General features: G+C 41.9%; 7 protein-coding genes across 20 annotated transcripts; 4 read left to right on the top strand and 3 right to left on the bottom strand.

The window, feature by feature from the left end:
• Positions 1-2,336: 2,336 nt before the first annotated feature.
• Positions 2,337-28,638, top strand: zer1 (zyg-11 related, cell cycle regulator). The gene is made up of 16 exons (XM_078550174.1): positions 2,337-2,477; positions 7,209-7,447; positions 10,173-10,332; positions 12,464-12,906; positions 15,610-15,786; positions 16,769-16,883; positions 17,208-17,354; positions 18,794-18,967; positions 19,548-19,763; positions 21,618-21,659; positions 22,985-23,104; positions 23,494-23,609; positions 24,957-25,145; positions 25,323-25,420; positions 26,999-27,101; positions 28,013-28,638. The coding sequence occupies exons 2-16, from the start codon at positions 7,290-7,292 to the stop codon at positions 28,068-28,070; spliced, it is 2,316 nt and encodes a 771-aa protein (XP_078406300.1). The 5' UTR covers positions 2,337-2,477; positions 7,209-7,289; the 3' UTR covers positions 28,071-28,638.
• Positions 28,639-31,217: 2,579 nt separating this feature from the next.
• Positions 31,218-46,116, top strand: LOC144685547 (uncharacterized). The gene is made up of 5 exons (XM_078550171.1): positions 31,218-31,309; positions 40,631-40,734; positions 42,117-42,268; positions 42,685-42,834; positions 43,325-46,116. The coding sequence occupies exons 3-5, from the start codon at positions 42,152-42,154 to the stop codon at positions 43,487-43,489; spliced, it is 432 nt and encodes a 143-aa protein (XP_078406297.1). The 5' UTR covers positions 31,218-31,309; positions 40,631-40,734; positions 42,117-42,151; the 3' UTR covers positions 43,490-46,116.
• Positions 46,117-46,535: 419 nt separating this feature from the next.
• LOC144685546 (palmitoyltransferase ZDHHC12-B-like) lies at positions 46,536-63,554 on the top strand. Of its 2 annotated transcripts, XM_078550169.1 has the most exons (6): positions 46,539-46,799; positions 53,427-53,563; positions 53,996-54,103; positions 57,114-57,280; positions 58,829-61,517; positions 61,548-63,554. In XM_078550169.1, the coding sequence occupies exons 1-5, from the start codon at positions 46,703-46,705 to the stop codon at positions 59,142-59,144; spliced, it is 825 nt and encodes a 274-aa protein (XP_078406295.1). In that variant the 5' UTR covers positions 46,539-46,702; the 3' UTR covers positions 59,145-61,517; positions 61,548-63,554. The 2 variants fall into 2 exon arrangements, with proteins under 2 accessions (XP_078406296.1, XP_078406295.1); XM_078550170.1 differs by lacking the exon at positions 53,996-54,103 and having other exon boundaries at positions 46,536-46,799.
• Positions 63,555-64,649: 1,095 nt separating this feature from the next.
• On the bottom strand, positions 64,650-104,056 carry LOC144685544 (serine/threonine-protein kinase N2-like). Of its 2 annotated transcripts, none has more exons than XM_078550165.1 (22): positions 103,905-104,056; positions 102,339-102,639; positions 98,243-98,397; positions 96,975-97,128; positions 95,861-96,000; positions 93,885-94,092; positions 89,345-89,527; positions 88,937-89,046; positions 86,294-86,437; positions 84,876-84,951; positions 84,409-84,595; positions 82,431-82,542; positions 81,741-81,826; positions 80,403-80,469; positions 77,794-77,885; positions 73,085-73,261; positions 71,345-71,407; positions 69,897-69,973; positions 68,207-68,349; positions 67,074-67,181; positions 66,878-66,958; positions 64,650-66,744 (listed from the first exon to the last, which is right to left on the bottom strand). In XM_078550165.1, the coding sequence occupies exons 1-22, from the start codon at positions 103,926-103,928 to the stop codon at positions 66,544-66,546; spliced, it is 2,889 nt and encodes a 962-aa protein (XP_078406291.1). In that variant the 5' UTR covers positions 103,929-104,056; the 3' UTR covers positions 64,650-66,543. The 2 variants fall into 2 exon arrangements, with proteins under 2 accessions (XP_078406291.1, XP_078406292.1); XM_078550166.1 differs by having other exon boundaries at positions 96,975-97,104.
• A 12,541-nt stretch (positions 104,057-116,597) lies between these two features.
• LOC144685543 (protein SET-like) lies at positions 116,598-128,140 on the bottom strand. The gene is made up of 8 exons (XM_078550163.1): positions 127,819-128,140; positions 126,046-126,103; positions 124,560-124,702; positions 122,307-122,410; positions 120,271-120,384; positions 118,771-118,941; positions 118,001-118,156; positions 116,598-117,410 (listed from the first exon to the last, which is right to left on the bottom strand). Exons 1-8 carry the CDS (start codon positions 127,889-127,891, stop codon positions 117,387-117,389), a joined length of 843 nt encoding a protein of 280 aa, XP_078406289.1. The 5' UTR covers positions 127,892-128,140; the 3' UTR covers positions 116,598-117,386.
• Positions 128,141-128,356: 216 nt separating this feature from the next.
• On the top strand, positions 128,357-167,838 carry dync2i2 (dynein 2 intermediate chain 2). The gene is made up of 8 exons (XM_078550162.1): positions 128,357-128,824; positions 139,035-139,144; positions 147,841-147,998; positions 154,868-154,977; positions 159,122-159,289; positions 164,785-165,011; positions 165,846-166,003; positions 166,786-167,838. Exons 1-8 carry the CDS (start codon positions 128,489-128,491, stop codon positions 167,022-167,024), a joined length of 1,506 nt encoding a protein of 501 aa, XP_078406288.1. The 5' UTR covers positions 128,357-128,488; the 3' UTR covers positions 167,025-167,838.
• A 166-nt stretch (positions 167,839-168,004) lies between these two features.
• On the bottom strand, positions 168,005-282,601 carry sptan1 (spectrin alpha, non-erythrocytic 1). Of its 12 annotated transcripts, none has more exons than XM_078550152.1 (57): positions 282,516-282,601; positions 265,869-265,945; positions 265,330-265,492; positions 264,456-264,581; positions 261,992-262,132; positions 259,972-260,118; positions 257,476-257,609; positions 256,722-256,866; positions 256,032-256,186; positions 252,656-252,791; positions 252,097-252,198; positions 246,237-246,374; positions 245,267-245,377; positions 245,098-245,175; positions 244,450-244,605; positions 243,814-244,018; positions 243,130-243,311; positions 240,169-240,412; positions 239,304-239,426; positions 237,947-238,164; positions 236,666-236,758; positions 236,272-236,406; positions 235,431-235,579; positions 227,519-227,717; positions 225,147-225,245; positions 224,396-224,434; positions 223,793-223,828; positions 221,531-221,578; positions 220,120-220,211; positions 219,742-219,886; positions 217,879-218,060; positions 216,207-216,306; positions 215,235-215,432; positions 209,739-209,885; positions 207,314-207,417; positions 204,130-204,307; positions 202,731-202,862; positions 201,977-202,114; positions 199,909-200,013; positions 196,548-196,756; positions 196,214-196,334; positions 195,163-195,284; positions 193,840-193,972; positions 192,290-192,388; positions 189,978-190,137; positions 187,032-187,108; positions 184,281-184,490; positions 183,436-183,732; positions 182,329-182,441; positions 180,960-180,977; positions 179,610-179,672; positions 176,138-176,192; positions 175,073-175,269; positions 169,775-169,828; positions 169,538-169,684; positions 168,850-168,997; positions 168,005-168,556 (listed from the first exon to the last, which is right to left on the bottom strand). In XM_078550152.1, exons 2-57 carry the CDS (start codon positions 265,940-265,942, stop codon positions 168,431-168,433), a joined length of 7,446 nt encoding a protein of 2,481 aa, XP_078406278.1. In that variant the 5' UTR covers positions 265,943-265,945; positions 282,516-282,601; the 3' UTR covers positions 168,005-168,430. The 12 variants fall into 12 exon arrangements, with proteins under 12 accessions (XP_078406278.1, XP_078406279.1, XP_078406276.1 ...); XM_078550153.1 differs by lacking the exon at positions 282,516-282,601 and adding an exon at positions 282,349-282,481; XM_078550150.1 differs by lacking the exon at positions 282,516-282,601 and adding an exon at positions 203,625-203,639 and having other exon boundaries at positions 204,145-204,307.
• Positions 282,602-282,977: the final 376 nt, after the last annotated feature.

The following is a 282,977-nucleotide window of genomic DNA, read 5'->3' as shown; positions in this document are numbered from 1 at the left end:
CCCACACCCCTACCCCCCGCTCCTCCCACACCCCTACCCCCTCTCCTCTCACCCCCCTACCCCCCATCCCCCTCTCCTCCCACCACCCTACCCCCCATCCCCCTCTCCTCCCACACCCCTCTCCTCCCATCCCCCTCTCCTCCCACCCCCCTACCCCCCATCCCCCTCTCCTCCCACCCCCCTACCCCCCATCCCCCTCTCCTCCCACCCCCCTACCCCCCATCCCCCTCTCCTCCCACCCCCCTACCCCCCCATCCCCCTCTCCTCCCACCCCCCGCTCCTCCCACACCCCTACCCCCCGCTCCTCCCACACCCCTACCCCCCGCTCCTCCCACACCCCTACCCCCCGCTCCCCCTACCCCCCACTCCTCCCCATCCCCCTACCCCCTCTCCTCCCCATCCCCCTACCCCCTCTCCTCCCCATTCCCCTACCCCCTCTCCTCCCCATCCCCCTACCCCCTCTCCATCCCCCTACCCCCTCTCCATCCCCCTCTCCATCCCCATCCCCCTACCCCCTCTCCATCCCCATCCCCCTACCCATTCCCCTACCCCCTCTCCATCCCCATCCCCCTACCCCCTCTCCATCCCCATCCCCCTACCCCCTCTCCATCCCCATCCCCCTACCCCCTCTCCATCCCCCTCTCCATCCCCATCCCCCTACCCCCTCTCCATCCCCATCCCCCTACCCCCTCTCCATCCCCATCCCCCTACCCCCTCTCCATCCCCATCCCCCTACCCCCTCTCCATCCCCCTCTCCATCCCCATCCCCCTACCCCCTCTCCATCCCCATCCCCCTACCCCCTCTCCATCCCCATCCCCCTACCCCCTCTCCATCCCCATCCCCCTACCCCCTCTCCATCCCCATCCCCCTACCCCCTCTCCATCCCCATCCCCACCCCCTACCCCCTCTCCATCCCCATCCCCCTACCCCCTCTCCATCCCCATCCCCCTACCCCCTCTCCATCCCCCTACCCCCTCTCCATCCCCCTCTCCATCCCCATCCCCCTACCCCCTCTCCATCCCCCTACCCCCTCTCCATCCCCCTACCCCCTCTCCATCCCCCTACCCCCTCTCCATCCCCCTACCCCCTCTCCATCCCCATCCCCCAACCCCATCCCCCCCACCCCCTCTCCATCCCCATCCCCCAACCCCATCCCCCCACCCCATCCCCCCCATCCCCCTACCCCCTCTCCATCTCCATCCCCCTACCCCCTCTCCATCCCCATCCCCCTCTCCCCTACCCCCCACCCCCCTCTCCCCCCCCACCCCCCTCTCCCCCCCCATCCCCCTCTCCCCCCCCATCCCCCTCTCCCCCCCATCCCCCTCTCCCCCCCATCCCCCTCTCTCCCCCCATCCTCCCCTACCCCCCATCCCCCTCTCCCCCCCCATCCTCCCCTACCCCCCATCCCCCTCTCCCCCCCATCCCCCTCTCTCCCCCCTCTCCCCTACCCCCCATCCCCCTCTCCCCCCCATCCCCCTCTCCCCTACCCCCCATCCCCCTCTCCCCTACCCCCCCATCCCCCTCTCCCCTACCCCCCCATCCCCCTCTCCCCTACCCCCCCATCCCCCTCTCCCCTACCCCCCCATCCCCCTCTCCCCTACCCCCCCATCCCCCTCTCCCCTACCCCCCCATCCCCCTCTCCCCTACCCCCCATCCCCCTCTCCTCACCCCCGTCTTCTCACTCCACACCCCCCATCTCCCTCTCCTCACTCCACACACCCCCTCTCCTCACCCCCCCCACTCACTTCCCCTACCCTGGATATATCTCCATATTCAGTCCAGCCAATAAGAGCTCTCTAGGGAAAGAAAGGGAAATCTCCCGGCGCTGCCTCCCTCGCAGGCGGCCTGTTATTGACGGGGAAACCCCACTGGCGGCCACAGACACCACCTCCGGATTTCTTCCTCCTCACCTGTTCTTGTACAGAGTCGACATGTTGACTTCCTATTTCCCGGCGGGCAGAGCTACCGGAAATCGGTACCGCAGGAAATAGCTCCGACCAGAAACACAGGATCAAATTATTGTGCATTCACAGTGAACTTCACTATGTAAAGAAATTACCTTTTAAAAATTCTAGGTACTTACTTGTGTATTTAACCTTCAATATGGTTCATGTTGAGCAAGTAATCCGACTAAATTAAAGCGATTTTTGTAAATTTAAATTTTGGTTCCCCGTGGAAATAGCAATCTCTAATAATGACTTAATTACTGGGTGAATAAAGCACAATGTTTAATCATTACAGATATAAATTATTAATTAAAATGATGTGGCTATTAATTTATGTTTTCTATCTTTATTTGTTTCTAGCGGATATTTTATTGGATGGACCTGTTCACCCCGGAAGTGGTTAGTGATTGACAGGCCGGTTCCGGTGACCCGGAAGTGGAGCCGGGGTTTGTTGACAGCCGCGGAGCGAATTCGATTTAGGGAAAAAGATTTAAAAAGAATCGGAGCGTCGGCGGGAGCCGGAGGAGCAGGTGGGCAGCCGGCTTGTCCCAGCCCCGGGGAGGGGGGGTTAAGCACAGGCTGCCCGGTAACCGAGATCGGAGAGGCCGGGGGCCCAGAGGGGGTGAAGGACCAGGACCGGGACCGGGGTGGGGGTGACTGTGACCCGGGATTTGGGGAGGATGAGGGAGATGGAGATGGTCCAAGGGCCGGGGCTTGTGTTGAGGGAAATACAGTGAGTGTCAGTGGGCCATTCGACTGCAGGGGCCATCGCCTGATGTGATGTCCGATCCCAGCCACCGAGCAACCCCCCTCCCCCCCATCCTTCTCTCCCCCTCCTCCATCTTTCTCTCCCCCCCATCCTTCTCTCCCCCTCCCCCATCCTTCTCTCCCCTCCTCCATCCTTCTCTTTCCCCCCATCCTTCTCTCTCCCTTCACCCTCACCCTTCCCCCTCACCCTTCCCCCCCATCCTTTCCCCCCCATCCTTTCCCCCCATCCTTTCCCCCCGATCCTTTCCCCCCCCTCATCCTTTCCCCCCCTCATCCTTTCCCCCCCTCATCCTTTCCCCCCCTCATCCTTTCCCCCCCTTCATCCTTTCCTCCACTCCTCATCCTTTCCCCCCTCATCCTTCCCCCCTCATCCTTCCCCCCCCATCCTTCCCCCCCCATCCTTCCCCCCTCATCCTTTCCCCCCCTCATCCTTTCCCCCCATCCTTTCCCCCCCATCCCTCTCCCAGCCCCATCTTTCCCACATCTTCCCCGCATCTTCTTCCTTGCCCTCATCTGCCTCCATCTTCCCCATCTCCTCCATTACCCTCATGTCTGCCCATCTATCCCCATCTCCTCCCTTCACACCATCTTCCAAACCTACCACCATCTTCTCAACCTCATATCCCCCTTTCAGAGAAGGTTTACCAGACTAATACCTGGAATGGGTGGGTTGTCTTATGAGGAAAGGTTGGACAAACTAGGCTTGTATCCGCTGGAGTTTAGAAGAGCAAGAGGCAGCTTGATTGAAACATATTGAAACCTGAAGGTTCTTGACAGAGTGGATGTGGAGAGAATGTTTTCTCTTGTGGGAGAATCTAGAACTAGGAGTCACTGTTTAAAAATAAGGGGTTGCCCATTTAAGACAGATGAGGTGAAATTTTTTCACTCAGAGGGCCATGAGTCTTTGGAACTCTCTTCCTGAAAAAGTGGTGAAGCAGAGTCTTTGAATATTTTTAAGGCAGAGGCGGATAGATTCTTGGTAAGCAAGGGGAAGAAAGGTTATTGTGGGTAGGAGGTGGGATGCAGATTTGAGGTTACAGTCAGATAAGCCATGATCTTATTAAATGGCGGAGCAGGCTCAAGGGGCTGAATGGCCTACTCCTCCTTATTTATATGTTCGTATCTCACCCTTCTCAATCCTTCCATCTCTTCCCATGTACTGCCATCTCCCCCCCTCACCTCATTGCTTCCCATCTCCCTCCTCACCCCTCCACCACCTCCTAGAGACTTAACTAATCCCACTTTTCAGACAGCAGGGAAGTCCCTCAAGGTGTTCTGACCAATGTTTATCCTTCAACTAAAACAACAGCTAATCAGGCCATTTACTTCATCACTGTTCATGAAATTGTGTGCAAATTGTGTTTTGTTTATTCTTTCATGGGGTGTGAGCCAGGGCCAATATTTGTTGTCCATCCCTAATTCCCCTGAACTTAGTAGTTTGTTAGGCCATTTCAGAGGGCAGTTAAGAGTCAACCACATTGTCATGGGTCTGGAGTCACATGTAGGCCAGACTAGGTAAGGGCGACAGGTTTCCTCCCCTAAAGGATATTAGTGAACCAGATGGGTCTTTGACAACAATCGATGATAATTTCATGGTCACCTTTACTGAGCCTAGCTTTCAGTTCCAGATTTGTTACTTCAAATTAAAATTAAAATTTAAATTGAACCCGTGTCCCCAGAGCATTAGCCGGAGGGCGGGTGCCTGGCTTATTAGCCAAGTGACATTTACCACTACGCCACCGTCTCCCCAGGTTGCCTACATTACGACTTGAGAAACCTCGGTGAGAGGATAGGACATGATTTAGGAGCCAGGTTGAAGTAAAGCAGGCTTGCTTTGTAGAATTGTTGAAGTTTGTTGGAAGAAGGGAAGGCTGATGTATATGAGATTCCATAGCTGTGTCTGTCTCCATGTCTCTCAGTGCTGGGCCCATTCCTATTGCTAGAATAGTTTGTGGTTACTAACACTGGCTGGAGCATTTAAACAGAAGTAAGATAAGACTGACCTTAATGCTTGGTTCAACATAGAATCATACAGCCATTCAGCCCATCATACCTGTGCTGGTTCTTTGAAAGAACTATCCAATTAGTCCTACTCCACCTGTAAATCTTTCCTTTTCGATTATATCTACAGTTTCCTTTTGAAAGTTACTATTGAATCTGCTTCCACAGCCCTTTCAGGTAGCACATTCCAGATCACAACAAGTCACAGAAAATACAGCACTGAAACATACCATTCGGCCCAACTCAGCTCTTCATGCACCTCACTAGGCTCCTCCCCTCTACACCTCATCACCTTATCACCATAACCCTCATGTATTGATCTAACTTTTACCTAAATGCAACTCACTGTTTAGAAAAAAAATTCCTCAGTCTTCCCCTCTGGTTCTTTTGTTAATTATTTTAAATCTGTGTCCTCTAGCTATTGACTACCCCACACCCACCAGTGGAAAGTTTCTCCTCAGTTGAACAAGCATCATTTTAAACCTCTATTAAATCACCCCTTAACCTTCTGTAAATTAAGTTAATAATCCCAGCATGTTTGGCAGTATTTATCAGAATATGATTCCAGTTGTAACATGTGTTGTTGAATGTTGCTCAGTATTGTACTGTGTAGTACAGTATGTCCAGGAACCTGAAGTTTCTACTTGTTTACTTTGTCCATTACAGCTCGGTGAGCAGTTTGAAGTTATTCTAATTGTAAATAATAAAAGCCATTTAGACTCAGCCCAACTAAATGAATGCCTGGAAAATGAACACCCAAATTAAACAAATAAAATGTTGCAAGACATTTCACTCAGCACTTTCCAAATGAGTTGAATTGGCTATACAGGGAGTTCAGAGCTCAGGCTAGGAGGGTCAGAGAGCAACAACAATTCAAGAGAGCTGAGGTGCAGGAGTGGGCCTCGGGGCAGTGATTGGTCAGGATTTTCAGGGGGCAATGGTGGTTTAAGGGGAAATGATTGGTTTGGAGAGTTGGGAGGCAATGATTGGTTGGGAGAATCACAGTTGGGGGGAGCAGTGATTGGCCATAAGAGTCAAAAGGCAGTGAAACCAGGAATCAGGAGGCAGTGTTGGTTGGGCGGGCCAGGAGACAGTGTTTGGTCGATGACCTTTCTTTCAAAAGGTTTCACCTTTTGTGAACCAAAAGGTTCTGATGTAAGGTCACCGACCTGAAACATTAACTTGGTTTCTCTCTCCACAGATGTTGCCTGGCCTGCAGAGTATTTCCAGCATTTTCTTTTTTTTGTTTCAGATTTCCAACATCCGCAGTAATTTGCTTTTGGATTAGTTGGGAGAGTCATGTTGGTAGTGGTTGGTTGGGAAAGTCTTACAGGCAGTGATCAGTTGGGAGGAGGCAGTGATTGGTTGGGAGAGTGAGTCTGGAGAGAAATTGGTGACACTACCATCGTACCCAGGTCCCATTCGGAGAATTCAATTCCATTGATTGAGCCAAAGGGCAGGGAGGAAGGATGAGTTTCAATGGGCTGAATGGTGTTGTCTCTTCTCCAACCGTGTTCTGAAGTCCTGGACTTTTGCTAGTGTTGGTCCCATGGGCAGCAGCCACTCACTGAGGTCCCTCACCCCAACAGCCAAGATTTGTGCAGAGATTTGACAGCAGGTCATTGGACTGTAGAGAGTATCAGGGTATTCCTTACCCAATGGGCAGAAACAGTTCCCAAAAGCAGGTGCCATTGGATAGTGTTCAGTGCAAGAACCCTGGCTGATTCCACACACACACACACACACACACACACACACACCCCCCCCCCCCCACCCCCCAGACCCGAGATCAAGTATAATGAAGCATAATGGCCCTTCCATGCTGCCCAGTGAACCCGACACAGACTGGGAATCAAACCTGAGATTTTCTCACAGGCTCAGAACTGCACTGGGCTTATTAAGCCATACAATATAAACTAGATGGTACCATTATAAAGAGGGTGGAAGCAGAAGGGATCCTTGACTTTATAAATGGAGACGCAGAGTACAAAAGCAAGAAAGTAATGCTAAACCATTACAAATCACTGGTCGGAGTTCAGATGGAGTATTGTGTCCATGTTTGGGCACTGCACTTTGTCAAGACCTTAGAGAGGGTGCAGGGGAGGTTTACTGGAATGGTGCCAGGAATAAGGGACTTCAGTTAATGTGGAGAGATGGGAGAAGCTGGGATTGTCCTCCTTTGAGCAGAGAAAGTTAGTGGGAGGTTTGATTGGGTATTCAAGGTTTTGATGGGTTTTGATAGAGCAAATGAGGAGAATCTGTTTCCCGTGGCAGGGGAACCAGTTACCAGAGGACCCAGAATTGAGATAATTGTCAAAAGAACCGGGCGGGGAGAGATGAGGAGAAATATTTTACACAACGAGTTGTTGTGATCTGGATTGCATTGTCTGAAAGGGCGGTGGAAGCAAATTGAATTATAACATTCATCTGATTTAAAATTGGTAATCATCAATACTTTCTGGTAATTGCCTGGTTTCCCCTCATTTCCCCAGCTCTCTCCCGATGTCCATGTAGCTCCAGGCAGCATCTCACCGCTCAGCCAGCTGTGAAGGAGGCAAAGGGGGCTCCCAAACATGGCGTTGTACAGCCCCGAATCACTGATGACTCTATGCACCAAGTACTGCCTGCATAACCTGGAGGGAACCTTGTGCTATATGCAAGACAATGAAACGCTGAGACTGCACCCTGACGTCTTCCTTCCCAGTGAGATCTGTGACCGTCTCGTCAACATGTGAGTCCCAAGCACAATATGGAGGTGGGGGGAGAGAGGGAGACAGAGTGATGAAAAGGCCATTCAGGGGGTGATGTCAGAAAGTACTTCTTCATGCGAAGGATAGTGGAAATCTGGAACTCTGTTGCTGTTTGTGGGTGTAAATTGGCTGCCATTCCTGTATTGTAACAGTGACGGCACTTTAAAACTATTTCATTGGATGTAAGGTGCCAATAGGATTGAGGGACTGAATGGCCTCCTGCTGTGAATATGGAATTGGAAATGGTTCAACAGTGCAAGTGGCTGAGGATTCACAAGATAATTATAGACGGGGAGGCTGTAACTTGGTTTGTATTCCATTGAGTTTGGAAGATTGAAGGGCGATCTGATCAAGGTATTTAATATGATAAAAGACTTTGCTAGGTTAGATACAAAGGCGGAATCGTCCCAGATTTGCTCTAAGTGTTGTATTACCCACTGGCTGTGATGGCGGGTTTTCACGCCGGATCGTCCCAAACCTGCCGCAATACTTTTGTATTCCTGTGACACCCGCCGTTTCCATGGTGGGCAAGTCCTCATTCGCCCCCCCATGCCATCACCTGGCCGCTTCATCATGCCAGGCACCACATCTAAATTCCAGCCGCGCTCACTGCTTCCAGCCCAGGACTGCAGCAAAGAAGACTGCAGCCCTCGAGCACTTTTGGACACTGTGGAGGCCCGCTGTGATGTCCTCTACCCTCTCTCTGGCCGCAGGAGGGGCAGCTACATTACCACTCTGGTTTGGTAGGTGATGGCAGTGGTGATCAGTGCCAATGTTGCACAGAAGAAGTTGGCCATCCAATGCAAGTAGAGGAAGAATGATCTCATCACTCTAAACTCTCACGCTCAAGCCCATCACACAGTCACTGGCATCTCACTCACTGATATCTCAAGGGACATCACCACCCATTCTCACACACATAGCCTCACATGTCTATCTGGCCTCATCTCCACTGGAGACTGCCTCCTCAGCCCTCACCATCTTGAGGCCACTTGCAGAGATCAACTTGTGTTCCCACACACACTCTGAGAAACTCTCTTTCCCCAATACAGCTACATCCTGCAACCTCTTCCCTTGCCGGAGGCCACTTCTACCCCTTCCCTAAGCAAGCCCTAGCCCTGCAGCCGTTGAAAAGCCACCCACATATGGCTAATCTGGTAGGTAGAGACCTACCCGTGAGCCCCTCCAAAAGTGAAGTGGTGCTGTTTGTGAAGTCTGGCACTGATGACTGTGAGTGCTAACCAAAGCAAGGTAGGCAAACAAAACTTGAAGTACTGAACAAAGTCAGCCTGCCAGATGCACATCACTCATGCGCATCGGTGTGTTTTCGCACCGACATGGAACGGCAATCCGGGGGGGGAGGGGATGTGGATGAGCCTGGCGGGCTGGCCTTACAATGACAAGCTGATGTATTACAATGAGGCTCGCAACATCGGATGGCAGAGAACATGGCCCGTCATTGGTGGGCAGAGTGGACATCGCAAACTGGTTTCACGACGTTGTGAAACCGATTTTTGGCCTTCTCGCCATATTGTCCGCTTACGCCACCGAACACGCCCGCGCCAGCAAGCACGGAAAATCCCGTCCAAAGAAACTATTTCCTCTGGTAGAGGGAGTCCGGAAAATTAGAGCTTGATCATTCAGGAAGGGTATGGTGTACAGTTTTGGTCTTCTTATTTGAAAAAGGATATAATTGCATTAGAAGCTGTTCAGAGAATATTCTTTTTTTTATTCTTTCATGGGACATGGGCGTCTCTGGTAAGTTCAGCATTTATTGCCATCCCTAATTGCCCTTGAACTGAACGTTTCAGGGGTTAGTTAAGAATCAACCATGTTGATGTGGGCTTGGAGTCGTTTGTAGGCCAGACTAGGGTGGAAGATTTCCGAGAGGACCAGTAAACCAGATGGGTTTTTAACGACAATCAATGATAGTTGTCATGGTCACCATTACTGAGATTAGTTTTCAATTCCAGATTTATTAATTGAATATAAATTCCACCAGCTGCTGTGGTGGGATTTGAACCCATATCCCCAGAGCCTGGACCTCTGGATTATTAGTCCAGTAACATTACCACTGCACCATCATCTCTCACTTTCACTTGGCTCATTCCTGGAACAAGGGGCTTATCTTATGAAGAAAGGTTGAATAGGTTCGGCCTATACCTATTTGGAGTTTAGAAGAATGAGAGGTGATCTGATTGAAACATACAAGATCCTGAGGGATCCCAGGAGGACGTTTCCTCTTATTGGAGAGAATAGAACTAGGGGGCACAATATAAGAATAAAAAGTTTCCCTTTTAAAATGGAGATGAGGAGAAATCTTTTCTCTCAGAGGGTCGTTAGTCTGTGGAATTCTCTTCCCCGGAGAACAGTGGAGGCTGGGTCATTGAATTTATTCAAGGCGGAGATAGACAGATTTTGGATAGATAGAGAAGTCAAGGGTTATGGGGACAGACAGGAAGATGAAGTTAAGACCACAATCAGATCAACCATATCAAATGGCAGAGCAGGCTCGAAGAACCAAATGGCCTACTCCTGCTCCTAAGTCTTATAAACAAGAAACACTTACTCACACAAAGGGTAGTGGAAATCTGGAATACTTTGTTTTCTTGCTCTTTTGTCACCCCATTCCCCTTGCGATTCATTCTTTCCACTCTCTCAATCTGTGTAAGTTTAAGACTCATCCCTCGTGTGTGCATGTTCTAGGTACATGGACCTGGTGAACACAGACAACAGCTTCCAGCCACATGAGAGCTTCTTCAGCTTGTTCTCAGACCATCGGAGCACCCGGCTGACTCACATACACCTGAGGGGGATTCAGGAAGATATTGTGCAGGATCAGGACTTGGTGGCCTTTTCTAAGCAGGTACGGGTGCCATTACATTTTTTAACACACTACCATTATTTCTATTTGTCACCCTCACTCCCCAGACTTTCACCTCCTAGTACAAGTTAGTTTGTCCAGTTGAAGCCTGTCACTTGAACGATCCTGTCCTCTGTCAGAATAACTGTGAGCTGAGAGACCGTTAGTTGGAATTGTTCTTAGCTTCGGAACGGAATAGGCTGGGCATGTTTTGTTTCACCAGTCATATGTCTTCCCATCGTGAAGTTGCTGATCTCTCTTTGAGGATACCATTTGACAGGACCCCAGTCATCCTGCTGACTGAACTCTTATGACGGCTGGTCAGTGAGTGTCGACGAGCTGTTCAGCAATGGAAGAGGGAACCCACAACTGAACCAAATCCAGTTCACGTACTCAAGTTTTCCTATATCAGTCAGGACTGCACCCAATTCTCCCCTCCCTAATCTGGAGTCACTGAGACCAACTGATTTTCCCAATGCCTCCTTGGTTGAGATCAGCACTGGCCAGGGATCGAACCTGAGACCTTCCTGTTTTGTACGGCTCTGCATCAAACAGGAAAGGCTGTGCTATTGTAAGGAATCCTGAATAGGAAGATGAGCATAGGCTAGGATCTGGGCTCGAACAGTAATGTAGTGGCTACAGTACTGAACTAGTAACCCACTCTATCTTCTGTTCTATTCCTTAATCCCTCATGTCTGCAACAAGCCTCAAATGCATCAATACTGTCTGCTTCAATCACACCATGTGGCAACAAGGTCCACATTCTTACCACTCATAGAATAATAGAATGGCTACAGCACAGGAGGCCAATTTGGCCTGTCATGTTCCTGCTGGCTGTTTGCAAGAGTTAATCAGCTAGTCCCATTCCCCTGCCTTTTTCCCGTAGCCCGGTAATTTTATTTCTTCAGATAAATATCCTCATTTAAAAGCCACAATTCACCACACTCTTGGGCAGTGCATTCCAGGTCCTAACTGCTTGTTGCGATCCCTCCCTCCTCTCACCTCAACCCACTCCCACCCTCTCTCTCACCCCCTCCTTCTCCCTAATTCCTCCTAAATTCTTTATTTGACCTGTTAGTAAACAGTTTGCCGTTCAGTATATCTTATGTTAACACACCCTTGTTCTGGACTTCCCCACAAGTGGAAACAGGTTCTCCAGTCGAACCCCTTCAGAATTTTAAAGAGCTCACTCAGATTCTCCTCTTAGTCTTTTTCAGGGAAATGAGCCCCAGCCTGCTTAATTTTTGCTGATATATAATTTTAATTATGGTTATATTCTTGCCAATCTCTCTGAATTTTCTCCAGTACTGAGAACAAATATTTTTTAAAAAAAGAATGGAGAGGAACTTCAGAAAAACTTCAGCGTACACCACTTTTGTTGTAGGTATAATCACAAGGAAAGCATAAAATATTCTGACAACATTGAATACGAGACAACTCTATAAATCGAGGCTTTAATCGAGTTTTGTGACCAGCTCATGGATGTTTTTAAGTTATATTCAGGACATGGGCATTGCTGGCCATCTCTAGTCATGGGCATCGCTGGCCATCCCTAGTCAACTGAGTGGTTCATGAGGCCATTTCTGAGGGCAGTTAAAAGTCAGCCACGTTGGTGTGGGACTGAAGTCACATATAGGCCCAGACCGGGTAAGGATAGCAAGCAAGTTCCCCTTCCTAAAGGACGTTAGTGACCAGTTGAGTTTTTACCACAATCCAACAGCTTCATGGTCACTTTTACTGATCCCAGCTTTTTATTCCAAGATTTCCTTTTGAACTGAATTCAGATTCTCAGACTACCTCCAGATTTGAATTTGTGTTCTCTAGGTACTAATCCAGGCATAGGAACATAGAAGCAGGAGTAGGCCATTCAGCCATCGAGCCTGCTCCGCCATTCAATACGATCATGGCTGATCATCCACTTCAATGCTTTTTTCCCACACTATCCCATACCCCTTTATGTCATTGGTATTTAGAATTACTCTGGATTACTAGTCCAGTAACATAGCCACTACACCAGGGTACTTTGGTGTTTATAAGTTGTAAGGTCAGAGATCACAATTTGTTGTTGCTTAGTAACCCAATGCCTGTTGACTCTGTTTCCATGGTGACTACCAATTCTGCTTGTGTTCTCCAGGATCTGGTTGAGCTCCGACTGGTTAACTGCGAGAAGCTCTCAGCCAAGAGCCTGCAGACTCTAAATAACTTCCGCAGCACGTTGGTTTCCCTCAGCCTGTTTGGCTGCAAGAACATTTTTTATGAGGAAGAAAACCCTGGTGGCTGCGAGGGGGACAATGAAAGCCTGGTGAACCCCACACGGCAGGTCCTGGTCAGAGACTTCACCTTCACCGGCTTCCACCGGCTCTGCTTCCTCAACCTGGGTCACCTGACTGATGGAGTGAATGTGGACCGACTCCTGCGGCCGCTTACTTCCCTCACCTCGCTTGACCTCTCTGGAATCCAGATCAACGACATCCAGTTCCTGCTGCAGTGGCAGAAGCGGCTTGGGTCACTGGTGCTGTACAACATGGACCTCTCTGAGGAGCACATCTGGGTCCTCCTGCAGCTCACTAACCTCAGGTGGGGGTAATGTGCTTCTAGGTCAGGGTCATATGGCAGCTTAATGTTCAGAATCTTAATTCCTCCTTCCCCACACTCGTTCCCTCCCACACCACCGCGTCTCAGTAGCAACAACTTGTGCCTTTAAAATAGTAAAATGTCCCAAGGTGCCTCACAGGAGCAATATCTGACCAATTTTGCCACCGGGCCATAAATGGAGATACTAGGACAGGTGATCAAATGATTAGTCAAAAGGGTAGGTTTTATGGAGCATCTTAAAGGAAGAACGACAGGCGGAGATGTTTAGGGAGGGAATTCCAGAGCTTAGGGCCCAGGCAGCTGGAAGCACGGCTGCTAATGGTGGAGTGACTAAAATCTGGGATATGCAAGAGGCCAGAATTAGAGTAATGCATGTTTCTCAAAAGATCTTAGAGCTGGAAGAGGTTGCAAAAGTAAGGAAGGGCGAGGCCGTGGAGGAATTTGAAAACAAGGATAAGAATTTTAAAATCGAGGCATTGCCAGGCTGAGAGCTAATGTTGGTCAGTGGCCACAGGGGTGATGGGTGGATGGAACTCAGTGCAAGTTTTCCCCTGTTGACAATGTCACAGTAATTCCACAGGGTTTCTGCTGATCTCCTGCTATAAGCCCTTAGGAAAATGACTGAGACTCAGTTTCGCTGTACTCCTAAACAAAAACAGAATTACCTGGAAAAACTCAGCAGGTCTGGCAGCATCGGTGGAGAAGAAAAGAGTTGACGTTTCGAGTCCAACATGACCCTTCAACAGAACTGAAGTGTAGTTAGGCGAGGGGTGAAATATAAGCTGGTTTAAGGTGGGGGGCGGGGGGAGAGAAGTTGAGGGTGGGGTGGTTGTGGGGACAAGCAAGCAGTGATAGGAGCAGATAATCAAAAGATGTCACAGACAAAAGGATCAAAGAGGTGTTGAAGGTGGTGATATTATCTAAGAAAAGTGCTAATTAAGAATGGATGGCAGGATACTCAAGGTACAGCTCTAGTGGGGGTGGGGTGGAAAGACTGACAAGGTATTAGTTGTAGATTTAAAAATAATGGAAATGGGTGGGAAAAGAAGAATCTATATAAATTATTGAAAAAAAAACAAAAGGGAGGGGGAAGAAACGGGGTGGGGATGGGGGGAGGGGGAGTTTAAGATCTAAAGTTGTTGAATTCAATATTCAGCCCGGAAGGGTGTAAAGTGCCTAGTCGGAAGATGAGGTGCTGTTCCTCCAGTTTGCGTTGGGCTTCACTGGAACAATGCAGCAAGCCAAGGACAGACGTGGGCAAGAGAACAGGGTGGAGTGTTAAAATGGCAAGCGACAGGGAGGTTTGGGTCTTTCTTGCGGACAGACCGCAGGTGTTCTGCAAAGCGGTCGTCCAGTTTGCGTTTGGTCTCTCCAATGTAGAGGAGACCGCATTGGGAGCAACGAATGCAGTAGACTAAGTTAGGGGAAATGCAAGTGAAATGCTGCTTCACTTGAAAGGAGTGTTTGGGCCCTTGGACGGTGAGGAGAGAGGAAGTGAAGGGGCAGGTGTTGCATCTTCTGCGTGGGCATGGGGAGGTGCCATAGGTGGGGGTTGAGGAGTAGGGGGTGATGGAGGAGTGGACCAGGGTGTCCCGGAGGGAACGATCCCTATGGAATGCCGCCTGGGGGGTGAAGGGAAGATGTGTTTGGTGGTGGCATCATGCTGGAGTTGTCGGAAATGGCGGAGGATGATCCTTTGAATGCGGAGGCTGGTGGGGTGATAAGTGAGGACAAGGGGGACCCTATCATGTTTCTGGGAGGGAGGAGAAGGCTGTTTTTGTTTTGGATTTCCAGCATCCGCAGTGGTTTTTTGTTTTTTTCGCTGTACTCCTGCCTTTCTTGGGTGTTCTGGATGGGTATAATTTATTCCTCAGCATAAAAGGATTTACAACATAGATGTCAGATGTTCACAGATTTATTAAGCATACATTTTTGAAAGAAATAAAGAATTGCACTTCTATCATGCCTTTCATGACCTCATTACTTCCTAAATTTGTTAAATTACAACAGTGACGATAGATACTTAGTAACATAGAGAAACGCGGCAGCCAATTTGCGTACTGCAAGCTCCCACAACAGTATTGTGATAATGACTAGTTTTCTTTGGTGTTGATGGTTGCAGGATAAATATTAGTCAGGGAACTTGGGAGAACTCTGGGAGGTGGACCAAACCTTGGCTCAGAACGGGTAGGGGTGAATGAGTCAAATCTCTACAAGAACACAAAAAATAGGAGCAATAGATCATGTGGCCCATCGTGCCTGCTCCACCATTCAATATGATCATGGCTGATCTTGGGCTTCAACTCCCATTTTCCCATCCACTGCCCACATCCTATAATTCTCTGCGAGACCAAAAATCTGTCTATCCCAGCCTTAAATGTATTCAACAATGGAGCATTCACAAACCTCTGGGGTAGAGAATTCCAAAGATTCACAACCTTTTGACTGAAGTAATTTCTCCTCATCTCAGTCCTAAATGATCAGCCCCTTATCCTGAAACTGTGCCCCCATGTTTTAGATTCCCCGACCAGCAAAAACAATCTCTTGGTCTCTACCCTGTCAAGCCCCTTCAGAATTTTGTAGGCTTCAATGAGATGATCTACTGTCATTTTGTTGTAACCTGAATACATCAAGCTTAAAATCTTGCTGCACTGTTGCGCTCTATATATTGTTTATCTTCTGCAGACATTTGGACATTTCCCGTGACAGAACTTCTAGTTTTTACAAATTCAAGCTGACCCGGAAAGTCCTCACTGCCTTTGCGCAGAACCTCAAGAACCTCGTCTCATTGGACATCTCAGGGCACCTGATGCTGGATAACTCTGCAATCTCAAGCCATGATGAAGCCCTGGGCCCTGCAAGGTAAGGCCTGAGGCCTAGCCAAATATCTAAAATAGAAATCTAAATAGAAATCTAAAATAGAAAAGTACTTTCATATTTTCCAGGGCCACTTTTGAATCTTTGACAAAAACATGTTGCTTTCATTCTTTTTGCATCTTATCAAGCTTTCAAAATGTTCCACGGCTGGTGAATCGTTTTGAAGTGCAGTCACTGTGGTAATGTAGTCAAGCCCAGTGGCTAATTTATGCACAACCAGGTCCCACAAACAGCAATGAGATGAATGACCAGCTGATTGGCTTTGGGTGGTGTCTGTTTAGGGAGGAATTAGGCCCTGGCCAAACTACCTGCCCCTCTTTGAATAACTATACAGAGACTCCCACCTCTGAATCAGAAGTCGTGGGTTCAAGGTCACTCCAGGACTTGAGTGCATAATCTCGGCTGACACCCTAGTGTGGTACTGATGCATTGTTGTATTGACGGAGGTGCTGTCCTTTGGATACAAGGTTAAAATGAAGCCCAAGTAGCCTACCATAGTGGTTCAGGTAGATGTTGAAGATCCCCTGGTACTCTTGGAAGAATTTGCAGGGGAATTCTCCCAGTTTCCCAGCTAACATTAATCTTTTAATCAATAAATCCATTTAATCAGTCCATCCCTCTGTGGGAATTTAGGACAATAATTTGCATTTATGTCTCAAGGTAGCTCACAGGAGTGTAATCAGACAAAAATTGACACCAAGCCAAAGAAGGAGATATTAGGACAGGTGACCAAATCCTTGGTCAAAGAGCTAGGTTTCAAGGAGCATCTTAAAGGAGGAGAGAGAGGTAAAGAGGCAGACAGTTTTATGGAAGGAATTCCAGAATTTAAGGTCTAGTGGCTGAAGGCACAGCTATGTATGATGGGGGACAAAGTATATCATTGTGTGGGAAGTGCCTGGAGATGTTTCTGAGAGATGTGATGGGACTCCATTACTGCACTAATTTGCCTCATGCTTTTTGTATTCAGTACTGAGCCACAGAAGAGCAGCATTGAGCCATTCCGTCTGCTGAATAGATCCTTTCAATTCCTGGGACTGTTTGACACCACACTGTGTAATCTAACTCATATTCCTGCCTACAAGGTAAGCGAGGCTGGCCATTGCTCACAGTTAGCCTTTATAAGATCATTTAGGATGCACATGTGTGTCTGTGCATGCATGTCCATCTGTGCATGTGTTTCCAAGTCTGTGTGCATGTGTGTGAGCACATCTGTCCATTCATGTGTGTATCTGTGTGCATGTGTGTTCTCATCGTTCCCATGACATATGTGTGTGTGTTTGTGATCTGCTATAATTGCTTGAGGCTAGAAGAGAACCACTGTAAGAACTTTAGAGCCTTTGTGCAGGGTTTGTGTTTTTATTTGGCTGATCTGCAAACTCAGCTACAGATTGTGCTTCTGTTGCTAGATAACTGGTGAAGCAAATGAGGATCAAATCCTGAACGCCATAGAAGCTTACACTGAATATCGACCAGAGATTGCGTCACGCGCAATAAACCACCTCTTCGATATCGCACGGATCGAACAGTGTGACCAACCATTGCGTGCTCTACAGGTAAGGTTCAAAGGTTAAGTTCAGTTGACTGGTGCAGGACAGTTTTAGAATGCTACTGAAGCCTGCTTTAATAGTGTCAATGTAAAGAGATCACTGCTTCCTCCAGGCGAGGTATTAAACTTTGTTACTGGATCCACTTTGTGACATTTCCCTTTTTAGCATCAAGGTCACTGTTGTCACGCAGTGCATTCAGAGTAGAATGACATTGCCCTATCCATGTTGTGTCTCCATGGAATTCCAGCTGTTTGTGCAAATAGCAAGAACTTTGTCTTCTAAAGATGATAATTTTATCATTTCTTTGTTAGTTACTACCTTAAATGAGCCAATGTTCCTTTTACAGAGTTTACAATAAAAACACAAGCTTGATGCAAGGAGAAAGTTGGTCAGATGACGTAATTTAAAAAACTAAAGAGCTTAAAACTTTCCCCTCCACCTCCAAAAAAAAAACCTTACAAGATAAAGATAAAGTTAGGAAACAGCCTGATGTTCTAAAGGGAAGAAGGTGTAATTAATGTTCTGGGAGGACATGGTCAAATCCTTCGCCCAAACTAAGCTTTGGATCTCCTGGAAAAAATTATTTTTTTTATTATTGAGAAACTCCGGTTTGTGACGGAATCAAATTTGAAAAGAAGAGAAAGCATGGTGATTGGGGAAAGAGTGATCAGGTGACAGCCCACAAAGCTTTTAACATCTTGTAATTTGATTCAAATGGAGAAGTGGTTTCCAGATGCAGGCGATTGTTGGCCTCAAGATATATAGGTTCATCTCAGAAAGAATGAAGCAAATAAAAAAAAATTACATTTAAATCAAATTAAAGCGTGTTCTGGAATTCCCTCCCCTGTCCTTGAAGATGCTCCTGAAAATCAAGCTTTTGGTCATCTGTCTAATATGTGTCCAATTTTGTTTGACAACGCTCCTGTGAAGCACCGTGGGATGTTTTACTATGTTAAAGATGCTATAGAAATGCAAGAGCTTGTTGGTGGATACAGGAGGGAGGGAGGAAGGTAACTTGTTCCAGGGTTTTGAAATCCAAAGAAAGAATGAGTTAGGTTTGGAGATACAAACATGAGAAAAAGATGAGTTAAACTGTCAATCTATCCTGTACCAGCATGATGAAACTCCAACATCCCTAACCTCCACCTTGGAGAAACACAGGATCAGAGAAACTACCTTGGGCCAATTTAGGAAAAAACTTTTGGAAGTTCCTTTGCTTAGACTGTGGGAGATCATAGTCATAATGTGTTGCAACTGGATCTCAGTATACACATGGCACAGAGGGGAATATAATGTTAAGAGAGAATGAGGATGGTGTAGGGAGGTGAGGGGAAGGCTGTTTGCAGAGAGAAGCATTTTAAGATTTGCTGTTCACATTGATAGTGCTGAAATAGAGAGAAGAAGACAGTGTTTGTTTAAAAATCTTTCTTATTTCTTTGTTGCAGCTGGTGATCTCCGCGCTGAAGTATCACAAATTTGATAAAAGTGTTCAGGTGACAGGCAGTGCGGCTCTCTTCTACCTGACTGGCTCAGATTACCGGCATGAACAGAGTATCAAACTCCGCCGGCAGGTTATTCAGGTGGTGCTGAATGGTATGGAGTCCTACCAAGAGGTGACGGTACGAATATACCCATTCAACTCATAAATGCTTACCTTTAAACTGTGGTCTGCTTCAATGGTTTGTATTTTAAAGTTCTTATATCACTGCTCTGTTCACAATAAACACATGTACATGTTTCGTTTATCAGTCACTGAAGATTTGTGCAAGATACAGATTGGTGGTTGCTGCAACACACTCCTAGTGACGCTCCTGTCTCAACCCCTTTCACTGCTCCCCCTACCCCCACCATCCCACCAGCTTCTGCTGATTCAAGTTGCACTCAGTATCCTCACTCACATCCCACCTTCGTGTCCTTGACATCATAACACAATACCATTGTTTCAAAATCACCACCCTTGTTTTGGATTCCCTGAAACCCCTGGCTATCTAACTGAGTGATCTCCTGCTTCACAGTTATCACCGCCCCTGGCGCTTTCTCTTTCCCCCCCCCCTCCCCGGCGCTCTCTCCTCTCACTCACTCCCCTCACTCCCACTCTTCTTCTAACACTGGCCACCCCCTCACCATTTGATTTTTACTGTGTACTCAGTAATACTTTTTCTGCTGAGTCTCACTCTCGATTCCTTCCTGGCAATACAGGTACAACGGAACTGCTGCTTGACGCTCTGTAACTTCAGTATTCCAGAGGAGCTGGAGTTCCAGTACCGACGGGTCAATGAGCTGCTTCTCAGTATCCTCAACCAGACCCGGCAGGACGAGTCCATCCAGCGCATAGCAGTGCATCTTTGCAATGCACTGGTCTGCCAAGTTGACAATGATCACAAGGAAGCAGTGGGGAAAATGGGATTTGTCACAGTAAGTATGGTGATGCTTAGGACTGGGCAGAACATCGTGCTATTGCATCATTGTTGTTGCAACATGCTCCAAACACCTCTTATGAAGTTAGTATGGAAAAATCACAGAATCACAGAATTATTATGGTGTAGAAGGAGGCCATTCGGCCCATCGTGTTTGCACTGACTCTCCGACATTTAAACTTAGTGCCAATCTCCTGTCTTTTCCCTGTAACCCTGCACATTGTTTCTATTTAAATAACCATCCAATGGCCTCTTGAATGCCTCAATTGAACCTGTCTCCACAACACTTCCAGGCAGTGCATTCCAAACCCTAACTACGCGCTGTGTGAAAAAGCTTTTTCTCACCTCGCATTTGCTTCTTTTGCAAAACACTTTAAAACTGGGCCCTCTGATTCTCGATGTGTTTACGAGCGGGAACATTTTCTCCCTATCTGCTCTGCCCACATATGGATCCATGTAGCACATTCCAAAGTGGCCTCTGCATTTATTCACCCTTCATAAACCCAAAGTAAACACATGTTCCCACAAACAGCAATGTGATAATGTCTAGATAATCCATTTTAAGCATATTGGATGATAGTTACATTTTGTCCAGTATACCAAGGATAACTCCCCTGTTCTTCTTCCAATCTTTTATGTCCACCAGAGAGGGCAGACGGAGCCTCGGTTTAATGTTTCATCTGAAAGATGCTACCTCTGATAGCGCATAGCCCTCTCGGTAACTACACTGGGAATATCAGCCTGGATTTTGTGCTCAAGACCCTGCAGTGAGATGAAGCTCACAGCCTTGACCTGGAAAAGAAAGTTAATTTGGCAAATCCTAGCTCATTCATCCTGAAAGACTACATGTCATCCAACTGTTTCTTAAATGAGTTCAAGACTTTTCTGCTCACTGCCCTACCAAGAGTCTGTTCTGCATGTTGGTCACACTTCATCTGACAAACTTCTTGACATCAGTCCTACAATTGTCTTTTACAACCTTGAATCTCTATTCCCTTATTCTTTAGTAACAGTTTAGTTGAAGTAGTGTGTTGGATCTACTTTCTCCACGTGCTTTACTACCTTACATACTTCTACCAGGTTACCTCTCACTTGCCTCTCTTCGAGGCTTACTTAATACTGCTAACAGTTGGTGCTTGAGGTCACAAGGCCTAATAGAGAGAACAAGTGTGGATTGCCTTGCTGGTCTTTTCTCACCTCTCTTATTGTATGTTTGTTTGGTGAAATAGCCAAAAGCTTCTAAAGTCATTCCTCATAACTCATTCACTAGAGGTCAACTCCTTTGAAACAGCTTTTCATCATTTTCTGCAGCCTGTCCTTCAGCAACAAACTGTTTGAGCAGTAATTGTATTAGATGCTCCCAGTGGTCAGATTTGTTAAACAGTTGGGACTAGGGGTTTGCAGGGTAGGTTTGATTGTCGAACATCTGCAATAATATCTGTTTCTTAGTTGAATAAGATACATATGGGAGGATCTAGTATTTTGGCCCACTGTTTAAAAATAAGGGGTCACCCATCATTGACAGAGATGAAGAGAATTTTTTTCTCTGAGGGTTGTGAGTTTTTGGAACTTTATTCCTCAAAAGGCGGTGGAACTAGTCCATGAATATTTTTAAGGCAGAAGTAGATAGATTCTTGATAAGCAAGGGGGTGAAAGGTTATCAGGGGTAGGAGGGAATGTGGAGTTGAGGTTACAATTAGATCAGCCATGATTTTATTGAATGGCAGAGTAGGCTTGAAGGGCCAAGTGGCCTACTCCTGCTCCTAATTCATATGTTTGTATGTGTGCATTTATGCTTTACAGAGACCTCCTGGACTATGCTGCTGACCTGTTTTAATGTGTTTTCTTCCAGACAATGTTGAAGTTGATTCAGAAGAAATTGACTGACAAAGTGGTAAGTTTAAAGAAAAGAAACTGCTTTTATATAGTGCCTTTCACCACTTCACAAATAATGAAGGACTTAATGAAACATAACCATTGTTGTAACTTAGAAAACACAGACATCAATGTGTGCACGGCAAGATCCCACAAACATATTATTACCAGGTAATGTGTTTTAGTGATGTCAGTTGAGGGGTCAGTATTGTCCAGGACACCAAAGAGAACTCTTCTGCTCTTCTTCACAAAAATGGTCTTGGAAATTTTTTAAGTCTATCTCAGTTTAAAGTCTCACCCAAAATAGCTGTACCTCCAATAACACAGCGCTCCCTCAGAACCACACTGAAAAGTCAGCCTCAGTTTTGTGCTTTTGTCTCTGGAGTGGCTTGAACCCACAACCATCTGATTTGCAGGCGAGCGAGTGTGCTATCCACTGAGCCACAGCTGAAAGTTATGTTCCTTTTCCCTGCCATTCTCTCCGGAAGGTGCTAGCAATTAACCTGGAATTCTGTGGGCAGTGCCAGTCCTCCAGTATCTCACCACTGCCCCCCCCATCCCCCCCAAGTAGCTTTTCTTCACCTGTGAGCTCAGAAAGTATGTGGGGTGGGTTACCCAGTGCTGACTGTGTGGGGACATGCACCATGAAGCTCACTTGTAAGCCAGGCAGACCAGCAGGTCACAAATTCATTCCTCAGGTTGCATGGTGCTAGCTGACCTGAGCCAGGACCAGTAGTTCAAATAGCACAATTGACTTCCTAAAGCTGGTGAGAGCCAGGTGGAAAATTGTCCAATGTCCCTGTTCCTGATTCCCACTCTGAAGTGCACATTTGTAGGCGAAAAATTGGATGAAGACAGGACGGGGTTCAGCTGCTCCCCAGAATTGTCACTTATTGTCCAGGATCATATATCAGTCACAAATTTGGAAGACATCTGGGGGCAAAACGATTGTTTTCAGTAAATTTTTCTGTGAATTTATTTTGCTTTCACCTCCCAAGTCCAGTATTCAAATTGTAAGTAATCTGTTTGTTTCTGTCCTAAAAGCAGAAAATGCTGCAAATGTTCAGCAGGTCTGTTAGCACCTGTAAAGAGAGAAACATGTGGTTTCATCAGTGGTTCTGATGAAAGGTCATCGACCTGAAATGTTAACTTTATTTCTCTCTCCTCACCTGCGAACTGTTTCCAGCGTTCTCTGTTTTTATTGAAGATTCCAGTATCCGCAGTATTTTGCTTTCGTTTCTGTCCTTTTTTGGTCCATCAAACACATTGATCAGGACACTTGTGAGCTTGAATGAGAAACATTTCTACCATATCCCTTGTCCCCTTCTTTTTTTCTCTGGACAGTGTGACCAAGTTATGGAGTTTTCATGGAGTGCACTATGGAACATTACAGATGAGACTCCCGATAACTGTGAGATGTTCCTAAACTGCAATGGAATGAAGTTGTTCCTCGAATGTTTGAATGTAAGTTTCTCCTTGGAGCATGTGACCTTACTTTTACATGAACAATATGCAGTTAAAAATTATTTAATTGTCTCTGTTTTGTCTTGGCTGATACTGCAGTTTGTTGGATAGTCAGAGGTGGTTTCTTCTACAGTTCTCATTTACCTGCAGGCTGTAAGAGCCTAGCTATGAGTGGTGGAGGTTATGGAAGCCCAACTGTGACTGGCTGTGGGGACCCAGCTTTTGATTAGCTGTGGGGCCCCTAGCTGTGATTGGCCATGGGGCTTCCAACTGTGATTGGTGCAGGATGTGGGAGCAGGTTAGAGTTCGCTGAACACTCTGATTATCCGTTCTCTGCATCCTGTTTTTCTTTTCGCTCCCATTATTTCTTTATCCTCCGTTAAACCTAGGAATTCCAAGGAAAGCAAGAATTACACAGGAACATGTTGGGACTGCTGGGAAATGTCGCTGAGGTCAAACATTTACGGCCACATCTGATGACCACCCAGTTCATTAGTGTCTTCAGGTTGGTGTTTTTAAAAATCTCTGGGGACAAGTCACCTATGCATGATATAAAAAGTTATTTTAATGATTTGCCCTTCCACCCCACACAGCCCCTCACTCAGCCCCAATCACTGTTTATGCTGTAGTCAAATTATCACCAAACTATTTTTTTATCTTATTATATTTCACCCAATTATGTTACATATTTTCTTTTTCCCCCTCCTCTAATATTCCCCTCTGCACATTCCACACATCATTCCCCAGCTGAGGAGGCACTCAGCTAACCTGCTCCTAGTTAGTCATAGAATCTTAAAGCACAACGGGAGGCCATTCAGCCCATCGTGCTTGCACTGTCTTTTTCCTCAGAACCCTGCAAGTTTTTCCTTTTCAAGTATTTATCTGATTCCCTTTTTGAAGTTATCATTGAATCTGCTTCCACCGCCCTTTCAGGCAGCGCCCTCCAGATCATAACAGCTCTCTGCGTAAACAAATTCTCGTCTCCCCTTTTACCTTCTTTGCCTCGCCAACTCTCCCACCATTGCAAACAGTTTCTTCTTATTTACTCTATCAAAACCCTTCATTATTTTGAACACCTCTAGTAAATCTCCTCTTATCCTTCTCTGCTCTAAGGTGAATAATTCCAGCTTCTCCAATTGCTCCACACGACTGGTCTATATTCAAATTCATCTTTGTGCAGGAGCAGTGTTGGGATTGACAGTTTCCACATCCAGTGCAGCATTCCTGTGTCTGTTATTGTGAACATGTTGTTTTAGGATTAGTTAGAAGATGGACCTTGCCCTACCCAATCACTAGTGCAGTGTGTTAGGATGTAGGCTATTCTGACCGTCTGCCCTGTCTTTTCTTTTCATCTTATAAGATAAGTAGGGAAAGTGATTCTCGCCATGACATCATCTTTCAGACTCTTGTGGGTAGCCGAGGGAGGAAATCAGCCTCCTGTTTTATACTCTACCCCATTTGACTTTCCTTTGCCAATCCAATCCCATCAATTACCTGCCATGAGTCACCTGCCAGATGGGTTAGGTGTCTGACAATGTCTTGTAAGAACATAAGAAATAGGAACAGGAATAGACTATTTGGCCCCTTGAGCCTGCTCCGCCATTCAATAAGATCATGGCTGATCTTCTCGTGTTTCGATTTCCTCATCCCCATCTAACCCTGATACCCTTTGATTCCCTTGTTCTGCATCATTTTACTCCGTTATAAAAAGCATTGAAAATGCTGTCTTGTCCATGGATCTACAGAGTCTGACACCTTGTGACCGTATTTACAGTAATGTGTCCGCATTTATAATGAAAAGTCACCAACCCCGCTCTAACCCCCATCATTTTATTGCATGCTTCCCTTACAGCCGTCTCTTAGAAAGTAACGCAGATGGGATTGAGGTGTCATACAATGCCTGTGGAGTTCTGTCGCACATCATATTTGATGGGGATGAAGCCTGGGCTATCGCAGAACCACGGCGCGTGGAAGTGATGGATCGAATGTGGCGAGCTATCTCCAGCTGGGATGAAAATTCAAGAAGAAACATTAATTACAGGTGAGAAGTGGAATCAATCATAATGGCAGTGGTCTGGGCCGTGGCAGGCGTGTTTTGAGCTTTGAATTGTTTTGGCTAATTGCAGCATATCTTGGTCAGTGGCAATGTGTCTTGGCCAGGGACAGAGTATTCTGAACACTAAGACAGTTTGAGCTGAGGATTCCTTCATCTTTGCAGGTCTTTTGAGCCAATTCTGCGCCTCCTCCCTCAGCGAGTAGCTCCAGTCAGCCAACATTGGGCAACATGGGCACTGTTCAACCTCACATCTGTCTATCGTAAGTACCGGATAGTGATGCACCTCTTAATCTGTAACATAGAGTGCGTGTCTTGACAAACAGAGGACCGGTTGAGCAAGGAATATACAGGCCTGTCTCAAGCCTGTTTCTGTCTGTGTGTGCCTGTGATTGACGGGACAGCACATCATTCTGTTAATCCTGTTCGATAATAACTGGCCTTTAGCCAAATCATTGCCTCCAATGTTTTGTCATTTCAATTTCTCTTAGTCCCTCCCTTGTACAGACTCTTGCTCATTTACCCTCTGTGCCGCTTTATGAATGTCTGACTAACTCTTTCTCTGGGGCTCATTGTGTGGTACTGAGTCCTATGGCTGAGGAAGATACCAGATTCACTGCTCCTGTCTGGACTGAGTTGACTATCTTTAGGCCTGATCGTGATAAGGACTCTATAATTGGCTTCAGCACCTTAGGGTTGGTAAGAGTGGAAAATAATCAGCTACGATTCCTGCTCCTGGTGAAACAACTTTTCATGGTCATTTTTACTGATCACAGCTCTTTTATTTCCAGATATTTCTCATGGAATTCAGATTCTCAAACTCTCTCGTGGTGGGATTTAAACTTGTGTTTTCTACATTGTTGTTCCAGGCCTATAGATCGCTATTGCAGGAACATAACTTCAAGGAGCATTAATTCTCATCCTTGTTTTTGAACCTCCTGTGGCCTTCTCACCTCCTTAACTTTCTCCAGCTCTACAACCATCCAAGATCTCTGCAATCTTCCAATTCTTGCACATCCCCGATTTTCATCGCTCCGCCATTCATGGCCGTGCCTTCAGCAGCCTTAGCCCTAAGCTCTGGAATTCCCTCCCTAACTATGCCTCTCCATCTCTTTCTCCTCATTTAATGTGCTCCTTAAAACTTAACTCTTTGACCAAGCTTTTGGTCAGCTGTCCTAATATCTCCTTACCAGGCAAGGTGTGAAATTTTGTCTGATTTATGCTCCTATGAAGCAACTTGGGATGTCTTACTATGTTAGAAGCATTAGATAAATGCAATTTGTTGTTTAAGAGTTAACCACGTAGTCTGGACAGGAGTCACATAAGCCAGATCAGGTTGGGGTGTTAGAGGCCATAACCTGAAAGGCATTTATAGAATGATACAGCACAGAAGGAGGACATTCAGCCCATTGTGCCTATGCTGGGATTAATGAACTTGTGTTTTCATGGCAATTTCACAACTTGCTATGGCAGGATTTGAACTCGCAACCTCTGGATCTCCCAATCAGTACTATAACCACCAACACTAGAATATCCTATGCTGGGAAAATTCAGTCTATGATATGGCCAATTCTAACACAGACACAATGGTCCAAGTGGCCTCCTTCTGTGCTGTAAATTTTCAGTATTTCTGTGATATGTCCTTGTGAGGAAGAGGGCAAAAGATTTTACTGTACAGCCTTCTGAACCCCAAATGTTGAATTTCAAACACCAGGTTTGCAGAAACTATTGAATTGCGGTTGGAGGTAAAATGTTGCGTTGTAAAGTTCAGCACTGTTTCAAGTGTTGCATCTGAGCTGAAGCTCTTTGTGAACCTGCCGTTTAATGGTTTAAATCCTTAGCTGAGAAATACTGCCCATTGCTGATAAAAGAGAATGGAATTGAACTGCTGAAGGGAGTGATCGAGAGCGATGCGGCTAGACCGGAGACCAAAGCGATGGCAAGGTACATGAAGCACTCAAACTCACGATTGTGTGTACGTGTCCCATTCAGGATGTGTTAAGCCAAAAGTCATAGGGCAGGCATGGTTCAATCCAATCCTTTAACCACTGATTTCTAGGTTTCAACCCAACCCAGATTCACGGAACAAATCTCTCCCTAAGATCCAAACTCAAATGAGTTTTTAGTCACAATCAAACTCATTGTGAGGTGAAGCTCCTAAAATTGCCCCCAAATTGACAGTTTCATTTACACTAGAGTTTAGTTGAATCTGCATCCAAAGGGCTAGAGCAGTCTCTCAGTCCCTAGAAATCCATCCTTGAAACCCAGGCAACCTGTTTGTGTTGAACATTTCTTGCTCACAGACTTGTCCCATTGAATTTCCTGAGCATGAGGGTTTGGGAAAGGGCTGTTCCTATTACTGTTTTCCCATTAGCAGATGAGTCCTAAATCAGAACACCGAGATCTGTGAGTATCATTAGCTCGAAATATCTGCAGATTAATAGGGACAAGGGTTTTAAACTTAAAGCGTACCATTCCCCCAACCAAAAGCTCCATCATATGTACCTATTCAGCCCTAATAATAAAAGATAGGATACCCCTGGATTAGATAACTGATGAGAGAAATGGAAATGTTGCCCATCCATCAGGGGGAGCATTTCTGAGGTTGAATCGGCATGAACACGAACATGAGTATCCCTTCTGTGTTGTGCTGACCTGGGACTTGCAGACTCTGCTTACAATAAGTAGAGGGCAATAAAATTCCTGCTGATGAGCAGCAACATTCAAATGCACTTGCTGAATATAATTCAGACTATTATAGAACTAGAGAACAAAAAAAATGTTAATGCACAATTGAGGCTGTTCACTAAACCATTTGAAACCACAATTTATTCTTCTGTTTCTCCATTCAACAGCCAGGTCATCAGTTTCTGCGAGAACTTTAGAGAGGAGCGGATGGACACATCCAGATAAAGGCTGAGGATGAGCTATCACCTACTCTCACTACTTCCTGTCATGCGTGGCATCTGTGTAAATAATGAGGAACCTTCTGTCCTGCTACACAACAATGCATCAGATGCATCGTATGGCGGAGCCTCTGTGCGTGACACACTGTTTCACGATGACACGCAGGGGAAACATTTGGTGTTGCACAAGAAAATGTTAATTCACATCATTTTTATTGAATGAGGCATTAGCGTTTTCTCTCTCTTGCTCTTTTCTCTCCTCTGTCCCTCTTCACTTTCTTTATTCTGTCATACTTTCCTTATCTCCATGCTTTCTCAATCTCTTTCTTTTTCTCTCACTTTCCCTCCCTTGTATTTCATCGCTATCTGTGGCATTCTCGCCACCTCTGTCTTTCTCTTTCCATTCTGTCTCCCTCTCCCTCTTTCCCCCATTCCTTCCTTACTATCTCTCTGTAAATTGTGCTTCCATGGTTTGTCTTGAATCTTTTTGATTGTGCCAGTTACTCAAATGTCAACGGTTATAAACTTTTAGGAGAAAGACAAACAGAATAATTAATAAATGATTTGTTGTTGAGGCACCTGGTACTGTATACATGCTAGGGACAGGGGGGTTGGTTATTTAGTTCCTGCTGGTGATGTGATAACAAGCCCAGCAATTGCAGAGTTGCTGAATATACAGTATGTGTCCAATTCCTTGGATATGGTTTGTTACACTCAGCGTTAATTACAGACCGATATCTTGCTGAAAGCACTCCAGCTATAAATCAATCTGCAAAAATTAATTCAATATATTTGATTACAGAAGTAATACATTGGCATGGCCTCAAAAGCGCTGAGTAATTTCACAGAGAAACTGAAGTGCCACCCAGGCAGAGTGTCAGACTGACTGCAATGGGTGCGCAGTCAGTGTGCTGGTTGTTGCAGTGGTGTGTAAGTAACTGTCAATGACTTGGGTTAGACTAGCTTTACTCAGGACTGCTACATTCTGCCAATACTTAGCTAATTGATCTGTTGTTAGGAAATGTTTGTTTTTGCCTCTTTATGCTTTTTATCTGTCCCTGACCATCTGCCCTCCCTTTTACCCCCCCTCCCCACCCCATAATTTCTCTAACCCCTGCTTCCCCCCCCCCCCCCCCCCCCCCCGCCACAAGTCTTTTCACTATCTCCTTGATTTTATTTGATCAGTCAGTGAGGTCCGTCTCAGTACCATTTGTGTTTCCCTCACTGCTGATGCTGGTCCCACGGGCATGCCTCTGTTGCTTCCCAATTCACCCCATGGAACTTCTGCAATGGCACTTTACACATTCTGTGGAGCTAGAGCTTCTGGGTTTTACTCATTTCCCATGAAGCAGAGGTGCAGAGCCAGTGCTCCTCCTGTTAGTCCATGGCCATATCAGGTAGATACCAGCCTTAATGCAAGTTCACTAGTACCACTCATTCAGCGTCTAGTCACTGGACCAACTATCTTTGCCTAACTGAGTGACCTGGTAGTTTCTTACAAAGGCCTACTGTGTTTTTGTGCAGCCAAGGTTACCTGCTCTAAACACACTGAGAAGGCTATTGTCAACATGGAACTGCTGCAGTCTGAGGATACTTGTGTAACTAGGTAGGAAACTACTGGCTTACGGCCTTCAGAATAAGGGGGAAACAGTGTCCCAGTGCTGGAGGCTGCTGTAGGTCAGAATCCATCAGTCACGTCCCACTATGGGGGTTTTGGTAACATTACACCTCACACTTATGGAGGGTCCCCAGACACCCCTTCTATAACTGGAGTCTCACTGGTCAAGGTGGAGGTGGGGAAAGTCCTTTTTAACTTCCGTTTGCCAACATAACTAATCCAATTGATCATTTCCAGACCAGATAGGAGACATCCTGATAATATGGTCCTGCCTCTCAGTCAGATTGGAGATATGGAGGGGTGCACAGGGGATCTGACCAGTGCAAACCCCTGTTTACACTCGAAAAGTTGCCTACCCTTGTGGGACTACCCAGGGTGGGGAGGGATAGTTTTAGGGGGCGGGGAAAGGGCTAATTTTGTTCCCAGAAAATAAGATTGTCTACTTCATTGGCTGTGAAGTGCTTTGGGACACCCCGAGGTTGTGAAGGGTGCTATAGAAATACGAATTCTTCCTTTCTTCACAGACGAGGAATGATGAGTATAAGATGGGTCAGAATGCCTCGATATTGCAGTCAATGAGTTAAGTGCTGTAGAGCAGGCAGCATGTGGAGAACAGCTAATGAGCAGTGGAAGCACAAGATGGAGGGGTCAGATGCCGCAGTGCAGAGGTGCTGCATCTCCTCTCTCCTATTCTGGAGATCTGACTCTTGCTGGACAGACCTATGGAGATCTCAGGCCCACGGTACCCCAACCGACCCAGTGGCTGATTGAAGATCTTCAACCTAGGCACCTGGTATCTGCAGGATATTTAGAGCCCCTCTGCTCAACTGACCCCACCCAGTCCACATGCTGCAGCTTTCTCATTTGTGTGCAGAGACCACGGCTCAATCCCCACTTTGCTCCCTCTGCTCCTCTTTGCCTTTCCTCCCCTCTCCACTCCTCTCCCTGCTCAGACGCAGGGAATCATTCGAGGACCCCAGCTGAGACCATCGAAACTCTGCACAAGCCAGGTATTGGCCTGTGAACCCCTAGGTTGATGTAGCTGAACATGTCACCGGGCAATGCCCTAATCCACAGGGCCATCTCACAGGTGTAGGACGTGCTCAGATCGAGATATTACTGAGCTGCTAAAGGAGATTATTCCAGAAGAATAGGTTTCATTCTAAGAGAGCAAGTATTTTAACATTTTATGTAATGTTTTTATGCGTCTAGACTATAGAGGAAAGGATGTGAGGACAACGGGTCGTGCAAGGATCCCGATCTTGTGTCTTTATATGTATTAAATGGAGATAGAAACGGAAGGACAGTGTTCATATGTTTGATCTGTGGAGTAAATACAAACTCTTTTGCGTTTCTTTGTCCTGAAGGACGTGTGACATGCAGCTCTGAATCGCGGGGTTTGACAAAAGATACTTTCGAGCCCCCGGACCCGCAGGCTCTGCTCTCCCTCAAATACAAACAGGAGCTGCAAGGAAATCCTACAGCCCATGTGTTACCCTCTGCTCCGTGCAGTCTGTACAGCATTGGGCCTCTTCCCAAGCTCACTGCAGAAAACCACAAAGACAGGACCATTCTTCAACATTAATCAGGCTTAAACAAAAAAAAAACTTAGAGCCTTAAGGTCGAAAGTAAGTTAATTGTATTTTTTTTCAAAAGAGGACATTTAACGAGGACTTCTGGAAGGACAAAACTGGGGCGGGGGGGGGGGAGAGTCGCTGCGGCGGATCTCAGCATCAGAGGTTGTCAGGAAACAACCCCCCCCCCGCCCTCAATCAGCTAAACTAATACAGAATTGAGGGGGTGGGGGGCACATTCCAGTCTGTACCCGGCACTTCACTCCTTTGTGTAGGTTTCTCAGAACGCGGGCAACAGGATGTACTGGAGCTCTTTTGAGTTTAAATGGGAGGTGGGAATTAAAGCTGTTCCACTTCCTCCACATCGTGGGGAGGAGAGGTGGGGGTACAGCCTCTAGGGATCACCGACAAGCTATTGTGTGGATTTCAGCAGATGATAAACCCACAGGAAGTCCTTGTTGATTATGTTGCTTGCAACCCTGTTCCTACGACGCACGGAATCGATTCAGCAAATAAAAACAGAAAATGCTGGAAATACTCAGCAAGTCCAGCATTTTCTGTTTTCATTTCAGATTTCCAACATGCGCTGTATTTTGCTTTTGCTTTGGAATCGATTCAGAATTTAACTTAAACTTTAACTTAATTTATTTTCTAACCCGTTGTAACTGAACGGTTACTCTCTGACCCACCCTGTCATCTGTATCCACTCCATCCCACCCCACCTCACCCAACCTCTCATTTTGAAACAGTCTTGACATTCACCTCTGCTCTTCCAGCCTCACCTGATGCTGATGCCCTCGACTGGGAAGTATCTTGTTTGATTGTTTCTTCACCCACACAGACCACACTGCAAGTAAAGCTTGCTGCAGAAATTTAGCGGCCGCCAAGAAAAACAGTGACTATTAGTCTTAGTCTTGCAGTTCAGTCTGTGCCTCGACCTGTCTGTCCCCTGGACTCGAGTGCCCTGATGATAGAATGACATGTTATCGCACATCACAATATGCAGAGACTTGCAAGTTGGCCCAGGCTAGGACAGCAAGACTGCGTTTGGTCTTTCAAAGTACAAAACCTCTGGCTTGGGGGGTGCAGTGGGAGACTTGGGATGGTTACCAAAAATAATAACTGCGAATGCTGGACATTCTGAATGAAACCACAAAAGCCTGCGAATCCTGACAGAGAGGAGGCAGGTTTTAAAGAACTCTGGTACAGGAGTCAACAGCCCAGAACCATTAAGTCCCTCTTTACCCTTCAGATACTGGTTGTGTGTTCCCAGTTTCAGGAGAGGGGATCCCCAGCTTGAGTGTACACCCGTCCACTGTGCATGTGCTGTTGGTGGAATGAGTCCATAGATGTTTGTTGGTGCATTCTACAGCATCAATTCCCTTTGCAATGTATCTGTGGGCTGCCCCTACCCAGCCTTTGTATCTTACCTCATCTTCTTGATTTTACTTTTTTTTGTCTGAGTTGATTGTATTTAATCCTTGTCTTTTTGGAAAGTGCATTTGAAACTTGAATGAAGAGTCAGGGTGGTGCTTTTTACTGTACATAACATTGAGCTCAATTAAATCTGAGTTCAAATAGCCCCTCCTCTCACCCCATGTAAAAGTACCTTGTCACACATGTACCTGTACAAATGCACGTATATGGCACACAATTTTTTTTTTTTAAAAAAACACAAGAGAAAGCAGAATTAGACTTGTTATTTTGAAAGCCATTGAGTGAACTTTTACTTGTTGGTATTTGTTGTATGAACGGAAAAGAAAATCTTTGTAGTTTTACAGTGTTAAAGAGATGTTGAAACTTAACCCTGTGTCAGTGTTGACTTTCCTCTGGGTCATGTGTTTGACAGAGTAGGGGCATTGAATTGGGGCTCAGTGGGTAGCAGTCTCACCTCCTGGGTCAGAAGGTCATGGGCGCAAGCCCCCACTCCAGAGGTTTGAGCAATAATCCAGGCCAACACTCCCATTGTATTACTGAGTGTGTGCTGCACTGCCAGAGGTGCATCTTTCAGATGAGACATTAAACTGAGGCCCCGTCTGCCCCCTCAGATGGACATAAAAATTCCCCATGGCACTATTTCAAAGAAGAGTCCTGGCCAGTATATATCCCTCATCCAACACCAGCAAAAGCAGCTCAACTGGTGACTCATTCATTTGCTCTTTGTGGGAGCTTGCTATGCACAGGTTGGCTGCTGGGTTCCCAGCATTGCAACAATGACTACACTTCTAAAGAACTTGGCTGCAAAATACTTTCCTTGAAGTAGTGAAAGTCTTTTATTGGTGTAGGCCAAGAACCTGCCCATCACCTCCTAAGTCCTCAACCTGAGCTTGGTTGTTTAAGCTGCTAAGACCATTTTATTGGTGCAGTAATGAGGGAGTGCTGCACTTTTGCAGGTGCTGCCTTTTGGATGAAACGTTCAACTGAGACCCCATCTCCCCTTTCAGTTGGTTGTAAAAGATCCCAAAGAATGGAGTGTACTCCCCGGTGTTCTGGTCAATATTTGTCTCAACTAACATCCCAACAACAGATGATTTGGTCATTATCACATTGCTGCTTGTGAGACATTGCTGCCCACAAATTGGTTGTTGTGTTTCTTACATTATAACAGTGACTACACTTCAAAAGTACTTATTTGGCTGTTAAGTGCCTCGGGATGTTCTGAAATTTAAAAGGTGCTGTGTAAATACAAGTGTATTTATTCTTTCTTTTATCACTGCCAAATATATTATTGTGCTGTTGGGTTGGAATAGTTTCAATTACTCCCGAAAATGCTGGCTGCAAACACTCTACAACTTTATTGTAACATATTTACAGTTATGAGAACACTCCCTTGCACTAGTTTCTTTCCATGCTGCTTTCTCCTAGACTCTCACATCACATGGGTATGTCATTTCCTCCTGTGACATCACAGACTATTACAGTTAACCCTTTATGCAACTTAGTCTAACATATTCCATTATACTACATCTCTCTCAAGTTTGTTCAGACTTCAACATTCTCTGAAGTTCCTGGAAACCCAATGCTTCAGTCTCCTAGACATTCTGAACATTTCAGATGATGTCCCGTTGCCTCTTTTTGCTCCCCTAGGTAAATGTCATTTTACTTTCTATCTCCAAGTTCTCTTGTTCTCTTCTCTCTCCCCTTCCCCCAGTGTTGAGATTCTCACCTTCTCTTACACCGACAAGCAATGAGGTGTCTTCACTAATCTACTATTATGACCGATGCAGTTGGTAAAGCTGAGTTATTTAAAAATTCCAGAGGGAAACTTTAAACAACTGTCATAACCTAGAATTTTAAGTGTTATGTTTGAGATGTGACTCTAAATTCAGGAATCAGACCACCAGTTCTTGAGGTTTAACATTAAACTAAATGAAATATTTTATTAATTTACACAGGTTAAAATATATATACACATGGCTACAAATTACTACTACCACAACTTTTGACAAATTCCCAAACTAATCTCCATTAAGACAACAGCAACCCATAGACTTAACCGGACACCAGACAAAGCATTTTCACCGTACAAATTCAAAATGAGGTTCTTTTCAGGTTGGTTCCTGTGGAGACAGTTAGAAGCTTGCAGCTGCTTTGATCTTTCATTGCCTCTGCTCTGCACACCCAAAAACTGCTGAAGTTATATCTACCACCGACCACTGAATGTAAATTCTCATTGTATCACCAGCCTCTGCTAACAATAAAACCCTTTTCATAGTACCAATTTTATTAGTAATATAAACATATTGCTTGGTATCTGCTAGATAGGTGTCAGTTTTCACCCCACTTCTTGAATGATCTATTCAAAAAATGCAAAACATGCCATCTCTCTTACATATCAAAACTAGTACACATCAAAGCACCCAGACTAGCTGGCTTTAATCCAATTAAGACACACCCACAGACTAAACTTCTATTTTAAAAGAAAAATATTTTCCAATAATATATACATTAATAGCTTCATGACATCTACCATACCTTGTTCTCTTTGCATTTCTAGGGAATAAGGTCTTCTCATTCTGCTGTTGGTCTTCTGAATGCTGTTGAACAGAATTCAAACTAGTAGATGGTTCGGGATCACCTACTTCAGTGCCTTCATTCATTTCTGATGTTTGCGACCTCTCTGGTCTCTGATTTTTCACTCTGTTGATCAATTGCAATTAAAGCTCTCCTGTTTCTTCTTACTGTGCCCTGTTCTGTCTGGACAATGTAAGATCTCGGCTGTGGTGATTTCTCCACTATTTTTCCAAATCTGGATTGATCTCTGATCCAAACCTGTTCTCCCCGTTGAATATCTGATAATGTTCTTGCCCTGTGATGACCATCATAGTGTTTCATCTGTTGACCTCAGTAAGATTTATCTCTTTCTCGTACTTTCTCTAAGTCTGTATCTTTGACCTGTGGCATCAATGTATGTGGAAGGGTAGGAATCTGTGTCCGCAACCTTCTTGCCATGAGTTCTGTAATTCCTTGATGTTCCTTGGAGTTGGAAGTTCTTTTATGGCTCTGGTCTTCAGTGGATCAACCTTTATTACTGTTGCACTCACTATGTAACCAAGGAACCTGATTGTTGGCTGTGAAAACTTGCACTCACTGTTAAGTGTCAGCCCTGCCTTTTGTAGTCTTCTCAGCGCTGTCATGCTCAGCTTGAGTGGACCCATGTATCAACATGTCATCCATGTGGCAAACAACTCTGTGTAAGCTCTCTAAAAGATTTGACATTGTTGTTTGAAAGTTCTCAGGTGCTGATGTTATTCCAAAGGGTAACCTGTTAAAACAGAATCTTCCAAATGGCGTTATGAAAATTCTGAGAAGCTTGGCCCCCTCTTCTGGTGGTATTTGCCAAAATCTGCTGTTGGTGTTTAATTTAGAGAATATTGAGCTCTTCCCTAATTTTGCTAAACTCTCATCTACTGATACTGTTGAATGGACTTCTTTTTTCACAGATTTATTGAGTTGTATGAGATAAACACATATTCTTATAGAACCGTTTGGCTTTGGAACCGGTACCATCCCTGAGCACCAACTCATTGGCTCTTTTACAGGTGAATTGATTCCTTGTCTTACCACTGAGTCGATCTCTTTCTTCACCTTTGGAAGTAAAGAGTGTGGAACCTTTCTGGGTGTATGTAAGCATTTTGGTTTTGCTTCTGTTTTTAGCTTTCCCAATCCTGTAAATAATTTCAGAAATTCTGCTCTGAAATCTCCTGATTGACCTTCACCATTCTTTATTTCTTCTATTCTGTGGATTAGATTCAATTCCTTTCTGCTTAAAAGTGAACAACTTGTACAGTACTTCAGTAATTACTTTCTCCCTGCGCTTTAAAGTAGCTATTAATTCTCCCAGAACCTTCAGCTCTGTTCCTCCTGGTCTGTGTAGCTTTTTGTAGGATGATTGAAGAATTCTGTTGTTTATTCATGGTTCAGTATCTGAAATAACTGAAACAGCTGCTCCAGTAGCTAATTTAAAGTGTGTCCCCTGACCTTCCACGAGGATCTCCACACCAATAGTTTGCGCTTACTTCTTTAATTTCTCCTAAGTGTGTCTCAATGTCTTGTGAATCTTCTACTTCATGGACCCTGCTTCCTTTTAAAACTTTTTCTTTTGCATGTTCTGCCTGTTTTATCTACTGTGACATGCTGCCTGAAAATGCCCCATCCTTTTGCACCAACGGTATTGCGCATCTTTGGCGGGACAATTCCCGTGCCTGTGCCTCTCTCTTCCACATCAGCAACTGGTCTGGGCTGCCATATTAATTGCCTTTCATGCCACACATGTCTCCTTCTCTCTATTTTCCCTTTTTTATGTCTGACGAATTGAACTGTATCTGTGACTTTGGGATTTGGACCGTCCCGCTCTCTCTCCTCTGACTACCAATTGGTTCTGCCCCCTGATCTCAGCTCACCTACTTCATAGAATTGCCTTTGCCAATATCAAGTCTTCTTGGGACTGCAAATTAGCTGATAATGAATCATCCATTACTCCAACAACTATACTGTCCAAATTAGCTCCTTTTTAAGATTACCGTACTCACAATCTTCTGCTGATTGGTACAAATCATTAATAAATGCATCAATACTTTCCTCGTGTCTCTGGGTGCATTTATTAAACTTTGCGTGTTCCGTGATGGTGTTCTTGTGGCAATTTAAACATGTCTCCAAAGCATCAATGACTTCGACATATGTGGCTTTACCTTCATCGATCCTCAGGGTAACTAAATGTCGTCTGCAGAGTTGCCCATTGTGTACAAAAGTGTACTGACCTGCTCACAGTCTGGCTTCACTGCGAGATCCAATGTGGTGCGAAATTGAGCGAATCTCTTGTGCCACTTTGGCCACACATCAGCCTGATTAAAGGTTGCAACTTTCTCAAAGCTCTCTATTAGAGGTAGAGATTTTTCTATCACTATCTTTTTACCACTTGCCACTATACATTATTGTGTTGTTGGTTTGGAGTAGTTTCAATAACTCCCAGCTGCAAACATTTCCATGCTACTTTCTCCTGGACTCTCAGGTCACATGAGTATATGTCACTTATGATATCACTGACTATTATAGTTAACCCTTTATGGGATTTAGTCTAACATACTCCATTATATGACACCAAACAGATAGTTATAAAGTTTGCATCTTATTTCACAGATTTAAGGATTATTAGCAACTAATGTCATCTCAACAGTAAATTCTAATAATCTGTTTCACAATCAAAGAAAAGTGATATGTTATCTCTGCTGCACTTTAAAAAAATATATATATTTTATTCCTCCTCCATCCACAAGGCCTCTGTCTACAAATTTAAAAGCCTCTTTGGAGAATATTTTGACTTTGGGTCATAATGTAAAACAGAACTCACTGAAAATGGAAATCGGGAGAGATGTATAACAAGAAACCGATACGATATTGCCTGTTTTACAATCTCACACAAAGTCAAAATTGATCCTCATTCTCTCCAGTCGCCTCCAACAGAACCAGCTCTCAACCCTCTACCAATATAATTCTGTAAATGACCAATAGAAGGCATGAGATTTGCTCCCATCAGTCCTCACTGATCTGATGCCATGTGATCGAGTATCACATGATCAAATCTCCAGGAATATATCAAATCAGAGTTGGCATCCCGGCTGCTCATGAAGATGCTTAAAGCTATTATAACCTGCTGGTCCAATGAGAAGCAGAGAATGCCCTGGTCTTAAAACTTGTGCAAAGGTTATACCGTGTGCAGTGAGGAGTTGGTGCAACCAAGTTTCAGTTATCAGCTGGAATAGTTTCCAATAGCTTCATTCCCCTCTGCTCCTTGCTCCGTGCTATAATCTTCCATCCAGTCTAACCCCACTTTCCAGCTTGCTACACACACATTGCAATATCCCACTCAGTCTAATGCCACTCTCCCACTCACTTCCCATACCCTTCAATATCCCACCCAGTCTAATCCCACTCTCCCACTCACTTCCCATACCCTTCAATATCCCACCCAGTCTAATCGCACTCTCCCACTCACTTCCCATACCCTTCAATATCCCACCCAGTCTAATCCCACTCTCCCACTCACTTCCCATTCCCTTCAATATCCCACCCAGTCTAATCCCACTCTCCCACTCACTTCCCATACCCTTTAATATCCCAAAAAGTCTAATCCCACTCACTCACTTCCCATACCCTTCAATATCCCACCCAGTCTAATCCCAGTCACCCACTCACTTCCCATACCCTTCAATATCCCAACAAGTCTAATCCTACTCTCTCACTCACTTCCCATACCCTTTAATATCCCAACAAATCTAATCCCACTCTCACTCACTTCCCATACCCTTCAATATCCCAACCAGTCTATTCCCACCATCCCATTTGCTGTCCATATCCTTTAATATCCCACCCAGTCTAATCCCACTTTCCTGTTGCTCTCCATATAGATGAGTAAGTAGTGCATTTTTGTACAACAAAGGTCATCACACCTTGGAAAATAAGAGTCTTAAATGGGGACGAGGGCAAGGGGTACAGATTCACAAATCATTATAATTAGCAACACAAGTTAACAAAGCCAAAAAAAAAAACTGCAGACAGATCACCATTTCTGGAGGGATAGAATTGAAAAGCAGAAAAGTTATGTTAAACATGTATAGGTTCCATAGTTAGACTACTCTTGAAATACTGTGCACAGTTCCAATGTTCAAATTACAAAAAGGATATAGAAGCAGCAGAGAAAATGCAAAAAAGATTTACAAGAATGATACCAGAAGTGAGAGGTTATAACTATCAGGGAAGTTTGAAAACTTTGGGGCTCTGTCCTCTGGCAGAGAGAAGACCGATGGGTGACTTGGTAGAAGTCTTTAAGATAGAGAGCTTTGATAGGGTAGACACAAAGATGATATTTCCACTTGTGGGAACAGGTCCAAAACTCGGGGTCATAAATGTAAGATAATCTAAAAAATCCAATGAGGATTTCAGGAGAAACTTTTTTACTGGAAGAGTGGTGAGAATATGGAACTCACCCCCATAGGAAGTAGTTGAGGTGAACAACATAAATGCATTTAAAGGGAAGCTTAAGTAAGTACCTGAGAGAGAGAAAGGAATATAAGAATATGCTGATAGGGTGAGATGGGTAGGAGGAGGCTCATGTAGATCATAAATACTGACATGGATTATTTGGGTCAAGTGGCCTGTTTTTGTGTTGTGAACTCTATAAGGGAATTAAGGGATATGGGACAAAGGGATGTAGATGGAGTTAAGGTACAGATCAGCCATAATCTAATAGGATAGTGAAACAGGCTGGAGGGGCTGAATGGCCTCTTCCGTTTCCTATGATATCCTCAATAACCTGCTCAATATTTAGATTTGCAAATAGAAGCAGGAAAACATGAAAAAAGGAGAAAAAAAAAGAATGTGATGCTGGACCCTCCTTGAGGAGATGTAATTGATAAACTACTCTTGCACATTACATAGAATTTACAGCATAGAAACAGGCCATTCAGCCCAATTGATCCTTGCTGGTGTTTATGCTCCACATGATCTTCCTCCCACACTACTTCATCTGACCCCATCAGCATAATTTTCTAATCCTTTCTCCCTCATGAATTTATCTAGTTTCTCTTAGATGTATCTATCCTATCCACCTCAATCACTCTGTGGTAAATGAAGTCATCTACACCCATCCTACTTACTGTCCCAATCTATGAATCTGTGTTTTTCCCCTTAGCACAGTCCCTTGACAGAATGTCTATTACCAGCAAAGAATCCATTTTTTTTTTTGCATGGATTCTGAATAAAGTTTTCATTATCAATCCAAACTGCAGCCGAAACAGTTCAATCCCGGTTCAGTTTAATACAGTCCTGCTTTTCTCTTTAACACCAAATTGAGGATGAATTCTTCACATTCCCCAGAAGACTCAACTTGTAAAGATTGAAGAACAACTAGAGTGAAACAAAAGGACATCTGAGCCCATCAGCAGGACCCCTCTCCATCAGAGCAAATAAACCACCACCAGGTGAGTCTGGTCAGGTTAGCTGGTTACCTGCTGCTGTTAAAGTCTTCTGTATAAGAAACAACTGGGAGAAAATTGGCTCAAATTTTGTTGTGAAGTGACTGAACTTTTTTTTGCTTGAATGCCTGAGACTCAAATCTCCAAAAAGTCGACTCCAGCTTCACCATCGAGCCCAGGACCTGGTAAATTCCAGCCCACCCACCCCAATCAGGACCCAATGAATTCACGCCCCCCCCTCCCCCAACAACCAGGACCCAGTGAAATAACCCCCCCCCAACACAACCAGGACCCAGTGAAATCCACCCCCCCAACCCCAACCAGGACCCAGTGAAATCCCCCACATCCAACCCTTAACAAACAGGACCCAGTGAAATACCCCTCCCCAACAAGGACCCAGTGAAATCACCCCCCCCCCACCCCAACCAGGACCCAGTGAAATTCCACCCCCCCCAACCAGGACCCAGTGAAATCCCACCCCCCCAACCCCAACCAGGACCCAGTGAAATCCCCCCCTCCACCCCAACCAGGACCCAGTGAAATCCCCCACACCCAACCCCCAACAAACGGGACCCAGTGAAATACACTCCCCCAACCAGGACCCAGTGAAATCCCCCCCACGAACCACAGCCCAGTGAAATGCCCCCCCTCCACCACCCCCACCACCACCCCCACCCCCAACCCCAACCCCAACCCCCAGCCCCCAACTGGGACCCAGTGATATCCAAACCACCCCAACAGCCAGGACCCAGTGAAATCTGCACCCCCTCTCCATGACCCAGTGCAATCCCCCACCAACCCCTCCCCCACCAGAAGCCAGTGAAATCCGTGCCCCCACCCCAATCAGGAGCCAGTGAAATCCGTGCCCCCACCCCAACCAGGAGCCAGTGAAATCCGTGTCCCCACCCCAGTCAAGAGCCAGTGATACCCGTGCCCCCACCCCAGTCAGGAGCCAGTGATATCCGTGCCCCCACCCCAGTCAGGAGCCAGTGATATCCGTCCTTTATGAATCCTCCGCCCACCCCAAAAACTATTGCTGGAGGACTGTGAAAATCTCATAGCCATTTATCTGATTATTGCTCAGAATATATGAAATGCATGCTTGAAACAGATTCAGTAGTAACTTTCAAAAGGGAATTGGATAAATACTTGAAAAGGAAAAATTTACAAGGCAGTGGGGAAAAACATGGGTAGTGGGTCTAATTGGAAAGATATTTCAAAGAGCCAGCACAGGCACAATGGGCTGAATGGCCTATGTTGCATTATTCTAAGATTGTAAGTCCTGGAGAGGATCCACATTCTGATGACATAACTGTAGCTAAACCAAGACCTATCAATTGACAGCACCTGAAGCATGTTGAGTAAAATTCAGTTTCACTTTATCCCAGCTGAATCCCTGTTGTGAGTCTTGTGGGTTGTTGCAATGTCACTGAGAGAAAGCCTGAAGACCGATGAAACTTTGGCTCTGATGAAAGATCTGGAGGATCGCCTGAGGGCTCAAATCGACAAGTTGGAGCACTTGAGACTTTCCATCGCTGAGGTAACATGCATTTTATTTTTCATGTCAACCATTTGACCTGCTGTTGCTACAATCCTATGTTTAGGGATGTATTTCTGTGGAAGATGCCCCAGATATGTTGGAAGAGGGTGTTAATTTAACTCAGATAAATGTTTTGTCAGTCTGATTCTCCTAGATTTGTAGAAGGATGACTGTACCTTGGTCACAATTTAGTGTCAGCCATGGCTGAGATGCTGGCATCTTGTCTCTGAACCAGGAGATTGTGGCTCAAGTCCCACCATCAAGACTTGAGCACATGCACCCACCCCCCACCCACACACACAGTGTAGTATTGAGGGAGTGCTGCACTATCAAGAGGTGGATGGACCAGCTGGCCTATACTTGCCCATTATTTTGGTATGTTTGAAAGCGCTGTGCTGTGTGTCCCTGCGATCCAGGCCCTGTCACCCAGCAGCGAGATTGGATTTGATTTTATCCAGGACGCCAACGATGACCTGAAGCTGGCGATTATGGATCATGGAGACTGGCTGATGAGAATGAATGAGCGAATGGAGACGCTTCAGATGAACACGGCTGTATTCGTGCAGGTGAGCGAAAGTTACAATCATTTGTAGTAGCCGTACAAATTAAAAAATAGGTTTCTCCCATCGCCCCCACCACCATTCTAAATTGGCTGCTGCATTTCTTACAATAGTGACTACACTTCAAATGTACTTCATTTGCTGTAAAGTGCTTTGAGATGTCCATTGTTTGTGAAAGGTGATATATAAATGGAAGTAACTTTATGCCTTCAGCACTTCATAAGCTCCACCAATCAGAATATCCAGCTGTTGCATTTTAGATGGTAAGGTGTATGTATAATGCGGATGTGTATCATGTATGTGGGGTGTATATTTAATATATATGTATAATGTACATACCTGTTAATGTATGTGCATTATAAGCAGTACGTTTAATGCATGAGTAGTGTACATATGATGTATGAATATCTTTTGTAGGCTGCAGAGACTTCTGCTTTCAAAAGTGTCGTAAGAACTGTGTGTCTGGTGTTTTTTGATATAAACTCTTGTATTTCAGATGAACACAAAGCCCCGGATTTGGAATAACAAACAATCCAGCAAGCGCTACAGCCGCTGGCCAAAGTCCATGTACACAGATGACACGCGGTCAGAGGTGGGATGGTCCCCAGTGAGAACCCGCCGAAACAGCGATGCTGCATCTGAGATGTCGTGTGCCTGGTAACAAGTGACCTGAAAGCCTTGAGCATGGGATCTGGATATCTTCCTTGTGCATCCCAACATTCAACATTCCTAGTTTCCCAGATTCGAAACACAATTCACAATTGTCTCCAATTTCACCAGGCTCCGTGGTTCCAACATCCATTCCCATTCTGTGTGCAATATGTGCTGACAAGAAGGACTGTTCCATCTCATTACAGCTGTCACCCATAGTCATTTATTGATGATGTTGGCTGATGAAGGTATCAGTCATGATTCTTGCCCGAGTTAGGTGGTAGATTCAAATCCCACTCCCAAGACTTGAGCACGTAATTCAGGCTGACACTCCCAGTGCCCAATGCCTTAGAAGCAGGCTGCAACAGAAAGACTCTCTTTCCCTCTCTCTGCTCCACCTTTGTATTAAACCTTCCTCAGAAACATCTCATCAGGATAACTCGTCTGTTTCATTTTTGAAAGTCTGTAAAGTTGTGATAAATAGGAGTCATCAAAGACAGTTTAACCAAAAAATCCGTCTGAAGGAATTTCCAGACCTATTGTGACCAGAATTCTGTTAAATCAACAACGTCGAGATCTCTTCCAATTTATCCTTTTAGAAGAAACTTTCCCATATTCCAGCCTCTGGAGGGGACTGTATGTTTTGTTCTGTTTTGTGTTTGTGTGTATGTATGGGGGTTCAAATATCCTTTTTGAAAAAGGGGAAAATAGTTACACTTCTAAACTACAACTTTTATGTTAACCAGTTTAGTAACTTGTTTTTAAAAAGCAGTTTGTTTTATAATAAATCAGGGTTTTTTTTGTGTTTACTGACCTGGTTAGAGACATTTTATGCTGGGAATAATAGTATCAAAGGTAAACAATTGGCCAGTTTTGTAGGTGAATTAAACACTTAAATTATTGTGACCTGTGGAGAAGTGGGGCTAGAATTAACTGTACACTCCTCCTATCTTGGTCCATAACAATATTAACATTTTCCACTTGCTGAGTTTTTGCCACAATCACCACGGGTTTTACCAAGTTAACATCTTTTGAATGGGTGGAAGAAATGCTGTTTGATTTGCCATGCATTTTGCTGTTTTGTAAATTAATTAATGGGATGTAGGCATCGATAGCTAGGCCGGCATTTATTGGTCATCCCTAATTGCCCTTGAAAAGGTGGTGGTGAGTTGCCTTCATGATTGCTGCAGTCCATGTTTAATAGCAATATGCATCTTCCAAGAAGAAAAAGGCATTTTGACCAAAAACAATACTGTGACCAAATATTTAAATGCTGTGTTAGTTTTAATATGTAATCCTCTGTGCCTTGAATATGCTTACAACATGGTAAAGGCACAATGCATGTAAATTGCTTTCAATTAAAGAAATGATATGGATGATGGGCTAATATTTACAATTGTTAAAATAAAAAGTTTAAACCACGTCATTGTTGTTGATCTTTAAAAAATGCAACTAATATATTCATGCATATATCACTCTGACATTCCATACAGGTTCCATCGAACTTCTATCCTAGCTCCCTGACGATTTTGATAGAATCCCACCAGAGTTACAGCAGGAATCTGAAGAGGTGGAGAAAAAGCCATGCTCCAGTGGAAGTTTTTATTCATGGACTGAATACAGGTGTCAGAAGCTGAGCTGAGAGTCAAATAGGGCACCTGGGTTGTGAACCATCTGGTTCGGACGGTGGCACGGGGTTTATAAACATTCCTCATTGTGAGCAATTAACCTCTAAATTGACCTGTGAATATTACTACTGACACCAGTTATACATTGAGATGTTAAAGGGAGATGGCCACATTAACATAGTTGTTCCTGAACAGCAGAATAATACATTTCAGAGTAATGATCAATTTTGGTTAGGGGCAGAAAACTGGATGCAGTGAATTAGTTATATACTCTGCCTGACATTCTTTTCCAAACATTTTAATGGGCCCATCAATGGTTGATTGATAAGAGTCCAGAGAGTAAAGGTACAGGGATTATCAGTGACAGATTATTACTAGCAGACTGAGAGGATACTACCATTGGGGTCTCAAATGGGTCTGTATTGGGATCTCTTTACTTTGGTATTACATATTTCTTTCAGAAAATATTTTGCAATACAGTTTGAGTAATTTGAAACACGATGTGTGATGATTATAGTGTGGCTTGGGGAGGATCAAGTGTCTTTGGATCTATCGTTCCCAAAGTTCTCTCCCACTGGGCAGTTTCCCTCAATATATGTCTGGGACAGTTGTAGACTCACTGGTAGACATTGATCACTGCAATTAGTCAACATCATGCTGCCTGACCTGCTGAGTAGTTTCAGTATTTTCTGTTTTTATTTTTAAAAATGCTGAGCAGATTCCTTGGAGCTCAGCTACCTGTATATTTATCTCCAGGCTTTAATCATGGGCTCATTCTATTTTAACTAGACATGCATTCAAATGAGAATTTTTTTTTGTATTTTTATACCCAATAAAGCTGCTTTTATTATCATAAGGAATAGGAGAGTAGTAGGCAATTCAGCCCCTCAAGGTAAGATCGTGGCTGATCTGATTTATGGTCTTAATTCCACTTTCCTGCCTGCCCCCCATAACCCTCAACTCCTTTGTCAATCAAAAATCTACCTAACTCAGCCTTGAATATATTCAATGACCCAATCTCCATTGCTTGCTGGGGAAGAGAATTCCAAAGAATAACAACCCTCAGAGAAGAAATTCCTCCTCAGCTCCATCTTAAATGGAAAACCCCTTATTTTTAAATTGTGACCCAAAGTTCTAGATTTCTCCCCCATCCTCTCAGCATCTGCCCTGTCAAGACTCCCCAGAATCAATAAGATGATGCCACACCTATTGCAATAAGTTTTTTAAACCCCTAATAATATTTAATTTCTTCCTAAGTGATATAGCACTTGATTTGGTTGGATAGAAAATTAATTGATCCACTTATACAACCGTCCAAATTATTTTTCAAGCTCCAGATCTCAAGAGCAGCTGGAATCTAGTCCTGGCTTTACTGCCAACCAGCTCCGAGCTCCTGACCAATCAGGAGACAGTTTACTGTCTCCCCAGAGACGAGTGGGTGCTCGGTCCAGGCCGCGGCGGTGCCGCCGCTCCCAGGTTTTAGTCTAATTTTTCCTCCCGCTCTGTCCTCTCCGCCGATGCGGGGAGTGAAGGCGGCGGGCGATGTGGTAGCGGAGACCGAAGCTTGGCGTTAGCGGCTCGGCTTCAGCTCTGGAATGTTCCGGAACCTTCTCTCCGCTGGTTTCCTGGTCCGGGTCTTTCACGCGGCGTTGACGTGGGCGGTGACGTTGGTTTTCTTCCTCTTTGAAACGGGTGAGGTCATATTTGGACTGAACAACTTTCCTCTGGGGAGGAGAGGCAGCACAGAAACACACAGTGATGTTCAGTATAGGATTATCAGAGATGCTGACCATTATGAATGCAACTAGATCATTTATGCCATTATTAACGTAAGAATTACTTCAGTTAGTATTTCTGGGGTTAATTCTGATTTTTAAGACTAATATTCTTCCCTTTAACAAAGTGGTAGAATCTGTGACGTACAACAACAACTTGTAATAGTGAAACATTTTCAACGAAATAAAACACAATGAAATGTAATAAATGCCCCAACAACAACTTGGACTTATTCAAAAAGCAAAGCACTACAGAAATCTGAAAGTACTGACAGGGTGAGATGATGTAGGATGGGAGGAGGTTCTTCTGGAGCCTGAACACTAGCATTGACCAGAGGGGTCGAATGGTCTGTTTCTGTGCTGTGGACTCCATGTAATTCTATGTACTATGTTCAAGATACTGTTAGGGTTGCCAACTGTGATTAAATGTATACCTGGAGATTTCATCACATGACTCCCCCTTCCCCCCCCCCACCCCACTGTTCTCCAGCCATTAGTTGGCCAACACATCCATCCTTGTGACATACTGCCTTCCTACACCAATTGGAAAGCAGTTGAATGATGCCTGACTGTCAGTTCAGCCTTTTCTTCCCCCCCATTTTCAATATTTTTATATCTGGTAAAAGAAGTGTTCAAAGAAAATGACGAAGAGAAACAATCTTTTTTAATGACCCTATGATTTTTCTCCAGGGTTTTGCTTGCCGCAGCATCCTGGAGATTGATCTTCAATTCCTGGTCCGCCCTGGAGGGTTGGTTGGAAATCCTAGATGATATATAAAGGTCATGGACCAGAACCATTAATTTTGTTTCTCTTTCCACAGATGTTGTGTGACCTAAGTATTTCCAGCATTTTCTGTTTTTATAACAACTTTATACAACAACCATTGACATAGCATATTTAACATTGTACATAGAATTATATTGAGTCTACATCAAAGAAAGGGGCCATTTGGCTCAACTGGTCCATGCTCGTGTTTATGCTCCACACGAGCCTCCTCCCATTTTACAGTCCCACTTCATCTCACTATCAGCTGAAGTATTTATATCTTTCCCCTCATGTGCTTATCCAGCTTCCCTTAAATGTAACTGTGCTATTCATTTCAACCATTCCACATGGTAGCAAGTTTCACGTCCTAACTATGGTTGAGAGAGGGGCAGGATTGGCAGCTCAATATTCCAGGATACAGGGTCTTCTGGCGAGACAGGGAAGGAGGTAAAAGAGGAGGGGGTATCGCAATATTGATCAAGGAATCAATTACAGCAGTAAGGAGGGATGACATCTTAGAAGGCTCTTCAAATTAATCCAAATGGGTGTAACTTAAAAACAAAAAAGGAGCAATCATATTGCTGGGAGTGTACTGTAGGTCCCCAAACAGTCAGAGAGAAGTAGAAGAGCAGATATGTAGGCAAATTTCAGGGAAGTGTAAAAATAATAGGGTACTAAGATTGGGGGATTTCAAATTCCCCAACATTAACTGGGTTAGTCATAGTGTGATAGGTTTGGAGGGAGCGGAATTCTTAAAATGCATCCAGGAGAGCTTTTTAAGCCAGTACGTAGAAGGTCCTGCAAGAGAGAAGGCAATCCTGGACTTAATTCTAGGGAATGAAGCCGGGCAAGTGGTAGAGGTATCAGTGGGGGAGCATTTTGCAGATAGTGATCATAGCTCCGTTAGATTCAAGGTTGTTATGGAAAAGGACAAGGATGGGCCAGAAATCAGAGTTCTAAATTGGGGGGAAGGCCGATTTTAATAAGATCAGATATGATTTGGCCAGAATGGACTGGGAGCATAAAAACAAAAAACTGCGGATGCTGGAAATCCAAAACAAAAACAGAAATACCTGGAAAAACTCAGAAGGTCTGGCAGCATCGGCGGAGAAGAGCAAAGTTGACGTTTCGAGTCCTCATGACCCTTCAACAGAACTAAGTAGAAATAGGAAAGGGGTGAAATATAAGCTGGTTTAAGGGTGGGGGGGGTTGTTGGGACAAGCAAGCAGTGATAGGAGGAGATAACCAAAAGATGTCACAGACAAAAGAACAAAGAGGTGTTGAAGGTGGTGATATTATCTAAAAGAATGTGCTAATTAAGAGTGGAGAGCAGGACAAGCAAGGTAGCTCTAGTGGGGGTGGGGTGAAATAAGCGATGGTGGAATACATTTAAAAATAATGGAAATAGGTGGGAAAAGAAAAATCTATATAAATTATTGGAAAAAACAAAAGGGAGGGGGAAGAAACGGAAAGGGGGTGGGGATGGAGGAGGGAGTTCAAGATCTAAAGTTATTGAACTCAATATTCAGTCCGGAAGGCTGTAAAGTGCCTAGTTGGAAGATGAGGTGCTGTTCCTCCAGTTTGCGTTGAGCTTCACTGGAACAATGCAGCAAGCCAAGGATAGACATGTGGGCAAGAGGGCAGGGTTGGGTGTTAAAATGGCAAGCGACAGGGAGGTCTGGGTAATGCTTGCGGACAGACCGACGGTGTTATGCAAAGCGGTCACCCAGTCTGCGTTTGGTCTCTCCAATGTAGAGGAAACCGCATTGGGAGCAATGAATGCAGTAGACTAAGTTGGGGGAAATGCAAGTGAAATGCTGCTTCACTTGAAAGGAGTGTTTGGGCCCTTGGACGGTGAGGAGAGAGGAAGTGAAGGGGCAGGTGTTGCATATTTTGCGTTTGCGTGGGGAGGTGCCGTAGGTGGGGGTTGAGGAGTAGGGGGTGATGGAGGAGTGGACCAGGGTGTCACGGAGGGATCGATCCCTACGGAATGCTGCCGGGGGGGTGGTGAAGGGAAAATGTGTTTGGTGGTGGCATCATGCTGGAGTTGTCGGAAATGGCGGAGGATGATCCTTTGAATGCGGAGGCTCGTGGGGTGATAAGTGAGGACAAGGGGGACCCTATCATGTTTCTGGGAGGGAGAGGAAGGTGTGAGGGCGGATGTGCGGGAGATGGGCCGGACATTGTTGAGGGCCCTGTCAAATACCGTGGGTGGAAAACCTCGGTTAAGGAAGAAGGAGGACATGGCAGAGGAACTGTTTTTGAAGGTAGCATCATCAGAACAGATGCGACGGAGGCGAAGGAACTGAGAGAATGGGATGGAGTCCTTACAGGAAGCGGGGTGTGAGGAACTGTAGTCGAGGTAGCTGTGGGAGTCGGTAGGCTTGTAATGGATATTGGTGGACAGTCTATCATCAGAAATTGAGACAGAGAGGTCAAAGAAGGGAAGGGAAGTGTCAGAGATGGACCATGTGAAAATGACGCTCTCGTCGGGACCTGGAAAAATTTATTAATTTTGCTTCCAATCTCCATCCCTCCATCATTTTCACATGGTCCATCTCTGACACTTCCCTTCCCTTCCTTGACTTGCTGCATTGTTCCAGTGAAGCTCAACGCAAACTGGAGGAACAGCACCTCATCTTCCGACTAGGCACTTTACAGCCTTCCGGACTGAATATTGAGTTCAACAACTTTAGATCTTGAACTCCATCCCCACCCCCTTTCCGTTTCTTCCCCCTCCCTTTTGTTTTTTCCAATAATTTATATAGATTTTTCTTTTCCCACCTATTTCCATTATTTTTTAATGTATTCCACCCATCGCTTATTTCACCCCACCCCCACTAGAGCTACCTTGCTTGTCCTGCTCTCCACTCTTAATTAGCACATTCTTTTAGATAATATCACCACCTTCAACACCTCTTTGTTCTTTTGTCTGTGACAGCTTTTGGTTATCTCCTCCTATCACTGCTTGCTTGTCCCAACAACCCCCACAACCCCCCCCCCACCCTTAAACCAGCTTATATTTCACCCCTTTCCTATTTCTACTTAGTTCTGTTGAAGGGTCATGAGGACTCGAAACGTCAACTTTGCTCTTCTCCGCCGATGCTGCCAGACCTGCTGAGTTTTTCCAGGTATTTCTGTTTTTGTTTTGGACTGGGAGCAGCTACTTTTAGGTAAATCTGTGTCAGAGCAGTGGGACTCATTCAAGAAGGAAATAGGGAGAGTACAGGGCCAACATATTCCAGTAAAGATAAAGGATGGGACCAGCAAATCCAGGGAACCCTGGATGTCGAGGGATATACAGGATTGGATAAAGAGAAAAAAGGAGGCTTATGGCAGATACCGAGGGATCAAAACAGCGGAAGCCCAAGAGGAGTATAGAATGTGTACGGGGGGGACTTAAAAAGGAAATTAGGAGAGCAAAAAGGGGCATGAAAAACATTAGCAGGTAAAATAAAGGAAAATCCAAAGTTATTTTACAAGTACATTAAGAGTAAGAGGATAACTAGGGAAAGAGGTGGGCCCATTAAGGACCATAGTGGTAATTTGTGCATGTAGACGTAGGTAGGGTTCTAAGTGAATACTTTGTGTCAATGTTCACAAGTGAGAGGGTCGATGTGGGTATGGAAATCAGGCAGAAAGATTAATTAAAGAAATTAGCATAGAAATGGAGGAGGTTCTAAGTGGTCTGACAAGCTTAAAAGTAGATAAATCTCCAGGCCCGGATGAAATGTATTCCAGACTGTTGAGTGAGGCAAAGGAGGAGATAGCAGGGGCACTGGCAATAATTTTCAACACCTCTCTGGCCACAGGAGAGGTGCCAGAGGACTGGAGGACAGCCAATTATTCAAGAAGGGAGGAAGGGATAAACCAGGGAACTACAGGCCAGTCAGTCTAACTTCAGTGGTGGGGAAACTATTGGAAGCAATTCTGAGGGACAGAATTAATCTACACTTGGAGAGGCAGGGATTAATCAAGGACAGTCAGCATGGTTTTGTTAAGGGGAGGTCATATCTGAACAATTTGATTGAAGTTTTCGAAGAGGTGACCAGGTGTGTAGATGAGGGCAATGCATTTGATGTAGTCTACTTGGACTTCAGCAAGGCTTTTGTTAAGGTCCCACATGGGTGACTGATAATGAAGGTAAAAGCCCATGGGATCCAAGGCAATTTGGCAAATTGGATCCAGAATTGGCTGAGTGGCAGGAAGCAGAGGGTGATGGTCAAGGGGTGTTTTTGTGACTGGATGGCTGTGTGCAGTGGGGTTCCACAGGGACCGATGTTGGGTCCCTTGCTGTTTGTGGTATATATAAACAATTTAGACACGGGTGACACGAAAATTGGTGGGGTGGTAAATAGTGAGGAGGTAGCCTTAGATTACAGGAGGATATAGACGGGCAGGTCAGATGGGCTGATCAGTGGCAAATGGAATTTAATCCGGATAAGTGTGAGGTGGTGCACTTGGGCAGGACAAACAAGGCACGGGAATATACGATGAATGGTAAGACCCTGGGAAGTACCGAGGATCAGAGGGACCTTGGTGTGCATGTCCACCGGTCCCTTAAGGTAGCAGGACAGGTAGATAAGTTGGTTAAGAAGGCATATGGGATACTTGCCTTTATTAGCCGAGGCATAGAATATAAGAGCAGGGAGGTTATGGTGGAACTGTATAAAACGCTGGTTAGGCCACAGCTAGAGTATTGCGTGCAGTTCTGGAATCCGCATTATAGGAAAGATGTGATTGCACTGGAGAGAGTGCAGAGGAGATTTACCAGGGTGTTGCCTGGGCTGAAGAGTTTTAGTTATGAGGAGAGATTGGGTAGACTGGGGTTATTTTCCCTGGAGCAGAGGAGATTGAGGGGGGACATGATTGAGGTGTATAAAATTATGAGGGGCATAGATAGGGTGGAGGGATCAATAGCCAGGGGTCATAGAGCTAAGGTAAGGGCAGGAGGTTTAGAGTGTGTGTGAGGAAGAATTTTTCACCCAGAGGGTGGTGGGAATCTGGAACTCACTTCCTGAAAGGGTGGTAGAGGCAGAAACCCTCATAACATTTAAGAAGTATTTGGATGTGCACTTGCGATGCCATGGCATACAAGGCTATGGGCCTAGTGCTGGAAAATGGGATTAGAATAGTTAGGTACTTGTTTGGCGCAGACTCGATGGGTCAAAGGGCCTTTTTCTGTGCTGTAGATCTCTATGACTCTATAACCATTCTCTTGGTTAAAGAAGTTTCTCCTGAATTCCTTTTTGGATTTAAAAGTTGCTATCTTATATTCATGGCCCCTAGAATTAGTTTTCCTCGCAAGTGGAAACATTTCCTCTAAGCCGAAAATATTTTTCTTCATTTACCTCACTTCACAAAGAAGAAAAGGATACCGAATAGTTGCAGCAGTAAAATTCTAGAGTTTTTAAAAAGCTCATGATTTAAAGCACCATGGTACATTTTACTAACAAAAAAAAAATTGCATTTATCCAGTGTCTTATAATCTCACATGGATGTAAAAGTTCCCATGGCAAAATTTTAAAAAATAGCAAAGAAGTTCTCCCTGATGTTCTGGATAATATTTATCCCTCAACCAACGTCACAAAAACAGATGAACTGATCATTATCGCATTGCTGTTTGTGGCAGTTTGCCGTGCTCAAATTGGCTGCTGTGTTCCCTACATTACAACAGTGACTACTTTAAAAGTACTTCAGTGGTCATAAAACACTTTATCTTCTGGGATATTTTCAAGCTGCAGTATAAGTGCACATCTTTCTTATTGATGATTACAGATCTGAGGAGGAGTGTGGAGCATGGTGAATTCCTCCAACCAGTCACCTTTGTGCTGCTGGTTTTCTGTTCGATGTTACTGTACTTCATCACCTCCCTCATGGACCCAGGATACGTCACATTTGACGATGAACTAAAGGTAAATCAATCTCCATCCAACATCAACTGCGAGGGGTTGAGGCTACATTATTCCTCAGGGCAGCCAAAGAAAGTTGTTTGCTCCAGAAAAAACTGTTACGCCTATTGTAGAATTTACAGCACAGAAATAGGCCATTTAGCCCAATTGGTCAGCCCAACTGGTCAGCCCAACTCTTCCACACATGCCTTCTTCTCCTATCTCGTCCTATCAGCATATCCCTCTGTTCTTTTCTTCCTTGTGTACTTAACAAGCTTCCCTTTAAATGCAAACATGCCATTTGCCTCAATCACTCCCTGTGGTAGAGTTCAATAATGTTCACTTGCTTGTTTGAGGTGAAAACTGTTTTTTAAAAAAAGGAAGTAAAGTGCTCTGAATGTTATTTTGAAGATTTTGACTTTTCCATTTTCTGATGTTTTTACTCGTTACTCCCAGGACCGGGATGCCCGACCAAATCGGTGTGTCGGGGATGAGAAAGAACAGATGCTCCCTGTGGTGCAGAAAGCACACAGACTGAGGCGCTGTGGATACTGCATGGTCCAGGTGGGATTCCTTTCCTTAGGAGCACTTTTTTTTTTTAAATGGAAAGACATTCATTTCTATAGCACCTTTCACAACTGAAGGACATCCCAAAATGCTAGGCAGCCAATGAAGTACTTTTGAAGTCGAGTCACTGTGATAATATAGGAAATGTGGCAACCAATCTGCGCACAGCAAGCTCCCACAACAGCAATGTGATAATCACCAGATAATCTGATTTAGTGATATTGGTTGAGGGATAAATGTTGGGCCCAGGACACCAGAGAGAACGTCACTGTTCTTCTTTGAAATAGTGCTATGGAATCTTTACGTTCACCCGAGGGGGCAAACTGGGCTTCAGTTTAATATCTTACCCCCAAAGGCTGCCTAGGTAACACACAGCACCAAATTGTATAGTAAGGATCAATTTGATTATTCATTATTGTTACTAGTGGCTCTGTTCGTGTTGAAGTGCAATGCTCTGTTTTTCTTCAATTCAGCTATCAGAAATTGTACTGTGTTTCATATAGGTACAGGTATAATGTGGTTCTAATTTAACACTGAAGAATCATTCATTTGTATTTTCCTACCAGACACTGATTAACCTGCTGAGAATCTCCAGTCAATCCTGTTTTTATTTCAAATTTACAGTATTCCCTGATCTGTTGAAAATTTGATTATTTTTTAGTTACCAAAGTGAGATTTGATCTTACGACCTCGGGTTTACCAGAATCAGGCAGAAAAGTTTGAATAATTGAAACACTACATTAAGGACTGATTTCTGCACAGCAGTCGATTGGAACAACAACAATTTGCATTTATATAGCACCTTTAATGTAGTGAAATATCTCAAGGTGCTTCACAGGATCTTAAAGCTATTTAAAAAAAAAGAGTTAACAAAGTGGGCGTTGATCCTATAGAAAGTGAGCTTGGGGAATTGATAATGGAAAATAAGGAGATGGCAGATGAATTGAACAGGTATTTTGCATCAGTCTTTGCTATAGAGGATACAAGTAACATCCCAGAAATAGCTGTAAATCAGGAAATGGAAGGGAGGGAGGGACTCAAGACAATTATAGTTGCCGGAAAAGTGGTACTGAGTAAATGGTTGGAGCTGTGGGCTGACAAGTCCCCGAGTCCGGATGGACTTCATCCTAGGGTCTTAAAAGAAGTGGCAAGTGAGATTGTTGATGCATTGGTTTTAATTTCCCAAAATTCCCTAGATTTGGTAACGGTTCCATTAGATTGGAAAATAGCAAATGTAACTCCTTTATTCAAAAAGGGAGGGAGACAGATAGGAAACTACTGGCCAGTTAGCTTAACATCTGTCATAGGGAAAATGTTAGAAACTATTATTAAAGACATTATAGCAGGGCACTTAGAAAAATTCAAGGTAATCAGGCAGAGTCAACATGGTTTTGAGAAAGGGAAATCATGCTTAACCAATTTATAGGAGTTCTTTGAAGAAGTAACGTGCTGTGGATAAAAGGGAACTGGTGGATGTGCTATACTTAGATTTCTAGAAGGCATTTGATAAGGTGCCACATCAAAGGTCATTGCAAAAAATAAAAACTCATGGTGTAGGAGGTAACATATTGGCATGGATAAAAGATTGGCTAGCTAACAGGAAACAGAGAGTAGACATAAATAGGTCACTTTCTGGTTGGTGGGATGTGACGAGTGGTGTGCCATAGGGATCAGTGCAGGGGCCTCAATCTTTTACAATTTATATAAATGACTTGGATGAAAGGACCAAAGTATGGTTGCTAAATTTACTGATGACACAAAGATAGGTAGGAAAGTAAGTTATGAAGAGGATATTAGAGAGGTTAAGTGAGCGGGCAAGGATCTGGCAAATGGAGTATAATGCGGGAAAATGTGAAATTGTCCATTTTGGCAGGAAGAATAAAAAAGAAGCATATCATCTAAATAGTGAGATATTGCAGAGCTCTGAGGTGCAGAGGGAACTGGATGTCCTAGTCTGTGAATCGCTGAAGGTTAGTATGCAGGTACAGCAAGTAATTAGGAAAGTTAATAGAATATTATCTTTTATTGTGAGGGGAATTGAATACAAAAGTAGGTAGATTATGCTTCAGTTGTACAGGGCATTGGTGAGACCACATCTGAAGTACTGTGAACTGTGTTGGCCTCCTTATTTGAGGAAGGATGTAAATGCATTGGAAGCAGTTAGAGGTTTACTAGACTAATATCTGGAATGGGCAGGTTGTCTTATGAGGAAAGATTGGATGGGCTAGGCTTGTATCCGCTAGAGTTTAGAAGAGTGACTTGATTGAAACATACAAGATTCTGAGGGGTGTTGACAGGGTGGATGTGGAAAGGATGTTTCCTCTTGTGGGAGAATCTAGAACTAGGGGTCACTGTTTTAAAAATAAGCGGTCGCCCATTTAGGACAGAGATGAGGAGAAATTTTTTCTCTGAGGGTTGTGAGTGTTTGGAACTCTCTTCCTCAAAAGCCAGCAGAAGCAGAGTCTTTGACTAATTTTAAGGCAAAGATAGATAGATTTTTGATAAACAAGTGGGTGAAAGGTTTTCGGGGGTAGGCGGGAATGTGGAATTGAGGTTACAATCAGATCAGCCATGATCTCAATGAATGGCGGAGCAGGCTTGAGGGGCCAAGTGGCCGACTCCTGCTCCTAATCCATAGGTTCATAAATCAGACAAAATTTGACACCAAGTCACATAAGGAGATATTAAGTAAGGGAGGGATAGATTTTAATGTGGGTTTTAAAGTAAAAGAAAGAGGTAGAGTGCCAGAGAGGTTTAGGGAGGGAATCCAGAGTTTACGCCCTCGGCAGCTGAAGGCGTGGTTGCCAGTGGTGGAATTACTATCTGTAATTGCGGAATGCTGACTTGGAGGGGCGCAGTGATTTCAGATGGTTGTAGAGGTGAAGAAGGTTAGAGAGATAGGGAGGAGGTGATGGGGGAGGGGCCATGGAGGGATTTGCAAACAAAAATGAGAATTATAAAATTGAGGTGTAAAAAAACATTTAACCAGTTTCCTTTGTTCCAGCAGCAGCCCATGCGTTCCAAGCACTGCCAGTCCTGTCAGCACTGTGTGCGTCGATATGACCACCATTGTCCTTGGATTGAGAACTGCGTTGGGGAGAGAAACCATCGCTTCTTTGTGCTCTACCTGACAATGCAACTTGCTGTCCTGCTGTGGGCCTTCCACATTGCATGGTAAGAGTCTTTATGAGCTTGTACCACGCGGGCTAGGTAAAGTGGGTGGGTTTTAGTGCACGAGAGAGAAAGACAGAGAGCCTGAGATATTCACCTCAATTCTGCCCTTTCAATAAAACCTCGCTGGTTGAGATTTTTCTGTTGGACAAATGAACATAGTTACATATAAACAGGAGGAAGCTATTCAGTTCATCAAGCCTCTTCCATTGCCATTCAGTTAAATCATGACTGATTTGTACCTAAACTCCATCTATCCCCTTCCCCTGCTTGGTTATGTTATCCTTAATACTTTTACCCAAGAAAAATCTTATCAATTTCAGTTTTGAAAATTTTAATTGACCCCACCCTAACAGCTTTTCAGGGGTGGAAGTTACAGATTTTCATTTCCCTGTGGACTGCAGATGGAGAAGGACTCAATGGGCCAAATGGCTTCCTTCTGTGCGATAATGACTCAAGACTATAATATCATAGTCTATACAATGTTAATCCCACCATCCCTCCCTACAAGCCACCTTAGTCTAACCCCACTCAGCTGTTCACTCCCTGTCACATCCCTTTTTTCACATAACTAGTTCCTCATGAAAATAAATTATGGATTCTGCATCAATAACAGTTTGCTCCAGAAAATTCCAGAAACATTCTGCCATGTCATGGAAAGATGTTTTGAAAACCTTCCTTTTAATTTGTTTTAAATTCAAATTTGTGCTCTTTAATCTTAAATTTGTGCCGTCTGCTTATAGTCCCACCAACCAATGGAAACACAACCAACACTATTTACTTAAACATAGCCCAGCCTAACCTTGAAGATCTTGCCTTGTGAAGCATCATAACCTTCTCAGCCAAAGTGGGAGGGAAAATATCCCTAACTTATCAAATTTCTGTTCATAACCCCTCAACCCTAATACCATCCTAATGGATCTACACTGCAACTTTCCTGTAACAGGAAAACTATATACAATTGCCCAAGCAGTGGCCTGACTCAAAGTCTTGCACGGTTCAATACTACTCTCATATAAGATAAAAGCAAAATACTGTGGATGCTCTGAAGAGTAATTCGGAGTCGAAACGTTAACTCTGTTTCTTTCCACAGATGTTGCCAGACCTGCTGAGTTTTTAAAGCACTTTGTTTTTATTTCAATATTACTCTCCTCGCTTTGTGTTCCATATTTGTAGATACTGTTTGTCTTTGTTTTTAGTCTTATTAGTTCACTAATAGGTTAGATCTTCTCGGTTCACTAATGTCCCTTAGGGAAGGAAATCTGCCATTCTTATCTGGTCTGGCCTACATGTGACTCAAGACCTACAGCAATGTGATTGGCTCTTAACTGCCCTCTGAAATGGCCTGGCAAGCCACTCAGTTCAAGGGCAATTAGGGATGGGCAACAAATGCTGGCCTTGTCAGCGATGCACACATTCCATGAAAGAATAAAAAATATTGGGATGTGTAAAAAGGCAGCATTCTCAGTCACAATTGTACCTTTGCTCCAAGAGTCACAACCATTGAGCCATATCTGTACTATTTTTCAATGTTATTGTTGTTACTCTCAGGTCGGGGTTCCGTACTGAGGCTGCATGGAAAGACTGGCTCCGTGTTAACACATTCCTACTGTTGGCGTTTATGATCGTTATCATTTGCACCGTGGTGGTGATGCTGCTGCTTGTGTCACACTTATACCTGGTGTCCAACAACACCACAACATGGGAGTTCATGTCTCGCCATCGCATCTCTTACCTGAAACACTGCGGCTCAGAGGAGAATCCGTTTGATCAGGGCATCCTTGGGAATCTGTGGACATTTTTCTGCATATGCAAGACAGTTGTGTGGGAAAGGATTTACTTTCAAGACGAGGATGAGCTGGTTTAGTGAGTGGCACATTTTTAACACGGACTCTACTTTTCAATTCTTAGCTTGTTTTTCTGCCTCACCAGGACTATATTATGTATCATGTGTAATATCATAAGGTCCATATTTTCTCCAAAATGCCAGGCTCAGATGCAGTGGGAAATCGTTCCTTTATCAAGGGCTGAGGGGTGGATGATTGGACATTCTCCACAGAAACATAAAAGCAGTAAAATGTCCAACAGAGGGAGGGGGATACAGATAGACCCCTCTCTGCTTTGCCCCTCTATTTTGAATCCCTGAGCTCCGTGAGACCAATTTATTTCCCGCGGCAGGGGAGAGGCATGTAAAAATTTTTAAAAATACAAAGTTGTTACCCAGGATCACTGCCACTGACTTCCAAATTGAGTAAATGCAAAGTAGAAGGAAGGAGTGAGGAAAAACATGGAAAGAGGAAAAGTGATCTCAAGGAATTCTGACCCTGGTTTCTGGAGGAAGTATTGTTGTTATGAATCATCCTTTATTAGTGCTATCAGACTCTTCTAAAATTAAATATGCACTGATTGCTCATTTATCTAACAAAATGCACTTTTAAGGCAGTAGTTTTTTGATACTTCAATAATAATGAGTAGCTCTGAGTTTCTTTTAGATGTTCTGAAACATAGCTCATCTAATGAACTATTTTGCTATCCACTTGTGTTGAAATTTTGATGATGCTGCATTGAATCATGTTATCACTTTACAGGAACAGCTTTGTTGATAGCTTAACATGCTTAAAAAATGATGAACGACATCAATCACCAAACTTTTTATAAATTATTTCAATGAAGCCTACTGCCTACGTCTTAAAAAGTTTATATTTTTTCCAAAATTCATTTATATTTTTACCTAAATGTACCAAAATCTATTGTACCACTTCATTCATGTGAATCTATATGCTGTGTTAATTTGCAATATTTAGAAATTGTGATGTTTGAACTGGTACAGCAGTCAGAAATTGGGACTTATGTCAGCTATGATTCTGAGGGGAGTACTCGCTCCTCTGAGTCAGAAGGTTGAGTTTAAGAACCACTCCAGAGACTAGAACACTAAATCTAGGCTGACACTCCAGCACAGTATTGAGGAACGATTTACTATCAATAGTACCATCTTTCAGATGAACTGTTAAACTGAGACCCTGCCTGCCCTCTCAGGTGGGTGTAAAAGATCTCATGGCATTATTTCAGAGTAGAGGAGTTCTCCATGACATCCTGGGCCAATATTTACCCCTTAATCAACATCCTCAATACCAGATAATCTGTTTATCACGTTGTTGTTTGTGGGAGTTTGCTGTACACAAGTTGTTGCCTTATTTCCTACATTACAACAGTGACTACAATTCAAAAGTAATTTGAATGTAAAACACTTTGGAACATCCTGAAGTTGTGAAAGGTGCTATGTAGATGCAAGTTCTTTTTAAAATCCCACCATTGCCAATTGGGAAAGAGGCAGAGGGATTACTGATGAAAACTGCTGTACATTAGGTACCCAACATTGGGTGTAATACGATTTCCCATTATAACTGCTGACCAGGCAGGAGACTCTGCAAGTGCAATAAGTACATTTTGTAGTTCCTGATGTATCTTCAGTATAATAATGTACTAAACATGAACAGGGCTGAATGAACCTCCTGGTATTAGCACCAGTTATATCTGCAGATTTTAATATTTACTAGTTTTAATTTTAAGGGCCATTTTCCCTCCCAAAGAATCGTAGACTCATATGGCATAGAAGGATGCTATTCAACCCATCATTCCTCTACTCGCTCTTTCATAAAATGGTCATCTAATTAGTGTCACTCCCCTTGGCCCTACAAATTCTTCCTTTAAGTATATATCCAAATCCCTTTTGAAAGTTCTTACTGAATCTGCTTGCACCACCCTTTCAGGCAGTGCACTTCAGATCATCATAACACACTGCTTTAAAAAAATCATCTTCCCTCTTTGTTTGCCAATGATCTTAAATTGGTGTCCTGGGTTACTGACCTCTTGCCACTGGGAACAGATTCTCCACATCTATAATTTCTCAAAATCCCCCAAATGTTTTCACATTTTTTTCAAATCTAAAACTTATAATCAATTTTTCTGCCACACTTATAGGTACAGGAATCTCCTCTGTCATTTTGTTGGCTGTGCCAGTCTGTATCTTTTAATTTTGTTTTCCCAAAAATCCTGTCTCCCTTCTCAGCATGCAAAGTTACTTTACATCTGCAAACTTTTGTGGCAGATGTAATGATGCACTCCTTTGAACAGGAGAAGGCCATTTAGCCGCTCTAGCCTGTTCCATCATTCAATGAGTTTGTGGCTGATCTGCAACCTAATTCCATATATCTGCCTTTGCCTGTGTATGTGCGCACGTGTGCACCTGAGTGTGTGTGTGCGCGCACAGTTATCCATTTGGTATTTTCTTTAAAATGGTCTTAACTCAAATTCAAAAATTATATCCCCTTGTGTTTCTTAAGCATTTACCACTACTGCTCAGGAACTACTCCAAGAGGACCATCATCTTCAGCCTGCTGTGGCTTTTTCACCACATCAAAATCCAGCACCAAGTCCTGGTCACCCATCATACCCTTAACTTATATTGGCTTCTGGACTGGCAAGGAAAATTCTTAATTGTTTTCAAATCCCAACATGCCCTCACCTCTCCTTACCGCTATAATCTCCTCCAACCCTGCAAATCTTAAATCTCTGCATTCATACAGTTCTGGCCTCTTGTGCATCCCCAGTTTCCATCACTGCACTATTGGCAGCTGTACCTTCAACTGTCAGACCCTAAACTTTGGAATTCCCTGAATCTCTGTCTCTCTCTCTTTTTCTTTAAGATGCTCCTTAAAAATCTAACTCTTTGACCAAACCTGTGCTAACATCTCCTTGTGGCTCAGTGTCAAATTTTGTCTTATTACATTCCTGTCAAGGCCCTTGCAAGGTTTTACTATATTTAAGGTACTGTATAAATGCAAATTGTTGTTGTATCATGTAGAATACCACAGGTCCTTTTGTGATGTACTAACTTTGCCTTTCAGAACTTGATTTGTTCCTGTTACTCATCCATTCTTTTCTGCAAACTTATTAATTTTAAGAAGCATTGCACACTTCCCTCAATCTTCTACGCAAGTAAATGGGTTCACATAGTTGAGAAAGTCTGCATTGAAATCTAGAGTAGCTCACTGTTGTCAAGTAGAGAGGATACGTTTTTTTTCTCCCCAGTCCAGAGTCATAAGATCAGAGAAAATCGGTCAGTGATTTTTGCCCAGTAATGAGAAATTGGCATGGCACCTGCAAATGTTTCTTTACCTCAGTTTCAATCCCATTGATTAGTAAGTAGCTTTTGGCTGGATGTAATTCAAGCCTGAACATGCCCAGTAAGAAATTGGTGAAGCATGATTATGTGCTTACACATCTGAACCTCAAAATAACAGTGATGAGAATCTACTATATGCATGGTAAAAAGTCAGGGACCAAATTGTTCAGATTTATTATGATTTCAAACACTGGGGCAAATGTCACTGCTTTTCCACACAAACAACAGGGTTTAGACATTATTTTAGTCTTATATTTAAAATGGCACAATGTGATTCACATTAAACTAGCAGATCTCCTTAGCTATTACACACAAGATAGTCTGGGGTACAGTTCAATGAGGCTGATATTTGACTGGGGAAAGTTTTATTGTATTAGTACCTGACACCACTAGGCAGCAGCATCACCCAGCTCATTGCCTCCATGGGCAGAAACAGCATGGTGCAATAACAGAGGTGAATAAACTTGAGATTACAGGCAATGAGTTGAAATATGCAAGTGTTTGACTCCAGACTGAACTGTACAACCCCGGATGTGTAATCCCTTAATGCAAATTAGACCTACTGTATCAAAATCCCTAGCTACTGCCCTATTGATGCCCCTCACCTCTAATCACAGGATTGTTATGGTGCAGAATAACCTCTTCCAAAAGCTAGGAAAGCAGACTAATTAAAAATCACACACACCGTAATTTAGATAATTAACAATATGATTCAGCCAATGAAAGAGACATATGTGGTTAGAAAATAGAGCAATCATTCTTCCCATTAACAGATGGGATAATCTGAGAAAACCTGGAATTTAGATAGGCTTATTGAATTTAAAAGATAGAATGGGAAAGAGGTGGGGGGGGGAGTGTATAGGGAATGTGAATGAAATCATTGCTTATAATGCAGCAGTACAGAGGCTTTTTTCATGACTGATATTTTAAGACTATTATTAAAGGAATAATTAAAAATCTTCCTGAATAGGTCGATTGTAGTCTTATTCAAATATTGGACTTTTATTTTTGAACTGGAAGCTTTACTGTAGCTTTGAGGTGTCCTAAATTTTTATGTTCTGGGAAAATATTGATTAAAAAAATTCAAATCTTTGTGGTTTGTTTTAAAGTCATTTGCTTTTTGTTTTATTCACAAATACAGCTTTGTGGTCAGTAACTAGTAGAGCTCACACTGATATTAACAAGTAAGTTTGAGGAAATGCATTTTGAGCCAATCTATGTAGGAACAGAGCCTAGATAACATCTGCAGGGGATAGCATAGACAGGAGAGGGAGCAGCTAAGGATGGACCATTGGGATGCACTGAAAAAGTACATGCAAAAAGAGAAGCTGTTGGCAGCACTCTAGCACTTGCAGTGATTCAGGCAAGAGTGGAACCAGGGGTGTGCAATGCTTGAGAGACTGCTGTGGAGACATTCACAAGAAGGTAGAGAGGTCAGTGGTGTCAAAGGTGACATGTCAAGGAGGATGATAACTGGGAGCCCACAGTGCAAATATCATGCTTCACATCACCATCCTGATATGGAACTATATCGCCATTCCTTCACTGTCACTAGGTCAAGATCCTGGAACTCCCTCTCTAACAACACTGTGGGTGTACCCACAACACAGGGACTGCAGTGGTTCAAGGCGGCAGCTCGCCACCACGTTCTCAAGGGCAACTAGGGATGGGCAATAAATACTGGCCCAGCCAGCGAAGCCCACATCCTGAGAATGAATTATAAATAAATCTTGATTATCTCTTCTGCTGCTGGCAGTTGATAGTAGCTATAGGTAAAAATAAAATAAAGAGCTGGATGGCATGCCTATTGAGATTATTTCAGTTTAACAGAACGGGGAAGATGTAGAGACAGAAGTTTAAACTGTATAGAGTATGAATAAACAAGATGTTGGGTGGTTCTTTTCCCAGTAAGTTGTGAGCCTCAAACATGTTCCTGGCTAATGTGGTGGGTGTTAACTATCTGCCTTCAAGGGGAGCTGGACTGATGATTGAAGGGTGTTGAGATCGCATCATATAAAACTGTCTTTATGGAAAGCACCTGGCCTGGTTTCAATTACTTGAGGGGTCAAAAAGAAATTTTTCGGAGTATTTTTTCCTCATTTGCCCTTGGTTTTTCTGTTAAGAACCAATGTAGCTGCAGGTAATTGCTCTTTGCAAGCTAATGGATTTAATAGTAACTCAGGAATGCATGGTTAATTCTCTTTAATTTACTGGAGTGAATTTATCATAAAATACAAGCCATAAATTACAATATGAACAATGTTGTTTTTAACATGAACCAAGTTCCTGTCAATCTCCATAGTGTTTTTCATATAAAATTAATCTTAAATATATATTCATATAAAGCATATTGTTTAAGTAAATAGCTAGATATTTTTCCTTCATAATAAAGCAAGTACTTCTGGTTTTCAGAATGACGTGTTTTTAATTCTTATGAGGAATCAAATAGTTCCACTTACCCCATCCTTTGGACTGCATGTCACCTATGGCTAGAAGATGGGAGCAACGGCCTGCTCCCAAGTCTTTGCCAGTGGGAATATTTAACAGCAACCCATAGTGAATCTGATCCAGTTTTTTGCTTCCCTGGAAAGTACCGAGCCTTCCACTCACAAGTGATCAAGATCAGAAAACACGAATACAGGGGAGGCTCGAGATCCTATCCTTCATTACTGTCACATATTCATCTCTGGTCATCTAATATCAGTGCTTCTACCTGCCTCTTATATCAATTTTTGATGAGTTATTTAAACATGTTTATGAACTAAATAAAAGCAAGATACAAACGAGGATATTTGAGTAGACATTTAACGTTAAGTGCAATAAGTTTAAAAAGGACTTGTATCCCCCACAAATCTAACAGGCTCAGCAGGAATTAGAAGGCATATAAAGGTAGCAAATTAATGTTTGAATGATGATCAGATGCAATTCCTGGAATCAACAATGTTGCTGTGGAGATGGGCTAGGCATATTCCCCACAGGTGGAGCAGAAAAGGAAAAAGTCAGAGTGAACCACATGCACACACTGAACTGTCCTTACAGCATCCAAAGAACTCTGGGTGCAGCTCTCCAACCTGTTTTCTTGTTTTGTGCAAGGAAAATAAACAAAACAAAATTACCATCACAAAGCAAGTTAAAAGACTACTTGAATATATTCAGAGTGAAACAAATAGAATAAAAGAAAAGGTAGAAAAATATACTTCCCAGTTTGCAAGCAGGGGATGGAAGAAGTGAACAAATCCCTTATTTAATCTCCACCTTAACAAAACAGTAAATTTTAGAATTGAGCATATGAAATTTTACTGTGGTTGCAAGGTTAAAAAAAGATTAAATTTTCCCAGTTCACATCCAAATTTTCCTGCAATCATTGGTAATTTAGTCCCCACTGCATAGCACTGTACATGGAGACAGGAGAAAATTGATGGGGCCAGTCTTGCTCCACATCCCTAATTACAGAAGTGATCGATAATGGCAGCTTTAGGAAATGAATGGTTGAATGAGGCGGTGGTGTTGGAGGCAGGGGGGAAGGTGTTCTATACAATTTATTACCACAACCATTTCCCAAACCAAGATCAAAACTGTAGAAAAATGCTTGAAGCAGGAACTTCCCACTCACAATGGGAATTCCTTCAGAGCAGGAGGCCAGTGATGGACTTGCTTATTCAGACACTAACAGTGGACATCTGAATAAAAATCTCTGACCTAACAACCCCTGGTCTTGGAATTTAACATTATGATTTAGTTCATTCATCTCAATACATGTGCACCTGTGGCCATGGGACCACATCTTCCTAATGCTATGGTGTATAGTTCATTACCAAACTGATGAATAATTGCACCAATTCCTTGTAATGATTATGGTTCACATTGATTCTAGAAAAGGAAATAAAATGCATTCACAGAATGAAACTCTGAGGTCCAGTGTTCTGGTCACCTTGGAAATTAAATATCAACATTCAAGTTACCATGGGAGTGAGCAGCAAACGTTTCAAACATTGTGGCTACAAGAGCTTCAATTTGCGCTACAGCAAGCATTCAGCGTTCTCAAGTTGTGACATTTGAGCCCTACATGTCAGCCACCTTGTTAAAGATCAGCCACATAGTCAAACCCTTCAAACATTGCTTGTTCCTGTGCAGTTAGTGGCTGGAAGTCACAAAATGGTGAAAGGATTGGTCTCTGGGATGTGAACTCTTCATCAAAGTTCTGGACATCAGACGGGCTGCTTATTTTTGGGACAAATGGTGGCTTTGCTCTTCGAGCTAACAGGGCTTCCCAGTCCACTTCCTGTGAAACAAAGTTACAGATGAGAATGTCTAGGCGTTAGGAGGAAAATTTTAAATAAAAAATGAAAACTACACAAATAAAGGCATCAAATCACACTCAATATACATCAATGGTACATGTATTTCTTACTCACTTGGAAAAACATCTCCTTTTTCACCTCTTCTGCATCCTGATCACCAGCTCCCAGCCGACATTCTGGATTCTTTCTCAGAAGCTGAACAATAAGGGGGATAAATATGTGACATGAAACTCCTTGTTTACTTATGTTTCTGTTAACCAACTCCTCTTCTGATAGGCTGTACACAGAGTTGTAATCGTGGCAGACTTACCTTTCTTATGGCTGAAATAGCCTCCATTGAAAGGAATCGTGGGTAGCGCACTTCATCGTTGACAATACTATCAAATATTTCGTCATCATCATCTCCCGGAAAAGGGCACTGCAAGTAACCAAACACACACAATTACTTTCCATATTATATTGAAATAAAGTGGATGGACAAGGCTCAATGGTGTAAACTAATTAACGCAACTGAAATATAAACTTTTTAATTCTTCCATTTCCGTTACTGTATGTTTAATTGCTGATGAGTTTCATTCATAAATGTGCCAAAGGGAATCAAAATAATTCATTTTAAAATTGAGAGCAAGTCAACTTTATTGTAGGTGGCTCAAGAATCGCAATAGAGAGCTGGAGTAGATCATTGACCTTCTCAATGTTAATGTTTTTATGAAGCAATTTTTAAAAATATTCATGGGATGTGGGCATCACTGGCGAGGTCAGTGTTTACTGTACATCCCCAATTGCCCTTGCAAAGAGGATGGCAAGCCATCTTCTTGAACCATTGCAGTCTATCAGAGCTGTTCTTCATAGAAATGAATAGTTTGCTAGGCTATTTCAGAGGGCAGTCTGGAGTCAACTGCAGTGCTGTAGGTCTGGAGTTACTTATCAGCTGGATCATGCAAGGGCAGCAGGTTTTCTTCCCTAATGGATATTAGTGAAGCAGATGGGTTTTTACAACAATCCAGTAGAGTAGTTTCATTTACGACCACTTCTGATACAAACTTTTAAATTTCAAATTTATTTAATTTCACTAAATTTAAATTCCCCAGCTGCTGTGGTGGAATTTGAACTTTTGTTTCTGCATTATTAGTTCAGGTCTCTGGATTACTAGTCCAGTAACAATCATTATGCTACCACATCTAACATTATATTGACTGGAATTAATTTATATTCCCAGGGAAACACAGGAAATTTTCTCCCATCCCTCCATTTTGCAAACAACCTGTAGGTGTGCGAGAAAGGCACTAGATTAACACTCTCGACTTCACTGCCACCTTCCCTACAGTGTCAATGCTTTACTCAGCACTACCCATTGTTGAAATCAAAAACCTGCCATAGGAAAAGAGGTCATCATAGGCATTAACCTGCACAGCACACTGCTCTAAGAAGCAAAGATCTCACCTCTCCCACCAGCATTTCAAAAATAAGGACACCTAGACCCCACCAGTCAACCGCTCGTGTGTATGAGGTCTCAATCAGCACCTCCGGAGCCAAGAACTCAGGGGTTCCACAAAACGTGTTTGTGTGATCACCAAAACCCATTCCTGCAAACACACACATTTCAATTAAATGTATTAAAGGAAACTTGTAACTCACATGTATACAAGACAACAGCTCAGTATATATATATTTTGGGCTGCAACACATCATTAACTTGACTGGCAAAAGAGCCAGAGGTAGCATGTGGAAAAACTATGCAATGTAGTAGTCAGGATTTGGAATGCAGGGATCTCCCAGGAAAAGCAAAACTAAACTTCCAAGTAAGGAAAAACAAATTCTGAAATTCTGACCCTTAAAGACAAACCAAGCAAGCTTCAAGAGACCCTAATGACTAGGTGACCCCGCTCTCACCAGTCACCAAAAGAAAAGTATACAGCAGGCAGTGTTGAGCTGCCGCAATGAAGTATTATTAAAAGGACAGCAGTTTTTGCTGGAGCCACTCTTTGGTTTGGTCTTGCCGTTTAGTGAACAATACAACATGAACCACAGTTGCTACCTGCTGAGCATCTGGCACAGGCCATACTTTCAGCTCCAGAGAACCCTCCTCTGGTAAAGAGCTCCACTTGAGGTTTAACTAAGAACAGGGAAAAGCCATTCAAAGTCAGCCTTTGGTCAGAGTCCAAATCAACTTCATCTTTTTCTATCCTTATAAGTTTGACTTTCTTGATCCCTCCTGTAACTATTACATCTTCTTAACCAAGTACATTCTTTCTAAGATTAGCCGATACTTGTTACCTTTAGTAGTTTGGTAGCACAGAACTTGAGTATTGCTGAAAAATGACATTTTGTCGAAGCTTTTCGTCTTGCAGTCAACAGGATAAATCGCAAGGATACCAGTGTCAGGAAAAGCAACAACTTTATACTATATGAAAGGAGTGCTGATTGGTAGTGGTGTTGCCAACCAATCAGCAATGTCTTCTCATATAGGTTAAAGTTGTTGTTTCCCGTGGCATTGGTATTCTTGCAATTGTCCTGATGAGCGCAAGTCAAAAGCTTCCACAATGTCAGTTTTCAGGAATACTCGTTATCTTCCTCAAAATATCTTCAAATTTCTTTCTTTCTCAAAATATTCTGACTCTGGCTGGGGGTATGATCCTGCAACCCTTTGGTACCTCACTCTCACACACTCGTTCCTCATTTTAGAGCCTGGACAGCTGAGTGGTGCCTGACTATTCAACAAAGCGGACATCTCAGTTAAGCCCAATTCTCTTATCCAACATTGACACACAGATACCAACCCACCAGGAGTCACCAGACAGAAATAGGACCATTGACTGATTTCACTACCCCAGCTTTCAGATGCTGGTGTATTTATACCCCACTGCCAGCTTGGTAGCAATCAACTGAGAATTGAACTGGGAACATTCCCAGTTAGTGTAGTTTAGTACTACACTGGGTAGTTCCTCTACCCACTAGGCAATCAGAGGAGAAACAGAAAATGCTGGAAATCTACAACAGGTCATTATCTGTAATGAGAAAATAATGTTTCAGGTATGCATGTTTCAGGTATGCATCTTTCGTTAGAACTCTAAATCAAACAACCCATGATATAACATTGTTTGCTTACTTCAAGGGAAACATGGAAGTTTACCTTCTTTGCAGAGCCCAAAGTCACCAATTTTAATATAACCCTCAGCATCCATCAACAAGTTGTCTAATTTCAGATCCCTGCGAGAGATGGAGGCAAAAATCAGTTACAGATCTACAGTCATATTTACTGTAGGTAGAATTGAAAGAAATCAGTTACATAAATCACATACATTCTTGACAAGTCTTTTAATCCCTTCCTCAGAAAATGTTTCCAGCTGTGTGGTGTTGTGCAATCATTGAAAATGGCAACATAAGTGATTTCCTTTGTAATAAACACTGATTATACTTAATATAGGCACACTACAATGGGCAGTAAAAGTAGGATGCAGATTCAAATCTGCAATTCCTCAAAATTTCTCTTTTCAACAGCGGTTTCCCTCAATCTCACTCAACTTCAGCCAGAAGAATAAAATGAGTTGGTTGATAGGACTTCCCACATCCAAGATCAATAAATCTCTGTGAAACTGACTCATGAAACTGATTGATTGTCTCTTCCCTCCTTTTCTTATTCAAGACACAGTTCCAGCCCAGCAAAGAAATCTCCATCTAGTGACTGGGATGAGAATTGCCAAGAATCACTCAATGATTGTAAGTAAGCTTCCAAAGCAGCCAAGGCAAGGATGTGAACTTCCATAGAACCATAGAAAAGTTACAGCACAGAAAAAGAGGCCATTCAGCCCATCATGTCTGTGCCAGATGAAAAGCAAAAGCCCATTCTAATCCCACCTTCCAGCAACCAGTCTGTAGCCTTGCAGGTTACAGCACTTTAGGTGCAGATCCAGGTACCTTTTAAATTAATTGAGGGTTTCTTCCTCCGCCACCAAACCAGGCAGCGAATTCCAAACAGTCTCTGCCCTCTGGGTAAAGAAATCTTTCCTCATGTCCCCTCTAATCCCTCTACTAATCACCTTAAATCTGTGCACCCTGGTAATTGACCTCTCAGCTAGGGGAAACAGAGCATCCCTGTCTACCCTATCTAGGCCACTCAATCTTATACACCTCAGTCAGGTCAACCCACAACCTCCTCAGCTTCAAGGAAAACAGTCTATACAATCTTTCCTCATAGCTGCAATTTTCAAGCTCTGGCAACATTTTTGTAAATCTCCTCTGTACTCTCCAGAGCAATTCTGTCCTTCCTGTAATGTGATGACCAGAACTGTACACAAAATTCCAGCTGTGGCCTAACCAGCATTTTATACAGTTCCATTATGACATCCCTGTTTTTATATTTGATACCTCATCCAATAGAGGAAAGCATTCCATATGCTTTCTTTACCACCTTATCTACCTGTCCTGCCACCTTCAGGGACCTGCGGCTATGTAATCCTATAGGATAAGAGTCTAATATTCTAATGAAGCAGTAAAAGATAACCCTTATGTACAGCCTTTTTAAAAATAATTGAGCTAGTGAAGAGTTAACAAGACCAATGTATTTAAGCCATCGGTTACCTGTAAACTATATTTTTCTCATGCAGAAATTGCAATCCAAGAATAACACAGGCTGCATAAAACCTGGAGGGATACAACAAAATATCATTCACTAACTTGAAGACAATTTGATTACAATAATAAATACACAGATTCTTACCAAACTCATTACCCTACTCACAATTAAGACAATGACTTTTCTGTGAATAACCTGAGTAAAGTCAATCTATAAATTCCTTTTTGCCACTTTGAGAGTTTAATTCCAGTTCCCCACCCTATTTCCATAACCCTGAATATTCCTTACTTCCAAGTGATTATCTATATCCTTCTTAAACATTTTAATTTATTCTACATCCAATACCTTGAGAGATGTATTTCCAAATTTTCAGAAGCTTTATCTGAACACTTTAGTTTGAATTTAACGCTCCCTTGTTCTGAGTTCTCCCACTAGAGCAATCATCATTCACTAACTTGTAATTTACCTTCATTAATTCAAATACAAATCCACTGAATGTGTTTTTTAAATTCATTCTTGGGATGTGAGCATCACTAGCAAGGCCAGCATTTATTGTCCATCCCCAGTTGCCCTCAAGAAAGGTGGTGGTGAGCCGCCACCTTGAACCACTACAGTTCATATAATGTTTTTTACAACAAACAGTGCTTAGGGAGGGAATGTAACACATTAGTGTGTGAGGCATAACCCAATTGTACGTGGTCTCTCAGTAGCTCAATCATTTCAACCCATTGTTTGCACTAAGTTTATTCTCTTCACTCTGTAGGGCAACAATATTTTTGCTATCTCTGGCTACCACTGACAAACTTATCACCTGATTACTAACCATTAGGTCAGAGAGGTTTTTAAAATTATTGGATATAGTAGATTTAGATAAAATAAATCAAGATGGCCATTAGAGAACTGGAAGACATGCTTAAAAGCAAGAGTTAGATACCAGAAAATAGCTCTCCCATCAGAAAACTGTCATTCTTTAGAACTACTGGCAGCTATAACAAGTATGATTGTGCAACAGTCCATTAAAAAGTGCCTCGGCACATTCTTGACAGAAGCAGATATTGCTGTGTATCAAGGTGTGCATTAGATAAGGCGTCACAGCTAACTTCTGTAGCTTGCCAATCTTGCTCAACATTATTCTCTAGAGTTAGAATTACCAGTGATTGGGAAGGGAGGTGCACAAGATTACACTATTAAAACATTAGTGGATGAGCCTCATTGCTTTTTCTCATCTTTCCTTGTGTACCTGCGTTAATGTCACTTGTTTTATTCTCCCTTGGAGCTGACATTTTTTAAAATTACTATTCACCCAAGATATGATGTGGTTTATATTTGTTGTCCACCCTCATTGTTCTGAGTATTTTGGGAGGCCACTTCGGCAGGCAGTTAATAATCAATGCCATTGGAGTAGGACTAAAGTTATATAGGTCAGATCAGGTAAAGAAGGCTGTTTCCTTCCCTGAAAGGGGCATTAGTGAACCAGTTGAGTCTTGACAACAATATGACAGCTTCATGATCACTTCTATTGATCAGCTTTTAAGATTTTAAAAATAAAACTGAATTCAAATTCAAACCGCCCATTTGAACTACTGTTCTCTGGATTATTTGCCCAAGCCTCTGGTTTACAAGTCCAGTAACATAACCACTGCTCTACAGTACCCCTTTTCCATCCTCGAATGAATGGCTTGCCTCGTAATATCCATCACAAAGCAATACATAGGAGCAGGTCCAAATTCTCATGGACCACTTACCGAGTTTGGGGTTCAGAGAAGACATTGGAACGAATGTGCATCATTAGGTCTCCTCCAGGTGCATACTCCATCACAAAGCAAACATGATTTGTGGTTTGAAAGCATGCAAAGAGATTCACAAGGAAAGGATGCTGTGCAGAGCTTGCTGTCTCAAAGATTCGCTTCTCACACATTAAGCTAAAAATAGAAGACAGTGACAAACTTAAAATACAGTAGGGTTGAGTTGTGTCCAGTGATCTTCATTTATGTAGGTTCACATTTCAGCAAAGCAAATAGCAGTTTAATGTAACAATTAATCTAATCAAGAAATAATAAACTGTTATCATGAAGGGGTCACTTTATGAACTTCCAGAGGATATTTGTTTACATAATATACTATAAATTTCCACCTTTAAGGTTAAAGCACTTATCACCCCTTTCCACATAGTTTGCAACTTGTGTTTTCTTCACATGATTCTTATTCACCCCCTTTGTAGCTGTGCCAGTACTGCTACAACACCTGCATCTACCAACAATGTGGAAAATTGCCCAGATATGTCCTGTCCACAAAAAGCAGGACAAATGCAATTGAGCCAATTACTGCCACAGTCTACTCTCAGTCCAAAAAGTGATGGAAGATGTCACTGACAGTGCTGTAGAGCGACATTTACTCAGCAAAAACCTGCTCACTGATGCTCAGTTTGGATTATGCCAGGCCACTCAGTTCCAGACCTCAAAGTCTTGGTTGAAATAGAGACAAAAGTCCATACCAGATGTGAGGTGAGACTGTCTTCATGCCAAGGCAGCACTTGTCCGAGAGTGGCATCAAGGAGTGCTAGCAAAATTGAAGTCAATGGAAACAGGAAAACTCTCCACTTGTTGGAGTCAAACATGTCACAAAGGAAAATGATTGTAGTTGTTTGAGGCCAATCATCTCGACCCCAGGACACTGCTGCAGGAGTTCCTCAGAGTAGCGTCACAGGCCTAACTATCCTCAGCTGCTTCAATGATCTTCCCTCAAACATAAGGTCGAAAGTAGGGATGATTGCAGTGTTCAGTATCATTCACAGTTCCTCAGATATTGAAGCAGTCCCTGTCCATATGCAGCAAGACCTGGACAACATTCAGGCTTGGACTGATAAGTTACAAGCAATATTCACACCATCACACAAGTGTCAGGCAATGGCCATGTCCAACGAGAGAGAATCGAACCATTTCCCCTTGATGTTCAACAGCATTACCATTGATGAATCCACCATCAACATCCTGGGAGGTCATCGTTGAACAGAAACTTAACTGGACCAGCCATATCAATATTGAGGTGACAAGTCCAGGCCAGAGGCTGGGAATTCTGCAGCAAGTAATTCATCTCCTCACTCTTCACAGCTTGTGCACATTCTGAAAGGCACAAGTCAGGGGTATGATGGAATACTCATTTGCCTGAGTGCAGCTCCAACAACACTCAGGAAGCTCCACACCATGCAGCACAAAGCAGTCCATTTGATCAGCACCCCATCCACCACCTCTACCACGGGTCATAGTGGCAGCAGTGTACACCATCTACAAGATGCACTGCAACAATATAGGGTCTTAAAATAAGTGGCTGCTGAGATAGTAAATGCATTGGTTTTAATTTTCCATAATTCCCTAGATTCTGGAAAGGTCCCATCAGGTTGGAAAATAGTGAATGGAACTCCTCTATTCAAGAAAGGAGCAAGGCAGAAAACTACAGGCCAGTTAGCTTAACATCTGTCATAGAGAAAGTGCTGGAATCTATTATTAAGGAAGTTATAGCTGGGCACTTCGAATATCTCAATGCAATCAGGCAGAATCAATATGGTTTTGTGAAAGGGAATTTGTGTTTGACTAATTTATTAGCGTTCTTGAAGAAGTAACTAGCAAGGTGGATAAAGGGAAACCTATGAACGGGGTGTACTTAGATTTCCAGAAGGCATTTGACAAGGTGCCACAAAGATTACTACTTCAAATAAGAACTTATGGTGCAGGGGTAACATATTAACATGGATAGAGGATTGGCTACCTAACAGAAAACAAGAGAGTAGGCATAAATGGGTCATTTTCAGGTTGGCAAGATGAAGCTAGTGGAGTGCCACAAGGCTGAGTGCTGGAGCCTCAACTATTTACAATCTACATTAATAATTTGGATGAAGAGTCCGAATGTATAGTTGCTAAATTTTTCAAGATAGGTAGGAAAGCAAGTTGTAAAGAGGACATATGAGGTCTGCAAAGAGATATAGATAGGTTAGGTGAGTGGGTAAAAAGGTGGCAGGTGAAATATAATGTGGGAAAATGTGAGGTTATGCACTTTGGCAGGAAGAATAAAGAACCTGAATATTATTTAAATGGAGAAAGGCTGCAGCAGAGGGATTTGGGAGTCTTGTGCATGAATCCTAAAAAGCTAACAAGTTCAACAGCTAATAGGGAAGGCAAATGGAATGTTGGCCTTTATTTCAAAGAGAATGGAGTATAAAAATAGAAAAGTCTTGCTAAAGCTATACAAAGCATTAGTTAGACCACACCTAGAATACTGTGAAGAGTTTTGGTCTCCTTATCTAAGGAAAGATATACTGCCATTGGAGGCAGTCCAGTGTAGGTTCACTAGGTTAATTCAGGGTATGAAGGGGTTTTCTTATTAGGAGAGGTTGAGTAGGTTGGGTCTGTACTCATTGGAGTTTAGAAGAATGAGAGGCGACCTTATTGAAACATAAAAGATTCTTAGGGGGCTTGACAGGGTAGATGCTGAGGGGCTGTTTCCCCTTGTGGGAGAGTCTAGGACCAGAGAGCATAATCTCAGAGTAAGGGGTTGCCCATTTAAAACAGAAATGAGGAGGAATTTCTTCTCTGAGGGTAGTGAATCTGTGGAATTCTTTACTGCAGAGGGCTGTAGAAGCTAGGTCGTTAAGTATATTCAAGGCGGAGATAGACAGATTTTTAATCAGTAAGGGAATCAAGGGTTATGGGAAAAAGGCAGGAAAGTGGAGTTGAGGATTATCAAATCAGCCATGATCTCATTGATTGATGGAGCAGACCCAATTGGGCCAAATGGCCTACTTCTGCTTCTACGTCTGATGGTCTGTGGGAAAATGTGAACTCCATTTCCATTTTGGCAGAAAGAATAGAAAAGCAGCATATTATCTAAATGGAGATATACTGTAGAACTTTTGATATACAGAGGGATCTGATGTCCTGGTACATGAATCACAAAATGTTACTCTGCACGTACAGCAAGTGATTAGGAAGGCAAATGGAATGTTGTCATTTATTGCAAGGGGAATGGATTATAAAAGTAGGGATGTTTTGCTACAGTTGTACAGGGCATTGGCGACTACTGTGTGCAGTTTTGGTGGTCTTATTTAGGAAAGGACATAATTGCATTCGGAGCAGCCGTGGTTCAAACATGGGCAAAGGAGCTGAACTCCAGAGGTGAGCTGAGAGTGACTGCCCCTGACATCAAGGCAGCATTTGACCGAGTGTGGCATCAAGGAGCCCTAGAAAAACTGGAGTCAATGTGAATCAGGGGGAAAACTCTCCATTGGTTGGAGTCATAGCTAGCACAAAGGAAGATGGTTGTGGTTGTTGGAGGTCAGTCATCTCACTTCCAGGACATCACTGCAGGAGTTCCACAGGGTAGTGTCTGAGGCCCAACCATCACCAGCTGCTTCATCAATGACCTTCCTTCCTCAAGGTCAGAAGTGCAAATGTTCACTGATGATTGCACAATGTTCAACACCATTCGCTACTCCTCAAGATACTGAAGCAGTCCACGTCCAAATGCAGCAAGACCTGGACAACATTCAGGCTTGAGCTGACAAGGGCAAGTAACATTCACGTCACACAAGTGCCTGGCAATGACCATCTCCATCAAGACAGAATCTAACCATCGGCCTGGACATTCAATTGAGTTACCATTGCTGAATTCCCCACTATCAACATCCTGGGGGTTACCATTGACGAGAAACTGAACTAAAATAGCCATATAAATACTATGGCTATAAAAGCAGGTTAGAGGCTAGGAATCCTGCAGCGAGTAACTCACTCCCCAAAGCCTATCCACCATCTATAAGGCACAAGTCAGGAGTGTGATGGAATACACTCTATTTGCCTGGATGAGCGCAGCTCCACCAACACAAGAAGCTTGACACCATCCAGGACAAAGCATCATGTTTGATTGGTACCCCATCCACAAACATTCACTCCCTCCACCACTGACGCACAGTGGCATCAGTATGTACCATCTACGAGATACACTGCAGAAACTCACCAAGGCTCCTTAGGTGGCACCTTCCAAACCCACAACTGCTACCATCTAGAAGGACAAGGGCAACAAATACATGGGAATACCACCACCTGGAAAGTTCCCCTCCAAGTGATTCACCATCCTGACTTGGAAATATATCACTGTTCCTTCACTGTCGCTGGGTCAAAATCCTGGAATTCCTTCCCGAACAGCACTGTGGATGTACCTACACCACATGGACTGCAGTACTTCAAGACGACAGCTCACCACCACCTTCTCAAGGGCAATTAGGGATGGGCAATAAATGCTGGCCTAGCCAGTGAGGCCCATATTCTGTAAATGAATAAAAAAGCCTAATGCTTATGGCACCATACCCCAAGGAGAAAGTTTTTTTTTGGTCAATACCCTCGATATAGATGGTAAAAATGAATAAAAACAAACTGTCCCTGGTACAGAGGTAGCAAACACCCACCTGTCTACTTCACCTCGAGAAACTACACTTCCTTTCTTCAAGGCTTTAATAGCAAACATTTTCTTAGTCAATTTATGTTCTGCTAGCAGCACCTAGGATAGAGCAAGTTAGTTAGAACAGAAGTACAGCAACCCACGCTTCTGAAAATGAAGCCCCAGTATCCAACCCCCCACCCACCCAGAGGTGTACTAGAGGATTCCGGGATGCCAAAGATCACATTTCAGCCCCTACCATGGTTTTACATACACATATGCACTCTCAATTTAGTAGGGGGTATAGGAACCATGAATAACTTTCCCCTTCTAAATCTATGGACATGAGGCCAGCTGTAGTTCTTCTAAATGACCACACTCCCTCCCAGTGAATGGAAATCAGCTAACACAACACAAACTAGGCAATGAAAATGGGACCTCCTCGTTCAGAAGCTCATTAGGTAAACTTGAGTCTTGTATAACGAACTTTATCCAGGGCTGAACCAGAGAGGTTCAGAGACTTGATGTTACTTTAGTGCATATTAATTTTACACTTTTTTCTTTATTCTTTCATTGGATGTGGGTGCGCTGGCAAGGCCAGCATTTGTTGCCCATCCCTAATTGCCCTTGAGCTGAGTGACTTACTAGGCCATTTCAGAGGGCAGTTAAGAGTCATCCACATTGCTGAGAGTCTGGAGTCACACGTAGGCCAGACCAGGTAAGAATGACAGATTTCCTTCCCTAAAGGACATTAGCGAACCAGATGGGTATTTATGACAAATCGATGACAGTTTTAGTTGAATTTAATATTAATTGAATCTAAATTCCACTAGCTACCATGGTGGGACTTTAAGCCATGTTCCCACAGCATTAGCCTGGGTTTCTGGATTACTAGTCCAGTGACATTACCACTATGTCACCATCTCTCCTGCCAGATTGCTCTGCTTTAGAATGGGTTTTCACACCAGATATTTTACTTGGATTCAGCGTCACAAGACCATGCCTAATGTAGCAACTCCAGGGGCTAAACAGAGAATCCTGATCACTGTTTTGGCTCATTGGATTTATGCCAAATACCAACAAGCGGTTTAGCTTCAACAGTGGAAGAATAACGACTTCTAGAATGTACTTCAGGCAACAAACTACTACTCAGGTAAAGAGCAACTACTGTCAACAAAGGCACTTCTCCTGCACCAATACTCAGCATAAAACTCAGCCTTGAAAGTGTCCTTTATAGGGATATGGTTGTTTCCAGTCATATTTTTTTTAAATTTGTTTGACCATTTTTTGCAAAGGAACGACTTTAGGGGAAATAAAAAAAGGTTACTTTTAATGTTTTTATTTTTGTTTGGAAAAATCAATGTGTAATCTTATGGGTTTGGAAAAAAGGAGGCACACAGGCAAAAGGGAAGGTGGTTAATGTGCCAAATGGAAGTTGTTTCACCTAGAGTCTTAACAACAAGCTTGCCTAGCTTTTAGAAAGACATTCTCACCATAGTACTGAAAAACCCTTTTACATTGGTTTGTAAGGCAGAGGATGGATTAGGGACATGCTTTTTGATAGAGGAGGGCTTTTAAAACTGAACACAAAGCAAACGGTCAAGAAATGCGACAAGATGGTTAAAATACAGGAGATTGTGGGGGTGAAAAAGAAAAAGGTTCTTCTGGGTTATAGGACAAGAGTTTAGAGGAGTTTGTCTATATCAAACAAGGCAACCCTCTCATGAGGGAAATCACATAGCATGTCCAATGTTATCTGAGAGATAAGTTGTACATTTTCTAGTAAGTGACTCATTGTAACCATTAATAATGTGTGTTTAATGTACTGAGGGATAAAACTATTTAATTCAAAACCAAGCCTCATCACATTTAGTTTTAAATTGATCTACATTTGAAGGGAATTAAGGGCAAATGATACAAAAGATGCTCCCCATGTCATATGGGTTTCCAGTGCTGCAACCATGGGCTTGTTATGATACAAGTAGATACAGGGCATTCTGAGCCAGCTCCCATAAAAGTAAGATGCTCAGTCCACTATGGGAGGGACTGATATCCTTGAATTCAAGGAGGTATCTTTACCAGAAACAAACCTACAACAGCCAACATGGAATTTCTAGTTAGTGCTATTGCTGTCTACCTCCAAAATAAAGCCAGAGTTAAAGCTCTTACTACGTTCCAGAGCAAAACGAAAATCAGTATGTTATTTGCCCAACTCGGGGTTGCCAATCAGATATTTTAAATACAATTACAATGTCAAATAATAAAGATATTTGCTGGTGAGGGAAAATCCATTAAATCTCAAAGCCTGTAAACTTAACCAGGCAATTATAAAAAGATATGCTATTGACATAACAGGGCGAAGGACTCTGCAATTAATAGGTATCAGCAAATTAAAACACTTTGGCTGTTCCATGAAAGAAAACTATAGATGCCAAGAACATAACATGAGCAAGTAAATCCTATTCACATATCAGGCCTTTGAAAAGTTATTTTGCATCCCAGAAGGTGCCGTGTACTATCTGCCACTTACAGAAACAAAGCAGCGTTTAAAGGGATGCCAAGTAGCAAGACACTGAAAAAAATGTAGACTGAGAAAGGTGACCGAAACTCCCAATTTATCAGAAATCTCCCTCATACCTTTCCAAAGTGACCTCGTCCCAGAAAGGCAACACAATCGAAATCTTCAATATGCAAGGTCTGCTTTCTGCAAAGATATATTAGAATATTAATTTTATGCACTGCAACAATAGCTACTAACTAGTTTTGACAGAAACTGCTAGATATGCACAAAAAGTCAGTTAACATTTGAAAAGGAGGGAGGTTAATACTGCAGTAGTTTTGATGAAGAATCTCACTCAGAACTTGTTTCTCTCTCCAGCAAAGTGAAACAACTTGAGTACTAATAGTGCTAATAATAATCTTCCAAAATTCCATAGAATCTGGTAGGGTCCCAGTGGATTGGAAAATAACAAATGTAACACTTCTTCTCCCCAAGAAAGCAGGGAGACAAAAAACAGGAAACCAAAAGCCAGTAAGTCTAACACTTGTCGTAGTAATGGATTCTAGCAATTTCCCCAAGAATGCTATAGCAGCATACATAGAAAATCATAATTGGATCAGACGGAGTCAACATGGTTTTATGAAAGGGAAATTGTGTTTAACTAATTTATTATTAGAGTTCTTTGAGGAAGTAACAAGCGAGGTGGATATAGGGGAACCTGTAGACATGGTGTACTTAGATTTCCAAAAGGCATTCATTAAGGTGCCATATCGCAAAATAATATATACGTAAAACAAAATAGCACGAAATAAGAGTTCACGGTGAAGGGATTTTTAACAGGGATAAAGGATTGGTTAGTTAACAGAAAACAGAGAGTAGGGATTAATGAATCATTTCCTGGTTGGCAAGCTGTAAATAGTGGAGTGCCACAGGGATTAGTGCTATGACCTCAACTATTTACAATCTATATCAATGTCTTGGATGAAGAGGCTAAATGTATGGTAGCTAAATTTGTTGATATCATGATAGGTAGGAAAGTAAGTTGTCAAGAGGAGGTAGAGAATCTGTAAAGGGATACAGGCAGGTTAAATGAATTGGTAAAACTTTGGCAGGTGGAGTATAATGTGGGAAAATGTGGAGTTGGCAGGAAGAATAGAAAAGCAGAATACTATTTAAATTGAGAGAGACTGCAGAACTCAAGTGAAACAGAGGGATCTGGGTGTCTGGTATATGAATCACAAAAAGTTAGTATGCAGGTACCAAAGGTAATAAATTATAGAGCAGCAATTCTGTATCTGCCCAAGAAAATGTACCATTTAAAATTGACCAAATTAAGGTTAGGAAGAAATAAGATCAAGATCCAAGTTAATGAAATCCCACTTACAGTGCTGAAATGGAGTTCAGCTTCTTGTAACTTGACCTACTTAAGCTGCTTGCTTGTTCAGATATACAAAACATTGATAGTCAGTCCTTACCTGAGTGTAACCCAGGCTTGATTTTGTATCTCTGATGCTTGTTTAGTCTGTTGAGTTTTCACCTCTGTACCACTTCCAATTGCACTCTAAAAAAAAAACAGAGAATAACTAATCTGAAGAACAAGCAAAAATTGCAGTTGGGAGGTAAATAAACAAAACATGGTCTTACACAAGATTATGGATTTTGCATTCTGCCATCATACAGTACTGCACATTGTAGTTAAACAACTTTATTTCTTTAGAAGTGGTTACTTAATATTTAAAGCATTGGTAGTTAGTCGGCATCTTATCTACCAGCAACATCCCAAAGTACTTACAAATAATTAAGTACTTTAAAGTGGAGTCACCTATGTAGGCCAGTTCACACCCAGCAATGAAATGAAGTGATTGTTCAGTGTATTTTTAAGTGGTGTCAGTTGATTGAGAAATATTGAGCAGGAAGTTCTGATGTCCTGGCCAATGTCCAACTGGATTCTCCCAAGTTAATGTGCAGCTGCAATCAAAATCTTCCACTCAAATCCCCAGGTTGATCTCAAAATACGCACGTCACACAAGTTCCCAACATTTTAATAGACATTTCTTTCCTTCTAAGAAAATTTAAGCCATTTTCTTATTTTGCAAACCAATAACACCACCATTATTACTCTGCTCCTCCACTGTGCCCCTTCTCCAATAAGTAGCATTTTTTACCTGGCCGTCAGCAAGCGAAAGTATCCTTTCCTCTGAGGCACAATTTATAAAAAGCCGAGGTGGCTTGGGAGGAGGCTCTGGGCTGAAGTTTAGGTTGATAGGTGTAAAGTTCCTATACATACAAACACACAATTAAAAGAATGAAAACAAAAGACGAAGACAAACAAGATCTCACATGGAAGAACGTGTCTTTATGATTGCTTAGAAGATTTGAGTCTAGGGTGCATATTTCAGAAACTGCAAATGTAATTTATAACTTCCGGTTAATCTTTTCAGCAGATTCACATCCTAACTACAGTTATAGTTCCTTGTAACTACATCTTATTTGAATGGCAATAAATACTGATATCTCCTCTTTCCTGCAATAATCTGGATAATTACCATAGACTTTTTATTAATTCATTCATAGGATACGGGTGTCATTGGCAAAGCCAGCATTTATTGTCCATCTCTAATTGCCCTCGAGAATGTGGTGATGAGCTGCCTTTTTGAATACAACTGATTGGCTTGTCAGGCCATTTCAGAGAGCAGTGAAGAGTCAGCCACATTGCTTTGGGTTTGGAGTCATAGATCAAACAAGGCAAGGATGGCAATTTGCTTCCTAAAGAACACTTGTGGACCAGCTGGGTTTTTAAGCGATAATCTGGTAGTTTCTTGTTTACCTTTATTGATACTATCTTTTTATTTCAGATTTATTTAATTAATTGAATTTAAATTCTCCAACTCCTGTGGTAGGATTTAAACTCATGTCTCCAGATCATTGGACAGGCCTCCAGGTTACTAGTTCAGTAGCAAAGCCACTATGCAACTGTATCCCAGTCAGGTATTAGTCATGTGTGATCTGTCCTTACGATATTTTCACATGAATTTTTCACCAGGGGGTTACTGGATACCATTAGGAGTGTGTACATGGCTAATTTGTTTCCTTTTTGGCCCTTTCTGGTGAGCTTTACTTCTGGGTTTGGAAGGTGTTGTCTAGGGAGCCTTGGTGAGGTCCTGGTTGATATTGTTCAGTTCTGCAATGGGCAGAAAATTTCTCAGTTTGGAGATGCACCCTTCTTAAAAAAAAGGCTATACCTCTAGCTTTTAAATTTGTTCAAAATATTTTGCAGCTTTGATATTTCATGAGTTAGAACACAAAGACCCAAACTGAGTTTTGCTAGCTCATTTATTTTGCTTTGCAGTACATTAGGAGTTGTGTGCATAAGGGCCGAGCATGCCACGAGCTCAAGTACAAAGGCAGCAAGCCACTTGCACATTCTTGCTTCTGTTGAGAAGAGTTTTGTCAGCTCACAATCACTCTACTAAAGACTGGCATGGAACTATTGCACTGCATCTCAGAAGTAACCAAAAACATATTTCCTATCCTTACCTGCCTGGAACCTGCCTCCTGGCCAATAATCACAGGGCTAAGAACAATTAGGCTGAATTCAGTAGCGCAGACTATCCTGGTTATTAAAAATTGGAAAGCACTATTTGGTGACAACCAGCAGGAACAAAACTTCTTACCTCCCTCAGTATTCCTTTCCTGCTACCCAAGTTTGGAGTCACTTAACCATTACTTTATTGATCCCACTTTCTTTTCTCCCTTCAGCTGTGGCAGTGTCCTTGCAGTTTGAGTCTCATCACTTCACCCAAGTTTCTCAAATTTACAAAAGCATGGAGAGTTTCCGATATGTTGCTTTTCTTTCTTTCCCCAGTCCTGCCAGATCAGATTATAAATTAGATTTGGATGGTGGCCCTTCAGACAATTTAATATAATCCTTTCAGTTTAGTAATCCTGAAGCCTTCCCACACTCTACAGTAGCCCAAAAGCGCTCAGACTTAAAGTCAAAACAAGCGGGCTGACAGACCTATGCATCAAACATTATTAGTTTCTTGTCGGGAATCCAAGTGACTCATTTGAACTAATGAGCCACAAGAAGTTTTCCATTTGTAAATACAAAAGAACAGGAAAGCTTTAGATCACACAACTTGCCTTGGTTCTGGTGACAAAGTGCTGAAAGTGCATGGTGCTCCGGATGGTGATGTGAAATTGGAATCAGATGGAGGCAATGGTGGACTCATTGTTGTCATGCTGCTACAAGGAGGCAGCATACTCATCATTAGACGCCCCCAGGTGGCAATATTAATATTCATCTGTGATGCTCTCAAAAAGTTTTTCCCTATGAAAAGATAAGGTGCTTCAATTAGAAAGTTCAGTGACCATCCCTCATGCTTAAGCATAGGTGGAGCACTTAAAAGGTACAGTAAAAATAAAACACAGCCACGTGCGGACACATACACAGGCTCAAATCACAAAAATAAAAATCCAAAGAGAAAAAGATTTTGCACTATTATTTAACAAAAAAAAATGGTTACAGTTATGCATGTATCAGAGCAAATCTCTGCTCACTGAAAGTTCTAATATTTTGCCATCAAGTGGGTAAGCTTGATAGAACCCACCTCTCTCTTTCGGAAAAATTCGATTCTGTCGTCGTAGCTTTGGGTATCGGTCAATGGCAGGATTACAGAAGATTACCTGGAATGATTCACACAATTGTTGAGTCTTAAACTCTTCATTTACATGGAATATATTCAGAATAAGAATGAAACAACATCACCAAACATGCCGAAGCTTTTCGTCTTGCACTCACCAGGGCAGACGGGAGAATGCCAAATTTCAAAGGGAACAATTTATTATGCATGAGAAGAGGATGCCGATTGCATGCTAATTGACTCTGGTCATTGCGTTGCCATGGAGAATGCACCAGGGAACTATTGTCGTCATGCTTTTGTTTAATTCAAAAAAAAGGCACAATGGCTGGACACGTTCCTCTTGCCTGCTACTTTTGCCTACAGAGGACAGATCCCTGCATATGAATACATGTAGCTCCTAGCAAGCATAAGAGAGCCATGTTGCAAGCCCGACTGATAATCTTAAATAGATTGTTAGTGTAATTCTTAGCACATACTCAGGATTGTTCAGCAAGGGCTGACCAATTGGACCAATCCAGCAACTGGTGGATTGTATCATGCAGCTCATCCCTTCAGCTGTTTGCAATAGGTAGAGTACTGGCCATAGTCAACCAGCCCATGCTTCCAACAGATCAGAAATCAGAACATGATGTGTAACATTAGATGCGATTCTATGATTGGACAAAACTTATTGAACAACCCCGAGTGCTGAGAATTATACCAAGAGCCAATTTAAGATTATCTGGCTTGCATTGTGGCTCACTTATGCCTGCTAGAAGCTACATACATTCATATGCAGGGACTTGTCCACTGCAGGTAAAAGGAACATGTTCAAGCACTGCTTTTTTTTTAATTAAATAAGCCTGGGGGACAATAGTTCCCTGGTGCACTCTCCATGACAATGCCTTAACCACAATTAGCTTGCCAACCAATTAGCTTATTTTTTTCATGCAGTACAAGTTGTTACTCCCTTTGAAATTTGGAATTATTGCATCTGTCCTGATGAGTGCAAGACGAAAAGCCTCAAAAGCATGTCTCTCTTTTTTAAGGTCTCTACTACCAAGCGACATCCCCAACACTTTCATGAATAGATGGAGTATGCATGTGAAAAGTTGTATTTTTTTTAATAAAAAAGCTCCTGCATTGGCAGAGCAATTTCAGTTTCAAGCACAGCACTCTACAGAATGCTGGGATTGTAGTTGAAATCTATAATTCCTAAACTCAGCCATGCCATTTTGGACTTGAGGAAATTCATTGGTGTCCCAACCTGCTCTCAGAAACATCTGAGGAAAGCTATGCAGCAGCATATGAATTGCTTCAAGAGTGGATTAGCTGCCTTCCCCAGAGGTCAGGGTTGATCACATGATGTGCAATACAAGCACAAAGAGGAGGAATAACAGTCTCACCTCTGCAGAAAGCACCCCCTGTGGCTCCAAACACAGAGTCATCACATGGCACTGGTTGTCCAGGAATTCCTCAAGTCGCAGGAACTTTACTGCACACAGCTCTCGCCAGTCCCGCCAGTAAACAGCAATTTCCAACTCACGAGACTACATAAGAGGAAAACCAAAACCTGCAAAATAAGTCTGAATGCTACACTAATGTAAACTATGACTAATAATTAGTATGGACACACATTGCTAATCAGGCAAACTGAATAAAATCATACAATCACCCAATAAGACCATGGTTCATCTTTGACATCAACTTCACTTTCCTGTGATTCCCTTAATGCCCAAAAATCTTTAATGTATTCAGCGACTGAATGTCCATAGCCCTTTAGAGTTGAGAATTTCAGAGCTTCACAACCCTTTAAATGAAGAAAATTCTCATCTCACTCCTAAATGGCAGACCCTTTATGCAGAGACGATGGCTGCAAGTTCCAGAATCTACAGCCAGGAGAAACATCCTCCCACCATCTACCCTGTCAAGCCCTTAAGAATTTTGAATATTTCAGTGAGATCACCTTTCATTCTTACACCAACCTTTTGAGCTGCAGGTCTAATTAACAGTTGGTAAGTAGGTTAGGTTTTTTTAGTTGCAGCACCCAAAGTAAGTGATCGTTATGCATTGCCAGTTTCCCACAGTGTACTTGTCCAAAGTGTACAAGTGTACCAAAGCCAAGTGCAGACAAAACCATTCATTGTGAAGTGTTTGTACTGAGGTGAACACTACCTGTGGATTTTTGTGATGGTATATGCAAATCAAACTCAAAAACATGTTGATAAGGTTCACTGGTTCTATAACGGTATTTAAATTGATACAGGTGGAAAAGACAGAGACTACAGTAAATATCAGTTTTGTGGTCTAACAACAGAAGGAATCTAAGATTTTACTGAGGTGACCCAGTGGATAGAGGCCCAAACAATCTCAGGCCCAATAGCTCTTTCAAAAATAGTAATGGCAGGAGGGTCAGAAAATTGTACGCAGATCCCAAGAATACTGCTGCATGCCCCAAGTTCACTTTTACTGGAAATCGATATCTTCTCACTAAACAGAGTTATTCTTTATTATGTGCATGGATTAATTGTATGTTTACATTGCACATTCATTTTCAGGCCAAAACATTATCACTCAAGTGTTGCAGACAATCTGGACCTAGTAGCCACCTGTGAATTATTTTTAAATGCACAACGTAGTAAAACAACCGCTATGATTATCACTCAAGCAAGACCATGGCAGATGGTGGTGCGGCTGCACTATTATTCAAAGCATGGGTTGGTGACTTTAAATTGAGTACTGTTGAACTACAAGGAGAGAAGATGCTTTCTAGCAAGAGTGTTTATTATTTACCAACCAAGTGTCAAAATGGCTGAGTTAGGAGCACTCTTTCTTTCAAGTCAGATGTTGTTGATTCAAGCTCCACTTCAGAACTTAAGCACATAATTTAGGTTGACACTGCAGTGCACGACTGTACAAATGAATGCTAAAGATCCTGTGGCTCTATTCAAAGCAGAGCATGGAGTTTGCCAAGTGTCCTGGTTCACATTCTTCCCTCAACCAACAAGACCATTCATCTCTGTCATTGGTGGGACCTTGCTGCAAACAAAATGGCTGCTACATTCACCTATACCACAGCAGGCACACTAATTCAGGCTATGTGAAGCACTTTGGGATGTTTGAGAGACATGACAAGATGCTGTATGCATGCAAGTTATCTAACAATGATTTCACAATTTAGTGTACAGCATTCAGTCCTGTATCATTCAATATGTTAGTGTCTAGGTTAGTTATGTCATGGTGCTGCCTCATTATGATGCTCTTCAGTGGCATAATTTCAAATGAAAGGACTGGTAATATTTCAGTGTCAATAGCAAGCTCTGGTGTACCAGTTAGATTTGCTGATGGAAAAAGTAATTAATTCAAATTTGCACAAGTATATTTCACCATGCTTCTTTTGGTTATTTTTGATAATTATAAATTTTGGAACTGTTTGGATTATCGTGTCATTGCTGGTTCTCTGAAATGGCTATTCATTTAGTCCCACTCCCCTGCATTTTCTTTAAATATTTATCCATTTCTTTTTTTTAAAAAAAAGTTATGCTGGTTCCGTTTCCACCACTCCTAGTAGGAGCACACCACATCCAACAATCCTCTATATAAAAAAAATTGAACCCTCCCTTCGTCCTTTTAGTGATGATATTAAGTTTATGCACTCTAGTGTTGACCAGCAGAAATGGTTCATCCCCATTTACCTCAAGATCCTCCCTCTGAACACCTCCCATCCTGCCCCACCCCAATCAATTCTCCTCTTGAATTTCTCTGTTTTAGTCAAATAAGCACCAGTTCCTTTAATTTGGCCGCATAACTAAAGGTTCTCACTGTTGGTGAATCTTTTCTGTACCCTCACTCTGATCTTGAGATCCTTCCGAAAATAAGTGTCCAAAATGCCTACAATATTCTAATTGCAGTCTAACCAAATGGCTTGTATGGTTTTACCGTTACACCTGCTTTTGGGCTCTATTCATTTATAAAATTGAGAATCCCAAATTCAGAATTTAAGCCATGCTGACCAACAAGACCAATTACAGTTTGCATCGTTAATATACCCTGTCGAGTTCAATGCTGAAGGTCTGATCCCATGTTTGATTCTTCACTGAACGCCAGTGTGTTTGTCCCACGATTCGATTGTCCAGTTTCAGAACAGCACTCGCTTCGGCTGAAAAATAGAATCGGACAATTAACAAGCTCCAGATAACTTTCACTATCTTCACATCATGCCCCCTCCTATTGTATATATCTGAAGAAAAAAAAATGTGGAAAGTAATGGCCTGCTTTGACAGTGCTGAGCACCTCGCATCAGTCAGGCAAAGGAAGGACTGGCAAGTGTGTGGGAGCAGGTTATCAATCTGCACTTGAGACACATGTGCAGACCCAAAATAAGATAGAAATATAAATTTCATGCCAATCGAGAAATGGCTTTGTATACAAATGTACATTGATAATTAAATACTCACTACTTAGCTCCTCTGATTTTAAGTATCGGCGTGCTGTATTTCGCCTGTGAATATTCATCCCTGTCCATGTCTTAACAGATGATAGAGGGGTTCCTGGACCGGGTGATGCATTTGCCATCCAGGAGCGACCTGGGACATTTTCAAGAAGGTGCTGGCATCCTATTAACTTTACTTCCAGTGTACCTGGAGAATTAAGAAATTAGGGAATATTTGTACCATATTTTGAGGCACAGGCATTATACATGTTAGGCTGGGATACCATTGTCTTTGTCTATTCGGGACAAAATGTCAAGAAAATCCTTCAAAACAATATGCTTCCAGCCTTCAGGGAGAAATTGGACAGAACCAAAGACATTGCTGAAGTAATTCAGTTAATGGATGAAATCCAATTCAACTTTAAGATTTAAAAAAAAAAATGACAGATAGGTTCGGTGAGCCTGTCCCTTATTGATTCCTGCCCTAGTCTTCAATTCCTCACCACTCCAAATAAAACTCTTTTTTTTAAGCAAACTGCAGAGCAAGTGTCAATAGAAGGTCAGTTATCTGAGCAAGCCAGAGCAGATAAGCAACTCACTTGAGACTTTTTGGATCGAGACAAATGCTTAACCATTTTTATTACCAGATTGGGAAACTATTCTAGTTTCCTCCCTTGCAATACCTGATACCATCCTTCTCCTGACAGGGCAAATAACTGAGTCACAAACATCAGCAAGCCAAATTGGCAAAAAAAATGTAAGCTTCTTGGCAATAGTTCAACATTTGGGTTCTGCTTTCTGGACTACAAATTAATTCCTTTAGCAATAACAAAACCAAAGCAAGCCACAGACCATTTGAAAGATCATTTAGGTCGCAAAATACGTTTTCATGTGACTAACAAGCCAAATTTTATTAATATGTTGCATTGGCAACAGACAATATTGATGACAAAAATTTTTTCATGCTCGCAGTCTGCCCCACACATTGCAGTGCCAATCACAGCAATGCTAAGCAAAGATCAGATACTTTCCCACCAAGGGCTGGTATATTTACAATATATACATTGTCTCCACCTTCAGCTGCTTCATCAATGACCTTCCCTCCACCATAAGGTCAGAAGTGGGGATGTTCACTGACGATTGCAGAGAGTGTTCAGTAAGTACCATTTGTAGCACATCAGATAATGAAGCAGTTTGTGTCTGCATGCAGCAAGATGTAGACAACATTAGGCTGCTAAGTGCCAAGCAATAACCATCTCCACCAAGAGAGAATCTAACTATCTCCCCTTGATGTTCAATGGTATCACAATTGCTAAATTCCCCCACCATTCTGGGGGTGACCATTGACCAGAGGCTGACTGGACCAGCCATATAAATACTGTGGCTACAAGAAGCAGAGGCTGGGAATTCTGCAGTGAGTAACTCACCTGACTCTCCAAAGCTTGTCCAACAACCACAAGGCACAAGTCAGGAGCATGATGGAATACTTTCCACAACTTTTTTTTTAAATTACACATTCATGGGATGTGGGAGTTGCTGGCTAGGCCAGCATTTACTGCTCATCCCCAATTGCCCTTGAGGAGGTGGTGGTGAGCTGCCTTCTTGAACCACTGCAGTCCACATAGAGTGTAGGTACACCCACAGTGCTGTTAGGGAGGGAATTCCAGAATTTTGACCCAGCGACAGTGAAGGAACTGCGATATATTTCCAAGTTAGGATGGCAAGTGGCTTGGAGGAGTACTTCCAGATGGTGTTCCCATGCATCTGCTGCCCTTGTCCTTGATGGTAGTGGTTATGAGTTTGTAAGGTGCTATCTAAGGAGGCTTAGTGAGTTCCTGCAGTGCATCTTGTAGATGGTACACACTGCTGCTACTGTGTCTCAGTGCTGGACGGAGTGAATGTTTGTGGATGGGATGCCAATCAAGCGGGCTGTTTTGTTCTGGATGGTGTCAAGCTTCTGGAGTGTTGTGGGAGCTGCACTCATCCAGGCAAGTGGAGACTATTCCATCACACTCCTGACTTGTGCCTTGTAGATGGTGGACAGGCTTTGGGGAGTTATTCACCACAGGATTCCTAGCCTTTGACCTGCTCTTTTAGCCACAGTATTTATATGACTAATTCAGTTCAGTTTCTGGTCAAGGGTAACCCCAGGATGTTGATAATGGGGGATTCAGCGATGATAATGCCATTGAATGTCAAGGGACGAGGGTTAGATTCTTCTCTTGTTGGAGATGGCATTGCCTGACACTTGTGTGGTACGAATGTTACTTGCCACTTGCCAGCTCAAGCCTGGATATTGTCTAGGTCTTGCTGCATTTGGACATAGACTGCTTCAGCATCTGAGTCATCGTGAATGGTGCTGAACATTGTGCAATCATCAGCGAACAGCCCCATTTCTGACCTTATGATGGAAGGAAGGTCATTGATGAAGCAGCTGAAGATGGCACAGCCCAGGACACTATCCTGAGGAACTCCTGCAGTGATGTCCTGGAATTGAGATGATGGACCACCAATAACCACAACCATCTTCCTTTGTGCTAGGTTTTACTCCAACCAGTGGAGAGTTTCCCCCCTGGTTCCCATTGATTCCAGTTTTGCTAGGGCTCCTTGATGCCATAATCGGTCAAATGCTGCCTTGATGACGAGGGCAGGCACCTCACCTCTGGAGTTTCACTCTTTTGTCCATGTTTGAACCAAGGCTGTAATGAGATCAGGAGCTGAGTGGCCCTGGCTGAACCCAAAGTGAACATCAGTGAGCAGGTTATAGCTAAGCAAGTGCCACTTGATAGCACTGTTGACAACCCCTTCCATCACCTTACTGATGGACAGTAGACTAATGGGGTGGTAATTGGCCAGATTGGATTTGTCCTGCTTTGTGTATATGACATTCCTGGGCAACGTTCCGCATTGCCAGGTAGATGCCAGTGTTGTAGCTGTACTGGAACAGCTTGGCTAGGGGCGCAGCAAGTTCTGGAACACAAGTCTTCAGTACTATTGCCAGAATATTGTCTGGGCTCATAGCCTTTGCAGTATCAAGTTCCTTCAGCCATTTCTTGACGTCACATGGAGTGAACCAAATTAGCTGAAGACTGGCATCTGGAGTATTGTGTGCAGTTCTGGTCACCACATTACATGAAGGACATAATAGCTCTGAAGAGAGTGCAGAGAAGCTTTACAAGAATGTTGCCAGGGTTAGAAAAGTGTAGCTATGAGGAGAGATTGGCTAGATTGGGGTTATTTTCCTTAGAACAAAGGCGGCTGAAAGGTGACTTGATTGAGGTGTACAAAATTATGAGGGGAATAGATAGAGTGGACAGGATAAAATTGTTTCCCTTGATGGAGAATTCTAGAGCCAGGGGACACAGATTCAAGATAAGTGGCAGAAGGTGTAGGGGGGACATGAGGAAGAACTTTTTTTACATAGAGGGTAGTGGGTGTCTGGAATTCGCTGCCCAAGTTGGTGGTAGAGGCAGAAACTTTAAACTCTTTTAAAAAGTACCTGAATCTGCACCTAAAGTGCTATAAGCTTCAGGGCTATGGGCCGGGTGCAGGAAGGTGGGATTAGAAAGGGCACCTGGGTGTCCTCGGGCTGGCATGGACAAGATGGGCCGAATGGCCTCCTTCTGTGCTGTAACTTTTCTATGGTTCTATGCTGGGGACTTCCAAAGGAGGCCGAGACGGATCATTCACTCAGTACTTCTGATAGAGGATGAGTGCAGCAGCAATATTGCTCAAGGAGCTCAACACCATCCAGGATAAAGCAGCCCACTTGATCACGATCCCATCCACCATTTAAAGATTAACTCTCTCTACTACTGGTGTATAGTGGCAGCTGTGTACACCATTTACAAGATGCAATGCAGCTACTCCTCAAGGCTACTCTGACAGCACCTTCCAAGCTCACAACCTCTACGACTTAGAACAATAAGGCCAGCATGTCTTAATGTTGCAAATACTGTGACAATTGAGTGCATGTTCCAGCTGTGATGAAGTGCAGATGATACTAATTGGGGAAAGGTTAGAACACAAATTAAAACCAGTTTCCTTCTCAGGGTGGGGTTGGGAAGTAGTCTGCACTTTGTTATACTGGATTTTGTGAATAAACCTATGTTGAAGACAGACTGACTCCAGCTTCTTCCTTTAGCAGATGCCTGCTCAGCAGAATAACAGCAGCTGCATGGGAATATCACCACCTGCAACACCACCACCCTAGCATGGAACTCTAATCGCCATTTCTTTACCGTATCTGGGTCAAAAACCAAAAACCTAGAACACGCTTCCTAACAACACCTTGGCTGTACCTACACCACATGGACTAGAGTAGTTCAAACAGTGGCTCACAGCCATCTCCTCAAGCAATTATGGTAGCCTCGCCAGCAAATCTCTCATCCCATTAATAAATTTTTTTTAAAAAGCTTGGTTTCTTATGTCACCCAGCAGTTGGTCAACAAGCTGCACTAACACGGGTTTATAATGTTGCTGTATTAACTTACCAGCTTGCACATTGTGATTTTTGGTTGTTAGGAAAAGATTAAATGGCAAAAAGAAACAGGAGCTTTTTCTACCTGTTAGTGCCGCTGATTTGATAAAGGCCACAGAGAGGTACGATGCGCCGACGCGGGTTAGTGCCAATGAGGGCGAATTCACCATTTTCAGTTCTTCTTTGATAACTTCATGCTTGGGGTGGCCACTAGGGAGCTCACTTAGGCGGCATTCTAGTGAGATGCGAAGCAGATCCATTTTCTGGGCTGACTCTTGCAATCGTGACTGTGCCTGATGTTAAATGCAAACCAATTTTTTTCTTAAATAAGATCTTGCTGCACAAAATTTCAAAAGTAACAATTTTTACAGTCTTATGAGGTTTGTGAACAGGCTTTTCCCCCACAATTTTTCCTTCTTCATTTCCTAAAGACACAGATTCATGCCAAGGTACAATTCCATTAGCAGAATAGTTCATTATTATTCTACTCATTTAAGCATGGATAGCAAGTGTCAATAAGGTTTGCCACAAGTGCAGATGACATCCTAAGGCATATCATGGGGGAGAAATAGAGGGAAACAAAAGCATGGTCCACAAGATATGTTTTGAGGAGGCTTTTAAAGGCTATAAGTGACAAGAGGTTGAAGGGAATTCCTTACAATGTGTGCTAGACAGCTGAAAGCTTGCCACTAGTTGTGAAGTGGCAGGGCAAAGGGGTGGAACAACAGGCCAGAGCTGGAGGATCAAAGTGTTCATGGCTGGAGAAGGCAAGGTGGAGCAAGACTAAAGAGGGATTTATAAATGAAGGCAAGGATTTTGAAATTGATGCATTGGGAAGCTGAGAGTTTATACAGTCAAGGGTTGGAATGTAGAACATGATGTAGGACAGGCTGCTACTGGGCACATATTTGAACAAGTTGGAGTTTGTGGGCTTAAGAGGAAGAGACTAAAGGCAACAAAAGGGATGAGGATTTTAGCAGCACAGAGTTGTCTTTCCTTTAATATTAAACTGATGGCCCATCTACCCATGCAGGCAGGCATTAAAGATCCCTTGGCATAACTCAAATGATCAGGAAAGTTCTCCCAGTGTTCCTCAATCAGTGTAAAATGAAACAAAATTAGTTATCTGATTGCTGCTTACCAGAGTTTGCTGTGCAAAAATTGGCTGCTGCATTTGCCTATGTAGTAACTCTACTGCAAAAGTAATTAATGGTTTTTAGATGTCCTGGGAAATAAACTGTATAAATGCAAATTCTTCATTTCCATATGGCATTTATCAAAGGTTTGCATAACATTCCCTATACAAATACTCATGATCTAGATCAATAGAACAATACAGATGTTAAGTTTTAACCCAATTATGAAATTGACCACTTTATATAGAAAATGATAAAAACGTATCAAGCATACAAATTTTCAAAATTCAAATTGTAAATCAGTCCAAACAGAAATTTCTCTCAAATGGAAATAAAAAAATATTTGCACACTTATTAGTTTTTGCATGTTAATGAGACCAGATTTTCTTCCCCGAATACAAAAATGTATAATGAAAGCAACTGTTCCTTCTGTTCCACTTCCTATGTCAACCTCCCATGCAAGCACAGGAGATGAGACACCTGCAGTTTCACCTCCTCTCTTCCCACCATCCAGGATCCCAAACATTCCTTCTAGATTAAATGGTGATTTATTTGTACTTTTCCCAATAAACTGTATCCATTACTCACAATGAAGTCTCTATACTGGGGAGACGAAATGCAGATTGGATGATTACTCATTCCTGCCTTCTATCCCATCACAGATCTTCCCTTTTGTTCTTTCTTGCCCCACCACTCTTTTTCTCAGAGTCTACATTTGCTTAAAAACTTTAATTTCTTCCAGTTCTGCCTGATCTGCTGAGTATTTCAGAATTTCCAGCATCTGCAGTATTTTATTTCTTACCAAATGCATTCTAAGTAAATCAGTTTTTCCATAACTTGAGTTAGAAGTAACTTTTTGTAGATTTCTTCAGTCTCACCCATTTAGCACAAATCATGCAATTGTCCTAGAACAGCTTCATCATACCTCAGCCAGAACCTTCTTGTCCTGGACCTTCCTTCCTTCCAGCAACTTCACTGCATTGTTTGCACCTTCTGCTATTGCAGACTCAACCCAGAGATGATGCCTCAGTTCTTCAATTCGCAGCTCCAGAGGGCTGATGGTTCCTTTGTTGCAACCCACAACAGCAAGAAAGTAAGATCAGTCTCAGTGATGATATGGTTTCTTGAGGTGACTAAAGCTTTTTTTTCAAATCTAATTATCAAAACATATTTGCTCAGGATGGTAGCTCACAGCCAAACTGCATAGCTAGTACAATATAATGGCCACATTTCTTTTTAAACTTAAATGATCTAAAATGACTTTTGATGAGTCTCATTCTTATGCAATTTTATGAGAAATTTGGAATTTTGGTATACTTTCAAATTAATACACTCTAATGCAGCAAGAAAGACTAAGACTACAGAAGACATGGTAGCGCACTGTTGTGCCAAAGCACATGTCATGACTTGCTCTTGGAATTACCCACACCGTTAAGTCCACAACTCTGCCATGCCACTGAAGAAAGGTGCTCAATGGGGGTGTGGGGTCAGGCACTTCCCCACAAGAGTACAAGAAAAGCTGGATGGAAAAATACTAAAGGCCACTCATCAACAGTCTCAGCGATGGTTAGACCCTGAGAGAAAGTCACTTTTCCATTCTCACTGTTGGGTAATGATGCTAGAATACCCTCCCAAAAAAGGAGAAGATACAAAATAAAACAAAGTGACATTTGAGCTTAGGTACATGCTCCAGCATTGGTGCAGTGCAGTTACAGTCCCTGCAGCAGTGACAGAGCAGTTTTATCACTTGTGCCACAGAGTTGACAGGCTCCTTATGTCGTGAGGAGATATTAATTAATTGGTCACATCCTCACAGAATAAGGTTCTGGGCTACTGCTGCATGCTTCCTAGCTACTGCTTCAGAGCAGTATGAGCAAAGATCTCTGAGCAAGGGGCCCATCCACTAACGTGGTTTTAACAGCCAAGAGGAACAAGAACAAAATAGACCCCACCCTTACAAACATTTGCAAATAAGGATCAAAGAAAATCTGTGTGAAATAAGTACATTTTCTGGCACATTTCTAGTTCCTGGCACCAACCTATAGTTTCATTGCTGTCCTCAGCTGCTCCAATGGTGTGAGTTACTTTAAGGATCTGCATTCGGATTATATCAATCTTTATTTTACTGTCTTGTAACATCTGTTGTGCTGCCGCTAACATTTTACGATCCTGGAAACAGATTTTTTTTAGCACCTTATACAGAGAAGAGGAAGTAAGTTCTATTAACATTAAAAACTGCTCCAATCAGGCAAAAAAAAATAAAAAATTCTTGGAGTCTCATTTTTATAGCAAAAGCAGAAAAGAATGTTTCTTTAAGGTTTCAGTGAAGTTGGATACAAATAGAAAGATGAAAATCCTTTGCTCAGTCCCCTAAACCATTAAGTTCCTGACCGCTGCTGTGCAAAAGATAGCAGACACTTCTTCCACCATACAGGAAGTATTACAAGAGTAATCCCAGGGCCATCTAAGAAAAACATAGGTAGTAGGGTAGGTAAACCACCATTTCTCTGTCACTAGATCTGCTCATCTTAGCATGACCAAGGGAAAAGAGGAGAAACAAAATATATTCACAACAGAATGTTTCAGCAATGATATCTTGTGGCATGGAACTGAGATTTTTTCCCATACTGCTGAATCACTGTGGAATATGCAGAACAAAGGCTAGATGATTCCTCACAGTAGAAGAAAACATTAACAGTGGGCCAATCTAACAGCATTTATGAACCACCACCAAGGACCACTAACCTTTAAACACACTACTTACCCTGTCTATTCTGTCTAATATTACTATATTATATATTGTTTTGCAGCTGTGCATCCTTAAAATTATTTGAAGTTAATAACCTTTCAAAAAGTTCATAAAATATGGAATATGTTAGCTTCAAAACCAACCTTATTTCTTTCCCTTATTCCAAGCAAAGAAAATCAAATTAGATGGCCATCATTCACCTTGAAGCTCACATCATAAACTTTGTCCTTTATTTTCTCAGTAATTGTCTTCCTCCTAAGCTCAAAATAAATGATCTTACATATTAGCCTCCTTCCAGATTCCCACTGTTTTAAAATCAGCATTTTTCAGTCTTTTATTCTAATTCACTGACTAACTCCACCTCCCTACAGGAGTCTCAAGCCTTGCTCTATCAAGTTTCAATCAAATCTCAACATCTAGAGCTACCAAAGAGAGATCAAAACTAAGCAAGAACCTAAGTGATCATATCTGCAAGAACAAGTTGATGTTATTTATAATGTACCATCACACAGTAAGAATTATGTAATGCCTGCTGAGGTTGGAACACAGAGGTCTTACCTTTGATGGCCCATTTGAGTACATCTGGATCATGTTTTCAGCTCCCTGTTTCACCTTCATTTCAATATTTAGCTGTTTCTTCAGAGCTGTGATTCGACTGCTGAGAGGAGTTAGACATGGCTCCCAGCAACAGAGGTCTGGAGACAGTCCATCATCTGAAGAAATTTAATAATAGAAGCTCTGGGTGCTTTTTGTTTATTTACAATAAAGACAGGCCTTCATCAGGACTCAGAATTAAAGGAAGCCAAAGAACTCATTTGTCCTCTACTGAACTGATGATCTTGTTTGATGCTCATTGCCACTGCATCTAACTTTTAAAGCTTTTGTTTCTTTAAAATTACAACTTTTTTGGAGTTTTGTACTGTTAAATGGATGGGAGCCCATGCCAGATTTTAAACAGCAAGGAATTCTGGAGGCCTGACTAATGTCATCCCTTCAGCCTATATCAAAAACAGATAGACTGGTCATTCTTTTCATTGCTGTTTGTTCCACTTCATTGTATTTCAGAGTAACCAATTGTATGGGAAATGTTTTGACATGTTTCTGATGTAATGCAAATTCTTTCTTTCTGATTAAAAAAAAACATACATTTTCAGTTTGAGTGTAGGTAAAAACCTCTCCTTATGACTGTTCACCAAAATCATGCCCCAGGCTATCATAGTCATCCTTACATTACTGTGTTCCTTCCTTTCTTCATTGGTGGTAACCCAGAATCATAGAATTGTTACAGTGTAGAAGGAGGCCATTCAGCCCATCATGTCTGCACCAGCTCTCTGAGCATTTTAACTTAATGCCAATCTCCTACCTTTTCCCCGTAACCCTGCACATTATCTAAATAGAAACAATCATCCAATGCCCTCTTGAATGCCTCAATTGAAGCTGCTTCCACCACACTTCCAGGCAGTGCATTCCAAACCCTAACTACTCACTGTGTGAAAAAGCTTTTTCTCACTTCACATTTGCTTCTTTTGCAAAACACTTTAAAACTGTGCCCTCTGGTTTTCTATCTCTTTGCGAGTGGAAACAGTTTATCCCTACCAACTCTGTTCAGGCCCCTCATTATTTTGAAAACTTCTATCAAGTCTCTTCTCCAAGGAAAACAGTCCCAACTTCTCTAATATTTCCTCATAAGGATTGTCTCATCCCTGGAACCATTCTTGTAAACCTCTTCTGCACTCTCTCCAATGCATTCACATTCTTCCATAGTGTGGTGCCCAGAACTGTATACAATACACCAGCTGACGTCTAACCAATGTCTTATATAAGTTAATCATAACCTCCCTGCTCTTGTATTCTATGCCCCTATTAATGAAGCCTAGAATACTGTGTGCTTTAGAAACAGCACACTCTACCTGTCCTGCCACCTTCAATGACCTATGTACATATACACCCAGGTCTCTCCACTCCTGCACACCCTTTAGAATATCCTTCATTTTATACTGTCTCTCCATATTCTTTGTACCAAAGTGTATTACCTCACATTCTCCGCATTGAACTTCATCTGCCACCTGAACTTTATCTGCCACCTATCTGCCCACTCCACCGATCTGTCAATGTCCTTTTGAAGTTCTACAAAGTCCTCCTCACAGTTTACAATTCTCCCAAGTTTTGTGTCATCCACAAACTTTGAAATTGTCTCCTGCACACCAAGATCTAGTTCATTTATATATATCAGGAAGAGCAAGGGCCCCAGTACCGACCCCTGGGGAACTAGCGGGGTACAGCAGGGATCGGTGCTGGGACCCCAGCTATTCACAATATATATTAATGATTTAGATGAGGGGACTAAATGTAATATCTCCAAATTTGCAGATGACACAAAGCTGGATGGGAGGGTGAGCCGTGAGGAGGATGCAGAGATGCTTCTGTGTGATTTGGACAAGCTGAGTGAGTGGGCAAATGCATGACAGATGCAGTATAATGTGGATAAATGTGAGGTTAACCACTTTGGTAGCAAAAACAGGAAGGCAGATTATCTGAATGGCTATAAATTGAGGGGGGGGGAATGTGCAATGAGACCTGGATGTCCTTGTACACCAGCCGCTGAAGGTAAGCATGCAGGTACAGCAGGCGGTAAAGAAGGCAAATGGTATGTTGGCCTTCATAGCGAGAGGATTCGAGTACAGGAGCAGGGATGTATTGCTGGAATTATACAGGGCTTTGGTGAGACCACACCTGGAATATTGTGTGCAGTTTTGGTTTCCTTATCTGAGGAAGGATATTCTTGCTATAGAGGGAGTGCAGCGAAGGTTTACCAGACTCATTCTAGGATGGCAGGACTGACATATGAGGAGAGATTGAGTCAGTTAGGATTATATTCGCTGGAGTTCAGAAGAATGAGGGGGGATCTCATAGAAACCTATAAAATTCTAACAGGACTAGACAGGGTAGATGCAGGAAGGATGTTCCCAATGGTGGGGGAGTCTAGAACCAGGGGTCACAGTCTGATGATATGGGGTAGACCATTTAGGACTGAGATAAGGAGAAATTTCTTTACCCAGAAAATGGTGAGCCTGTGGAATTCGCTACCACAGAAAGCAATTGAGGCCAAAACATTGTATGTTTTCAAGGAGGAGTTAGATATAGCTCTTGGGGAAAATGGGATCAAAGGATATGGGGAGAAAGCAGGAGCAGGCTATGGAGTTGGATTATCAGCCATGATCATAAGGAATGGTGGAGCAGGCTCGAAGGGCCAAGTGGCCTACTCCTATTTTCTACGTATGTTTCTATGTAACTCCACTACAAACCTTCTTCCAGCCCGAAAAACACCCATTAACCATTACTGTTTCCTATCCCGCAGCCAATTTTGTATCCACGTTGCTACTGTCCCAGGAGTAGATGCTCTGTGTAGAATGCCCCTTTAAATTTCATAGTTCATTATACTTCTATGCAAATACTCTGCCAATCACCACAGCACAACTTAACTGTGCAGTAGGGAAAATTTAAATTAAATTTATAAATCTTAGCTAAGCAGCACTATGGCTCAGAATTGTTTTTATTAGCAGCTCCATATTAATTTTTGCTGCAGAATTTTAGGAGCCAAGTAGAGTCTTACTTATTACTCTTACTGCAATTGCATTGAACACAGTCATAAGTTACTATCATAACACACAGTATAATGGAATAGTGAATGAGCCTTGGATGGCATGTGCTGCCCTCACACTATTACACTTTCAAATCACTATTGCACTCCCAAGTATCCCATCATTGGGGCAGCAGTAAAGTTGGAAGGATAATTGTGTCCTTCCCTTTTGAACCAAGGTCTGTAATGTTTCAGTAATACTGTTATAGTTTTATAAATTAAGCTTTGGTAGGGTGAAGTGTGAACTATGCAGGGAATGTTGCCAACAAGGGGAAGGTTAGTACAAGGAGCAGATTTTCAAAAGCATCTCTTGATTAAACCAGAGAAATTTTTCTTTTCTCTCATGATGGCCTAATTTCCGATAATTATGTCCAATCATCAGGAACATCTATTTGCTTCACCTCAGTACATGCTTTGCTATCAGATTAGTTTCCTTACTCTTTTTTTCTCCTCTTCTCCCAGTGGTGCTGGGTTTCATTTTCATGGATTGTAGGCACCCTCCCAAGTGAGCATGGCATCCCAAAGTCAGCAGTTTTTTTTTGCAGAAAATCTGGGGGACTTCATAGTCAAACTTGCATGTGTGTATACACTTTTCAACAAGTGGCAAGGCAAGTGATCAGGAGCAGGAATCCTTTCTATCTTAATTTTGCTTCCCAGTTCGGTCTCAGAGACCAACTGTGGCATCTTCATCAGTGCCCTAGCAGGGATCATATTACTTACCACAGGAATCGCACTTATAACACACTGGGTGATACACCTAGCCACTGGGCTATTGAAAGAGGCTAAAGTTTATTTCCCCCATCCTCCCAAGAAAATCAACAATTGAATAAAGAATTAATCATTGAACAAAAAAAAAAATTTTAGTTAATAGTGGAACTGAGCTTGAGGAATACACAGATCAATACAGGGATGCATTTTAATTTAATCAGTTTTGTACAGTAATATACCGAGTGCCTAGCTCCACAGAAAGGGTTAGATCTTCTTATCCAAGCCTTAGAGTTCAGTTGCACTCACCTCCCCGATTGTCCCTGTCTGTGACAACAATTCGTGCATTCAGCTCCTGAAGCTCCCAGTGCAGTCGCTCCAACTTGCGATTTGAGGTTTTCAAAATGTTTTCCACATGTGCCAGATTTTTTTTGTCCGTCGTCACCTTGCGTAAGTTCTCTGTTCCTTCTTTGATTTTCAGCTCCTTTTGTATTTCACGCCGTATCAGATCTTTCACTCCATCAAGTTTCTGCTGCATGTCTGGGTCCAAGAGGTCAGTTCCCTCTGCCATGTCCAGCCTCTGGCTAATCAACAGCTGGTAATTATTGCTCTAAAAAATGAAATTAATGGTTATGGTTTTTCATTACTGCAAATTAAATTGTTATATCATGTTACTGAAGAGCCTCTAAAAATAAAAATGAAGGAAGAAAATTTTTAGCGTCTAGATGAACAGGCTTGGTTTAATATCACATCTGATCTGAAAAACAGCACCTCTGAAAATTCAACTAAATGACCTCAGCGCTGATTCGAACTCTAGCTAAATTATATGATCAAGTCTCCTGGTGTGGTTCTTACACCACAAGCTTTTGACCAGACAAGAGTGCTATCAAGTGAGCCAAAGTTGGCAACAACTGGATCAGTAATTTATTATAGAGTTAATGTCTTAAAAGATACGCAGCATGATAGTTTACATTTAATACCTGAACAGAATCAAAAATTCAAGTTTTCTTGGTCACTACAATCTGAGTACCGTACATCATCACATTGAATGGCAGATCAAGTTAAGGAGTTGAATGTCCTATTCTTGTTCCCCACGTTCCATATGTTACTGGCGTTTATCCCAACGTTAAAAGCTTAACACTCCATTTACTGCTACATCATATCATTCAGTTGCAATGAATGTTACATTTACTATACTCTCTAAAATTTGATGTAAAAATTAAAATTGTTCCCACAAGTTAGCCTGCATTTAATGCTGTAATTTTGGGTTGTCTTGTCCTGTGAAGCTGCTCCACTCTTTGGGTTGGCACCTTTGATTACTTTAAACAGTTTCCAAATTGAATCAGTCAGCACTCTAGTATTTTCCCTAGGAATTAGGGGACAGGAATTAACAGGTGCATGAAGTCACTTGCTTCTCTGGGCATTTGACCTAAACAGTCACAGCACCACACTCGTTGTCTGTGAAGCATCCTGGAATATTATTCTCAGACCCGCTAAGCCACCGGGTAAAAAAACAAAATTTGCACTGCTTCTAATGAAAGGTCATTGATCTCCCTCGGGACTGCACAGCTGCCCCTCAGTACCGACCCTCCGACAGTGCTGCGCTCCCTCAGTACTGCACTCGGAAGCGTCAACATGGATTTTATGCCCAAGCGTCAGGGGGGTGGGGCGCCTCGAACCCACGTCCTCCTAATTCAGAGGATTGCCCATTGAACATCAGTTTATTTGACCAGGGCTACACTCCCAGGCTGCTATGACTGTTATCCGTTTGGATGCAGCACTGGGTGCCCACGGACTGTCCGCCGCCGTCGGCCGGCTCTCCCGGGGCTGAAGCCGCTCTGAGGATCTGCTTTCCACCCGGTGACTTTTCCTAACCTGTTGGCAATCACCCGCCTTCATCCCTCAGCTACTTTATTTCTTTCTTTTCCCCAAAGGGCGGAACTGTCGGCTATCCGGTCATTTCTGCTCCACTTCTTCGCCTCAAGCCGGTTAGCCACTAACTGACACTCTTCGAAAAATGTTTAAACTCGGAGCACGCCCAGTCCTTGATTTGAACTGGGAGCTGCACGCCCTGACCGTCCATTGGACAATTGAGGGCACGTGGGCGCTGTCAATCACCTCACCGCCAACCAATGGGATGAGGAAGGCGGGGCCCAGCGCCTGGATGATGTCAACGATCTAACTGACGTTGACATCATCTAACCACCCCGCTCAGGTTGATGCGTTGACGTCATTCTTCAGGATCAAAAATGCTTCTTCTTAATAAAACCACCAAACACCCTGCGTTGCTTCGGTGTTATCAAAAATGCCCCGTTTCTCTTCTCAGGCCTCGTGTCATATGAGGCAGACAAAGCAAGTGCCCGTTTCTAAAGCTTAAGGGGCGCCAGTCCGCATCAAGCGTGGCTGACCAGGAGACCCTCTCGCTACTGTCTGCCATAGGTGTATTGGAAGGATTTACAGGTTGACAATCAACCTGTTTGGCTAGTTATGAATGCACCCTCTGTGGCCATCAAGTTCTGGAGTGGAACTGGAGCTCAGCTTCTGACGCAGAGGCAGGTACACTACCCACTGTACCGCAAGACCTCCTCTCCCTTTTTAGAGGGGCACTATTAATTGAGAACTAAATCATAAATCAATGGAAACTTGTAAAATTAAACAATAAAATTGCATCTGGCATTCAGTATACCCTCCTGTCCCTGCAGTGACCACAGGTTGCAGAAGTTCTTAAATGCACTGACAGACGCCACATTGCTCCCTTTCTAGAGCAAGGAGTCAAAATGTGTTTGGACCCACAGAACAATTTTTCACTTATGGAACACTTTGGTCGGTCAAGAGATGGATGTTCTGCCCAAGGTGTAGCTGTACAGGCAGGTTTTAAGGATGTTTTTTCAAGGCAGGAGAGATGCAACAAGGTGCATATGTTAAAAGGGGGGCACAGAAGAGGGTGCATAGAAAATTTACATGGTTGATACCAGAAATGTGTGTGTGTGTACATATCAGGAGAGTATTGGCAGGCTTGGTCTCTTCTCTTAAAGTAGACTTTGAGGGATGGCCTATAAAAGAGGTATTTAAAATTATGAAAGATTTTGATAGTGTGGATACATAAAAAATGTTTCATCTTGTGGGGAAGAGCATAACTAGAGGCCATCAATATAAAATAGTCACCAAAAAATTCAATAGGGAATTCGGAAAAGACTTCTTCATCCAAAGGGTGGTGAGAATGTGGAACTCGCTACCACAGAGAATGGTTGAAGTGAATAGCATAGATACATTTAAGGGGAAATTTGACAAGCACATGAGGGAGAAGAGAATAGAGGTTTACAATGCTAGATTTAGATGAAGAAAGATGGGAGGATGTTTGAGTGGAGCATAAGCACCAGCATGGACTGGTTGGGCCAAATGACCTGTTTCTGTGCCATATATCCCACATGATCAATGTCCCATCAAGTTGACTTTAAAGTTCCCAATTCTTTCAAATCCCTCCATTGATTAGAGGGTTAATTCAGCTATTCATATCTTCTTGAATTCATTCATTCTGTTCATATCTTCTTGAACTCCCTGAATGATATCCTTTACTTTACTTCCTGCTTTCAAAAGATGTTTGAACACCTTTTTAAGAACGCCTTCATCCACCTCCCAAACCTAACTCCTCAATTTCCTCTTTTTCCCTCCCACTTGACATTCAGCATTTTCCCTCCCTAAAGTAAAGATCTTCAAGATGTCTTTCTGCACATGAAGAGTTTTATAGAAATGTAACTTGCTTTTAATTCACAGCAAATTTCCATTACAGGTTTCACTTGTGGCAAATTGTGATCTCAAATGCACTGTCTGGAAGTGAATTCAATAAGAAGTTTTGGTGTTAGCCATGGCCCTATGGTAGCATTCACCTCTGAGGTAGTGGTTTCAAGTCTCCACTCCAAGGCTTGAGCACAAAACCAAGGTGATACTCCAGGGCAGTACTGAGGGAGGGCTGCACCATTGGAGATGCTGTCTTTCAGATGAAACCCTGAACCGAGGCCCCATCTGTCCCCAACTCTCAGTTGGAGGTAAACAGTACCGTGATACCATGTCAAAGAAGAGCAGGAAAGTTCTTCTGGGTGGGTGTCCTGACCAATATTTATCCCTCAATAAATATCACCAGAATAGATGATCTTATTATCACATTGTATGTAAGAGCTTGCTGGTCGCAAAATGGCAGCTATTTTCCCTACATTTTTATAACGAATACACTTCAAAAGCACTTTGTTGACTGCAAAACACTTTGAGATGTCCTGAGGTAGTGAAAGGCACTGTAGCAACGCAAGGTATTGATTTTTGTTTTCAAGGGATATAGATCTGGAAAGGAAAACATGCAAGGGCTCTGGGGAATGAACAGGGGCTGTGGGAGAGGGAGCGAAACTAATTGGATAGCTCTTTCAAAGAACCAGCAGAGGCAAGATGAGCCGAATGGCCTCCTTCTGTGCCCCGTGGCTCTGTCCCAGCACCATTAAGTGAATTGGAATCCTCCAGCCAGCAGGGGGGTGGAAATTGTCTGAAGAACTTCTGAATGCGACGAGATCCATCTTTCCCTCCGCTTTGTAGCTTATTTAAATATCAGCTGCAAGACGGCTACAGTTAAAAGGGGGGAAAATAAAAAGGTACATATTTGAGGCAAGGTTCTGTGCAATAACGTGAGAAAAGTTCAACTTACACTTATTCTCTGAAGGGGTTTATGTATTTATTTTTAAATCATTAAACTGTTGGCGATTATTTTGGGGCTGCAAATAACTTTTTTTAATTTTCACAAAGTTTTTAAGGGGCTAAGGGGGAGCGGCCTGGAGGATGTGGCGGGTGTTGGTGCCTCTTCTGCTGGTATTAGTGTCTATCGTGAGCAGCCACAACGCCAGCCAAGGCTCCCCAGATGAGCTCTTGCTCTGCCGGTCGTGTGGTTTTGAGGTGGCCGCCAGCCGGGATCTCAAGTTCGTGGCCAGCGCCCTGGCTCTAGCTCAGCGGAACGACACGGTGATCGGCGAGCGCAGGGTCCCGGTGCAGCTTTTCCAGAACCCGCAGGGGCTTCGGTTCCAGGTGCTCACTTTCAAGAAAGCCGCAGTCCACAGGCACTGGCCGGCGGATGAGCAGTTCTCCTGGTTCCCTGGGCACTCGTGGACAGTGGCAACGTGTCCCAGGTGCCACAGTCACTTAGGTTTGTTTGTGTTAGTTTCATTATCAACATTTACAGCTGCGTGACAGTCCTTTCAATGCCATGAGTAATTAATCAGTTGTGAGCTTCACTTGCGTAAAACTCGATTATAATTGACATTCATTTTTTTTGTTCCCAGGGTTATGGGGAGAAGGCAGGGGAGTGACAGGTGAATTGCTCCTTCAGAGGGTTAGTAATGGCACGATAGGCCGATTGGTTTCCAGTGCTGTAGCCATCTTTTGATTCAATTCATTCATGGGGTGTGCGTGTCACTAGCAAGTCTAGCTTAATTGGCCTTGAGAAGATGGTGGTGAACTACCTTCTTAAACTGTCAGCCTGCATGGTGTAGGTACCCCCATAGTACTGTTAGGGAGGGAGTTTAAGGAATTCAACCCAGAAACAGTGAAGGAATGGTGATTATAGTTCCTAGTAAGGATGTTGTATGACTTGGGGGAAAGCTTGCAGGTGGTGATCCCATGCATCTGATGGCCTTGTCCTTCTAGATGGTAGAGGTTGCGGGTTTGGAAGGTGCTGTCGAAGGAGCCTTGGTGAGTTGCTGCAGTGCATCTTGCAGATGGTATGCACGATTGCCACTGTGCATCAGTGGTGGAGGGAGTGAATGTTTAAGCTGGTGGGTGGATGTCAATCAGGCATGCTGCTTTGTCCTGGATGGTGTTGAGCTTCGAGTGTTGTTGGAGCTGCACTCACCCAGGCAAGTAGAGAGTATTACATCATGCTCCTGACTTGTGCCTTGTGGACGTGGACAGGCTTTGGGAAGTCAGGAAATGAGCCACTTGGTGCCAAATTCCTGGCCTTTGACCTGTAGTTAACCATAGTATTTATGTGCTTTGTCCAGTTAAGCTTCTGGTCAATTGTATTGTCATTACGTAGGAGCATAGGAAATATGAGCAGGAGTGGGCCATTTGGCCCCACGAGTCTGCTCTGCCATTCAACTGGATCATGGCTGATCTTCTACCTCAATGCTATTTTCCTGCATTATCCCCATGTCCCTTGATGTCTTCGATATCTAGATGTCTATCGATCTTTGTCTTGAATATTCTCAATACTGAGCCCCCAAGGCCCTCTGGGGGAGAGAATTCCAAAGATTCACCACCCTCTGAGTGAAGAAATTCCTCCTCATCTCAGTCCTGAGTGGCCTACCTCTTATTTTGAGGCTGTCCATCCCCTAGTTCTAAGCCAAGTGAATCATCCTTCCTGTGTCAACCCTCCTGAGCCCTGTAAGAATCTTGTATGTTTCAATGAAATCACCTCTCATTCTCCTAAATTTTGGAGAATATAGGACTAGTTTCCTCAATAAATCCTCATAGGACAATCCCAACATCCCATGAATTAGTTTGGTGATGCTTTGTTGCACTCCCTCCATGGCAAGTATATCCTTCCTTAGCTAAGGAGACCAAAACTATACAGAATACTCCAGATGCAGCCTTACCAAGGCTCTATATAATTGCAGCAAGACTTCTTTACTCCTGTACTCAAACCCCTTTGCAATAAAAGCCAACATACCATTTCAGTTCTGAAGAAGAGTCATATTGGAATCTAAATATTAAACTTTCTCTCCATAGATGCTGCCAGACCTGCTGAGTTTTTCTAGCATTTTCTGTTTTAATTTCAGATTTCTGGAATCCACAGTAGTTTGCTTTTATTCCAACATACCATTTGCCTTCCTAATTGTTTGTTGCATCTGCATGTTAGCTTTCAGCAACTCATGAACAAGGGCACCCAGGTCCCTTTGGACATAAACACATCCCAACCTCTCACCATTTAAGAAATATTTTGCATTTGTTTTTCCTACCAAAGTGGATAATTTCACATATTTCCACATTATTCCATGTTCTTGCCCACTCATTTAGCCTGCCTAAATCTCCTTGAAGCCTCTTTGCATCCTCCTCACAACTTATTCCCACATAGTTTTGTGTCTTCAGCGAATGTGGAAATAGAACATTTGGTGCCCACATCCAAATCATTGATAAAGATTGTGAATATCTGGGGCCCAAGCACTGATCCTTACAGTACCTCACTAGTCACAGCCTGCCAACCTGATAATGACCCATTTATTCCTACTCTTTCTATCCATTAACCAACTCTCAATCCATACCAGTATTATACTCCCAGTCCCATGTGTTCTAATGTTGCTTATGTGGGACCTTTTCAAAAGCCATCTGAAAATTCAATCACGTCCACTAGTTCCCCCTTATCTATTCTGCTAGTTACATCTTCAAAATAACTCCAAGTTTGTCAAACGTGATTTTCCTTTCATAAATCCATGTTGACTCTGCCCTATCCTACTATTAAGTCCCATTTTTAAGGTGATTAAAGAATTTCAAAAGGTAGGTAGAGATGCAACTATTTCTGCTGGTGGGGAGAGTCCAGACCCAGAACAAGGGGGCACAACCTTTTAAAATTAGAGTTAGGCCTTTCGAGGATTATCAAGGAGTATTTGAAGTCTGAAACTCTCCCACCCCAAAATCTGTTGAAACTAAAGTCCATTGAAAATTTTAAAACTGAGATTGATATGTTTTTATTAGGCAAGGGTATTGATGGGAACCAGATGAAGTTGAGATATAAATGCACCATGATCTAATAGAATATGCTTGAGGTTTGAATGGCCTACTATTCCTAAATCAAACATTGTCTTTAGCTCCCAGTACAAACTGTTTTCTGGCCTCCAATTCTATCCCCACCCTGGGTGGTTTCCTATTAATCGGACTATTTGCGACCTCATTGTCTTAATTGACTTGGAGCCGAGTTCTGATCCCATATCCCTTCCATCACCAAGGCAGTCTACTTTCAAATTCACCTTTACTTCCAGACTTGATTATTCCAATACTCTCCTGGCCAACCTCCATCTTTCACCCTCTGAACTTGCCTGCACCCTGACACACACCAAGTTCCACTCACCCTGAATTCCTTATTGGATTTATTAGCGTTGGCTTCCAGTCCACCAGTGGAGTGCCTCAAATTTTAAAACCCCCATCCCAATGTTAAAATCCCCCCACAACCTATTTCTGTAACCTATTCCAGGCCAGGCCTAAGCTCTGGAAATTCCCTTCCTAAACTTTTCCACTTCTGAGCTCCTTTAAAACTGCTTAAAACCTACCTCTTTGACCAAGCATTTAGTCACTTGTTCTACTGTTTCCCTCCTTTAGTAGTCAGTTTTACCGATTAAGCTTCTGTGAAGCACCTTTTGATTTTCAAGGCACTATAAAAATGCAAGTTGTACTGTTGTATAACAGGTTACCTAAGGAGTTGATGCTTAGTTCTGTCTATATTCCATAAATTTGATGTGGATCTTTCATGTTTTTCAACAGGTTGGTCATTTCAGCCCAACATCTGGCCTCAACGTGTTCCAGATAAAGAGTTTGAAGAATCAGAAGAAACATTTGTTGCACTGATTATAGACAGACTTCTCCAGGAGAATTTTGCTGCAACACTTCTCATGGTGCCAAAGTCCTACCAGAGTTGAAATCAGTTTGTTTTACTCTTTCATAAAGAAATAAATATTTATATTATATCATTAGCCATAATTTTATGTTTGGGGATATGACTTAGAATTAAGTAAAATGTATATATTAATTATCTCCCATAGTAATCCAGACATCTAGGCCAATAATCCAAAGATGATTTCAAATCCTATTAGCAGTTTTGGGAATTAAGTTGTTAATTAAATAAATCTGAAATAAAAGGCTAGTTTCTGTCATCATAATGTCAATGAAACCATCAAATTGTCATAAGCCAACTGGTTCACTACTGTCCTTTAGGGAAGGAAACCATATCCGGTCTGGCCTGTTAAGGACTTGATCCGCAGCAAGTTGGTTGATTCTCAATTGCCCCCTGAAATGGCCTAGCAACCTCTGTTGTCAAAGCTGCAATGCAAAACTCAGTTGGACAGATCATAGAGCATTAACATAGGTGTCAGATTCAGACATGACAAAAGCACAACCATTCAAAATACTTATGAACATCTGGGAACTTATGCCAAGATTGGGGGAGCTGTCCCACAGACTAGTCTGATTAATATGACTTGCTCAACTGCCAGCCAACATCCTAATCTCCTTCTCTTCCCACCACCCCCCCCGCCACCCCCCCCCCCCCCCCCCAAAAAAAAAACTATCACCACCCCTGGGTATGTCCTGACTTATCAGCAGAGTAGACAGAGGTGGTGGTAGTGGTATACAGTTGGGATGGAATACAGACCTCATGACGTCAGGTCAAACATGGGAAAGGAAACCTCCTCCTGAATATCACCCTTCCTTCAGCTGATGAATCAGTATTCCTCCATGAACACCACTTTAAGTACTGATGTTAGCAAGGGCATCAAAGTGCAAATAGTGGCTTGGTAGCACCTCCACTGATCAAGCTGGCTATGCGGACATATCTGCTAGACTGGGTCTGCAGCAGGTGAGAACACCAAAAAGTGAGGGAAAAGTCTACTTGACCTCATCCTCACCAATCTGTCAGTTGTATCAATCCAGGGCAGTGTTGGTAGGAGTGACCACTGCTTGGTCCTTGGAGGCCCACCAATGTGCTTGGCACTACTACCATGCTAAATGGGATGATTCAGAAAACATTTACTAGCTTGGCCTACAGTGCTTCATGGATGCATAGTCATCAACAGCAGTAGAATTGTATTCCATCACAATATTATCTCCTGGCCCCATATATCCCTCACTACATCACTAGCAAGCCAGACCAATCCTGACAGGATAGAAGAGCAGTGCCATGTGTAGCCAAATGTAACCCCCAGGAAGGGAATTCAGCAATGGTATTGCCAGTGTATGTCAAAGGGAGAGTTTTAGATAGATTGTCATTACTTGGCACTTGCACAGCAAAAATGTTACTTGCCACTTTAGTCCAAGCCTGAATATCACACAGAAAAATACTAATAGCTGATTCCTAAGCCAATCTTATGAACAGTTGGCTATCCAAAAATTAAAAATGTTAATACAACAGAAAGTTGAATTAGTACACAAGGAAATGTACCAAGTAAATTATGTTTGGAAATCTGATGACCTTGGAAACTCCCTAAGCAAGCCCATTGGTGGAAGACTAACAGATCAAAACCTAGTTTGGGGAAGGAAAGGTGTAACCAAGATTGGGAGCAGTCTCTCCTGAGGTGGCTATCCTAAAAATCTAATTACTCACCTAATAGAAGCTCATCCATAAGTAATGTCACAAAACTTGTCTTCTAATAAACTAACAATTCTTTGTATTATGATGGGTATTGGAGTAGAAAAACGTTTGTATACACAATCCTAATAGCTACATAAATGGTTCCCATAGCCTGGAATTCATCATTTGGATGTTTAACTGACAGAAAATAGTGCTTACCACTTACTAGCAGAAGAGCTTGGCAATCCTCAGAACGCAAACCTTTCTGGAACAATCTAAGGTTTGAATCCTGCTAAAGGGAATTAACCTTCGACGTGACAAAAAGTGATCTATTTTCCCTCCAATCTAAACTTGGTCTGAGGTTCCATGATAGTACACAAGGGGTTAAAATTCTGTTTCACTCAAAAAAATGTTTCAGCTTTGTTAGTTGTTGCTGGGCCTACATCCAGGGGAGGAGCGTTCTCTGCTTCTATAATCCGGTGGCATCTGCGCTCTCATTTTGTTGCTGGTTGGGAAATTATTGGCCCCTCCTGCTTCAGGTACTGCATTTTTATAGTGGGTCCCCCTGAACTAAAGTTTTTTCAAAATCTAAGATTAATTTTATCACACTTAAGACCCAATTATACATAGACTACAGTAACATGCTGCAGAAACTGGACTGACTAATCTTAGAACTTCTAGGAGCCCCAAATACCACGAATAACCATGATCACTATGAACTTTGATACCAAATACAGGTATTTAATTTGCTTGTGCCTTACTTAGATAAAAGGAGCAGCAGTCTGGGTACTCAGCTTACAATCTTATTGGGGGAAAAGTGTCTCCTTGAGAAAAAATTCGTGATTAACTTTTACCCATTTTTAGTTAATCGAGTTGCATTGGTATAGGTCAGAAGTTTCTCACCTGAGTGGAGTCTACACTAAGTATTAAGTTTGATCAAAAAGGTGGTAGCATGCAAATCCCCTATCCTTATTTTCAAACTGGAATTGCAGAAATTGAATTACTATAATTTAGATCCTAAATCTTTTCCACATCTGAGAATCTATTCCCAAGGTGAAAATTTTAATGTAGGACTTAGGAACAGTAGGCCATTTGAGCCTGCACTGCCATTTGATAAGATCATGGCTGATTTGACTGTGGCCTCAACCCCACTTTAATTTTTGCCCCCGTAACCCTCGACTCTCCTGTCAAAAATATCTCAGTCTTGAATATATTCAATAACCTAGCCTCCACTGCTTTCTGGATAAGAGAATTCTGTAACCTAACAAGAAACTATACTTGTGAGCTCCAAATAAATAATAATCCATAAATAATTTTCATAGATGCTTACAGGGTTGCAGACAAAAAGAGGGCTTGAGACCAAGCATGACTGGTTTCAAAGAGCCAGAAAAGGTACAATGGGCTGAAATGCCTCCTTCTGTACCATAAATTACTATGATTCTAGGTAGATGTCTATACCAACAATGGTAAACTCCATATATTTCCTGAGAAACTACATGCTGAGTTTTGCTAGAGGAGTGGCTGTTCTGAAATGACTTAATGATATCTGATTTCTCAAATGCTATCTATTCACTGGTTTGAATGGTTAACTCGCTTCTCTAATAAACCACAGGTATTAGTCAGGTACACGAGGATAACCAAAGGCACAGCAAAAGACTCCTGTGGTAATCGCCATTTATAATGGACCGTTTGCTTTTTAGGTTACAGTACATTTGTAGCTTCTAGCAATATCAAAAGGCCAGTGTTAACTTTATGTTAATTGTTCTATTTCATTGGATAAGATTAGAACAGTGCTGTTTGTATTGGTAATATATTTCCAGATGTACACAATGCGCAGTAAAGACAATACACAGCACTATGGCAAAACATGTATACAAACTTTATTGTAGATAACAGTAAAGACAGATCGATGAGAACCAATTTAATTAAAAAAAAACAAGTTTAAGATGAAGTCAGGACACCTTAGGCTGCCATATCAAACAAATCCCAGTACACATTTAAAGATCAGGTGTCTATAATCCAGTGGAACATTCTGAAATGTGGTTTATAGACATCATGCTCTCCAGAACATTGCTAAGCAAAGCGATGGCTTAGTCAGGTCCCATTATCAGGACAATTATGTAAGCAAAAACAAGAAATAAAAACTAACTACAGCTCTGGTTATACTCATTAGGCTTCTTGTATGCCATCATTTTTTAGACGAAAGTGTTCAGGTCCATTATTACTAGTTTAAGGAATCACATGCCTTATGCTTGCATTGCTGGTGGTAGAATTATTAGTCATTCCATCTACTTGCCAAAGGAAAAGTGGCATAGTAGGTACCAGTAAGCTTTTTTGCATTCTGAGAGTTTTCCCATCTACAACTCAACTCAGTTTCTTTGTCTCTACCGGAGTGGCAAGAATGCATTGATAGACAGGGAGAACCTGCTCAAGAGAATCTATTTCTCCAAATGAAAAACATGCAAAATGTACAATTCCCTCTCACGAAGACTCACTAAAAACACCAGGAGAAATTGAAGATTGGATTTGTGAAACAACTGTATTCATTAGCTGCTCAGGTTATATTGCAGTCTAATTGAATACAGAGGAAGGGGTGGGGGAAATTAGAAAAATTTCTGAAGTCTGCTGCAATTCAACCACCAGAGTTAATTGGCAGAGCAAGTATACTAAGTCAATTTAGGACACTATTCTGGCAAGGCTCAGGGACAAGAGGTCACATATGTTGTAGTGATACATTATAATGGCCTACTTTGTCACTGGTAACACAAGTAAAATGGCACCATTTCCCATCCACAGCAACTCCAAAATTCCAATCAAAAGTAACTGAAAACATCTAAGTAGGAAAGGGTTAAAGCAAAATGCACACTGAAGTATCTAACTCAAGTTCTTAAATAGCATTATCAAGTAAGGGTTAATGGAATTGGGAGAAGTTCATAAATCAAAGAGAAAAGTTGTAATCAGGTCAACTTTTTTCATTGTACAATAGCAATTCAAACAAGGTCACAGTTTAGTACAATCAATACAAATTCTGGAAAGATGAGAAAATTGACCAATTAAACAATGAAATAGGAACAGAATTGGGTTAAATAACCAAGTAGCATTGACTTGGGATAATTACATCCCAACTTTTGAAAAAGGTGAGGCAACAGCTCCCATATATCCAAAACTAGTAGTGATAAGCTAGTTATGCCACAACTGCATTCCTAATCAAATAGGAGCCAGAATGGAATCAAACAGCACAAAAACTCTTCTGCACTACCAGAAATATGAATGAATTTGCAAGAGTTGCGCCAAATCCATTGTACATTGCATACCAATAATTAAAATGTAATAACTAACTTTCTGCAGCAAACTTCTGTGCCAGGTTTTTAAAAATTTCAATTGATTATATACACACACATATCACAACTACATTTTGGTGCTAAATGGTGTAGCTTTCATGGCAGTCTCTGGTTGCAAGAAAATGGAGTCATGAGTCCAATGGATGTATTGCAACTAGTGCGAGGACAATATATACATTATATACCAACTTACAGAATTTAGCTACTAGAGGCAAAAAAAAAATCAAGTGCAATTTTGGTAGTTAAAGCAAACCTACAAGGTAACAAACTGTCCACAAACAAAATGTGTGGTATTCAAAAATAAACCTGAAGCACTTACAATGCAGCACTGGACCTGGACCCAACTGATTGAAAGAGAACACCAAGTTCTCAAGAGTTGCAATTTTCCCTTTGAAATTACAATCTCATTTCCAATAAATACAGATTGGATATCTAATTATTACAAACATGTAGGCTTCTTGCACATCGCAGACAGATAACAGGCTAGAAACACTACATATTGGAATATAAGATTGGAAGCACTGACTGAGCCTTGTTGCACCCATGTTCCAATAAGAGATAGACCACAACAAGCCAAATTAAATCAATTAATTTCACAGGTGCAAATCTGCTCAATCCACAAATTATACCCAGTGGAGGATGCGGAAAAAAGACCCAATGACTTGTTCCTTAACCTGATACTTGCAGCACCTTTCATCTTTGCATGTATGTATACTAGGGTTGTTATAATTTAGTCTTTTAAGTAGAAAATAATGGAAACTTAATTTGGAGTGACCATTTTGAAATCAATTTTGACATTAGCATTTACCTCTGGCCTGTACAATTTTCCCCCCAAGTATTTACCAAAACTAACCACTCAAGACTGATCGCAGTCAAGTCCTCAAAACATTCCAGATTAAAAGCAAACTCACCACACACTTTTCGTGTACACATTTAGTTTTATTGTAACAAAGCAACTTGTACACTTTAAACGTTTAAAACGGAGCAATTTTCCTTTCCAGTGAAACAAAAAATTACATTAGAGAATGTAGATTCCAATAAGATTCTACAGGTCGTCACTCCTCCATCTGCTGTGGGGTTCAAATCGATTAATATTTAAAAGTGTTGGCTTTGGTTGCATGGACGTTGTAAAAATATACAATGCATCAACATGCTAAGTACAGCCACATCCTCAAAATACCCAACAAACCCACCCATTAGAACCCAACCATCTGCATCTACCCCAGGTGCCGCACTCAGTGACACCCCAATTTGTTACAAGAGAGAAGGAAACAAGGACTTGATGGTAACTGCTAATTGTCCACATCACATGGAAACACAGTGTAATCTCTGGGCCAGAACAGGTAGGAAAAAAGCCTATTCAAAATTATCTATAGTCACAGCACAAAGGCAGAAAGAAGTTCTGGACTTCCAGCAGAGGGATGGGTGGGAGGGGGCGGGGTTTAAAATAAAAAGTAAAAAAAATACAATCACATTACTACAGAATATGGTGTGCTGATCAGCTGGCGCTAGGAGAATTCATATCAGTTCATGGAAAATGGCAGAGAGAGATTGCCACTGTAGTTTGCGCATGTAACTCATCCCAATTGTGTATAATGGTTTAAGGACCTCAGGAGAACAAGAAAACTGAGCACAAAAAGACAGCAACTTGCTCCCAGGGACTAAAGGAAAAAAAAGTAGGAGAGGTGAATATCAACAGCAACCAGATCAGTCGTCTTCGCCTTCCTCCTCCTACAAAGAAATGGAAAAAAAGTTAGTGCAAGGCAGCTGGATGCAAATAAAAAACCCAAATCAGAACCTTCAGACTCTTCTCTAAAAGATGGATCGACAATAGGTGCATTTCACAGGTGTAAAACTCAAGTAAATTAAAGAATTTGCACCAAAGTGTTCCAATTTATTCGGTGTTAAAAATGTATTTCTTTTCGTGAAATACTCAAATTTAATGGAGGAAACTAAGCTTAGTGAGCACATCTTAAAGCACCCTCCCATTTTACAAAACTTAAAAAGTTATTTGGCATTTAATCAAAGTGTCAATTTTCCTATTGCATGTGCACTCAAGCCAGCTCCTCTTTCCTCCGAGGATATTGTAGTGTTTCAAAAAAAAAAGGAATATCAATCATCAGATTATATGCACTTCATTACAAATATTTGGTCCAAATCTCAAGCTGGAAAGTGAGTGAATAATGAAAGACTTGTAAGAAAGGAGATTCCATTTGGACTGATTCAATGCCCGAGACAGAGACAAATTTAGCCTGCTGTAGCATTTTAAAGTTTCCACACAACTGTTACACTTGGACGAGGAGTTAAAAGACAGCACTTGCCTCCGCTTCTTCCCCTTCTTCTTCCTCCTCTTCATCCTCCTCTTCTCCCTCTTCATCCTCATCTCCTTCTTCATCAATGTCCTCCAATCCCTCCTCTTCCTCCTCATCTTCATCTTCCTCCTCGCCATCCCCTTCTTCATCTTCCATATCAGGAACCTGACAACACATCACAGTAATTAAGCTTTTTGTCAAGGGGCACATTTATGCAAAAGCTCCTCATCACAATGCTTGAGCTTCTGTATAGGAGGCACAGGTGGTCCTTAAGCACCAGTGGGACATCAGTCCTTTAAGTGACATAGGATCTCAAGAGTATATAGTAACAGGCTGTTGCAGGCAGAAAATTAACATTCCCAAAAATTGTTGCACTATGCCAAAGCATTAGAGCCAGAAGGCTGAATATACAAATGTATACTAACTCACTACAGATCATCAGCTATCTGGTCCTAGAAAAATCAACACATTCACCAACCCAACCATCCTAATTATAAAGCAATTTAAAAAAACTCCCAAAAGACAAGCAATTGATTTCATTCTCTGTTGGCGTTTCAGCTTGACTGCTCTATGGCTTGGAGCCATTTATAATAGATACCCAACAGGCCCGCTCTTTTGTGCGGGAACAAATGTTGAACCTTCCATGAAAAGAGATGTAATCACTGCTGGTGAAGTTGAATACCCACAGCCCTTATGCCAAGTAATAATTAAGCACCTATCAAATAGTTTGCACGCCGAAGACAGCATTAAACTTCATAGAAGGAATCAAGAACACTCACTAAGTAATACTGCAGAGGGTTCGGCCAGATGTCATCCTTGATAACCTCTCCCAGCTCATCTGCACCTGCATCCGAGTGATCAGTGAACCAGGTGAAGAAGCTTTCTGGTTCTTCATGCTGTCGCTTCCTCCCCACTTTAGTCTGTGACTGGCTGGAGCGCTTTGTCAGGTCCTTGAAATAATGTGAATATTTAGTTATGTATAAGGAAAATGCTTAATTGTATTACGACTTCAACAGAAGGTTTAGATACACAAATAACTATTACAGTATTTTAGTCCAGTTTAAAAATAAAATGGATTAATTCTCCAGCACAGGGGGGTGCAAAGAAGATACAAAACATATGAAACAAAATTCAAGTGCTGAGAAAAGCATGAAGAATTATGGAATTATGTTCAACAGCAACCAATGTCATTCTAAACTAACTGCAACAGTACCAAGTTGCTCAAGCAATTTTTGTTAAGACAAATTTGCTAAAATACCCCTCCTCTAGGCATTCAAGAACTGTAAATTGGAAGGGAAGAGGAAAAGAGAGGAGGCCTGCAGCTATGCAATCCCATTTAGATCAATTGTAGAAACCCAGCGTTGCCACAGCAGAGAATTAACTCAGCAGATACGGGATTGAAACTTCAGGGGCTGTACAGCTCAGTATGTGGCAATTCAAGGGAACGGGAGATTGCTCATCTGTTTAAATCTAAAAAATACAAGTAACCCAGCAACTAAAATGATGCAGAGTAAAAATACATTGAAGATAGAAAACAAATACTGTTATGGGGCTATTGTGAATAGCAATGAGATACTTGTTCAAATGCTAACTACTTTCCAGACACTAACTTATCAATGAACTGAGCAAGATATGCAACTCATTTGTAAGTTGAGACCAGTGTCATTCACAAATTGGCTAGATGGTAATAAGATCAAAACATATCAATTCGGACAAATTCAAATTCTGAACGGGAACAATCATGGAAACAAAGTCAGGCAATACTTAAAATCAGTGTGTCAAATAAGCTCCAGCCTAATGGATGAAGTATTCGTCCAAAGGAAATGAAGCTGTCATCACAACACATTGCTCTCAGCTCCTCATGGTGAGGTTCTAAGAAGAGCTGTAACAATCACCCATCTATCCTTCTCCAACCTCAAAGTGGAAAGATAATGAAATTCCAATTCACAAGACCCATGCAGTCTTTTCAGACAGGATAAGTTTGCCATTCAATCCCTTGAGCCTGTTCTGCCATTCAATTAGATCTTGGCTGATTACCTCAATTCTGTCCATCTGCTTGGTTCCTTAAACTTTACTACCCTGAATTAAAATGTTCAAATCATTCCCAGTCTCAAAGCATTTCTGGGACAAATTTCCAGGTTTCTGCTACCCTTTGCTTTAAGTGTAAATTGGTTCTCTCTCAACATAAGTGTAAGTTTATAAGTCTTTCAAATAATATACAGAATAACCCATGAGATTAAAAACCAGTTTAGTAGTGCACACCTAGTGATTGGTCTTACCTTTCCTGGTTTCCATTTGATCTCTGTTGATTTTGAAGATGGGTCTCCATTTTCATTCAGGTGAAATTCTTTGGACAGAACTTTATTATCAAAGTACGGGTTCTCATCAAAATACTGAAATCAAAAGTCACCCATTAGTTTGTCTTTATTAGCGCCGGGAAGGGGAAAGAAACAGGGTAAAATTTCTGAACCAAAAAACCCAAAGAGTACACTTGAGTAATTACCTGTGAAATAGAAGCACCTAACATAAAATGGGTGGTCTCATCTTTGATACTCCAATTACTTAGGATTCACAAATTTTTATATGGCTGCTTTAAGTGTGGCATACTTAATGAAGGGTCGAAATAAAAAGATCGCAGGAAGAATTAAAAGTGCAGCATTCACCGAGCAATTAACACTTGGTAGTTATCCCAAATTATTTTTACTTGAACAATACTGTTGGCCATGCGTGTGCAGGAAAAAAACCTGCTCCATGAATACTAATTGCTAAACAGAGAACTGAAAATCATATAGTTACAATATTCAAGGGTAATGTAATGCAAAAGATTTCTGTACATCAAATCTTCTACAACCTTGGCTCAATTATAGTACACTTACTTGAAACAGAGGTCATAGACTCAAGTCCCTCTCGAGAGATTTCAGCACATAATGCAGGCTGTCTTGTCAAGTCAATCTGGCAGAGGGAGTGCTGCACTATCAGATACCATTTTCTGGACGAGCCTTTTAACTATGGGCCCACCTGCTTGCATATAAGCAGGGAAGTTTTTCCAATTGCTTGGTCAACATTTAAACCTCTACAAAAACCTAAACAGGCTTAACTGGTTATTTCTTTGTTATTTGTGGGATCTTGTGTTTGTTTTTATATTCATTCCCTGGATATGAGCAAGTTCAAGATTCATAACTAACACTCATTGCTGAAGTGGTGGCCATCCGAGCAGTAACTACATTGTAAAAGCTATTTTTAAGCTTGGCTGTCAGGTACTGTGGGGCACCCTGACATTAAATGGACCAGCATTTAAGACTATTGAAAGCAAATGAATGAAATATCACCCCCCCAAAAAAAATTGGTTAATTTTTTTTAATATAAAGTTCCTTAAAACAATATTTTGCTCACCCATCTGGCATGAATAGAAAACTAGAACAAAAATTAAACACATGAAGCATTTTGGTGACTCAGTGATTTAACAGATTAACAAGTCCCACCGTCTCAGATGTGGTTTTAATCCAACCGAGATTGATGAAATTAATATCGCTCGAGTAGTTGTTTGAGGTTAATTACAAGGCATAAGCCTATAAAACAACCCCTAATATCAGCCATTCGATTATTAGTGTGGGAAATCAAAATGCCACCTTGACACATTATGGTGTGTTATTCAGTATTTAAGGCAAAGTGCAATTGGTCAAGCTACAGGTCATCTCTACTGAATGGACGTTTCATCCTTAATGCAAGAGACAGCAACGATCAACAGATGATTTGACCATGGGAGAACACCTGAGTCAAACCCAAGGAGATTGAGCAAACTAGCAACCCTACCAACACTATCCAAGATTCCATCTGCAAACTTGGGCCTGATCAGAGATCTTCACTAGTTTAGTGCAGTTAATTGCATCAATCACCAAGACCACTCACTTGCAATAACTAAAATTCACTTTTTTAATTCAATGCTCTAGGAATTTGATTTTTTGAGTGGGTTAAAAATGTGAAAACGAGTGCCTGTGCTGTTGCATTTTACAAGTCAGTACACAAAAAGTTCAGACAGGCTGGCAGTTTTTAAAACTTCCTATACTAGATATTATTTCTCAAAACAATTTTGAAACCAGGATTTAAAAACACAGCAAAGGAGATAATTAACTCAAACCCCCCAAAAATCACATTACACTAAAAAAAACAAGTGGAAATTTGTTATCGCTCCCATGGATCAAGGTATTTTAAAGACTTGACAGTATGAAACAGAGCTGTCAATAATTCAGCCCTATAAAACAAATTTGCTTTTAATACTCAAACCAATGTGTCAACCCAAGAAAAATGCACTTACAAAATCTATTCTATAGCCTGATTTGATATCTTCAAATTCTGTCACCTCCACTCTCGTCAGATAATGCAGTGCTTCCTCATCCTCCTCTCCCAGAAGCGCAGATACTGGAACATAGGAGCAATAATTACATTTAACCAAACTGAATTTCATGCTAAAAATATTTTTAAGTTTGGTAATTTCAGGCCAATGTTGATGCATCAAATTCACAGTATTGATTAAAAATGCAAGAATTCCATCAGTCACACGGAGACAGCAATGCAGTAAATTGATAAAACAGTAAAAACACTTATCTTCTCATTAACAGAAGATTTCATGCCCTTTAAAATACAAGATCATTGCGAGTGAGGCCTCCAAGTTTACTAATGAGACAAAAAACGCCCAAATTACTATAAGATGGGCCACATGCAAAACAACCTGGTAGGACACTCCATGATTGTTGCATGTGGAGGAAGGAAACCAAAAGGCTTATGTAGGGCATATAGACTACAATTTCCCTTGTCTGTCTCTTTGTAAAACGTGTAAACAGATATGTCCACTGACCACTTTACTCCATTTTACATATCTGAACTATTCCTTTATTCAAAAGTAAAAAATTAGAATACATGTAGTAGGCAAGATTCACTTAATAGTCACATCAAACTCATAAGCACTGCTTATTGCCCTGACGTTCCAAGCCTTACTGCCATGCCCAATATTTTCATTTGTCTCTTTGCTGTTTGTGGGACCAAGCTGTGCATAAATTGGCTACTGTAATTTCCCTACATTACAATAGAGCTAAATCACACTTCACTAAAAGGTGCTATGAGTTATTTCTTTAATTTACACTATTGCAACTATTAGTTAGGATCCAAACCAACTCCCCTTAATTACTGTAAAACTGTCTTACACCACTTGCATAGAATTCAGTTGCAAAAAGTCCATTTTGAACATAATAGATGCAAACAATCAATACGTTACTGCTTCTAGACACAAAAAGTCGCAACACATTTCTTCCAAAATTGAGGAGGTGGGCACTATAAATCAGTCTCAACGCACCACCAAAGCCTTTGGGAAATGGAAAGGAGACTACAATCCCACCCTGGAACGTCAGGGCAATAGGCCGTGGAAGGATTAAGCACAGCTGCGACTTCCTCACATCGTCAGACGGCCTGACATTCAGGTTAATGTATGGTACTTGTAAAGAAAGAAAAGGAACTAGCTGCTATAGAAATTTGCCCCAGCAAGAATCTGGGCTTCTACAAAAGGCAAGAAAACTCTAATGAATTCTCTTCTCCGTTCTCAAGGCACTACACATAACCAATGTTTAAAAGCACAATGACCAACCTTTACATCTAGTAAACAACTAACTCTCTGTTCCCCTTCCCAAAGTCTGGAGAACAAATAACTTGTTTTTGCTCAGATATTTTCCACGTGGCTAAGTTTGGGAGCAAAACATTCTTTGGAGCAATGAGTTAAACCATTTATTGACAAACCATCTTAATTTCTGTTTCAAGTGTTTCAATGATACAATCAACTTCTAATTTAAAGCTGAGCACAACTTAATCAGGCTTTATAATTTTTTCTACTCAAGCCAAAAGAGTTGCAAACCAATATCGCAAAGGAAGCTTCAAAGTTGGCAGTGAGTTATTAACTACTGTAGGCTGATGGTTCCAAATACAGCATAACTTAGCTTGGCAAACAATCACGTTATCAGCAAAATGGCATTTAGAGTGGTAACTATAATCTTGGCTGTAGAAAGAGTATAACCCAGTAAGACTAGCACAACACAAGATTAAAAAAACAAGCTCTCAATGTTTCAAAATCGTCAAGGTTGTGACTTGCTGTAAAGCCATACCGACTTTTGATCGGTGTTGCAGTAAATAGTATGTGCCTCTAGGGGTCATTGTTAAAAAAGGCAACTAGTACTCATTAATGGCACAGAAGTTCATAGAAATCCAGCCAATACATTTTGGCTTTAAATCTATGCCAAAGATCATCTAAAAGTGAGTCACAATTGCTTCAACTCCTTGGAAGTTGACTGTGCTCCATATAATCAGAGTCTATTACAAACAAAGATCAAGCTCCCTTTCAGTAAAATGCGTTACACAACAAATTGCACACAGGTGACATTGGAAAAATTCCTGAAATGTTCACATGAAAATTCCATCTTCCCTAAGTTTGTTCTCCCAAATTATTTAAATAGCCATTCAACACATATTCAATATTGTCGTCAGCAATGTTTTGTCCAAACAACTACTGCATTTCACTGCTTACCCTGTGGGTGGTTGACAAACGTAGTCACCCAAAAGTTGGGAATTTTGGCAATGAGTTCCGACCGCTTCTGGAAGTATGGCTGGCGTAGCTTGTTGTATTTTTGCTCTACTTTCAATATTTCCTCACTTGCCTGTTCATTCAGTCTAAACAGAAGAGCGTTTTAAGTTACAAGAAGCATTCACAGCCTGGTAAAACAGTGCTTTCTGGGTTTAAGGAAAAGCGAGAGCCTCGAAGCACACACAAAGACATGTTTAATTCTTCACTGTTCAGCTGTCACATTGACATGTACCAAACAGGGCAAGAGCATCTACGCACGAAAGAGACAGGGAAAATAGAGCTGAAGCCAGAACTGAGAAATAAAGATAATGCATTTTATTCATTAGAAGCTAAATTGTCCAAAAAACCTCCTTCAAACTAAAAGTGGCACAGCAGTTGTACTTAAGGTTACAAAAGGGGATTTAAAACAACCTGATCACTAGTTCCAGGATCAATGTACTGCCTAGTGTCCACAATTACTTTTTTTCTTCTTCCAGTTGCTCATCCATGAAACCATAATGTACATGTCACAACAATGCAGCTATTCAACTGTAGTACAACTGGAACATCTTTTCACTGGACATCCAGAACTCCTAAGCCAAACAGGGCTTGATAACAGCAGGAAGACTGGCTGCTTCCAATTCTTCAATAAAAGATACCTTGGGAAATAGTTATGAGCACATTCTAAATCAAAAGGGCTAATGAAATGTTAGCCTTTTATTAAAGGCTAGAATACAATGGGGAAGAAATTTTGCTACCATTATATAAAGTCCTAGTTAAGATAACCAGAGTGTTGCCAGGGTTCCAAAGGGTTAAATCATGAGGTTTCACAAACTAGACTTTCACCCTCCAGACATAGAAGGGTCAGTCAGAAAAGAAATATGATCTGGGCAGGCTGTTGCCGAGGACAGCATTAATGCACCACTATGGGACTGTACCTGTGCCTCAAAAGGTGGGAAAAGACAGCATAATTTTGGCTCTTGATACTATCATGCAAGCTGGGCTTTCTCCAAAACTTATCTTCAATCCCAAAAACTAAATACCCTCTGGGAGAAGACCAAATGGAACCTATCAATAGACAAAGCTAGCCAGAATTAGATATTTCCAATGACAATTAAATGCGTTAACAGGACAATATTATACTCTCATCTAGCATTGTAATCAGTTATTTTAAAGAAACTCATTATTTGGTACTCAATATCCACCTTCAATTTCTCAGAAATTGAGAGTGAATGTACATTACACCAAGTTTCAGGACCACATCAGGATATGGCTCAGAAGACAAGTGAAACAGTGGAAACTTTCAAACCAAGGACCACTTCCGCCTACTGCAACATCAAAATTACTGCTGCACTAAATTTCAAGTGTTGTTAGGGTTAAAACTTTGAGGGTGAAATTCAATCAACTGCCATGGGGTTAAAAATGCAAAATCATATACCACTTCCTTTACCTGTCTATTTCATTCTGTACTTCATCAATGTGTTCAATGGCTTCCTGTTGCTCTTTTTCTGTAAAGAAAGTTTTAAAAAGTCACAAAATTGGAGATATTTGACTAGCACATATGCTATTTCTAAGATTTTTAAATGACAACTTCAACATTGCGTTCAACTTGAACACTTTCCCTAAATCAAATCCACTCTGGTAATTCTGAAAGATTAAAATAGGCAGATCAAATGTGGGTTCAGTTTCAATACTCCCTATTTTCTTCTCTCAAACTGGTGAAGGCGGCACACAAAGTTGTAAACTCTTTATTTAGCATCATTTCCTACGGATCTTGGAAAGAAACACTTAAATGTTTAACGGCAATGGGTAAACTTGGCGGGATTGCTAGTCACATTCTCCAAGTTAACCTTGCACAAGTAACAAAATAAATACTCCGAATAACATTTTGCGGGAAATTTACAATCACACCTGCAAAAGTAGATGTAGCGAAATCTGTCACTAACCACCCTCCGATAGAAAAAAAAAACAACTCATTTCTTTCTGCTCACCTATTGCTTAGAACCGTTAAAATTACGGTCAGAACATGCCATTCTCAAACAGCAGCCAGAGAGCCCCCCTCACTTTTTACAACGAATTCAAACCAAGAGACGTCAACAACTCGCCTGCAACCCACGTTTCAGTGCCGCTTCCCTTTGTGTTGAATGAACCCCTGCTAAATTATGAGCCGCGTGGTTCCTCCCCAAAGGAAGTCGCTGTTTTACTATCGGCATTTCAAATTAAAATGAATTGCATCGAAAACAAACTTTTCAAAATTAAGCACTAATGAAGACTGGTTCTACATCTGCCCTCATTTTAAAACATTTTCACAATTTTAGTTAATGCAATCATTTTTCATTCATTTCCCCCCTCTTTTACATCAAATGCTGCAATTAAAATTCTGCAAATGCATTTGACTTTTTCCTCCAGATTTTGCACTGCTTTTTTTCTCCGCAAGTCTCGGTCATACACACATGCTGATTCTCAAAAGGAAAGCAATAGTCAAAATGACTCAAAAAACATAAGGTGGGTTCAAATTTTTTTTAAAAAATTGTGTACAGGAAGAGGTTGTGCACAACATTGCCGGCCAGCACAGTTTAAAATCGCCTTATTCCCTGCAAATGGGAAAATAAAAAGAAAGATGCCTATAATCCCTTTAACACCAGGCCGCGTGGTTAGGCCTCTCTTTCCAAGTCGGCTGCCTCCAGACCGCCCCAAGTGTTGCTGCTAATAGCGAGAAGCCCATGTTGGGACCTGCCTCCCTCTACATTATCCTTGCCCGCTCTAGGTTTTACGTGGAGGGGGGATGTTTGTTGGGGGGGGGGGGTGTGTGCGGGGGGGCAGAAATAGGGCATCCTCACCTCGGACGGACGAGCAGGCCGCGGCGGCTCCATTTCTCTTTCCTGGTATCATGGCGGCCGCCTTACACAATGAGGGAGGAGGAGGTGGAGAGATTCTGTTCTTTTTTTTCCCCCCACACTCTCTCTCTCTATGTGGCTTCATAAACATGGCGCCGGAGTGAATGGAGTTACCCTCCCGCGCTGCCTTTCAGCTCCTCTCCAGCCCGACCGAGAGGGGGAGCGTGGGGCCGCCATTCCGCGCACACACACAATATATATTATATATATATATATACATACACACACACACACACACAGCGGCCTTCACAAACACAAGCCTCTACTCATGTACAAATACAGATATTGAACCATAACAAAAAAAAAAATCGCTGCACAAAAATTACCTGAGGTCTCGTCTGCTCCATCATGGTTCGAGTTCACCTCTTTTTTACTCATCTTTGTCGCTGGGACCGACATCTTGGAAGAAGGAAAAAAAGGGGGAAATAAAAAAAGGAGGAAAAAAAATGATGAAAAGCCCTGATCCGCGCTTTCTTTTATTAATCTTCCTTTATTTTTCCTTCCTCACTCCCCTCGCACACTCTCCCTCGCCTCTCTCTTTCCCCCTCGATGGCTCAGTGGGTCTCGCGCCTCTACCACAGTGGGAGAAAAAAACGCTCGAGCTCAGCCGCTGTAACACGCACGCGCGTTCGTGGCCCTCTCCCCCCCAGCACGCGTGCGCAGTGCACCGCCCTCGCGCCGAACATACGCTCCGGCGTCGCCTCCCATTGGCCGCTCCCGCGTGGCGGCGGCATCGGCGCGAGGGTGACGGTGACGTCAGGCGGCGCGGAGGCACCAATCGGACTGGGTCGTCATGGCGACGGGGCGTCCTGATTGGGTCGCGTCGAGTATTAGCTCACGCTGCGCGTTGGTGTGTGTGAGAGGGGGAGTTATTTTTTGTTTTGTCGTGTGTGGGAGACGGATGAGTTCTCGATACTCGAACCTATTTTTTTTGAAAGCACATAAGCTAAAGTCTGTTTTGAGTGGGAGGATTTCGGCTTTATAACCGAACGGGCCATGTTCACCGACGAGGTGCGGGAGGCCGTATCGGTCGAGTCGCGCTGGAGGAAAGCTCCCGAGCTGTGTGACGCAGTTTGTCAAACGGCGGAGGTTCGACGCGCCGAAGCCTCAGTGCAGATAGGACGCAGCGCCAAGATCAGTACGCAGACAGAGCCACTCGAGTACCGAGAGCAGCCGGCTATCGATGGGAGCACGGAGCCTTCTATCGATTCCCCGCGCCTGGCCCGTTTTCTCCGCCAGGTGGAACCGATGGTGAGCAAGGAGTTAATGAAGAACATCAGGAGCCACGCCTTTGATGGATTTGAAGTCAACTGGATAGACCAGCCACACAACGTGAGTTTTGCATTGCCAAAAATGGAAGCCTGGATGTATTTCGATTTTTGCAATATTATTTGCAAAATGGGATCCTGGATGAATATGCAAATACATGTAATTCAAAAATTTGCGAAACGAACTTCTCGTAATTTGGACATCATGATCTCGTAGTTCTATGTACGGTTCAGCATTGCCATTAGTTGGCTGGACCCTCTCCCAATGCATGCCCGAGAGACAAGCAGTCGTTACTTGTATGGCAAAACCTGTATCATGTGGCGCTAGCTGACGAACAGATTTTGGGAAGTAAGCGCGTTTTGTTAAATCAGGATTGACGAAACACCGAATAAAGTCAGAAGATGTTGGAAGCGCTCAGTAGGTCAGGCAACATTGGGCACAAGATCATTCAGCAGAACAGGGATCATTGATATGAAATATTAATCCTACCTTTCTCTGCTTCCATAGATACTGCCTCACCAGCTGAGCGTATTTTCTGTTCATATTTCGAATAAAGTAAGGGTTGACTGGGGAAATTCATAGAAATATCTTATTTGATATACATTCATGCTGTGTTTTACAGTATATTTCTATATATAATGATCATCAGCGTTTTGATGCTTAGCTGTCATTTATACTAATTCTAGTGTCATTTTCTTTGACCTCATTGGAAAAAGGATGTATTCCTGCACCTTATAGTGCATGTGGATAATGTGTGTATTTAGATAGAAAGAACTTGTATATTGCAGGTTTCTTGAACTCAGGATGTCCCAGATACACACAAGCTTCTACCTCTAGGTTTAGCACACACTCTTTCAGTTACATTCTAGCACTGTTCCTGCATTTGGCAAATTTGTCATACAGGTTCCACCTCTACTTCAATTTCTTAATTGGCTGATATGCAAAATTAATATCTATGCTTTAGGTGAGATGCTAATCCAAGGCCCTGATTTCTAATATGAATGTAAAAGATCCCATTACACTGCTTTGAAGATGAGCAGGGTCCCTGGTGTCCTAGGCTAATATTTATGTTTGTTATCTGGTCCTTTTGTCATATTGCTGTTTGTGGGAAATTGATGTGTGCAAATTGGCTGCTGAGTTTTCTACTTCACCACAGTCACTGCACTTCAAAAGTACTTAATTGGCTGTAAAGTGCTTTGGGATATCCTGTGGTTGTGAAAAATGCTCAAAAAATACAAGTTTGTCTTTTATAATCCTGGTTCAAATATAGTAATAGTGTTTTGCTTGATACTTTTTTTTTAGCAGGGAAGTGAATTAATCAAATCTCTCAATGACATTTTAGAATAACATGAAGATACTTACCAATAGACTTCTCTGTCTTATATGTGTGTGAATACCTTTTAATTCCTGAAGATCTCGGTCTCTTTGAACCTGAATTTGGGTTTTTGCAGACCCCATAGTCTGAACATGCGTTGTGTGCAGAATTTGCCAGCCTGAATTTAGTAGTATTTGGTTAGCCCAACTGGAAAATTATTTCCCCTTGACCTCAATTGCTGTGCAATAGTTGTGTCTGTGTATAGCAATTTGTTTTTGAAAATGATTCAAATACAAATGGAACAATACGTTTGATTAGGATTTTAATAAAATTCTTAAGTTATTAAACCATTGCCAAGCTTGAAATTTGATTTGAAAGAAATTTGAAAAAAAAAGCACTTTCCTTTCACAACCTCTGGAAAACCTAAAGCGCTTTGGAGTTAATTAAGTACTCTGAGGTGTAGTTACTGTTGCAACATAATAAACAAAACTGAAAATTGTTTGGGGTGGTGGGAATTTGTTTGGGAGGTAGGAGTTCTGAATGGGAGACCCTGACATATTACAGAAATTAACTGCCAAGCAGCTTAGAGCAGTGAGAAAAAAGTGGTGGAGGGCGTGGGTTTGCAGTTGGGGTGATGGGGGAAGTGGCCAGGAGCTTGTTGGGCTGGAGGAAACATTAATGCTCCTCCTCGTCTGTAAGCAGTTCTGTAAAGGCACTTACCTTATGGATCCAGCCCTTCTAGCCTCATTTTACCTACGGGGTTTCCGGAGTCTTAGAAGCCCAGCTAAAATAGGTGAAAAATAAAAAGTAGGTAAAAATGGAGGGATGCAACCTCCTTAACAGATATAATTACCTGCTCCGCTTCCTGAGAGCTGGTTGGTCACTCATTTACGTTGTAATTGGAGTAGGTGGGTTGGATTGGTTTTGAAATTTTTCAAATTTTAACTTTTCATCTGACCCAAACCCATCCATTCTAAAGGATTGTTACCCTTGCTGTGTATGTAAGATTCTACAATGGAAGTGGGTGGGGGAAATGCAAATTATTTGCTGTTGAGTGAAAAATCCTGGAAGGTGTCTGAGGTAAATTTTTGTATAATAACCTGATAACGCAGTAAACTGTAATAATAACTTGCATTAAAACAGCATCTTTAATGTAGATAAACATTCCAAGGTGTTTACTATTTTGTTATTGAGTGTATAATCCAAAAAAAGCTCAGATTTGTAGTCCTGGAATGCAAACATAACCCCCAGCATTTTTTCCCTACTGAAAACCATATTCTTAAATCCCTCTCCCCTGTCTCCTCCACCCTCACCTCCAACAAGTGGGAGGAGCTCATGGACTTCTTTGTCGCTTAGATTGAAACAATCTGATCAACTGCCTCTGCCACATCAGTCCCTTCCACTGGCCCACCTGGCCAGACTTCCTTTAATGCCCTCTGCCCTAGCCCTGAACTCACATCTGAGCTCATCATCTTCTCCATGAGGCCCACCTCCTGTTCCCTAGATCCAATTCCCTCTAAACTGCTGATCACCCAACATCCCCTCCTGGCCCCCATTTTGCTGATATTGTAAACGGCTCTCTGTCTTCAGATTTTATATCTCTGCCATCATCACCCTGCTCCTTAAAAAAAATCCTACCTCTGATCCCTCCGTCCTTGCAAACAACCGTCCCATCTCCAACCTCCCTTTCCTCTCCAAAGCCTCTGAACATGCTGTCGCTTCCCAAATCTGTCCCCATCTTTTCTGGAACTCCATGTTTGTATCCCTCTAGTCAGACTTCTATCCCTGCCACAGTACTGAAATGGTTTGCATCAAAATCACATGACATCCTATGTGACTGCGACAAAGGTAAACTTTCCCTCCTTGTCTTCACTTCACTTTCCTTCACTTGTCTGCAGCCTTTGACATGCTGCAACATCTCTTCACTGTTGTCTAGCTGGCTGGGACTGCTCTCACCTGGTTCCATTCTTCTCTGTTTAGTAGTAGTCAGCAAATCACTTGCAATGGCTTCTCTTCTGCACTGTTGCCTCTGGTGTCCCCCAATGATCTACCCTTGGCCGAATCCTCTTTCTTATCTACATACTGCCCCTGGTGAAATCATCCAAAGATCCAGTGTTAGTTTTCAGATGTACACTGACAACACCCAGCTTCACCTCAGCGTTACCTCTCTTGACTCCTCCACTATTGCTACATTATCTGACATCCAGAACTGGATGAGCAGAAATTTCCTCCAGTTAAATATTGGGAAGACTGAAGCCTTTCTTTCTGGTCCCCGCTTGAAACTCTGTTCCCTAACTACCACCTCTATCCTTCTCCCTGACAACAGCCTGCTCACAACTTTGGTGTCACATTTGACCTTGGGATGAACTTCTGACCTCAAATACGTGCAGTCACCAAAACTGCCTATTTCCACCTCCAAAACATCACTTGACTTTGCTGCTGAAACCCTCATCAATGTCTTTGTTACCTCTAGACTTGATTATTCTAATGCACTCCAGGCTGGTGTGTCTCATTCTACCCTTTGTAAAATTGAGGCCATCCAAAACTCTGCTGTCCATGTCTGCAGGTCCTGCTCCCCTATCGCCCCTGTGCTCGCTAACCTACATTGACTTCCAGTCAGGCAAAGTCTTGATTTTAAAATTCTCATGCTTGTTTTCAAATCCTTCCATGGCCTTGCATCATCTCATTTCTGTAATCTCCGTCAACTCCACAACCCTCCAAGATATCTGTGCTCCTCTAACTCTGGCCTGTTGTGCACTCCCATTTCTAATTGCTCCACCATTGGTGGCCATGCCTTCAGCTCCTGAGGCCCCAAGCTCTGGAATTCTCTCCCCACACCTCTTCACTTTACTCCTTTACGATACTTCTTAAAACCTACCTCTTTGACCAAGCATTTGGCCATCTGACCTAATATTTCCTTATGTGGCTCAGTGTCATACTTTGTTTTAGAATGTTTCTGTAAAGTGCCTTGGGAGGTTTCATTACATTAAAGGTGCTTTATAAATATAAGTTGTTATGGCAAATACTTTCTGTATTCTTTCTATAAGTCTTGCCATACCTGTCCACTGACTTTCCAAGGGGTGAAAAGATTGACTGAATTTTGCTTATTGAGACTACTGATACATTTTATTATTACAGCCATCTGTTTATTTAGTCTTTCAATGAACCTGTATATTTGAGCGGAGGTGATAGCGTATTGGTAATGTCATTATTTTCCATCATAAGGTCAGAAGTAAGGATGTTCGCTGATAAGTGCAATGTTCAGTACCATTTGTAGCTCCTCAGATACTGAAGCAGTCAGTCTCCATATGCAGCAAGGCTTGGACAAAATTCAGGCTTGGGCTGATAAGTGGCAAATAACTTTCATACCACACAAGTGCCATGCAATAACCATCTCCCCTTGACAGTCAGTGGCATTAGCATCGCTGAATCCTCCACAGTGAGCATCCTGGGGGGTTACCATTGGCCAGAAACTGAACTGGACCAGCCATAAAAATACTGGGTCTACAAGAGCAGGTCAGAGGTTTGGAATTCTACGAATAACTCACCTCCTGACTCCCTAAAGTCTATCCACCGGCTACAAGGCACAAGTCAATAATGTGGCAAAATAATCTCTACTTGTCTGGATGAGTGCAGCTCCAACAACACTTGAGAAGTACAAAGCAGCCTGCTTGATTGGCACCCCATCCACCACCTTTAAACGTTTACTCCCTCCACCGCCACCGATCCACAGTGGCAGCTGTTTGTATCATATACAAAATGCACTGCAGCAACTCACCAAAGCTCCTTAGACAGCACCTTCTAAACCCATGACCCCTGTTGCCTAGATGGACAAGGTATGAGAGCACCGCCATCTGCAAGTTCCTCTTCAAGCCACACCATCTTGACTTGGAAATGTATCGCCTTTCCTTCACTGTTGCTGGGTTAAAATCCTGGAACACTCTTCCTAACAGTACTGTGGGTGCCACATGGACTGCAACGGTTCAAGAAGGCAGCTCACTACCATCTTCTCAAGGGCAGTTAGGGGTGGGCAACAAATGCTGGCCTATCCAACGACACCCACATCCCATAAAAAGGAAATTGAAGCTATATTGCAGGAAACTATTTTGCAGAAAAAGATTTGCAAAGTAGAGAGGTGAAGAGGTGTAGGGAGAGAATTCCAGAGCTTGGGGCCTCAGGAGCTGAAGACATGGCCACCAATGTTAGAGCAATTAGAAATGGGAGTGCACAAGAGGCTAGAATTAGAGGAGCACAGATATCTTGGAGGGTTGTGGAGTTGACGGAGATTACAGAGATAAGAAGAAGCAAGGCTACGGAAGGATTTGAAAACAAGCATGAGAATTTTAAAATCAGGACTTTGCCTGACTGGAAGTCAATATAGGTTAGCAAGCACGTGGGCGATGGGGGAGCAGGACTTGCAGATATCTGCATTTATATAATGTTAGTAACATAGGAAAACTCCCATGGTGTGTCACAGAAGCGTAATCCAAGCAAAAGTAGAAATATCCTAATTCATTGCTTAGAGATATGTTGGAAACTGGCAAATATGTGCTGCCAGATCTTAAACTTATCACCCCAAATATAAACTGCCCCATTTCCTTTCCCACTCACTATTGCTGGGAGACATCAGGAATGTACTAGCAAGCCAAATCACGCATTCTATCCCCAATTCTGACGCACCCCAATTTCTCCCCTCTATTACTGCTAAATCTTAAAACCCCACACACCCAGTGTCCTAGTCAACATTTCACCCTCAACCAGAAACAGGTCAATTGGAAATTCGTCTCTGTTGCTGCTTCAGGGGTCTTACTGTTTGCATGAAGATTGGCTGCTATATTTGCTTACATAATGACAAGGTTCATTAGTTAAGAAGAACTCTGGTTGTGATAATATGCTGTATTGATGCAAGTTAATTCCCCCTTCTGTACACCGATGTAAACTTTGACTAGCAGTGAGCAATGTTGAAGCAAAGGAGGTCTGTACTAAGTAAAAGTATTTTTAGTTCTTGCCTGACAGTGCAGGCCTGTGCAGATGTAATATTGTACTATGATCTTTCTGCTCAGCCTATTGTGAACTTTATAAAATCAATTTGCGAATAATTGTGTTCCTTGTAACATTAGAAACACCTTCCCCCATTCGCCAAAAAATGCTTTTAGTCCCATGTTGAAATCCCACCTAGGTATCAAAAGCTCATGCAGTGCTCTCTGCCAAATCTATGAAAGCAGCTCTATGAATCTGGTTTTTCAGTTTATTTCTAGGAACTGTTTTTATTTTTGGCAGTCCCAAAGGAAGCCCAGAACAATCCCAGATACATTTGAACTCCATGCTAGCTATTTGACTGAAGTACCACACCATCTCCCAGTGGCCTTGTCCTGCAGCAGTTTGTTTTGCTTTCGTCAGTGTGCCTACCATTTATGTCGACTTGGGATTAGACAAAACCAAGACCTCCATGATTTCATCCATAATGTGTTCAATGCTTTGTTCGTTTGTGCCTGAAGCTTAATTATGCCTTTTCTGGTTTGCCTTGCTTATAACAAAGCAAGTTCGGGTTCCTGCTAACGTTTTTAACAAGTTGATTTAAAAAGAAAGCTTGTATTTATATAATGTTTTTCACAACTCAGGATGTCCCAAAGCACTTTACCTTTGAAGGGTAGTCATTGTTGTAATGTAGGAAATGCAACAGTATATGTATGCACAGCAAGGTCCCAAAGACAGCAATATGGCAATGCCCAGATCATCTGGGTTTTTAAAATCCTTGTTGAGGGATAATTATTTATCGGGACACTGGGGAGAATGCAGTGGGAATGTGAAATGTCTGATATAGAGTTAAGGAAAAAAGAACTCTCATTTATAAGCCCAGGAACCAATAACTTAATCTGTATGTAACATAAAATTCCATGCCCACTACAGGGCATCCTGGAGGGTATGGTATTTTTTTTCATTATAAGTGCGTGTGCACATTAGAATTGTGGTAGTTTGTTCTTCCTTTGTAAAGATGAAGTGCTTTTTTAAAGAGCAGATTCAGCTATGAAAATTCAGGTAAAAGTTGTTTCCAAATCACTGCCAAGGCTCAGATGGAGTATTGTGTCCAGTTCTAGGCACTACACAGGAAAGATGTCAATGACTTGAGGAGGGTGTAGAGGAGATTTACCAGAATTAATACCAAGGATGAGGCACTTCAGTAATGTGGGGAAACTAGAGAAGCTGAGATTGTTCTACTTGGAGCAAGCAAAATACTATGGATGTTGGAAATCTGAACTAAAAACAGAAAATGTTGGTAAAACTCAGCAGGTCTGGCAGCATCTGTGGAGCGAGAAACTGTTAATGTTTCGTGCCCAGATGACTCGCCTTCAGAGCTCATTATTGCTGAGTATCAGCTATTGGAGTACAATAACTTATCTTTTGATACCTCTCCTCCCTCTGTGTAATCTACAAGGATGATCAGGACATCCAGGAGAAAGCAGCCTGCTTGATTGGCACCCTATCCACAAACATTCACTACCTCCACCACCGATGCACAGTGGCAGCAGTGTGTACCATCTACAAGATGCACTGCAGGAACTCACCAAGCCTCCTTAGACAGCACCTTCCAAACCCACCACTACTACCATCTAGAAGGACAAGGGCAACAGACACATGGGAACACCACCGCCTCCAGTCACTCACCATCCTGACTTGGAAATATATCACTGTTCCTTCATTGTCACTAGGTCAAAATCTTGGAACTCCCTCCCTAACAGCACTATGGGTGTACCTACGCCACATGGACTGCAGCAGTTTAAGGAGGTAGCTCACCACCACCCTCTCAAGGGCAATTGGGGATGGGCAGTAAATGCTAGCCTACCTAGCAACACCCACATCCCTTGAATGAATTTTTTAAAAAAATCAGAACTGTGTCGCTATCAGGAAAGGCTGAACAAGTTGGGTGTTTTCTCTAGCAAAGAGAAGGCTGAGGAATGATCTGATAGAGATATTTAAAATGGCCAAGAGATTTGATAAGATGTTCCATCTGTGGGGAAAACTAAAACTAGGGGTTTACAAATATCAGATAGTCACTAATAAATCCAATAAGGAATTCAGGAGAAATTGCGTTACCCAAAGTGCTGAGACTGGAGAATTTGTTGAGGACAATAACTTGAATGCATTTAAGGGGAAGCTAGATAAATACATGAAAGAGAAAGGGATAGAAGGTTAGGGTGAGATGAAGAGGGGCGGGAGGAAGCTCCTCTGGAGCATAAACAGCAGCATAGACCTGTTGGGCTGAATGGCCTGTTCCTGTCCAGTAAATTTTAAAATTCTGCGTAAAGGAGAGATTTGATAGAGGTGCTCAAAATTATGAGGGGTTTGCAAGAATTTCTGTTTCCAGTGCAGTGGAAATATTGCTTGGGTTTGACAGATGAATTAAACACAAATCCATGGGAGCTCTCTTCAAATATTTCCAACAAAAAAAATGACACCGTGGTGCACAAAATTCTGATTAAGAAATTGTGAGGGAATCCCAGATATCAACAGCTGCTTACCAGAGCCATGGTCCTTGGTTAAATGGATGTAAAGTATAAATCCATAATCACATGTTGTTAGAAGCAAATTAAAGTCCAGAACCTTGCCACAAGATGATGCTTCTATTGTAACTAGCATGATAGCAAATTATTTAATATACTGCATTCCATCAAAAGTGGATTAAATTTATTGATGTCAAGCCATTGATAAAATAAATGATGATAAATGACAGGGAGAACTCAAGTTCATTAACAAACGGGCATTGCAGAATACCATGGAAATGAATGCTGCAGGTGCCAGTGACATGGTGATTTTAAGAATTAAGCCATCCCAGCCTTTTTAAGCTGGGTTGATGAAGTGAGCTGCTGTTCCTGCTTGGATTTTTTAATAGATAAGAAATTGGGGTTTCCTGATTGCCTGGAAAGGCTAACACAGTGCCCATGCTCCACTGTTCTTGTTTCTGGAGAATGACCTGCATGTATCTTCTGTTCCCTTCTATTTATTTTTCTGCTGGCAACCGCTGTCATGGATGATTAATAGAGTGAAGATATGGTGAGTATTTCCCCATATTTTCACTGATTAAAATTGGTTCTTTTGCCCTGATTGCTATAACTTGCTTTTGCATTGCACCTTTAACATATCAACTCTCCTGGGACATTTGCTCGGAGGTGAACAGGGGCTAACCATAATGGAAAAATTAGGAGATATGGCCAAGAAAATAGTTGAAGATTTTAAAGAGGCTTTAGAAAGTAGAGAGTAAGTTATATGGGTTTAGAGAGGGAATCTCAGGGAATAAAGTTAAGATGGTAGAAGCCTAAAGGGCTCGAGCTTGCAGAGGTAGAAACTCCACATTTTCATTTGCCAAACTTGATCCAGAGGTCTAACAGTGGTTTAAGTATAGCCATACAAAAATTAAAAGAACAACGGGTAAACCACTCGTGGGTGATGGAGAGAGTCTAATGTGGGGTGGGAGATGATGGAGAGAATCTAATGGGGGAGGGGCGAAGCGGAGGTGGCCCTGAAGGTATGGTCGCTATATTAAATATTTTGCTTTGGTTTTTGCAAATCAAGAATGGCCAGCACAGACATTTTTACAGACAAAGCTTGACTAATTTTAAGGGTCTTTTGACGAGTTTCTGTATCTGTGTAAATGTAGCTTGTATGGATTTTCAGAAGATATTCAGTAAGATGCCTCGCAAAAAGGTGTTTTGTACAATAGGAAACGTAGCAACATGGGTAGAGTTGAATGATGGCCAGGAATGTCTCATGTCCATCATGTTAAACAGTGATAGATATCAGGCTCCTGTTGTTGAATCCCATAATTTCACAAACTAATTATTGTGCACCACATGATTCTACAAGCTTTGATTTTGGGATTAACTTTAATGACTGAAATAAGAATGTAGCTGACTCCTATTTAATTGTTTAATACGTTTTTTTGTTTAAATACTGCTGTAGGTTTCATGTTTACACACGCTGCATTATCCAGAAGCTCAGAAGCGACGACTGCATGTTACTGGCGTGTCCTGGAATGTGACGGGCTCTGTCATTGCTTGTGCATATGGCAGGTATAGTAGCTACAAATAATCAACATCAGCCTCTCTTTTCATTATTAGTAGTATGTCATGCTTAATTAAGATGGATGCTTGTCTTTTCTGATGTAGCATTGAGTCATAACAGAAAAGGAAGGAAGCCTCCAGGCTCTGTCTCTGATCAGTGAATGGTCATAGATGTAATTCCCCATGTGGCTGAGCTTCCAATTCCAGCAATATTGCTGTGGGAAAGGACCAAGTAGAACCATTCATATTAATTTAGACTACGGCTGCTGGAGATTCAATTCATGCCAGAGCTACTGTGACAAATGCCATGGTATTTCTAAGTAAAGGTGAATAGAAGCAGAACTAGCTTAGTGCATAAATATATATATATGAATTTATTGTGCACTGTATACTTCTAAGACCAAGGTCTGAGAAAGTTACATGTCCAGCTTGTAAGAGATAGGCTTGTGTCTTCAACTTTCATGGAGTGTGTTAATTAAATTTGGAAAATGTTGTTTGTTTGGGTGCCATGACCAACACTTGTGAATCAATTCAAATCAGAAATAGGGCTGCCTGAGGAAATGTTAGATAATTCCAGGTTGCTCAAAGGCCAGTGGATCATTTAAACCTGTGGTGTGAGAGATGAGTGAGAGAAGTGGATAGACTAACAGAATCACAAAATATGCAGGAACCAAGATAATCCAGGATGGGATTGCAACAAGATGGAATGTTGGAGTTGGTTGTAGACTGTTGGTTCAAGAGAATTGCTGTATTCACTGCTGTCAGGAGCAGAGTATAGTTTTAAAAGCTTAAGTTCATTTACTGTTGTCGTTTGTACAAAATGTATGTCACAGAAGCACAGAATTGTTACGGCACAGAAGGAGGCCTTTCGGCCCATCGTGTCTTCACTGGCTCTCCAAAGAAGCATCATGACTTGGTGCCATTCTCCTGCTTTTTCCCCGTCGCCTTGCACATTGTTTCTATTCAAATAATCATCTATTGCCCTCTTGCTTGCCTCAATATGCACTGTTGTGCCCTTTCTAAATTTTACAGCTAGTTATTTAATTTGTATTCTGTGAGCAGTTCAGATCTGTATTGATAATCCCATCTTCTGGAGTGATTTGGAGAGAACTAAAATGGATTGGGAAGTAGCGATTTTGGATAGTGAATGTTAATGTGCAAGGTCTTTACTGACAGGAGGAAGCTGAGTCCCTGTTTGTGGTCTACAGGGAACATGTGAGATGGTTGCAAGACACGACAGTTCATTTAAAAAAATACCTGAACTTGCACCATGGCAGTCACAGGGAGATGTGAGATTCCTGTACTGTGGCACCACCATGTATTTTTTTTTCATGACAAATACAGAACGAATTTCCAAGAAATGAGTGAATCTGACACCATGGGGAGGATTCTTTGCTCCTGATGGGGGTGAGCATGGAGATGAGAGAGTGCAAAGTTTCATGTAAGTTCCCCGCCAACTTGCTCCCAGCCATTTTCCTGTGGGAGGGGTGGCTTGATTACCCAGTGGTGGGTAGCCATTTGAGCTAGTTAAGGGTCTACTACGGCCTATTGTTAGAGCCTGACTGGAATTTTCCATAATAAAAACAGAAAATGCTGGAAAATCTCAGCAGGTCTGACAGCATCTGTGGAAAGAGAAACAGAGTTAACATTTCGAGTCCGCATTACTCTTCTTCAGAGCGATTCAGACTCGAAACGTTAACTCTGTTTCTCTTTCCACAGATGCTGTCAGACCTGCTGAGTTTTCCCAGCATTTTCTGTTTTTATTTCTGATTTCTACATCTGCAGTATTGCTTTTATTTGGAATTTTCCAGTTGGCCTCCCAGCCTCCCAAGGCATAAGGGCAGGGCAGCCTAGGGGGGTGCCAAACACTCTAGGCAGGCTTTGTGGCCCTCCCTGTCTGCCTGGTTTCAGATGCAGGCTGTCCTGTGGAGGCGTTTCTCCTCCACAATGGTGGTCCAACTGATAAAGGCAGTTTTTATTTTAAAGTTTAAAAACATTGGAGAGAAGGCATCTCCAACTTGGGGCGCCCTCTCTCCTACCTGAAATGACACTTGCTTCCTCCTATTGGCCCTCCCAGCTTTGAGAGCCTGTCCGTTGTCATTAATTGGTGAGCCTGCCCTCTCTGGCTGTTAATTGGCCAATTCGGGGAAAATCACAGTCAAGTGACTGCAGCTTCTGACCTCCATTTGACCCTGATGTCAGGGTCCAGAAACCCAAGGGGAAAATCCTGCCCCTTGATACTAAAGTGAATGGGATTTATAAGTTGACTTTGTTTCAATCAGTTATATATATTGACCCAAACTCCTATGAGATGTCCTGTTGGAATCAACTTAAGGGAAACAAACACTCCTATTTCTATTATTACTATCATCTAAGAACCACAGGAATTATTTTAAAATAGAATTACTAGAGTGTAGGATGCATTAAAATAAAATTTAAAAATACATTTATGTAACACCTTATTAGCACATTGCGACTTATGAATTATTTTTAAAGTGTAGTCACTTGTTACAGCCAACTTGCAACTTGTAACAAATTATCACAGGAGAATTACTGAATGAGAGAGGCTATTTGGCACAGCCTATTTGCATCATCTCGTTATTTCTTAGATAATCCCTGAGTTTTTGCCTACACGCCCCTATCTGGGTCTCTTACTATGTTCGTTTTTTTGTCTGAAGAACATCATCCTGATGACTCTAAATTTATCCTTTGTTAGATTGAAGCAGAAATCCCTTTATATACACCACTCAAAATAGACCCGCCATTTACTTTTTTCTTCTTCATTCACGGGATATTGGCTGCGCTGGCTGGGCCAGCCTATCCCTAATTGCCCTTGAGAAGAAGGTGGTGGTGGTGAGCTGCCTTCTTGAACCACTGCAGTCCCTGTGGTGTCAATTACACACACAGTGCTGTTAAGGAAGGAGATCCAGGATTTTAACCCAGCGACAGTGAAGCAACAGCAATATATTTCCAAGTCAGGATGGTGTGTGGCTTGGAGGGGAACTTCCAGGTAGTGGTGTTCCCATCTATCTGCTGCCCTTATCCTTCTAGATGGTAATGGTCGTGAGTTTGGAAGGTGCTGTCTAAGGAGCCTTGGAGAATTCCTGCAGTGCAGCTGGTGCAGTTCAGTTTCCGGTCAATGGTAACCTCCAGGATGTTGATAGTGGGGGATTCGATGATGTTAATGCCATTGAACGTCAAGGGGCAATGGTTAGATTCTCTCTTTTTGGAGATGGTCATTGCCTGGCACTTGTGTGGCGCAAATGCCACTTGTCAGCCCAAGCCTGGATGTTATCCAGGTCTTGCTGCATTTGGACATGGACTGCTTCAGCATCTGAGGAACAGTGAATGGCGCTGAACATTGCGCAATCATCAATGAACATCTCCACTTCTGACCTTATGAGGGAAGGAAGGTCATCGATGAAGCAACTGAAGATGGTCGGGCCGAGGACGCTACCTTGAGGATCTCCTGCAGTGATGTCCTGGAGCTGAGATGATTGACCTCCAGCAACTGCAGCCATCTTCCTTTGTGCTAGGTGTGACTCCAACCAGTGGAGAGTTTTCCTCCTGATTCCCATTGACTCCAGTTTTGTTAGGGTTCCTTGATGCCACACTCGGTCAAATGTGGCCTTGCTGTCAAGGGCAGTCATTCTCACCTCACCTTGGGAGTTCAGCTCTTTTGTGCATGTTTGAACCAAGACTGTAATGAGGTCATGAGCTGAGTGGCCTTGGCGGAACACAAACTGGGCATCAGTGAGCAGGTTATTGCTAAGCAAGTGCTGCTTGATAGCACTGTTAATGACCCCTTCCCTTACTTTACTGATGATGGAGAGTAGACTGATGGGGTGGTAATTGGTCGGGTTGGATTTGTCCTGCTTTTTGTGTGCAGGATACACCAAGGCAATTTTCCAAATAGTGGGGTGAATGCCAGTGTTGTAGCTGTACTGAAACAGCTTGGCTAAGGGCATGGCAAGTCCTGGAGCACAAGTCTTCGGTACTATTGCTGGAATATTGTCAGGCCCCATAGCCTTTGCAGTATCCTGCCTTCAGCCATTTCTTGATATCATGTGGAGTGAATCGAATTGGCTGAAGACTGGTGTATGTGCTGCTGGGGTCCTCTGGAGGAGGCCGAGATGGATCATCCACTCAGCACTTCTGGCTGGAGATTGTAGCAAATGCTTCAGCCTTATCTTTTGCAGCTGGGCTCCTGCATCATTGAGGATGGGGATATTTGTGGAGCCCCCTCTAATGAGTTGTTTAATTATCCACTGCCATTCACAAATGAATGTGGCAGGACTGTAGAGCTGAGATCTGATCCATTGGTTGTGGGATCACTTAGCTCCATCTATCACTTGCTGCTTATGCTGTTTGGCACGCAAGTAGTCCTGTGTTATAGCTTCACCAGGTTGACACATCAAATTTTTAGGTATGTCTGGTGCTGCTCCTGGCATGTCCGCCTGCACTCTTCATTGAACCAGGGTTGATCCCCTGGCTTGATGCTAATGGTAGAGTGGGGGATATGCCAAGCCATGAGGTTATAGCTTGTGTTCGAATACAATTCTTTTGCTGATGGCCCACAGCGCCTCATGGATGCCCAGCCTTGAGTTGCTAGATCTGTTCAAAATTCAACCCATTTAGCACGGTGGTAGTACCACACAACACGTTGCAGGGTATCCTCAATGTGAAGGCAGGTCTTCGTCTCCACAACGACTGTGCGGTAGTCACTCCTACCGATACTGTCATGGACAGATGCATCTGCGGCAGGCAGGTTGGTAAGGATGATGTCAAGTATGTTTTTCCCTCTTGTTGGCTCCCTCAGCACCTGCCGCAGACCCAGCGTAGCAGCTGTGTCCTTTAGGACTCGGTCAGCTCGGTCAGTAGCGATGCTACCGAGCCACTCTTGATGATGAACATTGAAAACCCCCACCCAGTGTACATTCTGCGCCCTTGCCACCCTCAGTGGTGGTACGTGGTAATCAGCAGGAGGTTTCCTTGCCCATGTTTGACCTGATGCCATGAGACTTCATGGGGTCCGGAGTCTATGTTGAGGACTCCCAGGACAACTCCCTCCTGACTGTATACCATTGTGCCGCCACCTCTGCTGGGTCTGTCCTGCTGGTGGGACAGGACACTGTAGGCCAGTCAGCCTAACATCTGTTGTTGGGAAAATGCTAGAGTCTATTATTAAGGAAGAAATAGGACATTTAGAAAAGCTTAATGCTATCATACAGAGTCAACATGGTTTTGTGAAAGGGACATCATGTTTGACAAATTTGCTAGACCTCTTTGAGGATATATCAAGCAGAGTTGATAAAGGGGAACTGGTAGATGCAGTGTATTTGGATTGCATTCGATAAGGTGCCACATAAAAGGTTATTGCACAAAATAGGAGCTCACGATATTGGGGGTAATGTATTAGCATGGATTGAGAATTGGTTAACACACACAAGACAGAGAGCTGGGATTAATGAGTCTTTTTCTGGAAAGACATAACTAATGGAGTGCCACAAGGTTCAGTCCTAGGGCCTCAATTATTTACTATCTATATTAATAACTTGGACAAGGGGGCAGAATGTAATATATCCAAATTTGCTGATTTGTGATGAGGACATGAGGAATCTGCAAGGGGATATCAATAGGTTGAGTGAGTGGGCAAAAACTTGGCAGATGGAGTTTAATGTAGGAAAGTGTGAGATCATGCATTTTGGTAGGAAGAATCAAAAGGCAGACTATTATTTAACTGGAGAGACACTCCAAAAAAGTGCAGCAGAGAGGGATCTGGGTGTTCTTGTGCATGAAACACAGTTAGCATGCAGGTGCAGCAAGTAATTAAGAAGGCAAATAGAATTTTGGCCTATATTCCTAGGGGGCTGGAGTTTAAAAATAGGGAAATCTTGTTACAACTGTACAGGGTGTTGTTGAGGCCCACCTGAAGTACTGTGTACAGCTTTGGTCCCCGTATTTAAGAAAGGATACAATGGCATTGGAGGCAGTTCAAAAGAGATTCACTAGGCTGATTCCTGGGATGAAGGGGTTGACTTATCAAGAATGGCTAAACCTTTATCCATTAGAGTTTAGAAGAATGAAGGGTGATCTTATTGAAACGTACAAGATTCTGATGGGGCTTGACAGGGTAGATGTTGCGAAGATGATTCTACTAGGGGGGGAATCATGAACTAGGGGACATAGTTACAGAATAAATTTCTTCTCTGAGGGCTGAGTTTGCTGTTGTCGTTTCTGGTGCCTAGGTCAATGCCGGGTGGTCCGACACATTTCATTACTTTTTTGAGACTTAATAGTGGCTTGATACAGCTGAGTGGCTTGCTGGGCCATTTCAGAGGGTATTTAAGAGTCAACCATATTGCTGTGGGCCTCAAGTCACATGTAGGCCAGACCAGGTAAGGACAGCAGATTTCCTTCCCTAAAGGGGAGTGAACCAGATGGGTTTTTTACAACAATCGACATGGTCATCATTAGACTTTTAATTCCAGATTTTTGTAGAATTCAAATTCCACCAGCTGCCATGGCAGGATTCGAACCTGGGTCCCCAGAGCATTACCCTGGGGCTCTGGATTACTAGTCCAGAGACAATACAATGAGATCGCCTCCCCTCCCTTGTAGTATCTCCTCCATTGGTGCTTCCAAAGCAGCACCTTGGCACAGTGCTGTTCTTCTGTACCGTGCCACTGTCACTTCTAAGTTTGGAGCCTGTTTCCCTTTAAAGGATGTAACCTTCTGGCTTGAGATAATGTAACTTTGAATGCTGGAAAGTTATTTAAATGAGCTGACTGCTTTATAGTTCAATGTAACATGAATACATTTTTAAAAAATTTGTTACGCCAGTTACACTTATTGCACATTAATTAATAAGCTTGACTTTCATCTGAGGTTTGCATTACCTGAAACACATACTTGTAAATGCCTCTGCAGCCATCAACAATTTGGCTGAATACTTTGTTGGACTTTAAGCAAAAAAGTGTTTCCTTTATGTATTTTTAGGCTATGTTCACTGAGGTAGTCACCTTATCAACAAAGGATGTTCGCTCATGGTTATCTTGTCACATTAACTAATGTGTTTATTTTAAATTCTATGGCAAAATGGTTTTAAGTTTACACTTTGATAAATAATTTCTAGAGTTTCTGAATTATTTCTTGCTCTGAAACTATATCTCAAAAACAAAATAGATCCAGCTTTTGCAGATTTTCATTGGGGAAAGAAGTTTACATTTATATCATACCTTATTATGTCCTTGGAATGTTCTGGCAAATTGCCTTTGAAATGTACTCACTTGTTTTATGGGAAAACACAGCACCAAGTTGCATCTCTCAAATAGTAGTGAGATGAATAACCGGTCTTATTTCTGGTGGTTTTGGTTGAAGGAGTGATGTTGGCACAGATAATGGGGGAACACCCTGCTCTTGAAGCAGTGTCAGAAGGATGCTTTTGCCTGCTCAGTTTGTACCTTGCACTCTCTCTTTATTGTATTGAGGACAGAGTCACAGTGCACAATTGCTTTCCTGCTGTGTGATCTGATCCATTCCCAGTGGATCATCCCTTAAAGAATCTGAGAATGTAATCCAGGTTGACACTTAAGTGCAGCCCTTAGAGTCAGAGATGCTGTCTTTCAGATGAAACATTAAACTGTCTGCCTGTTCAGGTGGGTGTAAAAGATCTCGTTGCGATATTTGGGGAAGAGTGGAGTGCTCTTAGTATCCTGGCTGACTCATATGCTTCAACCTGCATCATTGAAAGATTAGCTGGTCGTTTATCTTGCCGCTATGCACAAATTGGCTGTTGTGTTTGTTTCCATTACAATAATGAGCACATTGCGAGAGTGATTTGTTGGCTGTGTAGCACTTTGGGACACTCTTGGCTGTGTAGCACTTTGGGACATTCTGAAGATATAAAAAGGCACTACTATATGGCTGAGCGTTTGTGTTTCATTCAGTGCTAATTGCAAACTGACAAAGGATTAAAAATACCTAAGCAGGCAAGGTGTTTTGCTGCGTGTCTTTATTGTTTTTGATATCAAGATTGTCTCAGCTTTAAAAAGCAAGAAATGCTTCTAAAAATACTGTATACATTACACCGGCGATAGTGTTGGTCATAATCAGCCATATCTCCATATGATTTAGTCCACTCAGTTTAAGCATTGTATTATGTCACTACCGTTATGATATCCGCTTTGTATAGACCCTGTATCTCCTGTCATTTTGCTTTCTGCTTTGGAACTGCTAGGCCAAAGTAGACACTTTTGCTGGATGATTATTTTTTGTGGATTTTCTTCTGGAGTTGATAATCTGAAGGGGAGCAGTGAATTCTACCTGTATTCCTGTTCATGATGTTACTGTTGAAAAATTCTGTGATGTCACAAGCATCCTTTGCAAACGAGTGTATTCTTCCAGATAGCCTCTGACTAACAACGCAATGACATAAAGCAGAGTAACAAGGAGTTATGGAGAGCATCAATAAATCTACAAAAAAATCTCCCTTGTACAACATTATGTACAATTCAATTGATATTTTTCTTATTTAAGTCGCAGTCTTTGTGAGTCCAAGTCATCAGTTGCCATTAAATCATCCCATCAAATATGTTGAATAGTGTTTGGCTGTTGAGCAACTCTTTGGTCTACTTTTCAGTATGAAAGTTTGTTTTAGTGCATCCACAATAATTAGTAATGATTCTTATCAAATTTGATTTCAGGCTGGAGGATGGTGACTGGAGCACAGAGAAGTCCTATGTGTGCTCCTGGAATCTGGATCGGAGAGGGTTGAACCCAGCGCGACCAAATACTGTGATTGATGTTTCTAGTGCTGTCATGTGCCTGGCATTCCACCCAGTAGAACCCTCTTTGATTGCTGGTATGAATTTAGGCTTTGAATTTAAAACCTGTATCTGCCATCACAATGTGGAGTTGGGGGGGCGGGGAATGAGTTGAACCACTTCAGTCATTTGCACACAGCAAGCTCCCACAAACAGCAGTGAGGTACTGACCAGTTAATCTATTTTGGTGATGTTGGTTGAGGAATAAATATTGGGCAGGAAACTGGTGGAAATGCCCTGGAATCTTGATCTGAGAGGGCAAATGGAGTCTCAGTTTAACATTTCATCCAAAAGAAAGAAGCAATGCAAAACCTAGACAGTACAAATTGCCAGTAGGATTCAGTAAAGCACATCAGTGGCCATCTGTGTTTGGGTAGGGGTGTTAATGTTGAGGGAATGTTAAAATGAGCTTTTATATTGAGTTAAGGAGAATTCTCCTATTTTGGAATTGGCCAGTAAAACTTCTATGTCTTGCCACAGTAAGCAACCTGAGCTCTAGTGCAGCAGTCTGCGACACAGTCTCGCATGCTGTACCAAAACCTAATTTAAACTGTATCAATCAATCATCCCTCTAGTTTTTTTCTGGAGTGTGTGCTCCCTTTAATTTTTGTTTTGCATGGCCGCGCATGCAAGGTAATTTAAAGGGGCCGCTCGCCTGACCCTCTCGTTGCCGCTTCCCTCGCCTGACCCTCTCGTTGCCGCTTCCCTCGCCTGACCCTCTCGTTGCCGCTTCCCTCGCCTGACCCTCTCGCCGCTTCCCTCACCCGAGTCCTTGCTCATAGAGTGGGAGGGAGAGGGAAATGGCGAGCAGGGGAAGTGAGGGGCTCAGGAAGAGGTGAGCTGGCGGTTTGTTTAAAAAAAAATGACTGAGCATGTGCAGTTACAATGTGATTCTTAGTGCATGCGTGGTAACTACGCTAAAATGAAAGTGGAAGCAGCGCAATTTGGGGAAAGTCCCCTAGTTTACAAACTGTGCTAAAACAAAGTTGTGCTATTAGAACACGTTTTAAACTGAGGATACCTTTACCTCAAGATGCGTCAGGATAGTAAATTAATGAAAGGTAAAGTGAATAGCTCCCTACTAAATACAAGAAAGAACTTGCAAATCTGGAGTGCCTTTCGGAAGCTCAGCCAATGAAGTACCTTTTGAAATGTTGTTACTGTTGTAATCTAGGAATTAAATCAATTAAAATCATTAACTCCTCCACCTATTTAAACGTTAGCAAATTAAGGGAACGAGATCAAGTAACATGTGTATAATATATATTTTGATTTGGAGGGATTGAAGACCCAAGGTGGAGGTTTCTCTATTCCTGTTCATGGTGGAGTGGTTTGAGTTAAAGTTCTTGCAGTACATCATTACTACCACTGGAGGGTACTAGTGGCAGAAAATCCTTGATGCGTGAGATAAAAGCCCAGTGTTTTGATTTGTCAACTGATCAATAAATTTGTAACTCCCAAATAAAAATGTTCCAATTTTTTTTATTGTGAGACCTGGTGCAAGAAACTACAAAGATTGGGGAAACAAATTGATAAACCAAGCTAAAAAAAAAAGGCTGTACGCAAGGAGGTTCTAAGGAAAGTGAGGAGTTGCAATGTATTTTGTCATGAGAATAAATTTAAGAATTGGAGTCAGTGCATTCTTGCTTTCAATACGTTAAGGATGAGAGAGGTGTAAAGGGCAAATTGGTTGGTATATTGGAGTTTAGGAGAAAAGATCAGATGTGAAATTACCATAGTGGTAATGATAAAAGGGAGAAAATATGAACTGTAGGAGTAGGCTATTCAACTCCTTGAGCCTGTGCATTTCCAGTATATTCCCATTTACTTACAGATTTGCAGCACTCTCAGCATTCACTTGTCTCTATAAATCTCAAATAGGCTTTGCGTCTAGCCTGCAACCCCCGATTCTGTGGTAGTAGTGAAGAAGGTTTTATCCAGTCATCTTAGTGTTTGCCTCTTTTAGGGGATGAGGGACCACTTGGAGGTCTAAACGTGTGTCAGTAACAAAATTTCATCACGCATCATTGAAAAAAAGTAACCATGCAGTATGAATGCAGTCTGAAAGAATGGGGCAAATACTGAGAATTTTTTTTGTGTACTTCAAAGGTTGAAGATTAATGCACTCATTCTGGGTGAGACAATGATTGAAAAAGAAAGACTTGCATTTATTTAGCATTTTTCTCTACCTCAAGGACTCTCAGTGTAGTAATTAATGTAGAAAATGTGGCAGTCAATTTGTGTGACTAGTTGGCCTAACATCTATTAGCAGGAAATTAATATAGCCTATAATTAAGAATAAAATGACTAAACACCTTGAACATTTTCAGCCAATCAGAGAAAGCCAGCATGGATTTTGAGAAGGTGACTAAAGTAGTGGAGTGGGGTTGCCTATGGAGGCTAATTATATGGACTCCCAGAAGACATTGATGAAGTCCCTCATAAGAGACTGTTAACTAAAGTTAAAGCTTGTGGAATTGAAGGTAAGTTATTGACCTAGTTAGGAAATTGGCTGAGCAACAGGATACAGACGAAGGACAATGGGGAGGTAATCTAATTGGTAGGACGTAATTAGTGGTGTCCTGTTGGGGCTTCAACTAATCACTATTTATTTACAACTTAGATGATGGGATAGACAGTTTGCCGATGACACAAAGATAGGCGGCATTGCAAACAGTGGGGAATGGAGATGTAAAATTACATAGAAATATTAATACAAACATATGAATTAGGAGCAGGAGTAGGCCCCAAGCCTGCTTCGCCATTCAGTAAGAACATGGCTGACCTGACTGTGGCCTCAGCGCCACTATCCTGCCTACCCTTGATTCCCTTGTTAGCATTTCCATGATTATTGATGTCAATTTTGTAATGTTTAGTGCTAATTGTGTGTGAGATCTGCAAAATGGGCATACTATTTGTAGGTCCTTAGTATGCCTGAAGTGCTAACTGGTGTAATCTGTTGAGATAGCAACAGGGGAGGACGGTACAAATAGCTTCTGGTTCCCTGGTTTCGGATTGAAACAGCAGTCCGGAAGCACTGCTATTTTTCAACGTCCATTGGCAGGGAAACACCTTTAGTTACTTGCGGTATTGCTCTTCCAAAGAAGACTTTCGTAGGTAGCTTTCCTGTTTTTGTAGCTCGAACTAGATTTTTTAGCCTTTTTGGCCTTTTGCATTGATATTTGTCATTTTCAATCAGAACCTATATTCTATCTGTGGGTGTTTTATGAGAGCAATTTTGTGTGGTGCTACTTGCTGGTTCTGGAGGAGAAAGAGAACCATCTGAGGAATACTTAAACCTCAGATGATAATGCAACACTGAAATGCTGCAGAAAGTAGATTCCTCCATACTCAACCCCAACCTCTACAGTCTGCTTGTTATGCTCTTAAATGTTTCCAGGAAACATTCATGCTCAAGCTTCAGGTTCTATTTGTATGCAGCTGGTGAGGCTATAATCTCTCAGCTCTGAATCTGATGAAGCTGAGTCCAGGCTATTGTGAAGTGCTGCTGAGAACAGAAAGGACCTAATCTTGCAAACGCAGTGGGGCCGTAGAAATAGCCCATCATTCTTCTGGTAAATCGTTTTATTTGTCCCATGTCTTACTATTGTTTTAATTCACTATTGACATTTATTTTAATGCCTATTGATATGTTTGATTTGCCTCATTAATAAGATTTATCTAGTATGATAATGAGAAAAATAAATAAGCTGAAGAAGCACACACTTGTAAAACAAGACAATATGACATGTAGCATCTCCACTATTGCTTGGATTCAGATCACCTGGTTCAACACAGACCCGAGGATCTTCCAGCTTTGTACTCGTTAAAAATTTGTGGCATTATTCTTTTTGATTCTCGTTTCCCGCTTACCTCATGCCTATCAAGTTATTACTACCACAATCATCAACTACCAGGATTAATGACATATTACTTGGAGAAGTAAAAAATACACTTGTATACGATAGATCAAGTGAATGAGCAAAACAGGCAGATGAATTTTAATATAGGCAAATGTGAAGTCATCCACCTTGGATTTAAGAAGGATAGAACTGGGTACTTTCTGAATGGTGAAAACAAAAAGCAGTGGAACTCCAAATAGACTTGGAGGTCTAGGTACACAAATCATCATTAAAATGCCATGAACAGGTACAGAAAATAATCAAATTCAAAATGGAATGTTGGCCTTTATATCTAGAAGACTAGAATACAAAGGGGTAGAAGCCATGCTTCAGTGACACAAAGCCCTAGTGAGACCACACCTGGGTACTGTGAGCACCTCTGACACCACATCTTAAGAAGGATATATAGGTCTTGAAGTGCAGGATAGCTTTACCAGACTGATACCTGGACTCCAAGCATTAAATTACGAGCAGTGATCCAACAAGCTAGAGTTACATTCCCTGAAATTTAGAAGGTTATGGAATGATTTGATGGAAGTAAGGCACTCTTTGTCCAGGTCTCTGCATTACTAGTGCAGTAACATAACCATTATGCGACCCTTCACAACAGCACTGTGGGGATTACCATCACTACAGGGACTGGAACAGTTCAAGAAGGCACCTCACCTCCACCTTTTCAAGGGGCGACTAGGGAAGGAAAATGAACGTGGCCTTACCAGCATGCCCACATCCTGAGACTGATTTTTTTTAAATTTAATTTTCCAGATTTGTCCTATTTGCTGTTGTTTGCTTTTTGCTAAGTCAATAGACTTTTCTGTAAAGTAGATATTTGCTGTGTATTCTTCCATAAGACCTCCTCTGCCTCCAACTCATCGGTGACACAGTAGTGTCAATGGACAGTTTGTAAATCCTTAGTAAATCAGGAATACACAAGAACACGAGATAGGAGCAGGAGTAGACCATACGGATCATATGGAGCCTGCTCCACCATTCAGTATGATCATGGCTGATCTTGAGCTTCAACTTTCCTGTCCATTCCCCAAATCCTTTGATTCCCTGAGAGACCAAAACTCTGTCTATCCCAGCCTTAAATATGGTCAACGTTGGAGCATCCACAACCCAATGGGGAAGAGTATTCCTAAGATTCACAACTCTTTGAGTGAAGTAATTCCTCCTCATCTCAGTCCTAAATGATCAACCCATTATCCTGAGACTGCTCCCTGTGTTCTAGATTCCCCAGCCAGCAGAAACAACCTCTGTGTCTACCCTGCCAAGAATGAGATCACTTCTCAGTCTTCTAAACTCCAGAGAATATAGGCCCAATTTACTCAGCATCTCATCCCAAGGACCAATCTAGTGAACCTTTGCTGGATTGCCCCCGATTCAAGTATATCCTTTCCTAAATATGGAGACCAAAACTGCACCAAGTGTTGTTTCACCAAAACCCTGAACAATTGTAGCAATTGAAGACTTCTATATTCCTGTACTCCAGTTCCCCTTGCAATAAAGGCTGGTATGCCATTTGCCTTCCTAATTGCTTCCTGTACTGTACCTGCATGAGTTCCTCGTATGAGCACACCCAAGTATTTATGAACGTCAACATTCACAAGTTTCACACCATTTAAAAAATATTCTTTTCTTACCACCAAACTGAATAACCTCTCTCACATTGTTCCATCTGCATATTGTTGCCCACTCACTTAACCTGTCTATACCTCTTTGTAGCCTTTTTATGCCCTTCTCACAACTTACATTTCCATCTAGCTTTTTATAGTCATCAAACTTGGATACATTACTCTCTGTCTTTTTGTCTAAGTCATTAATATAGATTGTAAATAGCTTAGGTCCTAGCACTGATCCTTGCGACACTCCACTAGTCACAGCTTGCCAACTTTAGAATATCCCTTTTATGCCTATTCTTTGTTTCCTGTCTGTTAACTGATCCTCTATCAAGCTGATATATTACCTCTAACTTCATGAGGCCTTATGTTGCCTATTTTAACCTTTTGTTTGACACCTTATCAAATGTCTTTTGTGCTACATCTACTGGTTCCCTTTATCTACCCTACTAGTTACATCCTCAAAAAACACAATTTCGCTTTCGTAAAATCAAGTTGACTTTGCCTGATCATACCAGGACTTTCCAAGTGCACTGTTAAGACTTCCTTAATAATAGATTCCAGCACTTTCCCAATAACTCATATCAGGCTAATTGGTCTGTAGTTCCCTGTTTTCCCTCTCCCTCCTTTCTTGAATAGCGGTGTTAAATGTGCTAACCTCAAATCTGCTGGGACTGTTCCAGAATCAAGGGAATTTTGGAAAATCATAGCCAGAGCATCCACTATCTCTACACTTATTTCTTTAGAACACTAGGATGTAAGAACATAAGAAATCGGAGCAGGAGTAGGCCATTCGGCCCCTCAAGCCTGCCCTGCCATTCAATAAGATCATGACTGATCTGTCCCAGGCCTCAACTCCTCTTTCATGTCAGTTCCTCATAGCCCTCAACTCCCCAATATTTCAAAAATCTATCTACCTCCTCTTTAATTACTTCGAGTGATTTAGCCTCCACAACTCTCTGGGGTGGAGAATTCCAGACATTCACTACCCTCTGAGAGAAGAAATTCCTTCGCATCTCAGTTTTAAATAAGTGCCCCTTTATTCTGTAACTATGTCCCCTAGTTTGAGATTTCACTAGTTTGAGATTTACCCCACTAGTGGAAACATCTTCTCAACATCTACCCTGTCAAGCCCCCTCAGAATCTTGTACGTTTCAATAAGATCACCCCTAATTCTCCTAAACTCTAATGAATAAAGGCCACCAGATCCCGGGAATTTGTCAGATTTTAGTTGCTTAAGTTTTTCTGGTAATTTTTCTCTGCTGATATTAGTTTGCTTAATTTCCTCTTTTTAGCACCTAGGTTACCCTCTATTTATGAATGAGCTCTGGGTGGAAAATATAAAGATTTGCTTTCTACCTTTAATATATGTGCTGTCCTCTGTAGGTGGTCTTTACAATGGAGAAGTTTTAGTGTGGAACAGCAGTAAAACCGATGACCCTTTAATTGCTAGATCAGGAATGTCTGAGGATACCCACCGTGAGCCTGTTTATCAGGTAAAAGCCTTGTTTGGATTATTCTGATCCTTCTGTCCTTTCCTCACCTGGTTTAACATCCTTTTCACCTTGTGGGATCTGAAGGGAGACTGAGGCTCTGTGTATCACGTGTTCTCCCTTTTCCACCTCCAATCCCCATTTATGCTGTCATCACTCTGTGTGGCTATTGGAAGGCTATTTTGAAGGGACTCAGTTATATCGTAATTTATTCAGGTATGTAGGGACAGGAGGGCCCCATTCAACTGCTTGAGTTTCTCTTCCATCATCAATATGTAGTAAGTGTGAACCAGGGGAAAATCTGGCAAGTTTCCAGCAGTGTAACAATGGCTGGTTGAAATTTGGGTCTAGTTTACTTCCATTAGTAACAGCGCCAATGAGGGAAAAACCCAGCCTGCAGACTAAACAAAAATGAAAGCACCTTTGTTTTTATTTAAAAATAACTCAGACTGCCCAATTGCCAACTGAACAGATGCTGACCCCAGATAACTGAGACAAAGATCTTGCAGAAGAGGTGTTCAGGCCAAGTTTGTGGGTGGATAGTTAAGATGAAGATCAACCATGATCCAATTGAGTGCCAGAAGGCCTGATGGGCTGAATGGCCTCCTGGGGGCCTATTGTCCTACTCTTGAGATAACATCTTGATCAGAGTGACTGAAAGGGTCAGATGGGATTTTGAGATTTCATTTTTACCTGTTTTGTGGAATGCATTCTGAAATTCTGTGCTGCGGCCAGTATCCTCCCTGGTATTTGAGAATAGTACTGGGTGCTGCAACCTCTCCCCACTTTCATGAACATGTTGACTGGGGATTTCCCACCTCATTCTGTTCACTGCCTTACAGTTCCATGACTTGTCATTTTAATTCTCCACCTCCACTCTCACTCTTGACATCTCTGTCCTCAACCTTCTACACTGTTCTAATGAAGGCTAATGGAAGTTCAAGGAACAGTATCTCATCTTTCAGGTAGGCACTTCATAGCCTTTCGGGATCAATATTGATCAACAATTTCAGATCATGATCTCTGCCGTGGAATTTTTGGACAGCAGCTGCTGGTAATGTTTCTGCGTTTGTGATTTTTGACTCCGCTAGGCCCATCTTTTGTTTCTTTCCCTGTCTGATTAGCGCTCCCTTTTGCCTTGCACAATCATTCCTTTTGTCATTTTACCTCTCCTGTCCTCCACCCTATCACAGATCTCCCTGCCTGTCTCTTTATGGGGTATGTGGAACATTCCTTGTTCCAGTCCTACTCCGGCCCCCCCCCACAACTCTTTCTCCGGTACATCGATGACTGCTTTGGTGCTGCTTCATGCTCTCGTCTGGACCTGGAAAAATTTATTAATTTTGCTCCCAATTTCCACCCCTCCATCATTTTCACATGGTCTATCTCTGACACTTCCCTTCCCTTCCTTGACCCCTCTGTCTCAATTTCTGGTGATAGACTGTCCACCAATATTCATTACAAGCCTACCAACTCCCACAGCTACCTCGACTACAGCTCCTCACATCCCGCTTCCTGTAAGGATTCCATCCCATTCTCTCAGTTCCTTTACCTCCGTTGCATCTGTTCTGATGATGCCACTTTCAAAAACAGTTCCTCAGACATGTCTTCATTCTTCTTTAACCGAGGTTTTCCACCCACGGTGGTTGACAGAGCCCTCAACCGTGTCCGGCCCATCTCCCACGCATCCGCCCTCACACCTTCCTCTCCCTCCCAGAACCATGATAGGGTCCCCCTTGTCCTCACTTATCACCCCACCAGCCTCCGCAAAGGATCATCCTCCGCCATTTCCGCCAACTCCAGCATGATGCCACCACCAAACACATCTTCCCTTCACCCCCCTGGCGGCATTCCGCAGGGATCGTTCCCTCCGGGACACCCTGGTCCACTCCTCCATCACCCCCTACACCTCAACCCCCTCCCCCGGCACCTTCCCATGCAACCATAGAAGGTGCAACACCTGCCCCTTTACTTCCCCTCTCCTCACTGTCCAAGGGCCCAAACACTCCTTTCAAGTGAAGCAGCATTTCACTTGCACTTCCCTCAATTTAGTCTACTGCATTCGCTGCTCCCAATGCAGTTTCCTCTACATTGGAGATACCAAACGCAGACTGGATGACCACTTTGCGGAACACCTTCAGTCTGTCCGCAAGCATGACCCAGACTTCCCTGTCGCCGTGCTCCACCCTGCTCTCATGCCCACATGTCCGTCTTTGGCCTGCTGCATTGTTCCAGTGAAGCTCAACGCAAACTGGAGGAACAGCACCTCATCTTCCAACTAGGCACTTTACAGCCTTCCGGACTGAATATTGAGTTCAACAATTTTAGATCATGAACTCTCTCCTCCATCCCCACCCCCTTTCCGACCACCCCCTGCCACCCCCTTTTCCAATAATTTATATATATATATTTTTTTCCCACCTATTTCCATTATTTTTAAATGTATTTCCATGTATTGTTTTATCTCTACCTTTTAGCCTATTTCGATCCCTTCCCCCCACCCCACCCCCACTAGGGCTATCTGTACCTTGCTCGTCCTGCTTTCTACCCTTAACGTCACCTATTATCACATTCCTTAGATAATATCACCAGCTTCAACACCTCTTTGTCCTTTTGTCTATGACATCTTTTGGTTATCTCCACCTATCACTGGCCCTCTATCCAGCTCTACCTGTCCCACCCCTCCTTAAACCAGCTTATATTTCACCTCTTTTCTATTTTTCCTTAGTTCTGTTGAAGAGTCATACGGACTCGAAACGTTAACTGTGTTCCTCTCCGCAGATGCTGTCAGACCTGCTGAGTTTTTCCAGGTATTTTTGTTTTTGTTACAGATCTCCCTTTGTTCTTTCCTTCCCCCTCCCTCCTTTACCGCAGCTGTATATTTGCTTAAAACTCTTACATCTCTAACTGCTCCCAGATCTGATAATAGGCCATTGGCTTGAAATTTAACTCTGCTTCCCACCCACAGATACTGCTTGACCTGCTGAGTGCTTTCCAGAATTTTCTGTTTTTATCTATGATTTCCTGCAGTACTTTATGCTTTTGTACAATTCTCTGACCATTCCTTTTAATGGGAGGGAACTTGGAGGAATGGCCCAAGCTGGGGTATGGTTTCATGGGCAGATCTTTGCCACTTCACTGAAATGGTGATCCTGGGACTGGCCCATTATTCGATTCACATCCTCCCCTATTATCCAGTCAGACATTGTGGGCACACCACTTAGCTGATTATTATTTTCCCACACCCCTCCTTCCCCTCCCACAATCTTAATGGCTCCCAGTGGTGGGACTGAGGGTTTGGGGAAAGTGCAAGAATCCAGAAGAAGAGAGCGCAGGGACCAGGCAATGTTGTGGGGCTGGAGTAGGTTATGGAGATAGGATGGACAAGGCCAAGGAGGGATTTGAAAACCAGATGAGAATTTAAAATTGAGGCTTTGTCAGATCATGAGCCTATATAGGTCATGGAGCATAGGGGTGATGGGTGAATGGGACGTGGTACAAGTTAGGAGATGGGCAGCAAATTGCGTGTTCAAGTTTATGGAGGGTGCAACATGCAGGGAGGCATTGGAATTGTCTGAGTCTGGCAGTAACAAAGGTATGGATGGTTTCAGGAGCAGATGGGCTGGGGCACAGTGGAGACCAGTGATCATTTTTAACAGAAAAGCTAAATATTGCAGATGCTGGAAACCTGAAATACAAAACGGAAAAAGCATTTTCTCTCAGGAAGTTAGGCAGCATCTGTGGAAAGAGAAACAGAGTTGACATTTCAGGGTTGTGACCTTTTTATCAAAGTTTCTCTGCTTCCAGTATTTCCAGCATTTTTTGTTTTTATCATTTTTAACACATTGATTATTCCACCTTCCGCCCAGCACAGCCAGTAATTTCCAAAACAAAAACAGAATTACCTGGAAAAACTCAGGTTGACGTTTCGAGTCCTCACGACCCTTCGGCAGAACTGAAGTAATTTCTACCCTGTCGACTTTTGTCACAGAGGGAGACCCTGCCAGCCCTCACTGTCTCGGCTGGAGAACAATCAGCAGCAGGGCATATTGTGAACTTCAGGAGAAGGAAGGAACAAGTTAAACTTTTTCTTTGCTTTCTCTAAATATTTGAGTTTTAAAACAAAACCATGTTTTTTTCAAAACAGGTGCAATGGATCCAGAGTTTGAGCCGCAGTAACCGAATTCATGTTCTGAGCGCAAGCACTGATGGGAAGATTCTGATCTGGCAGATGGATGGGAGAGGCCGGCTGGTACTGCAGGATGGGTTTGCCCTGGTCGTACAGCAGATGCCGCGCAATGTCAAACTACACAAGGTGAACAGCTCTGTAACATGCGTTGGCTTGTCTAATGGAGATTCAGACACTCTTGTAAGGCAGTTAAAAGTATCCCATTGATGTTGATGAGATGTCTGAACTCCACAGCTACATAGAAGCTTGAACTTTTGAATATTTATAGCGTCTTACCTCAACATCAGCTTGCATTTATTAAGGCTATAGGCCCATGCACCATCATGATGGAGGATGTCTGTTGTATAACTGATGAGAGTTGAGACTGCAGTTGCTGGTAGGTATTAGTGCTCGTTATATCTAAGGCTTGGTATCTGTCATTATTGGGTTGCAGAAAAACCAGCAGCTGGTGACTTGTTGCCCACCTCAGTGGGGTATGGTGTGTTTCCATGTGTTGGTTAGGTGGCAGCATTGTCGCACGCTTTATGCTGTTTATGAGAATCTCTTGGTATCTGCTATTTATCTAGTAAGTGTTCAAGCCAATACTTGTCAGTTGGTTATTGATTATTTTCCTAAGGGAAAGGGCGGGTGGAGATGGGATTAAATCTCCCCCAAGATGATATACATGGAGACTGAAGACAACCTCCCTGACCAATGAGGAAATTTGAACCAAGCTGGTGTGCAGCAATCCAGGACACAATTGATGATTAAGCAGTCATCCTGGCTCATTAATGAGAGCTGGAGGTGTAGATTTGTCACTGGGGGCTGAGATGTTACACACTCAACTCCAGATAACCCTAGAAGCCAGAACCTAACTGGGCAAGCAATGGTAAGCTTGTTTTGGTAAAGCTGCACAGCTTCAGATGGTTGAATTCTGCGAACCAAAGCAAATCTCAGTGAAGACTTGGGTCAAACAAGGCTGTGTCATTGCACTAACCCTCTTCTCCATCTTCCTCGCTGCAATATTGCACCTCACCTCTTGCAAATTACCCACAGGCATGGAGATAATTTACAGAACAGATGGGAAGTTGTTCAATCTACATTGCCTTCAATCCAAAACCAAAAGCACTCCCAATGTCAGTTACTGAGCTCAGTATGCAGATGATGTGTGTGTGTCACTCAGAAACTGAGCTCCAGGACATTGTTGACTGCTTCTCTGAAGCATATGAGAAAATGGGCCTTTCACTGAACACCTGGAAAACCAAGGTCATCCCCTCCAGTGTTCCAGTTTAGCTTCTGGCCAACTGAGGAAAAGAGTATTTGATGACCAGGATCTCAAACCTGAGACTCAGATCATGGTATACCGGTCAGCAGTGATCCTCACGCTCCTATATGCTTTGGAGACTTGGACAACCTACAGCAGGCACCTCAAAGCACGAGAAGTATCACCAGCGACGCCTTCTCAAGATCCTCCAAATCTGGTCACAAGAAAGGTGGTCCAACAGCAATTTTCTCTCCCAAGCCAACGTGCCTAACATCGAGGCGCTAATTACTCAAAACCAGCTCTGCTGGGCAGGAAAAGTAGTTTGTATGCCTGACACCAGACTTCCAAAGCAACTGCTCTAGTCAGAACTTGGTTGTGGCAGGAAACCTCCAGGAAGACAGTGGAAATACTTCAGGGATGTCGAGGCGTCGGAGAGAGCGCACAAACCTCTCAACATCTCATCTACCCAGCCCTTCAAGCATCACCTGCCCTGCATGTGGCAGAGTCTGCGGATCGCATGTTGGATTTATCAGAGAGAGCTAAGCTAAAAAGCAAAACCAAATACTGCAGATGCTGCCGATCTGAAAAACAGAAAATGTGAGAAACACTCAGCAGGCCTGGCAGCATTTATGAAGAGAAAAATAAGAGTTAATGTTTCAAGGTTGATGACCTTAGAGATCTTTCTTAGAAAGATCCTTGTGGGATCTTAGAGATTTAACAGTTTTTAAGCATGTACAAACCCAGGGACATGTGTTGTTGGGTGAAAGAGCAAAGGGGATGGTCTGTGATTCTCAAATTCTGTCATTGGCAAGTGGGATGTCTCCCATATCTGACAGCCTACTTTTAGTAGATTTATCTGTAGCTTGTTTGAAGACTGTCCAGTGAGGCAATGGGTTTCTGTGAATACTAACAACTGACTATCCAAGAAGGAACTAATTGCTCCCCTGGTCTTAGTATAAAGTTTGAATTCATTCTGAAACTGTCCCCAATCCAAACTGCAGAGTGGATTATAACTCATCTGCTGAAGTAGCGCCACTAACCACCATTTCTGCATCTGAGCCCGTGTTGCACTAAGCCAGGGAATTATGGACTAAATATGTTGCCGGGAAATTACTAGAACATATAATTAAGGATAAAGTGACTGAACACCTTGATCATTTTCACCGATCGGAAAGAGCCAGCATGAATTTATAAAGGGTCGTGGCTGACCAACTTGATTGAAGTAGTGGACAGGGGGGATGTCTATGGAATTTACTATATGGACTTTTAGAAGGCATTTGATAAAGTTCTGCTTAAGAGTCTTAGCTAAATTGAAGCTCATGGAATCGAATGCAAATTATTGACCTGTTCAGGAAATTGGCTGAACAGCAGGATACAGAGTGTAGGGATAATGGGTAGGTACCCTAATTGGCAGGATGTGACTAGTGGTGTCCCACAAGGATCTGTGTTGGGGCTTCAACTGTTCATCATATTCATTAGGGGGAGTTGGTGGTGTAGTGGTAAAGGTACAGCAATAATCATGAGGGATTTTAGTCTACATATAGACTGGAAAAATCAGATGGGCAAAGGTAGCATAGGTGAGGAGTTCATAGAATGTTCTTGGGATAGTTTCTTAGAACAGTGTTCTGCAGCCAACCAGAGAGCAGACCATACTAGATCTAACATCTGCCATAGAGAAAATGTTAGAAGCTATTATTAAAGATGTTATAACAGGGCACTTAGAAAAATTCAAAGCAATCAGGTAGAGTCAACATGGTTTTGTAAAAGGAAAATCAAGTTTAACCAACTTATTGGAATTCTTTGAAGGAGTCACACGTGCTATGGATAAAGGGGAACCAGTGGATGTACTGTATTTAGATTTCCAGAAGGCATTTGATAAAGCGCCACATCAAAGGTTATTGCAGAAAATAAAAGCTCATGGTGTAGGGGCTAACATATTGGCATGGATAAAAGATTGGCTAGCTAACAGGAAGCAGAGAGTTGGCATAAATGGGTCTTTTTCTGGTTGGCAGGATGTGAAGAGTGGTGTTCCCCAGGGATCAGTGCTGGGGCCTCAACTTTTTACAATTTATATAAATGACATGGATGAAGGGACCGAAGGAATGGTTCCTAAATTTGCGGACGACACAAAGATAGGTAGGAAAGTAAATTCTGAAGAGGATGTAAGGGGGTTACGAAGTGACATGGATAGGGTAAGTGAGTGCAAAGATGTGGCAGATGGAGTATAATGTGGGCAAATGAGAAGCTGTTCATTTTGGCAGGAAGAATAAAAAATAAGCTTATTATCTAAATGGTGAGAGATTGCAGAGCTCTGAGATTGAGGGATCTGGGTGTCCTAGTGCATGAATCACAAAAGGTTAGTATGCAGGTACAGCAGGTAATTAGGAAAGCTAATAGAATGTTATCATTTACTGTGAGGGGAATTGTTTACAAAAGTAGGGAGGTTATGCTTCAGTTGTACAGGACATTTGTAAGATCACATCTGGAGTATTGTGTATAGTACTGGTCTCCTTATTTAAAGAAAGATACGTTAGAAGCAGTTCAGAAAAGGTTTACTAGACTAATACCAGTAATGGGCGGGTTGTCCTATGAGGAAAGGCTGAACAGGTTAGGCTTGTATCCACTGGAATTTAGAAGAGTAAGAGGTGAATTGATTGAAACAAGATCCTGAGGGGTCTTGACAGAGTGGATGTGGAGAGGATGTTTCCTCTTGTGGGAGAATCTAGAACTAGGGGTCACTGTTTAAAGATAAGGGGTCGCTCATTTAGGACAGAGATGAGAATTTTTTTCTGAGGGTTGAGAGTCTTTGGAACACTCTTCCTCGAAAGGCAGTGAAAGCAGAGTCTTTGAATATTTTTAAGGCAGAGCTAGATAGATTCTTGATTAACAAGGGGGTGAAAGGTTAGAGTCATAGAGTTATACAGCACAGAAACAGGCCCTTTGGCCCATCATTATCAGTAGTCAGGAATATGGGGTTGAGATTACATTCAAATCAGCTATGATCTTATTGAATGGCGGAGCAGGATCGAGGGGCCGAGTAGCCTACTCCTGCTAATTTATATGTTCGTATGTCACTGGACTAGTAATCCAGTGGCCCAGGCTAATGTTGTGGGGCCTTGGATTCAAATCCCACCACATTAGCAGGTGGAATCTAAATTTAATTAATAAAATCTGGAATATAAAGCTAGTCTTAGTAACGGTGACTGTAACAGCTATTATCAATTGTAAATTGTTCACTCCATATCCTTTAGCAGAAGGAAATCTGCCATCCTTACCTGGTCTACATATGACTCCAGATCCACAGCAATGTAGTTGAATTTTAACTGCCCTCCGAAATGGCCGAGCAAGCTACTTGGTTCAAGGGCAGTTAGGAATGCACAACAAATGTTGGCTTTGCCAGCAATGTCCACAAAATAAATATTTATGAATGACTTGGATAGCTGGCTATCTACCCCATTAACTAAGTTTGCTGATGACTTAGGCTCTATTGTAAGCAATGTAAATGGAAGCATAAAATTACACAGATTATTGATAGATAAAATGAATGGGTAAAACTGCAGCAAATGGATTTTAATGTAGTCAAATGTGAAGTCATCCACCTAGGACCTAAGAAAGGTAGAACAGGGTACTTTCTGAATGGTAAAAAGCTAGAAACAGTGGTGCCCCAAAGGGACATAACAGAAAGTGCTGGAAAAACTCAGGACTGGCAGCATCTGTGGAGAGAGAAACAGAGTTAATGTTTCGAGTCCAATATAACTCCTCTTCGGAATTGTTTTTCCTGCTTAGATTACACCTGGAGTACTGTAAGCAGTTCGTGGGAAGGATATATTGGCCTTGCTGGGAGTGCAGCATTGATACAGGTATGATAGCTGGATACCACAGGCTAAATTACAGAGATTGTACAAACTAGGATTGTATTCCTTGCAATTTAGAAGGCTGGAGGGTGATTTGATCAAAGTTTTCATGATAAGGGGAACAGATAGGATAGAAAGTGAGAAACTATTTTCACTGGTTGCGGAGTCTAGGATTAGGTGGCATAATCTAATAAGAGCCAAGTCTTTCAGGAGTGAAGGGTGATAAAAGTTGGTAACTTTTTTGCAAGCAGCAATTGATACTAGATGAATTGTTAATTTTAAGCTTGAGATTGATAGATTTTTGTTAGCCAAAGGTATTAAGAAGTATTAGGAATAGGTGGGTATATGGAGTTAAGTCACAGATTAGTTGTGATCTCATTGGATGATAGGGAAGCAAGCTTGAGGTACTTAAGTAACTTCCTCCCGTTCCCATGTTCCTACATCTTGTATGAACGGGAGCCTGTCAGTTGCACACTGTATCTTTTTCTGTTCCATCCTTTTTATGTATCTTAAATCATTCACAGGCTCGTGAGGACACTCTGTTTGGTGTGACGTCTCTTTCTTTCTCTCACCTGGATAAGACCGTGTTCATTGCTGGTGTGGAAGGCGGTTATGTGTTGAAATGTTCAACTGAAGTTCTGACTCGTGCAGCACTGAGCTCTGGCTCTGTTCCATTGAAGGCTCCAGCTCAGTTCACCTTCTCCCCACACTGTGGTCCTGTCCATGCTGTTGACTGCTCGCCATTCCACAGGTCAGTACACAATGAAAGACCGGAAAAGAGCTGGGGCGGGGAGAAAATGGGAAATTCCTCAAAGGTTTCCCTTTAGGTGATCAAAACTAGTCCAGGAGATCTCACGACCCTGAATTCTTTACAGTACCTACCTTTTTAAGGAGATGATCTCTGCTCCAGCAAGAAACAGATCCAGCTGTTCCTTGAAGGAATTCAACAAAACAGCATCCACTGTCTGAGCTGGCCTGTTCTAGAGGTCCACTGTTCCCTTGGGACGACAGAATGAGGGAACCACCTCACCACATCTAACTTAGATCTGGCTTTATATAACTTAGTTGTGAACCCTGGTCCTCAAATTATTCAGACAGTATTGCACTTTTGTTTTTGTGAATTCATTCTCCAGAGGATTGTCTTTGCAGAAATTCTGTAGCGCTTTTCATTAAGATGGGAGAACTCCAGTACAGTACTGAGGAGTGCTGTCCTTTGTTCCTGTAGGGTGGATGTAAAAGATGAAACAGCATTATTTTGAAGAACTGCAGAGTTCTTCCTGGTGTCGTGGACCTATATTTATCCCTCAGCTAACACTACAGACAGATTTTCTGGTCAGTACTCCATTGCTGTTTGTGGGATCTTGGTGTGTGCAAATTGGCTTCCTAATTAATCAATGACTGCTCTTCAAAAATACTTCATTGGCTGTAAAGAACTTTGTGGCATCTGAGTTGTGAAAGACACAATAGAAATGCAAGTCTTTTGTAAACAGGGCCAATCTTACTTCTCTTGCAGCGGGATCGCAAAGCTATGAACAAGAACATGTATTGTCCACTGCATAAATTGTAAATGTAACTCTTCTCACAGGAACCTCTTCCTCACTGCCAGCACTGATGGGCATGTCCACCTTTACTCCATGTTGCAGGCCAAGCCAGTTCTTTCTCTTCAGTTATCTCAAAGTTACCTCTTCAGTGTTAACTGGTCTTCTATCCGACCTCTAGTCTTTGCTGCAGCTACGGGAGACGGTAAGCTGTATTACTGGGTCAAACGTTGAGGTGCTGGGTTTGGGTTCAGTGGGTAAATTTCAAGATAAGCTCCAGATTAAGAACTTCTAGGTTAGTCATATCTGGATTAATCCCAGTGCCACATGATGGACTGGACTGGTGCTATATAAGTGTATGTTTTTCTTTCAAACCAAGCCCTATTTACTTATCGATTAGCCCCTGTGCTCATTGACCTATATTAACTCCTGATCTGGCAATGTCTTGATTTTAAAACGTTCAGCTTATTTTCAAATCCCTCTATGCTCTTGTCCCTTCTGACCTCCTCCAGCCCTACAACTCTCAGATCTCTGCTCTCCTTCAGTTCTAGCCTATTGAACATCCCTGTTGTTCATCACTCCATCATTGGTGGCGGGCTTCCTTCAGCTACCTTGACATTCAATTCTGGAATTCCACCCTAAACTTCTCCATCTCACTCTCCTTGGAAACACTTATTGAAATCTAACTCATGGACCAGGCTTTCAATCACCTGTCCTTGTGGCTTGGTATCAAATTATGTCTGATGACACACCTGTGGGATATTTTAATACACTATATAAATGCAGACTATTGGTGCTTATTTATTAGATAGAGATTTTCCCATAGCACAGACTTAACAGCAGCGGCAATTTACATTGTCTGGTTCGAAATATTAAAATGATTAAGGATGAAACTTTTGTTTGAAATTTCTTAGTACCTGAAATGGTTCATGGAACATTTTTTTGTGTGGAGGGATTTTGAAAAGAACTTTCCTTTTATTCCTACAGGAACTGTGTTAATTTTTGACCTTGGGCAGAGCTCTCTTTGTCCTGTAGTTTCTATTGAGCAGACTGCAGAAAGGAAACCAGTTTACTGTCTGGCATTTAACCTGAAGCAACCTGAGCTTCTTGCAGCTGGTAATGCGGAAGGAAGTGTGAAAATCTGGCAGCTGAGTGCTGAACTGACAAACCAAGGACCAAGGGAAATGACTCTACTTGAGCAGCTTGCTAATGAAGTAGCAGATTGACTGAAGTGTAGCTGGAGGATTTTTCCATTTACCTTCAGTGTTTACAGGTTGTACAGTATAGGCTGATTGTGTACATCAACATTTTTAATTTTTCAAATAAGTCTGTTGAAAGTTTAATGCTAGCATTTCTAAATGTTTTTATTTGCTTAAGAATATTTAAATATTACCCACAAAGTGGAGAGAATGTGGTAGTTGCTACCACAAGGAGTAGCTGAGGCAAATACTAAAGATACATTTAAGGGCAAGCTAGATAAGCATATGAGGGAGAAGGAAAATAAAGGGTTATGCTGATACATAAATGCAGGCATGGACTTGTTGGGCTTATTTGTCTATTTTTGTGCTATATGTTCTATGTAAAGACTAAGGGACCAAAATACATTAGCCCCATTGGTGCATCTCTGCTCCAACTTCAGCTGAAGTACTCTGAGCTGTGACCCTGCAGAAACTGCACCAGGCAAATCTTAAATTGGACTTCTAAATTGGCCTTGTAAGCTGAAGGTACACCTGCCCCTTAATCAAGCCAATAATGTGGATGGAGGTGGGTTAGGGACTCCTTTTATGGTGGAAATCTGTGACCTCTGTCTCCCAGTACTACTTAGCAGGTATGTCCAGTGAGAAGAGGGATATGGGCATTTTGAGTGTTCAGACCAGAGATGTGGTCTGGACCCCTGAATCTACATTTGTGAGGGTCATCCTCCTAATGTAGGTGGTTCATTGGAGGGGAAAAACATTTGTTGAATGGGACAGTAATCCCCACCCAAAATCTTTTACAACATGATTACTTAGTTGCTGCTTGGGGAAGATTTGCCTCCCACTCCAGTACCATGGGTACCCACTCAGGTAACAAGGTGACATTCCCCCAGTCGGGGTGGAGGTCACAATCCTAACATTAAACCATGTAACTTGTTCTGCTGGAAATGTAGGTGTGTTCTCTCTTCAGGGTTACAAGATATAATCAATGCTCGGGTCAGACGAATGTCCTTTTCTCTTCATCTTAGACGTTTATTTTAAAGGATCACACGCTTTAATTGTTGAATAAACATAAGTTGAAATATTTGAACAAGTAATTGTGGAAATTAGGAAGCATTTGTCAGTTTTTCTGCTGCAATACACATTGTTCTAGTGTGATGCATATAGAGGTACAAAGCAGTTACTGGGTCTTCCTGGAATGACAGCAGTATGGAAATCACCCTCAAACTATACAACAAACTCATAGTCCAATTTGAATCAGTAGTGTTTATTAAGCACACTGCATTAACGATTATAGTAGTAAAAAAAATTTCCAAGCAAAGCACAAAAGCAAGCCAATGTACTGAAGTCTGACAGGTCAATTCATAGTTGCACAAAGATTAGACATAGACATGCAGAGCTAATGTTAGCAGATAATGCTTTAATTTTAGGAGCTTCTAGTTCACAAACAGTGATCGTGTGAATTCCACGTAGTCAAAGGCTGAAGGAATCTCTCTGCCTTTGCCGTCCGTGTACGGTTTCATGTGTGAGAGGCAGTAATCAGCCTGTTCCCTCGACAGGTTCTAGAAACAAGGCAGAAGAATTTCAATGTTAGTTTGGTTTACCAGATCATTAGATGATCATTGATGTGTACAAGGAGCTGACAGGAATAGTTTATGATCTGGTTTACAGTGACATTTGACTGTGGTGTCAAAGAGGCACTAGTAGTTAGACCACAGTCATTGCACCTTGCAGTTCACAGGACATGTTGGCAAATTTTTACTCTGCAACTGACCTCCACTCTTCAGTAAGCACTAATTGGTTTGTTTGAGGAAGGGAAAGTTCATGAGTAGCTTAAAAGCAGTCGCTGTATTACCTGATAGAGTTCTTCACGTGTGACAAATGCTTTGCCTTCTGAGCTGAGGGCACGGAAAGCACTCTCAATCTCCTCACTAGACTTAACATTCTCTGTTTCTCTGCTGATCATGAAGGCCATGTATTCCTGTAGTGATACATATCCATCTCTGCAATCCAAATGAAGCAAACATGAACACATGCAAGAAAAACAAAATGCTACCTCAAACTTTTTTTTTAAAAAAAACCATAGCTATAAAAAACTTGAGTGAAAGTGAACTTAGAGGAACTTTCACAGATTTAGCCACCTTGTTATCCAAAAATGGTGAATGATAAATAATCTCTGAAGGTGTTAAGTAATTCTGTTTCAGGCAATCATCCCAATAAAGGTATTAAACATGCTGCTTGTGTACAAGCTTTTAAAAGGTGCAGACCTTTTTCTCGAGCTTCACCTACTTTATCATTATTTACATGAGACTGGACATCAAGTATTGATTCTACCATGGGATGCATCATCAGATCAGACACATTGCTGGTGAAAATCAGGAGTGAGAGAAACTACAGATAATCTTCCTTCCCAAACTATGGCAGATCAAAGCTGGGAATGCATTATCTGCATAGCTCAGATAATCACAGGACAAGCTAGCCAAGCTCATTCAAGTTTAACATCTCATTACACCAGGATTTATTTTATAATAGATTAGTCTCACCGGTTGGGATCAACAGCATCCAGAATGGCCTCAAATTCAGGGTCTGGTTCCCCTTCCTCTACCATTGGCAAATCGTAACCCAATGAACGCAAGCATGATTTGAATTCCTGATGGTTCAGGCGTCCTGATTTGTCTTTGTCGAAGTGCCTTGGGGGAAAGAATAAAGTTAAATATCGTACTATGGCAGCAGAGTGACAATGTACTATACACATTGTTCCATCAAATAAATTCACTTACTTGAACATCATGCTGAATTCTTTAAGAGCTTCCTCTGTTACACCAGTTGTGTTTCTATAAAATTTAAAAAATGAATATTTTCATAAATGTGGAAAATTGCCCAGGTATGTCCTGTACACGAAAAGCAGGACAAATCCAACCCGGCCAGTTACCGACGCAACAGTCTATTCTCGATCATTAGTAAAGTAATGGAAGGGGTCAACAGTGCTATCAAGCAGCACTTACTTAGCAATAACCTGCTCACTGGCACCCAGTTTGTGTTCCGCCAGGGCCACTCAGCTCCTGACCTCATTACAGCCCAGGTTCAAACCTGGACAAAAGAGCTGAACTCCTGAGGTGAGGTGAGAGTGACTGCCTTTAACATCAAGGCTGCATTTGACCAAGTATGGCATCAAAACTGGAGTTAATGGGAATCGGGAAAAAAACCCACCAATTGGAGTTATACCCAGCACAAAGGAAGATGGCTATGGTTGTTGGAGGTCAGTCATCTCAGCTCTAGGACATCACTGCAAGAGTTCCTCAGGGTCGTGTCCTCAGCTCAATCATCTTCAGCTACTTCATCAATGACCTTTCCATCATAAGGTCAGATGTGGGGATGTTCACTGCTGATTGCGCAACGTTCAGCACCATTTGCGACTCCTGAAGCAGTCCATGTCCAAATGCAGCAAGATCTGGACAATATCCAGGCTTGGGCTGACAAGTGGCAAGTAACATTTGTGCAACATAAGTGCCAGGCAATGTCCATCTCCAACAAGAGAGAATCTAATCATTGCCCCATGACATTCAATGGCATTACCATTACTGAATCTTCCACTAACAACATCCTGGGGGTTACCATTGACCAGAAACGAACTGGATTAGCCATATAAATACTGTGGCTACAAGAGCAGGTCAGAGGCTAGGAATCCTGCGACGAATATCTCACCTCCTGACTCCCCAAAGCCTGTCCACCATCTGCAAGGCACAAGTCATGAGTGTGATGGAACACTCCCCATTTGCCTGGATGAGTGCAGCTCCCACAACACTCAAGAAGCTTGACACCATCCAGGACAAAACAGCCCGCTTGATTGGCACCACATCCACAAATATTCACTCCCTCCACCACTGACGCACAGTGGCAGCAACGTGTACCATCTACAGGATGCATTGCAAGAATTTACCAAGGCTCCTTAGACAGCACCTTCCAAACCTACAACCACTATCATCTAGAAAGACAAGGGCAGCAGATACATGGGAACACCACCACCTGAAAGTTCCCCTCTAAGTCACTCACCATCCTGACTCAAATATATTGCCTCTCCTTCACTGTGGCTGGGTCAAAATCCTGGAACTGCCTCCCTAACAGCACTGTGGGTGTACCTACACCACATGGACTGCAGCAGTTCAAGAAGGCAGCTCATCACCACCACCTTCTGAATAAAAATTATACATATAGGTTTTACAAATTTCTGTTCCTGACATGACTATGAATAGAAAATTGGAGCAGTGCAAATGTGGGAGTCTCTGATCTCCAACTTTAAGAGAAACTGACCATGTACAGATTCCCAGTATGTGCTTCTGCTGTGTTAACTCTACACTGAGAACAATATGTAAAATCTACCCTCAATTGTACAGGTGGCACAAAAACAATAGGAATTAAGATAGTACACCAACCAGAAGATAAGTTAGCATATTTCCCAGAATGACACGTCTGGTTGTAGAGCACTAGGCTAACATTTGAGGCTGGATACTGAGGGCAGTCCAACCCATAGGCATTTCCTCCTCACCCACTGGAACTCCAACATGTGGAGCCACTCACTGCTTTTTATTGTAAAATGGAACAACTTAATGGGTATACCTAGATTGGTATTGTGTTAACTAACTTGTACACGGACTTCCAAAGGCACTTGATAAAGTGCCGCATAACAGGCTTGTGAGCAAAGCGGACAGTAGCAGCATGGATATGAAATTGGCGGAGTGACAGGAAACAGGGTAGTGGTGAATGGTTATAAAAACAGAAAACGCTGGAAAAACTCAGCAGGTCTGGCAGCACCTGTCAAGAGGGAAACAGAGTTAATGTTTCAAGACCATGTAACTTCTTCAGAGCTAAAGACTAGAAATGTGATGGATTTAATACTGTTTATAGAGTGGGTGGATCAGGTTGAACAAGATAGGAGGTCAGGGATAGTTAGGGGCTAAGGAGAGATTGACAAAGATGTCATGGACACAAGACAAAGGGTGTGTTAATGGTAGTGGTAAGGAGTAAAGAAGGTGCTGATAGTGGCATAAAGGTAAGATAGCAGAATGTGTTAACAGCAGAACAAGGATCAGTCAGCACTCTTGAAAACAAAACATAAAAACAAGTGACAAATGGGCCTGTAGGAAGAGAGGGGGTTTGGGGAAAATGGATAAAAATGAACAAATAAAATAATAAAATAAATTTTTAAAAACTGGTCAAGATGGAGGAGGTCTGAAGTTGTTGAACTCAATGTTAAGTTCAAGTCCAGCTGTAAAGTGCTATTCAGCTGAGGTGCTGTTCCTCCAGTTTGCGTTGGGCTTCACTGGAACACTGCAGCAGGCCAAGGATGGACAGGTGGGTATGAGAGCTGGATGGTGTGTTGAAATGGCAAGTGAGAGGAAGTTCTGGGTCATGCATGTGGACTGAGCGAAGTGGTTGCAAAGTGGTCACCTAGTCTGCGTTTAGTCTCGCCAATGTAGAGGAGACCGCATTGGGAGCAGCAAATGCACCTCCTTCAATTTGGTCTACTGTAAGTGAAGCACTGCTTCACTGAAAGGAGTGTTTGGGGCCTTGGACGATGAGGGAAGTGGTAAAGGGGCAAGTGTTGAATCCTTCTGCAATTGCATGGGAAGGTGCCGTGGGAAAGGAATGAGTTGGGGATGATAGAGGAGTGGACCAGGGTGTCATGCAGGGAACACTCCCTACGGAATGCTGATGGGGGCGGGGTGGTGAGGCGAAGATGTGTTTGGTGGTGGCATCATGCTGGAGTTGGTGTAAAATGGTGGAGGATGATCCTTTAGATGTGGAGGCTGGTGGGGTGAAAAGTGTGGACAAGGTGGACCCTATCATGGTTTTCGGAGGGAGGGGAAGGGATGAGGGCAGAGATGCAGGAGATGGGCTGGACACAGTTGAGGGCCATGTCAACCACTATTGGGAGGTGTTGGGGGGAACCTTGGTTAAGGAAAATGGAAGACATGTCAGAAGTGCTGTTTTGGAAGGTGAACAGTTGTTTTTCAGACTGGAGGATGATTTATAGTGGAGTTCTGCAGGGTCGGTTTTAAGATCCCTGCTTTTCTTGATATATAGTAATGACCTGCACTTTAATGTAAGGGCACAATTTCAAAATTGGACAATGACAAACCTTGGAAATATTATAAACTGTGAGGAGGACAGTGTTAAACTCCAAGAGGACATAGGCAGGCTGGTGGGATGGGTGGACAAGAGGCAAATGAAATTCAATGTGGAGAATTGTGAAGTGATTTGTTTTAGTAGGAAGAACAGGGAGAGGCGATATAAAATTAAATGGTACAATTCTTAAGTAGGTGCAAGAGTGGAGGGACCTTTGTTTGGGGGGGTATATGTGCACAAATCATTGAAAGTTGAAGGCCAGTTTAAGAAAGCGATTAATAAAAACATATGGAATTCTGGGCTTTACAAATAAGGGCACAGAGCTAAAAAGCAAGACACTTATTATAAACCTGTATAAAACACTAGCTTGACCTCAACTGGAGTATTGGTGTTCAGTTCTTGGAACTGCACTTTTATAAGGGTGTGAAGTCATTAGAGATGATGCAGAAAAGATTCATGACAATGGTTCCAGGGGTGAGGAACTTAGTTATGTGGATAGATAGGAGAAGCTGGGGCTTGTCTCCTTAGAGAAGGTTGAGAGATTTGATAGAACAAGGAAAAAAAAAAGTACAGCACAGGAACAGGCCCTTCGGCCCTCCAAGTCTGCGCCGATCATATTGCCCGTCAACTAAAACATTTTGCACTTCCGGTGTCCATATCCCTCTATTCCCATCCTATTCATGTATTTGTCAAGCTGCCTCTTAAACACCACTATCGTACCTGCTTCCACCACCTCCCTGGCAGCGAATTCCAGACACTCACTACCCTCTGCGTAAAAAAACTTGCCCCGCATATCTCCTTTATAGTCGTCTCCTCTCACCTTAAATCTATGTCCCCTAGTAATCGACTCTTCCACCCTGGGAAAAAGCTTCTGACTATCTACTCTGTCCATGCCACTCATAATTTTGTAAACTTCTATCAAGTCGCCCCTCAATCTCCATCGCTCTAGCGAGAACAATCCGAGTTTCTCCAACCTCTCCTCATAGCTAATAACCTCCAGACCAGGCAGCATCCTGGTAAACCTCCTCCGCACCCTCTCCATATCCTTCTGGTAATGTGGTGACCAGAATTGTACGCAATATTCCAAGTGTGGCCTAACCAAGGTTCTATACAACTGCAACATGACTTCTCAGCTTTTATACTCAATAACCTTGCCGATGAAGGCAAGCATGCCATATGCCTTCCTGACTACCTTATCCACCTGCGTTGCCACTTTCAGTGACCTGTGGACCTGTACACCCAGATCCCTCTGCCCGTCGATGCACTTAAGGGTTCTGCCATTTACTGTATAATTCCTGCCTGTATTAGACCTTTCAAAATGCATTACCTCGCATTTGTCCGGATTAAACTCCATCTGCCATTTCTCCGCCCAAGTCTCCAACCAATCTATATCCTGTTGTATCCTTTGACAATCCTCTTCACTATCTGCAACTCCTCCAACCTTAGTGTCGTCTGCAAACTTACTAATTTTGTGTTCAAAATTATGAGGGGTCTGGGCAAGATTAGATAGGGCAAAATTGTTCCCATTGGCAGAAAGATAGAGAGCTAGGGGCACAGATTTAAAGGTGATTGACAAAAGAAACAATGGTGACATGAGGAAAAAAATGTTATGCAGTCATTGATTAGGATTTGGAATGCACTGCCTGCGAGTGTGGTGGAGGCAGATTATGGCTTTTAAAAGAGAAGAGAAAAACTTGTAAGGCTACAGGGAAAAAGACCAAGGGACTGGGTGAATTGCTCTTACAGAGAGCCAACACAGGCTAAATGGCTTCCTTCTATGCTGTAATCATTCTATGACTATTCTATTGAAACAACAACCCACAATGAAAGGAGCAAGAGACCAGAGGGTGTAAAACCTAGTGGATGACCTGCCATGACATCTGGTTTTGTCACCTGAGCACTAAATGATATATGTTCAACTTGTGCACAGATGTGCAGCTATTAGTGATTACCTGGCCTGTATCTGTTGTTCCAGGTTATGTTGCATTCTCATTCCTAGTTGATCCAGCTGGTCCCATTGCTGTGCCAATCCGACTGTGCTGTGCTCTGTGTATTTATTGTCCAAGATCAAGGCTTCCTCCATAGCTGCCCCAAGGTCTTCAATCTTTTTCAGCTGACTCCTCATTGCCCGAATCTCCTGGTGTTTTCTCTGTGAACGAGCAGATGTTGCAGTCAAAGAATGTGGGTACTTCCTCACAAGGAACCTACACTAATATCTTAAGCTTGGTTCTCTGTCACCCCCTCTACTTCTTATCACTGGTTCTCTCTTACAACCAGTCGGATGTGCAAGGATCCAATGCATGGCTGACAATCCAAATGGAAACTGAAAAAAGGGATGAAAAGGTGTTCAAATTGTTAATAAAAATTGTTAGAAAAGATCATTGCTATACCAAATTATTTCTCCAATTTCATTCCTGAATCAAAGGTCTGACACAGGAATTAAACAGGTGTGTTCAGTTTTTTCTACAACTAGTGTTTCAGCTGCTTTATGTACAAGTGAATGAATCACTGACTTTTCTGCATGTCAGAATCAAACTTGATGGATGCTTCTGTTTAAACTAAAACACTTTAGCGAACAAAGCTTTGGTAATTTAGTGCTAGTTTAAACAATGTTCAAAGATAAAGCTGTGAAGATCATCCACTGAAACTACAGCACAGGAGGAAGATTTTCCCTGCTCCAGTGGAACTAAATACTCTAATCCCATTTCCTTTTCCCTATCCATGAATAATCCTCCTCGTCAAATACTTATCTAATTCAAATGTTGTAATAACCCAATGCTGTAATAACCCACTGTGCCAAAAGTGTCTTATAACTTTCCCTTGTCCTCCTAGTGATAATCTACAGTCTGTGTTATTGATTCACCGACCGATCTTTCACCATTTGAGTTCCTCAAAATTTCTCATTTTGCGAACTTCAATTCTGAAAGACTATGTTCCACCTGATAGAAGTTCAGCCCCCCCCTCCCCCAACAATAACGGCAAATGAAAGCTTTGTTCTAATAAGAATGATGAACTACCTTGGTTGCCTCAAGCTGCGATTCAAGTGTTCCCGACTCCTCCACCATGCACGACCTGGTGATCAGGTTGAATACAATTAGAAAATAATCAAACGGAACAATGCACCATTTAGGTGTATATTTTTTAGGCAAGTTCTTTTAAATGAAAAACTCCTGGTGAAGATTCCAAGCTCATCAAAAGACTGAATTACAATCAGAACCCAAGGGCAGATTATAGATTGGTTACGCAGTTAAAAGTCAGAGATGCTTGCCAAAAAAATAAAGGATTGTTAACAGAGTAAACAAACTGTAGGAACAGGTACAAGTTCCCTACACCCTTGCGACTTAAAAGGATATCGAATAGGCCTGTGACTGGTCCTGCATTTAAAAATAGATGCATGTTATCGAAAATAACCTTGATTAATGACCATCTTGTTACTGAGGTGAGCTCAAGATTCAGGACTGCGGGCCACTGCAGCTGGGAGCTATTAAAAAGCCCTAATTTCAGGGACAAAATTGACAAGTCTAGCTTTCCTCACAATATCTTGCAATCTGGGGCAGAAAGTTCTCAGCTTCCCTAAATGAATAGGACACCTTGTACAGTGAAAATGGAGCACTGAAAAAAGGAACTCTGAAAAATATGGAAAATAAGACATGGCAAGGAGCACAATAGGTTTGATACTAGGGTACAATTTTTCTTTCAAGCCCTCCTTCTCTGTTCCATGACAGTGAATACCTTATCTCAGTCTTTCTGGGCACTCTAACAAAGTTTTTCAACAATCGTCAACTGCTTAACCTGAAAACTCAGCAACCAACATCCATTAACATGTTATAGGGCTGTTAAATTTTGTTAGGATCCTTAGGAGCCTTGCTGTAGAGACAGGTAGAGGAGCCATGGAAGTGTCTATACTGTGGAATGATCAAACTGGGGCAAGGGCGAAGGGATCACAAAACAATGTTTACTTCTAAGCTACCAGAGATACAAAACAAAGTAGCTTAAGTGTTTAAAGAGCTAATTTCACATTTATTCAATAATCAGAGGTAGAATCAATATCCAGCTTATGCCACCAACCTTAGGAGGAATGATCCTCTAATCAATGCTAAAAAGGCCAAATCCAGTTACCCAGATCCAACATGGTCAGGCTCTTTCATTAAAAAGCCTACAATACAGACAAAATCTCAATCTTCCTCTTTCTCTTGTGAGCAATAAAGGGCAAGTGATTACTAGGACATTGTGTAGTCCCTAATAACTGGAGCAATAGCAAATTACCTCATCTCCAAAACACAGAAGATGCAGGAGTTGTGTGGGGAGAGAGAAAATAAGCTGGATGTCATTCATTTAAAAAATGTTTGTGAACACTTGATAATAATTAATGTTGATGTGTGAAATCTGGAATTAATTCTCAAGTCTATAAACTGTTCTTTCTACAGTTGCAACTCTGAACCAGTTAACAGTTTTTTCATTAAATTTAAATCAATGCTAAATAAAATGTTATATTGTGGCAACAAAGCTCATGCAAACCAAGTCAGAATTAACAGTTCTGTAAAAATAAACATGGTGTTCATGTTGTAAAACAGTCTCCAATTACATAAGGAAGCAGTTCATTGAGAGATCAATTTAAATCATTTTTATGGTGTATATCCCACTTTGCTGAATTTATGCAGTATTATTTTAACAAGAGAATTCCCATGCTAGGTGACTAAAGTTCTGTTATAATTCTGAGGTTTATAAGATTATGTTTTGGGACTGTAACATAGATCTGTAAAGTGCATTTTTTTCAGTTGTGCTAAAAAGGTGGTTGGTATTCCGTTCTATACAAAGATATTGTCGATGGGGCTTTTACTCTTCTGTTACAGCAAACGTCTTAAAACGTGAAATCTTCTAGTGTCATCCTTTCAGTTCAAAATTAAAACTAAGGCTGAATATAAACCGTTCCTCTGAATGCAAAGCTAGGTTGCTCACCTCTTCACTGATGATGTCATGCTACTTGTTGAAAACCAGTGTGAACCAACCCCAAGGTAATCAAGGACACTGTGTTAACAATGTAACTGAAGAGTAACCAACGTGGGATGACCATCATATCCATCCAGAATGGAAAAACCACTTCACAAAAATAGAATATCTCAGTGCAGTCATCATTCAGGACTGACATCTTGAATTCTTTAGTCAAGTGGCCTGCCTGGCTGTCCACAAGACTCTGTCTCTTAAGTGTTCCGTTCAGGCAAAGGGATTGCTCAGATATCCAAGAATCAACAGATACGCATTTGGATTTGTCAAGTTGAGAGTGAGCTGGATTTATTGTCATAGGACATTTTACCTGCAGGCTGTGTGTGGAACAATGGACGTAAGATACAACAGTGCAAATGTCTGCTAGCAAGGGGATTCATGTTTAGTCAGTAAGAATAAGTGAACCAATTTTTTTTAATAACACATTTCAAATGGTACTTTTAAAGCTTAAATTCAAGACTTTTAAGTAACAGCTGTCAAGTATGTTAAACATCTTGAAGCTCAAACTGCAAAGAGGGATATCACCATTCCAGGTTTAGAGCAAAATGATCGGAATTAAGCTTTGCATCAGAAAGGCACAGAAGGAAATCAATTCCAGAGAGTGCTGAATTGGTCTCAAATCTCCAGTGGGACTTTAAAAAATCTGCCCTCAGTCTCTAGCAGTGAATAAACAGTCTGGAAGAACAAACCTTGAATCAAATTAAGTCTCATTATGTGAGGCACATGTGAGGTGAGATGGCTGCTCATACATATGCCATCTGGGCTCTGGAAGCTTTGAGCCATTTACAGAAACCAGAGCTGTTGCTTTCCCCTGAGCTCAGGAGCAGTGAACCACACGGATCAACAAGGTACAGGTTTAATCTCTGCTCTGTGCTGAATTCACCTAATCTCAGCCAGGGAGGCATTAGGTCTCCAAGCTGGTCTTAGCATCATTAAGTTTTGTTAGGGAAGCGTTGCAGAAAAAAAATAATCTGGGCTTTCTGCTCCTGATTTTTAGGGAGCTACTCCCAATCACATTACACATTTATGCAAGCTTGGCGAGCTCAGAAAAGTTCTTGAATACAATGCATCCAGTGGCTAGAGAACACGTCAACACCGTGGTGGTCACATTGACCAGCTGGCAAAATTTAGAGGTGCCCAGGAAGGAGTCAATGCCTTCAGGGGAGGAGTAAGAAAAAAAGATGTGGATGCCCACACCAAGCCTCCATGACACAGATCCCAAGTTCAATCATTCCTCATACTAAGGCAAAAAGCCAACTGGGACCCACTGCCACCAGTTACCACATGCAACATTACAGCTACCAAAGTGCTGGGAGGTACAGTGTGGCAGCACACACCATCTTTTACGCATGCCCCATCCCTTGAAGAATTTACTATAAAAGCTTTGAGTTTATAGCAGTGATATTAGTATCAGAGTCAAGCCCCGTTCAGACAGCAAGTGTGTTATAAATAACACAGAAAAACCAGTAGGAAAGAATGAAAAACCTTCCAGCCAGATCATCCCCAACTTCATACTGATACACATGAATGACACGACGATACGCTATACTAATAGGAAAAAGAAGATGAGGTTGAAAAGGAAAGAAAACAAATGTAAAAACAAGCTCAGAACTAAAGACAATGTTAAAATATAACTTCTCACATGCTCATGCTGTAAAATCACGAGTCTTTGACTCCAAAAACAGTAACACTGTATGGTCTGCACACCCAAATGTTTTAATGTTCATCTTCATCCTGTCTTACTCAAGTTCCACTCACTCATCACCCTGTCTTAGCTGGCCCATACTCCCACTCCCTGCTTCACAGCCTGCTGGCTCTAACTCTTGTACATAGTTAAATTTATGTACTACCTACTGAACAGTGTACTTAAGCAGGCACAGGAATTTTCATTGAAATAACATGCCACTTGGAGTCAGACTTCCAAGGGTTAAGCAGGATTGTGGAAATATTCAGGCAATATACGCTAAGGTTCGGCTTTAACCAATCAACCTTTAGCACCACCAATTTCTATCCTCCACTCTTTAACCCAGGAGATGGCAAACTGGGACATGACTAATGTTTTGCAAACTTTAGCCCATTAAGTTCCCAAGACTGAGCTCAATATTCTCTCACATGAAGAGAAAATTATGAAAATAACTCAGCAGGTCAGCCAGCATCTGTAGAGAGAGAAACAGAGTTAAATGTCAGGTTGAAAATCTGTCCTGATGAAAGGTCATCAACCTGAAATATGAATTCTGTTTCTCTCTCCCCAGATGCTGGCTAACCTGCTGAGTGTTTCCAGAATTTTCTACCTTCATTCCAAACCAGTGAGTTCACACTGAGGAGAGGCCATTCATCTGCCCTGTGTGTGGATGGGAAGGACTTCACTCGGTCATCCCACATTGTGACACACCAACTTGTTCACACTGATAAGAGACCGTTTACATGTTCTGACTGTGAGATGAGTTTTAAATGCAGAGTTTGTAGCTTTTGTCTCTCCCAGTGGGTATGCATAGCCTATAACAATTATTGCATTTTATTCATGATTCTGGAAAGAAATTAGTATTTTAGTGATCTCTTGCAAAATAACTCCTCCCTCCCAATGTATTTTTTAAAATCAGCAATGGCTGTAAATGGTGGGAAAGAGCTATTTATTAACTTAGTAGCTAATGTTTGCTTGCAAATCAAATTTTCTTATTTATTTATTTCACCAACATGCTTTGGACCTGATGGTCAGTCAAATATTGCCCAGTCCACCCCACACCATTAATTAAGAGAAAGGAGACAAATAAAAGACTGCAGCAAAAAAGAGGCAGACAAAATCACAGCAAGTACAAAACAAAAAGCAATATTAACCCATCCAGTAGGTATGTCCTGTAGACAGCATCCAAGCATCAGGCAGCAGGAGAGGAGAGGAAATTCCAGATGGGGCAAGGAGAGGAGAAAACAACAAAATTCATTAATCAGCATCAACTGTAAATTCATCAAAATGCAATAAACATTAGTAACCATCATTAAAGAAATGACAGTTATATTACAGAACAGAGACATTTAATAAAAATGTTACAGTATTTTAGAGGCTGGAAGGATATTTTCCTTGCAAAAGACCATTCAAATATGGAATGCATTATTACCACTCATGAAGCTGAGTTGACCACAACATTCAAGCGGGAATTAAAGAAATGCTGAAAAGGCTGAGGGTTAAGAGCAGGGAAATAGGATAGGAGTAGACAGCTCCATATGGAGCTAGCACAGACACTTGCACTTCAAAGGGACAAAGCACTGCATGACCTCCTGGGTGAAATTTCTGGTTCATCATGACCAAAATAAATCTCTCAATTATTTGTAAACAGGAATGTTTAAAAGTGAAAAGTTTAAAATAAAAGATCTTATGCTCAGGGATAAATGCATTACCCATTGTTGAATTATACACTAGGAAAGCCTCCCCACATCATAAGCCTGTTTTTTCCCTGACTGAGGACGAGTTAACAGGATTCATCCAAGACAGTGATGGATTCCTGTAATTGGCTTCAGCAAGTAAAAAGGTAGAGGGTGTTCAGCCAGGGTTTGTACTCCTGATTGCCAGCCCGTATTACCTGCTTTGAAGTACAACAGTGTGTCCAGCAGGCAAGGACCAGATCAGACTCCACTCTTGTGTCATGCTGTCTAAGAGCTTGCCAACATTTATTGTGTAAGCCCACAAATGAAGAAGAGCCAATGGTTGCAGATTACATACATAAGAGCAGGAGGAGGCCATTCAGCCCCTCAAGCCTGATCGGCATTCAATTAATTCATGGCTGATCTGTACCACAATTCCATCTACCCACCTCGGTTCCATAACCTTTACTATGCTTACCCAAGATTTTGAAATCTTCAATTGACACCCAGCCTCAGCAGCATTCTGGGAGAGTTTTTCAGAATTTTACCACTCCTCTTGTGAAGAAATATTTCTTGACATCACACCTGAATGGTCTAGCTCTAATGTTAAGGTTATGCCCCCTTGTTCTGGGCTCCCCTCACCAGAGGAAATAGTTTCTCTTTTATACTCGAGGTAATACAAGCCTAGTCTATGCAACCTATCCTCAGCATTTAGTTCTTTGAGTCCTAGTATTATTCCAAAAAAGACAGCCTTATTACACAACACAAAGGTCATCCAGTGTCTTGAACATTATACACAGACTTCATCACTCGGAATTTCATACACTATACTTTAGAGATGCCTCACCTGGTTTCCTGCAGCCACTGGTGGAAGGCGTTTGCGTGTTGCGCAAATTCCTGACGTAATTTATCATTCTCTTCCTGGCGTCTCTGTTCCTTCTGCAATTCTAGCTCACGTTCCTGTTAAATGACCAATAAAATTGCTTTAATAAAAATGCTATAGCAGAGAAAACTAACCAGCATACGTGATCCAAGGATTTACATTCAAAGTCTTAACAAATATAAAGCTGCGAGCAGATCATACTGCATCATCCTTTAGTGTCTTGACGATACATCAGTTTTAATATATTTGGCACCCCCCCACCCCTAAAAGGGGCAATTAATGAATAGCTGTGGCACAACCTGGTGAATCCAATTTGGATTGTGCAGACAGGATGAGTATTTAACTGGAAGAAACCAGGGATCATTAGAGAGTCAACAAAGGTTCAGAAGAGGCTGGTGGCGTTTGACCCAATTTACTGAAAGTTACAGATGGGATGGATAGGGTGAAGTTTAAAAAGATTCTAAACGTTAATTTCAATGTGACTATTAGAATAGTCCAGCTGACCCCGTAATGTATTATAAACATCCTTAAAATACACTTCTGAAACTATACAACAGCAAATTTAACAGCAGAATTGTTTGCAATTACTTGTTTCTTTGGCTTTCTAAAAAATAATGGGTTACTCCTAAAAATAATCAATGAGAATTTTATGTCTGAAAGCTTATTTACAAATGGATAGCTCTATATTGTGGGATGACTGTGCTGTGGTACAGTTCAGGTTTGTGTCAACTGTACCCTATACAATGAGCACTTATCTACCATCATTCCACCATAATGAGTCAGCAAAAGAGCCTTGACACCACCCCAAAGGGAAGGAAGTGTCAAACCAGTCATCCTCCCAGGCCTCTCCTGCATGCTTCACAGCAGGTGGCTGCCAAGGTGTATTAGTTGAACATACAAATTAGGAGCAAGAGTAGGCCATTCGGCCTATTCAGAAAGCTGAAGGGAGGTCAGAATGAGTCTTCTCAGCTATGAAAGGTCGAGAATAAATATTAGGAAACAACAGATGAGGGAACAGTCGCGTCTTATTATGCAACCACTCACTCAAATATTCTAAAGAACAGTTCTTACCTTTATGATTTTCTGTAAGTTTCTCCAAGTCTCCTCCAGGGCTTCCATGGTGAACCAGGTGTAGGGGTTAGAAAACATCCGATAACTCTTAATCTGGTGATCAAGCTCAGCCAGCTGGTTAAAGTCAGTCTGAGCCGAGCTCAATGATGACCGGAAAGCCTCATGAGCCTCACGCAGGGCCTTGATCTCCTCCAGAGAGTTGCAACGCACAGGGTCTGTGAGGTCCTCCTCTGCATTCTCAAACCAACTGTTAAAGGCTGAAGCTTTCTTTGCAAAGGTCAAAAAGAGATCTTCAAGCTGTGGTAAAGAATGAGCTAGATTCAATAATGGCAATAAATAAGACATGGGATGTTGGCAAGCTGACATGGCCAGCATTTATTGTCTTTGAGAAGATGATGGTGAGCCAACATTCTTTGAACCATTGCAGTCCATGTGGTGAAGGTATCCCTCAGTGCTGTTGTGGGGGTGGGGCGCAGTTCCAAGATTTGGACCCAGTGAAGATTAAGGGACAACGATATATTTCCAAGTCAGCATGAGGTGTAACTTTGGAGGGGAATTTACGGGTGGCGGAGTGTGCCTGCTGCTCTTGTCCTTCTAGATGGTGGCAGATGTGGGTTTCGGAGGTACTGTGAAGAAACCTTGGCATGTTGCTGCAGTGCATTGTGTAGATAGTATTCACTGCAGACACATCGGTAGTGGAGGAAGTGAATGTTTGAGGTTTCTTCAGTGGTACATCACACACACACACACACACAACACACAGAGCTCTGATTTCAGAGTAGAATAAATTTACAACAGTGGACCAACTGCTTAAGAAGCAGAAATTTCATTTTAGATTTGCTTACTTTTCTGAAATGTTCCTGCGCTTCAAGCAATTTCTTCTTCCTTTCACCAGAATTGGTCAAAAGCTGATTCCACCTTTTCATCAAAGAAGCATGACGGGCTTCGATAGCTTTGGACTGAATGTGCTTCGCTGCCAGTAACTGGTCCTTCAGTGCTGTAATATTAGTGATCCCCTCCTGTTGGAAAGCCTGCAGTCCAGCATCAAATGTTTCCTGTGAAGACAAAACAAAAGGTTTGATTTCTACCATTTGCTAATAAATTTAAGGCAGAAGGTGATAGTTTAATCCCTGTGTAAATTGTGTTGTCAACATCTGTGGGAGAAGCAAGTCAGCTCATCCAGTGTCAGAATCTTGTTTAACATCTTTATTCACATGGTGTGGGAGATAACGAAACTGAGCCATGCTGCTGGATGGCATTAATGGAATGAGATGGAGGGGTGAAAGGAGAAGAAACAACATGTTTAAAGAAAGGATTTTCCCAGGCTTCTCTCACTCAATTTTCATGGCCAATCACTGACTGACAACAAGTTTCTAACATGTCCCCTTGCAATAGAAAGCATGGGAGGCTTTAAAATAAAACGTGAAAAAAAAGCTTCAATTAGAATAATGGTGTCAGCTAAGGCTCAGTGGGTGGCACTCTCATCTGAATCAGAGGCTGTGGGTTCAAGTCCCACTCCAGAGCTAAACACAAAATCCAGGCTGACACTAGTTCAGTGCGGAGGGAGTGTCATCTTTCGGATGAGAAGTTTAATCAAGGCACCATCTGCCTTCTCAGGTCCACTAATAGATCCTCTGACACTACTGGAAGAGGAGCAGGGAAGCTCTCTCGGAATCCTAGCCAACTAACATCAATTAGAACAGATCCTTTGGTTGTTTATCTCTTTACTGTTTGTAGGATCTTGCTGTGTGAAATTTCGCTGCCAAAAGTGCCATGTTTCTTAAGTTACAACAATGATCACACTTCAATGGTGCTTCATTGGCTGTGAAACGCTTTGGGAAGGTCTGAGGTTGTGAAAGGTGTTATGTAAATGCTTTTTTAAAAAAAGAACATTGTAAATAATATATATATGGTTGTTTGTATTTCCTTCCACACAGTTTCATCTTTCTATCCATTACTCAATAGAGCACTATCCGATGGCTCTGGATTTTTTACATCTTTATTGCAATTTGAAAGCACTATTTCAGTTTTTAAATAAAGCACACCAACTCATTTACTACAGGTCGAACCAGGAGTTCAAACAGCTTAACATATGAGGAACGTTTGCGGACTCTGGGTCTATACTCGATGGAGTTTAGAAGGATGAGGGGGGGGGATCTGATTGAAACGTACAGAATACTGAAAGGCCTGGATAGAGTGGACGTGGGGAAGATATTTCCATTAGTAGGAGAGACTAGGACCCGAGGGCACAGCCTCAGAGTAAAGGGAAGACCTTTTAGAACAGAGATGAGGAGAAACTTCTTTAGCTAGAGAGTGGTGAATCTATGGAATTCATTGCCACAGAAGGCTGTGGAGGCCAGGTCATTGAGTGTATTTAAGACTGAGATAGATAGGTTCTTGATTGGTAAGGGGATCAAAGGTTACGGGGAGAAGGTGGGAGAATGGGGTTGAGAAACTTATCAGCAATGATTGCATGGCGGAGCAGACTCGATGGGCCGAATGGCCTAATTTCTGCTCCTATGTCTTATGGTCTCATGAACAGGTGCCTGTGTATGTCTTGTTACTTCACATTGTTGACTAGGATCGGAGCGGATTACAAATTTGATGGCTAATATTGAACTTTCACCTAATTAGCACATAATCCCTTGTTATGTGTATGTGGTTAGTGGCATCCCAATTCACTAAAAACAAGGAAAGACGCTAACTAGTTTTATCGTGATTTGCCATGTGTCATCTTAATTTACAATCTTAGCAATTGCTTAAGTATGGAGTTTGGTCAGGAAGATTTTAAAGGTGAATTTGCATACAGGTTAGACCTGTACCAAGCAGTCTGTAATCACTCAGATTGGGCCCATATTCCAAATTCAGACTGTACTTAAACAATTTATGGTCAGAGTACACATTGAGCACTGTGCCCATTTCAGGACAAGGAGACACAGGGAAATGCTCAAGTGCCAGAGGTAAACAGAGTATCATAAAAGCACACAGAACAGGCAGGAACATCTGGCCCATTGGTAAAGTTGTCCGAATAATCCTATCTCCCTGCTCTTTCGCTGCAGCCCTCCAAATATTCTCCCCTAGAGTGCTTATCTAATTGCCTTTTGAAATTTACGACTGAAGAGCCACAATCCTGATCTCTGTGAAGAAGCTGAGGTTGAGGAAAGACTGCAGGAGCTTAAGCTTTTCAGCTTACAATGGAAATATCTGAAAGATGATCTTATAGAGGGATACAAAATTGTAAAAAGTATAGAAAGGACAGGTTATTTCAAGTTAACATAAAAAAAATAGGATGAGGTCAGAAGTTCAAACTAGCAAGAGGCAAATTTTCACTGTCTTACGACTTCCCTCCCTTCAAAAGCTTTTTTTTTTAAAGATACAAACCTCTCTTTTGGTTGTCACTCTCTAATCCTATTTTTCCCATCTTCTTGGCTTCCTGTTGCCCCCCCCACCGTTAAGTGCTCTAGAACCAGAAGAACCCCATGTGGATGCAAGTTGTGGTCGTAATTCAAAGTTCAAATAAAGCATTGTAAACTGGTTGCAAGGAATCGTTGTAACAAATCTGACTGAAAATAACTTCAGTTCAGGAAGCTAGTTACCTGTTTTGTGAGCAATGTTTGTACGGAGGAGAGATCACGCCCATAGTCATCTGTCTTCAGACTGTTCTCTTTCTCACCTAAGGGAGAGGGAGAATGAAAATCACATTTATGGCTGAAGACCTGTAAACCATTTCTCACCATCAAGTACTTACAGCATTCCAATTTTTTGCCACTCTAACAATGGTGACCGTGCCTTTGGCTGTCTTAGTCCTAGGTTCTGGAATTCTCTCCCTAAACCTCCCTACCATTCTCTTCTCCTTCAAGATACTCCTTAAAATCTACCTGCTACTAAACAACACTGGTTAACCAAGATCCAGGGCCTAAATTTTGCACTCGTCAGGTGTGTGCAATCAGCTGGCCAGAAGTGGACAGGAAAATGCCCCCAACCACGATTTCACGCTGGCTGCCCTGAGAAAAGCTCTGCACTGCCGGTGGGGGCGGGTGCTGGTGAGCACTTCCACTGAGCTCCCTGAAGGCAGACAGATGTCTCAGGAGCTGCAGACCTCCAAATAATACAAGTACAACAAAGCTGCAAAAATGTCCATGCAGCACAATCAATCACCTGAAAGCATATCTCAAAAAAAAGTCCCCAGACATTTCTTTTTATTTTAAATCCTAATGGAGATTTCATCCCGCCCTTGGATGAGGTTTCATCAAAAATGTGAAGCCCGCCTGGCTGATTGGCCTGTCCGCCAACTGGAAAATTGGATGGGCCATGAAAAATCGCTTACAATTGGGCTGTTAAGAAGCTTAATTGCCCACTTAATTGTCAGCAGGCACTCTTCCGACTTTTGTACACACCCACTGAGCGAAATATCGCATGAGTGCTTGATGACGTCGGGATGCTCGCTCAATGTCATCTCGCACGATTTTACGCCGGTTCAGGTCAGACACGTGCCTGCCTGCGGGACATAAAATTCTTGCCCCAGTTCCTTCCTTAGTCAGAGTAGCAGAAGGAAGATTACTCCTCAGGCTGAGGAAGAAGCAATGTCTCAGGGGTCCAATTTTTGGTTGCCACCTTTGTTGGAATTCTATATGTGCGAATGTCAGACAATTATAGGATCAAGCTCAATGCTCCTATAGCTTATTGGGATTGACTTCCCAGTCTTGGATATGAGAAATGAGAACTTGGGTAAGGTATCTTGGAGTTGTTGACTCTTAAAGAAACCATATTCTAGTAAGAAGGCCTGACCCCAGGTAAGAAAGGAAAGCAACAGGGTATGGTGCACAGCGACAAGAAAAATGAAACTTTTTTTTTAACAAATTGAATATACCACCATATTTACAGGTTTGTTTGTTCTGGATAACATTTTGCTGCAATTTTGTCCTTATTTCAAATTGCGTGTTCTGGGTCCCAAGTTAAATTAAAACCCCAGATTCTCTGCAAATTACTAGACCTGTGATCATTGATTTCAGGGGGCAATGGGGCAAACAGACTTACTGACTCAGCACAAACAGGACATTGGTATCTTTGCTTTGATTGAGTAGATACCATCAGTCTGAATGAACTAATATTTCAATAAAACCACTCTTAAGTCACTTAAATACCAGTCGTTATTTTATCAAATCTTGTAAGAGTCAAGTGCCATAAATGTCAATGACTAGGGATCTCTGTTTGCCCAGAAACTAAAATAGTGAGAGAACACACCCTAATTTACCATGCAGTAAGTTTCTGATTTTGGTGGACTGTCTATTCAGAAGTTAAGTGCTATCTCAGGGGATCAAAGCACAAGGACTTTACTTTGTCAGTGTTAGTGTGGTCCATTTAATGGAGACCTCACTGAGGAGTCAAAATAATGGGTTCAAGACCTATTTCAGTCCCTTCAGCCTGTTCCATTATTCAGTTAGACCATGGCTGACCTGTACCTTAACTCCATTTACCCACCTTGGTTCTGTAACCCTTAATACCTTTGCCTAACCACAAATTACATAAAAGTGCAATATCTTTTCAAGTGAATTGAAAGATGTCGTTGCACTGTTGGCGTAATAAGGAACTGGCCAAAATTTCTCTCTCAACCAACAAAGTAACAGATTAGCTGGTCATTTATCCCTTGCTGTATATAAATTGACCGTCACATCTGCCTACATAACAGTGACAATATTGTTTGTGAACCTCTTTGGGATTTCCCGAGAACGTCGAAGAAACTATATAAATGCAAGTTCATCTTTTGGAAATTAAATACATTTAAAAATGATTACATTAGAGATGATTAACTTGGCTCTAATTTTAATTTCATAGTACAAATAACACAACTTACATTTATGTAACACCTTTAACATAGTAAAACATCCCAGAACAAAAATGTTCAAATTGAACATGGATGGTTAAGCATTGCCAGGAACAGTATAGTTCCTAGCAATTTATGTATTTCTGAAAAAAGACACATGCTGTTGAGGCTTTTGAACTTGTACTCATCAGGATAATTCGCAAGAATACCAAATTGTAAAGGCAACAACAATCTACACAGCATGAGAAGTGGCAAGTGGACTCTGATTGGTAAAGGCGTTGCCATGGAGAATAATATTTTGTTTAAGCGACAACCATTCCCTGGTTCATTCCCCAAGGTAATGCCTTGACCAGAGTCAACCTGCCTGGCTGGAATTTAAACAAAGCTAAGCAGTTAATTGTCAGTTGTGAGCTAACTGGTGCATTCTCCATGGCAACACCTCTACCAGAGTCCACTTGCCAATCAGTGTTCTCTTCTCATGCAACATAAATTGTTGTTCCCTTTACAATTTGGTATTTTTGCAAATTGTCCTGATGAGTACAAGTCGAAAAGCTTCGATAGCATGTGTCTTTTTTCAAGTACTACCAAGCGACAATTTATGCATATTGTTCAAGATATGCTTATTATTTCCACATGACATTGGTTAAATTAATCAAGAGCTCAGCCCGAATAGCTGGCTTTTGATGGTCTACTAATTCAGGACTGCCCAGAAACATACCAATCCACGACTCAACTACATCTGCCTTCCAGTTGAACTGCAAGAATGCAGAGTTCTCATCCAGCTTCGCCTTCCTCTGAGCAGCCGCCTTCTCCAACTCTGTCACTTTCGCTCGCAATCCCTTCATCTTTGCAGCAATATTCTCCACATAGTGATTGTTCTGTAGGTAATATTGAACATTACATGTTATTGCTTTGCAGTACATACACTTATGCACAAGGTTTACAAGCTCTAATATTAGACAATCTCAGGAGCAGTGACAATTCTAACATATTGGTAAAGACGTTCTAACTTGTGCCTTGTTAGTGCTTTAAGGGAAGCATTGAAATATTTGGTAATCATGGTCACAGTTTGAAAAGCATCCAAATCAATCTTGGAACCAAGAAGTATTTAATGCAACAATGCAGGGAAGGGGGAGGGAGAAATAAAAAAAAGAGGGAAAAAGATCATTTGTATTGAAAGTAATTATTGAATGGCTCAGTTTATAAGCCTTACAGACTCAGAATCCAAGGTTCAGTCCCTAGTCTGTAATTTTTGAGAGCACAATTAACCTCATGCCTCTGGGGTACCATGGGTTTCGGTTCTCAGGCTTCTCACGCCAGACTGCCATTCAGCAACCACTGCCAAAAGTCTGTGCGGGTGCTGTGTGAGGACACAATCTGGCTCTGTCACCTACCAACATGCTCAGAGAAGGCTTGCACATAACAATGGGCATTGGGGCAGAGGTATTACCAGAGGGCAAGTGGCACCCATGGAACTGTACTACAGCAAGTGGTCAATGCCTTCAAGAGTGGAATGGGGAAAAAGAGAAGCAATAGTTCACGCATTCACCTGTTCTACTGGTCAGATTTTAAAGGTGAATATCAATTATTATAATATTAAATAAACATTTGTTTCAAGAAACTCAGATCAGGCAGCACTTTTTCATGCAGATGGTAATGAAACTCTTGCCTCAAAAGGCAGCAGGTGCAAGAGAAGAATTGAAAATTTACTAGATTGAGTTGGACAGGTTTTTTAAAAACATTATTAGGCAAGTGTACCGTGGATAAATGGAACTGAGGTATGGATTAGCCACGATCTGATTGATAGGCAGAACAGACTCATGAATTGAATGGGCCTTCTCCTGTTTGTATAATTTTAGATTACACCATCTACTTTGGCCAATTATTAAATCACTTGTTTTCCCTTGCCACATTCCTCCCCTCCTTGCTGCTGACACCTAGCTGGTGTATAATTCCACAGGCAATACTTACTTTCTGCTACCCTTCTGAAGGAACTGTGTGTTCGCCTGAACAGTAAAACGCGAGTGTCACAACAGCTATTTAAAGATGGAGGGCTGCACAGCTGATGCTATTCTAGTCCAGTGTCCATGCACACATTTCCAAAAGGGATCACTGACAGCAACAAACAGGAATCCAGGAAGTTTTCCCCTTTCACAACCTAAGACCATATGTGCTGCCCCAAATCCTTTTAAAATGGGATGCTAATGTTAATGGGATGTGGATGATACTGGCAAGACCACAGCTGTTGACCTAACCCTTGTTGCCCTAAAACGGCAGAAGGTTTTCTTTTTGAATTACTGCTGTCCTCGTGGGTTCTCCCATTGCAGTATTAAGTAGGTTTGTTACTGCAACTCTGCCCAAGAATAGCAAAATCAGCACAAACTGGAAATCAAACCCACGACATTCTTGACCCTCATGGTTCAGTTCCTTACTGAAAAGGTTCAGCAAGTAACTGCGGAAGTACCCCAAAACACTGAGTTTTGTAAACAGGAATTATATTAACATTGGAGAAAAGTTCTACTAAGTTTAAAAGTATTCACAGCATTTTGTTTGTATTTAAAGAGAAGTCTGGTCACCTACCATTACTTTTTTCAGGAATACTCAGCAAAACTTTTTGAACATTTATAACAGGATGTTTAGTGCTAAGGTACTTAATTCACATTCCGGGTTTAGGTTCGAGTCAGAACGCTACCGAACTCTCAAATCAGTCAATCACCCCCAATAGTTTAGTCAGTTCTCTACTAGGCCACAATGTTAAAGATGCTACGCTTGTGCAAGATGTTAATTAAAACGGTGGTGGGGAGCAGGGGTTGGAAAGAGGAAAACTCAACATGGGCCCTTTCAGCATAGAAGATCTGGTTGGTCCAATCTTTGGGCAGAAATGGAGAGGAAAGTCTTTAGAGAGAAATGGTTAGAAGTTCCAAAAATTAAAAATGCTTTGTTAACAATGAATTTGCATTATAGCACTCTAGGCAACCACTGAAAATAATGGCAAGAACATATAAACCAATATTTTTAAAAAACTCTCACCTTCTTTATCAGTTCCTCTCCATTAGTGCAAACATCTTGTACTCGATCGCGGTGAACTGTGAAATCAGTTTCAAATGCTTCATGCTTTTTCAGCAATCCCTGCAGAAAGTAAAATGAGACCTATTTCAGTTTATTTCAAAAACAAACATTACAGTCAGTTAGGTGCTTTATTTCCTCTACTTATCTTCTTATTGTTAAACATTTTTAAAAAAGATTGAATCATGCTACAATAAGAAACATATTCAACAGGATAAACACAGGCAAGTCCATTTTGACTTTAATGGAAATTTACAGTGGATGGCTGATCCAACATCACCCGTTTTTCATGCCATCACACAAAGTCAAAATTAAGCCCCAAGTCAAAAAGTATCAGAAAGAAGTGATACTAATTGAATTTCACCTATTCTCTTACATGCCCATTTCCAAAGAAAATCCTTTCAGAGAAACAGCAAAGACTTGGGGATGGTTTTGGGGGGTGGGGTGGTGGTGGGGGAAGGAAATCAGGACAGATACTCCACATCCATGCCTAGTCTGGCTCCACCACACCATCCATAACACCCAATTCGAGGATAGAAGTTGTCCAGGGCTTCCATACTCATACAAAATGTGTGTATGTTTGTCAGCTTAACTCATCTGGACGAATTCTCACCTCTAATTCAGAAAGTTATGTGAAGTCCCATCCTGATGATAAAATCTAAACTGACACTTTGGGGTGGAGCACGGAGGTAGTGCTACAGTGTCAGAAGTCCTTCTTCGGATTGAATAGAGACCCTTTGATCTAGTGAATGATAAAGCTCTTATACCACTATTCGTATTTACCTACGTAACAATGACTACACTTCAAAGTGATTAATTGTATGCAAAGTGCTTAAGGATGTTTGAGATAAGCAATCAGAATGCATGTCCGTCTTTCTTCAGAGCCAAAGAACGGTGTCTGGCAGCAAGAATCATCAAGTAGAAAGTATGACAGAACACGACCAGATGCTGCATCATATCGGTGCTCCAACTGTGCCAGAAGCAAAGTGACATAAATTCCTGCTATTGGTCATGCTGACAGGGAGAGATCTTAAGAAAAGGTAGATATGTTCCTATGCTCTGCTCTATTACCTACTTTCTTACTTATAAAATTGCAAATGAACACCTGAAATAGGAAGCCAATGAAATACGGACTCGAAAATGCATCATCTGTTAATCTTTAGCACGTTGAAGTGATCCTGATGTAATAATACCTTCTGGGAATCCCCAAGTCGCAGACGTATTACTTAATTGCACATGCTTAGGATTTATGTCATAAGAAACACATCAGTTGACCAGTAAAGGCCTCATATCCAATGACTATCATGATACTGGACTACTGGCTATGGACCCTGACAATATTGCGGCAATAGTACTGAAGGCTTATGCTCCAGAACTTGCCACGCCCCTATTCAAGCCGACAATATGAAAACAGCTCAGCTTAAAATCCAAATTAGATGCTCAGTGGCTGAGGAAATTGATATGCTGTTTTTCATATTGCCCATCACTGTCTTTTATAAACCAAAGACACTGACCTGCACTGCAGCAAGTGTGTCGCCATAATCCTCACTCGCCACCAGGTTCAGTTTCTCATTGATCCAGGCCTCCTCTTCCTCAACGTTTGCCACAAACTGCTGGTACTCTAAGGATTCCTCCAAACGCTGTCCTCTGCAACATGACACATGACAAATTAACATACCAGCTAATTTCTACAGGGTAAGGTAACCAATCCCACACTCAATTCTCTGAATCATATGTCAAACAGATGATCCGGTCATTATCATACTGCTGTTTTAGGAGTTTGCTCAGCACCAATTGGCTGATATGCTTCCTACCTTACAACAGTGACTACACATCATTGGTTGTAAACTCCTGAGGTTGTGATGAGTACTTTAGAAATGCAAGTTCTTTAAATCTTTCAAAGTGAAGACATGCATGAAGGGAATGCAGACTGAAGAATCAGGAGCTGTACTGTAGACCCTCGGGTAGTTAGAAATCATCCCAGGTGAGAATTTGGTTGGAAGGGAGTGGTGGTGGTGTTGGGAACCTTGTGCAACCATTTGCCTGAGTGACCCAAATCAGTTTGCAGTACTTTAAATGGATGCCCAGGTGCAAGGCGGTTTAAATATGCTCTGAAGAGTCATACGGACTCTAAACGTTAACTCTGTTTCTCTCTCCACAGATGCTGCCAGACCTGCTGAGTTTTTCCAGCATTTTCTATTTTTATTTCAGATTTCCAGCATCCCCAGTATTTTGCTTGTATTTTAATGTTTAAATATGCATATTGGAGTCCCATGTCTGTCAAGGAGAAAAAGGTGCTGCATGCACAGCGTGCATCAGTCCCCTTTCTCCCAGCACAGAAACCCAACTGGCAGTCCTTAATGGAGTTGCTAATTTTGTAGAGTCTTTTTTATGTTTCAATGTTTCCTACTACTGTCTAAGACAGATCTATACATTTAATAATTTCCTGCTTTTCTCTTAAGGGTTACAAGTCACTCAGTTAATACTTATTCTGTGTTTGGCCTATCTAATTGGCTATTTCTTCTCATCTCATGCTCATTTTTCATTTCAATTCTACTTTCCTACTTTACAATAGTGGTTACACTTCAAAAAGTAGTTAATTGCCTGTATTGTGCTTTGGAAGGTCCCAAGGTTGTGAAAGGCACTCTAGAAATATAATTTCTTTCTTTGTCTGACAAAGGACCTGGCCTGAAACAATGATCTGTTGGTTCCTCCCACAGACGTTGGCCAACCTGCTGTGTGATTTCAGCATTTTAGATATCTTTCCCCGACAACAGTAACAATACAATTTAGCAAAACCTCAGCCTTCAAAGCCCCATTGGATAAGCTGGACTAACCGAGCAGCAGCAAGTTCCTTCAGTTCCTTCCAGTGTGCCACAAATTGGGACAGTCGCTGCTGAATTTCTTCCTTGCCAATGGTATTATCATCAGACAGTTTCTTTCCGGTCTCCAGTACAGACTGTTGTAAAAAAAAAAGTATCAGCCATGAGCATCTCCTTTAAACAATGAGAAACTAGTTCCAACCAGGGATGAACTGTGAAGTCCAATTACCCATCTGTTCAAGTTTTAATTGCTTACTTTATACACAGCTTATTTAACTGTTTTCACTTTGCTGAACTTTACACAAAGAACAAAATACTAATATTTGTATAAATAATGTCCTCCTCAACATCCTCAAACAAACAAACAAAAAAAAACACTGATAATCCTACTTTGGAACATTTGTCTTAAAACAGATCTACTGTGAATTGAGGTTGAACAGTCTCAATCCAGTTTCTAGTTGGTATGGACTACAGTAACAAGCCATTGTATAGTTTGGTTTATTCCAGGAAACATAAAACAAACACAAGATTTTGTAATGTTACATCAAGATGTATTTCAATTTATAACATATAAAAACACACTTTGTAAATGCCTGCTTTGACATGTATCCCAGGACTATGTGCTTTTGAAGGTTCTGCCACAAAAATGAGAGGCCTGTCAATGCCTTGTAAGAAACTGCTTTACTTTTAGGTCTCCGTTTTATCATCACAGTGAGATCCAAACTTTTTGACTTGCCTAAAAATGTTCATCACCACCCTTAAGCCTTGTTGAAATCAAAACCTGACAGATGTGCCTAGGTTCCTACATTCTATTCCAGGCCACTTTGGCAGGCAGCCATACAATGGGCCAAAGTGACTCCCAGTGTAAGAGGCTCTAACTGAAGATAGCCTACTGTCTACATGGCTTAGGTTAGGAAATGGGTAAACGGCCATTACTGGTGTAAATCCAGCCCCCAATCTGTGGTTTGATACAGTAGACATGCTACATTACATCACTTATTACCAAACCAGGTCCTTTTGGATGAAGTTTTTGGAAATATGTACAAGGATATCAGACATCTCGAACCTGGATAGCTGGGTCATGTGCAGCCAGCTCTGCTTCCAGACGCTTGTGCTTCTTCCTCAAGTTCTGTACTCCAGTCAAATCCCGGCCATAATCTTCAGAACTCACAAGCAACTTTTTCTCTCTGTTCAAATAAGAGAAGCATCATTCCCACGTCAACTTTACTAATACTGGATATAACTGGATCCCAGCTAACAAGCGTAGGATTCCAGATTCAACTCCCCATTTGATTAATACCAAGTTAGCACAAACACATTTTATTAATACCGACTTAACACAATACTGCAACTTTTACAAGCCAGCTTTTCCAAATGTTCATATGCTCTCCCCAACTCACTTTATCCAGGATTCCTCATCATCCAAATCACGGAAGAATTGGTGAAGTCTATGCGATTCATTCAGTTTAGCACGGCGAGCAGTAGCCATGTTTTTAATTTTCTGAAACCGGCCATTCACTGCATTACGCTTGTCCTTCACCTGGGTGGTATCGAAGGCATCACTGGACATAAGACTATCGGCCTGGCCATTCAAGTCTTTCAGACGGTCCTGAAATACAGTCAATTAATGAACCAATTTAGAAAGAAATTACCACTGCAATTCAGTTCTGTAATAAAGTAAGTAGGTCAGAACGAGAGATGCACTTCTTGCCTCAATTAGGTCATTAATAAGATGGTATGTATTCGTGCATGTGGCACACTAAACATTATCTTTTGCGCTTGAAATGCTTTGGAGTTTATAATGAAAAATGCTAACAGCCTCATGGGGGCTGGAATACAACAGGATGGGAGTAATGTCACAGTTATAGAAAGCTTTGGTTATAAGCCATCAGGAATGTTATATTGGCCTTGGAGGGGATACAGCAGATACACCAGAACGTTACAAAGGCTAAAAGGGTTAAATTATGAAGACAGGTTGCACAAGCTAGGCTTGTATTCATTTCAGTATAGAAGATTAAGGGGTGACCTTATCGTGGTCTTCATGATTGAAAGAGTCGGCAGGGTAGATATAGAGAAACCGCTTCCTCCAGTGGGGGTAGAGGGACCAGGACTGGAGTGGGGGGCAAGGGAAGCACAGAACAAGGGGACATAAACTTAAAATTAGAACTAGGCCATTCAAGGGTGATAACAGGAAACATTTCTTCACATAGAGGTTAGTGGAATTCTGGACTTCTCTTCCTCAAAAAAGCTCAAGGTTGAGGGTCAATGGTAAATTTCAAAACTGAGATAGATAGATTTTTGATAATCAAGGGTATTAAGGGTTACGGAACAAGGTGGTTGATGGAGTTAAGATACAAACCAGCCCTGATTTAACTGAATAGTGGAATAGGTCTGAAGGGCTGAATGGTCTCCTCCTGTTCCCATGTTCTCAATTATTTGAGCAACTGATGGAATATTGAAGCAATTGTTGTTGGGCCATGATGTGTTAAAACACAGGTGTATCTTTTAGGAATGTCACATTACCAAGGATCTCTCTGAGAAGCATTCTATTCAGATGCGAGTGATGAGATTTCCCAGTGATTTACAAATCTGGTGTTTTGAATCCAGAGCTCACAAAAGTTCCAAGTCTTGTACATTTCATCAACTCTTTCCAATCAACGTTGTGAGAACAGTAACAAGCAATGTACTCTATTGAAAAAGCCTGAAAGGCACTTCTTTGAAGAGGAGGAAATTTTTGTTGGGCTATGGTGAAAAAACAATTGGATAGGTTTGATTAGATAGCACTTTAAACGAGCCAGCACAAGCACAAAGGGCTGAATCTTGAGCAAATTGATATAGGGAGTGACAAAGTTTTGGCAGGCTTAAAAGTGGACAAATCTCCAGGTCCAGATGATTTGTGTCCCAGACTGCTGAGGGAGGCAAGGGAGGAGATCACAGGGGCTCTGACCCAAATTTTTAATTCCTCTCTGGCCACAGAGGAGGTGCCAGAGGACTGGAGAACGGCCAATGTGGTTCCGCTATTTAAGAAGGGTTGTAGAGATAAGCCAGGGAATTACAGACCAGTGAGTCTTATGTCGGTGGTAGGGAAACTAGAGGAAATTCTGAAGGAGAGAATCTATCTCCACTGGAGAGTCAAGGTTTGATCAGCGATGGTCAGTATGGCTTTGTCAGAGGGAGGTCATGCCTAACAAATTTGACTGAGTTTTTTGAGGAGGTGACCAGCTGTGTAGATGAGGGTAGTGCAGTTGATGTAGTTTATATGAATTTCAGCAAAGCCTTTGACAAGGTCCCACATGGGAGACTTATAAAGAAGGCAAATGCACATGGGATACAGGGTAATTTGATAAGTTGGATTCAAAATTGGCTTAGTTGTAGGAGACAAGAGGGTGATGACAGAAGGCTGCTTTAGTGACTGGAAGCCAGTGTCCAGTGGTGTACCACAGGGATCTGTGCTGGGTCCCCTATTAATTGTCATTTATATAAACGACATAGATGACTATGTGGGGGGAGAATTAGTAAGTTTGCCGATGACACAAAGATTGACCGGGTGGTTAACAGTGAGGTTGAGTGTCTTGGGCTACAGGAAGATATAGACGGGATGGTCAAATGGGCAGATAAGTGGCAGATGGAATTTAACCCTGAAAAGTGTGAGGTGTTACACTTTGGAAGGAGTAATTTGACAAGGAAGTATTCAATGAACGGCATGACACTAGGAAGTTCTGGGGAACAAAGGGGCCTTGGCGTGTGTCCATAGATATCTGAAGGCGGAGGGGCATGTTAGTGGGGTGGTGAAAAAGGCATATGGGACACCTGCCTTTATCAATCGAGGCATAGATTACAAAAGTAGGGAGATCATGTTGGAGTTGTATAGAACCTTGGTGAGTTGGAGTACTGTGTGTAGTTCTGGTTGCCACATTATAGGAAGGATGTTATTGCACTGGAGGGAATACAGAGGAGATTCACCAGGATGTTGCCTGGGATGAAACATTTAAGTTATGAAGAGAGGTTGGATATACTTGGGTTGTTTTCATTGGAGCAGAGAAGTCTGAGGGGCGACCTGATCGAGGTGTACAAGATTATGAGGAGCATGGACAGGGTGGATAAGGAGCAGCTGTTCCCTTAGTTGAAAGGTCAGTCACGAGGGGACAAGTTCAAGGTGAGGGGCAGGAGGTTTGGGGGGGGATGTGAGGAAAAACTTTTTTACCCAGAGGTTGGTGACGGTTTGGAATGCGCTGCCTAGGAGGGTGGAGGAGGTGGGTTGCCTCACATCCTTTAAAAGTACCTGGATGAGCACATGGCACATCATAACATTCAAGGCTATGGGCCAAGCACTGTAAATGGGATTAGGTAGGTAGGTCAGGCGTTTCTCACGTGTCGATGCAGACTCGATGGGCCGAAGGGCCTCTTCTGCATTGTGAGATTCTGTGATTCCCTGAACGGTCTCCTTCTTTGCTGTATAATTCTATGATTCTATGAACTGCAAGCAAATCAATGACTGGATTATTTTATAATTTCTTTTTAAATTTATGTATAATTACAATGTAAAACATGCACTGCTACAACAAGCTTTTCCATCCATTGCAGGAAGCGATGCATACCTCTGAGGCACAAATGTATACTGGTATAATCCCTGATGGCCAAAAGCCCAAATGATCCATGAACAGTTTAACCGCTGTGGCTCTTCTCTCAAAACCAGTCCCCATGGCAACATACCTGTTTCTCTTATCTGCAATTACAGACTTATAACAAACACTTCATTACCTCATGAGCATTAATATCTGCTTCAAGAAGCTGATGCTTCTTCAGTAGGTTATTCACAGACGCCAGGTCCTTCCCGTAGTCCTCAGAGGCCAGCAGAGCTTCCACCTTACAAAGAAATCAGAATCTGACTTAAATATCAAATCACAGGTACGAGGCTATTATTGACAAGTTCTGATAGAACAGATGCTTGTTAAAGGCATTGCAAAGTTAAACAATTGGGACCATAGAATTAAACTACAGTATACTACTCACACATTAGTAAAGCACTCCCTTGAAAACTAATAACATTTAGCAACAAAACCCAGTGTAGAAATCTGTATAATGGTAATGAAATGATTAGAATCAGTTTTTTGATTTAAAATTACAACATATAGGACAAACGGAATGACACAGTGAGACTGTTCTCAAAGCAGATGCCAGCTTGACTCCAACATGAGATGTTAATAGTACTACAACATTTTAGCTGCAATTTTTCAGCTCAGGGGTGTAAGGTTGCTGAGTTTTCCCTTCTCTGCATTCCACTGATCCAAGGACTCACCATAACTTTATACAACCTTGCCATGCAAAACAGAAACTTTCAACAGTACAATGTATACGTTGCAATATTATTAGCATTGCAAGAGGGTTTTTACTTAGACCACATCAAGTATTATGAATACAGTTATGTATTTTTTAAAAAAATGTTTGAAAGGGGTAAGGGAAACACAAGCTGAAATCTAGAATACTCAGTTCCACCTTGTTTCATCAATGACTTTCCTTCCATCATAAAGTCAGAAGTGGGAACGTTCGAGGAATGCTACACAACAGTAGCACTATTCGCGGCTCCTCAGATACTGAGGCAGTCCGTGTCCATATGCAGCGACACCTGTACAAAATTCAGGCTTGGGCTGATAAATGGCAAATAACATTCATGTCACACAAGTGCCAGACAATGACCACCTTCAACAAGGGAGAATCTGACCAACTCCCCATGACATTCAATGGCATTACCATCACCAAATCTTCCTCTATCAACATCCTGGGGGGGTCATCATTGACCAGAAACTGAACTGGACCAGCCATATAAATATTGTGGCTACAAGAGCAGGTCAGACGCTGGGAATTCTGCAGAGTAACTTACCTCCTGACTCCCCAAAGCCTGTCCACCATCTACAGCGCACAAGTCAGGAGTGTGATGAAATACTCTCCACTTACCTAGATGAACGCAGCTCCAACACTGGAGAAGCTCAACACCATCCAAGATAAAGCAGTCAGTCTGATTGGCACCCCATCCACCATAATAAACATTCACTCCCTACACCACCAATGCACAGTGGCAACAGTGCGTACCATCTACAAGATGCATTGCAACAACTCACCAAGGCTCCTTCGACAACACCTTCCAAACCTGTGACCTCTACCACCTAGAAGGACAAGGGCAGCAGACGCATGGGAACACCACCACCTGCAAGTTGCCCTCCAAGTCACACACCATCCTGAATTGGAAATACATCACTGTTCTTTCGCTATCGCTGGGTCAAAATCCTGTAACAGGGTCCTTCAACACATGGACTGGAGCGGTTCAAGAAGGCAGTGCACCATCACTTTCTCAAGGGCAATTAGAGATGGCCAATAAATGCTGGCCTAGCCAGCAACGCACACATCCCATGAAGGTATATTTTTAAAAAATGGCCATTTTTATCAAAAAAGGTGCCAAATCGCCTCAAAAATGATACTGCATAACATGTTACTGTGGGTGGGGATGACATGCAGATGCTTTGCCATCACAAGATTAATGCAAGATCCTGTGTAGAAGTTGTATTATACTGATCTACTCTAATACTGGAGTAATTTCTAAACTGGTCAAGTGTGTACTCTGGATTTCACTACAAATCATTTTTTGCCTTGATTTTCCATTCCTGGGCAGATCTGTAATCTTCTGATTCATATACAAATATACTTTGTACGCAGAATTCAACTGATAGTTAGTAATTTGCAAGATAGCAAAGCCCATGAAATGAAGTTCTCCATACAGGGCGAAAACCCAGTTCCTTTAAAAATGTGAATAATACAATGTAAATTCACTTACCTCTGACAGCCAGAAATCAAAGTCTTTGATTCCAGTGTTGAAATTTTGTTGCTTATTGGCCTCTTTCAGTTTCTGACTCTTTTCTGCTGATTTCTGCACTAAATATTCCCATTGGTCAGCCAAGGTTCCCAAGCGAGCCTGTCAGAGAGGAAGACATTGAACCAGGATAAGTCAATCAAAGAAATCATGCAAGTTAATGAAAATTCAGTAAGTAACTGTAAGAGTCACAATGAGAAAGATGTTACTGAATGAGCTAACAGTAAAAGTAGAGAGTTAAGACTACGACTATGGCTTCCTCCAACCTGTTTGGTCAAATGGTCATAATCAGACGTCACTTTTACTTTGGCAACGAACAGATAACTGGCGGTTTCTGAACTGTTGCCTCTTACACATTACCCTATTTTCCTTTCCACCAAGGCGAATGAAAAAGTAAACAAACAAGTGGGTTGTATAACTGGTGGCTAATCTGCTTCTGCCAGTTTTAAGCTCTCGCCCAAAATGAAAATTACCCCCACTGTGTCTGGTTGCTGTGAATTAAAATGCTCTCTTTTTTAAAAAAAAAACTCATCATGACAAACTGTTTTCTACCTCTGCCCCTATGAAAAAAGCAATTTTCTTCACAGTATGAGCATAGCATTACTGGATCAGTAATATCAAGGCCTAGACTAATGATCCCTCAGTTAGTTAGAGGAGCAGGCTCAATGGCCTACTCTAGTTCCTACGTTCCTAGAATCAAGTTAAATTCGGTGGTCACCTGGACAGCATCTTCACTACCAGCACATGCCCCTCGGTCGATCAGAGATTTCCCCATGTCAATGACCCCACGGATTCGATCGGCGTTGGCATGCAGCTCTGCTTCGAATGCCTGGTGCTTCTGGTGTTTGCTCTGTGGAAGAGAACACAATGCTCACTATATATGAAAAAATGTCAACGTTCAAAAGATTCTCTCTGAGGCCTGTGACATGTCAGTAACCAAGTGTGTCGAAACATATAGCTTCAAAGTAATATTAAACTGGTGCAATTTGGTCTTGATAGACATCAAAACCATAACTTCCTTTGCAATTCTGCAGTCCTTCCACTTTGTAATTACAATGCAGATCATATATGTTGCATTAATTTTGAATTATTTTCACAATTTGTGATGCATGAAATTATTTGACCAATTGCTGAGGATGCCGTTATCAGGTTCTATTCACAATTGTCGTCAGAGCCCCACCTGGAATGGCCAGCTAAACTTATCACTGCAATGGTCATAAAGCCTCGGAGGGAATCACATTCAGGATAGTAATAGGGGTTAATACTGACAAACACCACGCCAATAATAACCAGACAACCAACAGCTCCCAGCGACAAGGACAGAGCCAACTGAACAAACGTCTTTAGTGTTAATTTTAAAACAAATGCAATATGGTTTAAAAAGTCAGGAGAATTACCTGTTAAATCAGAGACACCAAAAGATATCAGTGCTAGAAGCAACATCAATGCTAAAGGTCTGCCAACTTAAAAACTCAAAAGGATAGTTAGAAGAACTATAGGCACGAAATTAAAAAGGTTACGTTTATAAAACGGCATCTAACCAATCCAATAATGTGCCTTTATACAGACAAGACCTAGGTTACACAGAAGCACAGAAGTCACAAACACTTACCAGCAGTTTGGACAGCTAAAAACAGATTAAGAGAAAAGATTAAGCATATCAATATTGAATGGTCAAAGTATTATGCTCAACTTAAATTTCTGTTCATGTAACACATATAAGCCATAATGTTCTCTGTTCAAGAGATTTACCTCAGAGGGATAGCTCCGAGATCTGTGCTCAGAACACAGAGTCCTCATATCTTAGCTACACTGCCAAGGGGACACATCAGGCAGAGGTCAGACACATTCCCACAGAGAATAGCAAGAGGAGATAGTTTTTTTCAAAAAAAGGGGGCAAAAGTGGAGCGTGGGGCACTCCAAGCAGGTTTTTGCATTTCTTAGCAGATGCTTTTGATGCAACATTACCAGAGGTTTTGGAGCAAGTAGTCCATCCTCTCAGCAGGGGCAAGTAAATGGTAACACCCCAGGGTAAGAGAGAAATAAACACTCCAACCTTAAGTATTGCATGTCACTTTTTTCAGTAATACTCAAGTTCTGTACTACCAAATGACCACTCTAAGCTTAGTTACCTGAATGTTTGTGGGATCTTTGTAAGATTCATCAGTTGCAGTCTGTAGCTTCTCACTGATCCAGGCCTCGATTTCATCTACATCGCGGCTAAACTGTTGCAGGGTCTGTGATTCTCCAAGTTTAGATCTCTTCTCGATCATCTGAGCTTTTAGGTGGCGCCACCTACCAAGACATTTTAACAGTAAGAAACAAACCGCATAAAAGTCCATTCAGATCCACACAGCAGGTTGCACTTATATAGTACTTTTAATACAAAAGGCACAACCCTTGCAATTCACAGAGTTGGGAAGAATCAAACCATGTTAGGACAGGGGCTAAGAATGATGATCTAAGGCACAATCAAAAAAGGTAGACATGAAGGAAACTTCTGAAGGAGAGGAAAAAGGATAACACGGAGGAGAAATTTTAAGGAGAACTTTCCAAAACGTGTATCTTAGATAGTTGGGAGCTCTGTAATTGAAGGGTGAGAGGGAAGGAAGGAGTGTTGATGCAAAGGAGGAGAGAGCCAAATATTGGAGGCACAGGCAGGAACATAAGACTGAAGCAGGTTTACAGTTAGGGAAGAGTGAGCCCATACTGGGACATGTACTTGAGGTCAAGAATTTAAATTTATAAGTTGGGGTTAGGAAACCAGCTAAAGCTGGTAAGGACAGCATGTCAGGATTTTGTGCAGTTTTGGATGAATTACAATTTATGAAGAGCAAAATTTGGGAAGCGGACAAGAGCACTGGAGTAAAAAAGGTAACAAAATCCTTCACAAACATTTCCAGGCAGTGGGGTTAGGGCAAACATAGCTGATGCTGTGGATGTGTAAATAGGTGTTTGTGGTGGTGCCCAGGATTTGCAGGTTTGAAGCAAGACTCAATGTCAGACAGAATGCTGAAGCTGTGCACCACTGGGTGTGCCACCAGATAGAGGTATAGAATTGGGGCCTAAGGTGTGAAGATTATGGAAATGACTGAAAAGAAAAGTTTCAATCTTGCTGAAGTCGGTTTGAAGGAACTTCTTGCTTACAAGAACGGTTAGAGAAGTCAAGAGTAGTGGCTGCGCAGTAGAGATAGGAAACTATAAATGATATCACAGAGGGACAGTAAGGAAAAGAAAGCCATTCAACTCATTCTTGGGTTGAAGGGCTTATCTTATGAAGAAATGTTGAACATGTCAGGCCTATACCCATTGGAATTTAGAAGAATGAGAGGTGATCTCATTGAAACATGTAAGATCCTCAGGGGACTTGACTGGGTGGATACCAGGAAGATGTTTCCTCTTGGAGGAGAACAGTTTAAGTATAAGAGGTCCCTCATTTAAAATAAGAGATGAGGAGAAATTTCCTCTTTCAGAGAACCTCCAAAGCAGTGGAGGTCGGGTCACTGAATTTATTTAAAGTGGAGTTAGATAGATTTTTGATAGACACGGCAGTCTCAAGGGTTATAGGGTTTGGGGCGGCGGGGGTGGGCAGCAGCGGAAGACAGGAAGGTGGAGCTGAGACCACAATCAGTACAGCCATGATCTTACAGAATGGCAGAGCAGGCTTGAAGGTCCTGCTCCTAAGTCCTATGTTCCAACGATGAAGATTTAAAGAACATTTGGTGACCATGGGGGTGGGGGAGAATGGGAACAGAAACCATTACAGGATGAGATGTTCTGACTTTGTTGGGGCATATAGGAGTGGAGCCAAGCAGCGGTGTCACAGAGGTAGACCTGAGAGACAGTGCTGGAAGATGGGCTAGTTGACTAGGTCCAATGTCATATATCCTTTCCTCTCTTCAAGGAGAGGCACCACTTGGGTTTGCTACAAATGGAAACCCATTTTCTTCCCAGTAGTGGTTTAGCTTCACTGCTCAAACATATTTACTTGCCCCTTCAAGGATCTAGTCAGATCAGAAGCCCATTTGTGAATGAAAATTGAAGAATTTGTCTTGCAGAAGCGGGTTCAGCAATTTGACACAAGTTCAATTTCTTTAGTTACAAGCTGTAACTCTACTGATACAAATCAAGTTCCTTCATCTTAAAACCCTGATTACTTTATGTTATGATCCTAAAACAGAGCCCCAAATTTTGGTACGATCTGGTTAGGGACTAGTAATCTTTTGCTTAGGAGTAGACAAAGTTTTGAGATCCCAGGTACTTAACTAACAGACTAAAGCCACAAGATCCATAGTTTCTAAACAAACTCAATAAATTTTACTATACAAAGTCAGAAAAATAAAACAATCTACAATATCTATCTAATACTCTCAACATTCAGAATTTAAGCTGAAGTGAATATGAAATAACGGCAAACCGTGGTCGAACATACCATACTGCACTATAAATGGCAGATGTGACCAAGACAGAATCACGGGTCCAGATGTCAGTGTCCGCTGTGAGTTACAAAATCACGCTAACTCAGTCCCCCTTGAGGGATTTCAAATCTTCACTTTCAAAGATCTAACCTCCGAATTCCCTCCAAACGTTGCTCCGACTCGGACTGCCTCAATGATTGCTCACCTCCTGATGGTTTAATCTCTTTTCCTGAGACTGCGTTCCATTGGCTTCCTGAGGCTGCACTCCAGCACTGACTCAATGGCACAAGTGAAGCTCTTCAGCCACACTGAGCTGAACACCACTACTCCAAATGGTTCTCTTTGCCCTAATGGCCTGCAGCAAAGAGTCAACAACCTTCTGCTGTTTTTTCAGTTCCCCAGGGCTTCTCTGAGCCCCACCTATATGGGACCAACACACAGCATCTTTTTCGCTGCATGGAGCCTCTTCCTTTGCTCCTCTCCCAGTGGTTTCTCTTCTTGTGGTCTCTCTGAGTCTTCTCTCTGGGACCTTCCTCCTTCTCTGGATCCCCTCCTGGGTCCTCTCTCTGGGACCTCCCCTGGTGGTTCTCCCTTTCTGTCCTGGGACTCCCCTTTTTATGGCACCATACTGGGTCCCATGACTGTTGTTTCCACTCCACAGGTGCGCTACTTATTTCCCACTTGGCCAAGCCCTTTAACTGCAAAAATAAAAACTAAGCGGAGCATGCACAGCCAATCACCCTGCCACAATTCATGCATGCATGGAACTCTTGGGCCTGCCAGGAAATGGAGTCCAGAACAAGTTAAGTTCATATTTTGTAACACTTGATCAGTCTATCTGCTTAAATCGAATCACTTGTGCCACTAACCAACAGGCACTCACCTGTCCAATACCTCATTGCGACGATTTGAAATATCATCCTTTGCATAATGTTCAGAGCCAATCAATTGATCAGCAAAAGCTTGTAGTGCTGCAATCTTCTCTTCCTATTTATAAAAAGTAGAGAATAAATAAATAAAAATTAACCAAATTCCTGATGGAGCTTTTCACACCCAGAAATTCTTTTGATTAACATAGAATTACATTACAATTGCCCTGTGTACCCATGTGTGATTGGTTGGGAAATGTAAGGTTACCACAGAATAGCAATTTATTACTTTACTTGAATTCAGAGTCAGTTACGGAATTAGATTTATATGCATTATGGGTTGCAATTTGTATTTTCTGGTAATTAATGAGAACTTCTTTTCATTCTTGACTAAGTGGATCCAAACTGAAGCCCATGAGCCGTTTCAGCTCTCGGAATCTGGCCCAGGCATCATGGTTATATTTCTACTTACATTTCTTATTCAATGATTTGTTGCGTTTGATTGCTGAAGGCTTGAAAAAGGCTGTTGTCTTATCAATAAATAAATGCTACATCACTATAGCTGGATCTGTTGGTATTTACAGCTTCAAACAACACCAAATTAACAGGAAAGTTAACGTAAAACTTTACACGTAGCCCACAAGACTTCATAGTACACATCCAAATAGCCCCAAAGGCAAGCAGCTCGAATGGCCATGGTGTTCCTGACCAAGGATTAATATAGTGTTGTTATATCTAACTCCAGCCACTGAGTGGCACTGCAGTGATGAAGTAGTGTGTTCCTGCATACCATCAAAATGGTTGAAATTGCTCATTACAGATTGAAACAGTTTCTATCTGGAAGTTCACTATAAGTGATATTCAGTTATAAGAACCAGAAATTACACCAAAACATGGCAAAAAAAAAAATTCCCCTAAGTTTCTAATGTATTTATATAATTACTCAGTTTTCAGTAATCATGCCACTGCAAACCTGAATTATCTTCCTTGCTTGAGGTTCCTTCACATTCAAACACTTTTTGTCTCCTAATTCCTGCTCAGGGTCTCTTCCCCTCCTTGTGGAGCATCTTTGGGTATTTCACGACGTTAAAAAGTGTTATACAAGTGCAAGTTGTCTGTTATACTGTCCAATTCTGTGAAAGGTCATCAACTTGAAACATTAATTCTGTTTCTCTCTCTGCAGCTGCTGTCTATCCTGCTAAGTATTTCCAGCATTTGCAGAACTTTGCTTTTGCCAATTTGTATATTATCTAGCCAGCAAAATAAATGTAGGGCAGCGGGGTTAGTTCTGGCAGGCACAAGTGACATTGTTCTGTCAACTTCTACATTTTGAAGTGCAGGATTTGTAACAATCTAAAGCTTCTGAGGGAATCCTTGCCAAGTCTGGCTCAATCACATACTCGAGCTGTTGGCTTGAGAATTCAGTCTCAGAAAAATTTCCATACTTGAGTTGCCTGTGAATGTAGACTGTACTGATATTGTAATTTATTGCGAGGGAAATGGGATGTAAAAGTAGGGACATTTTGCTACAGTTGTATAGGGTATTGGTGAGACCACATCTAGGTACTGTATACAATTTTGGTCTCCTTATTTAAGGAAGGATTTTATTGCATTAGAAGCAGTCAGAGAAGGTTTACTCGACTGATTCCTGAAACGAGGGGGTTATCCTGAGGGAAGGTTGGACAGGTTAGGCCTGTATCCGTTGGAGTTTAAGAGAATGAGGTGATCTTATTGAAAGATAAGATCCTGAGAGGACTTGAAAGGGTGGATGCTGAAATGATGTTTCCCTTTGTGGGAAAGACTCGAACTAGGGGACACAGTTTAAAAATAAGGGGTCTCCCATTTAAGACGGAGATGAGAAGAAATATTTTCTCGAAGGGTCGTGAGTCTGTGGAGCTCGCTTCCCCAAAGTGGTGGAGCTAAAAATTGAATATTTCTAAGACTGAATTAGATGGATTCTTGATTGACAAGGGAGTCAAAGGGTAAAGGAGGTAGGAAGGAAAGTGGAGTTGAGACCACAATCATATCAGCCATGATCTTACTGAATGGTAGAGCAGGCTCAAGGGGCCGAATGGTCTACTCCTGCTCCTAATTCATATGTGCATATGTAGGTTTGCTACTTGCAGGTCAGGCAGAATCTTGTGATTAGTCATCTCTCTCAACACACTAAACAAATTAGGAGAATTCATAACAAATTGCACATGGGCTTAGATTATGATTGACTACCTGAACAGCTGTTTTGCCTTCCTTTCTAAGCATTAAGAACAATACTAGACCCATTCTGAGAAGTTAATATTCCCGACTAATGCGTTTCTGCTTATGTGCCCTGCCATGACCTACGGTAATGATAAAGGAGCTGAAAGAATTACATATATAACATAGTAGGCCAAATATTTGCAGATTAATTAGATAAATTACAATTTATACAAAAGGCTTTACCTGGACTGTAATAGCTTTATCAAAATCTTCATGTTTCTTGATGAGGGCTTCCACACTGTCCAGGGAATCACCCTTGTCATCACTGGCCAGAAATGCTTCACGTGCTGCCATCCAGTTCTCAGCCTGTTCACAGTCACGGTTAAACAACTACAAAAGAATCAAAATATCTCACTTTAGAATTGGTCTACGCAAGTCCAAGTGCACCCATTCCTACACTCCGAGCAGGGAGTCTCACTCCAAGGGTTACATACAGGGATACAACATAGTGGCACCAATTCCCTGACCCATACTCCATTCTCAGCTTGGAATGCAAGACTGGTGAATTTACCCAAGGAATACTGGAATGTCACAAGATCTAGTCATGAGATATAAATCTACAATTGTTTTTGTCAAGCTTGCTAAAATAAAAAGACTTGATCATCTTAAATCTCATAACAACTGGTTGTTGAGAGAATGCAGGTCAGAACCTGCTTCCAAGTACACTACAATCTATGTACACCATGTTCCTGTAATGGCATTCTGGCATGTTTTACGAAAGCTTCACACGCCTTTGAGCATTTACAAAACTTATTGTACAATCTGGTAACAGTAATAATAGGTAACTGTGAAATGATGACAAACTTTAGGTGTAACATTGTTGCACCAGGTGGAATGGGAAAGCTTAATCCCAAACACTATTGCAAGACAAGTAGACTTTCATATACAGTCGAAGTTCAGGACTACATCAGGAAGTATAGGTGGGTTGTTAACCAGTGGACGCAGATTTAAAATAATTGGTAAAGGGAGAAAAGATGGAAGACAATTTATTTTGCAGCAAGTTTTAATGATCTGGGTGTTTTTTTTTACTTTAATTTTTTTTAATAGAGGGCTGTGAAACATTGGAGTTCTCTACTCCAGAGGCTCTGGAAGCTGAGTCATTGAGTATGTTTAAAACAGAGATTGACAGATTTCTCAATACCAATGACATGGGTATGAGGATAGTGTAGGAAAAAGGCAATTGAAGTGGATAATCCGCCATGACTGTACTGAATGGCAAAGCAGGCTCAATGGGCTGAATGGCCTACTCCTGTTTCTATGTTCCTATGGAATGCACTCTCTTGAAAAAAAAATGGTGGAAGCTCATTCATCAGTAACTTTCAAAGGGAAATTTAGGGACTGAGGATAGAATATGGGAGTGGAACTTAATCAGATAGCTCTTTCATAGAACTGGCACAGGCCAAATGAGCTTAATGGTCTCCTTTTCTGCTGTCTCATTATACAATGATGCTTTCTCATGAAAAGAAGGAGCATACCAAAGACCCCCAGGGAGTCAGAGGGAGACAGAAGAACAAATATGTAGGCAGATCTCTGAGAAGTGCAAAAACAAACAAAACAGTAATAAAAGGGGGGTTTAACTTCCCCACTATTAATTGGGACAGTTTTGGAGTGAAAGGGATTCTGTTCCCTCTATTCCTAAGGTGCATTCAGAACTTTATCAGCCAATATGCAGCAAGTCCAACAAGAGGGTGCAGTTCTGGACTTAGTTTTAGGAAATGAAGCTGGGCAGGTGGAACAAGTGGCAGTGGGAGAGCCTTTTGGTGGTAGTGATCATAATCCAGTTAGTTTTAACATAATTATGGAAAAGGACAAAAGTAGGACAGGAGGTAGAGTTCTAAATTGGGGCAAGGCCAATTTTACTAAGTTGAGGAGTGACTTAGCAAAAGTGGACTGGAAACAGCTACTTGAAGGTAAATCAGTGTCAAAGCAGTGGGAGGCATTCAAAGGGGAGATTCAAAGGATTCAGAGTAAACATGTCCCCACAAGAAAAAAGGGTGGGGTGGCCAAATCTAGAGCCCCCTGGACGTCAAGGAGCTTACAGGGAAAGATAAGGCAGAAAAGGAAAGCTTATGTCAGACACCGAGAACTCAATATTACAGAAAGCTGAGAGGAATATATAAAGTGCAGGGGTGAAATCAAAAAGAAAATTAGGAAAGAAAAGAGAGGGTATGGAACAATATTGACAAGCAAAATCAAGGTGAACTCAAAGGTGTCTTATCAATACATTAAGGGTAGGAGGATAACTAAGGAAAGAGTAGGGTCCATAAAAGGTAACCTATGTGTAGAGGTGGAGTATATGGGTGTGGTTCTTAATGAATACTTTGCATCTGTCTTCAGAAAAGAGAGGGGCGATGCAGACATTGTAGTTAAGGAGGAGTGGTGTGAACTTTTGGATGTGATAAATATAGGGAGAGAGGAAGTATTAATGGGATTAGCATCCTTGAAAGTGGATAAATCACTAGGGCTGGATGAAGTATACCGCAGGCTGTTAAAAGAAGTAAGAGAGGAAATAGCAGAAGGTCTGACCATCATTTTCCAATCCTCACTGGATACAGGTGAGGTGCCAGAGGATTGGAGGTCTGCTAACGTTGTACCTTTGTTTAAAAAGGGAATGAGGGATAGGCTGAATAATTACAGGCCAGTCTGACCTTGACAGTGGGAAAACTATTGGAATCAATTGAGAGAGACTGGATAAACTGTCAGTTGGAAAGTCATGGATTAATCAAGGACAGTCAGCATGGATTTAAGGGAAGGTCGTGTCTGCCTAGCTTTATTGAATTTTTTGAGGAAGTAACAAGATGGACTGATGAGGGTAGTGCAGTTGATGTGGGCTACATGAATTTTAGCAAGACATTTGACAATGTCCCATATGGCAGACTGGGTTAAAAATTAAAAACCCATGGGATCCAAGTGAATGTAGCAAGCTGTATAGAAAATTGGTTCAGTGGTAGGAAACAAAGGGTAATGGCTGACAGGTGTTTTAGCGACTGGGATGCTGTTTTCAATGGGGTCACGCAGGGCTAAGTACTAGGTCCCCTGCTTTTTATGGTATACATTAATGATTAGGACATAAATATAGAGGGAATGATCAAGAAGTTTATAGGCAACACAAAAATTGGCTGCACGGTTGATAGTGAGGCAGGTAGCTGTAGACTACAGGAAGATGCCCATGGGCTGGTCTGGTGGACAAAAAAGTGGCAAATGGGATTCAACCCGGAGAAGTGTGAGGTGATACATTTGGGGATGTCAAATGAGGCAAAGGATTACACAATAAATGGGAGGATACGAAGAGGTGTAGAGGAAGGGAGGCGCCTTGGAGTGGACGTCCACAGATCCGTAAAGGTAGCAGGGCAGGTGGATATGCTGCTTAAGGTGGCATATGGGACCCTTTCCCTTTATTAGCTGAGCCGAGGTATAGCATATAAGAGCAGGGAGGTTATGCTGGAACGATATACAACATTACTTAGGTCACAACTTAAGTACTGTGTGCAGTTCTGGTCACCTTATTACAGGAAGGATGTAATTGCACTAGAGGGGGTACAGAGGAGATTTACAACGATGTTGCCAGGACTGGAAAATTGCAGCTACGAGGAAAGATTGGATAGGCTGGGGTTTTTCTCCTTGGAACAGAGGAGGCTGAGGGGAGATTTGATTGAGGTGTACAAGGTTGTGAGGGGACCTGGATAGAGTGGATGGGGAAGACCTATTTACCTTAGCAGAGAGGTCAGTGACTAGGGTGCAGATTTAAAGTGATTGGTAGAAGGATGTGGTTGGGAGGAGGGGGGTGGTGGTGATGGTAGTAGAAAAGAGAGGAAATGAGGAAAAATATGCTTTCACCCAGACGGTGGTAGGTTCTGGAACTCTCTGCCTAGAAGGGTGGTAGACAGAGAAACGCAACTCATTTAAAAGCTATCTGGATATGAAGTCTCGTAACCTCCAGGGCTACAGACCAATTGCTGGAAAATGGGATTAGGCTGGATGGCTCGTTCTTTCAGCCACACAGACATAATGGGTTAAGTGGCCTCTTCTGTGCTGTATGCATTCTATGATTTGATACCCAGAACAATCTTTTAGGGTGGGGGGAGGGGCAGTAGAGGTGGGGAATAGCAGATTTCCATGAAGGAATAGCTAGGTGAATTGAACAGCCTCCCATTTTTGCAGTTAACTTTTTTCCCCCCCAGCTTCTTGGTTAAATATCTAGGCCCTAGTTTAGATTCCATGTTTCATGTTCCACTGCTTCATTAGGGCTGCCCCACTGCCATTACTCCCTACAACACATCAGCTAAAAACAAAACAACCTGATAATGTCTTTAAAGGAGAGCAGTGGCGCCCCTAGGTTGCTGACTTCATAGGGTAATCTTCTGCAACTCAATAATATTGTAGTATATGGTACAACCAAGTGCAGCGAAGTAACACTTTTATCTACTACTGCTGATATTGCAAAGGTCTTAAATATTTGTCATTTCTCAGGCAATAAGCTGGCTTCCTCTGTTTGGCCGATGCAGTGCTACATATTTAGTGCTACACTCCATGATGAATTTCTACCCAAATGTCTCCTATAATGAAAACATGGGGGAGAATTCTCCCCCGTTGGGGGAGTTGTGTGGGATCGAGCGCAGGCCCGATCAGCGCCACGCTGCCATTTTACGTGGGTGGGCCAATTAAGGCCTGCCCAGCGTGACACGCACCCAGAAGCGCTGTGCGCTCCCTGTGTGGGTGGGGTTGCCTGAGTTGCATGCGCACGAAAGAGCAGAGGTGCCTCAGGGAGATAAGCTTTAAGTTTTAAAAGGTTAATAAAGTGAAGAAATAATTTTTATGACATGTCCCCTCATGTGAAACTGCCAAATGAGCTGGGACACGTGCATTAATTTTAATAAAAATGTGTGAAAATGTTAAATCATTCATGAAACCTCATCCCACCCGTGGATGAGGTTCCATGAAAAATGCGAAGGCTGCCTGGGCTCTTCGCCTGCCCGCCAATCTTAAGGTTGGACGGGCAGCTCAGGTAATTGCTTAATTGCCTTTTTAAATGGCCTTAATGGGCCTTTGACAGTTTGGCGGGTGCACAGCCGAGTTGGCTGCGCACCCACCGAGCTGAAAATCTAAATGACGTGCAGCAATGTCGGGACGCATGCCTGACATCACCCCGTGTCATTTTACGCCTCGGCGAGCGGGCCCTGCCCCCCGCTCGCTGAGCCAAAGATTCAGGCCATGATTTTAATTTGAGTGGCAGAAACCATCTTTTAGAACTTAGGCAAAAGGTTCCCAGAAATATCCATATTCGCAGGAGGTCTTTCTCACAAGAAACATTTGAAAACCACTGACCTGCAGAGTTAACCTGGCAAAAAATGTTTGTTTCTCCAGAAAGAGGTAATATGTCTGGGAGGAGTTTTAACTGGGGTATCAGCCCCAGTAGCAAACACCTTACTCTAAATTTAACGTGCAATAAGGTCAACAGTAAATTTAGAAAATGCTGGAAATATTCAGGTCGGGAGAGAGAAACAGAGTTAACATTTCATAATGAACGTGATGAAACATCAACTCTCTCCAGATGCTGCCTGACCTGCTGAGTATTTCCAGCGTTTTCTTTTCATTTCAGATTTCCAGCATCTGCAGTATTTTGTTTTTGTAACTGTACATTTAACCACCCGCATTGAACAAGGTGTGGTCTTTCATTACCTGCAGCTCCAGGCATTGATCCAACATCATTCTGCGCTGAATCCAGGCTTTCTCCAGATCTGCACGTTCACGCTCCAGGATATCCAGCTTCTCCCTGATTTCTGGGCAAGCGTAATGCCCACGAGCAAGCAGCTGGTGCCCAAACTGCTCAAATGCCTGGAAGGTGCCAGCCCTAGCATCAATTTCAGTACGATGCTCCTGCAAAAAGGGGGAAATGAAACAAAGTTAAGGAAAAAAAAATAAAGATAAACATTACTTTAAAAATACCTGTGTAAAAGTATTATTTTAAAGTAGAACTTTTCAGATTCAGCTTTCCTGCTGAATACAAGGGGCACGCATCATGACACAGTGCATCCCTAGCCAGTGATTTTCCAACCATTAAAATGAACAAAAAAGGTGCATGTGCTCCCAGCATCCAACAAAAGCAATAAAGTGGAACACTGCCCCTTAAATGCCAAAAAGGAAGGATCAAAGAACTAGAAATTTAAGCAACACTTGCTGACTTCTCCCCCCACAGGGTCACAGGCTCAACGTTCAACGTCACATGTACGGATACAAAAGATAAACTTCCCTTCATCCATCATTAAAAATGAGCCAAAAGTTGGAGGAAAGTCTCTCATGACACTGGCAGTTATGAACTTGGCATGATAGGCAAAGAGGTTTTCAGACATATCAGCAAAACAGTAACAGTTCAGCTAGATTCTATCTCATTTCTAACATATCTATTTTAGACAAGAGCTCAAAAGGTGGCCACATCACTGATGTAAACAACACACCTGGGCAGCTGTAAAGATCATAATTGTTAAATTGGAACTCTACAATGTGTTATATCACCAGCTAAAGCATTTATGGCTCTGCTGGCAGAAGCAGATCTAAAAACAAATTTCCCTACTAGGAATATGAGAATAAAAACATTTCCAATAATCTTAAACCACAACTTCAGAAAAAGACACTATTTCAGCTTTTCATTACCTGGTGTCTTTCTAATAGGGCCTCGGCTCCTGTGACATCCTTGGCCAGTTCGTCCGAAGACACTAATCCCCGAATTCCATTTATCCAGGACATAAGGTCCCTGTGAAAATAATAAAAGAATAGATTAGATGCATTACTTTTTACCAGTCCTTGTCTCACAAGAAATGTTTGCAATTCAGCTACTTACAAACAGCAGGAAGCTTAACAGCAATCTGCTCTGGTAATCGCACAGTATGAGCCAGTTAAATACCAGCAGCAACACCACGGGGTTTCTAAGACTTGGGAAATAACCCCTAATGATTAATTCTTGAATATGATTTTGCCTGTCAGTCATCCAAATGAACCATGGAAAGGTATCCATGCTTCAATTCTTTTAAAATTTGCAACTGTTCTTTGATAATAATACATTGATATACAGTATTTCCGAGAACTTGGGCAATGGACATCTGCAAATCAGACTGAGCAGTGGTAGCTACATTAGTGCAAATTGCCATGCTTGCCTTTTGGGTCAGTGACTGGAGGGTTTCAACTGTACCACTGGAGCTGTGGGGAACATTAGTTTCAACCTCCATTGCCCTTTCAATATAGAAAATGCTAGAAGTACAGAACATTTCCATCTGCATTTAGAAAAGACACGTTAACTGGTTGGGTGGTGATTCTTCCTATACCGAAAATGTCAACTCACTTATTCTTTTTTCATTCTCTATTTTCATTTCAGATTTCCAGCACTTGCACTTTTTTCTCCATTACTTCCCCATATCTTCAGGCCGGAGTCCCTCAAAAATGTAAAATTTCTGAAAAGGGGTCAACTGCCAAGACTAGGTTTCCGTTTTCAGTGATGCCAACAAAAGAGCTTTTCTCACCAGTAATATGAGAACATGCCCCTCCATGAATAGACAAAAAATAAAATCCAAAATGGCTTGCACCCGAATTCCTAATATATGTCTTTGGGGTGCAAAACTCTGCACTGGGAGTGAAGACAAAAATGTACCTCATGGTACATGCAGTTCATGTACTGTTCATGTTAAAATTGATGTGGTAAATTTCACTATAGGACTTAGGAGCAGGCATAGGCCATGAGACATATTATTGTTACTAGACATATTGTTCTGCGTGTTAAATCTATGCAGGCAAAAAAATAAGGTTTACCCCACCATCAGAAGCAGGCAAGCTCTTGTGTGTGAAATCTAACTTAAAAGCTCAAAAAAAGCAAAAGATGGGGGCGGAGGTGGGGGGGCAGTATTTTTTCATTCCTCTCATTCCACCTCTACATATGTAAAAAAAGTTACATTTTGTGGCTTCATTGAGACTCATTCACCATTTGGGTTTTCCATCCCTTGTCTAACATCAGATAAAAAAAAGAGTAATTCACCAAATCCCAGGATACTGTTGTTTTTGATAAGAGTCACACAATTTTGGGCTGGCTTGGCAAACAATCGAGTTGCCAGACCTCTTTCCGCACCCCCAGAATGTTGCAATTTGGCTACTGCTGTTGCAGGGTACTACACCAGTTCACGCCAGATGTTTGTCCACTAGTGACAAAGTAAAATAACCTTTAACCCGCACATTATGGAGAAAGACAACAGTGCCCAAGCCCAAGTTCAATCACGATCATGCTGAATGGTCAAGCAATGGCCTACTCCTGCTCCTATTTCTTGTATTCTTGTGTTACCTGAAGTCACTTAGGAAACGCTGTAGATCATGAGAGTCATTCAATTTTCCTTTACGTTGGTCAGCACGCTTCCCCAGACTGTCCCACGCCTGATTCAGTTCTGTGCATTTTTCTTCCACATCCTCAACTGATTCAGGATGAGACTGAATCAGTCGGTTTGCAGTTTCACCCAGAGAATTCACCTACATTCAACAATAAAAACTCAATCAGACAACATACCCCACAGTAACAAATACATTAGCAGGACATTTAGGACTGACATAATACATCAGGCTATATTTTCTGTTCCTGAATGAACTAACTCACACTAAATTCCTCCGCATCCAAGAAAATAAGAAATTCTTTTGGGTTAAGGGCAGAATTTAAAACAAGCAAAGATAAATTTAGTACTAGCGTCATTAGGAATTCACACAGGAACGGTTGGGATAACGTATCCCATTAATATTCTGTGCTTTTTTTGAGTACCCTCTTATTAAGCTACAATCTGTGGCATTATCTCAATATATTGGGCAATTACTTTCTTTCCACTATTAAACACAATGGGGTTTTCCATCTGATTTCTGCCCATCTGGAACAAGTTTTATTTTGTGCCCTAGCACAGTGCCATGAGAATTGCAGTTCTGCATTTGTTGACTTATTTCCATTTTCTGTAATGACTGTGCTGTTTTTCTTTTGATACCTGACATGGTCTCTCAGGAGTTGGGTGGTTCCCAGGAACATGCAGCGTAGGAGGGAGGGCAGGTCCCGCTGCACAAAAATGTTTGAAAGCCATTGACCTAGAAATTAAACTACACCAACTGGCATAATTTGGATTCCTCAAAATGTCCTTTTCCTCTATGGATAGTCATGAAGTGCTATTAATGTATATAATATTTTGGAAAATATTTTTCTTTTAAAATAAGGTTTACTCTGCGAGTATGAGAGTATGTCTTAACTGGATTAAAGCCAGCTCGTCCGGGTGCTTTGAAATGTACTAGTTTTGATATTTAAGAGAGATAGCGAGCATTTGCATTTTTTGAATAGAGCATTCAAGAAGTGGGGTGAAAACTTGACACCTTTATATATGTTTATATTACTAATAAAATTGGTATTATGAAAGGGGTGTCATTGTTAAAAGGTGAAGTTCAAAGAGGTTGTTGATACAATGAGAATTAACATTCAATGGGGCTGGTAGGTATAACTTCAGTAGTTTTCGGGTGAGCAGGCAGGGGCAATGTAAGGTCAAAAGGAGCTGTAAGCCTCCAACTGACTCCACAGTGAAAAGGACCTCATTTTGAATCCATAAGGTGAAAATGCTTTGCCTGGTGTTTTGGTTAAGTCTATGGATTCCTGTTGCCTTACTGGAGATTAATTTGGGAATTTGTTAAAAGTTATGATAGTAGTAATTTGTAGCCATGTGTATATATATTTTAACCTGTGTAAATTAATAAAATGTTTCAATTAGTTAGTTAATGTAAAGCCTCGAGAACTAGTGGTCTGATTCTTGAGTTTAGAGTCTCATCTCAAACATAACACTTAAATTATTGATTATGACAGTTGTCTAAAGTTTCCCTCTAGGATTTTTAAATAACTCCACTTTACCAACTGCATCGGTCATAACAATAACCAAAGATTCTAATTTAGAGATTATTTGATCTTTAAGTGAGGTAATAATTAGTTCATGTGATTGTGAAAGCTTTTACTTTTGCAACAGCCAGACATCTTCAAGGGATATACACAGTTATCAGTGGCTCAGTTAAATGCATCCCGGGGAAATGTGTTTTGCCAAATTGAAGGCTGTTAATTTGGAAATGGTAAAACCAAACCACTTCCAGCAAGATTACAGGCTGTTGATATTTTATACAGACTACAAACATAGCTCACTTTATCTCCCAGAGCAGCAAGATCCCGTTCAAATCCCTCATGTTTGCGTTGCAGAGCCTGAACACTTGCTAGGTCATGTCCATAATTATCAGTGTTGAGAGCTTGATTTTTCTCTTCGATCCATTCCTTTGTTTCATCAGCATCTCTACACGATACAAAATCAAACAGGTATATAAACATTTTGAATGCCACCTGTATAGGAATCCCAGCCAAGTTAATCCTACAAAATACATATTTTCTAAACATACACATTTTTGCAGTTAAGTCAGTAAAGAAAGGCAATGCAAAGGAACCTGTTTTCCAGCATCCCACCCCCACCTCTCACCTTGAGTATCAACAGATAGATCTTTACTATTCCAAAATATCACAGCTGCTTACCTGTGGAATCTCTGCACTTCATGTGCACTGCCCAAGACCTGACTGCGTTCTTCAGCCAGTTGTTGAAGTGACTTCCAGCGCTCATTCAGTTCCTAACAAAAGTGGAAAAGTATAGTCAACTCTGTCCAATACACAGGAATCACTGCAGATTTAAATCCTTTCACTCCACTTAACATGGAGATGTTCAGTTTGGTGTCTTTATTAAAATTTCATCTCCAAAAAATCTTCCACTTCACATTAACATATCACCTTTAACAGACGCCTATACTTGTTTGTGATATGAATGTGCAAGTTTCAAAAATCCATCATAACTGCAAGGAGTATTACGGAACATAACAGCAAAGTAGCTAACAAGACCAAGAATCCTCCCAACTTTAGTTAAAATTTCTCACTCCAGTAAGTGACAAAGAGGTATACGGTCCAATGCTCACTTTTTGTAAGACTTGGCACCATTTGTTCAGCATATTAGCTCATCTGATCAGGTAAAGGGGCCAGCTCTCTTAGTCTTCATCATGCTGAGCTCTGTTGCTGTCTTTGTGTCCACTATCCTCACAGTGACCCCCTATGTTGCTGTCCTTACCTGTGTAATCTTTCTCATTTATATTACCCTTAGTGCTATCCTCCTCCTCTTTGACATCATTTAATATTTCCATTACATTTGTTGCCATCTTCCTCTTCCATTTTCTTCTTCCCCACCATACTCCCTTTCTTCTACACTATTGGCATCCTCCAACTTGCTGCTTTTTTGCCATTTTCCAAGTCACATCATTCCCCATCATTGCTCTTCCGTATCATGTCATCTGTGTCCACAGCATCCTTAATTAACTCCTCATCTTTGTCATTGTTCTCACACTTGTGTCACTCTTGTCCTTTTTCTCCTTCTTCTCATCTTTTTCTTTATTGAAACTACCCTGAGTTAGCAAGGCTGACGATTACAATGGTGCTCTATTGTCACAGTCAAAGGTCACAAATTTTACTTTACACTTCTGTAGTCAAAGACTTTACTGTGAATATATATTGTAGTTTCTGCATACGTTACAAGATAACTATTTCAAATAAATACACATACATACAAAAAGCACATTCAGTATAGAGAGGGTTAACTTATGATGCTAAGACATACTTTCACAATTATTCAGTTAGCTTAGTTGCCATTGGCATATAGTCATAAACTTTTATAAATGCAACAGGTTTATTTTGCAACACAGAAGCATGAAGTGCGGGGAACGGCGGACTGTACTGTAGTTGGGCCATGGGTGAAAATAACCCCATAATAATAGTACAATGACAGTGATTTGCACTGTAGCAAATGAGCGAAACACAGCCACAAAACAGTGAGGAGCTTATCACTGCTTGTGAGACACAGGTGAAAGAGGCAATGACAGAAAGGAGCGGATCCATCAGTTCTTACCTTGATGGCATTAAAGCTAGCCACCGCATGTGTTGCCAGCCGCACAGTCTAAACCGCAACCATGAATCACAGCAGTGGAAAACCAAACCAGTCACGATCCATCAGTTAGTGAAGAGAAATGTTAAAGTTAGAAATATGCCCACTCAGAACTAACAGAACATGGCATGCAAGAGCTCACCATCAATAGAAAATCATTAACTGAGTTTAGAATCCCCTTTTGGTAGTCTGTGTGATTAAGTGTAGAATGTGAAATGCAGGTCACACCCCACGCCATTAATATGTCCATACTGAAGTTAGGAAAGCATTCAGAGACCACAGAAAAGAATGAATGGTGAATCAACAAACACCAGATTAAAAGGTATACAGATAAGTTTGATGATTTGATGAAAAGAATGAAGCATGTGAGCTCCTCCACAAATAAAAGCACGTTAATATTTTGTGCACAAATGTCACATTAATAAGTTAGTCAGTTTTTTGACTGTATTTCTCAGATTTGGCTTGGAGATAAAAAAAAATCACAATTAAGCACACTTAAATTTAAATTGCCAGCCCCACTTGTGCAGTGCTTACTCATACTCAGAGCTTCTGAACTTCTTCCTTCTTCTCCATATGGTGTTCACTTATGCTGGGATATAGTTCCACAAAAACCAGCTCAAATGGCAACTGTTCACGTGTTAGCTTCAGTAGTGACCGTTGAGGGCATTGCAATCCCACCCCTCACCAGATATCCACATGTGCACTTTCCAGAGAAGGGCCCTAGGTAGTGACCTGGAATAGGAACCCGGTCTAATTTTTTTTTCCATTCCTAACCCAGAAGGGGAAAGACAATTGCTGCACCTCAAATATGAGTAAATTAGAAAAGACTATTACTTTCTAAATATTATCAAGCAGCATCAATAACTTCTTTTGACTCTTAGTTTAAAGAAGGCAGGATTAGCAAAATAATTCTGGGCTGGTGGCTGAGAAGAGTTCACAATTTCATATAATGTACAGCACAGAAACGGGCTATTAGGCCCAACTGGTCCATGCTCCACGATCCTCCTCCCATTCCTCTTCATCTTACCCTTTCAGCATATTCTTTTCTTCCTTTCTCCTTCAATGCATTATCTAGCTTCTGAGTTATTTGTCACAACGACCCCATGTGGTAGCTTTTAAAAGAGATGTTTTTCAAATTTGTAGAGCAGCTCACATATTATCATTCCAAATTGAAAGACGTAGTGTTAAGGGGCAAAAGGATATATATTAAAATTGGATTCTGTACTTTTGTGAATAGGATCTTGTCACAAGAGCAATGTGGAAAAAATAAAATGATTGGTTAGAAATGGCACTTTTCAAAAAGTACATTAAGCAGCAGTTAGTGATCATGGCTGCAAGATTACAGAACTCTGAATCAGGCTAAACATTTTAGCTGCTTTTAAGAGGGCGTGTTGTGCTATGTATCATTTAGGTAAAATTCCCGTTTCTGTTCTCTTGGTAACAATTCTGCATCAAAGGTTTGTATGGTATGCTGATGTAAACAAGCACCACAACAGTCAGTAAGTTGGTATGCCTCAGGTCTGCCTGTATCGTTACAGATTAACTGTAAGGTGAATCTCTGCAGGGATTTTTTGCTGGTCCCTGCAGCTCTTCTGCCCAAGTTACAGCGGATGAACAGGAGAACTCCATGCAGATGTTCACCCACTGCCCTCCCCCCATTGCCTTTAAATAAAGACTTGCAACATGTCCAAACCTAATAACGTGAAATTAGTGAGGAGGCATAACTGAAGAGAAAATGAGGTTCAGTTGCAAACTGAAGTGTCCTCACTTTGACTTAGTCTGGCATTAATGTGCACTAAACGAATGAGCTGATTGACAATGACCTGCAGTGAATTACTGTATTTCCCTGAAGACCATACTGACGCCAACCCTCAACTGTAAGCTATAAGCAACCTTACCGATTTACAGCTTTCAAGGAAATGTGGATGAAATGACGGAATTTGATCACGATTAGATCAATTTTAAAGTAACAAAAACAAACAAACACAGTCATTTGATTTATTCAGTCACTGTAAACCAGTGGCCTTGATGACTACAAATTAAATCTATGCCTTCCTGTGACTTTGGGCAGGGGGGTGCAAACGATGTTGAAAAAGACAAAAATTAAAAATGAATGTCATCTAGAATTATAACTGATGAGGGCTTGTGGAAAATGATGGAGGCATGGTACAGATCAGTTGGCTTTTAAGTAAAATAGCATAGGATTCTCGAAAAAGAAACTCATACCTTCCAAGGTGACACAGTTTTAGAATCGGATTCATCCTGTGGAAAGAACGTACATAAAAAGGGACTAAAATTTGAGAAACTGGATGCTTACAAATTAATTCAGCCACAGTACCAGCAGAACATAGGCCACATGGGATGAACACAGTACAGATCCAACATGGATTTAAATAAGCTGTCTTTCAAATGCTTAACACGTTTCTACCAAATTGCTCCCTGGGCTATTTTAAATGTAGTGCTTATTTTAAAACAAGTTCATGTCCATGCTAGAATAGCACAGAAAAGAATATGGTCCAAACATGTAAAACTACTCATAAGAATCACACCAATAGTAATTCCTATCTTCAAAACCGAAATTTCCTTTGGAGGAAAGTTTAAACATGCCAAAATAAAAGGTGTAGAGAACAACAGCAAAATCCAGTAGCAGATTGTAACGCACAGATGAAGTCTAGTATCACGTTATACAATACAGGCTCTTACTTACATCAGTCTGTAGGCTACAGAGACATTGGTGCCATTTTGATCTAAGATACCAGCTATGCACAATGTTGTTTATGTTTCACCTTCATATATTTAATATAATTCATTCAATATCAGTACTCTTACTTTGGCAGCTCCTGGGGCAGATCCCGTGAGAGGCTGTTCCTGAAATAAGGAAAATGAACAAAGAAAAAAATGTTTAGGAATAAAATATAATTGCTACAAAAGAGACTAAACCTACTGGTGATTGGCAGAAACTGACGGAGACCAGCAACTGGTCTAAAACACAACCTTAAAAGCCTGCCAGGCTTGAAGTTCCTCATCTGTTTAACTCAGTTATTCCATGACTGACAACAGATAGCAAAAAAAGATGTGAATTCCACCTCAAAGTGGATACTTTGTACAGAATTTAAAATAACCCACTTAATTCCCATTCTTACACTAAATTACACATTGATCCAGATGGCTAGAAGGCAGAACAAAGTAGATTTTTAAGTGGTGAAACTACAGGAAGCAAAAGAAGATTATACATAGAGCTGGAAGAAGGTAACTGGTGAGGATCTGAAATCAGTACTAGAACAGAACATCACACAAATAGCGTGATTTTGGAACAATGACTTGGGAGTTCCTTACAACCAATGTGCAGCCTGCACAATTTTCAGTTCAAGGAGCACAAACCTTTGAAATTTAGCTTTATTTTCCACCAAGAAGGTAACAATAATGCAGCTGCATTTAACACACAGATCCCCTTTACTCTGCTTATTCCTTTATGGAATTTAGGGAGAGAATTTTTTTTTTAAATGCTAGTTTCACAATGAACATTAAACTCATTTTGAAATAAAGAGGGAGTTGAAAAACAGATGAAATGATGCCGCACCTGAGCAACTTGAACTTCTTCAGCCATCAAACCCTCTGACTCCAGTTCATTCGCCACCTTATTAATATCTCGCAAGCGAGACTCATTGGCTTTCAAGTCCTTAAAATAAAAAAAGTTACTTGGATTAACAATTTTTTTTGACTTAAGTAACCTTTTCATGTGTCTTGAATACAACTTTACTACAAGGAGTAGATGATGCAGAAATAACTGCACTTTTTAAGGGTAAATTGGATAAATATTTAAGGCAGAGTTATGGGGAGAAAGCAGGACATCAAGATTAACTCCAGCAAAAAGCTGGCGCATACTTGATGGCAACTGAAATATAATTACACAAATTAGATTTCTAAATAGGAACTCTGCAATTTTATTTTCCAGACATGCAATGACCAAGAGCTATTTAACTAAGCATTATAGCCCCCAACAATTATAAGGCTATCAGCTCTATTTGGTAAGCCAAATAGGTGGGTCATCCTGTTTGGTATGTTCATGAGCATAGGAAGAAAAGCTTGCTGATGCCAAAACTACTTCCTAGAAATACAACTAGATATTTTAAGCAATTCCACCAGAGTGAAAAGATGGAAATTACTTAAGATGGTAGACTCTCATTTTATAGAGACCTGAAACTCAGTGCAGAACTTTATATTTACAATTGCACAACTAATCTTCAACAATCCATTTTCTTAGGTCATACCCAATAATCAGGTGGCTAATCCAATAGGTAGTTGAGTCCGACAGACCAGGCAGATCCCAAGTAAATCTCTAATATGTGCCAAGTTAGCAGATGGTGGGGTGATAGGATTAGGGAGTCTGTCAGGGCCCCTGCTCTCCATCAATATCTAGTAACTGTCCAAAAGCAACAAGCCTGGACAATATCCAGGCTTGAGCTGGCAAGTGGCAAGTAACACTTGTGCCACACAAGTGCCAGGCAATGGCCATCTCCAACAAGACAGAATCTAATCATCGCGCCTTGGCATTCAATGGCATTACTATTGCTGAATCCCATATTATCGACCAGAAACTGAACTGGACCAACCATATAAATACTGTGGCAACAAGAGCAGGTCAGAGGCTAGGGATCCTATGATGAGTAACTCACCTCCTGACTCCCCAAAGCCTGTCCACCATCTTCAAGGCACAAGTCAGGAGTGTGATGGAATACTCTCCACTTGCCTGGATGGGTGCAGCTCCAACAACACTCAAGAAGCTCAACGCCATCCAGGAAAAAGCAGCCCACTTGTTTGGCACCACCTTCTCAAGGGCAATTAGGGATGGGCAATAAATACTGGCCTAGCCAGTGATTCCCACATCTCATGAATGAATAATTTTAAAAAAACCTGGTTGGGAGGATGAACATCTTGATGCCAGGCAAGGACAGCATCAGGTTTGGCTGTGATGCCCCACCACAGCTAAGTGGCCTGCTGAGAATCACTGTCTTGGCTCACAGATAAAAGAATTGGTAGTTGGTAGAGCAGCTCAAGTTAGCTAATTAAGGATAGCAGTTTAAACTAGTTTTTTGTAACTGGGGTCAGCTAACTCCTTAGTTTCAGAAGGATATATAAACAGACATTTCAGTACAACTTAGCATGGAGTGCAACTTTGAACAGAGTGCTGGAGTTGGGTGATTAAGGGAGCTTGCTTTTGCCTTTCCTTAATTTTTTCAGCTTGTAGGAATTGGGTCTTGCTCTGCTACAGGGGTAGAAGCTGGCTGTTTGGTGTGTATTGATAAGTGGTTAAGGTCTATTCTATTCCTAAGGTTTAAAATAGTATACAAACTGAGGGTATTATTAATAAAAATATATAAAAAAGGAAAATAATGAATTGAATAAAATAATTGCAGTTAATAAAGACACATTAATGATGGCAGGACAGGTGATGTATCACGGCTGCGGTGTGTGGGTGCCCCTGGCTGCTTGTGTGATCGCCCCTGGACGCCTGTGTGATCCAGGGCAAACAGTCTTCAGTAAGTGCTTGCAGCTCAAGGAACTTCAGCTCAGGGTCACTGAACTGGAGGTCAAGCTGCAGACACTGTGACACATCAGGGAGGGGTAAGGGTACCTTTGTCAGAAGTTCCAAAGGAGAGTCATATTGAACTGGAAACTTTAACTCTGTTTCTCTCTCCACAGATGCTGCCAGACCTCTGGGCTTTTCCAGTGCTTTCTGTTTTTATTATTATAAACTACTATAACTATAGTTTGTTATGAACAATGGACTGGAAAAAAAGTGGCAAGGGTGGGCACTGGCCTTCTAACCATAAAGCCAATATATCAAGCAACCAAAAGTGAAAGAGCCACGGTATTCACATGTAGGTTTATGTATTTAAGTTTTACATTTTTCTACTGCATGAAATAGTTCAAGTTAAAAGTTTTACTTACTTTTTGGAAGTCATCAAACTTTTTCTGCAGTCCTTCCACTTGTTCCAGGTCAGTCCCCACCTCTTCACTGGTTAATGCTGCCTCCTTCTCATTGATCCACTGCTGCAGCTCATTGGCCTCACGGAAAAGCATGAACTTCTTACAGCTCTTTTCCAGCATATCCTTGCGTTTTGTCCCCAGTTCCAGGATTGACTGGTATCTGAAAGGAGAGGTAATCAACCAGGTCACCCTACAGCAACTGCCAATCTCAACTATTTAAGCAAACAAAAAAAACTTTAATTGTCAGAATATGGAATTGCTGATGAAGATGGACAGCAAATCAGAACAGAAAACCTTAAATCTGACAATGATGATTAAAAGACAAAAGAAAAAAGAAAAAATTGCTGACTCTTGCTACTCAATGGTTTGAATATATTAAAGCAACACTAGGCTTGTGTAACAAGGGGCGGGGTACATAGTTACAAAACCAACATTTACCTTCTATAATTACCATCTTCAATACAAACTCCCATGGCCTCACCTCACTCTACCTCCTCAGCTGCACCCTTCAGCCCTATGACTTCAGTCTACTGTGCTTCCTAAACATTTTAAGTAATCACTAAACAGCTTGAAAGCTATCTTTAATAATACTTGGATCCCAAAAATGAAGCTGATTCAAAATAGAAATTTTAGAATCACAAGTTTTGAGTAGATGTTTTGTGGATTTCAACATACATACATACAACCTTGAACTCTATAAACCGGTGAATTGCATACCTTTTAAGGAATGGAGAAACATTTCAGCAATACATTCAGAAAATAGATATCAATTTCAAAAACTTAGTACATTCATTACCACTAACAAAATGAGCTGGAATACCTTACACACCCAGTTCTGGCCCATTCTAAATAGTTCACTTTTCTGAAGTATTACATTTGAAGTTTTATATTTGGTAGCTAAATGGCATTGAACTCAAAATGGTCAAAATAAGTCAGATTAACATGGTCACTGGATGTGGTCAATAAAAACTGATTTATCAGCACATAATTGTTAGGGCATTCAACTATTTTTTGTTTTATTGTGCATGATTGAAATTATATTCTTTATCTTCAACAGTGATTCAACTCTTTATTAATTCAACTAACTTGGTAATGAGTATAATGCATTTACCAAGAGAGAAGATCAAGATTTTAATACAAAGGAATTAATTCTCTCACCCGAATCACCAACATACACTACACACTCAATACATTTATTTGGGACTTTGTCAGGTGTAGTTCGATTCCTGCGAGTATGTTGAAAGCTTACCAAATCAGATTCACCCAGATATCCAACAATTTCATCACATCTCACCAAGTTGATCACACTCAACAATAAAACAGCCATCACATAAATCTGAACAGCAAATATGTTTTTTAGGGTTCTGTTCCATTCCCCAGAATTCACGAATTTCAACTTTATTTGCATGCTTGTGATGTGCTACCTAAAGCAATGGCAGATGTCAAAAATTGAATTAAAAAAACAGAATAGTGCACCTATAACGGTGACTCATGCCAGCTTTCACACTCCTCCCATCAGGTAATGGGAAAAGCTCCATCCCCACACAATGTAACTGGAGTGTCCAGTTGGCCCGTTTTACAGCATTTAGCAGTTCGATCCAGGCAAGCAAACTCCTTCAAGCCAGTAAAATTATATTTAATTGACTCATCCAGCGTCCACAAGCATTAGCAAAATGCAGTATGAAAATGAATGGAAGCACAGAGATCACATCGTGTGAGAAAGAGCCAAACCTACTCACAATTCCTCCACCTGCTTCATACGGAGCACAACGCTGCCAACCTCCTTAGCTAGCAGAGCCCTGGACAGACAGAGGGAGCAGAGCACAGCATGCACCATTAGTAGATTAAAGGTTTAAAGCAGCTGCTAAAGAAAGGAAAATTAGTAGTACATGGCAAGAATCAGCAAGGGAAGTCCCAGAAGCAACAGATAAAAAGCAGGCAAGCAACTGCTGAAAAGACTGCAGCTTGATTAGTAACAAGCAACGGAGCTGTCCAGCAAAACAAAGGAATTTCTAACAATCAATAAAAGCAACAATACCAGTTCCATGCATTTTTCAGCACGCATATGTCATTTCTCTCCATTCTCTACTACCAATCTATCACCAGATGGCGAGCAACAGTTGAAGTGTTTGCTTCTATCCAATTATGTTGAACATTGTAGTATGCTGTTCAAGTTAGATATTTAGGTGGTCTGAATTGGCATGGAATGTACATGACATACAACCTGCATTAAGGTGGACCTGGCAAAGCCATACTGGAAGATTCTGCAGAAGAGTTAAATTTTACTGTAGACAATAGACTTGCACCAAGAATCACAGAATTTTACAGCACAAGGACAGACTGCACCTGTACTAGTTTTCTGCACAGCCTATTGCACCTGTACTAGTTTTCTGAATAGAGCTATGTATTTGTCGAGTAGCCTATTCATTTTTAAAATTTTTTCAAATGTTTAGCCATTTTCCTTTCTATTGTTATGGGTTTTGCTTCAGTCATTGTTTCAGGAAGAGATATCCCATGTCCGACAAACCTCCACAGAAAAACCTCACTTCACTTTTTGGTGATTTTATATCCTCTTGTTATGAGCTCATTGGCCAGTGAAAATAGTTCTTCTCAATATACTTAATTGAAACTTTTATCAGAATTGACCGTAACCTTATCTGTTCTAATGAAACGAATTTCAGTTTTCCTAGTCCCTGCTTATAACTAAATTATTTCATCCCTGGCACCCACTTAGTAGATCTTTTCTGTACTCACTCCACAGCCTTGATATCCTTACTAAAGTCAGGTACCCAAAACTGGACACAGTATTCCACCTGCAGCCTAACCAATGATTTGAACAGATTTAGAATTACCTCTGCTTTTACATTCTATACTGTATGTTGACTTGTGAAGTCCCAGGATGCAACATCCTTCTTTTCTTAAATAAACTTTGTCAACTTGCCCTTTCTTGTTTGAATTTTGTGTTCATCCAAATTCCTAGGGGCAGAATTTTACCCTTGGCGTGTGGGCTTAGCGGAAGTGGTCAGGAAGCCGACGGAACCACACCGCGATTGGCAGCACACAGCAATTTTACGCGGGCGGGCCAATTAAGGCCCGCCCAGCCCGAGACTCGGCCTTTGAATGAGCATGAACGGACAGGGGCCTAATGTCCGCCAGGTCCAATGGCGACCCAGCGGCTGATTCAAATGCGGCCTCGGCAGCCCCTGGAAGGCTGCCACTGAAGGACGCGGAAGTCATGTGCATGGATGCCGCAGCGGGTGGACAGGTTGGCGGAGCAGTCGGCCCCGCATTTTTCGGACGAGTGCCTCACTGCCCTCCTGGAGGAGGTGGCAGCCAGGGGAGAAACACGTCCCGAGCGACAGGAGGAGGAGGCCCCCCCCAACTCACGAAAAAGGCCTGGGAGGGGTTGGCATCCAAGGTCAGCAGCCACAACGTGGTGAGGCACACATGGGTCCAGTGCCGGAAGTGCTTTAATGATCTCCTGCGATTGGGAAGGGTGAGTACCGTGTTGGCATAGGCCACTTTGCAGAACAGGTAAGAGCTGCCCATCCCCCCGTGGACCTCAGAGGTATTACAGTGTGAGTGGCAAATGTCAATGAGACAGGATCTGGCAAAGGGGGTGAACTCTGGACTGAGTGCCTTGCAGCTCCAGGGTCACATGTGCTGAGCCCTGCGAGGTGCTCCTCAGGTGGCAATGGCCAGGCTGCAATGATGCTGCAGGTATAGGGGACATCAATGCTCCTCATCTATCCTTCCAGGAAAAAAACATCCCATAACAATGCAAAGAGGTAATAGACTGGCAGGGGACCCCCATACCGCCTCATCCTCAGTAGATATAAGCTGAATGCCCTGGAGCTGGAGAGGCGTCATGCACCTCGTTCAAGTGGCTGCGGTAAGGTTTGGGTGCCAGGGGGAGGTAAGAGTGCAGTGCACTGAGGTGAGAATGTGGCTTTTTGCAACTGTTGCAGCGCAGTCTGTATATTGATGTGAGCCTCGAACCTGGAATGCCCATTGATAACGGAAAGACAAGGGGATCTCTATCTCATCAGGGTGCTAGGCATGCACAATGACAAGCATTATGGCTTAAACTAATGATGACATGTCCTTCTTCTACCTTTTAGGCTGACCAGCAGCTCCTTGTTATGAGGAGCCTGAAGGCCCACCCCTGACCCCTGAGGACCAGCATGCTGAGCACGTAACAGCGTCACACCCTCTCTGACAAGCAGGCATCAGTGCAGACATCAGCACCTCGCTGGACTGAAGATTGGCATATAGTATCTCGGTGCACATTGGTGAGGGAACTTCACACTCGCTTGAGGTGCAGGCGGAGGCAGAGAGTGCCCAGGGCGCCAGCAGTCAGAGGACTGCTGGGGACCAGGACAATGCTCAGTCTATGGCTGATGATGGGCCTCTGGAGTCGTTCCTGAGGTAGCATCTGCTGGATGTCCAGTAGGGTGTGCAGAAGGATCTCGCAGAGATACATGAAGGAATGTGTGCCATGGTGTCCATTGTGGGGGGGGGGGGTCCATGAGGGGCATAAGCACTGCGTTGACCCTCATGTCCGAGCGCAATGCCTCCTCCATGGAGAGAGTGGCGACTCTCATGACCTCTGGCCCGTGGAGCCTGTACTGACCCCGCCTGGGAGGGAGTGGCCAATGCCATGGCTGGCATCTCCCCAGTCGCCGTAACCTCATCAGATGCCAAGGTCACTGGGGTATTGAACGGTCCAGGCATCAGAAGCGCATCTTGAGAAGACCGATAGTTCTCTCTACCACCGCCCTTGTGGCTCCTGTGGTACCGCTGCTCGGCCTCCGTTCTTGGATGGCGGAGAGGCATCATGAGCCACCTTTTGAATGGATAGCCCTCATCACCCAGCAGCCATCCATCCAGTCGGGCTGGAGCACTGAAGAACCTCGGCACCTAGGAGTGCCTCAGGATGTAAGCTTCATGGGAGCTGCCAGGGTACCTTGCACAGACTTGCAGAATCTGCATCTTGTGGTCACACACGGTCTGCATGTTCATGGGGTGCAATCCCTTCCTGTTGAAGGAGGATCCCGGCTCAACCGCTGGCACCTTGATGGTCACGTGTGCAGTCGATGGTACCCTGGATACAGGGGAACCCAGCAATTGCTGCGAAACTTCTGGCTCACTCTGCCTGGCTGACCTTGTCTATGTGGTAATGAATGAAAATCAATACAAGCCTGAACAGAGCTTCTGTCACCAGTTTGACGCAGCTGTGGACAGCTGATTGGGAGACTCCACACAGATCCCCCACTGAGCCCTGGAAAGAGCCGGAGGCATAGAAGTTCAGGGCCACTGTGACCTTTGGAGCCACTGGCATGGGGCGTCCACTCACTGTCAGAGCTGACCTCAGGTCCGATCCTCTGACAGATGGAGGTCACTGTCTCCCTCGAGAGGTGGAGCCTCCTTCAGCATTGTATCTCAGGCATATTGAGGTAGCTGCATTGCTGCCTGTAAACTCTGGCAGCAGGATAGTGGCATCTTCTCCGGCCCCTTCCGCCTTGGCCTTCCTGTGCCCCTTGTGCCTGCGCCTCCCGTCCCGCAGGTCGCTCCCGTGGAAGCTGAATAGGGGCACCTGGCCGCCTCCCAATTCTGGCCCTCTCTTCCTCCTCAGAGGAGTTGCCTCCAGCGGAGACCACAATCTCCATTACCAGGGCAAGTGAAAGCTGTCTTGATGCCTGGGAAGGGTCCACACAATGTGAATCCTCCAGGGGCCTGGAAGACAACACTGAGTCCTGAACTGAATCCTCTAAAGGCAGTGCTGAAATGAAGCTGTCCTGTTCACAAGAGCAAGCAGCAAGTGATATCCAAAATATTCACTATTCGCTTTGTGAAGCCCACTGACCCTCTTATCCCGCCCGTGGATGAAGTTATGCAAATTGTGGCCTGCCCATTTTGCCCATGCGACAGCCTGAAAAATCGCATGGGCCACATAAACCTGGAGTCAATTGGTCTCTCAAGGGCCTTAACTGGCCACTTAATGGCAGGCGCGCCTCTGTCTTCATCGCACACCCGCTTAGCGAAATATCACAAGAGTGCACATTGACGGTGAGAGGCTCGTCCGACGTCAACGTGCTTTATTTCACACACGGGCGTGCGCCCACAAACCAAGGGTAAAATTCTGCCCTAGGTTTCTCTGCTTCTCTACTCTTTTTAAAGTGGTACCATTGTACATCTTCTACTTATCGTACTCTGATATTGTCTCAATATTAAACTTCATCGGGGATTCATCTCCTCCATTTACTAATCTGTTGATGATCTTCTGAAATCACTTTACAGTTAACCACCCTCCTATTTTTGTTTTGTCTGTAAATTTTAATACTGTGCCCCATACTCAAGTCAGATCATTTGTAGAATCAAGAATAGTTCCAACACAGACTCAAGAAACAACACAGTTACGTCGCTTCAATGCGAAAAATTATTCTCCGATTTATATCCTGTAATTTTATCCAGAGGCCTCCAAGCAGCATCTGCCAATTTTTGAAAATCCAAAAACACATTTCCTTCCTTTATCTTCTCAAAATAACAGCACTAAATTTACTTCTTAAACAATCTGTGCTGTCTGTTACTAATTAACTCATGTCCTTCAAAGTCAGTGTTAATTGGATTTTGTATTATGGTTTCCAATGGTTTACCCACTACCAATGTTAATTAATGATGTATCTCCTCCTTTCTTGAACAGAAGTTGTAACAACAACCTCAAGCTCTGACAGAATTTCCAAATTCATGATTCTTTGAAAGAAGATGTTCAAAGCCATTGCTATTTGTTTTCTGACTTCTTTCAGCATTTGCAGATACATGCTGCTAACAGGTCCAGGGCCTATTTCACCTACATTTTCAGTGCTATTTCCTTATTTCTTATCATACCTAACTGATCCTTACTTTTTCATTCCTGCCATAAAAACACATCAGGACATGATTTGGTTTCGGTGAAATGCCTACAAATGACTGAATGGGCTGCCATATTCTGTTTGATTCATACACAGAAATGGACACTTGAGCTACATAACAAAATGCTGCATGCACTGGTCACTGTCTTTAAATGGGCAGGGAAGGGAAGAAGAAAATTAACGGAAATTTAAAAATGGTAAAATACATAGGAAGGCTGACATATGATACCATTATAATGAATTATACAGCACAGAAGGGGATCATGTGGCCCATTGTGCCTGTGTCAGCTCTTTGAGAGAGCTATCCAATTTATCCCACGCTCCTTCCCCTCTTTCTTTGCCAGTTCTACGAGCCCTCCAACCAAAAAAAGAAACATGTTGTGAATTTTAACTAGTACTAGTGACGGTGCCAATTTTAAAAAACTCAGTCATGGGATGTGGGCGTCGCTGGCTAGGCCAGCATTTATTGCCCATCTCTAATTGTCCTTGTTCAAAGGGCATTTATGAGTCAACCACATTGCTATGGGTCTGGAGTCACATGTAGGCCAGACCAGGTAAGGACAGCAGATTTCCTTCCCTAAAGGACATTAGTGAACCAGATGGGTTTTGACAAAAATCACCAATGGTTTCATGGTCTTCGTCAGACTTTTAATTCCAAATTTTCTGTGATGGCATTTGAACCCAGGACCCCAGAGTATTACCCTGAATCTCTGGAACACTAGTCAGTGACAATACCACAATGCCAAATATCTTCCTACAAGAAAACAAAGATACATACCACTATCAAATGCCAGCACTAGCATAGCTATGGGCAGTTACCCAACACACAACAAAAGTACACAAAAAATGTGAACCAAAAAGTGGAAGAGGGGAGGATGTATTTTTGTTATACAGTACTTGGTATGAAATGCTCCACTGCAAAAATATATACCTGACATAAAAGGGCAGGTCTAATTACTCACTGGTTGTCAATCTGATCCTGGCGCATTGCAATACTGCTTGAATCCTCGAGCAGATTCTCACGTGATGCAGACTGTGCTGGGTCCAATTTCTTAACATAGGCAGCAGGAACAAAGCCCTGACGATCATTCACTTCCACTTTCCACCAATCCTTTAAAATAAAATCAAGGACAAACATCAACAACTGTTCAAAACAAAAGTACACAGGCCTTGAATGAGCTGATTCTAATGACAAGCAAATTCTTCACAATGCTCGGCTGAGTGTGAACAGGTCCATGTTATGTTATCCATGGCAAGGCCTCAGGCATGCTTCAGCATATCTGGATAAAGTAAATCCATGTTGATTCATTCCATAACTCAGGAAAGAGTGAATATATCACTACTCCAGGTGCATTTTTAATCCTGCAGCAAAGACAAATATGACTAGCATAAACTGCCATTTCCTTAGAGCTTTAAAAGGTTTCAGGAATAGTCCCCAAAGACAACAGTTAATGTTGAGCATGAACTAAAAAGCAGCAGGCAAACAACAGTATTGGCTATTGACAACTTCTAAAGCGCTGAAATATAATGACACCCAGAACATAGGCATTATGTCAAACCACTATAAAAGGAAAGAGGAAACCTTGTGACAACTCCAAATAGACTGCTGCCAAACGGATAATAATAAACCATCTGAAGATGAGCGTCAATCACCGGAATATTCAAAAGAAACAAATATCAAAACAACAGTGTGATAAGTATTTAACCAGATTGTTTCTTTATATGAATGGAACAAACTAAACACCACTCTGCTTCTTAACTGATAATTTTCCATCATCTCCTTAAATCCTGGCAATTTCTTACCTTGTTAGTGCTGTTTAGCAGGGTAAGAATATCCCCCTTTTTCATGGTCACTTCACGAGGGCTCTTCTCCTGGTAATCATACAATGCCAAAACCAGTTCTTTTCCAGTTTCATCATCTGTGGGAGCCACTTGTTGCTAAAGAGAGGAAAGTGAGTAGAGATTTGCTAATCAACTGCAGGGCAAATTTTGAGTACCAGATCCACAAATTATATAGTACAAAATGAATTCTACCTGCGGGCTGAACTACATCAGATAAGTGTATGATTGGCTTTCTGATACCCTACAATAATTACGTTAGAAAAGGCAAATCTGTAATAATGCTTTAAATGGTTTTTTAAAAAAAATTTGGATTTAAATTATGGCAAAACGACAGAAACTGTTTATAATTCCTTACACGACAGGCTTGAGCTTGTTCCTTCAGTGCCTGAATGCTGCTTCCATATGCAATTAGATCAGACATCAGAGCTTCATGCTTCTTCAGTAGGGCCTAGATTAAAAAAAACAAACTCAATAATGTTTATAGTAACCATTTGTACGGTTTACTAAAAATCAATGCAAAAACTACTGCAGAAACAGAATGCAGATTGGAGGTAGAGATTCCACTGATGGCTCAGGTCATTCTGTCCCGCAATTCACTAAACTATACCGGATTTCAGGCCTAATTCTAATCACGTTGTTAGTTTCTCTTTTTTGGGGTAATGGTAGGGGCCCTCTAACTAGTCAGTTGGATTATGAAGTGAAGAAAATGGCCAAGTTTCTGACTCCTAATTACTATCCAAGATCCTTGCTAGAGGCACACAGTGAAGACCAGTTCAGGTTTATCTGTGATGATGCCCGAAGCCAAACAGGCCGCAATGAGGGTCGCACATGAATAATTTCATAGAAGAAAATAAGACTTGCATTTATATAGTAACTTTCCTGACCTAAGGATGTCCCAAAGGGCTTTACAGGCAATGAAGTACTTAGACACTGTTGTAATGTAGGAAATGCAAGCTGGATGAAGTATCTAGGTTATTGACACCCATGGAACTGTACCACAATAAAGACTTAATTGAGTAATTTTGATGGGTAACATCAGATCAGCTTCCCATTATATATCTCTCATGATTTTCATTTCCAGTGACTTCAGTATTATTATATTATCAAAATTGCCCCAATATCTCCAGAGGAGAAGGAAAAGATAGGGTGATATTTTACAGGTAAAAGTTGTTTTGTTATATTTACAAAAAAAGTGACAAACATTGAATTCCTTCAGCTGCAACGCACCCCCCCCCACCCTCTGCACAACGAATAAGTGACAAAAATAAAATAACTACCATTTCAGCGTTTGAAGGCAAGTTTTTAAACAACCAAATACATCAGAATTTTTAAAAATTAATTAGCAGATCTACTATAATCTTGTTCCAAGTGTTGTCAGAGAATAGGGGCCCAGAAATAGGATCACCAGCCATTTGTTCAATGCCAATGAGCTGTGAGCACCAATGTCAGCCCCAGAGGCAACTCACTGGCCATAGGAGAAGCAAGAGTTGTAGGCTGAAATAATGTTCAATATCTATAGCTTTGGTATGTGGAACCGCAATAGAGAAAGATCCTTTTGCTTTATCTCATTTCAACTAATGGAATTGCAATTTCATAAAGATAACTTTATTTTAAAGAAACATAGAAAAAGCCTCACCTCAGCTGAGTCTTCATCTTTCCCATAGTCAATGCTGCCAACAACAGGTTCCTTCTCCCTCATCCAGGACTCTGCCTCATTAGCATCAGCAAAGTATTGTTGAGCCTGCAGTGAGTCTTCCAAATCCTGGCGCCTCTGCGCAGCCTTTGCTTTCAAGGAGTCCCACTTCTGATTCAGGTCATTCAGCTTGCTTTTCACATCCTCACTGGCAAAATGACCTGAGAAAAAGCAAAATAAAAAAGTTGTAAGGAAATTTCAACAAGTAAAACAAATTACTCATATCTTTCTCTTCATTGGTGCTCCAATTTTATTCAACAAGTTTATTTGTGAATTCCCTGCCTTGCTGGCCCCCAATAACAATTCCTTCTATCCAAAGAGCTTCCACAATTAGAAATTCAGATCTGACTACATGAAGGGATAAAAAGTTAAAAATAGAGTGATACCAAGGTTCATACACTATTATGGTTTTAATTTTTCAATAAATTGTCTCTGAAGTAACAATAAAAAAATTGAAAAAAAACCAACAAAATAGTGTAAGGTGGCACAATTGCAATTAAAGACTAACATCATTACTCTATAATCAACCCTCTTCTTTCTCCTTAGCTTTGTTACAAGCTCCATACAATTGCAAAATCTATATGCATATTGGCATAGCAAGTAAATGATGCACAATATGATACTGAACTGTAACAAAGAAGGATGGTTCCAGCCTCCAGTGAGTTAGCTAATCTCAGCTGGAGCAACAAAGAGGTTGCACAACTGGCCTCATCTTTCACAGGCCAGGGAGATGAAATTATGATTGTTGATGGACATATTCAATAGAAAATTGTCATCCTTGACAATACATTTGATAAAACAATTGCATTTAGTAGTTCTAAAATTTTTCTTCAGGCTGGGCCCAAAAACTTAACCTCTCACCTCCCCTGTAGTCAAGGATACTGTTCCCATTTTCAAAAAAAATCTTCCTGGCTCCTCCCCCTTTCACTGTTCTCCTTCACCATTTTGCTGTCTCTCGTTCTCTTCCCTATTCTTTTATTTCTTAGACATTTCTTTCCTTCATTTTTCTCCTCCTCAGTACTTTTACATTTGCTTCCTTTCCTGCAGGAAGGGAAGCAAAGCTGAACAAGGGCTTAATTACTAAAAAAAAATAGCATAAGGGGAGCAAGAAGTTGACAAGTCGCCTCCTGCTAAATGTTAACCAGACTCCTAAGGTCAGGGCAAAATCTGATTCCTTTCAGGGTACTACAGCTTTATAAATAAATTATATAAGTTAATTGTTATTTCCTATGAAGGTAATAATATTAGAAAATAATAGGACCTCCAAAGCAATTATTTTTGCCTATTAATTGACACCCACCATCTTCGACCATTGCTTGTCCTTTCTGGGCCACGGCTTTGATACGTGGTTCGTGACCAGAAATCTCCGCCTGGAGTGCCTGGTGTTTTTTAAGCAAGTTCTGAACGCCAATCAAATCCTTTCCTGGAATACAAGATTTTAGTTGTTAAAAACAACACACCAATATGCATTACAATGCACAGCATATTTCTTATTCTTGTATAATCTAGGGTATGTATTTCTTGCTGGGAAGCATTCTACTAGGGTTAGGCACCTTGCGGTACCTCACATAAGTGACGACTGTTCAGGCAAGAGCCCTGATAAGTAGGCAAGGAGTCAATACAAATAGTACAGTGCAGATTTATCAGAACTTTACCGGGCTCCAAGGGTCAAATCATGAGAAATTATGTAAAGTAGGCTTGTATTTTAATGGAATATAGAGGTTAATGGGTGATTTGTTTGAGCTTCTTAGCATTTTGAGAGGAATTGTTGAGGGGAGTCTAGGACAGGAGAGACACAAGCTTAAAATCAGAGCCAAGCCAATCAGGAAATACTTCTTCACATAAAAGGTATTGGAAGTGTAGAATTCCCTCCACAAAAAGCAACACATCAACTCAATTAATAATTTTAAATGTGAGATGGATAGATTTCTGCTAGACAAGGCTATTAAGGAATATGGAGCCAAGGAGGGTAGATGGAGTTAGGATGCAGAGCAGCCAGCCATGATCACTCTGAATGGTAGAATAAGCTTGAAAGGCTGAATTACCTCCTCCTACTCTTATGTCTTGAAGAGGAGGAAGAGAATGGATAAAATATGGGGGAAGAAATAAAAATCTTCTAGAGAAAAAAAATGACAACCCTCAGTAACACCTGAAATTGCCCTGACCTCTGTTGGTGGAAGCTGCAATTGGCTCCTTTTCCCGAATCCATGTTTCTTCATCTTCGATATCACGGAAGAGCTGTTGAAGCCTAAGAGAGTCAGCAAGTTTCTGTTTACGAGTCACCATTGGATCTTTCAGCGCCTCATAACGACCAAACAGAGTTTCCTGCTTCTTCTTAATATTGTCAGCATCAAAGTGCCCAGCTTCCTGGAACTGCCGGGCTTGGATATTAATTCCATCAATACGGTCCTACAAGCAGAGAAAAAAAAGTGGTTCTATTCTTAGAGTTAAGCACCATCTACAAGCTGAAGTATCTAGAGCATCTCTTTTCAAAATGAAATTATACAAGTAGAAAACATTTAACAGGAGTATAGGGTGAACAAGGTGACTTCTCTTAGTTACTAAAGTCACTCCATGCACAGCCAATGAAAATGGAACACCTGCCATTGTCTACGTCTGATATGCCACTGGCTTGTGAGTTAAGACTAATTTCCTGCAGAATAGTTCCACTAATAGCTTGTATAACATACTAAGCTATCAACATCTGGGTTGTCCCATAATCAACAGCACTGAGCAGTAGACATTAATAGAGTGATACAGCACAAGTATATGATATTCACCCCACCACAACAATTTGGCACTAACTCTTCCACTCGAGTGATCCAACCTACTACCACTTTCCTGCCCTTTTCTGTTTTCATTTCCAAATGCTTGTTTGATTCTCTTTTAAATGAGATTAAAGCTATTACATAACCACTTGTTGTAATAACCATGTGTGAAAAGAATTCAACTTACTCCTATGTTCAAGTGATAACCAGGTGTCTATGCTCCCTCCCACTTTGTTATCTATTTGCCACCAGTGCAAAGTGAAAGAATCTTTCATTAAATTTTGACAATACTTCTTTCCAGAGAAGCAGCTGGATCCCCATTTAAATGTGCTAACCATTACTAGCAGAACCTTATTAAACTGAGCTCATTATTTCCATGTAACATAACTAGCCATGTAAATACTGTAGCTACAATAGCAAGTCAAAGGCAGGGAATTCTGCGATGAGTAACTCACCTTTTGACTCCTTAAAGCCTGTCTACCATCTACAAGGCACAAGCCGGGGTGTGATGGAATACTCTCCACTTGCCTGATGAGTGCAGCTCCAACAACACTCAAGAAGCTGGACACCATCCAGGACAATGCAGCCTGCTTGATTGGCACCTCATCCATCACCTTAAACATTCATTCCCTCCACCATCAAGTGAGCGGCAGCAGTGTGTACCATCTACAAGATGCACTGCAGCAACTCACCAATGCTCCTTCGACAGCATCTCCCAAACCTGCAATTTCTACCACCTAAAAGGACAAGGGCAGCAGATGCATGGGAACACCGCCTGCAAGTTTCCTCCAATCCACACACCATCCTGATTTGTAACTATATCACCATTCCTTCACTGTCACCGGGTCAAAATCCTGGAACACTCTTCCCAACAGCATTGTGGGTGTACCTACACCACATGGACTGCAGCGGTTCAAGGTGGCTCACCACCACCTTCTCAAGGGCAATTAGGGATGGGCAATAAATACTGGCCTAGCCAGCGATGCCCACATCCTGCGAAAGAATAAATTTTTAAAAATTCTACAGAACATTTCATATTACAGCACAGATGCTGTTCAAACTCAAAAGAAGAATGACAGAAATTGCGAGTGTGGTGTTACTGAGAGGAGGAAACAATTCCTCAAAAGACAAAAAGCAGATTCAGTCACTCTCCAACCTCACAGGTGGTGTTTCCACCAATTCCTAAGCGCTGCAAGTCAATCTCCTTAACCAAATCCTGTATAAGAATGTTACAGGGGAGTGACTCTGGGAGTCTAACTTAAGGGGACCCATGAACTTGAGGTCAACATTCACCATCACAAAAGATTTTGAGACAACTGCTGGAACCAGAAGTTAAACAGGAGAAAATGGCATTACTGGAAATGGATTCAACTTTACTTAACTAACACGAAGGAACAAGAAGTTAACCTATATGAAAGGATTTACAATGCATGGCTTTTAAGTAAACAATAAAAAATTTGAATAACTGCAATACAATGTCAAATGCAGACTTTGTACAATAACTTCATCTCATTAAAAACAAACCAAAACATTCTCAGATAGTTTGGTGAGGTTATCGCACAAGTAGATGAATGATACTGACCAGGAAGGTCCTAGGTTTGATGTCTGCTCTGTGCTACGTTAACTGATCTTAGCCAGGAATGGAAGTAGAGGTGCTGAACAATGCCCTGAGGTTAGCAAATGAAAATTAGCCACAGCTCCTACTCCTGACTGTTATTTAGCTATCCCTATGTGCATGTGTGGACATCGAAAAGGGAGAGGTTCAAACTTGGTGACCACTTGGGTGGAATTAAGAAAGGGTGCACAAATGTGGCTAGGATTGGAATATACCGCTGACATTGAATAGCCTGCTAACAATCATTGCCTAGGGTCACACATTAACAATGATCATCTGGATGAGGAACCAGAGCACATCCATTGCTCATCGCACCCCTGAAAGAAATCAATACCTTCAAGAAGAGAAAGTGGAATTGGAAAGATAATGAATTACATAATTAGCACTTATATGATTCTGAGAGAACCTGATAGGGTAGATTCTGGGAGGGTATTTCCTCTTGTGGAGAACAATGGGGCACACTTTAAAAATAAGGGGTCTCCCATTTAAGACACAGCTGCAGAGGAACTTCATCCCTCAGAAAGTGGTTAGTCTTTGGAATTCTCTTCCTCAGAGAGCAGTGGAGGCTGGGTCACTGAGTTGGACGGATTTTGAGACTGACAGAAAGTTAAGGGGGATAGGCAAAAAGGGGGGCCGGCAGGAAAATGGAGCTAAGGTCACAATCAAATCAGCATATTACTGAATGGCAGAGCAGGGTTGATGGACTTACTCATGCTCCTATTTCTTACGATCAATTTCCATACCTGGTGTGCTGCAATATCAGCTTCCAGCAGTGCATGTTTCTTCTGCAGGTTTTGCACACTAGTCAGATCTTTTCCATAATCGTCTGAAGCAAGGTGACCTTCAACCTCATACAACCAGAGTTCAATGTCTTCTACATTACGGTTAAATTGTTGCTGTTGGTTGGCTTCACGTAGCTTAATGCCTGTGTACAAACAAAAGGGTCACAAAAATGACGAGAATATCTTTACTCCGACACCACCATAAACATTCACTCCCTCCATCACCAGTGCACAGTAGCAGCAGTGTGTACCATCCATCACTGGCTCAAAATCCTAGAACTACTTTTATAACACCGTTGTGGGTGTTATGCCACATGGATTGCAGCAGTTCAAGAAGCCAGCTCACCACCACCTTGTCAAAAAGCAATTAGGGATCAACAACAAATGTTGGCCTTGCCAGTGACGCTCAGATCCCATGAGCAAATATAAAAAGAAACTGGCCTCATACATCTTAAGTGGCCAGTTGGAGGAAATTCCTGACATGTTAGAACTCAGTGGGAGTTGGCACCTTAATAGGAGAAATAAAAGACAACTCTGTGCCTTCTGTTATCAGAAGAAGAAATGCTTTATTGAAAATGTTAATTGCAAGGCTGCTCTTGACAAGGAGATCATTTAATTCATACAAAACATCTATTATTTCCTGACCTTTCATTTCTGTGGCCTCAAGCAGTCTTTTCCACAGAGAGATGACTTCATTCATACGAGCAGACACTTCATCTGAGGCATAGTGATTGGCATCAATCAGCTCTTGTCCAGCTTTCTGTAGAGTATCAATTCGACTCTGGTTGGCTGAGAGTTCTGCTTCAAAAGCCTGGTGTTTTTGAACCTTTCCTTGCAAGTTGGAGGGGTCCTGGGCCAGATCAATAAGTTAGAAACACTTTACAAGTGTGTCATCAACATTTCAAACTAGTCCGTTACAGGTAAACCGTGTAACAAGCTTGCCGTCAGATTTTAAATTTGAACAAAGTAGGCAGTAAGTTGGAGTTATATGCACTTAATTCCGTAAAAGCACATCAATTTGCATGGTACAACCAATCAAAATCCAACTTTGCAAATTAACTTTAAATTCTATTTAAATAGATTTTTTAAAATCCAAATCAGGGAACTGTTGTACAACCTCTGTTAGATCAAAGTGTTCCAGAGTGATGGATGACAGTCAAATTCCAGACGCACTATTATTAAAGAATGGATCTATACAATCATAAAATTGCTCAATTCCCACAGCATTGAACTACAGGGCATGCAATAAATTACACCCAAGACAACTAGATACAGTCTCACCTTGTGAGCTTCGTCAGTGGCAGTTTTCATCTTCTCATTTATCCAACTCTTTAGCTCATCAGAGTCACGGAAAAACTGCTGCAAGCTGAAAGAGTTCTCCAGTGCTACTCGCCGAAACATGGCGCGCTCATGAAGAGCATTCCGACGGCTCAGCAGCTATAACACAAAGGTTGGTACTATATGTTGAAGAGAAGACGAAGAGAAGGTTTCTTTTTATATATAAACATTGAGTTATGACGTGGAATGCACTACCTGAAAGGGTGGTGGAACTGGATGCAATAGTAACTTCAAAAGAGACTTGAAAGAAAAAAAAATTGCAGGGTTTGGGGGGAAAAAAAAGTGCAGAGTGGAACTAACTGGACAGTTTTTTTCAAAGAGCAGGCACAAGCAGAATGATGCAAATGGCCTCCTGTGCTGATGAAATCAGTCTATCCCAGGGGAAAGAGATCCACTCTACCTTGCGCATTAGATTTCATGAAGTTTTCAGTATTGGAAATTGTCATATGAAAAATAAAATTACACAAATTCAGTGCCAGAACCACCACAAGATTTGTATTTCTGGTTATATATGAAGTGGATTAAAATATAAAAGTGAAAAATCAGCAAAAACACTTAAAAAGCTGACAATATAAAACAATTCAAATTTACTGCATCACGACGTGCTGCAACATCTTCCTTTGCATAGTGATCACTCTGAATCAACTTGGTGGCAAATTCTTCCAAAGCCTAAATGAGAGAAAAATAGAGTGGTTAAAATTGAAAAGTAGAAGTGATTGTAAAGAATATGGAGGAACTGGAACATATTTGGCAAACATACCGTAATTTTCTCTTCTTGAGCACCAAGGGACTTTTCAAAATCTTCATGCTTTTTCAGAAGTGCTTCTACACTGTCCAGTGAATCTCCCAAGTCTTCATTCAACAAGAAAGCCTGTGCAAAGACAAGGTTCATACAAAATTCTCAGCTGGGTATAATAGCAATCCACGACATTTACCTGCTGTTGCTTTCTGACAGGAACGGTACCGAGCGATGGAATAACATATTCAGGAGGCTTTACATCCTAATAGCTCAAATTTATTGCTCAAGATGGCATTGTAAAACATTAGAAAACTAAATGACGACTAACATTTTGATAATGGATGGTCTTTTTTTTCTTTAAAAAAAGAAAAGTGGATTTGGCTTGGCCAAACCACAGAGAAACACAATTTGATTTGTAATGGTTTGAGATGGCCATTTGTGGAGAGGATAAATTTCTTCCACATAAACATGCAAACATATTAGAAAAATAATACCACTATACTGCTCTTTATGCAGCAAGTTGAGGTTCCTCCAATACCCTGGTGTTCAATGGATACATTTTTGGACTAATCTCTTCATTATCCTACAATCTAATCAGCCATCTGTAATACTACTGCACCTGTACACCCAAAACATCCAACTATCCAGTCGACATACAGGTATCGACATGGAGATCTGTCCTCCCTCATCATACTGAGATATATCCTCTACACCCTCATACACTTCAACCACAAAATTTATTCTCTGAAGACTTTTTTTTAAAAAAAAATGAATTCCATAAAATTATAGTTCTCTGAAATCTCTTGAAAATATGTTACACAAGAAATCATCAAAATGTTTTCATCTTAAAGTATAGATAAGGTTTGGATAGGACCCTTTAATCCCTCAGAATAGTGAGGCAGTCTATGTTACACTTACCACTTCAGAATTACATCATGCGCCAGAGACATTAGTGAATGATGTCCACACTGCTATCCAAAAACACACTCACCTCTTGCTTGCTCATCCAGTTGTCCACCTGTTCAGTGTCACGGTAGAAGAGCTGCAGATCCATGCACTGCTCATATTGATGCCTACGGAGTTCCCATAAATCTAGCAGAGAAATTTTCTCCTCAGCAAGGATTCCAAGCTAAACAACAAGAATCAACAAACATTTACAGCCATCGTTTTCAACATACAAAAGAACATAAAAACACTGCAAACGTGTACACACAAATCTAAATTTTTCAATGTTTAGCCAGGCAAGATGGAAAAAAAAAGGGTTTGGTCATCATAATAAATACAGTGGCAACCAAATAGTCATGCCTGCTCCTGATTCACTCAGGGGGAGGTAGTGGTGCAGTGATATTGTCACTGGGCTAGTAATCCAGGGTAATGCTCTGCAGACCCAGGTTCGAATCCCACCACAGCAGATGGTGGAATTTGAATTCAATAAAAATCTGGATATCTGATGATTACCATGAAACCATTGTTGATTGTTGTAAAAACCCATCCGGAAGGAAATCTGTCGTCCTTATCTGGTCTGGCCTACTCGTGACTCCAGACCACACTGCAGTGTGGTGACTCTTAACTGCCCTAGGAAGCCACTCAGTTGTAACAAACAAAGTCACAAAAAAGGAATGAAACTGGGTGGACCACCTGGCATCGACCTAGGCACCGGAAATGACAAAGGCAACCTCAGCGCTGTCGACCCTGCAAAGTCCTCCTTGCTAACTTCTGGGGGCTAGTACCAAAATTGGGAGAGCTGTCTCAAGGACTACTCAAGCTAGTCACCCTCAATGAATCATACCTTACAGATTTTGTCCCAGAAACCATCATCGCCATCCCTGGGTATGCCCTGTCCCACCGGCAGGACAGGTCCAGCAGAGGTAGCAGCACAGTGGTATACAGTCGGAAGGGTGTCCTCAACATTGATTCTGGACCCCATGAAGTCTCATGACATCAGGTCAAACATTGGCAAGGAAACCTCCTGCTGATTACCACGTACCACCATCCCTCAGCTGATAAATCAGTGCTCCTCCAAGTTGAACACCACTTGGAGGAAGCACTGAGGGTGGCAAGGGCATAGAATGTACTCTGGGTGGGGGACTTCAATGTCCATCACCAGGAGTGGCCCGGTAGCACCACTACTGACCGAGCCCTAAATGACATAGCTGCTATACTGCGTCTGCAGCAGGTGGTGAGAGAACCAACCAGAGGGAAAAACAGACTTATCTTCATCAGCCTGCCTGCCACAGATGTGCCTGTCCATGACAGTATCGGTAAGAGTGGTGGAGACGAAGTCCCACCTTCACATTGAGGATACCCTCCAACGTGTTGTGAGGCACTATCGTGCTAAATGGGGTAGATTTCGAACAGATCTAGCAACTCAAGGCTGGGCATCCATGAGGCGCTGTAGGCCATCAGCAGCAGCAGAACTGTATACAAATACAATCTGTAACCTCATGACCTGGCATATCCCCCACTCTACGGTTATCATCAAACCAGGGGATCAACCCTGGCTCAATGAAAAGTGTAAGATGGCATGCCAGGAACAGCACCAGGCATACCTAAATATTAGGTGTCAACCTGGTGAAGCTATAACACAGGACTACTTGCGTGCCAAACAGCATAAACAGCAAGTGATAGAGCTAAGCAATCCCTCAACCAATAGATCAGATCTAAGCTCTGCAGTCCTGCCACATCCAGTCGTGAATGGTGGTGGACAATTAAGCAACTCGCAGGAGGAGAAGGCTCCACAAATATCACCATCCTCAATGATGGAGGAGCCCAGCACATCAGTGCAAAAGATAAGGCTGAAGCATTTACTACAATCTTCAGTCAGAAGTGCCGAGTGGATGATCCATCTCAGCCTCCTCCGAGGTCCCCAGCATCATAGATGCCAGTCTTCAGCCAATTCGATTCACTCCATGTGATATCAAAAAACAGCTGAAGGCACTGGATTCTGCAAAGGCTATGGGCCCTGACAATATTCCTGTAATAGTACTGAAGACTTGTGCTCCAGAATTTGCTACGCCCCTAGCCAAGCTGTTCCAGTGCAGCTACAACACTGCCATTTACTGGACTATGCGGAAAATTGCCCAAGTATGTAGAGTACACAAAAACAGGACAAATCCAGCCCGGCCAGTTACCACCCCATCAGTCTATTATCTATCTGTAAAGTAATGGAAGGGGTCATCAACAGTACTATCACGTGGCACTTGCTTAGCAATAGCCTGCTCACTGACGCCCAGTTTGTGTTCCGCCAGGGTCACTCAGTTCCTGACATCATTGCAGCGTCGGTTCAAACATGGACAAAAAAGAGCTGAACTCCCAAGGCGACGTGAGAGTGACTGCCCTTGACATCAAGGCAGCATTTGACAGAGTGTGGCATCAAGGAGCCCTAGCAAAACTGGAGTCAACGGGAATCAGGGGGAAAACTCCACTGGTTGGAGTCATACCTAGCACAAAGGAAAATGGTTGTGGTTGTTGGAGGTCAGTCATCTCAGCTCCAGAACATCACTGTAGGAGTTCCTCAGGGTAGTGTCCTCGGCCCAACCATCTTCAGCTGCTTCATCAATGACCTTCCTTCCATCATAAGGTCAGAAGTGGAGATGTTCGCTGATGATTGCACAATGTTCAGCACCATTTGCGATTCCTCAGATACTGAAGCAGTCCATGTCCAAATGCAGCAAGACCTGGACAATATCCAGGCTTGGGCTGACAAGTGGCAAGTAACATTCTCGCCACACAAGTGTCAGGCAATGACCATCTACAATAAGAGAATCTAACCATTGCCCCTTGATGTTCAATGGCATTACCATCACTGAATGCCCCACTATCAACATCCTGGGGGGGTTACCATTGACCAGAAACTGAATTGGATTAGCCATATAAATACTGTGGCTACAGGAGCAGGTTCGAGGCTAGGAATCATGTGACGAGTATCCCAACTCCTGACTCCCCAAGGCCTGTCCACCATCTACAAGGCACAAGTCAGGAGTGTGATGGAATACTCTTCACTTGCCTGGACAGGTGCAGCTCCCACAACACTCAAGAAGCTTGGCACCATCCAGGACAAAGCAGCCCACTTGATTGGCACCACATTCACAAACATTCACTCCCTCCACCACCGACGCACAGCAGACAGCAGTGAGTACTATCTACAAGATGCTTTGCAGGAATTCATCAAGGCTCCTTCGACAGCACCTTCCAAACCTATGACCACTGCCATCTAGAAGGACAAGGGCAGCAGACAGATGGGAACACAGCACCTGGAACTTCCCCTCCAAGTCACTCACCATCCTGACTTGAAAATATATCGCCGTTCCTTCATTGTCACTGGGTCCAAATCCTGGAACTCCCTTCCTAACAGTGCTGTGGGTGTACCTGAACCACATGGACCTCAGCAGTTCAAGAAGGCAGCTCTCCACCACCTTCTCAAGGGCAATTAGGGATGGGCAGTAAATGCTGGCCCAGCCAGCAAAGCCCACATCCCGTGAATGAATAAAAAAAATGTAGGGTGGGGTGAGCAGCAGGAGAAGTGGGAAGCAAATCCTCTGAATTAATAAAATAATTATATATTTTGTTATGTTGCTAGCCAACATTCAATTCACTTTATCTTCATATGGAAATTCACTTCTGGTACATTGCTCTTCATTAAAAAATTACATAAGTGAATAATAATAGTAAAAAAGAAAATTACTGTCAGACCTAGTCAGTTCTGCAACACAGGGTTCAATTTATTTTAAGGGATCATTAATCCCACTTTCCAAATGGTTGGACTTCAGTAAATCCAGCATGATGACTCCTAGCACAGAATTTTTTGGTCCCTCACAGGCGAGAGGGCCCATAAAATTCCCCAGGTGGCCTTTCCAAGACCTATCCACAATTTTTCGGGTGACAGGCAAGGTCCAGGGCGGCCTGCCCTCACCCCAGTTGAGGCCCTCAAGTGGCCATTTCCTGCCTTGCCTCATTTTTGAAGTTGGCATGAGTGGTTCAGGTTAGGGGAGAAGCCTGGCAAGGTCACCCTGCCAAGGGCCAGGTTGGAGGGGCACCTCCTTCAAGGGTCCCTGTTCCACATCAGCCACCACTTAGCAGATGGAATATAATGAGGGAAAATGTGAGGTTATGCACTTTGGCAGGAAGAACAGAGGAGAATATTATTTAAATGGAGAAAGACTGCAGAAAGCTGCAGCACAAAAGGATTTGGGGGTCCTTGTGCATAAATCCCAAAAGGCTAGCAAACAAGTTCAGCAACTAGTAGGGAAGACAAATTGAATGTTGGCCTTTATTTCAAAGAGAATGGAGTATAAAAATAGGGAAATCTTGCTCAAACTACACAAGGCATTAGTTAGACCACACCTAAAGTACTGTGTACAATTTTGGTCCCCTTATCTAAGGAAAGATATACTGGCATCGGAGGCAGTCCAGAGAAGGTTCACTAGGTTGATCCCGGGTGTATGGAGGGATTTTCTTATGAGGAGAGGTTGAGTAGGTTGGGCCTGTACTCATTGGAGTTCAGAAGAACGAAAGGCAGCCTTATCAAAACATATAAGATTCTTAGGGGGCTTGACAGGGTAGACGCTGAGAAGCTGTTTCCCTTTGTGGGACAGTCTAGGACCAGAGGGCATAATCTCAAAGTAAGGGGTCGCCCATTTAAGACAGAGACGAGGACGAATTTCTTCCCTCAGAGGGTAGTGAATCTGTGGAATTCTTTACTGCAGAGGGCCGTAGAGGCTAGGTCGTTAAGTATATTCAAGGCTGAGATAAATTTTTAATCAGTAAGGAAATCAAGAGTTATGGGGAAAAGGCAGGAAAGTGGAGTTGAGGATAATCAGACCAGCCACGATCTCATTGAATGGTGGAGCAGATTCGAAGGGCCGAATGCCCTACTTCTGCTTCTACGTCTTATGGTCACCCCACCCAACTTCTGCCCTCTCCTCCCCCAGCCTCTCCATCAAGACCCCTAACTGCCTCTCCCTTGGCCTCTTCTCCCCTTCCCCACACTTACCTTGTCCTGTGACATATAATCTGGGGACAGCTTGTAGTGCCAGTCCTGACCACTGCTGGGACTACAAAGTTGCCGGCCAATCAGATTGGCCAGCAGCTCTCTGAAGCAGGGTGGCTGCGAAGGTGCTTTCCCCACTGACCGTTTGGGTGGCAGGGCGGGAAACCCTGCCATCCCAAAATCCTGCCCCCAAAGTTCTTATCTACTGGTCATCAGTCTCTCCAACTCTCACAAACATCTTGGAATATTTTGAAGTTAAGCCTAACAGTTTTGAGCCTTCATTTCAGACTACAACCATGATATTTCAGACTACAACCATGGCATTTAGAGCGAGATGAGAGTAGAGAAACTAGGCACTTCTTTATAGGGTAGTGAACAAACTGGAAAAGGCATTCCCATTGCGACAGTTCAACAGATCTGCAGGCAGCCAACCAAAAATAGCACTGACCTGGGAGGAGGCACGTCTGATCTACACTTGGCTGTAAAAGGTGCATGTGCTGGAGGGAGCACCTGCAAAGTGAAATATGGATGAGGGAAACTGCACATCCTTTAGGGCATATCCACAAGGATATATCCACAAGGATAAGCTGGCTTTACTTACCTTGAAAAGGGAATAAATTCCCCAGTGATCACAACAGTTGACAAACACTCTCATTCAGCTGCAGTATAAATTATGCTCGAATTAAGATTCAGGAATTAATCTTTTCTGAAACAACATTTTCCCATCCAAAAAGATAAGCATTGCAAAGCTTTCTCGTTATGTTAAATACAAACAGACTTCCCATCATTTTAAAAAGAAGATTTGTTAAAACAAACTAAAAAAAGGTAAAGAATGTGGAGGTTTATTACTGGTGTACTGTACCTTCTCACGGACTTCATCAGATGCATAATGCCCACCACTGAGCAGGGCCTGTCCTGCTTCATCTGTAGCCTTGAAACTGTCCTCATGAGCATCAATTTCACCCTGAAAACAACACATTCGGATATACAAATCACAAGATTTGTAACTTGCTGCTCAGGTCATTTAAATGCAACTAAAGACTTCTATAAGCCCCGCCTATTCATTATTATAATCTCTATTAGGTCTTCATTGTACACCTTTGTGGCTGTGCGCTGCAGAATGTCTTTGCCGTGCTTTGTGAATTTAAGCCCCAATAAACAAGAAATAAAAATTGATCTAGACATACTGAATAAGCAGCCTGCCCAAAACGGGTATAAAACTTCTCAAAATGTGCAAATCAGAGTCCTACACAACATTCAGTTACAAATGTTTGGTATACACCATTCTGTTTTCTTCCCTAAAAGATTGAACATTTTCCAGTCAAATGTGTTGTATTACATTTGAAACTCTGATTTGACTTTACTAATCTTTCAGTGTAAGTGCCTGCACAAGCAGAATGATATCAGAGGACTAGAATCACCTTGTGCTCCTGATGTCTGTCGAGCAACGCCTCTGCTCCAGCCACGTCATTTGCCAATTCATCAGCACTGATGAGAGCTTTCATTTCAGTCACCCAGCTGGTCAGGTCACGGAAATCAGCCAGGAAACGCTGCAGTCTAAGTAAAAAGTAGTACTGCTCTAAACAATGTTATCACTGATAAGCAATATGCCAAATCACACTGCAGTGTCAAAGAACATTGTAGCAGAGAATCAGATAATTTAACACATCAAGGATGCTAGTTTTTTTCCTTCATAAATTTAATTCCAGTGTTATCTTTATCCTCTGTAACTGTTAACATTCTGCCTTTGCCAATCAATCAAACTCCCATTCAAAAGAATCAACACCAAGCCAAAGGAGGAGAAAGGAGAAGCCAAAGGTCCATCTCTGACACTTCCCTTCCCTTCCTTGACCTCTCTGTCTCAATTTCTGGTGATAGACTGTCCACCAACATCCATTACAAGCCTACCGACTCCCACAGCTACCTAGACTACAGCTCCTCACAACCCGCTTCCTGTAAGGACTCCATCCCATTCTCTCAGTTCCTTCGCCTCCATCACATCTGTTCTGATGATGCCACTTTCAAAAACAGTTCCTCTGACATGTCTTCCTTCTTCCTTAACCGAGGTTTTCCACCCACGGTGGCTGATAGGGCCCTCAACCATGTCCGGCCCATCTTCCGCGCATCCGCCCTCACACCTTCCTCTCAGAAACATGATAGGGTCCCCCTTGTCCTCACTTATCACCCCACCAGCCTCCGCATTCAAAGGATCATCCTCCGCCATTTCCGCCAACTCCTTCGGTCTGTCTGCAAGCATTACCCAGACCTCCCTGTCGCTTGCCATTTCAACACTCCACCCTGCTCTCATGCCCACATATCCGTCCTTGGCTTGCTGCATTGTTCCAGTGAAGCTCAACGCAAACTGGAGGAACAGCACCTCATCTTCCGACTAGGCACTTTACAGCCTTCCGGACTGAATATTGAGTCCAACAATTTTAGATCATGAACTCTCTCCTCCATCCCCACCCCCTTTCTGATCCCCCTCTTTTTTTCCCAATAATTTATTTAGATTTTTCTTTTCCCACTTATTTCTATTATTTTTAAATGTATTTCCTTTCCATTGTTTTATCACTACCTTTTAGCCTTTTTTGATTCCTTCACCCCACCCCAACTAGGGCTATCTGTACCTTGCTTGCCCTGCTTTCTACTCTTAATCATCACATTCCTTAGATGATATCACCACCTTCAATACCTCTTTGTCCTTTTGTCTGTGACATCTTTTGGTTATCTCCACCTATCACTGGCCCTCTATCCGGCTCTACTTGTCCCACTCCCCCTTAAACCAGCTTATATTTCACCTCTCTTCTATTTTTATTTAGTTCTGTCGAAGAGTCATATGGACTCGAAATGTTAACTGTGTTCCTCTCCGCAAATGCTGCCAGACCTGCTGAGTTTTTCTAGGCATTTTTGTTTTTGTTTTGGATTTCCAGCATCCGCAGTTTTTTGCTTTTACCAAAAGAGATGTTGGTAAAAGCCAAGTCATAGAGGTAGATTTTAAGGATGGTTTTAAAGGAGAAGAGGAAGGTGGGCCAGGTTTAGGAATGATATTGCAGAGCTTTAGAATATAGATAGCTGAAGGCATGGCTGCTACTGGGCAGAAGAAAGGAGTGTGGATACTCAAGAGGTGAGACTTGAAGGAGCACTAAGTTCTTGGACGGTTGTAAGACAAGGCCATGGAAATTTTTGAATATGAGGATAAGAATTTTAAAAACTGGGAGCTAATGTAGGTCAATGCACAAAGGAGTGATGGATGAGCAAGACATGGTATGAGCCTGTAAACTAAGAGCAAAAAGTTTTCATAAATTCAAGTTTATGGAAGGTGGAAGACCAACCAAGAAAACATTGGAATGAGAGAATCTGGAGGTACCAAAAGCATAGATTAGGGCCCAGATTGTCTGGCCCTGCTCTAGGGGACCCGGCAAGCTAGCCGGAAGTCCATTGGCTTTCGCTGGGGCCAGACAATTCAGGCAGTGGGCAGGCCCTGAAAATCCCAATCTAGGGTTTAAACAGCAGAGGCGGTTTAGTAATGCTAATCATCCCGTGCATGAAAACGTTTCCATTTTCCCTGAATTGTTTTATATTAGCAGTAAGCACAAACTACCTGCTCAAAGTTCAAGACAACATAAAAGTTGTAAAATTGATGAACTATTGCTTAATTTCTTTTCATGAGTTCCCAAATTTTAAACCTTTGCTGGTAGGCCACAAGACCATAAGATGTAGGAGCAGAAGTAGGCCCATTTGGCCCATCGAGTCCGCTCCACCATTCAATGAGATCATGGCTGATCTGATAATCCTCAACACCACTTTGCTACCTTTTCCCCATAATCCTTGATTCCCTTACTGATTAAAAATCTATCGCCTTGAGTATACTTAACAACCCAGCTTCTACAGTAAAGAATTCCACAGATTCACCACCCTCTGAGGGAAGAAAATTCGTCCTCATCTGTCTTAAAAAGACAACCCCTTATCATAATCTGAGATCATGCCCTGTGGTCCTAGAATCTCCCACAAGGGGAAACAACCTCTCAGCGTCTACCCTGTCAAGCCCCATAAGAATCTTAGATATTTCAATAAGGTCGCCTCTCATTCTTCTGAACTCCAATGAATATAGGCCCAACCTACTCAACCTCTCCTCATAAGAAAATCCCTTCATACCCAGGATCAACCTAGAGAACCTTCTCTGGACTGCCTCCGATGCCAGTATATCTTTCCTTAGATAAGGGGACCAAAACTGTTCACAGTATTCTAAGTGGGGTCTAACTAGTGCCTTGAATAGTTTCAGCAAGATTTCCCTATTTTTATACTCCATTCCCTTTGAAATAAAGGGCAGGATTTTCCGGTCCCGCCGCAAGTCAATGGACTTCTGGCTGAGGTGCCACCTTGCCCGTGGCGGGTCCCGCCTGCGACAGTGCAGGAAAATCCCAGCCAAAGGCCAACATTCTATTTGCCTTCCCTATTACCTGCTGAACTTGTATGCTAGCTTTTTGGGATTCATGCACGAGGATTCCCAAATCCCTCTGTGTTGTAACTTTCTATTAGCAACATAAGTGTCTTTTGCAGTCAAATTTTGCTAGTTAAAAAAGTCAAAATGTCACATCTGCAGCTGCAGAGGCAAAATGGGCTTTGATTTATAAAATGCAGAATTTAAGACAGATGGTCTATTTATCATTGCTACAATAAAAGGTTTGTAAACTGCACCATACTTAATAAATTGTACACTAGATGCAAACTCTCTCGTTTCACTCCCTCGCAACGAGTCTTCATGCAAGTTCTTAACTCTTTCACTTCTGCTTTCACCTGTACGAGTCATCAAGACGTGTATGCCTCTGTGCTGCCAAGGTGCGGATTCGCTCCCAGTTTTCAATGAGTTCTTCTTGTTTCACCTGAATCTGGGCTGCATTCTGTGGGTGTGACTGTTGTAGGCGATCTGCCTCAGAAGTCAGTGCTTTCACCTGCACAATAAGCAAAAGAAAAATGGTACCAATGCAACTACAGCTTGTGTTTGAGAAGCAATAAATGGCTTATAACTGGCAAGTAATAATTAATTGTAATGAGCTGTTATGGTCTTAAGCTTTGACTTACCACCTTAAGATGCAAACTAATTACTGTTTTTACATATTAATAAAATTATATTTTATGCTGTTGTCACACATGCACATCTTATACAGAGAATACTGGAAATGCACAAATGACATTTACGAATCCTGTAAGGTTGGATTTCAGCTACTACAGCTCCTCAGTGACTCTAAATAATTCTTTCCAGGAACAAAAATTAGTACCACAGTCCTTCACAATTTTTAAATCATTACACCAATATTTTCCAATGACACTGACATCGACCCCTGACATTTCCAAGTATATACCAGACCCGAGGGGCTGGGCACCTTACAGATCAGTTTTTTGCAGAAACCAAGAAGGCATTTTGAAAGTATAAGAAAATAAGTATTTGAAAGGTCAGAAGTCATTATCCTAGTTGAACAGCATTACCTTATCCTCCAGAGCTGCAAGATCTCGCTCTAAGCCTTCATGTTTGCGGAGAAGTGTCTGCACACTAGCCAGGTCACGTCCAAAATCATCTGATGCCATTAGCTGTTCTTTCTCTTTAATCCAACTAATTGTTTCATCCACATCCCTGTCAAGCACAACATGCATTAATATAGAATTACATTTTGCAGGCCTAGTTTATAAACACACATACACACAGAAACCATTCATTTTAGGTTCTCTTTATACCATGTTATTAATCTGGCCCAGTACTTTTTAATTTCTTCCCAGGTGGAAGCACATACCTTTCCCTTTCATTTCCATTCAATACCCAGCTATTTTACTGTGAAAAACATTATTAAAGGCAATATGGTACAAATTATTTATACACAAGAAGCAAAAGCATTCATGCAGTAAAAGAGGATTACCATGTGGTTTGTGTGCAATATGAGATTTGAAACAATGAATGGATATTAGGAGATGACATGAGAAAAATTGATCATATTCACATATCAGGGTGGAAATTTTTTTTCATTTAAAGAGCGAGTCTATTAGGTTTTCTGCAAGACTTGGAGCAATAAATAACTCAAAAACTAATTGACTAAAATTAAATATGGCATGCAGCCACTTGTATAGCTTCCTAGAAAGGAATTAGCAACTTCTGCAATCTAGGAAATTAATTTCTCTTTCTGGCACTCAGGACATTCTTGTCAAGCTTCATGTCCTCATGCCAGATCACATTAATCAACTGACCCACCTATTAAAACGTTGCACCTCTGCTGCTCCAAAAAGCTTGCCTTGTCGCTGCAGTACCAGGCCCTTCAGTCGCTGCCAAGCAGCATTCACCTCATCCTGACGATGGGTGATAAGCACCAGCTCAGGGTGATTGTCCTACACAAGGGCAAAGAAAAAGTGTTAATCTTGTAACAGGTTTCCCTCCAACCTGTCAGTATGTAGACAAAAGAATAATATTTTACATTTCACACGGCGTAATGTAAAACATAATGGAACAGGATTCTGTGGAGCTTCAAAATACAAAGGTTGAAATATAAACCCTGTCAGAAACACCTTAAATTGGTTTAATTGGGTAAAATCTTGTTCGCAGTTCAACTTTCATGCTAAATTACGAATTAAATTTAGTATGATTAAATGCACAATGTGGAAATGATTAGGAATATATGACTGCAAAAAAATTATAAAAATAGAGAAGCATTTTTGTATATTGTTACATGAAAGAAATGGTGCAATTAGGGATACAGCTATACAGCACAGGATAGTAACACAGTACCCCTGCAGAGCTAGCAGTACCTTTGATGGCCAGGTGATCACATCAGTGAATTCAAGAGAGTTAATTATCTGGAGGTATTGTGAAACAGAATATTTCCTAGACACAGGGACTGACCGGTTGGACAGCAATGATTATCTCTAGTCCTCTGCATTCCCATGTTCCTTGCCGCCTTGGTTGCTGTTCAGATGGTTATAGCAGCTGGTAAACTTTTAAGGTAACAACTGCATTCACAGGCTTGTCCACACAGCCAGCCCATTAAAAAAAGCTGTGGGTAATTTTATAAAATGTTCTGAACAGTTTATGAACCCAGTGTGACATTGCATATAAGTCATACTGGGTACAGGAGCGGTGTTACATTACTAGACCAGTAATCTAGAGGCCAGGACGAATTATCTGGAGATATGAGTTCAATTCCCATCATGGCAGCTGGGGAATGCAAATTCAATTCATTAAGTAAATCTGGAATAAAAGGTATCAGTAATAGTGACCATGAAATTACTGGATTGTTGTAATAACCCATCTGATCTTTAATGTCCTTTAGGGCAGGAAATATGCTGTCCTTACCTAACATAACCTACATGTGAATCCAGACCCACAGCAATGTGGTTGACTCATAACTATCCTTAAAATGGCCTAACAAGCTACTCAGTTATATTCACCATGTCCTTCTCAAAAGCAATGAAAAAAACAAATGCTGGTCTTGCTATTGATGCCCACATCTCACGAATACACTAAAAATAATCTTTATCTAATTGTAGCCAGAGGGTCACTTGCAATAGCGTCTCTTGCTGCCCCCACGCCTCTAGTGTTCCCAAGGATCTATCCCTGGCCCCCTGCTATTTCTCATCTAAATACTGCTCTCAGTGACATCACCCAAAGGCACAGCGCTAGTTTTCACATGCACACTGACTCCACCCAGCTCTATCTCACCATAATCGCTCTCAACTTCTCCACTGTTGTCAAATTATCAGACTGCTTGTCCGTCATCCAGTACTGGATGAGCAGAAATTTCCTCCAATTAAATATTGGAAAGTTTGAAGCCTTTTTTTTTCTTTTTTTAAAAAAAAATGGTCCCATTCTAAATTCCGGTCCCAAGCTACCGACCCTATACCTCATCATGGCAACAGTCTGAGATTAAGCCAGGCTGTTTACAAGCTGAGCTTCCAACCTCATTCATACCATCACTAAGTTTGCCTTTTTCCACCTCTGTAATATTGCCCAACTTTGTCCCAGTCTCAGCTCATCTGCTGCTGAAGCCCTCACTCATGCCTTTGTTAGACTTGACTATTCCAATGCACTCTTAGCTGGTCTCCCATATTCTACCCTCCATAATCGAGGTAATCAAAATCTCTGCTGCCCATATCTCATCTCACAGGAAGTCCCATTCCCTATCACCCCTGTGCCTGCTGACTTACATTGGCTCCCAGTCAACCAACATCTTGATTTTAAAATACTCATCCTTCTTTTCAAATCCCTCCATGGCCTTACCCCTCTTTATCTCTGCTCCACAATCCTGGAAGATATCAGAGCTCCTCTAATTCTGGTCTCTTGTGCACCCTCAATTTTAATTGCTCCACCATCGGCGGCCATGCCTTCAATTGCCTTGGACCCAAGCTCTGGAATACCCTTCCTACCCCTCTCTACCATCCATTTCCCCTTTAAGGTACTCCTTAAAATCTACCTCCTTGACCAAGTATTTGGTCATCTGCCCTAAAATCTCCTTATATGGCTTGGTCAAATTTTGTTTTGTAATGCTGCAGTGAAGGGCCTTGGGACATTTCATTATGTTGAAGGCGCCACATAAATACAAATTGTTGTTATGCAATGTCAAACCCAAACAGGAAACTCCCACTGCTTTGCTTTAGAATCAGGTGGGGTTTTAATACAAGTTGCAGTTCACCAGCTGTACACAGCAGCACTCTACATTATATTGAGAATGCATTTTAGATTAAAAAGCTCTTGGACCTGTTCAAGTTTTCCAGCCAGTTGGTTAACTTCATTAACACGCTCCTCATGAGCTGCAAGGTCAGTCTGAAATTCCTCAAATTTCTTCTGCAAAACCTCCACATGCTCCAAATCCTGGCCAACTTCCTCTGATGTCACAATCGCTTCCTAAATATAGATAAATAATGAAATTCAATTTTAGATGTGGATCAAATTATATGAAAAATTATTTTTTCCTCCAAACCCATCAATAATATTATTATGCACCACAAAAAAGGAAAAGACAACTCACCAAAATCTACTAATTAAAAAAATGATAACATCTGAATTAGTTTTAAAGTTACAAGCCAAGCTTGCTAACTTGGCTTTTCTTTCTAATTGAGGTTTAGGCACAACTTCTAACTCAAGTAGTGACAACGAAAAGGTCTGTTTTACGGATCGATGCCAGCTATAAGGGCACTTCTGTGGCTAACAGAAGGAACTGGTCTCTGATGCCAAAACCAATATTTGAAGTGAACAAAACAGCCCTCCTGAGAATTTTCTGATGAAAAAAAATGTTAGTGAAGCTATAGTGCAGAAATGATATTGTTGTTCAAGTACACAATTCTACAAATGACTTTACACATTAATGATAACTTTAAATACTATACACAAATCAAAGGCAATGGAATTCTGATTAATAATTTTGATTCTACACGAGTTCAATCTCCTGTTTTTAGGAACAGCTAATAACTTGTACTAAAATTAGTTTAAACAAACAGCAGTACTAAGCACAAAAGCTATTAAATAGGCTAAAAAAGCAAAGGATTTTAGTAAGTGTACTAGAGAGCACACTACCAGAGGAAAATTAAATACCACAGTAATGAGGTGAAGCAATTCTATTTATGGAAAGTTGTGTGGTTTACGTTTTGCCATGGGCCTATATAGAGATTCACATCTGTATTCATTGAAATAGCTCAATTTGGAGCACAAAAATAAATTAAGACTGGGGTAATAAAAGCAAAATACCGTGGATGCTGGAAATCAGAAATAAAAACAGAAATTGCTGAACAAGAATTCAGAAGAAGAGTCATATTGGACTCGAAACGTTAACTCGGTTTCTCTCTACATAGACACTGCCAGGCCTCCTGAGTTCTTCCAGCATTTTCTGTTTTTATTTTATATTATACAAGACCGGGGCTTTGGTTGCATCTCAATGTCCTTATCACCACAGGAATAATATTACAGGAATAATATTAACATTTGGTTACAAAGAAACTCTTTGCTTGCAACTGTAACTTAAAAAGCCATACTCAAAATAGAGGGCTAGAATTTCCTTGAAATGATTATACCAGTTGCTGTCTCTTTAGAAAAAAATACTTCAACTTGCAAAGGGAGTTATTTTTATTCTTTCATGGGATATGGCATCGCCAGTAAGGCCAGCATTTGTTGTCCATCCCTAACTGCCCTAAGGTGGCGGTGAGTCACCTTCTTGAACCGCTGCAGTCCATTTGGTGCAGATACATGCAGTGCTGTTAGGAAGGGAGTTCCAGGATTTTGAACTTGGCTTCCTGGGTCTGCTCATTTGCATTCTCATTTCTGCAGCTATTAATGCAAAATCCACATAAAATAGATACAAGTGGCAGTAACCTACACTATGTGGACTGCAGCAGTTCAAAGCAGTGGTTCATCACTACGCTCTCAAGGACAATTAGGGATAGGGATTGGCCTTGCAAGTGACGTGCGCATCCCAAGAGCAAAGAAAACAAAATGCAGCTGAACTACCTGGAAAAAAGATACACAAGTGTACAGGTTATATTTCAAATGAATATTTAAGCCTGAGGCACTCTTTATCCTGGAGTATTCTCAATAAACTAAACACATCAATGTGTACAGATAGCCTCAAGTTTTGCGGCTTTGTCATTTTTACTGGAGATGAATGTGTATGGAAGCGCTACTATATAGTTTTCCATTACGGCAACCAGTTCCACCTCCTCCCCCATCCTACCAAGAATAGTATACTAACAAACTTCAATCCTCATCTCAGATACAAATGACTGACCTTATCATTGATCCAGTCCATGACATCATCACACTCTCGCTGATACTGCACAAGCTTCTGAGTCTGCAGGAGTCGGATCCCCTTCTCCTTCATTTTCTCCAGTAAGCGCGCCCATAGTTGATGGAGTTCCTCTAGTCGGGTCTTGAAAGAAAGATTTGAAGACAAAAATACAAAAGAAAAGCAGTTTTGTTATGACATAATACAGAGAACTTAAAAACAAAAATAAATGGTGTCATGTTTTTGCAACAAGTTACAGAGCAGTTTTCCACAGCAATAGGAACAAATGATAGAATTATTTCCATAATTAATCCTTATACATTATATGATATCCTGCATATAACTGTAGCTAGCCCATTGCTAATATGAAAATGTAATGAAGGATTACCTCAATTTTACCACGAGGTCAAGCTCCAATATAGAAATGCATTGAATATACAAACACGGAAACAGGTCATTTGGCCCAAACAGTCCTGGCCAGCAGTATGCTGCACATCAGCCACCACCTGTTCTTCCTCATCTAACTCCCATCAACATAACTCTCTAGTCCCTTCTCCCTTATACATCCGTTTCGCTTCTCCTTAAATGCATCTACATTATTTGCCTCAACGACTCCCTATGGTAGTAAGCTCTACATTCTCACCACTGAGTAAAGAAGTTTCTTCTGAATTCCCTATATGATTTCTTGGTGGCTATCTTGCCTCTAATCTTGCTCTTCCCCACTAATGGAAACACACGCTCTGTGTCTATCAAAACATTCATCATTTCAAAGACCTCTATTAGGTTAATGTTCTCTTTTCAAGAGAAAAAAAAACTCAGCCTGTTTATTATATGTATTGGGAAAGGATGAAGCAAGAGAAAACATCCTTCCAAAGGAAGCATACAGCTGTGAAACAACTCAAGGAAACAAATTTGGATTGCTGGTTCCGCTGATAAATTGACAATTGATAAGTTTCCTGCAACTGCACTAGAGAATTTAAGCCAGAACTTTCTATTCTTAATTCTGCACTAAAATACCCTCAAGACAAACAAAATGGTGAAGGTGGTCAAACATGAAGTTCATAGTTTACCACAGGTTTCAGTACCCATTTTAGTTAATTATTTGTTTGCACAAATATTATATTATAGAAACTAACTGGCAGACAGCAGATCAAATGATGCTAATCAATGCTGAAATTTTCCAGATGGGGCTTATTGTATAAAATTAAAGCAAGTTGATGGGGGTAGTTATATAGCCACTCACTATACTTGACATTAAAGGAAGACTTGTCTTTCACAACCAGGACATCCCAAAGTGCTTCATAACCAATGAAGTACTTCTGACATGTAGTCACTGTTGTAAACAGTTAATGTGGTAACCAATTTACACACAAGATCCCAACAGACAGAGCAGATCATATGTTTTTGGGCCTGGCTGCTTGAGGAATTTGAACCAACTTCTGTAAAAACCCAGAAATGAGCAAAATTTAAAGCAGATCGTCTCTCCACATGCTAGGATAGCCAGAAGCACGAGGAAAATAATAATTACTCTAGTTCTTACTGGCAACTCATAGATTGGTTGGCTGGGGGGCGGGCGGGAGGTGGGGGGGTGCGGGATTATAGTGCGGGCGAGGCAGGGAAGTGCATGTTGGCAGCTTGCGTGCATTTAAATAAAGGTGAAATGGTTTCCACTTGGCAGCAATACAATCTGAAGAGAGGGCCCAAATTGACACTGTAGCAAAGCGAGTCTCCAACTTAGGTTGCATTTGCGCTATCATTTTAGTGTTGCTGTAATTCTAAACCATTGTACAAAGATCAGTTATAGTGTAAATTTACTCACCAACTATTGTCAACAGGGCTGAATACACTTCAAATGCAAGGCAATAACATTCAGCATGCTTTAAATTCTCAGTTATCTCTACCATATAAACAGTTACACAACACTGTTCTAATTTTCTGCCAAACATCCTACCAATACAGAATATTTTATCCTAAGTAACATTGACCATCTGATGAAAAGTAAGGGAGTCAAAGAACAATCCCTGCCCTCAAAGCTAGAAGGGTACATACCTAAACAGAGTGATGAACGAGGATAACCAGATTGAAACATTACACAAAATCCATGCGTTTCATTTTAGGATTTGACTTGGGCAGTAGCACTACACATCTCAGCATTGCTGTAAATCAGACCAGGTCCCCTGCCAGCTGATTAGTGACGCTGACTTTGTTTTAAAGAAGAAGTTTTTTAAAAATTCAATAAACACAAGCACACTTTCAACTTATCCCAAGGAAAGAAAGTCAAACAGACACACTGCACTACACAGCAATTATACACCTACTTCCATGTGAGTACCAATCTGTACTGTGGTTACAATAGGTCGTTGTGTAGTCCGGTAGGGCGTGAAGGACTAAAAATCAACAATGAGGATTACACTTCTGATTGGCACAACAAAGGAACGGAAAACCATATAAGGCAGCAGCCACTTACTCGAATTGTTTCTGATGCAAAATGCCCATCTGTTATCATTCTGTTGCCAAACTCATCAAGTTTGATTATAGCACCTGCATTGGCTTGCACTTCAGCCTCAAACGCCTGGTGCTTCTGCAGTTTGCCCTGCAAAAACAAAACACCATCAACTTTGACTTTTTACAATTTTCCCCCCTCCTTTTCTGAAGATATCAACTCTTGCTAGACAGTTCTATGAGCATCAGCGGCATCTATGACCAAATGATCCATTCGTCATGTGTGACAATAGAAAATGATCAATCATGAAGATTCTCAGTACACACCGACAAGATACATTTTCCAGGAGCACATATTGGAAAGTGCACTGTCTAGACTGTAACTTCCACTAATTAAAATGAATGCAACATTTGGGGTGTGCAATTTTCCCAATATGTGCTATGAATGAACGCATTAGGAGTGCAAAATTGGAAAAACCTCCTCTCTGGGATAATCTACTGGAAAAGGTGTTGGTGTAAACATTAGGTAAGGCCATGGTGAGGCATCCATAGAGCTGTATCTCAATACAAGCCACCATCTTCAGGAACAGAAGAGGAAAATTGGGGATAAAACAAACAAAACAGTAATGAAAAGGGCAAATCAATAGCTCGGTGTAAAATAGTTATCTTATACATATAGAATTAGATATTTAAATTTTTTTAAAAATCAAAATTACTAACGTAAGCAAGGTCATTTCATTCTGAAACAATACACATGCAAATCAAATTGATGTAGAAGATTAATGAAATGAGAAGGCAAAGTAAAAAGGTCTAAAAGTCAATACTAAGTTAGTTAGAAATTTGCAGCCCATCATAAAGTTGAAGCATATAAGTGATCAGAAGCTTAGAACATCACACACCTGCAGATTGCTGGGATCCTTGTAACTCTCATCGGATGCAATTTGCAGTTTCTCTTGAATCCATTTCTCCAATTCATCTGCATCACGGCGGAAACACTGAAAGCTGAAAGAATCATCTAGCTTCTGCCGTCTCAGAAGAGAGAGCTCCTTGAATCGCCGATACCTAGTTTGCATAGACAAAGAATATTGTCAGCTTAGTAATTAATGTTACTTTATTTGACTTCCTCCATTCTTCCCCTTACCAAAATACTTCCAATTAGCAACCCAACTCCTCAGGACTCAGTTGCTCATCTCACCTTTACCTTCGGACCATTGCTAGGGAAGCAAGCAACCCAAAATTCATAGTTTTAAAATGGGTGAGCTGCCAGCACCAGTCTCAGGCCTCCTGGCTGAGATGTGCACTCTGGTGCATGATGCCCATTTCAAGGGTAGAAGAACTGTACACCAATGTATTTTATTATAGCAATATGCTTTTGTGTAAAACTTGAGCTATTCTAATTCTATACAATTCCCTGAATGCAAAAATAAAAAATTCATACCTGTCCAGCACCTGCTGGCGTCTTTCCTGGATGTCATCTGCTGAATCTAGAACTTTTACTCCAACGGAATCCATTTTCTGTTACAAGCATAAAAGCAAACATTAGATTTATTGATCCTTTACAAAAACTCAAAACAGCTTGGTCATTTATACAACATTCTTATTTAGAAAAAGTGCATCACTCTTTATTATTTTAACTAACATTTAACTCAATGCTCCAGTAGTTAAACCCATTTCTGCAAGCAATATTGATACTAATCAGAGAGTCAGTGCATGCAGTCTTTAAACTACAATAAATTATTCAATAATCGAAAGCATTGAAATTCCAAGGTATTCCATTAGTATAACTCACAGGCAATCTTTAGGACCATGATGTTGCCAATAAGCACACAGACATGCAAATATGTCAATGTCAACAGACAATCATCACTGATGCACTTCAGACTTTTTGGCAGCAACTTTCCCAATCCTATACTGGTGACTGAAGCATCAAAAACTGCTGCCTCTGAGCAACAAGGCAGCGAATTAATATAGTTATTCTGAATGCAGTCCAAGAAATTAGAACAATGCTTAAGGAACTTAATGTTAACAACAGAACTGTGAGGTTGAAATACTGTTTTAAAAGAACAAATAGGCTTGTTTTATACAGCACTGTTTAGAATCGAGGCATTCCATAGCACCATAGAACCAATAAATTCTTGAAGTGTAGTCACAGTAGACGAATTCACTGGTAACTTGAAGGCATGACTGAATAATATAACAGGATTACAGTGTGATAGGGGTGACGCGACTTTGTAATACCTGAAAGTTTATGACATCCTGTCACCAATAGTACAGGACAAGTTTTCTCAGCAAATTACCAAAAAAAGATGCACACAAATAATGTCTTAATCCTGGGGTTAATTGGTCATTTTAGTTTTCGTCGTGGTTCTGTATCATCCTCAGAAGAAACTGTCCTTATTTCAGTCTTGCCGTTTTTTCAGGCTTTGTTTCATGCCTTGTTTGGGCGGGGGGGGCGGGTGGTCAAAAATTCACATGCTGCTTCATGTTGATGAAAAAAAAAGCATTGCTGCTCACGACAACTTACTGTAATAAACATTTGGCAGTGACAAAAAAAAAGTACCTTAATTCCAAAGTGAAAAGGTAGGGTAAGAGGTGCAATAGCTGCAGTTCAGTTTACAGTATCCCACAAGTCATTGGTTTGTGAACAATCCCTTTAAAAATTATGGGCATGACTTCAATCCAGGGTCGGGAACCTGACACCCAATCATTTCCGGGTCCTGACCCTGCCTGTGTTGCTGACTCAAAGCTATCTTCAAATTCAGGTCATCTAATTGGGCTGGAGGCAAGCTGAGTGTCCAATTAGAGGCGTGAGCACTGCCAGGAGGCGGGAACTGACTGCTGAGTACAATCGTCAAAGGCAGAAGGCAGCCATGACTGGCTTGCCGTTGTCTTGCAAAATAGAGGCAGGCAGAGGGTCAGCAGTCTCGTGACACAGTGTAGTGGCCACATGGCCAACAAATAGGTCCTTTACTCACTCTGAAACAACAACCCTTTATGCAAAAAATTTTCTTCATCATTAACGCAACTGGACTGTACCCCACACTGTGGCTAACAGTTGTACACTAACCAGTACCAGGTTGTTCGGGTTTGCTGATCTCGGATTTCAAAAATCAGCTTCTGGCCCTCGCCAACCCATTAACGTGCTCCTCAAAGAGCTTAATGGGCAGTTAGTTGGAGTGAGTGGGTTCCCAGCTCCTCCACCTCACCCTCGCTTTGAAAACTGTAGCATGTAATGGTTGCGTCAGGATTGACACGCTACCTGGGAGCAGTATTTGCTATTGTAACAGATGATGACAGGCTTTGAGATCAGAGCTTGGTTTTATTCACAAACAGCCTAGTTACAGTAGCAGAGTTATCAGAAATTGGAGCAGGCCATATGTCCCCTTGAGTTTAATACCAGTTTCATGCCTGCCAGCTACTTCAGGTGAGCGCTGAGACAGTGTCTTGAAGTATGGGTTTCCTGCCGTGATTTAGTAAGTGGATGAGCACTTTCACATAGTAGCTGGTTCTCCTACTTCCCCACTCCCAGTGCCTAGCAGCAGTTGAGAGAGGGGCAGTAAGGATGCATAGTACAAAAGTATTACAACACAGAAACAAGCCAATTGGCCAAACCGGTCAATACCAGTGGTCACGCGCCTAACTAGCCTCCTTCCACACCACCAGCATATCCTTTCATTCCTTTCTCCCCCAACTAATATCTAGCTTATGCTAAATGCATCTATGGTATTTGCCTGAACTACTCCTAGTAGTAGAGAGTTCACATTCTCATCATTCCAGTACAAGATAGCCATAAACTGAATAGGGTGCAAAGATCTTGAAGATGAGAAGTCAAACAGTTACTGTGGATTTATTGGTAAAGGAAGAGAGGAAATGAGATTTTAAAAAAACACATTGCTGTGATCTGGAATGCAATGCCTGAAAGGCAGATTCAATAATAAACTTTGAAAAGGAAACTGGATAATTGCATGAGTGGGGAAAAAATGCAAGGCTGTGGGAAAACATATGAATTAGGAGTAGGCCATTCAGCCCCTTGAGCCTGCTCCACCACAAGATCATAGCTGAAAGGAGGAGGAGCTGGGTTACTTGGATAACCTTGCCAAAGAATTGTCACAGGCACAATGGGCCAAATGGCCTCCTTCTGTGCTGCATCCCTATGATTATTCTTAATATTCAGAGAAAAGGGAAAATTGTGTACAATTGAGCATCCAAATTGCAAATTTAACTAGTAGCTGGCACTAACTATCTCATGCCTGACAATTAGATTGTGAAGTAGCACAAGATATATGTTCCCTTCTCAGTTAAGCAGCCTGCTGACACTCCAGGCCAACATGCAGAGAATGGCAATTTCAGCAAATTATTCAAGGATCCCAGCACCCATGGAACTAGTACATCTTCTTTCATATGGCCTTAGAAGCAGAAGCTGTCATCATAATTTTAATGTCAGTTCCCTAACCAGTCTAATGCCCTACTGGAGAGCAAACGTAACTCCAGGATGTCGCTTCAAACTTGAGTGGAGGGCAAGATGTTATTCTGTGCTCCATGGTTTGGTCAGGGTTTCCTGAGTCACAGCAGGTGAGGTTCTAAACTGCCACTTGCACATCAGGTTGCCACATCAGCCACGTCCAGTCCATGCTCTATTGAGGGTTGTCAACATGCTTCGGGGGAGATTGAAACCTGGTTGCTGAGACATCAGAGACAGTTGGAGATGCTGCGTTTATTTGGGAAGGTGTCTTCTGCCCAAGCTTTCCTCCAGGTTTCAGTGTTATGAAGTTGGAGATGTTCAATACACGTCCAGAGGGGAGCTTCTTAAAGCCACATGGCAAGTTGGAGGGTCTTGAAGGTCTCTATGGATAGGATTGTCCAAGTTGCTGCTGATACGAGTTAGTTCCATTACCATCAAGAAAGCAGGTCAACCATGGTTCAAAGAAAAATGCAGGAGGGCATGGCAGGGATAGCAGAAGCAGCAAGCAATAGACAGGGCTAACAGATCCCACAACCAAAGGATCAGATCATACTCTGCAGTCCTGCCACATCCAGTCATGAATGGTGGTGGACAATTAAACAACTAACAGGAGGAGGCAGCTCCACAAATGTCCCCATCCTCAATGATGGGGGAGCACAGCACATCAGTGCAAAAGACAAGGCTGAAGCATTTGCAACCATCTTCAGCCAGAAATGCAGAATAGATGATCCATCTAAGCCTCCTCCTGAAGTCCCCAGCATCACAGATGCTAGTTTTCAGTCAATTTGATCCACTTCACGATAGCAAGAAACAGCTGAATGCACTGGAAATTGTTAAGGTACAGACCCTGACAATATTCCAGCAACAGTGCTGAAGACTTGTGCTCCAGAACTAGCCACGCTTCTAGCCAAGCTGTTCCAGTGCAGCTACAATACTAGCATCCACCCGACAATGTGGAAAATTGTCCAGGTAGCTCCTGTCTCCAAAAAGCAGGACAAATCCAACTTGGCCAATTTCTGCACCAGACTACTCATCAGATCATCAACAAAGCGATGGAAGAAGTCATCGACAGTGCTGTCAAACAGCACTTGTTCTGCAATAACCTGTTCACTGACACACATTTTGGGTTCTGCCAGGGCCACTCAGCATCTGTTCTCATTACAACCTTGGTCCAAACATGGACAAAAGAGCTGAAGTCCAGGAGGTGAAGTGAGAGTGACTGCTTTTGACATCAAGGCAGCATTTGACTGAGATGACATCAAGGAGCCCTAGCAAAACTGGGGTCAATGGGGTAAGAACAGAAAATGCTGGAAAAGCTCAGCAGGTCTGGCAGCATCTGAGAGAGAGAGAAACAGAATTAACGTTTCGAGTCCGTATGACTCTTCTTCAGAGCTAAAAAGAGCAGAAATGTGATGGATTTTATACTGTTTAAGAGGGGGTGAGCAAAATAGAAGGTCAGGGATAGGTGGGAGCTAAAGAGAAATTTGACAAAAATGTCATGGACACAGGACAAAGGGAGTGTTATTGGTAGCGTTAAAGGCTAAAGAAGGTATGCTGATAATGGCATAAAGGTAAGATAGCAGGATGTGTTAATAGCAGAACAAGGGTCAGCACTCTGAAAGCAAAACATACGTCTGTCTGTGTGTGCATGCGCGGTAGTGTTGGGAGGAAAAAAGGATTAAAAAATTAATCCAGCATTGTTTTTATTTCAGATTTCCAGCATCCACAGTATTTTGCTTTGATCTTGGAGTCAATGGGAGTCAGGAGTAAACACTTCACTGACTGAGGTCATACCTAGCACAAAGGAAGATAGCTGTGGTTATTGGAGGTCAATCACCTCATTCCCAGAATATTGCTGCAGGAGTTCCTCAGGGTAATGTTCTAGGCCCAACCATCTTCAGCTGCTTCATCAATAACCTGCTCTCCATCATAAGGTCAGAAGTTCAGCACCATTCACGGCTCCTAAGATACTGAAGCTAGTCCATATGCAGCAAGACCTGGACAGCATTCAGGCTTGGGTTGATAAGTGGCAAGTAATACCACAAGGGCCAAGCATTGACCATCTCCAACAAGAGAGAATCTAACCACCACCCCTTGACATTCAATAGTATTACCATCACTGAATCCCCCACTGTCAACATCCTGGAGGTTATCATTGATCCAGTTCAGTTTCTGGTCAGTCATAAATCCTGTGGCCACAAGAGCAGGTCGGAGGCTAGAGATACTGAGGGGAGTAACTCACCTCCTGACTTCGCAAAGCCTGTCCACCAGCTACAAGGCGCAAATCAGGAGTATGACAGAGTACTGTCCACTTGCCTGGATAAGTGCAGCTCCAACAACATTCAAGAAGCTCAACACCATCCAGGACAAAGCAGCCCACTTGACTGGCACCTCGTCCAATATTCACTCCCCTCACTGCTGATGCACAGTGGCAGCAGTGTGTACCATCAACAAGATGCACTGCAGCAACTCACCAAAGCTACTTCAACAGCAACTTCCAAACATACAACTTCTACCAACTAGAAGTTTAACACACCACACTCTGAAACCAAGTGACAGATGCCACCTCCCCAGGGCAACAGATGCATGGGAACACCACCACCTGTAAGTTCCCCATCAAATCATACACCATCTTGACTTGAAACTATATCGCATTTCCTTCACTGCTGCAGGATCAAAATCCTGGAACTCCCTTCCTAATAGCACTGTGGGTGCATTTACACTACATGGACTACAGCAACTCAAGGCATTGGCTTATCACCACCTTCTCAAGGGCAAAAAAGGATGGGCAATATATGATGGCCTAGTCAGCAACACCCACATCTTGTGAACAAACAGATATTAAAAAATTCTCCGCATGTTGCTGAGTCCCATCGAATGAAAGGACTGGTAACCACGGAACTGGATTTGATCTCAGAGTTCCGGAGATTATCCTCATTAGAGAGTAGTTGTGTGTGAATGTGTGTTTGTCGTGACAACTTGAAGCCCATACTGTTACGATCCAAGCTGTGATTATCCCTGGACATGCCTGATCCCAGGGTGGAACCGAGCTTGACAGATCCTAACATTTATTTGTTTGTTTAAATATGTGGAGAGTGGCTAGTAAACAGTCACTGGAGTCAGTCAATGAACTTATAACAAGAGTAAAATATTTATTAAACAAGAAAAGATTAACTATATTACAATACTCCTTCACCCACAACTATATCTTTTACAGATATATACAGATTTGTAAGGATAACACACATTACAAAAGCTATCTTATACTTTAATGTCCACAGTCCATGATCCAATAGGCACCCTGTGATCAGACACACCACACTCTGAAACCAAGTGACAGATGCCACCTCACCAGATGCTGTGGTTCTCTCCTCAACTCCCCCCAGACACTTGTCTCAGTGAGCCAACCAGTCTCACTGAACTCCGTCTTTCACATGAGGGTTTCCAATCTCCACTTTCCAAGGCCTCGCCTTGGAATCTTCTCCCAAACCAACACTTCCTCTCAGATGCCTTCCGCAAGGGTCCACCTCCAGGGTTTCGAACTCTCCTTCCAATGTTCCTCTCCTGAGCCACCACATGCATTCAAGCTGACTTCCATACACTCTCTCTCACCAACTCAGTCATCAACAGTACCTCTACTTCACATGCCCACAGCAAAGAGTTACAGATCTTCAGTTGTCTCTTTGCGCCTTCTTGCCTCTTGCAAGCTGTTCTCGCTTGAAATCTGCTTTCTGCAGCTTTTGTCTCTTTAAACTCGGAGCCTTTCTCTCTGCTCCTCACACTTAACAGGACCTTTTCCAGGTTCATGTCCTTCCTATGACTAGAAGGTCTTCTTTGGACTTTCCCCTCTTCCACACCCCTGGATTTTAGGGTTTTCCTTAGCTTGGAACCAGCTATCATGTCCCCTTCTAGGTTGCTTCTGCTTCACAGTTGTCTTCAAACCACCTGAACTCCAACAGCTTCCAAAAGAAAACTGCTGTTTCTAGTTTGTGTGTGTGTGTATGTGTGACATCCGCCTCTTGCCTCTCTGGACCCCTGTTGCTCAGCAACAGCCCAATTCTTCTACTCTTGTGTTTGCTTAACTCTAAGTCATAAACTCTCATTAGAAATGCAAGCACCCTTTTTAAAGTGAAACTGAAATTCAATTTGACCATTTCTTAACAGATCCAAAAATACAAATCAAACTTAAACTTTAAAGCTAAAACTCATTCCTAATACCTGAAAATACCAAATAGCTTACTTAAACTGTCTCTATTTCCCAACAATACCCATGGAACCATATCCCTTTAACAGCTAATCAGGGAGAATCAAAGGGAGGAAAGAAACTGGATAAAGACCACCCATTAAAATAAAAGCCTTTTATAATTCAAAATCCTAGAGCAACTTCCACAGAGCTAAGAATGATGGGCTCTAGATTCCGCACATACTTGTCCCAAAAATATACTCAAAAGCAGCCAGCTGACCAATGACTTAACTGCAAAACCAGTAAGTGCAGCCATTTCACAGACAGCTTACAAATGTTTACTAATGTTCAGTAGTAACTGAACCTTCATTATATGCTCCCACTTAGTATCACAAAAAGCTGAAAATGGGGTAGATCACAAAGCAGAATAATTATGTTTAGTTGGGAGTATTCATGTTGAGCTTCCTCCCACCCCCATAATTGCAACCATTTAAAAATATGCAGAATTCACCAGCCAATGTAAAAGTTTTGTATATTGTGACAACAGATCAGTAATTGTGAGGCTAGGAAAATTATTTCTGTGAAAGAATCAGATCATAAAGGGAGGCCCTTATGGTTGCAATTACATTGCATACATCTAACTGACAGAAAGGTCAAGCTGTGATAACCAATTTATAGTTGAAAATCCCCCCGCCGCCCCACAAAATAACAGGGAACAATTTCTAGTCAGAGAGGTGTCAAATATGAAAAGATTTAATTGCAATGCTACGGATCTTCGTTACTTAAAAACACTATAATATAAATAATTCAGTATTTGGAATCTGAATAAAGATTTCAAAAGAAACATTCTAGTTATTTTCTTTTATTGGACAAGGTATTGAATACAAAAACAGGGATGTAATGATGGAACTGTATAGAACACTGGTTAGGCCACAGCTGGAGTTTTGTGTACAGTTTTGGTCACCACATTACAGGAAAGGCATAATTGCTCTGGAGAGAGTACAGAGGAGATTTACAAGAATGTTGCCAGGATTTGAAAATTGCAGCTATGAAGAAAGATTGGATAGGCTAAGGTTGTTTTCCTTGAAACAGAGGAGGCTGAGGGATGACCTAATTAAGGTGTACAAAATTATGAGGGGCCTAGATAGGGTAGACAGGAAAGACCCATTTCCCCTAGCTGAGGGGTCAATTACTAGGGGGCATTGATTTAAGGTGATTGGTGGAAGGATTACAGAGGACATAAGGGAAAACTTTTCCACCCAGAGGGTGATGGGTGTCTGGAATTCACTGCCTAAATTGGTGGTTGAGGCTGAAATGCTCAACACATTTAAAAAAGGTGCCTGGATCTGCACCTGAAGTGCAGTAATCTGCAAAACTACAGGCCAGGTGCTTGAAAGTGGGATTAAACGAGTGGCTAATTCTTTTTGGCTAGCGCGGACATGATGGGCTGAATGGCCTCTGTGCTGTAACTTTTCTATGGTTCTATAGTTAGGTAGAGTAATACACGAATAAGAGGAATGAAGCATATATGGAACTGAATTACCACAAAAGCAACTGAAGGATATTAAGGATTCAAAAGCATGCCAAACCAGAACATTAAACCTGAAGTAGTTTGTAAATTACATCTATACTCAAAGATTGAAATGTTGGTTATGACTGGTGGCATACACCACTACCCAAAGAGCATTGCATCCCTGAAAAGGGATTTATCAATTGGGAGCTCATCCTTCACTACAGCATTCATGTATTTTATTTTGCAAATGATGATTACCAAAATTTTCCATTTTCAGCACACATTATCCACAAAATAAAGTCCACCCCAACCTTCACTGCTTTAGCAGATAAATACGTAAATGAAATTAACAGGGAAAAAGGACAATGTCTGCATCCTGTAAGTAGTAATCTTAACATCCAGTTAAATTTGGTTGCCATTATTATGGAATTCCAATGGGCAACATTGACTATCCCTTTTAGTGCAATCAAATCAGAAGTTTGGACAACATGAGGAATAAACATTTGATAAAGCAATTATGAACGTGATTAACTTATCAATTGTAAGAGATGTAAACCTCTCACCTTTCAGTAAAATATAAACATTAAATTGATCTTGGGGTTAATTACATCTCCAAACGGTGTGTACACACACGTACACATATACAGGACGTATGTTTTTTTAACAAGTCACTTTTTAAAAAAAAGTAAAATTACATATACACACACTTGCTGTACCAAACGGTATCCCAAGTTTTAAAAAGGAAACATTATGAATGGGGATTAGTACTGCAGCTGCCATCTATCCACAATACAGGGATAGGATGTCATTTTGCATTACATGTTCTGCAGTCTAGCACTTTTTAACCTAATGTTTATTGCAACAGATAGCCCTCTTTGTTGTTTTTAATCTTCTGTCAGAATCCATTCAATACAGTAAATCCTAGTCAAAAACATTACTCATTGTGTTCAGACGTCTATTCTTATTTGACTAAAGACAATACAATTTTATAATTTTAAAATAATCCTCTAAAAAAAGCCACGCAGACTGGATTCACAATCCCCCACAGCTAGTCATTACATTTGCCATAATAACATTTGCCAATCATTACATCCAAATGATCCTGTGGCAGTTTCCCTTTCCAAACAAAAATATGGCCCGCATAACATGTGAGCAAGTGAAAAATTGCAGATTGGCCGCCTCTCCAGAATAAGTACACCCAACAATAAATTCCACCATCTAAATTCCACCATCTCAGGTTCATTTGTCAGGGTGAGGCAGCCAGTTGTTCCAAAACCATCACATTATAAACTATTTGTTATTTTAAAAGTTATCGCACTTATTATTATTTTATTTAGTTTCTATCTTTATTTTAGAATCCATTATTTTGAATATCTGCAACAAAAATACTCCAATACCTTTACAGGACAAGTTTTTTTTATTTTAACAGTTGCACTACAGTGTTCACAGTCAGCATTTCTGGTATCAGTTGATGCAAGCAGTATTTTTAATGCATTGTTAGCTGGGCAGTAGAAACAAAAAGAAACCTATGAGCTTGAAACGTACCATGACAGCATTCAGCTTTAGCCAAAATCTGATTAAGTATTTCAGTTAAAGGGGCAACAAATTAAATCTTTACTCATAAATGGTTCCAAACATTCCATTTCCAAAATTACCCTCAAGTTTGACCATGGCAAGACACTTATAAAGTACATTTGAAACCCAGCAAAGAGATGGGTGAAGTGACAAATCATGCTCACTGTCAGTGCTATAGCATAAATCATCTTTCTTTTCATCCGCTTCCCAAAGCAGCGTATAGAAACACTGAAAATTTATGAGATGGACTTTAAAGAAATGGAAAGCCCTGTAATGGTCTCTTTCCCACATTTGTGAGAATGTGGAACACCACCACCTGGAAGTTCCCCTCCAAGTCACTCACCATCCTGACCTGGAAATATATCGCCATTCCTTTACTGTCACTGGGTAGAAATCCTGGAACTCCCTTCCAAATAGCATTATGGGTGTACCTACACCACATGGACTGCAGCGGTTCAAGGCAGCAGCTCACCACCACCACCTTCTCAAGGGCAATTAGGGACGGGCAATAAATGCTGGCCCAGCCAGCAAAGTCCACATCCCATGAATGAATAAAAAAATATTAATTTTAGAAAGAAGCATTTTACACTATCCATAAATATGAAAAGCTATTGTATGGGCTTTACTAGGAATCTATAGGCCTTAAAGCTAAGAAAGTTACAAAAACTAGTCTCCAAAATATCGTCCCTGCTTTCAATGTCAAAATAGGCCACCTGCTGCTGCACATCACAAATAAGTGCTGCATTCCAACCAATTGATTCACAACTGCAGCATACCACATACTAACAGCAAATTACACTATGCAGTACGTAGTGATCAGCCACTCCCATCGCATTCTGGTCCAGCCTGATAACACAAACCAGCTGCCTGCCAGAAGGTTCCACCCAGCATTATTGCACTGCAAAAGTACCAGCTTATAAGGATATACCAACCATTTTCATAAAATACAATTACTGCTTTCAAACTCATTAATCAGAAGCTTACTTGCATTTATTATGGGATGAATCAGATAAGCAGCACATAGGTCATTACTACAATACTGTAATTAATGCAGGAACATAGGAATAAGAGTGCACCATTTAGCCCCCGCCTTGAGTCTGTTCTGTCATTCAATGAGATAGGTTGCAGATCAGGCACTTGGTCCATACCCCTTTAATTAACAAAAATCTATAAATCTCAGATTCAAAATTAATGATTGATCTGGCATCAATTATGTCTGTGAAGAAAGTTCCAAACTGCTATATCACCTTTTATCGTGTAGAATTGTTCCCTAATTTCACTCCTGGATGGCCTAGCTCAAATATTTTAGCCCAAAATCCCAACTAATTAGTTTCTCCCAATCTACCCCATATGCTCCCCTTAATTTCTTGCTCCAATCTTAAATCTTTTCAATCCTGCTAAAGGAGACTTTATTACTGTTATAAGATTGGCAAAATAATGAGGAAAAAGATAAAACCATTTACCATCATTCAAAGAACAGGTGTGACACAGCAAGATTCAACACGGCACTGGAATTGCATAGAAGGGTTACACCATGGCACAGTGATTGTAATATAAGCCACGTTCAATTTATTTGAATTTCTCAAGGAAATGAAATTGTGTTAAAAACAAAAAATTTCCTAAAGTAGTCAACTTTTTTAAATGCTAAGGTAAAAATCCACTTGCCATTACAAAGGTCAGCAACTTATAACTCAATATCACTGCAAAGCAAGTATCACTTTTCACCATTAAGATGAGCGCCATTCTCTTAAACCATTACCAATCTTATCACTGGCAAATTTCTGCCATTTTCAAATATAAACACATTGGGTCAGAACATTATTTCCATGAAATTTCATTATTTAAAATGATCTAAAAAAAACACATGCTACAGGATCTTACTTAAAAATATATTTGGGGGGAAAATTCAACTGGGTGGGGAGGAGGGGGAGCAACTAGAAATAGAATGGAGTGTTGGGAAGATACTCCTGCAATCTCCCACCCAATACACCCATATTTTTTTTCAAACCATATCAAGCAGGGGTAAGCTGTACGGGGGGAGAAGATAAAGAAAGACAAAAATCAGAAAAGACAGTCCAACCTGAATCATTAATCATGCTTATTGTATGGCTTGAATATCGGAACTTTAGGGAGAAGTCTGGGGGAGACCACGCCTTAATGGCAACTTATTTTTTGAAAATGTACTAAAAGATGTGAAGTTAAAAAAAAAGTTCAATGTGAAGACTGAGAATGAAAATTGGTCTGACATATTAAAACTAATCAACTTTTCAACAAGCCAAATGGGTGTGGGACTGCCCCAGTGGACTGACATATTACAACACTGACATTTCAACTAAATTGTTCTCAGATGCGTAGAGAGCCTTTTGTCCAAGTTTTCTTTTTTAAACATTTCAGTATAAAAGATTACGCTTACACACTTTAACCAGATGGTGACCCTATTTATTTATTTAACATGGCAGGAGTTAACATTTATTTGGTGAATGCTTCAGTCCATGTCAGCTACCACTAGTCCTATATCCGTCAATTAATTCTAGATAGCAGTAACAGAAGAATGTTTCTGGGATAATAAATTCTCCATTTTTCCCCCTCCCCCAAATCATCCTTCCTACCTGAGTTTGTCAATCTCAGCACAGACCAAGGATTAAATGCAGATCCCTCTTTTTTTCATTTGTAGTAACCGACCAACTGACTGCCTTTTGTCCTAAAAGCTAAAACTATCACTAAAGAATAACTGTAGTTGCAATTAACCTTAAAATGCACTTGTAGAATGCATTGAATGTGCTTTGCTTTCATATAAAAGGTTATTTAATTCATTCTCAAATGGAACTTTGATAATATCATCCAAAAGACTTGAGACAAATCAAAATTCATTGATGGATAAGCTTTTTGAGCTTCATTAAGGCCTTTTTGTAAAGTTGAACTTTGTCACAAGCAAGAAATCTGACACTGCTGTTGCATGGAAACTGACCTTTTAAAAAATATATTAGTCAGCTGCCAATGCTCAAGGGTAGCAGAATTCCATTGGTGAATTTATCTGGTACAAATGCTAACTAGTTAAGGAAAGGCAGTCAGAGGGAAAGTTCAAAGAGCAAGAGAGACCATAGCGTGCTTCCAAATCACTGAGTTCAGCTATGTTAGTCACATCTCCAAAAATTGGTGATTATAAAGCATGCTACCATGCACCATCCAGTATATTGCACTCCGAGTCACATTCCTGTTACAATACATAGTACATATCAATAAGTAAATGCAGGCAACTACACTGCACACGCTTCACACAAACACAATACCTGCAGTTTGGTTTTGCGGAATGACGACATGTTGGACAGTGCTGTCTGACAAATATAATGAATACTAAATAACGGCAAAGCAATTCACACAAAGCAAATCCTATAGAAAAATCAGATTCTGCACCAATAAAAAGTTACCTGAATTTTGCATTGCCAAACTTTTCTCTGAACTGCATCATTAAAATACAACAGGTTCCTTTAATTTTGTAATATTGTAACTAGTGTTTAAATAGACATAGCTCATTATTAGGAATACAGATTTGCTCAAGTTCTCATTTCTCATGAAATCTGTCCAGTACAACCTGCATTTACAGTAAAAGTACTTCATTAAAAATGTTTCAGTTGATTTGATATTAAAAACCACATTTATATGCTTTTATAAACTGATAAAAGGTATTCAAATTATTTCCTACCACCAGAGCTATAATTAAAAACTAACCCCACCCTGACCTCGTTTGTGCATTGCTCAATTTTTTAGTGACGCAGTACACCAAACACATTCACTGCAAAATTTCATTCTAGCTTCCAATTAATTAATCCTCTGCCATTTTCTTAGAGCTACAAAGGATATTCTTACTTAAAAGGACTCAGACAACTAGAATCCCTCCAAAAATAAGATATTTTGGACAAAGTTTGTCCCACATCACGACATAAAAAGCAAATTATTGCAGGTACTGGAAATCTGCAATAAAAACAGAAAATTCTCGCAATACTCAGCAGGTTAAGCAGCATCTGTGAAGAAAAACAGAGTTAATGTTTCAGGTCGATTATGACCCACATCCTATTGATATATTATTTAAAATAGGAGTTAAAAAGGTACCAAATTCTGATACAGAAGACATTCATTCTGAAACAGAAAACTACCAGTACATATTTAATAATCTGTGCAATAACTGATTTTTAGATTAGCTTTTATGTTGAAACATGAACCATGATGCATAGCTTAAATGTGCAATTTCATTATCACCTAGTAACATTCTTAGCATACTACCATTTGGACTTTTCACCATTATACAATCTATAACCATCATCCTGGCTATAAAATATTCCTCTCCCTACATATTCGAGATAACATTTTTATAGATTACGGACAAGCAACATCGACAACTCCAGAAAGCAATTACTTTTTTTTTTTAAAAACGTACTTTTTTCCCCCAATTGCTCAATGTTCATTAATTAAAGCAAATAAATTCTTCTGAAGGTTTCCTGGTTGATTACTGAGCTGAACAAAACAGTCTGAACTCTTCTTTACATTCTCATTTTCTACACTCTCCCACATCCAATCAGATTGGTCCATCCATTTATGGTCCTTTTATAATGAGCCAATATTCCACATTAGGTTGCACATCAGCAGTTCATTGTCTCCTATGATTGCATTACAACAACTAGGTTCATAATATTCAGGCCTGATCACACTGTGGAATGTCCAACTAATGAAACAGCTAGCTCTACAAATAGGGTTGGATGTAAAAACTAATGACAATTTACTTAAATAATCAAAAATCCAGGAGAACAAAGTAAATATCAACATAACAGTTTGAAGCAGATTTTGAATTGCATTAGTTACTGTAAGGGAAACCTTAACAGAATAGCAATGAATTCACCTCACTTGAAACCATGCATGACCAGGAGAACACTAAATGCTTACATTCGTCAGACTCAAAAAATTCAGCTGAAGTTAACTTAAACAAAAAACTGTATAACAATCAAAAGACAGAATTTTTTTAAAAATCACTTATTTAGCACAACTCATGAACGTTATTTGTAAGTAATTTGTTATCCAGGGCCCCACCCAGCCTTTTGCCCTCAATTTTTGAGAGGGGTCTATGACAGTAAAGCTGTTTTCCTTCTTTTATATTAGACTCAATATTTGGATTTGTTAACAGGACAGGTTTCTGGGAGAGGTTTGTAAAGAAATCCAATCACATGGAAAGAAATTAACTATCGTGTTTTGCAAGGGTTGCTAAAATTGCCCAAATATCTGTTATGGAATAATAATGAATCAATCTTCAATTTGTCCTAAAACCAAATTACTATAGAAACATAATTGAACCATATTTTGTGTCCTGGTTTTCTGCAATATGACATTCCCTCAATAAACTAACCTACAACACCCACCCCCACCAAAAAATAACGCATCAATTTTCTCACTTGTTTTGGAAAATGAGTTTACATAGTTACAAAATGCCAATATCCTCAATACCCCTCAGCTGGCTAATTCTGTACAGCTTTTTCTTCCCCCGCTCCCCAGGCAATTCTCTGAGTCTATTTGTTACTGACCAGTTCTGCAATTCCCATTCACTCAACCTGCCCCGATTTATCAACCTATTTTTGAGAGGATTATTTTAAAACGAAGTTTTCCCCTTGTCTGATGTGAAATCCGATGCTTCATTACAGAGGCCAATAATGCTCTTGCCCAAGTCAACCTCTGGACTGATTCCTCTCAAAATTAATAATAGATATTTTTTTTTCTCTCCAGTTCATGATTTTCTCTGACCTTGTTGCGGTCACAGCCGCAGGAAACCCTCCCCCTGCAGCCATTTTAAGGTTCATTGTGGTTAAAAACACCAAAAATAAACCAGAGAAAAGCCATATCTGACAGAATTGTTTTCCTTAAAAAATGTTACACCAGTGTCTGTGACTACACATACCAAAATAAAAATGTGCAGTACGGAAAAAAGCAAATTTTACCTTTTGATAGCTTTTTTTAAAAGGAAACTTTCAAAAGAATTAGATATACTGTATAATTACAGTGCAAATGCATACATTAAAATTCCTCCGCTCTCCGCAGACGGGCGTCAACGCCCGAAAACAAAATCGACCTCAACTAAAGCCCTTTTATCATGCCCATCAAAAAATAACAATTATTTACATACATATGTTTAAACATTTTACCTCACAGTTCCTTCGCTATTTTATTCTAAACAAAAAAAAACAAACATTAAAACTGAGGTGAAAATAAATGCCCGTTTGAATGAAAGATGCGGCCTTGCAATGAATTATTTGCTGATTTTTAACTCGTCGAGAGGTTAAATATATTTCCGGATAACTATATAACGTACCGAAGGTTGTTGTCGGCTCGCTGATCGCTGCAGACTCTCCCGCTCCAGGCTCGTTCCGGCCTTTTTTACCGACCGCGGCGGTGATGTCACCGTTCTGCAGCAAGGGAACGAAGGGACCCGAGCAATTTCGGCAGTTTCCGTCGCTCGGGAGCGACACCGACCTCGGCCATTTCCGTCGCTGGCGATCGAACGGCTTCGGGCTCTCGGGCCTGGGAGCAATTTCAGAAAATTCCCTCCACCGCCCAGGATGCGCAGCCTTTTCGGCAGCCCCACTCACAGCCTGGCCTTTTTCATAACTTCTTTTTGCTTATAATAATTACAATACTTGCTCTTCAAAGTAATTCATTACCTGTGATGCATTTTGACAGTTTTGTTTTTACGTGTTCAAGTGGAACTGAGACCATAACCAGATCAGCCATCATCTTATTGAATGGCTGAGCAGGCTTGAAGGGCTGAATGGCC

This window comes from Cetorhinus maximus, chromosome 10, assembly GCF_964194155.1.
Source record: "Cetorhinus maximus chromosome 10, sCetMax3.hap1.1, whole genome shotgun sequence".
In the NCBI taxonomy this organism is placed as follows: domain Eukaryota; kingdom Metazoa; phylum Chordata; class Chondrichthyes; order Lamniformes; family Cetorhinidae; genus Cetorhinus; species Cetorhinus maximus.
Note: the sequence above shows the minus strand (reverse complement) of the source record. Positions and strands in the feature narration are given on the sequence as shown.

Bases quoted from the DNA above. Each gene is read 5' to 3' on its own strand.
- zer1 (XM_078550174.1), top strand. From the start codon at position 7,290: ATGGCGTTGTACAGCCCCGAATCACTGATGACTCTATGCACCAAGTAC. The intron at 19,764-21,617 runs GTAAGTATGGTG...GTTTTCTTCCAG, and splicing joins GGAAAATGGGATTTGTCACA to ACAATGTTGAAGTTGATTCA. The intron at 23,610-24,956 runs GTTGGTGTTTTT...CTTCCCTTACAG, and splicing joins CAGTTCATTAGTGTCTTCAG to CCGTCTCTTAGAAAGTAACG.
- LOC144685547 (XM_078550171.1), top strand. From the start codon at position 42,152: ATGTCACTGAGAGAAAGCCTGAAGACCGATGAAACTTTGGCTCTGATG. The intron at 42,269-42,684 runs GTAACATGCATT...CCTGCGATCCAG, and splicing joins TGAGACTTTCCATCGCTGAG to GCCCTGTCACCCAGCAGCGA. The intron at 42,835-43,324 runs GTGAGCGAAAGT...CTTGTATTTCAG, and splicing joins ACACGGCTGTATTCGTGCAG to ATGAACACAAAGCCCCGGAT.
- LOC144685546 (XM_078550169.1), top strand. From the start codon at position 46,703: ATGTTCCGGAACCTTCTCTCCGCTGGTTTCCTGGTCCGGGTCTTTCAC. The intron at 46,800-53,426 runs GTGAGGTCATAT...TGATGATTACAG, and splicing joins TTTCTTCCTCTTTGAAACGG to ATCTGAGGAGGAGTGTGGAG. The intron at 57,281-58,828 runs GTAAGAGTCTTT...TGTTACTCTCAG, and splicing joins TGGGCCTTCCACATTGCATG to GTCGGGGTTCCGTACTGAGG.
- LOC144685544 (XM_078550165.1), bottom strand. From the start codon at position 103,928: ATGAAGGCGGGTGATTGCCAACAG. The intron at 89,528-93,884 runs GTAGAAAAAGCT...TTAATTCTCCAG, and splicing joins CAAATCAGCGGCACTAACAG to GTACACTGGAAGTAAAGTTA. The intron at 81,827-82,430 runs GTAAAAAATGCT...TTTTTTTTTTAG, and splicing joins TTTCGCTTGCTGACGGCCAG to AGTGCAATTGGAAGTGGTAC.
- LOC144685543 (XM_078550163.1), bottom strand. From the start codon at position 127,891: ATGTCGGTCCCAGCGACAAAGATGAGTAAAAAAGAGGTGAACTCGAAC. The intron at 118,157-118,770 runs GTGAGTGTTCTT...ATGTGTTGTCAG, and splicing joins ACCCTCTGCAGTATTACTTA to GTTCCTGATATGGAAGATGA. The intron at 117,411-118,000 runs GCAAGTGCTGTC...ATTTCTTTGTAG, and splicing joins AAGAAGGGGAAGAAGCGGAG to GAGGAGGAAGGCGAAGACGA.
- dync2i2 (XM_078550162.1), top strand. From the start codon at position 128,489: ATGTTCACCGACGAGGTGCGGGAGGCCGTATCGGTCGAGTCGCGCTGG. The intron at 165,012-165,845 runs GTCAGTACACAA...CTCTTCTCACAG, and splicing joins GACTGCTCGCCATTCCACAG to GAACCTCTTCCTCACTGCCA. The intron at 166,004-166,785 runs GTAAGCTGTATT...TTATTCCTACAG, and splicing joins TGCTGCAGCTACGGGAGACG to GAACTGTGTTAATTTTTGAC.
- sptan1 (XM_078550152.1), bottom strand. From the start codon at position 265,942: ATGGATTCCGTTGGAGTAAAAGTTCTAGATTCAGCAGATGACATCCAG. The intron at 246,375-252,096 runs GTACAGTACACC...CTTGTTGTTTAG, and splicing joins CTGATGAAGTCCGTGAGAAG to CTTGGAATCCTTGCTGAGGA. The intron at 216,307-217,878 runs GTAACACAAGAA...TTATTTTCACAG, and splicing joins CGTTTCCTAAGTGACTTCAG to GGACCTTATGTCCTGGATAA.